Source organism: Aythya marila, assembly GCF_965140915.1.
Source record: "Aythya marila genome assembly, chromosome: Z".
NCBI classification, from domain to species: domain Eukaryota; kingdom Metazoa; phylum Chordata; class Aves; order Anseriformes; family Anatidae; genus Aythya; species Aythya marila.
The window spans coordinates 36,400,455-36,630,810 of record NC_139080.1 but is presented as its reverse complement, the minus strand read 5'-3'; the positions used below and the strand labels follow the sequence as shown (position 1 = coordinate 36,630,810).

Here is a 230,356-nt window from a genome sequence, read left to right as displayed (position 1 = left end):
TATTATAGCAGGGGTTCAGCCACTTCCATGATGACAGTGGTATAACCATCTCTTCAGCTTGATTACATACTGTGGACTCACAGCTAAAAATAACAGTTGGCCAATAGGGTCTGAGACCTGGCTGTGTTCTTCACTTCCATCAAAAAGACATAATGCCAGATACTACTATCAGATAAAATCATAGGAGGTGGCACCTTCATTGTGTCACCATGCTGCCCAGAGCTAGGCTATCGGATGTGAGGTTGTCATTCCAAAGACAACACCTTAGCCTACAACTTGCAAAGTAGCCTGGCTCAGTCTTAGAATAGGACAGGTGTCAGGAGCTCCTTGCTGAAGGATGCAGTGAGGGTGCCATGAGTGTAACAAGCATAAAATTGCCATATGTTGTTACCTTTCACTCAGCAGCTGCAGTTGTATTATCTTTTGGAGAAGGTCAAGGTTAAACTCCTGATCAGAAATTTTCCTTTTCCACATGCTGGGTGCTGTTATCTAGACTTACAAATTTTACATTAGCACTGTGAATCTTACTGGTTTTAGTGCAATCTACTTTCCTAAATATTTTTCCCTCTTACTCCCGCCAGCTGTGGCTGTATTCTGAGTCATTAGCTCAAGAGCTAGGGAAAATTGTTGCATGCTGGAGAAAAGGCATGTCTTTTGCCACTCAAAGCGTTTGTATTCAGAGAGGAATGGAAGACAGTTTTCTGTATAAATGTATTTTAAAACTTCTGAAAAGCTTTGAAACGCTTTGGGATATAAGTCTTCCATAAATGCTTGCAAGCTAAAGCCAAACAAATTCCATCTAGGAATGTAAATGTTTAACCCTGAGGGTGGGAAGCCCCTGGAGCAATTACCCTGGAGACACAGTGGTTCTGCATCACTTGAAGTCTTTAAATCAGTTCTGGAGGCTTTTTCTAAATATATGGGCTAGTTCAATGACAACTTGTGGGATTGCAACAGGGGCAACTAGGCACTTCTCGGCCAGTTACACTATAAAAAGGGGCCAAACTTCATAGTCACTGATAGAAAAACACAGCGTTCAGAAATTCAAGATTCTGAAAAAATATTCACTCACCTGTACTGAGGTCATTACCTAGGGTATGTTCCGTATTTCTTTCAGCCCCTGCTGCCTTGGCAGCTGCCTTGAACCTTCCTGTCTTTAATGTAAGGCTTTGACAGGAAAATATTTTTTCTTCCCTATCTCTCTTTAGTTACTAATTTTCCTGATTTTATTCATCAACTTGAATTCTGTCTGTTCTGAAACAAAGTTTATCTGAAAGAAATAGATAGGCCTGTGACTGCAAAGGAGATTGATCATTGATTACCCCTGAAAGCTCCTTGACTGTTCTTTCAACTCCTTGATGTGAGACTGGCAGTGAATGAAGAGCTAGGCGCTAGGAGAGTCTTGTCTATCACAATTCTTTTTTTTCTTTTTTCTTTCTTTTTCTTTTTTTTTTCTTTTTCCCTGGGTGGAAGCTAATCTTATCAAAATGAACAGAAATGTAATATGTTACTTAGCATCAGTAATATCTGGATTTTGAACCTTAATAACAGAAGTCTTGATTTTGCAAATAGTGCACCAATTCACTGCAGTGTCAAGTAGACAGGACTGATTTAATTCCAAGACTTTCCTGGTATGTGAACACACCTTTTTTTTTTTTCTTCTGACATGTAGCTGAAGTGTGTAAGAAATTTATTAAAACCATCATGTGATAACACTGAGGAATAAAATGAGTTCACTTAAGTGATGAAAGATATGGTTCCATAGAAATTAAAGCTGATTAAAGGTTGGGCTGCTAAAGTTTCACCTCCAGTTGCACATTTCTCCTGCTCTCTCTTATTCTGGCAACATTAACACTGAGTGCATGACCAGGAGATCATCCTGGCTGAAAGCAAGCCAGTGTTTTAATGGGGTTAAGACTTATTTATTTAATTTTCCCGAACCAATTCATCACACAGCTGCACAATTACCAGTGTTGATGCAGGAGGTCAGTGCAGGAAAAAATACCTGGCCCTGGGAGGCCAGGCTTAGCTTGGCTGTACTAGCTGTGGAAGTACACCACCATGCATTTATAATCTCTGAGAAGGGCTTCACCCAGTGCTATACAGATTGCCAGAGGCAGAACATGAATTGTCAGTGTCCCATACATTTCAGAATTATGAAGAAAGTGCCAAAAGATAAATGGTATGCTTCAGCAAGGACTGAGGATATTCATAGCACAGAGAGAAGCAATATTGATCATGGGCATGGTACTCCAGAGACAGGAGGCAGCTGGTCTTAATGTATTTCCACTGTGAAAGGAAAAAAAATGACCTTCCTGAGGCATGGAGAGAACTTCCCTGAGGGAGCCATGCTGTTTCAGCTGGAAAGAGCCATTTGGGCAGAGAACTTCGGAGTGGGCTCACTGCAATGGGAAGCTTCCACAGAGAAATTTTCTGAGGTACCACCAGCAGATTTTGCTTTTGGCTGATCCTGTTACAAATCCCACTTTCTCCCCATTCTCTGCCTCTTTCCCACACAGGAAACAGTAATTTGATGGTTTATGCTGTTCTCCTTGTTTTTGAGGGGAACTGCTGCTTTGGAGCAACCTGACTTTCTCCGTCTGGCTCTGTATCTGTCCCACATATGTTTTAGCCTGCATTCAGCATGGAAGGAAAAGGGTAACTATCAGAGAGGCAGCAGTGTATTTGGCTTTACATTCCTGGCTTTCTCCAGCTCACTAGTGCTGTGTTTGCTGGCTCGGAGAGCTGTCCTCAGCGAGGCTCCGGAGGAGGACCTGAACAGCAGGCCAAACACCACCACGTAGGGTCAAGAGTGTTGCTTTGCCCAGCCTGCAGGCCCATGCTCTGCTTTGCTCTCTGCTGAAGAAGAAAAGTGCCCATGGGATCCTGCCAGTGCACAGCTGTATTTCATTTGCTGGGATTTGTATGTAGTGAGTTAACAGTGAGTTTTTTTTTTTTTTTTTTTTTTTTTTTTGTAATAAAATCACTAGATTATATGCTATTAGTTGAAAAATGACTCCATCGGTGTTTCAGGAGGTGAAGTATTTTAACAAGCATCCACCAACCTCATGGACTATTTATAACCAATAATTTATGCTTAAAAAAACAAACGAAACGAAACAAAATGAAATGAAACCAAACCAGCCCAACCCAACCAACCAACTAACCAAAAAACCCAGCCTATTGGAATGGCGTGTGTGTGTGTGTGTGTGTGTGTGTGAGTGTGTGTGTGTGTGTGTGTAAATCTCCATGTTGCCCAAATCAAATTACTCCTCAGCCCAACCACTAAGCACTTCCTTAAAAGAAAAGAAACCTGCCCTGATCCTCACTTGCAGGATCCTCACTGTTAAAGAGTACTAGCAGGGAGTGGTTTCCCATGCCCATGTCATCCTAAGCATGTGTGCATAACTAAGTGCTTACTGTGCAGTTGTTCACATCCTGCCACTGCTTAAACAAACAGTATTTATATGTAGCCAGAGCACAACCCTCCAGTACCCCATTCCCTTTTAGCCACATAAAACTGCATACTTTTTATATTTTATTTTATTTTATTTTATTTTATTTTATTTTATTTTATTTTATTTTATTTTATTTTATTTTATTTTATTTTATTTTATTATTTTATTTTATTTTATTTTATTTTATTTTATTTTATTTTATTTTACTTTATTTTATTTTATTTTATTTTATTTATGTCTACACAAATCTAAAGCTTCTGGGCTTAGAGGCTTAAGGAACACTCTCATTTTTCCTTTTTTCCCCCTCTCCTAAGAGGCAAACAGATTGTTAGCAGGAAGAATAGGGAACTGCAATGTGAACAAGTGGTAGACTGTGTTTATAGTTCTGGTTTTACTTTGCAAACCAAAGTCATCCTGGTTTGCACAAACCTAGTTGTCACAGTTTCATAGACCTTACCCCTTGCTTGAGCCAGCTGAACTGCCTCCCTGTGCCTTCCTGGCTGCAGAGCACTTGATCTGCCTGCACAGAAGAGTCTCTTGCCTGGGCTCTGTGCAGTCCTGCCCACGACACTGCCCCCTGTACACTCAGGGACTGATCCTGATGCCTGGTCTTTTGGTTGCTTCATGGGAATTTGTGTGCCAGGGGAATTGTGGAAGCACTTTTCTGAAGAACAGGCATTGCATGGTACCAGGGTTGCTTCTGTTATGTGAGCTTTGTGTTGATGCAGTGCCCACACTGACATCCTGTGCAGATGAGCCTGGCCTTTAGGAACATGACATCTGACTTCCTCAAGAGCTTTGTCTCACTGACAATGAGGCAGTCATTTTGAAGGGAGTGTGGACAATGATAGGATGGAACTTCTTGCAAAGAAGTGACATTTAGTAATTAAATCAGATCCTCAGAACTGCTCATTGGTCAGGGCCAGAGAGCTGCAGAGCTCTTTGGAGCTATGTAAACAGGTGAGGAGGCAGTGTGAAGCTCTTGTCACTTGGCAAAGTGAGATGCCAAGGAGAAATGGATGTGTGATGGGTGACAATGCTGCGTTGCTCCTTCCCATCTACTGTGCTTCCTGGGCTGATCAACAGTGTAATTCAAAGCAGCTAGCAGTCAAAATAACTTACATATGGTACAGACTGATACAGACTAAGGGAGGCATTAAAGGCATTTTCCTGTTTCTGTGTGTAAGCAGTGCATGCAGGTCTCCCAGCACATGCTCATCAGTCACAGTGCCAAAGGCAGGCACCAGGGCAAAACTGGAAAGTGTGAAAGGTGAAGAAGCTCTGGTGAGTTTTCTGCAACAGAAATGAAATGAAATGCACTGGCAAGACTCTCATGTGAATGAATTACATCTGATTGTTTTTGTGGTTATATTTGGTGGCATTAGAAACAAATATTTCAACTTTCAAACTTTTATTTATTGCTTTATGCTGTCAGATATTTACCACATCAGTGAGAGGACATATCATTTGCCATCAATATTTCTAGCAACAGTACTTACAAGTTGATTGCCTATGGTATTTTGGATTTTTATTTTTATTTTTAATTGATGAGAAAATGTTTTATGCTGTGTTAGGTGTTAGCCTTATTTCTCCATGCATAAAACCTTTTTAAGAGCACAAGCTGGTACACGAGCCCAGATCAGTGAGGAGCCACTGCTGATGGTCTGTTTAAAGTACATTCCATGAGTTTGTGCTCAATTTTGTCTTTTTTTTTTTTTTTTTTTCATTTGAAAAAAATCTCTTCCAGATGGACCCTGCTGTAGTACTTCTCTAACACTAAGGCACTTGTCTATTCTCACCCTTGCTGCCTCTGGCATCCAAAATGAATTGGATGGCTGTCGTGTTAAGGGGTGTAGCTGATTAACCTTTACGGGCCCGGTCAGATTCAGGGTACTGAACCAGTCGGACATTCACCAAAAAGACATTAACCGTCTGGGGGTCCAGTCAGACATTCACCATCAACGCATTAACGGTCTGGGGGTCCGTTCAGACATTCACCAAAAACGCATTCACCGTCTGGGGGTCTGTTCAGACATTCACCAAAAACGCATTAACCATCTGGGGGTCCGTTCGGACATTCACCAAAAATGCATTAACCGCCTGGGGGTCTGGTTAGATTCAGAACACTGAACTATCACGGATAACCACCCTCACCCTCGTTGCACTTAATGAGAGTTATCACAATGCAATCAAGTATGGTTTATTACAGCAACAGATAATCAGGTTCTTTTGGATTGCCGGCGATAGTGACTGTCTGCAAAAGCAAGCTAGTATGCATAAAATACACAGGTGTTATAGGTGTTATAGGTGTTACAGATGTTACAGGTGTGCAGCCTGGAAATAAACGCGTTAAAAGGATCAAAGACTCTATAGAGGTTTATAAGCAAGTATTCAGATCTCACCCAAAGGCGTCCCAATGGGGGGGAAGAGAGGCTCAGCCCGTCGACTGATCCCAGGAGTCAGGAGGTCCTAAGGATGTTGTCCTCGGGATGGTACCTCCCCTGACGGTGGTATCTTCCCTAACATCCCCTTTCTCTTGGGCCAATTTATATTATTTTCTATCTTTTAGGTGGAGCTTGAGTGGCTCTAGTCAAGCATATCTTAGTTATGATTGGTGTAAAGTTTTCCCGTCTCCGTTTAAAGTCATAGGCTCCGAGAAATTCAGAGCGCATGCTCAGTGAGGGGTGGTTGCATCTTGGAGGCAGGTAGCTTTTGGGATGGAGGTGTGTTTTGGTATTATAATGATATTATAGTGAGCAAAAAGTACACTAGGGTACAGCATTTGTCAAAACATGACAGGTCTTTGGCTTAGGGTGGCAAAAAGTGCAGCTTTGTGCACAAGAACAATCGAGGCCCCACCTGATTACAGAGCCTAGCCGTGGTGTCTCCACTCCACTCTACGCTCCATGCTGTTCCTTAGGGCTAGCACACCAAGTTTCCCCAGCGCGATAGCATCTAAGGTTGGGAGCCTAGGGAACGCTCAGATAATGCAGCTATGCCCTACCCTGAAAGCCTCTTCAATGCTGTACCTTTTCCTTAAAAATGGGAATGTTAGTTTTATTTTCCTAGTTACTTCAGGCATTTACACCACAATGGCTTAGTACAGGCTGTTCCAGATTTCATAACCATACTGGCCAAAGAGAAGGGCTAGACTCTGTGGTTTCATTAAATTTTTAGTCTTAGTCTTCATCAGTGATCACTGAAAGAATGATAATGCTTAGCATCACATTTGCTTCTCAGAGTGACAGAAGCAGAATAAAATTTACTGTTGCATTGATGTCTCCATATGTGGGATTGAGAATGGGAGCAATTCAGTTTTATCTCAGTGAAAAGGCAGGGGAAGGCAGAAACATATAATAAGAGAAGATGCTGTAACTTTGCTTTTTTCCTTATAAATCTGGGTAGATAACATTTAGGTTGTGTATTATCAAACTTCATATCAAAATATATATTCAAAAAGTAAGAACCTTACAGCAAAATGTGATGAAAACAACTTGGTATATGCCTAGGTTTTAGATTGGATTTTTATCAACTGAAAACAGTTGGGTGGAGATGGTGAAAAGCAATGAGGGGGGAAATGATGATAAACCAAGATGCTTTTAGTGTGAGAAATATGTATGATCAATAGAAAAAGGATATCTGATTGTCTCTTCCCCTGCTCTTTTGCCAACGAAAGTATTAGACATTGTCTTTGTTTTAGTATCAACAAATAAAAACTGAGACAGTTAGTGTATAAGACCATTGCTATACTTACATATACTTTTAAACAAAAGCGTGAAGAAAAAGGTTAAATTGATTATTTCCATACTGTATTCCACAGCTGTTATGTAGGGCCATAGTAAGCATTAGTGACTCCATGCTTTCCATCTGTATACACTATGTGTGTATACACATGTGTATATACAGTATGTGTGAAAATCTGACATTCAAAACAGTTTGAAAACTTCGATGTTAAGAATCAGATAACTGAATGAATAAAGTTAATTTTATACAAACTAGCTGAAATAATTAGTGACTCACTGACAGTTATCATTAAGAACTTGGGAGGACTTTAATGGTCTTGAAAATCTGGAAGAGAGTTAGCACTTGGTTCACCTTTGTCTACAAATTGAGGTGTCAGATTACACTGACAAAGAATTAATCAAATTTATTTATGAATCAGTGTTTGGGCACAAAACAAATAATGTGATCATTAGCTTTTTGTTTAATAGGATAACTTGCAAGGAGGGTCAGAAGAAAGCAGTAGATACATCTTGGTAATAATGTTGACAAAGTCACATGCATCATTCTTTAAGCACACCATCCACTAGACTGTATTTCATTAGCCAAATTGGTGCAGTAGGGGTCAGGAAACCTGTTTATAAAAAGCTGCAGCAGCTATTTCAGATGTTGATGTCACAGAGGCCACTATACTTCCTGTACTATTTCCAGGACTTTAAAGCTGGAAAAAAGACCATATTGAAGAGCTCTGCGGGTTATGCCATGCTGGTGACCTAACAGTACTTCCAATGGCAAAAACTAGGATTCAAGTCTTGCTAATGTTGATAGACTGGATAAGAAATGCAGTGCCTAGTACAGAGGAGTGCAAATACCAGGCACCAGATGGATACAAGCAACATGCAGTACAAGAAATGATGTATATCTTGTTAGCAGTTATACTGGACTATGAAGTGACCAAGCCAAATGTGAAACAGGAGTAGTCTTGATCTGAAGTGTGGCTGCAAAACATTCAAGACTGTTTTCCAGCTATTGGAGTGTGTACCCAAGTATAAGAACCCAAAATGAGAGAGGGTGCAGATAAAATAAAGAGATGGGAGGGGAAGAGTAGGGAGTCAGATTTTGGAGAGAAGCTGACAGAATGAGTTCATATAGAACACAAGATGGAAGAGGAAGGATTGGCCAAGTGTGAAAGAAGGGATCTTCTGATAGGTAGAAGTCAGCTAAAAAGAGCAACAAAAAAGTGTAAACTCTACCTACAGAGAAGTTAGCTTAAAAAGAACAAAACAAAACAAAACAAAAAGCAAAGCAAACAAACAAAACCTTAATTTACAGTTTGTATGATTACAGCCATATAGTAGGAAAAAAAAATCCAGCTAATGGCTACTTTGGAAAATTCTCCCTCATGGTTTCTATGGCTTTTAAAGGCATGCATGTAGACATACATGTCTGGAGTAGCTTAGTTGTGCTTACCTTGCCACAGAACAAGGGCCTGGAATGGGTCTCCTGTTGGGAACCTTTCAGCACTGCATTTGTCTGCTTGTTGCACAACTGTTTTTCTTTCTCAGTGAAAATTAGTAGGGAGAAACCTGGAAGCTTGCTTTGAAGGTTTTGAAGGCTTTTTGACTTGACTGGTAACTAGAGCCATATGCATGAAAAAAGAATAATTATTCTCTGGAGAACCTAAGCTGGTCTGCTGTTCATTTTATTATCAACGCCAGCTTTTATATTTGTTTTACTCAAAATGAATGACTGAGTTCCCATTACCTTCAGTGCAGTTGCTTGGAAGTTGCAGGGGTTGTCTTTGGCCTGCATCTGTGTGTGCATGTGCTGTGTGTGCATATGAGGTATTCACCTGCAGTGTAGGGGTCTAAAAAGTGTAGGAGGGAACACCATACTGGGGAAACTGTCAGTAAATGAGAGCAAAATCATCATTCCCTTTTAGAAGAGGCATTATAACATTTGTTCGAAAAGGGGCAACAGCAGAACCAGCTTCACATTCAAAACCTGATTTTGTCTTTGTTAAGAGAAATACTTTATTCATGTTTTCTTCCTTGTCATTCTGCTCATGAGTAGGATTCCTTCTATACACTTGATGCTTTAATGAGTTGCAAGTTCTGTTAATGAAAGTAGTGGGAACATATAAGAAAAGACTGAATAATAGGGGTAGTATGCATTGCTTCAGTCCAGGAGTTGCTGAGAAGAGTTATAAGATGTTTTTGATAGTTTCTGTGTACAAAAAAGGAATATACTTTTATGAGCCTATATACTTGCCATGAACTTAGGACCAGCAATGGCCTTATGCCTCTAGAAGAAAAACAGAGGCTAAAAAGAATAAAGCAAGGCAATTGAAGAGTTCAAACAGATCTCCGAGACAAGGCACAGAATCTTAATGACTGGAGACTTTTAAAAAGAAATTAAGACAGGGTTGATCCTGTCTTGGGGAAAGAGGATGATGGTGGATCATGTATGTTTCATGTAACAGCTGTTTGCTGCTGTGGTAATATAGAATAAGGACAGAGTACTTCAAAAGCTTTGCTACTTTGGCTTTTTTTAAAGATTAATAAACAACACATCAGACAGCAGTAGTTAACTAAGTATCCTGCATTACCTGTACAAAAAATATATATAAATACAAGTTTGCTTGTTTGTTTTCTTTTTAGAGAAGGAAAGTGTTATTTTGGAAAATATTCAGAAATCTTACTGAGATGTTGCCAAGTCACAATTCACAGAACAAACACGTGAAATTAGATTCACACTATGCCGAGATGACACAGTGGCTCCTCCAGATCTGATCCTTTTTGTTTATCCTCAGCATGGTTACATAGCTACCATTCAACACATGATCATCTGAATATGCTTAGCTATCAAACAAATGTAAATACTTCCCTGTGCTGCTTTTTGTTAACTACAGTACTAGAAATATCCACCACATTATTATTATTATTATTGTTATTGTTATTATTGCTATTATTATTAAGGAATTGTCCTTCATTCCATGCATAACTATCATTTCACAAGTTAAAAATGCCACCCCTCCATCATGTCATATTTTATAAAGCACTCAGTGCACAGTGAAGCAGATCCTCAATTAAATGCAAGTGAAAAATACACTATTACCATTGATTTTAGAGGAACAAAATTCTGGGGAGATTTAAAAAAAAAAAAAATAGTTTTATCTCAACAAAATAATGTACAATTATTAATATTGCACTTTTTATACAAGAAATCCTAATAAATATACACAAAAGATATACATTTACATACATAGAAAGACATTCTTCTTTTTTTTTTTTTTTTTTTAAATAAAAAGTTACACGGAAGCTTAGCAACACTATTTCTTGAAGACCCCTTCGTAGTGAGAGCATCCACTGCCAGATGTGTTTTGAAGCAACCAAACTGAAGACAGTTTAATGTCATGTATCTGACACTGACCTCAGAATTAGATTCCCAGTTTTGCTGAAAAGTCCACGTTATGGAATCTGTAACACAGCAGTACTCGAACAGCCTTTCATTAATGTACCACAAGGCCTGAGCCCCACTGGGGTGAAGCACAGCCAAACCTTTGATTTAGAGATGGTCTCAAGTCAAAGCCTCAGTTCCAGATAGATCTCCTTTAAATTTTTATAATGCTCAAACCTCCTACTTTGCAAATCCCTTCTAATTTTAAAGCCCTATTCAGAGCAGAGCAGGAATTGCCCAGGAACTAAAAGGATGAAGTACTTCAATGGATGAATAGTCACTGCAATTGGCTAGGGAGAAAGACTCACAGACAGCCTGCAATGTGTGATGTTTGAGGCTCACTTTTTAGATCATATTTTTAGGGTGTTAAACCCAGGCTTAAAAAATATGCTGTTTAGTAGTACCCATTTTCTTGTGGGAGGCAGCCAGAGAGGAGCAAACTTATCAAAATTTATTGGTGTTAGCCCTCTGGGACGGATGCTGAATCTATTCTGTTTCTACTGAGTAGGAACAAAGCCAAAGATATCAGAAATTTTTTCTACTACTTGACTGAAAGGCTTGGCTGTCAGGAGAGAAAATATTCATGTTAGCAGGAAAGGAAAACCCACTTCCTCAAATTTCTTACCCAAACCTCAGCTCTCAAAGAACCTGAACTCTGGGAACTAGTACTCCTATTTATTCCTATGAAGTGTTAGTAGGATGTAGTATGTGAAGCAGTTCTTGTTACCACAAATGATATTTTCCCTGTGTTATGCACAGGACAGCATTTGCAGGTTTGTGTTACAGTCTGTTAGTAGCAGATCATACTTTCTTTCCTTCTCCTAGATAATAGCTAACATCACCACCTCATCTCTGTGCTGAAGCAACCCTCCCAGTGCTGAGCCTCCCTCACAAATACACTCTGGGAACTTTTTCAGATGTCTTCTAGACTCACTCACATTACACAACATTGTTCAACTTTCTCAGACATGACTCTAGATCCTCAAAGATCAACAGCTATCTCTCACTGAGATCATTTGAAGGCCTGGGAGGAGAAGGAGAGAGGGGTGTAGAAAGGTATATAACCAATCTTGGTTGTAATAATAGGCTTATAAAGCAAAATCATATGCTTATATTCCCAAACTACTCTAAGATAAATGGTTGGTATACTGCACAGATGAATGTTTTGTTTAGTATTTTTTTTTTTAATTATTTTTATTTAATTTTATTTTTTTGCTTTGTTTTGTTTTGTTTTCTGCAAACCCTATGATCTGTCAAGCTGTTTGATTCTTTGATTCATGTTGTGGTGGTTCAATGTGATGCTAGGTTTACATTTTGATCCGCTTCCCCATCTATCTATTGGTGTATCCTCAAGTGTGTACAAACATTTTGGGGCAGCCCCACTCCTCTCAGGCCCTTTGCTGGTGGCATGGGATTCTTTGACTTTTTGTTATCTAACCTCATGATTATTTTGCTGCATTCTGTCTCCCAGATTTATAGGAGGGAAAACTTGTCAGGTCCCTTTACAACATCAATTTGTTAAAAGGTTTTCTTTTTCCTTTTTTTTTTTTTTCCTTTTTTTTTTTTCTTTTAAAGGGAAATAAATAAATAAAATGAAAAAAAAATCCATTCCATTTATATTTTCTGTGAAAGTCCTTGCCTCAGTGAAGCAAAGGCTGTGATCCCCTTGTTCCTCCATTTTCATTGCATTTGTCTTCAAGCTTTTCCACAAGTCCCACAGCAGCGTGATTTGAACTGGGTGAGCTGGCAAAGTTTGAGTTGCTTCACTTTCTCACAGTACCTTGTGGTGTCTCTGCACTCCACTACCAAAGGAGAAAGAAAAAGGAGAAATGGTGATGAGGCAATGAAAGAAGGGCTTTTTTACCTAAGAACATTTCATTGTGTTGCTGAGAGAGGGGACAAAAACAGCTTTGTACTGGGAGGTCTCACAGCGAGCACGACCTTGTCTTGCTGCAGAGGTTGAGTGGGGACTTCGTGCAGCCAAAGGCTCAAAGGAGAACATGGTGGGCAGCCATTTCTTTCAGAGCATAAGGAGAGCATTTGAGAGAGCTTTTGAACCTTCTCCAGCACTCCTGTGTCATCTACTGGCATTCTAGGGAAGCTCTAGGGTTTCCTAACAGCTGTTACATTGAAGATGCAGTTGTAAATTAAATGGAAACTTCTCTAACAGAGTAGCTCAAAGGCACTTTGTCCAATCCCATGCATTTCAAAAGAGTGTGTGGGAGTGCCTCCACGGTTGACCAGGTGTTGTATTGTGCTTTTCAAATATGTGTCAAAGAACACAGCCCAGGGTGGAGATGTTTAGATACTTTAACCTATATTTCAAATTCCCTAGGACTTTGGTCCCTAGTATCATTCAGAAAGCTTTTGAGGCCTGCAGCCTCCTGCTTTTGAGTTGCAGGTTGGAAAACTGTCCAGTATCTCAGCCAGACCTTGTGTGCATTTTTTTATCTGATGGTGTCCCGCTTTCCATATTAAGGCTGCAAAAAGGGATCACCACAGGGCAGTTATACAGCTCATTGCAATAACATCTGTGTTTTTCTTCTTTTCTGTACCACTAATGGACAGTTGGACCACTTTACACGGTTAGCAAGGAGATACAATCCCAGTCAGCCCCACTCAACACCACTGCCAGCAAACTGCAGTGGGCACCTTGTCCCCTGAGTTGGGATGCTGAGGTTTGGACACTGCATTTTGCATCTGTTCAGGTTGGAGGATACCCAGGAAGTCCAGCTGTGATGCCAAGCACCACAGTTCTGGGAGATGGCTCTCTTTAGAGGACAGATAGGCCTCCCCCTGCCTCCTCCACCCCACTCTTCACATCCTCCCCTGTACTGGGTCTGGCTGGAATGTTAACTTTCCCTGCACACCACAAACCACCACATCCCCTCAGCTCAGGAACGTACTGTTCTCACAGGGCGTGATGTTGCAGCGCTGCCAGTTGGCTGGCCGTGGTCTCCAGGAGCAGTAGTGCTCCAGCATGGGCTTGTTGGTGCGGATATGCACGCAGTCGACGCGCCGGGACTGGAAGCCATAGTTTCCGCAGGTAGCCGTACAGACGGTCCACAGGCTGACTCTCCAGTGCACACCACAGATGTCAGTCCAGCAGTTCTGAGTGCTCAAAGGCCTACGAGCAGAAGGGAAAAGGGGCCCTGTCACTCACCATGCTGCACGAGAAGGAAGCGTGTGCCACTCTGGGCAGCATGCAAGCTCTGGGGACTGCAAACCTCACATGTTATGAATATAATTTGTTCAGAGCACTGTTTGGAACAAGTCTTCACTGGGAGCAAACACAGGCAAGCCTCATGCACTGAAAGGCAATCCTGTAACTATGCTCAGGGATCAGACCCTCAGGTGTTGCCAGCTGGTATAGCACAACTGGAGTTAAATGACAATTTGAACAATTTGAGGGTTTGACCTAAATACCACTTCCCATTAAATGCCAAACCAGAGCTTCATTGAAAAGATGTAATGAAAGAAGTTACAGCCAGTAAAACCCATCAGAGGTTTATTACTTGCTGATGTCTGTAATCAGTGGGAAACAAAGCCATTTCTTAGAAATCCTCCTTTACTCTTTAGCCCTCTCTTAGAAGTGAAGATCATAGAAGAACATTTGGTTCTCTTCTTTTCATCATAAAGACAATTAAAATACATGATGGGGTGCCAAAGAGCCTCTAGCAGTAATTTTCAGCCATGTTTAGGCTTGATTTACATGGCTAAATCTTATGGAAAATAAATGTTTTTATGATGTCAATAGTGGAGCTTATCTTTAGGAACACAAAAGCCGTGGAGTCCATTTTATCCAATGAGCACTTGTGTTTAATTGAGAGATAATTGAATATTTCAAATATATATATTTTTTCTAATTTATTTTTTAAATATTTTATTTTTTAAATATTTTAATTTTGTTATTTTAATATTGTTAATATTAATATTAAATATGTTAATATTAAAATTAAAATAATAATTTAATTGAGAGAAGTGAAGCTTTGGCGGTTCTTTCATTACCAGTAGAGCTGAGGTAACAAATGTGCCCTTGGTCTAGGAAGAAATAGCATGGCCTTTCAGTTAGGATTTGGCATGCCTAGAAGGCTCTTCTGTTGTTAGCTAGCGTGTTTTTTTTTTCGTTTTTTTTCCCCTCAAATGAATGAATACTGAAGTCTGGCCTTAAGCTTTCTGAGATTTATGCCACATAATTAAACAGGTTGCACTGTTCCTTTTTGTTACATACAGAAAACACATAAAATGTCAGTTAAATCACTAGTCCATTCAAAATCTATGTGAAAGACAGTGGATTCAGTTGTATGAGATTCCTGTCCTACCTTGGCAAGGTACTGCATTGATCAGATGACACAGAAGTCCCATCTTTGGTCTGGCAAAGTATCTGTCTGTGTTGTACAGCCAGTCGTGGTCCAATGCAAGGCCCATTACACTGTGAACACAGAAAAACACTTAAGGAGGTAAAAGGCAATGTTCCCCTCATATAAGACTGCTGGTGAAATAAAATGCATACTGCTATACAGTGACTATGAAGCTTTCAAGCGGTTCCTGCAGCTCTGCACACTTTAGAGGCTGAGCACGCAGTCATCTTTTGTCCCAACTCACTCTCCTCCAGCAATATTAAAACTATATTTCGGTATCTGCTCTGTAGATTTATTACCCTCTCCTCTTCAATAGTTCAATCTTAAATACATATGTTAGGGCAAATAAAATACTCTCACATCATTAGCAAAGAGCCTATGATCCATACAGGAAATCTGAATACATTCATTTTACTGTGCATTTTGCAGCTTGAACTATCACAATTTATGGGTAAATTGTTAATAACCAAGAACATATTGAAACAAGGACATATTCCACTACAAATAACATTTTAAAAGCATTGCAGAACAAGAAATGAAACCTGCAAACACAGCAGATCTGCAAGTTTGCTCCAAAAATGAAGTTATCCTAACCAGTTCAAGTGTCTCAGCTGCACGCTTGCTGTTTAACTCTTCTAATCCTCTCCTTCGATTAAACTGCAATTAGTTATTGGTATGTAGCATGTGTTTGTGTTCTTTTAAAATTAAATCAAACGTTAGAAAGCAGATTGTTTATTAAGTATCTGGAAATTATATTCTGGAACAGACTGGGGATTTGTTAATGTGAAGAAGGAGGAAGTTTTGGCAGGACAGGGCTACTCTCTCTTCCACACTTCTATCTTTCTCCACTGCCCCTAGAAGCCCCATTTCACACTATCATGCACTCCTCACATAATGTTCACTTTCTGCTGCGATTTCTTCCCTTCCTGGTAATTGGAAGAGAGAAGAAAATGACTCTACTCTTTCCCATGTCCCTTGTTGAGCAAGGTAGGTGGAAATGTCATTCATTGGAATGTGTAGAACACTTCTGCATTACCTGTAGGACAGGCAGTCATCATCAGCAATCTTGAGTGACTGCTTTCAAAACATTACGTGATACATAGCAGAGCTCAAATAGCCCACGAAATGCCACTAATATTAAATGGAAGGTGGAAGGGAAAGAAAAAGAATTAGTTCTGGAGGAACGGGGAGGGTAAGTCATCTGTTTTTCTCTGTTCTTTGGGAAAGCTAGTCACTGCACCTAGGCAATGTGGACCTGATGGCCTATTCAGAGTATCCGATGATACTACTCAGACAGTAATTGAGACACAGAGCCACTGATCCAGTGGTACATTCCTAACTGTAATTAGATAGCAGGTAGTCTCCTGGCTTAGAGACTGAGCTGTATAGGCCCATGTGGGACATCATTTTTTTAAGTAGAAGAAATACTATATCATAATGCATGGAGGTCAGGTGCAACAAATGAATTCAGATCTCTTTGATCATGTTGGCTGAGTATGGTGTCATGGGGAACTGGATAAACCATAATGATCTAAAAGCAAGAATGAGGCAATTGTTTTTTTTGAAAGGATAATCCAGTCCTTACCTGGAATTCCACAGGGACTGAAAATTGGACAGTTTGTTTCCTTCATAAAGAAGGATATTTCCATGCTTACTCATAAATGTAATACAATAACTGGCTTCTCTTTCATGAGAGAAATTTCCAAAATACACAAGCAAGAGTTTAATGAAGATGTCTTCAACTAGTGAACAAAAATAAGTTCTAGTCGCTGAAGATTTTTTTTTCTAACAACATCATAAGAAAACAGATGAGGCATACTGTATTGTGCATGATACTCTAAGCAAACACAGAAAGCATGTGGGTATTAATAACAAACTATTTTGTTACTTTAACCTCTAACACAATGAGATAGCATAATATGAGATAACTCTCTCTCGTTCATTGTGGTATGGTATAACCCTACATGAGAGTCACCACTTCGGAGATCTATGGACTAAAATGTACAAGTTTCTACCCCTCAGTCTGGACTGTCATGGATTCATTGACCTTCACATATGTCTCAGTCATGCTGGAGTGGAGAGAAAAGGGAGGATAGTAATGACTGGTTCTAGGTTATAATTGAATGGGTGTTGGTGAGTATCTTTTCAAGAAATCTCAGCTCACAGGAAAAACAAACAAAACAAATATAAAAAACAAAACAACACAACAACAACAACAAAAACAAACGAACAAAAAGACAAAAACAAAACAAAGCAAGCTCTTCTCTGGATTCCCACGACAAGGGGATTTAACTCCAAATACTTGGAACATTTGGTATTTATGTAAAGAAACTTTTTAACATATGATCATTTTATGAAGCTGTAAGGAGAGAATTTGAAGATCTGAAAAACAGCATGAAGTAATCTGAAGGTGCTTGTATCCTCCTATTCTGCGTTTCATTGTGAAGCTAATCAAGAAGGCTCATAGTTTATGAGGTTCTGAGGCAACATCAGAAACATTTTAAAACTGTATTGTTATACAAAAACCCCAAACCTATCACGACCATCAGTCCTGAATCCTGACAGGCAAAAATGAGACATACTCCATGGGTGTTAAGGGCAATTTTAGACATAGAGAACGCTATTTCCCAGACTTGTAACCTGTCATTATAATGAAGATCTGCAGACATTTCTACTGTGGACAAAGAGGGGTCTGCAGTGGAAGTCCTATTCAAAAGCAGTTCTGGGGACTGCAGGAAGCTACAGAAACCCAAATATGCAGTGCATCAAAACTGGAGTTCAAAGAGCTGAGCAAATTAGTTGCCTTCTCAAAACCATGCAGACCATAGCCTCTCATCTTCTGTCAGCTTTCCTCACCCCACACTATGAGGCTGTTTTCAGACTGCTGGCATGCTTCTTACCTGGCCCCAGGAGGAGGCCACCCACTCGACACAGGGTTGCTTGTTACAGTTCTGAGTGTCCACGGGGCGCTTGGACACCTGGACACAAGTCTCGTTTGACATCGGGACAGAGCTGCCTTTTGCTGTCAGTCGCTGACATGTCACTCTCCGCGTCTGGATGCCTCCACCGCAGCTCCGCGTGCATGGAGACCATGAAGTTACCATCCATCTGTCAGAGAAAGGCAAGGAAGTCAGGGAGCACATACATGCTGTGAGTGCGCTACCTGAGGTATCATCAGTGCCAACCAGAGTTTATGTGTTGGCTCAGAGAAAGGCAGCAATAGCTTGGTTCATTTGGGCCAAGACCCTGGAAAGTGCTGAGTGCCTCAGCCTCCTATATTAGTCACTGAAAACTTCTTATAGGATGAAAGCTGGGAAAATATTATATTTTTTATCTAAGTATCTCTCTGACAGTTCTTTGGGACCAGAATAATTTTTATTTTTGCCCTTACGGTTGTTTTTTAAAAGCCTGGTAAATATTTCTAGCCCAGTCACAGGGCTTGGACATGGCTGCTCTCACACCACTATGCCACAGGAGCCTTAATCACAGGCAACAATAAGAGTCCCAGCAATGGGTCACAGGGCTTGATCACAGGTTACAGTCACAGGCTGCAGCCCATTTTCAGTCCTCAGCAGAGAAAACTGTCCACATAAAGCTGATAGAGTAGCTTTGAGGGCACTTTGAACTCGCTGCTGACAGAGGAACCAAGAATCTGCTAATATGTGTCAGTCCCTGCCTGCTGTTACCTCCCTCACAGCTGGGATAATATAGTAAAGCCTGATGGTTGCTCAGGGATGGAGTTTGTGAATGGACAGCACAGAGACAAAGAACACATTTTTTCTTTCCTCTTGAGCTTGGACTGTGCATTTAATTGCTGAGGGTCTAATCCCATATGCTCTGGGGTTTAATAAAAGACCTGTAACAACAAAAAATAATTGTCCAGGCCCAAAATCTTACCAAGATGGACAGTACATCTTGCCTATTTAAAGCTGATTAGGTGAAACACCCATGCAGTTGGATTTGGGAAGGAGATATTGGTAGGAACAGGAAGAACACAACTGATTAGTAGTTTCCTGAAGAGACTTATGGTTGTCAGCAGTTTGCTTCATTAAGTTTCAGGATACACAGCAGGAGCTGTGTAATATTGGGGGTGGGGGTGGGGGTGGGAAATAGTGCCTATCTCATCCCTCAATGACAGTGTTTCTGGTTACTTTGCAAAATAGGCAATAGGTGTTCTCAAGCCCCATGGAGAGGCATCCATTACTACTCTTCAGTTTCTGCAGGTGATTAATTCCTGTGGTCACAGAAACAAGCATATAAACAGACACATTCCTGACAAAGAAAACAAAGACACTACTTTTTTTTTTTTTTTTCTTTTTTTTTTCTTACAGTTGAACACATCTCCCTCATAAAGCTCTGCCCTGCATTTCAATCAACTTTTATTTCCAAGCATACATCTCAACAGTTTCTCAGGACCTGAGAGAGAAGTGTGGGTGGCGGTACTGTTCAGGAAAGGGATAAAAAGACATAAACCATTCCCATGGAATTTATGGCCATCACTGTAGGCAAACTACTGTTAATGAGTGCATTTCATATTTCATCAAATCTCTTTTGGTTTTCTTCTTATGACTCAGCCTGCAACTCAGAAAATAGTTGCCTGCAAAAATGGGTAAGAATATATTAAGAAAAGATAATTAAACAGGACCTTGCCATATACCCAAGACACAACTGTAGTGGTAAATCTGGCTCGTTATTTCTCATCAGGTTGCTTAGCACCTCTCCTCGCATCAGATTAGACTCTTTTAATATAAGTGCCAGTCCCAAATCACCCTGTTGAATGAGGGAAATTGTACTAAATTTCTCTTGAGATCCTGACTACCTTGTGTTTTCTTACTCAAGAACACCATGTCCACAATGGACATAAGGTAGTGGAGGGAATAAAAAATCCAGAAAAATACAGAAAAACACTTACACACATCTCAGCTAAGGAGCCACTGGATTAGAGAATGGGGGCATTTTTAACACGGACAGAGTATAACACTAATTGGGCTCTCTGGATAGACACTGGGATGTATTCTTTTTTAGACCAATGGGTGGCAAAGGAGGAAAGTGTGTTCTGCAGGGAGAAAGCTGCAGAACAAGGGAAAGACCTTAATGTAGTCAGAAGTCTTTCAAGCTGTCATGATTCCACTGTGTTTATCAGTAATAGAAAGCAAAAGATTACAGGGGCACTTAAACTGAGACAGTCTGTAAAAGGAGGCAGACCTCTGTCTGACCCCCTTCATGCCCACAAAGTCCAATGGGATGTGCTAATTTTACAAAAGACATTTCCGCTCTGTGAAGGGAATTCAGTTTTACATCTGCAGCTGCATTTCTGCCTGTTTTGACATTCAGGAAGCTCAGGAACTCATATAAGAAACAAAGAAACAAAACCTACTAAGTAAAGTAGCTGCTAAGTCTAGCTTCTTTGTCTGTTCTGCTGTTGGAATCAAGTCTTATGACGCTACATGGAATACAAAAAAACATATGACCCTGCAGTTCTTGGGTGATGAAACTCCTGTGTGTACAGCGCTGTGTACAGGATAGGCACCAAATTTACAACCAACACAGCCTAGAATTACCCAAGAAAACTCAGCCCATAGAAGTGTATGGGATGAGATGAGCTATGTGTGAGGATGCTGAGAGAGCTTGTCCATGTCCCTTCAAGGCTGCTTGCTATCATTATTGAAAGGTTATGGATACTAGAGAGGCCCCTGACAATTGGAGAAACAGAAGCATTGCCACCATCTTCAAAAAAGGATGTAGGGATGACGTACATGTATAGGGAACTGGTCAGCCTTACTGGGGTGCCTGGGAAAATCCAGAAGCTAGTCCTTGTGGTTTGTGTTTTTGTGCAAAAGCAGATGACTGTGAACAGTCTGCCCAGACTGATCAAAGGTAAGTCATGTCTGATGTACCTGATTGACTTCTGTGATAAAATGACCATATCTGATGAAAAAGTGAGGGACATGGAAAATATTTACTTGTCTCCATCAATAGTCTAATATCCAAGCTGTGATCTGGATAGGTTGACATGGGTTGAGTGAAAAATGTGTTTGATGATGAGGCTCATAGGGTGGTGATGAATTGTTTTTACTCTGCCTGAAGGCTGTTAACAAACAGGGTGTTACGGGGCTCAGCATTTGTCCCTGTTCATGTTCTTGTTGGCTCACTTCTGTCAAGCTCCCCTTGATGGCAGCTGCAACCTTGGGCATACTGAGAGTTTCCCTCAAGTTTTGTGCCCTGCCTAGATGAAGCCCTGAGCAGCCTGGCCTGAGCTCAGCCAGCCCATGGAAGCCTGTGATTCTACTTGGCCATGATGGGCATTATTAATGAGTCATAAAAGGAAAAGCAGAAAAGGTAGACTTAAGCAGAAAATATAGACTTCTTGGACAAGTTTTCCTGTAATTCAAGATGTTTCTCCATCATCCAAAATGACAAGTACCAACAAATGTCTGGAAAATACTTTTCAGCCTTGATGTACCATATTTCTTGTGCTGTATTTTGATCAGTTGTGAAACAATGCTGAAAACTGATAATCAAAAGCACCGATCTTCTGGGGAGCTTTGGCTTCTGGGGAGCTTTGGCTCTGGGAGCTTTGGTTCAGATTTGAAATTTGCAGCTTAGACCTCTCTGTAACTTTGATTTGCATATTATTATTATTTTTATTATTATTATTATTATTATCAGCCACCATATTGTTAATCACACACAAAACTCAGAGAAAAACTGTACAGTGCTGGCCCTAAGACATGATGTCTTTTCAGAGTGAGTTGATGTGAACTCTAGGACAAGCATCTTTTCTAACTAGTCAGTTACTGGGACAACTTTATTTTGAAGGGTCCAGATTATTACTTCTGGAGCTTACTTTCTTCTGTTCACTTTCCAGTCATTGCTATTGTATGTGGAGAGTATTGAATTTATATTAATAAACCACAAAGATACTAGATCAGTGCTTTTTCTCTAATGAGGATCTGGCCTTGAAATGTCTGAAAATCTGCTAGTTCTTAATCGGAGGTAGGAAGACAAGTACATTGTGTTCTTTTACTTTACAGTTTCAACATACAGTAAATACTGTCTGAAGGCCCCATTTAGGGTGAAATCTTTCCTTTCATGAAGTACAGCATTGTGCTCCCTCTCCCCATGTAACATCAGCCCCCAGTGAAGTTTACGAGTTTGAAGAACTGGTGAGGCTTGAAATGGAAATGAAAATTTCCTACCTCATTGTAAAAATGCTGATTATTCCCACTGTCAGGGAAGAATTCAAAAGTACCATGAAGCTGTGACCTTAGCTGATAAAGAGTAAGCAGTAACTCTTCCATCCATTTCTAACATAACTACTGAAGGAGTAAACACTGTCTGTACCATTTACTGTCAACATTTTCCACAAATCTTGCTACTAATTCCCAACTGTCAAGGCTAAGCACTAAAAAGTTCCCTTTTAGCCATGACTTTTCCCCAGACAGGCAGTGGCAGGGCTACAATGGCATGCACTCCAGCACCAAGAACTTTACAAGTGCACTTTAAAAGCATATATGACATTTTAACATGGTAAGGACAAACCGTGAAGGGCAGTCTCTCCTGTTGCATGCAATGGGCTTTAGGGATGGCTTGGGCTTCTCTTTGCAGTGGGATATGTTGACTTCAGACCCATCCAGTAAGCATCTGAGCTGGGGCAGCTGCACCCCTTTGTGGCCACAGGAAGCAGAACAAGCCATCAGCTTGTCCACTGACCACTGGTATTCTGCCAAAAAAACATGGGAGGGACACATTAACACTTAAAAACTGTCAGCAGGAGACTAACTCTCTTTTGTAACCATTCCGTTCCTCCTCCTCCCCTCCCTCCCCCCCCCCCTTTTTTTTTATGTTCTCAGAAGCATCAGACATGGAAATCGAACGACGCTGTAGCACAGTTCAGTGATGCCAAATGACAGGTACATGGGGCATCAGAAATCCTTGCATTTATGTAAACTTGGATAATTCATTGAGCCTATTAGCTGTCTGTGAATTAGTCAGAAACTTCAGAAGGCCATTGGGAGAATGAGACCAGCAGGTACCATGGCAAGCATGTAAGCTCCTGGTATGCAGGCACTGCAGAAAGCCTCGCAGCTGGTATTTGTGGTAAACATATCTCTAATTTAAAAGATAAGAAAGTAGTATGTGTGTGAAAATAACTACCTTCTCAAAGACTTGTTAAAAAATACAAAAAAAGGAATTTTACAGTGACAAAGCAGTATGGAGCATCATTAAAAGTAATATAAGAATGATTTCATAGAATATTAAGCTCTTCAGATTTTTTTTCCTTAAATGATATTTTTAGTTCCCAGTGATTTCTTCCTATTCAGTCAGATTTTTTTTTTATTTAATTTATTTAATTAATTATTATTATCAATATTATTATTATTTTGCATTGGTTCATGAAAAAGGTGTTATTAATCCTTCTGGCGATACATCCTTTATACACTTTTCAGAAGTGTATAAATTCACTTTTTAAGGTCCCTAGATAGTTCATAAAGCTTGATCAGAGTTCTTGACCTTTGATAAAAATCAAACTAGTGTACTCTGACTAACTCCCAAGAAGCCCCCTGGTTCGTTCATTCCAGTTGATTTTGTCAAGTCATTTCATACTATGAACATTTATTACAATGCAATTCAGTGGATGCAATTACAGAGGTCAGTAAATTTTTCATATTCCTCTTTGCAAATCTACTCTTAAAACATATTTTAAACGAACTTTTAAACTCAAATAACAAAATAGTGATGGGAAAACATGGCACCTGCAAAGAAGACACAATTTGGCCTTGCCTTTCACTTTTGTGAGAGCTTTGAGACTGAGATAGAACTGAAGGCACATGCTCAGTGTATTGCCAAGCATTAAAAAGACCCATCCATTTTCACTTGTCATGTGAAGGACTTTCTGAGTCTTCTAGAAAGCCCTTAGACTCCCTCATTGAAAAGTTTGGATCACCCCAAAGTAGGAGAATGAAAGGAAAGAATGGGCTTATAATCTGTTTTAACATCTTAAAGGTACACTTACAAATTCAGAGCTATGTATTCAAAAACACAATATACATTTTCATTCTTAACCATTTATAATTGCAAAGGGGTATGATTTAGTGAAGGACATTTCTTACCATGTAGATTACAGAGATCATTCATTCTGAAAGTGAATGAAGGAGTTGCAACACATTTTAAGTTTTATTGCAAAAATTAAGAAAAAGTTAAATTATTTTCCACTCCACCACCGACAACTGCAGAAATGAAAGATGCATATCCTTTTCCAACCCATCCACACTGCTCTGTTCAGTGACTTTGTCACCGTCACTTTATTTCTAGGATAAAAATAACAGTGACAGCAGTTTTACAAGCAAAGGGTTTTCAAGCAAGAAGAGACTGTGTAACAATAACTTGAGAAGATTAACAGCAGGTTTTCTAATTTTAAAGGTTTGATCTGTGGAAAACCTGTCTCAAATTTCTAGTTGACACAGCAGCTATAAGTATAGCTTGAATTATCAAGGTGTGCTACATGCTCAGCAGGCCAGAAACATCAGATGTCGTTTTGGAAAAGTGACACTGCGGGTGAAACCTAAGACATTGCAAGTTATTTGCTAGGCCTGAAAATCTGTATCTATGGTGGTAAAACATCAAAACACCTATTTCCTGCTGTGCTTCACAGCCCTGGATTCAGAGACAAGAAATACAGGATAAGAAAAGCAATGCAGGGAAGTCAATGCCAAGAGCTTCATGGGGGAGAAGGACTGAAACCAGAGTTACCTTGAATTGTCAGGGAAGTATTTTGTATGAGTGAGCCAGCCTCATTCTGAGCAAGACAGCTGAATTCACCTTCAGGAGCATCACTAATGTTGAATATCTGAAGAACTCGTCCTGCTGCCAGGAGGTGATGCCTCAGACTGAGAGGCTTGCCGGAGTAAAGCCAGGTGATGTTTGGGGTTGGATGGCCATCCACAGCACAACCTGAAAATAAGGATATGAAATAAACCTGCTGAGTATTGAACTTGTTGTAAAATTATGTGCTCTGAAGAGAGCAAAATTAAAGGAAAAAAACACTTCAATTCATTTTTTTCCTAATTTTCTCATAAGGAAAAATACAAATATTGTAGTAGTGAGTACCTTCTCATCAGCTTAAAAAACAAAAAGAGACAAACAAACAAAAAAAGCAAAACAACATCTCCAAAAAGCCAGTTAATCAGTGATATGAAAATCTCAGATCAGTTTAGAAATATTTATATCAAGCTTTCTAAGGTTCCCATTAATTTAAATCATTCTCATTTCAGTATTCGGGAAAGTGGCAGATGAAGTTACACACCTAGCATAAGCTCAACAAATATTTTTGAGCAAGCAGTACGAACAGAACTTGCCCTCCAACTCCTCTATTTTAGCCACAGGACCACCTTTCTCTCTCTCTCTCTCTCTCTCTCTCTCTCTCTCTTTTTTTTCCTTTTTTTTTTTTTAATTGTAGTGTTTTAAACATTAGAAGTTTTATTTACACAAAAGTTATCACATTTTTTTTCATACAATTTTCATTAAAAATGTTGAGAAAACAAAGACAGAATTCAGCTTTTAGAGGTTGTTTATCTCGGTGATGAGCAATTCTTCAATCCAAACCAACCAAACCAAGCAACTAAAGAAAATTGGCAAATCTGTAGCATCATTTGGGAGTGCATACTGATCATCAGATAAACTAATGAGGTTTCATGGTGAATTCTTTGCCTTTTGAGCTAATGGAATGGGTGTATCTGTAAGTTATTGTTTCCTGTAGTCCTCCTACCAGCTGCACACTTTGCTGGCTTCAGTGATGAACTGTACACAGCAGAAATTTTGTGAGACTTGATAATGGAAAGATAGATGTGTATCAGAGGACAGATAGATAAGTTACCTTGTGTATTTCCTGGGGGAAAAAGAAAGAAATGGACAATTGCCATGATGTAAACCATCTGCATCGACTTCAGGGATGGAGAACCAGAAAAGCCATGCTGAAGGGAATCTGTACATTATTTGGACTGCTTGAAAATTATGCTCGTCCTGCACCTCCAGCATCTCTCTGATACATAAAAGGTCTGGCTAAGTTTCTAGGGGTGCAGTCTACACTGGTTGTTAGCTTGTGGTACAGCAGCTTTATGCTGTTCTGTTCATAATACTTATGTATAATGAATCTCTTTTGTCCTTTTGTCTCTGCAGTGAGGACCCTTTCTACCCTTGTTTTGACCTTAGTCACTACCCTTCAGTAACACTAGGAACTGGGCTGCAGTATTCTTTACTTATTTGCCTTTTGGCACTGATCATACCTCCACGTACACTAACTCTGTAGCAGAAGATGCTGCCTTGCACATGAGAATCAAAGTTTGCTTGCTCATACAAACGAGAAGAATTCATTCAAGGTGGAAAAAGCCAGTGGTGACTGACCCATGCATGGCATGTCACAGATGCTGAGAGACAGATCCAGGGGCTGCAGAGGGGGTCTTCACAGTACCTACGTCTACGTCTCAGGCTGTCTGCCACTCAGAAGGATGAATAGTGGGCCTCTCACCAGTACACTAGCCACACGTGGCTCTGTTCCTCATGCCCTGCCTGCAAGCTCTGTGAGGCAAGGCGTTGGTTAGACAAAACTTCCCTTTTGGGCTGGTTCACTCTTTATGAAATACATATTAGTGAGTGCAAAGATTCCCCAGCAGAAGGCACATAGGGTACACATTAGCCTGTGCAGTTGCAATGGTAATGTTTTACTGTCAGAAATCAGGTTAATACAGCTAAATCTCAAAAAAGAAACAAATAAAGAAAAAAAAAAATGAGATGAAAAAGGGAGAATGAGAGACTGCTCATTGCTCACAGAGATCACTTCACTTCCTGTGTTCCCCTTTTATTTATAAGGGTGAAGAGTCTTTGCTTTTTCTTTCAATTTCCTTGGCAAAGTCTAATGTAGTTTTATCCTTGGCAGCTCTCTTCCTAACATTACATTTCCACTGCATTTGCTTCATTTTACCTTACGCCTTTTGTCCTTTCTAAGTACTGATGTTTTTTCCTTCTCTTGTTCTGAGAAACAACTTACCCAGTTTCCACGAGATATTCATTCTCCACTAAATGAGAGATGTGAAAGGTATCAGCCCAAATGGTTTAAGGTTGTGTGAGTTAAAAGCAATAGAAAACAAAGCAATACTCAGGAAATGGACAAACAGTAAGTGGCCGTATTATTTTTCCCTACAGTATTCTAATTTTTTATAGTTTGCTCAACTTGTAAGATAATTGAAGCGGTTTTCACAAGTCAGCATATAGCCATGACAACTGAAAAAGACATGCTGTGAATTCAGTTTTACTGTTGGCATTTGCAAACGGTTTGAGCAGGATAAATGAAGAAAGCAGAAAGGTCAGTTTGACATTAAATGCAGAGGACCTGAAATTGATTTCAGTGTGCAACTAGTTCTAGTTCATGCCTGTTTTTCTTTTAAAACTTTTATTGCCAAGCAGACCCATATAATCTTCCTGTTACTATTTCACTGGTCTTGGATACTATTTATTCTTTCAAAATGTGTAAATAGAATACTAGCTAAAGGATCAGCCAGCAATTAACAATATGGGGGGGGAGGGGGGGGATGAGGGAGAGGGGAGAACAAATTCTGTTCCCTCAGTATGTTTTACCAGTAAGTAATTATTACATTTTTTTCACATTTAACAATAAAACTTTACTAACACCTAAGAGACTCATATGTAATGGATACTCCTTATTTGTCTATGCAGAACAAGAATCATTCACATTTCACAAGTGACATTTTCTATGTTTCCCACATTTAGGGATGCATAAGCTATGGGATAATGTTTTATTCATATTAAGTGAGAACCACAGTACAATAAAAAAAAATATCTTCCATTAATACCCATTTTAAATCTCCCAGGAAAAATTTAAATGCAACTTAATGCAGATTAACAACACATATTCTCTACTTCCTTCCATTCCTGTGGACACTGATGGCTTTATCCTTCCAAAGCTCAACACTCAACATCTGCCCCTATAATAAAACAAACAGCCTGAGGAGGAAAAACTGGCTTTATTTCCAAACAGCCCAGCTATTGAAGAGTGCTAGTATGTCAAGACACCTAGAGAGATGGGGAGGAGAATTTTTTTTGGGACTAGTTCTGAGCAGTGGAAGTTGTAGCATGAGAGGGACCTTCTTCAGTTCTTACCTAGAGAAAGAAAATACTGCTTTCACCCTTCCTTTCAAAGTCTGCCATGACTCTGAACTCATTCAAAGCCAGAATGAGTCACAGATGTGCAAAATTTGGACAAACAAACAAAAACCTAATACCAATTGCATCTTTTAGCAGGAATTATGTTAATATTTCAAGGTTAATATTATGTTAATATTTCAAGGAATTATGTTAATATTTCTTAACAAGGGTGTATTTGGAAAAGGAAGATCAATGTTTCACAATTCTAATAATTTCTCGAGAGGAAAGAGCAAATGTAAAGTGTAGAAGAAATTGAAGTCCCCATTATATATTTGTGACTTTCATTGTAGGACTTTAGCCACAGAAAGACTCTGGGCTACTGCACAAAGAACAAAATATGTAGCATGCATACTCCCATTGCTCACCCACACACTTGAATGACAGAGACAAAGAAATGTGAATGCTGTTGACTCTAGAATTCCTTTTAGCAGGCTGCTAACTTAAGTCAGCAGAATTGCATGACAAAAATGGCAAATAAGTTATGCACTAACCTAAACACAGTTTGTAAAAGAAGGAAAAAATACAAAGCTGTGTTTCAGAATTATACCTATTCTTTTAAGAATAGATTTTTGTCATGCATTTGCATTTGTCTGACAAATAGTTCTGCAATTTAATTAGAGAAAAAGAGAGAAATTTGTTTCCCTCCTGTATCTAACATAAAGGGCAAAATTTGATGGGAGTATTGGAAAAGGTTCTTCATGGAGTGGGTGGTTGGGCACTGGAACATATTTCACAGGGAAATGGTCATGGCACCGAGTCTGCTGGAGTTCAAGAACTGTTAGGACAATGCTCTCATACATACGGTTTAATTTTTAGGTAGTCCTGTGTGGAGCCAGGAGTTGGACTCAATAATCCTTGTATGTCCCTTCCAACTTGGGATATTGCATGATTGTATGAAATTTTAAGCAAATGCAGGTAAGGTAAGATTACGTCTGAAAGTCTTACAATCCCTAAGCAAAATCTGTTTGCTGAAGTGGCAAAACTAAGAGACAAGCCTTTACACTTCTTCTTAAATAGTAAAGATTTGTTCATATAGTAAGCAGAAAGTGTAAATTTAAACTGACATTGTTAATTCTGGTTGTTATGAAAATTGTTATGAAACATAATTCTCAATGCTTTCATGCAGTGTATAAAATAAAACTCACAAAGGGTAATGCGATCCTGCAAACCCCCAGAAGAAAGGGTCAAGGTTAATGTAAGTATAACCTTTGTTTTTAATAACTTAAAGAAATCCAAATGAACAAGAATTTATGCTAGACAAGGAAAGACATGTATTTAGGAATTCTTGAAACATGCTAATTCAATTAATGACAGTAGAATTAAAAAAAAAAAAAAAAAAAGGTATTAGGTATTTTAAATAACTATTTAAGGCTCCAACGAGCAGTTGAAACTTACTATATTAAATATATGACACGGCTTTTAAACTGTTTTCAAAACACCTAAACTAGTTACCCAATGCCACACATGTTGATGTTATTAGATATCATTTACATAGCATTTTAAATCTACACCATATTCAACAAAACCTGAGATAGGCCCATTCCTTGCCTCAGAGAAGCTGTAAAAATGTTCCCAAATATACGTGTTGAGCCCATTAAAAAAGCAAGGGAACTTTCAGACTTCAGTAAAAGAGCTTGTTTTCTAATAAGAACTCTGAAAATTATAATCCTACACACTAATAATCTTGTATGACTAAGAATTGGGATGAAAATAATTAGGAATGGTAAAAATAAAAATAAATAGAAATTATGAAAACAGTGCCTACAAGAATGGACACAATGCTGAATAACTTAGATAACTTTGGTGGGCTTATTCAGTGCATGGCAAAGACTGAAATGAATATACTTCAAATTAACATTTTGCTCCACTGATGCTACTGCTCCAAGTTAACTGCACAAATATACTTGTGGGTGAAAAACAGCACTCGGTCAGGTGGAGCATGCACTGAGCAGTAGTGCAGCTCTAGAAGTCTGACAAGGAGACAGAGCAAGAGCTAGCACAAAACATGATTAGCAGCCCAAGCTGCGAAGGCCAGTGCTGCTGGAGAAACCTTTCTGTATTTATTAAGCTGATATAAACTTGCTGCATTCTGAGACTTCATCAGCTCAGGAAACTTCCTGTGGTGCAAGGAAAATAACAAACACAGAGCAGAGGAGGTGGGGGCCAGATCGCTGCAGGGCAGCAAGGGCTGCCTGCTCCAGAGGGGACTGTAACTTTTGTCTGATTAACAAGTGCTTTAACAGTTTAGGGGAGGTCTTGAGAACCAACACGGAAGGAGAGAGTGTTTCAGAATTGAGAATGGATAAGCCCTTTAGTCTACAGGTTAGGAATCCCATGGTGTTTGAAACTCTCTTAACACTTACTCTAGAGCAAAGCTTAAGTTGTGCAAAAGGCACAACAATGTTTTATGTGAAGGAGTTGGCAGATTGACAGGTAAGACTGGGATACCTGTGGTGAGTCTCATCACCCTAGCTCTCAACAGAGTATGCCTTAGTGGGTATTTTAGAACAGAATCTAGGCCACTGCTCCTGGAAAAGCCATGAGCTGCAGCTTTTGCCACAAAACCAGAATTATACAGATATTTCCCATGAAGCCAGTGATACTATTTTACGTGGCAGTATTTTGGACCACTGCTGGATCAGTGGTTCTCATATTGGCTCATTCATGGTGCCAAACTGAAGCAGCAGGGTGTCTTGAGGACCTTGTTCTTTTAACTCTGCTTTCAGAGCTCTGCAGCAGCAGGACCAGAGCATGACTGCCTGAAGAACAAACACTATATCAGCATGGTCAAAGTGTTTGACCAGGCAGACATGGTTTACATACCATACACACTGTGAACTATACACAGTAGTCATGTTCAAATGAAAATCTACACTTTTCAACAAAAGGCTAGTAGTGTAGTCTGATGCAGAAGGAAGATACAGCAATGCTATGTGAACCTTACGTAACTTTTAGAATGGAAAAGAATGTGACAGTCTCTGACTAGGGAACTGGAAATAATTATCATGGCACACCTATGATACTCATTTTAATTTTATCCTTACAGAGATGTAACTTATATGGGAATTCTCAAAGTGTGATGAGGCAGCGTTTCCATGGAGACAAAAATGGAAGGGGATGGAAAACAAAATTAACTGGACAGATTATCTCATGGATGCACCTGGTACTTTATCCTCAACACAGTGGAAATATTATTAACGTAATATAAAGTTTCCCCAAAAAACATTCTTTAACATTAGAACTACTTTTCTAACGTGGTGTCCAAGTTATTACAGAGCGAGAGGAGATGGGAAAAATGATGTTGTAGCAAAATAACTTCCTAGATGGTCAAGATTTTATCTGACTCCTACTGCACAATTTCTGCAGTTGCCTCATTCCTTAGGGGAGCACAAACACTGGTTTAATCATAATTACTCATGAGTTATATATTTACTGACTTTTTGCACAGATTGTAAGTTACTTCTACAGTAGAAGAAATACTAAGGTATTTCTACATCCCATTTCCAACTGCAGCACTAATTCACAAGAACTAGGGAAATTTAGAAGAGGCTTATGAGCCTTATGAGAGAGGAAAGGGAAAAGGGAACCAAGGAAAATTTCTGAAGTTTCAAACAGATAGTCTTCCTTGAGTATACCATGAAACATGGCTACAGATCCATACTGGTGGGTTCAGTCATGTTCATCAGGTTCATTTATTACTTTTCATAGTGATTTCAAATAAATAACAGTTTTATGTTTACAAATTCTGTCTCAAAGCAAGACACATAGCAACAAATTGCAGCACTAACTTTTTTCTGTTCTACTTAGAGAGTTTGATTGTGATCATGGCATTAGTTTGAACTTCTTCTTCTCATAAAGTAGACAGCTGCATAGCACTTGACTCACAGCAAAACACCCCAGAAAATATTAAAAAGTTTTAGGTCAATTCTTCTGTTCAGTGCCACACCAAGACTCTCAAATATGCAGAGAGGCAAATACTAGCCAAAGGTTTGTACAGGTCCTCTAGACTGAAAACCCAGTCTAGGGCTCGGCTCTTGGTTCTTGGTTCTTGGTTCTAGGGCTTGAACGTCAGGGCTTGGTTCTAATGCAGTTGCCCTTTTCAGAGAAAGTCATTTATTCACACTAAAAATATGGCCATTGAAGGCAAGGTGGCTACAAAAATGCTTTCACACTCTGCTTTCTGAGGTCTCTTCTGGACATTTAAGTGGCTCTACTGGAAAATAAGGGGAGTATACTATAGCTGGTAAAAGGAAAATGAGAGGGAAATACTGCTGCTGATAACTGGAATCCAAACTTGATATGGAACAACAATATATTTTTTTAATTTTTTATTTATTTTTTATTTATTTATTTTTTTTAGTTGACTGAACTTTTCTGGTCATAAAACTTAGATGATACACTTTATCATCTAACTTTACAGTTATTTTTAGTATCTCCTACCTATATGGATTTATTTCCTCGTAAGGGGGTGTCGAGAGGCAGGAGACCTTTTCTCCATTAACACCAGTGACAGGACCCGTGGGAACGGGATTAAGCTGAGGCAGGGGAAATTTAGGCTTGACGTCAGGAGGGGGTTCTTCACAGAGAGGGTGGTTGCACACTGGAACAGGCTCCCCAGGGAAGTGGTCACTGCACCGAGCCTGTCTGAATTTAAGAAGAGATTGGACTGTGCACTTAGTCACATGGTCTGAACTTTTGGGTAGACCTGTGCGGTGTCAAGAGTTGGACTTGATGATCCTTAAGGGTCCCTTCCAACTCAGGATATTCTATGATTCTATGATTCTATGATTCTATGATTTATTTATTAAGTTATTTATTAGTATATAGATACAGATGTAAGCATAGCCTGGAAAGATGAAAATTCAGAGTCCTAAGCTGGGGATGACATTATGGAAAATATGATAACTACACAGTCACAATACTGGAAGAGCTGACTGGATCAGTATCTTTCCATGTCTTCATCCTCATAATGTCTCTGTAAGGTAGAGAAATGGTGTTTATCCTATTTAGAGTTGCAAAAGCACAGCTCAAATTCCAAGGAGACTAGAGCAGGAAATAAAAAGGGTATGAAAAGCATTTTTCAAATAAATGCCCTGACTTTTTCTAATAGGGTTAGTCACATCTCCAGATTCACTAGAATAGCCATAGTGCTCCAGTACTTGTACCAGTTTCATTTCATCCAAAGCATAAAACCAGAATAAAGGCCAAGAATTTGCATAATGATGGTATCTTCCATTTTGATTTAAAAAATTAGAAAGCTGTTATATATATATATATATTTTGATCAAAATATGAACATCTCATCAATGTATAGTAAGCCTTAAAAGTATGCATTGCAGCTATACATAACAGATAGCCTAACTTCCATTCTTACAAGTCTAATATTTCTGAGTTGCTTTTTTTTTTTTCTTTTTAGAGACATTACTTAAGCCTTGCACTGTGCCAAGTAAGAGTTACATGTACTTTTCATTTCACGTCCTAGCTATTTTACATATTTATGCTTCACTTTCTTTCTAAATTCATGAGCTTGTCTTGCATTCTCTCCCTCCCTCCCTCCCTCCCTCCCTCCCTCCCTCCCTCCCTCCCTCCCTCCCTCCCTCCCTCCTTTCCTTCCTTCCTTCCTCCCTCCCTCCCTCCCTCCCTCCCTTCCTTCCTTCCTTCCTCCCTTCCTCCCTTCCTCCCTTCCTCCCTTCCTCCCTTCCTCCCTTCCTCCCTTCCTCCCTTCCTCCCTTCCTCCCTTCCTCCCTTCCTCCCTTCCTTCCTTCCTTCCTTCCTTCCTTCCTTCCTTCCTTCCTTCCTTCCTTCCTTCCTTCCTTCCTTCCTTCCTTCCTTCCTTCCTTCCTTCCTTCCTTCCTTCCTCCCTCCCTCCCTCCCTCCCTTCCTTCCTCCCTCCCTCCCTCCCTCCCTCCCTCCCTCCCTCCCTCCCTTCCTTCCTTCCTTCCTTCCTTCCTTCCTTCCTTCCTTCCTTCCTTCCTTCCTTCCTTCCTTCCTTCCTTCCTTCCTTCCTTCCTTCCTTCCTTCCTTCCTTCCTTCCTTCCTTCTCCCTTTTTATTTGGTATTAATTTGCCTTTATCTCAACTACAAGTTTTTTTTTTTTTAACTGATTATCTCCCCCATCCCACTGTTGTAGTGGGAGAGTGGGTGAACAACTGTGTGATCCTTAGCTGCTTGCAGGGTTACACCACAACTTCCAGAGGTCTGTGATAAACTCGCCCACTATACTGGAAGGCTGTGGGGAGACTAAGTATGGGAGAAAACACAGAATCTGTAACTGCGATTTATACTGATATGAGTACACTATAATCTAGATGTAGATTTAAAAATAGGTGACTTGAGTCCTATTTTTTTCAGTAATGGTTCTCTTTGTGAATGAAACCAGATTCTTTAGGACAGCTACAGACAATGTATTCAGGCAATGTATGTATACTTTCTATATTTGTTTTGATGATATTACTTGACAAAGCACACAATTTGTAAATCTGTAGCTTACAAATTGATTCCTAGCCCATCCCATGCTGATTTTTTCATTGGGAAAAATCTCTCAGGAGCTTTCCTCGGGTTTTAGTAATGTAGGCCTCAAACTCAGGTCAGTAAAACTTGAGTGAAGTGGAGGGAGTTGTGTCAAGAAGGAATCTGCTTTGTTATTTTGCTATTGAGATTCATAGAGATTTTTACCCCTGAAGTGGAAGGGCAAAGTACAGGGCAACATGGTCAAATAAAATTAGTTTAGAGGTTATACACAGGCAGGGAAGAACACCCTTTTCTATTTGATTGCTATTTTCAAACAGTCAAATATCCCTGCAACATAAATACCTCTCTCTGGAAAAGTGAGAGGAAATGGATGAAACAGGAGCATGACCCAGTCTTAACAATAGTGAATACAATAAAACCTACTCAAAATGATTTATTTGATACTAATAAATACCTTCAGATATTCCCCACAACAAGGGCTATTTCACTGCAGTTTTTGTGCAAGCAGAAATGTAATCCAGAGCTGCATGCTGAAAGCTATTGCAAATGTACACAGATGTTAACACTAGGGTAAAGTAAACACTGCAAAACTAAAAACGTAAATAGATAGCCCCCATTGTGAAAAGAAAGTCCTAAAATTGCTAGTAAATGTTAAAAATAATGGAAAATACAGAGACCAGAACTTTAAACAACCAGACAGCTACAGACCCTTCAATGAAAGTTTCAGATTCTTACCTCTGAAAAGGTAAAAGATTGTTCTGAAACTGCAAAACCTGGTGAGATTTCTCCATATGCAATACCAAGAATGTTGGAGAAGCTGTTTGCCTATCTGAGCCTGATAGTAATTAGAAGCTGAAGATCAGTGTGAAAAAATGAAATTTAAAATAAACATGCCCTGAACTTTAAAAAAGGGTAAGATTCTCTTTGTAGACAAATCACGTTCACAGATATGAGAAGAGTTTGCAGCCTCTAACAGAACTTGGACTGTAGAAAAGAGAAAGCTATATGGAAGGCAGAATAAAATAGTGAAGACAGGGATAACATTTAATTGGAGATTATTTCCTTATATTGCTTTCTGCACACATTGGTTGTGTGATATAACAAAGAAAAGTGAAATGAACAGGATTAAAAGAAACCTTGTAAGAGAAAAAGCAAGGCTAGAGGGATAGGGAAAACAAGAAACTGCCTTGGAGAAGGATTACATACAATATGGATTAGCAGACATATGGGAAGACTAGTACACAAATGCAGAAGAAATAGAAAAACATATCCATAAGCATTTCTTCTCTTAGATCAACTGACTCGCCAGTTTTCCATGTCTTGTGTTGAAAGACATTGCCAGCCTTTTAGGTCACAGATTGCTTATTACAGGGTGTTATGAAGTGTGGCACAATGGAGACCTTTGCCTACAGCATTGGGGTGTAACACTAATAAGAGGACTATTTTTTTCTTTCTTTCTTAATGAATAAAAAAGAGTTTCCAAGTTCTGAAAACAATTTAACAATTATTATGATGGCCAAAAGACTGTTCCAGTGCTCTGTGTGTAGATAATGTAAGCCTGTAATGTAAAGAAACCTCTTTAATCTAAAAAAAAATAAAAAAATCATAAGACACTTGACTTACCTATGAGAGCAGAGCTCCCTGGACTGATGGCCATTTTTGTTCCTGAAGGAGAAGTCAGCACTGAAGGAAGTCTGGTCCCAGTGCTGAAAAGCACTGCTGTGAAGTCTTCTAGGTGAGGAACGGGTCGCGGAGGCTCTAGTAACAGATTGGGAAACTGAAGTGATTAGCAATACTATAGCAGAAAATACCTCAGGGACTTAAAAAAAAACACACCACTACCTGCTACTGCGTTACTGGCCATGCTGCAACATTATAATTTCAAAGGGGCACTCTAAGCAGCTTCAGGAAATTACTAAAGGTGTGCTTTATTTGATATTAGGTAAGACACTAGAGGAAGTATTAAAATAACATCTAGATAAGTATGACTACAAAATAAAAGAAATTATGTCTGAAGGCTACCATGGCATTATAGGTTGACCATTTTTTATGTACTGAAAGTATGTGGTATCAAGAGATAAAGGGCAAATTTATACAGCATAGCAGCCTAATCAAATGTCCATGGCAGTCACTCGAAAACTTTTCACGTCTGCTACAGACTGAATCATGCCATGATTAAATATGGTTATAACCCTGTCAAATCTTGTGGTATACTTAGGCAGAGCTACAAAGGACTAAGAGCTCAAAGAGCTCAAGAGGATCAGTCTACACTGAGAACTGCATGATTTAGTCCTTTATAACAGTAAAACTATTTTAAAAAAAGATTGCATTGCCTATCATTCCCAATTCTTTTTGTTGTGGAAATTATAGAATATTTGATTTAAGTGAATGGTGGCCTCATCACTTTTCGATAAGATCACAGCACAAACCGAGCAATATTTCTGCTGCTCAGCATATTCAACACCAGAAGTACATGGATGCTTGTACTATTTATTTCCACCAAGAAACTAAAAATGTGATTTGCCTAAAAGAAAAAGCTTATATAACCCACAGTAACTTTGAATCTTTAAAAAATAAGCCATTTTTAGAGGTCAGAAAAGCATCTAAAAATCTTGTGGGAGTTCTGATGTACAGCCTGAAACCCAGCTGATATTTATTGCAGATTTTTTTTCAACTCAGTTTCTAGAGCCAGTCGGGATTCATAGGGGAATCATGTGAATGCTGTTAGAATGCTGTGAAACTGTAAGAAATCTCACTTTAAAACTTCCTCTGGAAGCTCTATCATCCATAAGACCTATGCTCACTCCAGTAATGAAAAATGAGAGCTGTAGTGGCTGCTTTAGTGATTTTGTACCAATAGCATGGACTAGGTTTCAAAATTTGACACTTCACTATCAAATGTACTAAAGCATTTACATAGTCTGGTTGGATCATTCATCTTCCAGGCAGGGAGAAATAATAGAGGTGAGTTGCTCAGAAAGGAAAACCCTTTCCCACAGGTAACACTTCCACCCATATTTCACAACTGACATTGTCTTTTTAAATCACCCAGACAGGCTTTCTGCCTGTTATTTGGAAACCCAAGAAAAAGTAAACTTCACCGAACTTGGGAAGTGTTTTTTTGAAAGTGCACTGTGTTTATGCACCTGCTTGATATGAAATGGGTCAGTACCACACAGCCATGTACCAGAAAGACTGCCAAGCAGAAGCAGAGCACTTCACAGGGAAAAAAATGGCATCAATCTCATCTCAAGAGAGCCACTTTAAGAAATTGTTAATAAATGTTTTTCTTAGCCAGTAGGTCTGAAAGAGTGAAATTGGATATGTCAAGACTGGGAGGGGCTGTCCCTGGGTTCAAACATTTTGTCTGTATGTCATTCACTCTCTCCATGTTCTCTGACTAATTCTGAAGGCTAATTGTGCCATCGGCCATATTCCTGTGGCTTCAAATGAAAAATACCCTGAACTTACCAAGAACAAACAGCTGGGAGCTTTCAGTTACCTCCCCACGAAGATTGGCTGCCTTGCAGGAGTATAAACCCTGATCTGCCAGAGAAACATTCGCAATTAGCAGCAACCCATCATGCAGGTGGTGAGCAGAGGATAGCTTCACCTTATTTTTAAACCAAGTAACTTCTGCTTCAGGAACACCTGGAAAAACATTGACAACATATAACACACGTAAGATATAGTAGTTGCTGAACAGTGTCACAGTAGCTGCAGACAAAATGTTTAAGACAGAAAAATTAAAACAAGCTTTTAACATGACTTTCAAGTAACATTTTTTTTTTTTTTTTTTCAGTTCAGAACTGTTAAGTCAACTCCTTCAGACTGTCTACCTTGTATTTCTTAGATACCTCTGAGGCAAAGCAGAATTAAAATGCAACTGAAGTCTTCCTTTTTATACCCTAAGGTTGTACAAGAGAACAGTGAAATCATCACTCTTAAGAGCAAGTCTATATGGGATCAGAATGATGGTTAATCTAGTTTAGTATGCTGTCTCCAGCAGCAGTCATAAGCTGGTGCCTCAGGAAGAGTAAGAAAAAGACAAACATATACAATGCTTCCTGCTAACACTCTCCCAGCATCCTCCCATGTTCAGCTTAGGAACTTCCTAAGCCAGAAGTAGTTTCTGTGCATTTAGGAAGCCTCCATGGATTTCCTTTCTATGAATTCATCCAATCTTATTTTCTGAATGTAGGCAAATAATTGGCATTTACATCTTCAGAAAAGCAGTTTCACTGATCTAGCCAGGAGTGTTCATACAACACGTTGTTACAGATTCATAACCCACTACAGGAGAAATTGCTTCCTTTCATGTGCTTTGATCTAAGGTCCCTCTCTGTTTGGTGCCCTCTTGTAGAAAGAGGCTCTGATCTGTAGCTATCAAGACTGCTGCTCTTGCAGTAAAGAGCATTTCCTTGATATACTGATATTTAGTTCAATTTAAATGCGTGTTGTATCAGGCAATTCAGTGTCACTGACTACTAAACCATTGGTTTATGTGAACAGTACTGGAAGCTTTAATAGATGGGATAGATCTATGGAGTTGTGCCTGGGAGAAACAGTTACTATGTGCTACTGTAAAGAGCAGTACATACCTAATCCTGGTAACTGACGGAGTGTACAATATCCCAGTTGCTGTATCCTCTGTAAGTGGGTACCAGTTAACCACTTTTGCATGAATGTCCAGTTTCCTTGTGTTTAAAGGAATGTTTTTGGGCAACTATTCTTAAGCATGTGTTTCTCACCTAAATCTTTCCCTGACTTATTTCACAGCAACATGTTCCTCTGCCCACTGCCACTACTTCATGAGTTGTATATCCACATTATAAAAGAAAAGCCACTCTATTTGTCTGTTTTGTGATCCTGTCACTAGAAATACCTCTGGCTGTGCTCACTAAGAATGACCACCCATTTGTCTGTATTTATAGTGACTGGTTGATTGTAGTTTCCTCACTAAGCATGTGCAGATGGAAGTGGGAAAGGGTTTTCCCTATTCTTCCACATCAAAGTATTTTGTCCTTTTTTTCCACCTCTTCCAGAATTACCTGTTGACTTTGCCAAGACATCTGGAATGAGTACATCTGAGCTTGGCAGCCAGGAAGGTCTGTAAGGGCAGAGAGTCTTATCCACATTCATAAATTAGAAGAAAATAGTCTGTAAAAGACTGTAAGATTTTTCTCATGTTTGGTAGTTAGTAATACATACTAATCTGAAACCTTCATGGCATACTGAGAGTACCAATTGTTTTTGTCTGTGATGCTGTTTTCCAAATGCTTACCTTTGCTTATGTTTCTATACCTCAACTTTTTTTTTTCTTTTTTCTTAAAGCATGGGTTATTGGCCTGTTTTTGAACTCCCAGCTGGGACATGACCTGTACACAGCTCTCCATCTGGCTGCTACTCTTTGACCTGTGTGGCATGGGTGGGCCGACCACCACTTAAAAGCTCACTTTGATTTTTTCCAGATTATCCAGGCAGAGTCCTCAAGGGAGTTCCAACAACCACAGGATAGCAAACAACCCCAACCCTTAAGTTTTTCAAGCCTGTGTGTTTATTGTGGTTCCTTTGCAAGGAAAGGAAGTATGAGAGGTGAGTTCTGGAGAGATGAGAGAAAATGGAGACTTTTCCAGTTCTGTAGTCCCTGAGAGCGTACACACACATACCAGAACTTTTCCTCTCAGTGTCACACTAGTCAAGGGATGATCAGTTCTTTCTTGCAGTTTAAATTAGTTACAGTGCACAGATTTTCATATTATGGCTATTGTCCTACTTAGGCATGGAAGCAATAGGTACCTCAGAAATAAACAATAATAGGCTTATAAAATTATAAAACTGAGATTTCTTCCATTCCCAGTAAGGTTCTTCTTTCTTTCCTTTGAATAGGAAGACATGGGTAGAGCTTTCAAGTTCTTCTTGACAATAGGTCAGTGGAAACAGTGTGAGAATAGGGGGGATGAGGAATGCTGAGAGAAGTAAAGAATTAGGTGAAGGGGTAATGAAAACTGAGGATCTCGTATAATCTCAGTTCCCAGGAACAGGGACTTAAAATTAATAAATACAGACAGGCAGACAGAAAAATAATTTGCTCATTGCAGAGAGCTGCTCTTAGAAGCTTACTCCAGGAAGGTAGGTTCTTCTTGTATTCACTTCACTAGAAGAACCAACAAGGAGTTGTTGGTTTATTACAGCAAGGTAAGGTTCACTGTATTTGTGTTCAGTCTATGAAAGCATTATACCTGCAAGATGTCCAGCATCCCTACAAAACCATTTCTCTGGCTGCTAGTTTAAAAAGGGACTTCTTCCTCTGCCTTTTATGTGAAGTTTCTACTCTAAAATGAGATGTTTTGAAACCAAACCTTACAGCTTTTCCTACAGCTTGTCTTAGGGAAGATAATAAGTGTTGTATGTGTCAGGGAGCAACAGACTCATTTTCTATTATGCTTTGACCTTTACTGACACATATAGACCTAAAGTATTTCAAGACAAAAATAGGAGGCAGACAGCACAGGCATGAGCAAATGCATTATTGCACAGCATTGCCACAAGGGGTAGCAAGAGCATTTCAATCAGTTTTGTTGGATAATGGTGAATGAGAGAGGACAGAAGGCTGAATGTGTTCGCTTTGCAGAAACAATCACAGAGACTGAAAGTCTGAGAACTGCCAGCTGGAAACAAACCTCACTTTGCTGGGCAGACAAAACTTTAGGCAGTGAATAGTTACTCAATATTTATTTTTCTTCAGCTTTCCCCTCCATCACTGTGCAGGCATCTATCACAACAAAGGTTACCTTTGCTTGTATGTAACAAGCAGAACTGTGCGCACCAATCAAGATGATTTTGCTAAAACAGGAGTTTTTCGGGAAAGGAAGCATAACAATGCAAGAATCTAGCAGTGATTACTTGTTTTCTGTGCCACAATATTCTGACATATATCAGAATCTGGCACAGTTGAGGAACAAATGAGTCACAAAGCAAGGCAAGAACTAGAAAACTGCAACCTCCAGCATACAGATGAAACACAGAAGAAAGAAATGCTTAGGACAGCTGAAAAATCTGATATCAGAAGGAGAAGGATACACAAGGAAAGAGACATAGGGAAGGATGGTTATGTATTTTAAGTCACTCTTTCAAATCTATTCTGATTCAACAGTGGTTAATGGTACATGACACTTTGCAGACAGGGGCCTCTGTTAGAAGTTTTATGCCTTAAAGGATACCATGGAGAAATGCTCTATGAATCAGATTTTTAATATAGATTCCTCCTTTCACATCTAATTGCATTGCCAATAACAACCTGGGCCTTGCTGATCAAATCTTCTAATCCTAATGTATCCTAATGAATATCTCCATACTTTAAGTGTTGAAGTCAACAAAAACCTTCCTAGTGTTACTGATGTGATCCAAATTGCTCCCACATCCCATTTGGAAGTGAAAGTGCCTAGAGCATTCGAATTGCCCACACGAAAAAGTCTGTTTGCTTTCTTAAAATTGGAGAAGATTCTCTAGCTGGAAGCCATAGGCTCTGCAGAGTTGCCAAGTGATTCTGGAAGGGAGTTTCTTTAGGCTCAGTTTTGGAGAAGTCTGGGCTTGACCACAATTTCCTATGTTTTAAAAATATCCTTTCACCTCCATAGACAGAATAGCAAAGTCATGTCAAGTTAAATGAGACTGATTTTTCAAGCTTGAAGAAAAGCACAGCACCTTTTTCCTCAAGAATTAAGTCTGAGATAATTCATATCAGAGGCCAATTAAACTGTAATATACTCAGATGATTCTGCCTTCCCTTGACTTACAAGTAACATCTTTACATTTCAGTCCTGAACACAGACTTTAACAATACTTATGCTTTTCATAAGTTAAATAGCAATATAAAATTATTTCCTAAGGTCTGGAAATTTCATTCTCTCTTCTTTTTAAGGAACCTTCTTCAGGCTTATCAACACCTGTTGGCAGCAAGTGTATATTTCCGTCCCTTGCCCACAAGAGCAGCGTTAGAAAATGTAACTGACCCTTACATTTAGTATTTATCATATAAGTACTTATTCTGCTGTCCTGCTGACTCTGTAGCTCTACAGAGATTGTCAAGTTGAACTACCTGACCACTTCAGGGCTAACCAAAAGTTAAATCGTGTTATTGAGGGCATTACCCAAATGCCTCTTGGCCACTGACAGGTACAGGGCATCAACTATCTCTCTAGGAAGTCTGGTCCACTAGAGACATACCATCACAGTTAAACATTTTTCCTAATGTCCAGTCTGAATCTCCCATGGCGCACCTATGTGCTGCTCTCTTGCATTGTGTCATGGTCTCTGTCCCTGGTTATCAGAGAGAAAAGACTGACAAAAAGTTCTTTGTATATAAACTATCATCATGAATCATACTGATGACTATTGATATACTGATGACTAGGAATTATGTTAATTGTTAAAAAACTAGATACACAACAGGAAGACAGGAAACACAGGTTCTATTCTTAGCTTTGACATGAACACCCTGACTTTGAGGAAGCCAGCTAACCTCTTCCACTTTGTATGTGTGGGAATATATATGGGCTTAATGACCATAATGTTTTTATCTACTTCTTCCTTGAAAAGCATTGAGTATCAGTCTGGTTGCAATAAAAGTGTGAAGAGTGGACAACAGGATTGTTGCACTTATTCCTTCGTGAACCTCTAGATATTGTACTTTTCTTTCATTAATCGCACTGAGAATAATTAATACGTTGATATCCCAGCCTAGTGTTTGCACAGCTATCATGCACGCTTTGCTAGAGAGATGACCAAGTAGTGCAAACTTGATAGGGGTGTGGTTGGCAGCACTTGAACAAGGAAAACTCACAACCATTGTGTTTAAAGTGAGCAGGAAGTTTAAGGAAAGAGGGACATTTCTATGTTTGTAGTGCAGATGCTTATTTGCAATCATCTGAAGTAGCTGCTAGAGATAAGAAGCTAAAGCAAGAGACTTCCTACAAGCCTCCACAGATATTTGTGTAACACTTAAAACGGCTCACTTTGGGTTTTGCAAGCCACTCCCTTCTCCTCCTTTCCCCTCTCTACTATGCATGAAAGTTTAATGAAAGTTTAGGTTGGATATTAGGAAAAACTTCTTTACCGAAAGGGTTGTTAGGCATTGGAATGGGCTGCCCAGGGAAGTGGTTAAGTCACCATCCCTGGAGGTCTTGTAGAGCTTAGTGATGTGGTTTAGTGGAGGACTGGTTAGTGTTAGGTCAGAGGTTGGACTAGGTGATCTTGGAGGTCTCTTCCAACCTAGGCAATTCTGTGATTCTGTGAATAAAAGATCTGTCCTTGTTTCTTTAGAGATTTCCCATCTCTCGCTCTCTCTTTCTCCACCTTTTCATCCCAATACCATTACCACTAACAGGTCAAGACAGCTACAGACAGGTAAGGTCAGTCTTTTTTGGTCACCATTGAAAAGAGGCAAACTGCCATTCTAATAGTGAGGGGCATTCAGTCTCTGGTTGGAAAAAGTTTCAGGGAAAAGCCTGTTTCAGTGGGATTACTCTGAATTCTTGCACTCTAAATTGAAGGAAAAACAAAACAAAACAAATCAGGAAAGGACTATATTATTATGTCCTTCACTTGAAAAAAAAAAAAAAGAAGGAACTTGGCAAGAAAAGAAGTAGCTAACTGAAATGTACTTGGAGAGTCCCATCGCTGAGGAAATGAGTCAGATCATGCTTCTATATTCTCACCTTACACCCCCAACAATTGAGTTGTATCCTCAATACACTGTGTATCTCCAACAAAGATACTTGTCATTCCATCTCAGACCAATTTTCTTAAGTCCCTACACTTGGTGGGATTGATAAAAGGAGGACAATTTCTATGCTAAAAATTAATGAAAGCAAAGAATTTCATCTGAGGATTAGGAAGAACTTGTGGTTTCACGCAGCTGCTGTACCTGGAGACACTGATTTAGCAAACAACTCCACAGAAATTCATAGCCGAAATTGTGGTATGGAAGACCAAGTCATTTCTCACCTGCAACCTGGCAGTTAATGGTAACATTTGCTCTCTGGATTGTTTTCACCGTGCTTCCAATATCAACAGTGACAGCAGACAACTCAGTGTTGATAACAGTAGCTCTTGATGCCTTTATTAGTGGCTTTCCTGTATAAAAGAAGCACAAGAGTTTATCAGACCTTGCACACTTGACTCACACAGGACAGCTGGACTTGTATACTCCATATGAAGGTAGCTATATAGGGCAGGTGGATAAGGGAAAACACAGAAGTATGTGACCATCTGCTCTTTATAATATTATAATGGCACTGCATTCTATGGGAAAAGCTGTCGAGAGAAAAAATGAAAAAAAAGGGTACTTAGTGCAGAGGCAGAACAGCATTAAAGACATGTGGACACATATGAGAACCAGCTGAATCAATAAACAGCAGTACAATTGGAACTGCAGCGTGATGTTTGCCTAATACTGTACCCAAAACACCACCCTTTGCCAAAGGCCAAACACAGCACAAAGAAGCCTGGGTGATGGCTACACACACATTAGCAGTGCCGGATTTTTGGAGCAACATCCAAATTATTTCTATACATCAATCATATTTACTTTAACCTATGGTGGAACCAATGGCACTGGGAAGACTTGACCAAAAAAAAAACCAAAAAGTTTTATCATAATGGTTGGTATAAGAAGACAAGCAAGATCTTCTCCATCAAATTACCAGTTTGCTCTATCTAAAGCCTGTAGTAACAATTTTATGCATTGTATATCTCTAAGAAAGATACCTGCTTCACCTGCAAAAAACATTTCAGATTGTTTTCATTGTGCTTCTGACACTGGTAACTGTGAACAAGTGGGTCAAGGTGTTGCCTTGCTGTTGTGCCTGTCTGTGTGGAGTTAGCTATGGTGACGCCATCAATGACTCTAGAAGACTTATACAGCTTATACTGTAGGTGCACTGTAAAGGCATGCCACAATATGACACAAAACTCAAGAGATACCCAGGCTTATCTCTAAGAGAGGGGAATGAAGTAGCAGAGGTGGCATACTTGTGTTAAGGCAACCCTCTCTCCCATCCAAAATGCTTTGCAGGAAGGATGTTGGCAGAAGGGGAACAGCATGACAACATTGTTTTAAATTGTGCGGGGCTGTGCTATTTTTGTCTCAGTGCTGTATTTTCAAATTCATCTTTATCCAAAAATCTAGAAACACATTTTCCCCCTTTTAAATAGATGATCAGATACAAAATGGGATCAAAAGTTTTCATTTGACTCTAGAAGTTGGAGGTTTAATGCTAATGTCTCCCCCAGGTTTCATTTATCCATTAATTTGGAGGTAAGCAAGGAAGAAAAGCTGGAGGTGAGGAAAAGAATTTGGTTTCAATATCAGACAGAGTCCTGAAAGTTTAATTCAGCCTAAAGTATATATATATTTTTTTTCCATAGAGCCATAGTTCCAGGACTTTTAAAAGATGCTTTTCACTTGGAATTCCTGTCATATCAGTATATATATATATACGTACATATTTTACTTTCTGTGCCTTTAATGATTAAGAATAGTAAAGTAAAATATTACATTTTATTGCTGAAATATTTCCAAAACTTTTGATGTCTAAACCATAAAGGAAGAAAAATTCTCCAGTTATTCTCCAGTTATCCTTCAGCCTTTTTTCTTTTTTTTTTCCTGATTGCGTTCCACAATCTCATCAAAAGATTAAAAGTCTGTTAGCTGCTTAACCAATAAAAGAGTATCAAACTATTGAGAAAAATGGAAATACAGTCCACCGCTATTCTTCCATGCATGTGCTAAACTAATCAGTACATTCTTCAACAAACTAAGGTTTCAGCCCCAGTCCTGATTCATCTAAAGGTGGTCTCAGCTTTCCAATTTTTCTTTGAAAAAGTATTCCCATTATGCCAAAACATTTGTGTTTTGTTCCAAAAACTATTCAGTATCTCATTTTGATGTTTATGGCCTAATTTTATAAGATGTTCAGCTCTTTACCTTGGATGGGAGATGAAAATGTATAGCAGCTCTTAAGCAGAGTTCAGCTCAAGTCTGGGATGCATGAATATTAATTCATCTAAGAAAGTTAAACTACAGCTTTGACAATTATAATACATGTAGAAAAGCTATTTGTCTTCCTCTGCCACAGCAGCAGGAGACAGTGAGAAGGCTGTGTATCATCAGGGAGGCTGAGGAGGAGTTAGCTGGATCTAGCACAGTCTGCAGTGGACCTGCAGCCCATTGCCAAAGAGCCTGAAACTCTCTCACCTGCACTCGCTGAAGGGAGGGGGCCCAATAAAGAAGGAGAGCAGAAGCTGGCAACAACAAGGACCAGCAGGAGCAAAAATCTTCCCCCAAGGCCTGAGGTGCCCTTACAGAACTGCTTCACCCCTCTGCAGACTGAAAAGGGAATTTTCATTGCTGGATGAGTGGAGCTGAGTAAGACAGCCCAGTCTGCTCCCTGCATAACAACCAATGCAACTAGGAAAAGAAGATGAGTGATAGTTGTAGGAGTCTTTTTCCTGAGACGTACAGAGGCGCTGATCCGACTGCCTGCTGGATCTGCTCTTGAGAGAAGTCTGTTGTTTACCAGGGGCTTGCATTATGGGTGTTACCAACAGACTACCAAGTACAGACAAATGACTATTATCCTGTCAAACTGAGGTGCAAGAAGTAAATGCACAGGCAGTTGAAGCAATGACATGTGGCCTGGGAAGAGTACAGAGATACTGTCTGGATGTGCAGGGATGGGATCAGAAAAACCAAGGCAGAGATGGAACTAAGCATTTCAAGGGATACAAAAAATAACAAGAGGGGATTCTATGGGTTCTTGGACCAGAAAAGAAGGCCAAGGAGAGTGTGTGCCTCCTGACAGATGAGCAGAGGGCTCTCTCTGAGGTGCTCAGCAACACGCTTCATTGGGTTAGAAACTGGCTGGTGTCCTGGTTTCAGTTAGAACAGAATTAATTTTTTTCCTAGTAGCTGGTGGAATGCTGTGTTTTGGCTTAGGATGAGAAGAGTGCTGATAACACCCCGATGTTTTAATTGTTGCAGAGCAGTGCTTATACCAAGCCAAGGACACCTCAGACTTTTGCTCTGTCCTGCCAACAGGCAGGCTGGGGGTGCAGTAAGAGCTGGGAGGGGACAGACCCAGGACAGGTGACCCAAACTAGCCAAAGGGGTATTCCATACCATCTGACGTCATGCTAAACAATATATAGGGGTGGCTAGCCGGGGGGAGGGGGCCGGACTGCTCGGGGTTAGGCTGGGCATCAGTCAGCGGGTGGTGAGCAATTGCATTGTGCATCACTTGTTTGTACATATTATTATTATTTTCCTATTATCACCATTGTAACATTATTGTTATTATTGTTATTATTATTTTGTTATTATTATTTTCCTGTCTTATTAAACTGTCTTTATGTCAACTCACGGGCTTCACTTTCCATTTCTCTCCCCCGTCCCAGAGAGGGAGGGGGGAGGGTGAGCGAACGGCTGCGTGGTATTTAGCTGCCAGCTGGGTTAAACCACGACAGCTGGATAGCCGGGCCCAAAGAGTCGTGGTGAATGGAGTCAAATCCAGTTGGAGGCCAGTCACTAGTGGCATCCCCCAGGGCTCGGTGCTGGGGCCAGTCCTCTTTAATATCTTAATTGATGATCTGGATGAGGGCATTGAGTGCACCCTCAGTAAGTTCGCAGATGATACCAAGTTAGGTGCGTGTGTCGATCTGCTTGAGGGTAGGAAGGCTCTGCAGGAGGATCTGGATAGGCTGCACCGATGGGCTGAGGTCAACTGCATGAAGTTCAACAAGGCCAAGTGCCAGGTCCTGCACCTGGGGCGCAGTAACCCCAAGCAGAGCTACAGGCTAGTAGAGGAATGGTGGGAGAGCTGCCACGCAGAGAAGGACCTGGGAGTGATGGTGGATAGTCGGCTGAATATGAGCCAGCAGTGTGCTCAGGTGGCCAAGAAGGCCAACGGCATCCTGGCTTGTATCAGGAACAGTGTGACCAGCAGGGCTAGGGAGGTGATCGTCCCCCTGTACTCAGCTCTGGTGAGGCCGCACCTCGAGTACTGTGTTCAGTTTTGGACCCCTCGCTACAAGAAGGACATCGAGGTGCTTGAGCGGGTGCAGAGAAGGGCGACGAAGCTGGTGAGGGGTCTGGAGAACAAGTCCTACGAGGAGCGGCTGAGGGAGCTGGGCTTGTTCAGTCTGGAGAAAAGGAGGCTCAGGGGAGACCTTATCGCTCTCTATAGGTACCTCAAGGGAGGCTGTAGCGAGGGGGGGGTTGGTCTGTTCTCCCACGTGCCTGGTGACAGGACGAGGGGGAATGGGCTTAAGTTGAGCCAGGGGAGGTTTAGGTTGGATGTTAGGAAGAACTTCTTTACCGAAAGGGTTGTTAGGTGTTGGAACAGGCTGCCCAGGGAAGTGGTGGAGTCACCATCCCTGGAAGTCTTTAAAAGACGTTTAGATGTAGAGCTTAGGGATATGGTTTAGTGGACGACTGTTGGTGTTAGGTCAGAGGTTGGACTCGATGATCTTGAGGTCTCTTCCAACCTAGAAATTCTGTGATTCTTTGATTCTTTGCTTCAGTCTTCACTGGTGGTCAGGCTTCCCACATCTCTTGTTTCCCTGAACCCGTAGGTGAGGGCTGGGGGAGCAAAGTCCCTCCCACTGTAAGTGAAGAGCAGGTTTGAGACCTCCTCATGAAATTGAACAGGTACAAGTCCATGGGACCTGATGACATGCATCCCAGAGTCCTGAGGGAACTGGCTGATGGAGTTGCCAAGCCTCTCTCCATTTTATTTCAAAAGTCATGGCAGTCAGGTGAAATCTCCAGTGACTGGAAAAGGGGAAATATCACTTCATTTTTTAAAAAGGGCAGAAATGAGGACCTGGGGAACTACAGACCAGTGAGCCTCACCTCTGTGCCTGGAAAGGTCATGGAACAGATCCTCATGTAAATAATGTCAAAGCACCCTGGGGCAGATCATTTACAAAAAGCTCAACATGAGCCAGCACCGTGTGTGCCTGCAGCCCAGACAGCCAACTGTATCATGGGCTTCATCAAAAGCAGTGTTGCCAGCAGGTCAAGGGAGGTGATTCTCCCCCTCTGCTCTGCTATTCTGATATCCCACCTGGAGCCCTGCATTCAGCTCTGTCCTCCCCTGCACAAAAAGAACATGGATCTATTACAATGAGTCCAGAGGATGGTCATGAAGATGATCAGAGGGCTGGAGCATCTCTCTTATGAAGACAGGCTGAGGGAATTGGGGTTGTTCAGCTTGGAGAAGAGAAGGCTACAGGGAGACCTTATAACAGCCTGCCAGTACCTAAAGGGGGCCAACAAGAAAGTGGGAGAGGGACTCTTTGTCAGGGAATGGAGTGATAGCACAAGGGGGAAAAGCTTTAAACTAAGAGAGGAGAGTTTTAGATTAGATGTAAGGAGGAAATTCTTTCCTAAGAGGGTAGTGAGGCACTGGCACAGGCTGCCCAGAGAAGCTGTGGATGCCCCCTCCCTGGAAGTGTTCAAGACCAGGCTGGATGGGGCGTTGGGCAACCTGGTCTGGTGGGAGGTGTCCCTGGCCATGACAGGGGGGTTAGAAATAGATGATCTTTAAGGTCCCTTCCAACCCAAGCCATTCTATGATTCTGTGATTCTGTATATACATAATGTCCAGGTTATTTTTCTATAGCTTCACATGAACTTGTCTCCAAAAATTACCTTGTGCAAAGACTACTATTTTTAAAATGACTGGAGCAACATGGACAGGATAGCAGTTTTGACTGACTATTTTTTGTCTTCATCTTCAGTTTCTTATTGGTGCGACACAAGCAGTTTACTGTGGAGTTGCTCCTTGTAAAACACTACAGTGCTTTAGCAGCAGCACCATTGCCCTGCTATTCTGGCTTCAGCTAAGATATCCTGACCTACAGTAGTGCAAAAAGGATCACTACCTGGGTTGTCCACATGTGGTAAGTAGCTCTTCCTTTTCTACCCTGCAAGATTCAGATGTTCTTTTTCTATGGGGCAGACAAGGTCTCCTTCTTGTTGGTGTGTTGTTCACGAGAGCTTCACTTCTGGCCATTGATGCATACTTATATTGTCTTTATGCTTTTCTGGCCCCAGATTCTCTATTTGCTAACAACAACAACAAAAATCAAGCTCATTAACAACTATTTCTCCCTCTAAACATACATGGATACAGGTGATTGTCATGGCCTGCACATTGGAACCACTCAAATGCTTTCACATTCTTCAGTGGGAACAGTGAAATGGAGAGGTCTGAACAATCAATAAGTTTTCTAGCATTCCTGATCATAGAATCATAAAGGTTGGAAGGGACCTTCAAGGTCATCTGGTCCAACCATCTCCCTACTACCAATGTCACCCACTAAACCACATCCTTAGGTGTCAGGTGTGTCTCCTTTTAGCTTTGTAATAAGTAGGATCCCACTTCTCCAAAACCTCTCTGTCTTGTCACAGTCCTTAACTGTAACTCCCTTCTCTTCCTTTGTCTTTACCCAATTGTCTCTCATCCATGTTTGCTGTTGAGTGCCTCTCCTGTTAATCCAGATGTGGTTGTGAGCCTGCTGACTCTGCCTACCAATCTACTTTAAAGAAGCTGGATTCATGCGTCACTTCTGATTTTCCTTGAGTTACATTTGGGTGTGATTTCTTTGTAACTGAAATCTAAACTTACAAAGTATATTTAGTCTGCTGTAGAACTGAACTGTTACTAGAGAAATACAAGTATAGAAGTTAATATATTCTGAACCTCTGTTTGACAGTGATGGAGAGTGCCAGCTATGCAGGTGTCATAGTGGATCAAACACAATACAGAGCCTGGTCATACATGGGACTGTAGTGGGTTTACGTGGCAAGGTTTTGGTAGCAGGGGGCTATAGGGGTGGTTTCTGTGAGAAAGATCTAGAAGCTGCCCCATGTTTGGGAAGGGCCCCATTGTTTTCCAGATCCGAGCCAATAAGCGATGTTGTTTGCGCCTCCGTGAGAGCATATTTAAGACAGGGAAAAAACGCTGCGCCACACAGCAGCCGGGAGAGTCAAGGGAGTGGGAGAACAGCCTTGCACCAAGGTCAGTGTAGAAGGAGGGGGAGAGGTGCTCCAGGCGCCGGAGCAGAAGTCCCCTGCGGCCTGTGGTGAGGACCATGGTGAAGCAGGATGTCCCCCTGCAGCCCATGGAGTACCACGGTGGAGCAGGGTTCCACGCTGCAGCCCGTGGAGGAGACCACGGTGGAGCAGGTGGCCCTGCACCGACGGAGGCTGCCGCCTGTGGAAGACCCCTGCCGGAGCAGATTCTGGGCCGGACCTGTAGCCCGTGGAGAGGAGCCCACGCAGGAGCAGGTGATCTGGCAGGAGCTGCTGCCCGTAGGGGAGCCAGGTTGGAGCAGTTTTCTCCTGAGGGATGGACCCCGTGGTACGGACCCATATCTGGAGCAGTTCTGGAAGAGCTGCTGCCTGTGGGAAGCCCACGCCGGATCAGTTCATCAAGGACTGCATCCCGTGGGTGGGACCCCACAGCACAGGGGACGAGAGTGACCGAGAAGGAGCGGCAGAGAAGAAGTGCTGTAGACTGACCATAACCCCCATTCCCCGTTCCCCTGCGCCGCTCGGGGGGAGGAGGTGGAAAAGGGTAGATGGGGGGGGAAGGTGCTTTTGGTTTTTTTTTTCCTTTGTTTTCTCACTTCTCTCGCTTGTTAGTTGTAGGCAATAAATCTTACTATCTCCTTATGCCGAGTCTGTTTTGCCCGTTACAATAATTATTGCGTGATTTTCTCGTCCTTATCTCAATCCTTGAGCCCTTTTCACATATTTTCTCCCCATTCCTCTTTGAGGAGGGGGAGTGAGAGAGCGGTTGTGGTGGAGCTCGGCTGCCCACTCGAGCGGAACCACGACAGGGACTAGTTCTTCATCTCTGGTATTTTGTAGACTTTTTAAACTTTCAGTCAAGTAAGTTCTTGGATCAGTCTGTCAGATTTGAAAAGACCAGCAATAGTTTTAAAACAAGGCATACAAATTGGAGAGCTTGAACTGCACTGCCCATAAGTGAGAATAATGAGCATATGCAGTTTCTTGAGAGTGCGTTTCAGTTTTAGCAAGTGAGAAAAAGTACTGATCACTTGCCTAAAGACACAAATGTCATGAACCGTCTGTGAAAATTGGGCTACGCCTCAGGGCTTTCCAAAACACATTCCCTGAACTTTCACTGACTTGTACCTCTGTCAAACCACCTTCCTCAACCACCTTCCAGATCCAGCTGTTATCCTGCAGACTATTTCTATCCAGAAACACAAAAGTGGCAGGCACCATTGTGCAATGACAGACAGTGAACCATTACCTGCTAGAGTGACTGCAATGGACACAGAATCAGATCCCAGAGCATTAGATGCATTGCAAGCATAGAAACCCACATCAGCCTCCACAGGCGCTAGAATCTGCAAGGAGTCATCAGGCTGAAGAAGCATCCTGGAGTAAAGCAGAAAGAAGGAGATAGAGGTCTCTTAGTTGGTGTGAGTATGAATATATTTACTAGGATTTTTACAGATTAAGGTGATCTTTAATTTGTTTATTTATTTTTAAAGTTCATTTAAGGTTATATTTGAAAGTCTATTACGAAGTTCAAAGTCTTACATAGTGACTGTAAGTGGTTATTTAAACTATATTTTAATCTAATTCCCATTTCTGCTAATGTTGCTATGTGTATTAGAGAATGATTTCCCCGCATCTAGAACATCTATCTATGGCAAGTAAAACCTATTCCTTTGCTTTGTCAGGTCCTATGTGATGTCGTCAAATGACTAGCCTATCTTCTGCCTCCCAGTTCTGCAAAGCAGAAGCAGCAACAGCAAAGAAAAAGACATTGCATATAAAAGTCATAAAACCTGCTGAAGCTGGGCAGAAAGAAGTGAAGTGTCTCATCGGCTGAGTATCAGAGCTTGAAATAGACTCCAGATTCTTAGATTACTAGGCAGTTTGTGCAAACTTAGTTTTGTTGCTCCCCTAGTAGTCAGTGAAGACAGAAAAGAATACTCAGCTCCTCTTTGGGCTGAGTCAACAATCTCTGCCAATAGGAAGAGCTGACTGTGATCTCAGTGCACTGCCCACAGTTAGATGGGATGAATACAGTCTTAACACTCTGATGTTTCTGTTCATAAACAATTTTTATGGTGGCGTAACTCCATCAGTTCATGTTCATGTATCCTCATTTTCTGCATGGTGTATTTCATTGTTAGTTTTCCTCTCTTAAATTTTTTAGCTGAAACTGATGATAAAACCTAAAGACAAATTATTTTTCTCATCAGAAACTTTCAGCAGCTGTTCTACGTAAAATTCTTAGCTGGGGCTGTCATTGGCCTCCAGGGTGAAAGTAAGGGAGGGGTATGCCTGTCAAACACTTGCTAAAAAAGACTGCTTTCAGATACTGGAATTGATGAGTTCCTTTCCCTCATCCCCTTGACTGAAAACTGTTGTCTCATGGGCTTAAAAGGAGAAGAAGAATTCCTTCAAAACACTGTGGGTGGTAGCTGTCTAAAACAAACCACATTAGGGCCACCCATCAAAATATATTATAGAAAAAGATTGAGCTGAATTTCTTTTTTTGACCCTTTTAAAGTAAGAATAATAATAATTAATAATTATAGGAGAGAGCTGTCTTACGTCAAAGGAATTTTGCAAGTGCCTAGTAAAATGCATATTTACAAAACAAACATTAATCATCTTTAAATTGCATCTTTGCTTGCATAGCAAAAAAGAAAACAAAAAACCCCACAAAACCAAAGCAAACAACAACAACAAAAAAATCAAAACCGCACCCACACTCAAAAAACAAAAGAAAACAAAAATCCTCTACCCACCAACCACAAAAAGAGTGCTTAGAAGAATCTCTTCCGCACTTCTGAGTTTAAGGTTCTTTTAATTTTTACCACTTAGCAGGGCAGATTTCTAGTTAGCTGCTGCTAACAATGGTAGCACCCAGAAAATTTATTTATTTACAAAACTTCTTTCAGCATGAATCAATATCATGCATAAATTTGTTTTAGCACTGACTTACTCAGTCTCTACATGGAATTCATTAGAGCTTCAGAATTTGGCCCAGTTATACCAGCACATAATAGTTAAAACTATGTGTATACTGCTTGCATGTGTGCTAATACAGTATATGGGCTGATCAGTCAGTCCAACATCAAATATGCATGCACATTAAAAAAAATGCTTTTAGAAATGCTTCAGTCACCTTCAGGTTGAGAAAAGAGCTTTCTTAATATTATAACATGTAAAACACAAAAAATCATAATTTGTTTGCTGTTAATCTTTTTTTTTTTTTTTCCTTTTTTAGGAATAGGCCAGGTAACTAATTTTAAAAATAAAAATTCCAACATAGATCCATCATCTCACCTTTTCATTTCACCTTTTAATGTCCTTCTCTAGAAAGCAAAAATCCTCTTCTCAATAATTCTATTATTTGTGTGTCACAATTTGGCATAGCTGCTTTTCTTGAAAGTAGATACTTCATTATCCACTTTTGTATAGAAAGATTTTGGCTGGATTCCCTATTTGCTCATAGATTACTATTTTTGCTAGGTTTTGAGTTGCTTGTCAGCAGTGAAAAAAAATACCATCTGTAGTAATTTCTTCTGTCACCAACATGTCTTCAGAATCTCATTTATGGACTTAAAATAATACAGCTTAATGTTTAATCAGCCTCATCTCAGTTACTTCATACTGCATTGTCTCCAAGACACAAATATATTTTACATGACCTAGATCGGTGACTAATTCAGTGACTAATTCAGATTGGTGACTAAACACCTACCACAGACTCTGTAGCATCCACTGTTTAGATTCTGTTTCATGTCTGCTAAGAAAATACATTGCCTTTTTAGAAATGTTGAATTATCAAGTACTGAAGGGTTTCCACTGATGAAAGTCACAGCATACTTGGAAAAAAAAGATATTTCTTGATGGTCTTATCGAATAAAGCATAAAATCCTCAAAATTTTTCATGTTTAAAATTTCTTCCTAGAGAAGTGAGTTTTTTTTGTTGTTGTTGTTAATTAATTAATTAATTAATATTTTTTTAATGAAGCATTTTTCAGCATTTATAGAACTCTCCAGACTTTGGGATGGATATTGGCAGGCTCTGAAACTGTACTCAGAATCCGTGTTGGTATCAACCCAACATTTTAACTTTAGAATAGAATAGGAAAATTGATGTTAAATATGCATTCAAGTTGAACATATAGACACAAGTCAAAGATCTTTTACTTCAACCACACAGATATTTTCAAATTCTGCAGCTTTTTGTATCATTTAATTTCATTCTACTGATAACTAAAAGCAAACATTTTTGTTAGGCCTGTGTTATATTTTGTTGTAACAGTACACAGACTGAGGCTAAACAAATTCATTTTTTTTGCAAGTAGAGCTACAGAGCAGTAGACATAAATGCTTTTCAGTGGATAACATTGCTCATGGAAATAGGCAGTAGAAAGCCATTCATTTCTATGACACCTTTCTATGATGTCCATGGCACGATGACAACATCCAGACAACACCCACAGCAAAGATATGTGAAAGTGACTTTATACCAATATTTGGTAATAGACAATTCAAATAGCCATCACCCAACCTAAACCCAATAGTTTACACTTTAAAAATACAAAGCACCTACAACCAGTCTTGGCATACTTAATAGGGCATAAGTTGGACTGCAGCATGACTCTTTTGACTCCCCTCATTGAAAGCACTGCTCTACCATACTGGTAGAGGAAGGCACATCTGTATTTTATTCCCAGTAAGACAGAGGTGGGGTGGAAAACTGCTTATTCTTTTACTTTTTTTTTTTGTTTTTTTTTTTTTAACTTTATTTTATTTTAATTTTTAATTTTAATTAATTTATTTATTTTCATTAAAAGGATGGCAAAGTAAAAAACAAAACAAAACAAAACAAAAACACACACACACACAAAAAAAAAAAAAAAAAACAAAAAACAAACAAACAAACAAACAAAAAAAAAACAAACTATGGAGCTGAAAGACAGCTCAAGCATACCACACACAGATGACCGTGCAGTTTACAGCAATACACTGGGAGACTACTTAAACCATGGCTTTCATTTACACAGCTGACTGGCAACCAGCAAAAGCATTTTGAACCAAAGCCAGAACATGGCTGTCAAGAACCCAGACAAACATCTGCAAACCAACTTTTATATGCACCATAATTTCTTAGCTTCTATTAACTCCAAAGTTACAGATTCTGAGCATCTCTGAAGCTCAGAGCACTGCTTGTTTCCTTCCCTACCCATCAACCTGGAGGAAGCATGAATGATGAATACAGAAGGAATTTGATAGAGTGAAAATTGCCTCAGCCATTAAGGAAGAGGTGTCAATGACTAATGCTGCTAATCAGCAAATAAAATGCACTTTCCTGAGTTTTTCTGACAGAAAATTTAAGCTAACACAGTTGCTTGATAATTCAGAAATACAGTATATCATTTAAGGCCAAACTGAGTGGAAAAGAAAAGTTGGAAGCCATTATAAAGTAAAAGGTGTATGTATATAATATAAACTAAAATTTCAGAAATTATAAGACTGTTTTATTCTAAACTAAATGAATCTGCTGCTACACCATGACTGCTTGTGTGAGTCAAATTTGTAATTTTCTCATGAGCACAGGGGCCAGCATTAACCATACAAGGACTTCATGTAACTTCACTTCCCTTTCAAGGATGCTACAGAAATCATAGTCATTTTAAATAGAGAAAAAATTAATCACTTAAAGGCATAGTGCCAACAGGATGTAACCACTGGCAATGAAAATCTACATATGCAGCTTCTGGGGGGCCAAGAAGATATTTTCACAGGAGTATGGCCAAATAATGATATGATAGGCTCTAGTCTTGATTAAGACTGCATAAGATTTCTATAAGAGATACATTTGTGCTTTTAGTCTCCCCTCCCCCTTCAGAAGTCTCTACTTTTTATGTGAATGCCATGATACATAATAGCCATCACACATAGAAAGAGAGAAAAAAAAAAACAAAAAACAAAAACAAACAAACAAACAAAAAACAAAACAAAACAAACAAACAAAAAAACATAAAACTTGGTACAATAGGGAAAGCAATGATTACAGAATGGTTCAGTTGCCAAAGTGACAAAGTAGTTCACCTAATTGTGTAAGTACACAGAAAGAGTAATGTATCTTCACCAAATCAAGACTTCACTGTCAGTCCACAGGCACCACAATAGAAATTAATTTTTACCTTGACTCTGTGTCTTCTCATTTCCAAAGCTCACCTGCTAACTACAGTCAGATGTCTTAACTGAGGTCACTGTCTTGTGCAGAAAGAGTTGCTAGCAAATCCTTGGACTGTTTTGTTGTAGTATGTCAGTTAACATGTCTGCTTCATCCACAACCTATTCTTATATACCACTTCCTCACAGAACAAGACCAAAGCATAAAATCTGAAGTACACACATGAGAAAAAATGAATGTTATAAACACAGTAATGTATGTGACTGGCATTGAAATAGTCTCTTTTTGTGTACTCTTGCACACATATAAATGGAGTGATCTGTATGTAAAGGCTACCCACAGGAAAAAGGTCATTATTATTGTGGTACATTGAAAGAAGTATTTTGTTACTCAAATTCTCAGGCTACATTTAGGGGCAGACAGCTCCACACAGAGAGTTTGTACAAGTGAGGATGTAACAACTCACATTAGATGACTAATGCTTAGACATCAGTATGTTGAGGTGACTGTGATAGCTCCAATTAGCCATAGAATATGGTTCCACAGTAATAATCATTAAAATGACCAGCATTCATTTTCAAATGAAAGTAGCCAGTTCATTTTATGCCCTTCAGCACAGATACAGCTTCATTAAAATACTAGGTTATCTGTAACCATCCTCAAATTCAAATGATGTTTCCCTGCTGTAGCTTTACCATAGGATATCCTGAGTTGGAATTATCAAGGATCATCAAGTCCAACTCATGGCTCCACGCAGAACTATCTAAAAATTAAACCATGTGCCTGAGAGCATTGTTCAAACACTTCTTGAACTCTGACAGGCTCAGTGCTATGACCTGAGGAGCCTGTTCCAGTACCCGACCCCCCTCTGGGTGCAGAACCTTTCCCTAACACCCAGCCTGACCCTCCCCTGTCCCAGCTCCATGCCATTCCCTCAGGTCCTGTTGCTGACCCCAGAGAGCAGAGCTCAGCGCCTGCCCCTCCGCTCCCCTCCTGAGGGAGCTGCAGGCCACCATGAGGCCTCCCCTCAGCCTCTTCTTTTCTGGTCTGAGCAAACCAAGGGACCTCAGCTGCTCCTCATACGTCTTGTCTTATAGACCCTTCACCATCTTCACTGCCCTCCTGTGGACACTCTCTAATAGTTTAATGTCCTTTTTATGTTCTTAACATGGTTTCCAGCATCTATCAGAACATACATAGGGAATGGTGTTTATAATGCCCATTGAATTTTATCCAGGGGCATTTTTACACAGGGATACATGCGTGGAAGACAGAAGCCTCACTACCTCCACATTCTGATACAATAACCATGTTGGAGAGACCCTGATGGAGCACTGTAAGAAATGCAGTTCATTTCTCATGCAGAAGACTCTTCCCCAGGGAACTATACTGCACACTGCTTGACAGAAAACTAAATTTCATATTTGTTCTCGGGTATCTCTGTGATCAGTCACAAAAGTGTGTATTGACATAATTCCTTTCATGAACATCCCTCTAAATTTGGAACCAGTCTAAAATAGTAAAAGAGAGAGTCACAAACTTGTTCTACCCATTGAATGCATTAACTTTGAAATCTGAAGATAACACAGATATACTCAATCTTTTTATATCTAAACCAGTCTTAACAGAAGAAACCTCCACCTTCAAATAGGGAAATAAACTGAAGCTCCCAGCCTCCAGACATGGAGTGGTCTGTTGACTACATTACGTACGTATCTATTTCAGTACTTTACAACCTCTTCTTTTCATTTACTGAAACAAAAGTAAAGCTTCTCTTTGCCATACCAGAGTGACTCGGCATTCAGACCTTGCTGCAGAGTTATAGTGCCCTGTTTGCCACTTCACATGTGATAGCTCTACTTTCTGCTGTGAAACCAGACTACAGCAAAATGTGTTTTGGCATATATGGTTGATTGGCCTTAAAGCATGGAAACTGCAGAGTCAAAATGTTAACTGTTTTCTTAAAGTTAAGTAATTTATTTTACCTATCATTGTATTTCACCTCCTCTCCATTCTTAGCCCAGCTGATGGTGGGCTTTGGGTTTCCCACTGCTTCACAGTGAAGCAGCACACTCAGTGTGCCACTGGCTAGGACCACTGTCTGTCCCAGGTGGGTGACAACCTCTGAAGCAGAAAGCTGTTGTGCTGCTGAAATCTTTCGGAGGATGGCAGGCTTTTGATGAGGTCTGCGCAAGCTGTTTGTCATGTCCATGGAAGTGGGAAGAAGTGCTTCAGCAGATGATGTCCTCAGGGAGCTAGTAAATCCAGAAACTCGTCTGTGGAAAGGGTATTCCACAGAAGTTGAGTCAACTCTTCGCCTTGATGCTTTGAGGACAGATTCCTGATGCTCCAAGTGACTCCTAAAAATGTCATGAGCCAGCTGTACAACAAGCTGCTCAGTGTAGATGTCTTTAAGCTCCTCAGGTTGCTGAGATAAATTCCTTATGATATCATCTAAACGTTTCTGCTCTGTGACCATAGTAAATGGCAGGTTATATTCCCGGCTCTGGTCTTCCTCTGAGGATACGTTTCTCTCCATGGATTCCTGGGCTTCCCAGGACTCCAGACTTTCCCCTGGCCAACCCCTGTGCTGTAGCAGCCTTGAGACAATATCATCATACCAGCTGCTAGGGTCAGAAATGTGCCCTCGCTTTTCAGCCTTGCTTCCATTGAAGAGAATCCCATTGACATGTTTCTCCTGTGTTCGCAAGGCTTCATTTAGGCTGGCCTTTCTCATGGACTCTTCCTCCCTAATGACAGCTGGCTGCCCAGGAATGAGCTTCTTGTTGCTTCCTATTAGTTTAATTACAAAACGTTCACGGGATGGCCCCGCTATGCAGGTGTATGTCCCAGTGTCCGAAGGCTTCAGACGATGGATTTTCATGTAACCATAGGGTGCAATAGTGATGTGAGCTGAGGTGATGAGCCTCTTATCATCCTTCTCCCAAGTGATCATCGACTTCCGGAACCTCCTTGTGGGGCAGCGGAGAATAACGGAGGTTTTGGGTAGCAGATATGCATACCCACCCACAATAAAGTGTAGCTTCTTCTGCTTCCTTGTCTGGATGTAAACTTTCTTTACGGCCACAATATGGGGACTTTGCTTATGAGTTGGCCTGTTGTGCCCTGAAATATCATTAATACTATTAGTATGTGGTACCATTATAAAAAACAAGCAGTTTACTTTGGTGCTGGCAGTGTTTGACCCATTAGATGGTAATGGGAGAAATTGGCCACCAGCTGCTGAACGTTAAGCTGGACCAATCACAGTAAAAGGAATAACAAAGCACACTTTAGGAATGCAAAAGTAGTCCTGTCCAGGGTACATACAGGAACCTAAGTGCCAGGAAGACAAACTGTTTGTGAGGGAGAAAAATCCAATGGAAAGGTAGTTCTTGTTGTTAAAGTATTTAAATAAAGACTATTACTTAATAAATACATAAAAAAGAAAAGTGTTTACCATCCCAAACCTCAAATGCAATGTGATCTTGCAGATCACAGCAGTAAGGAGGAGTGAAAACAATGCTAACTCAAGGAATAACATTGAACATAACAAAACTGTCTGGAATAGGCTTAAAAATACAGGGTATATACTATTAAAGTGGAAAATTCCAGTTTCCAGATCTTTGTGACAGGCATTTTTGTTACAAAACACTAAACCAAACAGCACAGGTATACTATTATTGAATACCATGCCACATTTGGCCCTACCTTTGGTTTTGAATATCACATCTTATTTTCTCCCTGACATACCCAACATTTAACAGGTTTTAGAGTTCATAATCTACTCTAAGCTAAAGCTAGGCTGCCGTTCAATCTTTCACATATCCAGCTGTCTTGCTGCAAGCCAGAGAAGGGCATACAGGGGGGCTATTGCTTTTGTGAAAGGCAGCAGAAAATGCATGAAATATCATCATAAAATACATCCAACTTATGTTGCACGGTTCCTTACAAATCCCAAGTTACAGAGAATTCCAAGTGACAAAATGAAAAAAAAAAAAAAACTTTTAAAGTTGATCTTCCGCAAAATTCTTTACCAACCATTTTCTTTGTAGCTATCCTAGCATAGTGATTGTTTGTAGCTCAGGCTGCTGTCCTATATCTCTAAGTCTCTATGTTCCAGTTGTGAAATTTAGATCTAGATTTGGGTCAGAATTTTGATCCATTTCTTCCAGAAACCAGTAACTCCCTTCTGGCACACTGGATTAGAACCAGTTCCACAGTAAGATTTATAGCTTTTATCCACTGACTTGTCTTATTCCTGAACATAGCATGCTTGCTCAGAGACAGAAAAACAGCAGCAGCAGCTGGAAGAGCCGCCACCACTCTGCAATACTGAGCAACCTTTGTGCAAGAGAAGGTTATGGAGCATATGACAGCATGAATTCCTTAGCAGTGGATATTCAAATCCCCTTCCCCCAGACACTCCTAAGTGTCTTTTTCACTTACTTGCACAGGCAGCTAGTGCACAAGGCCTGATCAAGGATGAGAATGGCAAAGGTGGGCACAGTGAGGAATTGATGATGACAGAACCCCCAGTTTTCAGCATCTTTCTGCAAATAGCGTTTCGACTCTGGGTTCCCTCTCCACAAGTCACTGAACACTAGGAACAGAATGAGAAACATTAGAAACAAAGTTTATTAAAAGCAAAGAAGTGCTCTTTGTCCATCACCCTCACCCTTACATCCAACCCCACTTTGCGTACTCATATCACCATATGGGTCAGTTACAGCTTTCAATATATCACAGGGGAAGAAGTCAGAACAGCACTTGGCCATTCAGCTACAGATGATGCAGGCACAGTAGGGAGATGAAATAACAGGTATTTCTATCCTTTGCGGTTTTGAACTTTACTGTCCCCCCTTTTTTCTATCTAGTGGTTTTAATACTAGAACCTTCTTTTAACAGTATACTGCACTATACTGCATAGCTTGTCTTTGCATGTTGTTTCTATTTATTTGTGCCTGTTGGGTTGACAAATTCCTGGTCATAGCCAAGAGCAGACCATGTTGAGTTGCACCTCACAGATGAAATCTGTGAGCAGGAAGTAAGCAGGTATATTTTACATATACACCTTTTATATATATACATGTACTTGTGTAAACAGAATCACAGTAATTGAGGATATGGGCCATTGCACTGGGACACCAATGGTGGCCTGTGAAAGAGCTGGAAAGCAGGCTGATCATTGTAAGGTTGGTAGCTCAGAGACGCACCTGTTGCACTAGATCCCATGTGTACTGCTATAGTGCAGTACACATGCTGGTTGGAGGTGGAGTGAGGGGGAAAAAACAAACTGAGGGTGAAAAGAGCAAAAAGACAGCCTCCAAGTGAGATGGAGAGGGAAGAGTGAAGTCAGATTTGATTTTAAAAAGTGCCAGAATTCAGAAATATGAGTAATATGATGTCAGTTAAACCATGTAGCAACTTGTGAAGGAAGAGAGATTAGGAACAGAGTTGCCACCTTCACTGCCAGAATGGATGTATCCCTTCCAACCCCTACAATTCTGTGACTCTGCGATTCTGTGACAACAACCATTTATTTGAGTGAAATGTGGATAGATCACCACAAGAAGACTGCAGGTAAGACAGCTCTATGAGGTGACAGGTGTTTCCTTTACAATTAAGGTACTTTCTGCCTGCTGGCATGAAGGAGAACCAAGAGAGCAGAGGTAGAGATTGCAAGAGCGGGAATGGTTTTCTTTTTACTGGCAATAAAATATTAAATTGTATTTTCATTAGTGCTGTCATAAACATAAAGAAATTTTTTCTTAAGCCATGTGAGACTGGAAAGGGAGTCTGGGGAATGCTAGAGACTTCAGCAGAATTTGTTTTGCCATTCTTAAATTGAAGGAAGGAAGTAACTAGCTAACATTGCAAAAGCAGTATCCTAGAGTGAGAGAGGCCTGGCATCTGTAACGATATTTAGGTTGGATCTTAGGAAGAACTTCTTTACCGAAAGGGTTGTTAGGCGTTGGAACAGGCTGCCCAGGGAAGTGGTGGAGTCACCATCCCTGGAAGTCTTTAAAAGACGTTTAGATGTAGAGCTTAGGGATATGGTTTAGTGGGGACTGTTAGTGTTAGGTCAGAGGCTGGACTCAATGATCTTGAGGTCTCTTCCAACCTAGAAATTCTGTGATTCTGTGATTCTGTGATATGCCTACAGCAGACTGGACTAATTCCTCCTTTCTCTTCTCTGCATCATAGGGAAAGGCTGGAGTGGCCCCCAGCAGGAAAAGATTATTGACAACTGAACTGCCTTCACAATGTCAGACTTTGGAAAAAAAAAAAAAAGCATTGAGCCTGGTGGAGTGAATATTACTCCTCGTGGATGCCTTGCATGAACAGAAGCAAAGGCTGTGCATGGACAGAAGCAGGAATTTATTGTTTTGAGCATGGGTTGTGTTTGTGCCAGAAGGAAGGTCTTCATGCTTTGGCTGGATGGAAAACCACATCTGTAGAGGCAACCTCCAGAGACACACATTGAGCTAGTGGTCACATCCCCTACCAGGATGATAAGCACAGATTATAGGACAAAACTGAGCACAGTAAACTTTTTGCAGTCTGAGCACATTTGGCTCCTTCATCCCAAGTGACTGAGAAACTTTGTCACCCAGAACAGCACAATCAATACTTATGCATACAAAGAGCATACCTGTGACCAGTCAGAGAGAAGCCATTCATTGGGACAGTCCTCATTTTTGCAGGCTTGTTGGGTAACTGGCTTCGGAATGGAGCAGAAAGTTTCTGGCAGCTCTAACAAGCTTCCATCTGCCAGACGCTGCTTGCAAAGCGTATCTCGCTTCTGGACACCACCTCCACATGTCTGTGAACACTGTGGGAGATGAGAGTCAGTCAACTTGCATCACATTTGCACCATGGCAAATGACAGCAAAAATTACTTGTGAATTTTGGTAGAAATCAAAGTCTACTTTCAGCCAAGAGGAAAATATAACAAACAAACAAAAACAAACAAACAAACAAAAAAAACAAACAAAAAAACAGGGATGTCAAAGCAGACTTTAAAAAATGTCAGAAATATTTTGGGAAGTAGAAGCAACATTTTTTGATAATAATCCAAAAAACAAACAACAAACAAACAAAAACCAAACAACCAACCAAAACAAAACAACAACAACAAAAACACCAAACTTGCTTCAGCATTTTGTTGAAACATTTTGTTTTCAGAAATTTATACAAAAGACATGGAAACAACAATTTATAATTACTGTATGGAGGTTGAAAAGCTGTCCCTTCCTACACCCTACAACTGGAAAATAAGGTACTTGCACATGATGTGGAGGATTTAGGTTTAAGTGTCTGCCTGAGCTTTAACTGTGCTACTGGCAGTGTCAGATAGTATGGAAAAATCTTCACCTGCAGAAAATGATTCAAGATCTTCATTTACAGGATATTATTATGCATATTAGATATCAGCAGCTATGAATTATTTAAATATTTATCCAAATGTAAATATTTATCCAAATTCAGCTTATTAAAAAAGAGTTTGTATTAGTGAGAAAAATGGTGGATATTTGAGTGCAGTAGATAAGAATTTCTCCAGTTGATTGCTTTGTCTTTTCTTCCTTTTGTAATTTTCATATTTCTCTTTTCTGAGCAGCATGAGGTCTATTCCTAGTGCATTTCAAAACTTAACTGTTCAGTCTTGAATTCCTGTCCTTCAAGACTTCTTACAGTATGACATTCCACTGATTTTTAACTCATGTGAAAGCTGCATAACAGCTGCAATCTGCTTTTGGCCCCAACAACTGGTTTATAAGATTAGTATAATAACCCATTAAATAACCTTCTGTATTTATGGCTGTCATGACAGCAGTGTGCTCACTTTCCAAAAGGTAAGGAGGAAGGTTTATTTGAGTTAAACTAAAACTGGCTGATTAATATCCAGACAACCCACCTCCTCTCTCTCTTTAATGTAAATACTCCCCTCTGTATCTATTTTCTAGCTATGCAGGGCAGGAAATTTTAAACAAGCAGATGAAGTCTCCTGCATCTTTTTTATTTTATTTTATTTTATTTTATTTTATTTTATTTTATTTTATTTTATTTTATTTTATTTTATTTTATTTTATTTTATTTTATTTTATTTTATTTTATTTTATTTTATTTTAACTTATTTTAACTTATTTTATTTTATTTTATTTTAACTTATTTTAACTTATTTTAACTTATTTTAACTTATTTTATTTTAACTTATTTTAACTTATTTTATTTTAACTTATTTTAACTTATTTTATTTTAACTTATTTTATTTTAACTTATTTTAACTTATTTTATTTTAACTTATTTTATTTTTTGTTTTGTGTCTCTGCCCAATTTCTGAGATCTTTTTTGTGGTGGCTGTTAGTTGGCTCTCCATTCTTCTGCTTAGTCCAGACAGTTCAATTCCATTTCTCTCTTCTCCTAGTAAAGGAGAAGGGGGAGGTTGTGCTATGCTGAAATTACTAGGAATTGCTTATAGTTTGCAACAAAGAATTATGTCTGAGAAGTAGTAAACCACATGATGAAATTTTAAAACATATACTATATACTTGAAGACATGAAACGCCATTCTCTCTTAGAGAGAGGTAAGCATAAACTTTAATGAGAGCCTTATTTTTTTAGATATAAGTTTTTCTTGAAAGACAGAATGGAAGTTCAGACTTGAACACTGCAAAGAAAGATGTATTTATGTTCTGTTTGGATCGCTCTCTAATGAGTAAAAATAGTTTTTTGTCCCAATTAGAATGTTATGAAGCTCAAAAGCTTCCAAAAATTTAAGCAAGTAAAACAATACTTTAGTTTTCAGCAAAAGAAAACATTTATCAACCTTTCATTTAAGAACAATTCATTCCTGAGGAGAGAGTAAATCAAGAAAATGTAATTAAAAGTATTATTTCAAAATTGCCTAAGGACTGAGGTCATATACCAGAGCCAAAATGAGTTAGGCACTGTATAAACACAACAAAAGCATGTTCCCATTGTCAGTCATACAAATCCAAGGGAGTCTCTCTGCCCTTCCATCATGACCAGATAAAAGAGTAAGACAAAACAAATCTTTTCTTGCTTCTTGCCCTTCAGTCATTCACACAGTCACTCACTACTCAGTGTCAAACGCTATTGACAAATGCCAAAGAAAGCCAAACACAGGAACAAGATTCCTCCTTGTCCAGAGGAACACTTTCCTAGTGTACTGTATTACTGCAATGGAGCTGTGCCTGCACCTGTCCTTCACTCCTGGAACCATTTCACTGGTCTGGAATCTCTGCTGACTTTTCTCCAGCGGAACCTTCCAGCTCCCACATTATTTCAGGGAAGCGGGTAGATCAATGGCAGCAAAGTCCACTTGGATTTACAGACAATAAGAAGCAATAATTTTGAGAGGAATTATTTTTAGACACATTTAGACACATCTTATTTAGACACATCCCATCTGAATAATGTGCTTGCTGTCTCTGTGTTCAGAAAGGTCTCACAATGCTGTTACAACACAGAATTGCGCTTGTGTCACAGGCAGGAGAGATATACCATGGTTTCACCTCACCCACCCATGCATGCAAAGTGTGACATTCCTGCCTCCCACAGTTGCTGAGCAGAGCCAGTTCCTATATCCCCCAGCACCCCTTTAGAGAGGATCTGGGACTTTGCGAGAGTACTGACTTAAAGAGATGCATCTCCCCACATTGTTACCTAATTATGCCTGGTTCAGCAATAAGCTTAAGGAAACATAGGGCAAGACTGATACTAAAGAAGACAATCCATACACCCAATTCTGCCATTTACTCATTCCTGTTTTTTATTGTTTTGTTTTGTTTTGTTGTTATTATTGTCTTTTTTATTTTTATTTTTTATTATTTTTTTTTTCTTTCTGCTTTTTGCATATATAGGCATAAGTATTTGAGCACCTGCACGGTGAGCCAGAGTGCAAAATTAATCTAGGCTAAACCTAATTGCACTTCAGGCTAGCTTTAACCAGGATCATTGTGTGATTGCACAGCACCTCTGGAGATTCAAGGAAAAGGGTGTTACAAATAAGGGCAAGAAAGAGCTCCCCACAGCAGCTATTGACTCCTCTGGTAGAAGCTTTTGAGGTCCCTTCCAACCCCTTCAACTCTGTGATTCTGTGAAGTGCTGGAAAATGCCATCTTAAACTGCTGGTGGTACCATGGCATTGGCTTCTCCTACAGCAGTCATCACTTTGATCTCTTCTATTCATACAAAAATCTGCAGACAATAATTAACACGAAGGATTGATGGTCCCCACTGAACGCAGAGGGAAAGCCAACTTTCTTTCTGCCTCAGCACATGCTTATGAGCATCCATGCACATGCATACACTGTACAGGATTCAGGCAAAAACACCAGTTTCATTGTTTGGGAGTCAGGGAGGCTGGTCTTTTCTAAAATTTGTGGAAAGAAGTTTCCACTTGTGGAAAGAAGTAAGTATCACTTACTCAGTAATAAAACAAAGAAGGATGAAGATTTATTAATGGATGTCTCCTATTTGAGGTCTACAGAGTAGATATTTATAGTGGCTTGTAAAAATGAAAGCGTATATCCACATTCCTCCAGAAACACACTACTGAAAACAAGATAAACATCCTAATGGATTTAGCTAAGGAATATAACAGTTTAAAAATAAATAGCCTTGAATCTGCAAAGAGTTATTTAAAAAAATTGCTTGGAATGTTACAACACTGATAATTATCCTATGTTTATCTGCCAGGAACACTGGGTCTCTTAAAGGCATTTAATTCAGAGAATTCTCCCTTAACAAGCATAAAGAGCCTTAGAAAAGAAAAATACTGTGCATTGCAGCTTTGTTTGGTTATTTACTTAAAATTATTTTGAGAGAGTGCTTGGAAAAGCATGATGAACACCACTGATGAGTCCAAAGAAATGGCTTCAAATGGTGCCACAGCAGATGTTGCCCTCCACTGCCTGTGAATATTTACTGGCACCTTCGTGCATGGCCCTCTGTCTCTCCACAGGTGGGAACATCTCTCAGGGACTCAAGATGGTGTGGAGACCTCTGTAAGGTCTGTAGGTTTATATTTTCAGATGCCTCCTGCAGGATTTGGGCTGCTGGAGACTCTCTGCAGAAAAAACGTGCAGCCATGCTGGCTACACTCTGACTTGGCAGCCCTGCTGTGTGGCTGGAGCTCTCCTCCAGATGAAGTCTCAGTGACCAACATCCCATCCAGATGGTCTCTTCCCTTGCACATCCCAGGAGTCAACCAGCGGTAATAAGCACAAAGCGCAATGCACTGGCCTGTTGATGCAGGCTTTCACATGGAGGTCATCCACAGGAAACCTGTGTGAGACAGAACTGCCACGCCTGGCTTTGCTACAGGGTGGACTTCTTATATACACAGGTTGGTGGTGCAAAGAAGGAAGACAGACGTCTTTAAAAAATGAGAGGATGGAAGTTCATTTTAGTGGATTAGTCTATTTTTTCTTGCACTACACTGTTCTCAACAGAGGCAGATAACTACGTGTAGAGAAGTGCATTGTTTACGCAATTTTCTCCTGGTAAAAGGGAATCACAAGAACTATTCAGTGGCCACATAACGAGTAGCTGAATATACAGCTGTTCTTCCTGAAAAGTGCAGAGGACCCTAGTTAAGCCACAGCAGTGAAATGCAGCAAAAATCCTTTGTCTCCACCTAGTCCAGAGAAGGCAGCAGTTAACACAAGAGGTGCAACCCGGACAGTCTTATTTAATTCCTGATCAATATGCTTGTTAAAGCCTTAACACTTAATTGAGCACCATCCTTCCTAAGATGTGTTTCACCTTTCAACAAGATTGAGAGCCTCTGTGCAGATATAAAAAATGCCTAAAACACTACTTTAGACAGATAAAAATGTGTATGATTACACTGTTGAGGAGGACATTCAGCATCGTATAATGAATGTCTCTTCTGACTGTTCAAATAAAGTTGCAGAAAATTGCGTTCTGTAAGGACTATGGCCAATTATGGGCTTTTTAACTAGCACAGGCACACCTTTGAACATATGCTAACTTTATTATATTATGTGTTAGTAAAAATCTATTTACAAATACAGAATTAATGAGTGGATACAGCCTAGCAATATTGAAAGGTACAACTAAGCAAATACATGTATGTGAGTATCAGTAGACAAATTAATGTTAAAACATGAAATACAACTTAATTGTTTTAAACAAAGGATTAATGTCACAGGCTAGTTATCTAGTTTTGACAGAATATCAGGCTGGCATAAATTTTGGTTACTGAGAAGGCTGCCCAAATCCAGAGGTCTCCCATGAAGTACAGCTTCACAGACTTAGCAGCTTCATTAAGTAAGTACATTAACATCTTCTTGGCTGTTAAGTCAAAGGCAGATTTTATAAAGGGAGACTGGGAGTTATATGTAAGCACAGTGCCAACTGCTCTTGGTTTTCTGGTAACATGGAATGAATCCTTACATCCAACAGAACTGAAGGTTCAAATAGACATTTTGCTTGCACCTCCACTGTACAGTGAATTTTCCCATTCCTTTCAACAGTGCAACAGTATAATTTCTTCCTTCTGCAGTATCATATCCAACATAAACACCGTTAAGTCTTTTGAATCATGTGTTTGCATTTGCAACCAGATTTAAGCAAATAACCTTATTTCAGGTAGCCTACCAAACACAGAAAGCCTTGTACAGATCCATTGTGGGATTTTCAATATTCGTGTAAAAAGGCATGCATTTCATGAAGTACCTCACACTTATTTGTGACTTTGAAGGATGAGGAGTGTTTCTTGCCCTAAACTAAATTCGTATTTGAGAATAGAAGGAATACTCATCATGCTCCAGAGATCTTCTCCTCCCCGATAGTTGTAGCTCTGTATTCCTAGAAACCTAGAAATTCACTGCTAACTGAAATCCAGTGACTTCAGCTGATGATTACATTCCAGATCTTTCTGTTTGGAACCTATGGTCAGCCATTAAGAGTTTTCATAAATCTTGCATTAGAAATAGCACTGCTCATTATTTGCCTCTGAAAATCCTGATTCAGTTCTCACTAAGGAACAAAAAGCCACATTTTCATTTTTAATAGCTCATTAGAATGATTAATGAATCCTCCTAATAGGCTAACACAAAACAATCCACTGATCATGCACGTAATGACTACTTTAATGATCATAAAATGAGATTAACTCATACATTCTTACCTCTTGCCATTCTGTAGGATACCAGGAGGGTGGGCAGTCAAAGCGATTACAGGCTTGCACGAGGGATGGTTTAGGCTTATGGCACAATTCATCTGCCAAGATCACGGTCTCATTAGTTTCTCTTGATAATAGGTGAGAACAGAAGACATCTCGTGTCTGCAATCCGACCCCACAAGTAAGACTGCAGGTGCTCCATTTCCCAATTTCCCATCTGTGAAGGGGTCAGGAGAGAAAACCTTAAGCACAAAATGAAGTAACCTTAATTCTCCTCTTTTCAGAATGATGGAGTGAAGAAGCAGTAAATGAAAGGGATTTCTCCTTCTCTGACAAAAGTGACCCTTCTTGTAGCTGCATGATGAGGTTCCTCTGCATTTTTGGTTATTGTTAGAAGCTCTTGGGCTTCAGGTCTCTTGGACTCCTGCAATATCACAAGAATAAGTTTTGTGTTCTACATTAAAAGTTTTTGATGGGCAGGAGCCTGGCTGTTGAAGACTGAAAGGACTTCATTAGCTGGTTATTTTCTGTCTTTAAGCAAAAGAAAAAAGCTAGTAACAATATTAATCAGAGGAATATATTACTGAATTCCTGAGTAGGAATTTCTTCCAGAAGATCCAGGGGAGCTGGATCCTGACAGGCTTTTCCTTGTTGTTGAATAGGGAGTGCTATGGCCTTGAAAGATGCAACAGGAGAACAGAAAGACCCTCTTTATCTTCTGGGTAAACAACTGCTACTGACCCAACCTTTCTCTGTGCTAGCTGTATAAATTTTCACAGAATCACAGAATCACAGAATTTCTAGGTTGGAAGAGACCTCAAGATCATCGAGTCCAACCTCTGACCTAACACCAACAGTCCTCCACTAAACCATATCCCTAAGCTCTACATCTAAACGTCTTTTAAAGACATCCAGGGATGCTGACTCCACCACTTCCCTGGGCAGCCTGTTCCAATGCCTAACAACCCTTTTGGTAAAGAAGTTCTTCCTAACATCCAACCTAAAACTCCCCTGGCGCAACTTAAGCCCATTCCCCCTTGTCCTGTCACCAGGCACGTGGGAGAACAGACCAACCCCCACCTCGCTACAGCCTCCTTTGAGGTACCTGTAGAGAGCAATAAGGTCGCCCCTGAGCCTCCTCTTCTCCAGGCTGAACAATCCCAGCTCCCTCAGCCACTCCTCGTAGGACTTGTTCTCCAGACCCCTCACCAGCTTTGTCGCCCTTCTCTGGACCCGCTCAAGCACCTTTTTTTGAATCAAAAGGATTTCTTTTTGGATTTTTTTAATTTTTTTTTTTTTTTTTTAATCAAAAGGATTTCTCATGGCTAGTTTCAGTGTCCATCACAAGAAAACCAGATTTCTGTTGTTTGGCATACTGAGAACACCCTCTAATTCTGTCAGCAATATGTTGAAAATTGCTTAAAATGTCAAGTCTCACTCTTGCACTCTACTAGAAATCAATTCAGAGATATACAGAAACACATATACAAAGAAGTCTTGTATCTAGAGTGAGAATATAAGAGAATAGTCTTCCCATCCACTTCAGACAAAACACTAGACTGATGTGGGCATACTCCTACATCCAAAATGAAAGTACAAAAGCCAGATACTGACACTTTTTCTAATCCTGAAGAATAGCTTTCTTGCCTGCATGATGTTACTGAAACCAATTGTCAGGGGAGTAAATTAAACATTCAGGACAAGGAAAGCTCAGACAACCTGCCCTTGTAGAAAGCAAAGCCAGGCAGAAACTAAAAGGAGTGATTATGATGAAAGACACCCTCTGGCTCCAACAGGACTGAGGCAGACAATGAAGGAAAGTTATGAAACATGTCAGCAACAAGAAGCAGAATTTATGAAGGAGCTATGGGGAAAAACTCGGATGTTTTAGGATCAGCAGTCAATGGAAACGGCTCAGCATGTTTAAAATGCACCATGTTAGTAAACATTTTATGGAAAAAAACACATCACGGACTCTCACAGAATTATTCTAACTTCTCTTTTTATTTTATAAAGTTGTTCTGTGTATTTGTTCCTTCTCTCTCAATAACTTTCATAAACAAATTTAAAAGATTGTAGGTAAGAAATACATTTTCCTCAGTAGATGATAATGCAAAGGCAAAAAGCCACTCTGTTCCCCTTCTGAGCTCCATCTTCTGATTACTTTTTCTGATTTTATAGTAGGACAGGATGTGCCCTGAGCACCACTGTATGCAATATTAATGGCACTCTAGTTTACTTTTAGACAATAGCCTTGGTAGTTGTCCTGGTTTCAGTTAGAACAGAATTTTCTTCCTAGTAGCTGGTGGAATGCTGTGTTTTGGCTTAGGATGAGAAGAGTGCTGATAACACCCCGATGTTTTAATTGTTGCGGAGCAGTGCTTATACCAAGCCAAGGATATCTCAGCCTTTTGCTCTGTCCTGCCAACAGGCAGGCTGGGGGTGCAGTAAGAGCTGGGAGGGGACAGACCCAGGACAGGTGACCTAAACTAGCCAAAGGGGTATTCCATACCATCTGACATCATGCTAAACAATATATAGGGGTGGCTAGCTGGGGGAGGGGGCCGGACTGCTCGGGGTTAGGCTGGGCATCGGTCAGCGGGTGGTGAGCAATTGCATTGTGCATCACTTGTTTGTACATATTATTATTATTTTCCTATTATCACCATTGTATTATTATTATTATTATTATTGTTGTTGTTGTTGTTGTTGTTGTTGTTATTTTCCTGTCTTATTAAACTGTCTTTATCTCAACTCACGGGCTTCACTTTCCATTTCTCTCCCCCATTCCAGAGAGGGAGGGGGAGGGTGAGCGAACGGCTGTGTGGTGTTTAGCTGCCGGCCGGGTTAAACCACGACAGTAGTGAAATCCACCTTCTCTTTCCTAAATGCCACAGCACTATTCTGCCATTAACAACCAGAAAAATGTGTTTAACCCTTTCTAAAAATTAATACACCCTGCATAGTGAGGAAGAAATTGCTATGGCCACTTTCCAGGCTGTAATACACTGAAGACCACTTAAGTCTGATACTGGGAGCTATTTAGCAGTAGAAGAAGAGTGACATCTGGCAGCCAGTTAAACTAATCTGGAGTATGTTCTCCATATGAATGATTTGGGGGGATAGGTCTTCCCAGATTTTCCCATAAAATTGTCAGTCAGAATTAATGTGGATATCAGCTACCCTTCAGTTTTTGGCACAATCTAAACTGAGATATTTGAGTAGGTGCTGAAAAGAAGGCATTTTCTTATTTCAGAATCTATTTTCATACATGGTTAGTTGCCAAAAGTTGCTTTTATTCAAGTGATGGTAATAGCTGTTGCCTCCAGCAACTCATTGTTTGTTATTGGTATAAGAGCACAATGTTTCTTTTGGCAGTTCACATCTCAGTGGCCAGCAGGCCACATAAACTCTTTGGAGATCTTGGCTTCTGCAGAAGAGGGTGACTGTTTCTTCTTCCAGAAAGAAATGTTGAATTTCAATAAAGAGAAAGGATTTTTTTTCCTAATGTTTGAATTTTCTGTTGCAGGTTGCATCTGTTGCCCTACCCATAATATAATTTTATTCACAATTCCTTCCAGCTGCTCTAAACAGGAGAGTTCTCAGAGGTGCTCAGGAAATATGAAGTCAAATTCCCTCTTACCCTTGCGTTTTCATTGACTTTTTGGGCTTTCATAGACACAAAGCAAAGAATGTAGAATAGAGTAGGGATATACAAAGTAGAGTAGGGATATGCAAGTAACCAAAATAACAGATGATATGGATTGGCAGAATTTCACAGTCCTACAAAAATAGAGAGAGATCAGTAATAATCTTATTGAATAGAATCACAGGACTATAGGATTATTTTATAATAGCTATAGGTGATTGCACCACTTTGTAAAATAGGTAGGAGAGTACTACTACAAGTAGTTTATAAACTATCTTTCTTCTGTTGGAGATAGTATTTTTTTCTTTTAATACTGTCTCACTTCAATAATACAATTTTATCCTTACTATAGAGTGTTATGAGATGTGAGCTCAAATAATTTGTCTCTTATTTCATATGGTCTTTATGTACACATTCCTCTGTCTTTTTATTTATTTATTTATTTTTATTTTTGATGATTTGGCCACACTGAACTGACTTTTCCAACCAAAAAAAAAAAAGGAAAAAAAAAAAAAAGGAAAAGAACATCATGATATTCTGCATGTAACTGATAATGTCAGAATTAACATTCAAGTAGGATAATCTTACACTTAAAAAGGTAGTTACAGGATCAAGCTAAGGAAAACTCACACAATTGGGTTTGGCAACTTTGTATGCTGACTGTGGTTGTTGTTATGGTGTAGACTTCAGGAAAAATTTGCATTCTTACTAGTTTATAGCCCAGATGAAGTCATTGGTTTGGTACTTCCTGTATTCCTTACCAAAGCCCATTGAAGAGATTGCATGTTTTTTTTTCTGGAATATTCTTTTGATCCCTCCTTCTTTCTCCATCACTAGTGCCCAAACCTATATGAATATGTAGCAACAGAGAAGCAGTAGCTTTTTAGCCTTTTCCACAGCAGAACTTTGGCATATCTCGTCCCCTAAGCCCCTGGCTTGTCCTAGCTCTAGGTCTATCAGTTCATCACTTGTCTGTTTCCATCTCCTAAATACCTAAATAGCAGTTATTTAAGCACAACCTAGTCTTTAAAAATGTCAATTGCTGTATTTCATGAAAACAAAACAAAACAAAAAAGACAGAATTCAAAAGGTGAAAGGAAGGTGTAATGAGCAGAGGATGGTCTTAAAACTCAGATTATTTCAGGTATCATCATAAATTCAAAACACTAAACTGATCATAGAAACATGGCACTTTCCAGATGAACAGTCTCCTGCTTCTAGCAGACTGGTGCGATGCCTCAGTATTTTTTTATTTTATTTTATTTTATTTTATTTTATTTTATTTTATTTTATTTTATTTTATTTTATTTTATTTTATTTTATTTTATAATTGGTGATTTGGACACACACATTTGTCTGAATGAACTAGTGAACCTGATTTGGCTGCTCAAAGCAGTGGTTTTCCTTTATTTATTAATTTTTATACACAATGTTGTGTGTGATCTAAAACTCAACAGAAGACTGTGAAAAGCCAGTCCAACCTGAGCACTAAATTTCTTGCACCTCCAGCAACTATAAACTAACAAAACTGAATCAATAATAGTCAGATTTTAGGAAAAGATAACACCCATCTAGGAAATATAACAGTTAATTCATATTATGAATTATAATTATAATCTGTAATATATTATGAAACACTGATTTTCATTGATTTTTATTGATTGACATCAATGTAATTTTTATAGGTAAACAAGTAACTGTAATTTTCTGGAACATACTTATTGAGTAAGTCAGGCTTCACTGGGCAGTGCTTATGCATGTGCTGTTTCAGGTAAACATGCACTTTTCACAATTCATCATGCTCAGTATCTTTTAAAATGTGAGCATTTGCAGATCCTTTAAATTAAAGAAAGAGAACAATTGTGAAGCTCCAGTTTGCCAAAAAAGGGGTCAATGATCTGAAAATCTATATTTATATCACAACAAAATTACTCCACCATTAGAGTAAAAATCACAGAATCACAGAATTTCTAGGTTGGAAGAGACCTCAAGATCATCGAGTCCAACCTCTGACCTAACGCTAGCAGTCCCCACTAAACCATATCCCTAAGCTCTACATCTAAACGTCTTTTAAAGACTTCCAGGGATGGTGACTCCACCACTTCCCTGGGCAGCCTGTTCCAATGCCTAACAACCCTTTCAGTGAAGAAGTTCTTCCTAACATCCAACCTAAAACTCCCCTGGCTCAACTTAAGCCCATTCCCCCTCGTCCTGTCACCAGGCACGTGGGAGAACAGACCAACCCCCACCTCACTACAGCCTCCTTTAAGGTACCTATAGAGAGCAATAAGGTCTCCCCTGAGCCTCCTCTTCTCCAGGCTGAACAAGCCCAGCTCCCTCAGCCGCTCCTCATAGGACTTGTTCTCCAGGCCCCTCACCAGCTTCGTCGCCCTTCTCTGGACTCACTCGAGCACCTCGATGTCCTTCTTGTAGCGAGGGGCCCAAAACTGAACACAGTACTCGAGGTGCGGCCTCACCAGAGCTGAGTACAGGGGGACGATCACCTCCCTAGCCCTGCTGGTCACACTGTTTCTGATACAAGCCAGGATGCTGTTGGCCTTCTTGGCCACCTGAGCACACTGCTGGCTCATATTCAGCCGACTATCCACCATCACTCCCAGGTCCTTCTCTGCCTGGCAGCTCTCCAACCACTCATCTCCCAGCCTATAGCTCTGCTTGGGGTTATTGCGCCCCAGGTGCAGGACCCGGCACTTGGCCTTGTTAAACTTCATGCAGTTGACCTCAGCCCATCGGTGCAGCCTATCCAGATCCTCCTGCAGAGCTTTCCTACCCTCAAGCAGATCGACACATGCGCATAGCTTGGTGTCATCTGCAAACTTACTGAGGGTGCACTCAATGCCCTTGTCCAGATAGAGGTGCTCTAATAAATATTAGAGGTGCTTTTAAAAAATAGCTAATCATGCCATTTCCTTATAAAGAGAATTCTTTTGACATACTTAACAGAAATCTTGCCTGCAGATGATAGATTCAAGTTTATCACGTTATACATCAAGGAGTTTCAAGTTTTGTGAGGGCTCACATATTCATCAGCCTGGACACTTGAACCCAACATTAAGCTCTTTAAAGTGAAACCAAAAAAGCCTCTAACACTTAACGTGAGTATGAGCTTCTAAATAGTTCTATCTGGTTATTTTTATTTATAAATGAGCTTTCCCTTTTTCTCGTGACAAGACAAAAAGTAGCAATGCTATATAGTGGCTAAGCAGTTAGGGTGAAGAACCGAGGGACTGTGTGAACAGAACCCTTCTCCTGGCTCCTCACTGGGCTCCAGTGGTGACTGAGACCAGCACTGCTGAGTCTGCGAATAGCCCCTTTGAGTACAATGAGAAAACTCAAGTGCTGGACTTCATGCTCTTCTCCCACATTTCCCAAATTCACATTTGCAAAGTCATAACAATACTTTTCTCTTGGGTTTCATCCGTGCTGTCTGCTTAGGCTGTAGTTCTGCAACAGGGATGATCTCTTCCTCTGTCTTTATCTACTGCCTAGCACAATGGGACTCCCAGCTAGACAGGAGCCTTCGGGCATTAGTACATGTATGTTGCAAATAACAACAGCGACAATAATGTACTCTTGCCTCAGTTTTGAAACTTCCTTCTCTTTTCTAAACAAACTGGACCCCACGTAATAATTCTGCTAGCTGGCTAGACCAGAAAATGACACCAGTTATTAACCAGCTAATCATGTCAGGAGAGGCTGCTAGAGTCAGAGAAGCTGCCCCTGTGGAGCCATTACCTCTCAGAACGAAACACTCTCGCACCCCCTTAGTCAGCCTGGAAAAAGTAAATGATGTATGCAGAACTAAAAATATATATATATAATCTTGAACCAAATCATCCCTATGGAGAGAATGGCTTTGGATCAGTCCCTATATGCATGGCATATATGGTAGAAACAAAGCATTCTAAGCTGTTAGGTGTTATAAGTGAAGGACATTTTCTAGAGATACACAATGTTCATCCTGACAGAATCCCTTTAAGAGCTGCCAAGAAAATTGAACACTGCACAGGAGAAGTAAATACCCTTCTACACAAAGACCTCACAAACTAGCTAAAAAAGTGAAATTGTTGTCATTTTTATGTGGTTAAACCATATGAAAGTGAAACAAAAGAACTTTTTCTTTTTCTTTTCTTTCTTTTTCTTTTTTTTTTTTTTTCCTAAAATAAACATTCATCAGTGTGGAGAGAGGTTCGCCTGGAAGCGTCTTACTTAACATCTGACACCTGCCTACATAGAAACATTACTCAGTGCACAAGGGAGTGGTGGCAGCTGTGTATATGCACATGCAATGGACTAAATCCCATACCACATTAATATTGGCTGCCTTCTGTCCTCAGTCTGTGCATCTTGCATTGGATGCTGCATAGTGAGAAGAAGTCTAATGAGAGCACATATTTCTCCATTTCTTTTCTGTTATTGATCTGGAGCTGTGTTTGTGGCACATCCTCCTATTTTATTAGTGATAAAAGCTTTCATGAGAGTTCTTTAGCAGATTTTTCTTGGGTTGAGTAAGTATCTTCAGTGTCAGGTCTTAAATACCATTCAGAAGGTGATCTTCAACTTTGGGCAGCAGAGAGAATTAGCGTTAATCCTGGATGGGAAGCAGTGTTTCCTGTGAGGCTTCAGGACTAAGATGAGGACTCAAAGGTCAGTTCCTGGTTTTATAATTAAACTAGTTTCAAAGAAAAGGGTATAAAAGATAACAATTTAAATACAACAAATTTTCCATTCAGCTGTTAACTTATTCACTGTAAAATCAGACTCCTTTGAAGTGAAGTGTGAGAGTTAAGAATGGAAGGTAAAACACTGAGTTGTGTATCTAGGAAGTAATCTCCCTACTTCCATGACTCAGTCTGTGTTAGAGATTAGAAATAACATTAGAAAAGTATGCACACATCTCAGAGGAAAGGTGAGATGTAACTAATACTTGAAAAGGTCGATACTTTATTAAGAAATAAAACTTTAAAGGCAAAGTTATTTTTAATTAAGAGTAGCAACAGAAAAATAAGTCATGCTTGTTGTCCAGTGCTAGTCTGACAAAATTCTACAGCCTGATTTTAAGTATTTCTAATGTGACAAGGGAGCAGAACTGCTCTGTGCAACAGGCAGGGTAAGTTTCATGGGGTTGCTGTGCACAAGAAAGAGTAAGGATCATTTCTTCTAAAAACATCTTCCTTGCAAGTGAAGGCAATACATTTAAAAAGAAACCTATGCAGCCAACACATGCAAGCAGATCAAAGGCTCAATGAGAGTGCTCTGGGAGATGACAGAAGTGGCCTGCATTCACTCTCTAGGCTTCTTGGTATCAATGAATATTGCAGCTCATTATAGCTGAAAGTGGCAGAGAGCCAATATTTATATAACAGAGCCAAATGGAGGAAAATACAGGAGGAACCTGAGAGGTCAAAGAAGAACAGAGGGTAAATGGAATATGCAACAACTCTACAAACGGCAATTTTGGTTGCTGACGTATTTCAAGCAATATATAGCTCCTTATAGTAAATAACTCTTGCTGCTCCTTGAACTGAAGGCAGAGTTCATCAACCATTAGATCAGGTCAGAAAAGAGGGTTTGTGTTTTTATGCCAACATTGTGAACAGCCGGAAGTTATCCAGTGGGTCTGTTGAGGGACTACAGCAGATGCAGAATGCATCTGGGGCAACATGAATGGCAACTTCAGGTAAGTGAATTTGTTTGGCAGAGAACTGTTTTGAGAGATTATCAGGCATACTGACTACAGAAATATATCTCACAGAAGAATTTTATGTTGTGTGATAATTGAGACACTGAGATAAATGATAGCAATGGCTGTGTTTGATATAGGTGCACAGACCAGATGAGGCATGATAAAGAAATGAGTTGTTTTGGGCTCAAACTTAGACTTGGGCCAATGTTCAAACTATCAAGTTCTTACAAGGATGTTGTTCAGTGCTTTACGTGTAATACATTGAAACTAGGTCTTCTGTAACCCCTTTCAAAAATTAAGATAGTAAACAGTTGTGAAGCAGGGTATATAGTGTAAAGGTGGAAATGTAGTTAGGAGGTAATACAGGAATGTTTGAGGCATACGACAGAAAATGCACAAATTGCACTTGTTGTTATGGCAGATGGTCCTCATGAATGAGGACTGCAGGGTGGAACACATATTTTGGAAACTACAGTAGAGCAGGATAATATCCCGTGCCGTAAACCTACACAAAAATAATGTAAAAACACAGGAACCACTAATTTGTCAAATATACCGTGCCTACCCGTTTATGAAGTACTCTCACGCACTTCTTCTCTGAAGAAGCAGGGGGAGAGTATAAGTTCAAACCCTGCTACCCAGACCAGAGCTGTGTTATGTCCAAAGCTCCCTGGCTCTGTTCACACTGGTGCACTCCATGCTTGACTCTGTCTTGTAAGCCAACACCTTTTCATAGGCCTAGGTTTATACCATATGGAAAATATTAAAAAACAGCTGTTCTTGAAGAAGAAATCAACAAGGTTGCAGATACCAGAAGACAAAGAAAGAAAAAGCTCAGCATGTGAGAAAGATGGGCAATGAACTGATCACTTGTAATCTGTAATATATCCAAAATAAAGCATTTTAAAAATGAGATTGTTGGAAATACATATAAATGGCTTGGAAAGAATATACAAGAAACCTGACTTGCCAATCTGTAAGATCAACATTCATGAATATGCGGTTTTGTTCCACTGAGTAATAGGACTCTCCTCAAGCCCAAAGATGCCTTTCCTGAAACGATCAATGCAGGAAAGAAGAGAAGGAGATGTCACTGGACTGAATGGACAAAGAAAGCAGATTCATGAATGAGGCAGTGTTCAGACAACAGTGAGTGGGCTTAAGTAATTCTCTAACAAGTCCAAGTTTTGTGAGCAGTACTGCCACAGAAAAAGCAGATAACATGAGCTTCTTGCTGACCTGGCTGGCAGTATTACAGGGATAATATTTTTGTTAGGATGAACTGTTCTTGAACTGTTCCGCCAGTGCAAAAGGTACAAAAAGGCTGTCTTTCAAAATCAAGCATACATCTGTCTCTCTCTCTCTCTCTGTCTCTTTCTTTCTCAGCAGGGGAAGAGGAGTATGTATATACTTATGGTACTGTGGCTGAACTTGGGAAACTCCCAGTGCCTGCTTATGTTTGAGTGTTCTTTTTCTTTGGGGTTCTTTTTGCAACACCCAATTTTTGCAACAGTTAGGCAATGCAAGAATCTTGATCCAAGGGCACATCCAGACCCAATATTGTTTCTTTAACTTCCCCTTTGAGACCCTGATGCTCGTACTGATAATCTATTTAGTAACTTACTCATTTTTCTGCAATAAAAAATGGAGCTCCTCATGCAGAGTGAGAATGTTCTAAACTCATTTGACACTGAAATGAACCAGACATAGTTAAGTTTTTAGATTCATGGGAATCTACCAAGATTTGAGTCTAACCCAAAAATACATGAAAGGAAAGGTTATAATATATTTAAAATGATGGTGTCAGAGAGGTTACTATGTATAAAATCAAATTTCTAATAAAACATTCTGTATCTCCACTCAAATAGCTGTATCAATACAGATCTGTGTGTACAATGCAGGGTCTATAGAATGGCAGTTTGATACACTTCTCCCCTAAATTTCTCTGAATGAGAAACTGTTTCTTAGATCTTGGAGAAAATCTTGGCTTTAGACTGTACAGTCTGATTCCTCATGGGAAGAGGAATAAACTTGTCTAACATATAAGAACAACTTTTTTTTTTTAGATCTGGAGCAGTGACAGTGCGACTTCTATAAGTGGTTGTAGCAGGTTGTAGTGGGGTGGGGGTCTGCACATTCCCTCATGCAACAAGTGATAGAACATGAGGAAATAGCCTCAGGTTGCACCAGGAGAGGTTTAAGTTGGGTATTAGGAAAAAAATATTCTCTGAAAGGCTTGTGCAGTATTGAAACAGGCTGCCCAGTGGAATAGTTGAGTCACCATCCCTGGAGGTCTTCAGAAGATTTGTAGATGTAGAGATTAAGGACATGGTCTAGTGGTAGACTTGGCAGTGCTAGGTTAGTGGTTGGACTTAATGATCTTAGACGTCATTTCCAACCTAAATGACTCTATGATTCTATGATTCTCATTAAATTAAAAACAAAAACGAATCCTCTGTCCAATATAGTTAAAACAAGACAAATCTGTGGATAAGCTGGATAGTAATTAAATACATTGCCATTCACCTCTCTATAAGTGTTTCAAATTGTTCCCAAGGCTGTGAATGACTAAGATCTATATACAGCTGGTGACATTGTGAAGTCAGCTTAGTTACATTTCTAATGAGTAATTGCACACCACAAAATCCTCTGTCAGTGAGCTTTTGAATGCCTAACAACATTAGCAGAGAGACTAGGAAGTGATCAGGAATGGATCACTTAATTAAAGATGGAAATTTTAATGGTCAGAAATAGAACAGCTTACTCTGCTACTGCAGATACAACAGACCTACTTGACAGATTCAGCACACTTTGTTTAATCAGTCTCACTCCTTCTATAGGTAGTTAATTCACTCCAAATCAAACTATAAATGAAAATGCCTCCTCAATTTATTTCAAGTATAAATCTTTACTGATGTGTAAGTATTGTACATAATTGTACAGTACATTTTCAGCAGTTAAGGCCATATTTTTATGCTTCTTTTACACATCTCATCTTCTTGTCATTCAATATTTATTTGTTAAAAAGTATTGGGCATTCCTTTTAAACTGATACAGTAAGTTACTTCAACAGTACTGTAAATGGAAGATATAATGATTGTTTCCTTTTCCCCCTTTTTTAAAAAGAAAGCGATGATGCATAGTAAAACAATCCATTTGTAAGTAGCTAATCTCACAGGATAATGCTACTGTGAATAAATTAATCCTGCCACAAAACATTTGACCTATCATTGAATTTGGCTCAAGAACAAAGGCATACACTTTATCATTATTCTTGAGAAAACTTTCTCTTGAGAATGAAATACTGCCATTGAGGCAGTGAATTAATACTCTCAAGAAAATTAAGAATACATTCAGAACAAGCTAATAATTAGAAATTAATATCTGAAATGCAGAAGTAATATTTGTTCAAAATATAGAAAAATATCAAGTGGTAGCAAATATTAAGTTCTAGTTTATACACACATTAATGAAGAGAAAGATGCAGAGAAGTGGACTGCATTAAGGTGACTAAAACTAACAGTGCCAGTAAAAAAAAAAAAAAAAAAAAAAAAAAGAAATGGAGGAAAAACAGTCCAAAGCAGAACTCAGTCTCTATCATGGCTTTAAGCTCATGGTTATCACAAACCAGATTATGAAAAGCCTGTGATAGGCCATCATCAAATTGTGTTTCAACTTAAGGATGTACCATCTTGGCAAACTCCAAGCTTTGGGTAGAAGAAATTCATCTATATATCTATGTAGGACACTGAATAAGAAGTGTGGTCTATAATTGCTTGAAGTAAGAAAATATCATTACTAAAAATGTATTTACAGTTGCATTCTAATATTTTATGAGCTAAAATGGAGAAAAATGTCTATGAATGAAATCCTATCTAATGAGTTAATTCTTATACTATTAGAAATTTAAATGACTGGATTAAAATAAAATGACTGATACAGAGACTCCAGAGCTAACCACTGATCCTAGCAACCTGAAAGCTGCCTCGTTCTTCATGTTTAAATGTGCTGAAGAGGTGCTGAAAAGGGTCCGCTTGGTGACTCCATTGTAACTGCTGTTGAGAAAGAGATACGAAGGAACATGCAGTTCTCCACCATCGTCAGCACACCCAGCAAGAACAGGGAAGGATGGGCTGTCAGGCACATCTTGGACAATCTCTTAACAACTGAAAAAAGTATCAAGTGAGATACTTGATACTTTAAAAACAGGAGGGAGAGAAAAAGAAATGCTTTTGGGTCACATTAATACCTTTTAAGTCTGGGGAAATATTGCAGTAGTGCAGGATATATATAGTGCAGGTGTACAGGTAATGCAAATATAGCATAACAGAGTGATAGCTCAGGACAGCAGCCTGTTTAGATGGCTTTGTACAGCACTGTCTTTAGCAAAGAAAAACTAAACAAAATGTATGTTTGAGATTCTCCCACAGACTCTTTTTTAAGCTTTTTCTTTACCGTAAGTCTTCAAATATGGGTGAAGCTGTCCAGTCTGGCATCCCATTACTTATAATATCTGATCCTCCAACCTACTTTGCCAATGGTTCAAGTTGTGGACTGCAGATCCTAGGAGACTCTCTGGACTACTTAAAAGACTGTGAAAGACATTCTCAATGCACTTTGGTTCAGAATAGACTGAAACACATTCCACTGGAGAAAAAGGCTGGAGTCTGTTAAAGACTGAAAAAAAATATTGAACAAGTCCGGGACAAAGACAGGGTTCAGAATCACAGAATGCCAGAATTGTTTAGGTAGAAGAGACTTCCAATATCACCTAGTCCAAACTCTGACCTAACACTAGCAAGTCCTCCACTAAAACATATCACTAAGCTTTACCTCTAAATGTCTAAGACCTCCAGGCACGGTGACACAACCACTTCCCTGGGCAGCCCATTCCAATACCTAACAACCCTTTCAGTAAAGAAGTTTTTCCTAATATCCAACCTAAACTTCCCCTGGTGCAACTTTAGCCCAATGCCCCCTCGTTCTATCACTGGATATGTAGGAGAATAGACCAATCCCACCTTGCTACAGCTTCCTTTAAGGCACCTCTAGAGAGTGATAAGGTTGCCCCTGAGTCTTCTCTTCTCCAGGCTAAACAATCCCAGCTCCCTCAGCCACTCCTTGTAAGACTTGTTCTCCAAACCCCTCACCAGCTTCGTCACTCTTCTCTGGACTCGCTCGAGCACCTCAATGTCCTTCCTGTAGTGAGGGGCCCAAAACCGAACACAGTACTCAAGGTGTGGCCTCACCAGAGCTGAGTACAGGGGGACAATTACTTTCCTAGCCCTGCTGGCCACACTATTTCTGATACATGCCAGGATGCTGTTGGCCTTCTTGGCCACCTGAGCACATTGCTGGCACATATTCATCTGACTATCAACCAGTACTCCCAGGTCCTTCTCTTCCAGGCAGCTTTCTAACCACTCTTCTCCCAGATTGTAGCTCTGCTTGGGGTTGTTGAGCCCCAGGTGCAGGACCCAGCACTTGCCTTTGTTGAACTTCATACAGTTGGCCTCAGCCCATCGGTCCAGCCTATCCAGATCCTCCTGCAGAGCCTTCGTAACCTCAAGCATGAGGTTACAGAAGCATGAACAGAAGCATAACCTCAAGCATGAGGTTATGAGATGACACATACACTTAGTTTTGTGTCATCTGAAAACTTACTGAGGGTGCACTCAATCCCCTCATCCAGATCATCAATAAAGATATTGAAAAGAACTGGCCCTAATACTGAGCCCCAGGGGAAACAACTAGTAACTGGCCTCCAACTGGATTTAACTCCATTCACCATGACTCTTTGGGTCCAGCTACCTAGTCAATTTTTAACCCAATGAAGGGTACATCAGTCCAAGCCATGAGCAGCCAGTTTCTTGAGGAGAATGCTGTGGGAAATGGTGTCGAAAGCCTTAGATGCATCTAGACTCCTTACTCCTTCAGTTCAAGGAGTTTATAAAGGACGGGGGTCCACCCTGTACCTTGAGACTCAATAGGAGGATCTTCTCAACCTTTAGACATAAACTGTTCATCAAGTTTGGAACTATGTTTGGATCCAGCTGCGCCTGGGCTGCATTCTGAGGAGTTCAGCGTGCAAGGGTGTCCATTCTGAATCTTGCGACTCAAGGGGAGGATCTCCTGACAGTTCGTCTGACCCTGTCCTCTACACAGTAGATATCCAAGTGTATATCAACACCCTGAATCATGTTGAGTTGCTGTTTTATTTATGATTAAGCTTTGTTAGATCATTATATCAGCAAAATACATTGCTGCTTCTCTCTCACAAGTGAAATGCATATCATTTCCATCCATGACACTCTCATGTACAGAAGTCATCTTTAACGGATTAGAGAATACTCCAGCCCTTCTACAGATATTGAATTCATTTCAGGTTGTAGATGGGAGCACAGACTGCACTACATCTGACCTAACAGCAACCTGATGCTTCCCATCTCCAAATGCACAGAAAAATATGTTGATTTTTTTCTCCTTTATAATTTGACTTAATCTGAGAAATCAAATAGAACAAAGAAGATGGTAAATACTGCATCCCTCAAAGAAACATTCAAATCATAAAGGTAATCTATTACTTAAGCACACAAAAAAGCAGATACAAGGGAAAAAATGAAGAAAAGAAAAAGATACCAAGCAATGAGCTAGAGCACAACCCAAGTTATTTTGATCCATCAGTCAGGTATCAGAACCACTCAGATGTTTACCAGTCTTCTCTTGCTAAATACAAAGACTTGAAGGAGTCAAGGGAGAGTCCTGGGGTGAAATCTTGTGCTATCCTATTCCTAGAACCATCTGCTTTTTCTTCACTGTTTATCGGTTCCATAGCATTCAGCTGTTCTTTGTTGCAAAGGAATAAAAGTTCAGATTTGAAAATATGCAAGAACAAAGCTGTAGAAATTGCCTGGAATTTCCTCCATTTTCAGCCATCTGGCTTTCATTGCTTTGCTTCTCTTCTCACTCCTCCGTACATGTTTACTAAATCCTTTCAACACGCATTGACCAAGCTATTGAGCAGTTATAATTAATAACACAGTTACAGCATTTTCATTCCCCCCTTTGGTAGATCTTTTTGGCTCACCAAGAGCTGCTCATGCGGCTGCTGTTATAAACAAGAGCAATTATATCTGATTAAATTATGTCTGCCTCTGTATTTTGGATAGTGGATACTGAAGAAAAGAGACTCTTTGGACTTGAGTCATTTTGTTGTTGAAAACAGTAAAACCAACATTACATTTTTATTTTTATTTTTTCCTTTTTCTCTTTTTTTTCCCCCTATGGCTATTTTTGGAGTAATTTAGAATGCAAACATAGAAATTAGTGAAACTGAGTAATCTGCCCTTTCATTTTAGAGCTGAGAGAATAAACTTCTAGAATTTTAACATCTATTCTGCATTTTATTCTGGGAAGACTGCTCTGATCAAATACAGCTGTATAATTCTGAAATCGATATAGATTGATTGACACAAATTAAGTGATTTCACTATCAGAGTGGTGAGACACTGGAACTGGTTGCCCAGAGAAGTTGTGGATGCCCCATCCCTGGAATTGTTCAAGGCCAGGTTGGATGGGGCTTTGAGCAACCTGGTCTAGTGAGAGGTGTCCCTGCCCATGGCAGGGGGGTTGGAACTACATGGTTTTAAGGTCCCTTCCAACCCAAACCATTCTAAGTTCCTATGATTCTATGACTAAATTAAAATAGTCATAGTCTTCATTCCTCTCCTTCTGGGAGAAACCATCCTGGTATATTAAAAGAAACTATATCCTTTTTATAGAAAAAGCAAACAAGTCTATACCAATTAATTAATATGAAATTTTACTCTGTATGTATTGTGCCGAAAATCATTTATTAGCTTCCAACTTAGGAACAAGCTCCAAGGTTCTTCACTATTTTTCAGTTCAGTGTCCAATGGGACATTTTGTAATAGTGTTTTCCAGGAGAAAAGGGACTGGGCTCTTTTTCTGCCATTGTTCTTGAAGTAATAAGCAAAAACCTCTCAACAAAGTCTGAAACCACAGGAAACTCAGCTGCTTTAGGGTTTGAATATGGATTAAATCTTCCAGTTTTTGTGTGCAACCCATTGTGGTTTTGAAAAACTTAAAATTAAAAAAATGAGATTTTGCTGACTCTATATAGCTGTGAATATTTGAAGACAGATTTCCGTGGTTTAGTTTTTCTGTCTCTCTTCAATGGACTTGGAATAGGAATGTGCTAAGATGCTAAGCTAGAATTTCAGTGGAAATTATAAAGCTCTCTCAGGTACTATACCAGCACCATCGCATTTCAGTGTTTTCATAAATCTGAAATATTGCCAGTATGTTCTAGTTTTTACCATATTTTGTTCCAGGAGAGACCAGAATAATTAGGAATTTAAAAAGACATTGATACTACAGACTAGTTTCAAAGTGAAGCATTAAGCACATATTGAAGTCTTTTAGTTTACCCACCTTCATTCTTGGTAGGGAGCAAAAAGAACAGCAACAGTGAAGATCTGCTTAGCATCATTTATCCTAAGTGTCCCAAAAGAATGAAATAACACAGTGAGAAAGAAATTACTCTTCATGGATTAATCTTAAGGTATTTGTCCTTAGATGTGAGCCTTCTGACCCTTTAGAAAGTCTGCCAAGATTCTGTTGTTCAATGCTTTTTTTTTTTTTTAAATCTGCATTAAACTAACTAAACAAATTGTTGACCAGGAAAGGCGTACACAACTAAAAGGCATACACAACTAACACTTTGAAAGAGTATGGAGAATGTTGCATGTAAGAAAAAGTGCCTGCAGCAGAAGCAACATTAAGATTGGAATTTCTAATTTTTAACTGTTCTCACTCTTAAGCTAAACAAGGTCTTGAACAGTATTAAATTCTAGATATAGACATTAGATTCTAAGCATGTTTTGAGGTTCTGGTTCAAGAAATGTCACTGGAGTAATTTCTCTAAATATATCAGGAAGGAATTTTTGTTCTCTTGGGCAAGATTTCTCAGTTTTTTTTTCATGGTGTGGACAACATTGCCTTGTATTCTGAGACATTTGTCACCAGCTCAGCTGCCTTTTCAACATACTGCCTCTTCTACCCACCACAACTACATGCTCCAACAGTCACTTACACATCAAGGCCATTTTAGGAAAGTGTTTTTTATATTTTTAGCTTCTGTTAATGTAGTTTAGCAGCTGGAAAATAGAGAGAAGAGCCAAAACTATGAGACCAGCCAGCTTTTACTATAAGCCGTCAGCAAAAGCTCTGGGAAGTATCAGTGATTCACAGATCACATTTTGGGAACTTCTGTAAGTTCATAGCTGCAGTGTATTACATCTCAAGTTTTGATCTTGTCATGCAGAAGCAAAACCTTCCTCAACATTTATAACAACAGAATTTCTCTCTAACCTATCTGATTCCTGGATCAAGATTTCTTGAATTGGAATCCTGAACCATCTTCTTAATAATCATAACACAGAGAAAATCCTAAGCCCTTTTTCCTTATCAATTATTCTATTTCAAAATCCTAAGATTGTTTTAATTAATAATTACAAAACAATAATCTTTATATACCCAGTGCTATCACTTTAATGACTTTAATACACCTTTGCATTTAATATAGTGCCACTAGTATGTGTAGCACCTCATAAGCTTGCAGGAAATGAGGGCTACCCTGTCACAGCCTGCCTGGAGCTGTATGGGAGACACATCAACTTCTCTTCTTACCTCCTTTTCCATTAGTCATACTGCTTGCTGTCTGCAATCTTGAGTTTTAAGCTTCCTTGCTCTTACCAGAGGAACCATTTTGCAGAACACATGCTGTTCTTCCTCCTGTGCCACTTAAATCTCTGTAGACAGGCAATTTCCTCCAGACTGAAGGGGCTGGAGGACAGGATTTGTGTATACCAGGAAGGGAGCTATTTCCCCTTTTCTCAGTTGCAACCGTAGGAGTGGATGAAAGGTTCTTAATCTAAGCCCCTTTTGCTCCTTCCCCTCCCCCACAGCTATTGCTCCATGTCCTGATCCTCATCTATGTTGATCACCTTATAGTTTTGGGGGTGAACTACATACCCGGGGCAGCTTTAAAACAGCTCCATTTTGGCAGCAAGATTACCACGGTGGTATGGATTAACACACAGAGTAATTCAGCAAATATTCACCAAAATCCTCAGACAACTTTTGTAACAGCAATTACATAAATACTGGCCTATGTGAGTGTAATTTTTTTTAACCATCTAATATTTTCCGTGTCAGAAATGATGGATCGTCAATCTCTCACCATGCACTCTCACCTCCAGTGATGTTGTTGCCTGTCAATTAAAAAGAGATTTCCATCCACAAAGTTATTTAAAAAAATTAGTAACATATTTCTGTCCTAGCACCAGCAATATAGACATTTGTACAAAGTTGGGGTTGTAATATTCCCATAAGTAACTCTTGCAATGCTTTGGTGAAATGTGTCAGCCTGTTTGGCTATGCTTGTCAGACTCAAAATCCTTATCTTCCAATCAAACCATTATTTTTGTCTTTATCATTCTTGGATGCTGGCCATGTTTGATTTTTAACATCAACTTTCTCTGTGTAGCAGGAATCTTCTAATACACAGAAATACCTCTGTATAGCCTGCTGTCATATAAAGCATACATACACCTACCAAAACACACTCTAAGGAAAATCTACCACCTGGACAACATTGCATATTTTAAACAGTCCAAAGTTATAAATAAGTCTCTTTCAGATCTGCCGCACTACCACAAGAGAGTAAATGCACCTGTGTACAGCTGGAAATAAAGACAATATGTATACAGTAAATCTTCAAGACTTGACAAGCCTAGGTCTATTTAAATAAACCAGGAGAACCTCATGACAGATATTTTCTGTTGTAGAAGGTACAGATGTGAATCTCCACAGACCAAGAATTGCTATTTTTAGTGTCAGGATAGTGGAAGCAATCTGAGATCAGGGAGGAATAGGTTCTGCAAGCCTTCTGTGAAAGTGGAAGTTTTAGAAGTCTCCCTAAACTTTATATGACTCTGGGTAAAGTTAAGCTAATCCATAAAATATCTGGCTGAAGGACCTTAATATGCAAGCAGTCTGAAATCTGGCCTTTGGTTTCACTACTGCTTTGCACTTCCCAGTAAATAAGACTGTGGCCTGAAGAGGTTGTAAGCCCCTGTAATCTGAGAAATAGCATGTGTGAGGCAGGGCACACTTCCAGACTGAAAGGCTATTGGGTCTGGAGTCATGGCTTATTTAAAATTATTATTTATTTTTTTTTCCCCATACTGCTAGCATTGTTTAATGTTAGCATTGTTTAGCATTGCTCTGGACAACATACCAGGCTACAGTCACTTCACACTTGTGTAACTGTTTTATTTTTCTCATGGAATCCTCAAATCCCCCTACTGAGGTCCAAACAGGATCAAACACCCCTGACCTAGCTATCTTCACCTCCACTAACAGGATCATGCAGCCTCAGGTGCCACTGGGGACTGTATTCTCTGAGGTACTGTATTATGCAATTTTTCTCACTTTCATCACTTTTTCTCACTTCACATTCACTACAAGGAATCGCAGGGGGTGTGAAACAGATCTGATGAGCCTAGACAAACTGACCTTTGGTTCTACAACCTAGGGAGCATCTCAGGCTCTTATCTACATGTTGTGCTTGCAAGCTTCAGTTTTTAAGTAATGTTTCTACATTAAAATTTCCAGACCTAGCATCTAAGCATCCTAGCCAGATGGAGCCTGGTTGCCCCAGATTCATGATTCATTAGTTTGCCATCTTCACTGATGATCACACTCCCCTATGTCCTGAAAACATATACTCCTGGTGATAAGATACAAGACACATACCTTGGGGGGCAGGGGTCCAGGCTACAGGCTTTCAGTAGCTGTGGAGGACGGCGGCTCATTACGCACAATGTTTCATCTGCAATCTCCCTGGTTTGCTTGTTCAGGCAGGTCACCACAGCCTCCTGGACACCTGCACACAAAAATGCATGGTCACTGCCAGCTCCCAGTACCCAGAGGGGCATCCAAAGGCAGAGACAGCCCCACAATTCCTTTTCTCTCCTCTGTTGGGATCAAGCCTTCAACTGTAACTCTTGTAATTTTCCTGTAACAGTCACATATTGCCTACTGTACCTTATGTATCTGGTTTCACAGCTGACAGGTCTAATCAAAACTCTGCATAGGATGCTGGGCTTGTCCTTGCTCTCATTCCCATTATGTGTCTCAACAGCACTGAGAAGACTGTAGGTTCATTCACTACTTACTTTGCCTGGACAGAAAAATGTACAGTGCTCTCCAGTGATGCCTCCATTCATAGTAAGTGCAGTCATGGTGTTTATTTGTCAGCCAGGCAGGTTAGGTGTAAAGATAGCCATGATGCTATATTTTAAGAAACTAAGATTGCTCTCAGTACAAAAGTAATACAAAACAAGGTCAGGTCACAGCTATTTTTCTATATCCTCAGACTAACACCTGCACTGGAGATGCAAAACTGCTGGGTGTGTCTGAGAACTGGTACAGAAGAGGGGTACCTGTGAGGACTAAGAGAGAAGTTGGAAGACTGGGTGATTAGGCTACAGCTTGGAAAATGCTTGTTGATACCAAATTTGTCATGTACTCTTACACATACCAGTTACTCTGTCTCAGTTTTCCTGTAAAACAGGCATATCAAGATTTTTTGGACCACATGGCTAGATAATCAAGCATTGCAGCACTACACATTATAGGAAAGACTACATAGTGAAAGAAGTTTGCTGGATCTACTTCTTCCCTGGGGGTTGTGTGGATAATTATTTGCCTAAATTCCCTAAAAATCACAGTGGTTCAAGCAAAGTAGAAGTATGCTCTTTACATTCATCTGAACTTCCTGAGTTGGGAAAAGGTTAGCTGAACTCACAATTGCATCATCTTTTCAAAATCAACAATTAGTTTTTCCAAAATATTTTACAATCTTTTGAAGATACTGGGGGGAGGGGGGGAGGGAAGGGGGGAAGAGGAGGGGAGGGTGGTGTGTGTGTGGAAGTATGAAGCTCAGACAGCTTCATGAGCAGTGTAACAGAATTGTCAATGCCTTTAGCTATTTCTAACACCAGAACACGTGCCATGAGGCAAAAAATGACATCATTATTACTCTGCAGGACCAATGAACTGCACTTCATCATAGGTTCTGCACTCCTGAAATTATTCATAGATTCATTCCTCTTATTCTCAGTACAGGCTGAAGAGGTCCACAGAGAAGTGGCATGCTGAACAATTACTATGTTTCTATGTGCTTGTGCAAGCTTATTCAGGACATGCCTGTGACCCTATCCCCAAGCATTATCCCTGCTGTACTCAGGTGCTGAAAAGAAGAAAGAAACTTGACAATTTTGGATATTTGGACTTTTTTTCAACATTATAATTACTGAAGACTCTTAAGTCAGCCAACATTGCTATGGGTTTCATTCTTCAGAAGATGGCCATTTTTCAATTTTCAAGCCATTTTTCTGTTCAAATAATCTCCCAAAACACATTTATACATAAAAAATATGCTCTCTGCCCTGTCTTGTTCAGTATCTTTCCAAACCAATTGTTTTTCTGTTGAGTGTGTTGCAAAACAAGGTGTATGGACTTCCCTGGGACAGACTGCTGCTGTCTGCAGAACAGAAGCAGTTCTCTAGCTTGTGGGAAATGGCACTGTGTTGAAGTTATTGGTCTCTACTTCGCATTGATCACTTGAGCAGACTTAATAGCAAGGCCAAACTGATGGGGAAAAGGAACACTAGCTCAGAGGAAGGGAAGTGTTGGAAAGTACTTCTCTTAACTGTGTGGAAAGAAACCACAGAGTTCTGCACATGGATGATTTCATTCTGTTTGATAGGGATAAGGCTAAGCACATCTGTTATGTGTTAGATATTTTTCTTTTCAGATCAGAATTATTTTGTAAACTAGGTCTATTTCCACAGCTTCAATTATTTCTCCTCTCTGAAGTGTGTCACTAATAAGCTGTTGACCAATGATTATCAATTACCACAGTGGTTTTGCATTGCCTGGTTTGGAGCTGACTATCCAACACTGATTGACTGTAAGCTCTTGAATTTGGCCTCTCCTCCTTTTCTCCATCCCAACCCATATAATTTGGCTTTATCAGGGTCATGGAGTCAAGCTCTGAAACTACTGCTCGTCAGCTATACAACTGTCCCCAAATCCCACAGTGTGCTCATTAGGACCACATCAGGAGTTGAACTTCACCCTTGTGGATCCCTTAGAACTCTGATTCTATGATTCTATTACCCATGCTTCCTCCTGTCACCTAAATTATCTCTGACTGTATTTCCAACAATTTTAGTCTATTATACCAGCATTCTACTCTGCTCATTGTCAGTACTATTCAGAAATTCAGAAATTCTTGCAACTTTTTACCTTATAAAGATTCTAACATGACCATTAATCCCATTAATCCTGTCTGATGACCTGGGTATTGAAGAAAAAGGCTCCTCCTGAATTTAGCTAGTCTGTTGTGCCTAGATCAGGTAATGACAGAGATTGCTGGCTATAACAGTATGTGCCAATGACTAAAAAAAAAAAAAAAAAAAAAAAAAAAAAAGAAAAAATCTAGATTGCTCTAGCAGCAAACAAATGTGCTCAAAAACACTTTTTTCAGATTCTCCTTGAATCTCACATGGAATTCATCAGCATATTGATAGCATCTATCCTTTGTTTTTGATAGGTCAATGAGGCGATTGGTTACAAGCTTTAAATCAACATAGGGATCACCGTATCTTTTGAGAATATAAAGAGCTACTATCTGTCAGAAGCTCCACAGTATGGAGATCATTAAAAAAAAGTGTATGAACTTCAAGAAATATGCTTGTCAAGTAAGTGAATTCTAAGCTCTACTATGGACAATATTACCAGAACAAAAGCTGTTCTCTTTAAAATTGCTTTCTCTAAAAAAAAAAAAAAGAAATCAGTTTTGAATGGGAAATTGCAATACAAAAGGGTGTAAGGGTGGGACATGAATCTAAGCAGTTTAAGTTAACTTTCAAAATACCATCAAATGAGATTTTCTATGTTTATATCTACCAGAATAGAATAATTGTTACATGATATTTGATGACAGCTCTGGGAAATGCAGCCACTAACAGCAGACTAAATGACTAACTAATTCCTTCTGGTTGCTACTTCTAGGAGGTGAAAGGTTACTTCTGCATCTATCCAATTTCTTCTCTTGAGATTCCAAAACCAATGAAATTAGTTTGACCTGTCTTGTGCGTATGGCTGCAAAAGTATCTGACTTAGCATCTGCTAATCTGCAAAATTTGGAGCTGACATCAGACAAAAAGAAATCTTGGCTAAAGGTTTTTGCTGACAATTGAAAGACTATAAAGCAAAATGTCTTTGTCATTTCAGTCTATGTTGGAAAAATATGCACATAATCACTGTATTTAGAGAAATGACTTCATTTCAACAGGACATTTCTAGAAGATATTCAGGTTTCAGTATCCACAGCGCAAATGCGACAAATCATTAGTGCTCACTAGTAGACTCAATATGTGGCAGATACTCCTGTAAAGTCAGTGTTCATCATCACTTAGTATACATTAGTGTCAGATTTTTTATGTAGGAATCAGAGCAATAGGGGCAATGATACAACTCTTTGTGAACTGGTCTAAACACTGACTACCAGCAGCAAGATAAAAGTAAGCGTAGAAATCCCTTGCATTATTTTTCATTAATTATTATTGTTGTTTTTAAGTTTGTAACTGATTACTGGTAAATCTGTGCAGATCAAACTATTAAGCATTCATGAACCATTGAGTGGTTTCCAGTTCTACAGTATTCATTCTGTATTTAGGTATATAAGTAGCCTGAAACTTCTCACGTAGAAAGAGGACAGTTAAAAAAATCTAGATTTAATTTTAAAATAATGGAGAGAGATAATTTTTTAGAACTAGCAAGACAAAATGATGGGAAAAATGAATATCAGAGAACTGCACATTAGCATTCCCTAACATGTGGATCCTGTGACCTTGATTAACTCTGAGAAGCTTCAAGTGTCAAGTCTGCTAGCTTCAGGCAATTACACCATTAGTACTTTTTTACCATATGTTTTCTTAGCAGTGAGATCAGAGCTAGTGGCACTTAGTGGTAGGAGTTACAGAACCAGCTGAGCCCTTAGAATATCAATAATCAAACGCATCTGCTATGGGAGGACCATTTGTTTCCACATGTCTATATTTGCACAGCACAAGTCAAGAGATAAAAACTAAAAAGGACACATGATTATTGCCTGTATCACAAGATCACTTCAGTAACTTTTGTGTGAGTGCACTCTGAATGATCTGCAGATACATGAAAACAGTAATACATGATACATTGATCATTCTTGGTGACAGCCAGAGCATGGAACCTCAAAGTCCTGTGTAAAACATGTCATGCACTTGGGAGTTTTACAGTTTTCATCCAAGTCTTTTCAAATAGATATATCAAAGGAACAAGCCCATGGGTGTTCTCACTGAAAAGCATGCACTTAAGCAGAGAAAGCATGTGCAACACAGAAACATTTTGCACTTACCTCCTCCACAGGACTCTGAGCACTCAGTAAAACCCTCGTATTCCCAGTCATAGAGCTCGTCAAATTCCTGTAAGCTGCCATAGAGCAGGTCGGTTTCCTCTGGAGTATATTCAGTTGCCTCTCCACTGCAAGGGCCACTGTAACAGGCTCTCTGAGACACAGGTTTTGGACCTTCACATTCGTCAATGGGCAAGTCAGCAACAGACTGAGAGAAAGACAGGAGCACTTGACATTTCACAAGTCGCACCTGGCTGCCCACTCCACAGGTGACACTACAGGAGGACCAAGCCTCAGGAATAAACCTGTGAGGGAAAGAGTGAGCACAAGGTGAGCAATGTCCATAAACAACCAGGCAAGCAAAAGTAGTATAGGCCTGTCCAAGCCAAAGTCTGTTTAATGAAAAATAAACGCTTCACCTTATCATTATGCTATTAGGAAATACACATAAAAACCTTGATGTAGGAGTTTAGCTGGCAACTAACCAGCAACAGTAGAAAGGCTCTCAAGAACTTTTGGAGTATCTCATCTCCAGAAAGGAAGACAAATGCTGAGAACATCTATGCTTATCCTAAAAGCTGTCAATGTAAGGAATCCTGGAAACTCCTGATATGCATCACAATCCCACTAACTATTTTTTTTTCTAGGATTCAACCTAAAGCACCTTTGCCTTAGGTGATAACACAGCTATATCATTAAAACTTACTAAATAGGCTGTTATATACTAGGTACAGTGTTCCGAGGAAAATAATGTCAACCATTGAACATGTGCTGCAGAAACTGTCTTTAAGACTTAATTCAAAGCCATGAAAAGATAAAAGCCCACTATCTCTTTAGCTTTTTACTATTATTATTATTTTTCCTAGTGCATTTCATTTCCCTTCTCATTATTAAAAAAGTGTTCCATTTCTATTCTGGATTTTTTCTGACTGTTACTCATCTCTCTGATTACATACCCCCGAGTTTTGCCTCTGAAAGTCTATATATACTTTAATCAAAACACTTTGCAGCTATCCTTACAATAAGCAAAACAGACTGAATTCTATACTTTTGGTGCCATTTTCCTCAAGAATTGCATTGCCTTCCAGGGCAGAAGACAATACATCTGTTTGTTCCACGGAATAGGTCTACCTAAAACTACTGGAAATTCATTTCTTACCTTGAGAATCCTATGAGCAGCCTGATAGAGAGAAAAAGGAAATTTAGTTTTGTGATTATCATCCTTTACAGTTTTTCTATGTACTTTTTAATGTACTTTTTATTTATTTATTATTATTATTATTATTATTTTTAAATCTACTTCCTTTCTCTAGTTGACGAAAGGACCTTCCCTTCACTAAAGAAAAATCTGAATCCAAAACCAAGAGGGGAACTTGGTGCCCCCACAGCCTGTATGTACCAGAACCCCTCACTGGAATAACTTGGTCTCTTAAAGCAGATACTGTGCATTTCTCTACCCACTTTTTTGTGGGTGCTTATAACATGTTATAGCCCTTGTATCCATTGCTAGCACTATACATGGGAAATAATACAATGGAAATAAATGGATTGTATATATTATTGGAACATTTGGAACTGTTCTTTATACTGCTCTCAAAACTGCAAGATTTCATTCTGAAGGAAAACCTTTGAGAAACTAACAAAGAAAAATGATTCAATTTCTCTATCCTAAGACATTCTATCTTGCAAATGACAAAGATTGGTTTTGTTTCAAAGACCGTTAGAGTCCAGCGGAGGGCCACAAAGATGTTATGGGGCCTGGAGCCTATGAGAAAAGGCTGAGAGACCTAGGTCTGTTCAGCCTTGAGAAGACTAAGGGATCTTATGAATGTTTACAAATACCTGAAGCATGGGAGACAGAGGAATTTGGCCAACCTCTTTTCAGTGATTTGTGGGAACACGACAAATGACAACGGCCACAAAATGAATCACAGGAAGTTCCACACTAACATGCAAAAGAACTTCATGGTGAGGGTGATGGAGCACTGGAACAGGCTGCCCAGGGAGGTTGTGGAGTCTTCTTATCTGGAGATATTCAAGGCCCATCTGGATGCCTACCTGGGCAGCCTGCTGTAGGGAACCTGCTTTCGCAGGACCCGATGATCTCTCAAGGTCCCTTCCAACCCCTACAATTGGTGATTTTGGTGATTTTTCATTTAGAAGGGATTATAGATTTTAACAGTACAGGTGGGCCACTCATCTTATTTTCTCTCTGCTATTATTATAATACTATTTTGATGCAGAAAATCTGTCACAGAGTAAACAGTCTATGTCAGCCACTGTGATTTAGATACTTTGATTAATTTGAACATAAAACTTGGCATGACAAACTAAGATGTAAAAATCTTAGGTTACACAAAAAGTCATTGTGGATGCCTTCATCAAAAGCCCTATTCCCTGTATTTTTTAACATTCAGAATTGTTGTGTAACTTTGCTTTCTGCAAGGGCTGCTGTATTCCAAACCAGAAGGGATTATATTTTTCCAGACATTAAAATTACTCATTTAGAAAAACAGAGATACTTTACACACTCAGAATATTTACACATGATGTATATCACCCATACAAACACAAGAACAAAAGAGAAAGGAAACAGAAGAATATTAATAAAGCATACTGGATTCTTTTTGAAATGATACTTAACCTACAAATGCCACATATTACATTATTTTGCCCTTGTCAGCAACTCATAATGCAAATACTGGAATACCTTTAGGAAATTGTATTTTATTCAGCTTTCCAGGCCCAATTTCTACATTTTAAGTAATACATTTGAAAGTCAACTTTATTCAAATATACCTGCTAGCTGCTGAAGTACAGAGTGAATTGGTAGAACCAAGAAGTGAAAGCAGGAAAAAAAAAAGGGGGGGGGGGGGGGGAAGAGAGGGAGGGAGGGAACAAAACAAAACAAAACAAAAAACAGAAAAACAAACATATAAAATCTCCAAACAGGAATTGTCATTAGATACTGAACATTTATGTGATGTGAATGTATAGTATAAATATACACTGGTTCTGAATTTTCCATTATCCTTATTTTAATTACAAAGGAAATTACAAAGACTTTGAGATATCTTTGTGTGGTCATTAATGATAAATGTTGCCAAATGGTGAGCACAGAACATAAAAAGTATTTGAATAATAAGCAGTCAATTCCATGGGTTTAAAGTTATTTGTTCTGCATATAACATATCTTCCACTGCACACTATTGTGCTTTACGGTATGCTGACAACTGTGTCTTCTTTGAAAACTAAAGTGGTGGAGGTTTATTGAGAAGTGGATATTTTAAAAAACAGGAAATGATGGAGGTGCTTCAGATGTCATTGTACATTTAATTTAATTAAATCCTACTTTAATACCAGTCTCTGTAATAACAGCCTTAATGAATAAGACAAACATAATGACTAGTTGCTGTAATGTTACAGTAGTAGTGTCAGCCAAAGCCCAACTGGGCTAATTGCTGTACAAATAAAAACAAAAAGATGACTCTTGCCTCAAACAGATTACTTTGAATATTTTATGGCTCATAGCAAACTTCCCAGTGTTATGCATGTTACTATTACATCAAAAATCATCTTTTATTCCTCTGCACAGCAAAAATAACACTTCTTCCATCACAGAAAAATGCAGCATTGAGTGTATTCTGAGAACTCTTTCAAATATTTTAAAGAGAAGTCTTTTGCTCCCACTTTAGAGAGAGCAGTACTTGGTGAAGTGAAAGATGGTAGGAGGGAACATCATGACCTTGTTCTGTTATTATTGACCTAACCATGCCTGCTGCTACGCAACTGCGTGAGTGCTGCCTACGTTGTTGCACGAAGCTGTGCTATGGCTGAAGGGCACCTCTGCCTGCCACCCCTCTGGGCATCTGTGTAGGCAGCAGTTTTCTCAAGCTTGAAAGCAAACAGATTAGAATGAAAGGTGGAAAACTATTACAGGGAAAAAAAAAAAAAAAAAGATTTTAAAATTTATGTCTCCTGTAAACAAATGCCTATGTTTGTTTCCTTGACATGGAGACACTTATGGTGATGGACCAACAACCATTTCCCATTACAGAAACATGCTGGCAAAATAGCAAGTTCTGGGTTTAAACAATGAATTGCATTTTTGGATGTTCTCTTTTGTTTGATAACTATTAATGTTTCACAATGTGAGCAAAATTGATGTTAGCTGAAAGAAATGGATTGTTGCATGATTTACCATGCGCACAAAAGCCTACAATGGGCCACACAGTGCTCTGTGAACAAAGGAAAAGAAATGTAATGCCACTGACATTAATGGACTTCTACAGGATTCACTCAGGTGTGGTACAGTGCAGGTTTAAGTTCATTGCTTTTGTAGGATGAGATTTATAAATACATTTTAATGTAACAGCAAAACTAAAGTATGGGTGTTTGTACATATACCACTTAATACAAATGCATTGGTCAACTTTTGAAACAGTGCAGTCCAGCATTCAGGCTGTACACATACAATTTACCTGCAAGAACAAATGAATTTCAGCTGTTCACAGAATTGCAGGCATGTGTGAATACTGGGTAGGTACCAGTTGCCCAGTTCAGTTTTGAAAGGACCGTTTGCATTTGTCAGTATTATTAAGTATTAACATACAAATAAATCAGGGTGTTAAAAACACTGAAACCCATCTCTTAAATCTCCTAAAACCAGATACTACAGGTGAAATAAAGTTATCATTGGCTTGTTTAAAGGCTTAGTAATCTTCTGTGCCAGAACTAGTAACTGAACTCAGACTTTCAGACTCCTTGTCTTGCACTGAAATGCAAGCCTGTCCTTCTTCAGGAGAGGCCACCTTTCTATGGGATTTAACATGTAGGTAATACCACAGGACACTCACACACAGCATTGAGGCTGTTGTTCCAAGAAGTGTAACAGAGGTCATGACCACCTGTCAATAAAATTTCAGGGCTCCATCTGTAAGAGTAATGGCACCAGAGGCACTTGTATAGGTTCAATTACAATTGGAGTGATTACGATCTATCCCTCTATAGTTTCTCTTCAGTTTAGTTTGAATATGGTCTTTTCTTTCCACTTTGTGTCAAATCACTCTGTATCATTGGTGATCTCCATAAGTTCACCACTGTCTCAATACCCAGGAAAAGGTAGCCGAGTCTGTGATTTACAGATATCAACCAATTATTCTAAGCAGTGTTTATTCTCTACAGGGGTGTCTTGAATGAATAGTAAAAACTCATTAACTAATATTAGGTTGTTGCACTGCTCATCTCTGTCAACGATCATGTGGATAGTTTAATTGTATGTAATTAGATCATAATATGGAGAAGTTTACCTAAACTTGCTTCTTTGTCTTTGTCATATAACACTGATAAGGAGGACAAAAACCAGCATAAAATTTTATAGCATCTGTGTGACAACACTACTATTTTGGGAATGCAATAGTAATAATGTACCTAATTCTTGAAGTGAAGCTTTTGGAGGCGGTTTCAAATTTACATATTAACCTGTGAATTTGGTATAGACATAACTGTGGAAACTATTTAACAATGAAAACCAGAATGGCACAGATTCCATGTCTCTGGAAACGTATATATGTTCTGGAAAGTAAGAAAGAGATATTGGGTAACTCTGCCACACTGGCCTCTCTATCCAAATCCAGTTCCCAGAGGGCTCTGCCCCCCCACTGATGCATGTCAGGAATTTTCTTTTGTTTCATACTGAAGTGGCCCCATCACTATGATGGTGCCATCTGGCATCCAGATATTATTGTTTGTCCTCTTTTTTTCCCCTTCTTTTTACAGCTAGTATGAGGGTTATTTATGGCAATATGTTAGAAGCTGGGTATGGTGTTAACATACAAAAACATTTCTCAAGAGTTAGCGACAGAAATCTTTTAAACAACCCCTCCACCACCCATAAAACCAATCTCATTACACACAGAAAAACCCATGCTTTTTAAGTCATGACCACTGTTCTTTCTGACTCCGCTGTACTGCTGTGCTGGTGTAATCAGCTACAGTGCAAGAGGTCAGACAGAAAGATATTGTGACTTCTCTCTTTGAGATTTCTCTCTTTGTATTTCTAAGGTCTACTGAATGGTTGCTTCAGAGATGGACAGCAATAGGAGAACAATACATACAACGCCATAAGACATTAAGGACTTCTCACCTTGCACCTTTGTCTTAGCTGAGATTACAATACTTGATTACTGGTCGGGAGTATTTCCTATTAGTTCTGTCAAAAATTAAGTTTTAATTGACTCTGTGTAGGGATGCAGCAGGTCAAACAACACAAATGTAACCATCTCCTCTAGCCTCCAAGTGGCTGAACTGGTTGTAATTCTTTGAGCAGCAGAACCAATGAAGACCAATTTAACATGGACTTGGATTTAAGGTTGAATGTCTAGGTGGATTCTCTGATTTCTCTTGTGGACCAAACTCTGTTAGAAAGTGTTCCTTCACCTGGGGAATTAGCAGGCTGACAGTTTTCTACCTAACCATCTATTTCAGTGAAACACATGGGAAGCACTACCGCTGAATTTCCTGGTGAATATTAACCAAATTTGACAGAGGGATAAAGTTCTTTGTGATAAATTTATATCTCTGTCAAATTTTGTTAATAGCAGTAAATTCAGACATAACTGAGGGAAGAGGAAGGCAAATGACAGACAGACATATACAGACAAAATTAAACTGAAGACTTGCTTCCTTTGGAAAATCCTGAAGAAATAAAAAATGGAAGTCGTTATACGCAGACGGAATAAAAATGCGGCATCTGCTGTCCTAGCAGCACAGTTTAGAGAATGATCACAAATTACAGGTGGAAGGACAGTGCAAAAAATGTACGTAGCTTTATGACTCATAGTTTCCTAACAAAAAAGTATTCAATAGAAAGTAATTATAATCACAAGACAGCATGAGACCTCAAAATATACAAGAAATTTTGTGGAAATTTTCTGCTTTTACTTTTAAATTTCCAATCAAAAGCAAACTTTGAGAAGGACAAAACAGTTGCTTATAGATGGGAATTGCTTTCTTTGCCTGAAGAATGATAATGAAGAAGAGATGACTGTGTTAGGGGCAAAGAGTGGTCTGCTGGCTACAGAGAATTACCCTGTCTGTAGAGGAGAAGGGGAGCAGTGACTTTATGGCATAAGAAAGCTCAGGAAGAACATTGGATGCCATGTAGAAGGATGAGTCCTTACTGACATCTACCTATGTTCAGTCATGAAATCATCTGCTATTGCATCAGAACAGAGCAAGCAGGAAAATCATGTAAACGTATCTTGTCTGAAGAGACTTCCAGGACTTCAGCTTCTAGCAGATACACTCATGAACTCAGAACTGCCTTCTTAGCACTTGGCTTATCTAGGCTTTCTCTGGAGGTCTCCTCTTTACAACTTTTCCCACTCCCCTCTATGCTGTCTCTTCCCATCATTCTTTCCCTGACAAAGTGAGGAGTAAGGTCTCAGAGAAAGTCTGTCCTGGCTTCCTCAGCTCAAACCAGGTCCACTCTACTGAATTAGGGCAAGGGGAAGACCTGCTCAGAGAAGGAGAAACACACAATTAGAATTAGTTTTTACAAGCATAAAAACTAAACGAAAGCGTAAAACTAAAGCGTAATTTTACAGATGTGTCTTCTGAAAATATTTACAGCAAAGTAAGACACTACAAAGAAATGAGATGCTTAGGTAGATAAACACTAACAAATAGGTGGTCATGTTCTAATTACTCAGAAAAAGAGCTGGCAACATTACACAGTCTCACACCAGCTGGCATTTGATCCTGTATCTAAAAAATCTCACAATTTCTGACACTTAGATTAGCATGCAACTACACTCCACACTGATGATTTATCAGTCAATATGCGTGGGTGATAGTCCAATATCTGTCAGCATGGTGAGCCATGGGAGCCTTGTGTCTCTCTAGCTATGGAAGTAGAGGCCAAAAGATGTATTATCATGTAATTCACCTTACTTTTCAACATATTGGTGTATTTGCAATTGCTATGTAGTCAAGTGATGCTATAAAACTTGGCACCAAAGTTGATTGCTAACTGTGTCTTGGTGAGCTCTGAAAAAAAATTAATATATATATATATCATATATATATACATATATATATAAATGTCACTATATACCTTTAAAAAATCTAATAAACAGGACTTAACTTGAATATGCCTTTAAATCTAGACATTAAATAAAAACACTATTAATAGTGAAGCACTGAAACCTATTTTCTGGGGAAGTTCACCACTCAAGGTCACTGTCAAGAGATTAGATAGTCTGAAACAATGTCCATATGGCTGTTAAGGTTTACAGACAGGGATTGCATGGATATGCCTTTCAGCACAAGCTTTTTAATTTTTTATTTGGCCTTTCTTGCTCATGCCTTATCACTAGAAATCATTCCAAGCTAAACACAAGACATTGATATCTCCAAGCTTTGGGAAAGTTTGTACAAAAAGTCTGACTTTTCACCCTCTATTTTAGCTATTAGTCAACACGTATAAAAATCTATAGTTGAATTAAATTTAATGTCATATCGATTTCTCATCAGCCTAAAATAAAGACTATTCATGCTTGCTGAGTCGTGCTTTGTAAAGAGAAAGAAATGTACAAAATGTTGCCCCATGGCAGAATGAACTTAGACTAGACAGTGCTCCACTGTATTAGTATCCCACTGGTATCATTGAACTGTTGCATGAGATGGGGTAAAAAGATAACAAGACCTTTGCAGGTCAGGGCCTTTATTGCAACAGTAAAATTGTAAAGTAAGGAGATGTCATAGATACTATTATAACTATTTAAAATTATTGAACTCCTTCTTTCCCCATTAGAGCACCACAAGTAATACACACATAAGTTTTTCTAGAGTATTGTGTTAAAACGCATATGTTTATTCTATACAAATCCCTTCTTGCTATATTTAAAGCTACATACAGTCATATAAAACACTACTGCACTCTTTTTCTACAGTACTGACAACAGTCTTCAAAAAATTTATCTAAAACTTTGCCACTGTATGAAATTGCTGCAAATTTTTCCAGATATGACCAATTATCAGCATGATTCCATTTGGTAAAACTCCTGGCAATACATATTTTTATTTACGCCTTCAGAAATTAATTGCAGTTTGCTAAATGCACTTTTAGTTACGTGGTTTACTACAGTGCAGCAAGCCATAAGCACACATCTAGAAACACAGAATTTTCTAGACTTTGCTTGTGAAATAATCAACTTACAAAGTTTACTCTGGAAACAGTATAATGTCTTATTATATTATATGCTATAGCTGCTACTAATATACATATATACACAAATATGAATATGTGCAGTTGTATAAATGTGTGTATATAAATGCATGTGTGTATACATGTATGCATTCATGTACACGAGAGATGGATTACTATATTTATTATTCATGGGTGCTTTATGTATATCTCTTACTCTGTTTCAACGTTCCAATTGCACACAAATTCAATTCAGAAAAATTGTATTTGTGCCAAAATTGCAATTAAATTGCTTAATGAATAATATTTGTCCAATACACAGCTGCAGTTGCAACTAAAATACCATGTACTCAGCCATGAGGAACTGATACTGATTAAACTATGAACACAAGTTCCGGTTATAGCACTCATTTTTCATAGTTCCAGGATAAAAAATCTGAAACATAATCATAATAGTATTTGTAATTTCTCAGTCTTATTGGTAATGGCTTATTATCTTGTTGGTAATGTCTTATATGATATGCCATTCTTACTGCAGTGTTCTTTTCATTGCTATTTTATTAGGCTAAGGATGATTAATTATTCATAAAGTGCAATAAAACACAACCCTAAAGGAATTTCTGAGAGTTTTTTAGGTCACTTCATTTTTCTAAATTCTCCTGCGCTTCTGCTGTTAATGAAGTGGAGTGTTAGTGGAAACTGCTAGATCCTATTTTCAACAGCACCATGTCGTGAATTTGGCACACCAGTTCAGATTCCTACAATTAGATTTTTTTTTACTGATATGTTAAAAAGACAGCTATTATGTCTATGTGGAAATATTCTATTCCAGTTTTTTTTATTGTAGGCTTCATTTTTTCTTCAGCACTAACTGTTACTATTTTATGCCCTCCATGTGTTCTGGCTTAAAATACACAAAACAGAAGACAAATGAATAGGAAAAAAAAAAAAAAAAAAAAAAAAAAAGAAGAAAAATAGGGACAGAATGAATTAATTCTATATACCCAAGAGAAGAAATGTAGTTTCCACTATTTCAGGCAGCCTAGGGCATGCAAGGGCCCTATGTATACATAGGGCCTCAATGTATACACAAAAGTGACACAACCTTAAGCGCACTAATTTCCACCACATCAGTTCAGTATAAGCTCCAAATCCTCATCTCACAAGCAACTGTTGTGAACAAATTTTTAAGACTTACGATGGTTCTTCAGACACCACTGTTCCTTCTTCCAGCTCTTGAGCCTGTTTGTACCATGGCAACTTTGCTTCCACAGGAAGTTTCTCTACAGAACAAACACAAGCACATCAAAACAGAAACCATGCAGCAATGCTCCTATGTGTGCCTGCCTCTCCTCTCTCTCTAAGCCTTATGTGTGCCTTCATTAACATGGAGGCTGAGCACAAGAGAAAGGGGACAAGGGACAGAATTATGGATTTCTTATTATGGAGCTGGATTATAATATATTTCTTATTATGGATATATTTCTTATTATGGACCTGGATTATAAAGCTCACGAGATTAGTTATATGACCAGATAGTTTATTATTGCAGCTAAAAACTCTGTGGTGTTCTAAGGTGAATTAATTCACATTTCAGAACATGCAACTGGGCTACAAACTAGGCACATTTAAAAGTATTTTTTTGGAATCAGACTTGAAAGTGTAATGACTCTCTACTGAAATCTGTGAAGGCAAAATGTATAAAATCCTTGTGCTCACTCTTGAATTTTAGAACTTCAGAAGACACATTAATCTTGTTTTTGATAGATTACAAAAAGGAAGAAAATCCTGATTTGATGAGTGATACCACAAAACCCAGAGAAACCGTAATAAAATGGTCAAGCTATACTTTTCAACTTTATCAGTTCATCAGCTATGTGGGTTTAAAAAACAAGCTTGATACTTTTTCTGTCATTTCTGATGGAAAACAGTGGAGCTGCTTTTTCTCCCCTCCAGGATATGCACACAACATAAAGAGTTGCTCTGTTCTGGAGAGTGCAGGGCCATTCCATTTTTTGAGCCAAATTCCACTCTCATGCAGTGTCAAAGTGGAGCATTTCAGCTGAAGGCAGTGGAGCTGTTTTAGCTCTACAGGAGTATAAAGAAAGAGCAAATTTGGCACCATAATTTGAAAATGAGCTCTGCATTTTAACAAAAATATTTTGGGCCAGGATCAGGATAAAAACATAAATAAAGCAAAACTCAGACCACTGAAGAGAACAAGGTCTAGGCTTACTTGCCATTCAGAAGCCACATAAGTCTCTCAAGTTTAGATCATGTGTAGATATTTATTTGCCAATAAGAGCAGATTAATGTCATTCAGAATATTTGAGAATTTTCTGTAACTTTGTTGTGAATAAGGATGAACTTTTCATATATGCATGTGAAATTTCCAAACTGTTAGATGTACATGTATCATCAAGGAACAATAATTTACAACATTATTTCACAGCTACTGCAGCTTTTCTTGGAGCGAGATATTAACTGGGGAGGAAAGGGACGGTAATATAGTTACTGTGCCTGTCTCCCAGAAATAGCTTGCCAAGTTCTTACTCTAATATATTTATTAGTGCCATTTGAGGATGAATATTTGCCAGCACAGCTCTTAGTTTAATCCATATTTTACCGCTTTTGTTATCCAAAAAATGTAGGAGATATTTCTATTTATATGCATTGCAGTTTGTTTTATGGATTTTGGAAATCCAGATCTTGCTTCTACACTTTTTTTTTTCCTTGGATCCAAGTGCTTGTAAAAAGAAAAAGCTCTCATGTACAGTTGTATGTTACGTGACTTTTTAAATAAGATTTCATTTTTAGAGGTGTGTATTCGACAGGAGAGACAGGTAAAGTCAATTATAATCCACATTGTAAAATGATTTGGAGGATCAGAAATGTTGATGTTATATAGTGTGCTTAGACGAAAGGAAAGGAAAGGAAAGGAAAGGAAAGGAAAGGAAAGGAAAGGAAAGGAAAGGAAAGGAAAGGAAAGGAAAGGAAAGGAAAGGAAAGGAAAGGAAAGGAAAGGAAATCACTTCTAACATACGCTACTGAAGACATTTTAATTTTGGACAATAAGGTAAAATATCTTGTTATAAGGGTTCCAGTGAAAAACACTTAAATCCTATATTATACATAAAGTTCTATTACATGAATGCACATTTTCTATTAAAATTGAAAATCATTTCTTAGTCCAGGGTTATCCTATCTTTTCCCATTATTGGTGTAAGACAGAGTGCTTGAATAAACTAAAATGAAATAAATAGCATTGCATAAATAAATAACTATTTGCATTTTGATTTTCTTTAGGAAGTGCATTAAAGTAAAAGTGTATTCCACAGGTTTTTTTTTGTCTTGATATTTTAATCAACTAGGAACATTATTTTCCTGCTTTATTTTAATCCAGCTCCAGAAGGAAAAAACACACTAAGATTAAAACATTCAAAAGAAGTGAGGTACTTTACTACAACCACTGCTTTAAATTCATAATGCTAGATTCATGACAAAAAAAAATAACAAGCTTCCATCATATAAATGGAATAATTTGGATTGGAAGAGACGTCTGGAGAATGTCTGGTTCAGCTTTCTTCTGAAAGCATGATATAGCCTTCAGTTACATGGATCTTCAAACATTACCACCTGCATTATAGAGAAAGAACTGAGAGGGAATTGCAGAACTCAGATGAAGAGTAAAATTAAACCCAATCAAAACAGTATTCTTCACATAGAGCCTGCCATCCCATGTGAGAAAATGGAAGAAAGAAAGAACCACCTACAACTGGATACTAATGATATATTTACTACAAAGTGCAGCACAAGAATTCATCTAGGGTAAAGATGCCACTCTGTTGCAAGTCTGCTTCCGGCAAGCAGCCATGTACAGCAGCCATTTGTTCCCAGACAAATCCCATTGGAAGAGTCTTCTTGACGCAGGCAAGAATAGCTTTCCTAGCTGGTCTTTCAGCTTTTCCCAGGTTCCATAGGCAGAAGTCAGTTGTGGGTGGTATACACCACCTGATTTTTGGCATCTTACTGCATTTTGCTTACACTGCATGTTGCAGGCAAACAGGAGTTTGCTTTACCTGGGATCTGAACATTATAAATAGATAAAGACCCATAAATGTGGCTGTTTCACTGAGCCCAAGTCCACTGCATCTCAGAGTCATGATAGTGCAGCCAGCATGAGCCTTTTATTCTTCCTGGAACATGGATTGATGGAGCTCATGTTGTCTAGTAGTGTGCAATGTAAACACACCCATTGCTCCCTGGTGGCCCTGCATCTTGGTTTTGCCACTGGGTGGCTGGTAGATGCAGTAAATTCCAATGTTCCAGCCAGACTGAAACCTTGCAGCTTGACAAGCTTGTCTAATACAAGCCAGTGAGCACAGAAACTAAAATTCCAAATTTCACTCTTTCACCTCAGATCAGTATGAAGTCACAGGTCACTTAATAATAAGGTTTCATAATATGGACCAGGATCGCAATTCATTTTCCAGAAGGGATTGATTTTTTTCTTATGTTGGAGGTTAAGTCCCTAATTAAGTTCAACTACATTGCTGGAGCTCAGAAATTACCATCAATTACTTGAAGGTACAGACACAAAAAAGTTTCATCAATAGAGATGTACATACACACAAACACATAAACACTGATATACCATTGGAAACAAATTCTTGTGACTGGTGCTACTGGCCATTGCCCATTTACCTAGTCTCCAGGACTGATAGGACTTCTATACCATAAGAACATCCAAAGGGCTAGAGAAGTTTGTCCTTATCTCAATAATCTGTTGGGAATTTACCTCAATCTTACTCAGTGAAGCCCAAGTCAAGAAATCATACCAATTGTGAGTCCCCCTTGTACAAAGATGCTTCAAGTATTTTTGCAGCCTTGCTAGTAAAAGGAACTTCATGGTGCAATACACAATGCTTGTTTCTGTCTGATTCAAGCAAACAACTTGTGAACAGGCTCTTCAAAATTATGGCTACATTTATCTAATTTGAATGTTGTTTACATATTTAATTCCTTTAGAATACAGGGCAAATTTAGCTTTGATATGATCAATGTGGTTTAAACTGCTTATACTGTGGCCAAATTTACATTTAGTTTTGCTTGCTGGATCGCAAATTAACAAAACTCTAGAGCTTATGAGAATGATGAGCCAGAATTCACCCTACCTGGCTACCAGGCAAACAGGAATGGCAGGCCTTAAATATACAAATTCAGAATTCATTGCAGGTGGAGACAGTGCTAGTAATGACAAAACAAAATTGCTCAACATGGACAAATGCTGAAAAATTTATGAGAATCATTCTCTCATTACCTTTGGGTTTGTAGCAAGGAGTGGGTACAATGCATTCTTCTTTTATGTGTGGCTTTGTTTTAGAGCTACAGCCTCCTGTATGTATCCCTCTGTGATCAATGCAAAGAACCACGCGGTATCTGAGCCCTTGCCCACAGGTCACAGTGCACTGCAAAAAGGAAATATAAGGAGGAATGAGGCAATGATTGCGGTAGGCCATGAGTGTGACAAATAAAAAGGGAATGTGCAATAGAAGTACATGTACAGCAGAGGTCAAAACATGATGCAGAAACACTCAACCCTGATTATAAATTATTCATAATATTTGGTAGTTACGGTAAGGCATAAAATTGGCATATATATTTACCTTTGTGTTCTTCACATTTATTTGGTTTAGACATTTAACCCCTGGAACCATTCTTTTTTCTTTTTTCTTTTTCTTTTTCTTTTCCTTTTCCTTTTTCTTTTTCTTTTTTTCTTTTTCTTTTTTCTTTTGCTGTGTCACTCTTTCAGCACTGGCTACTTGGCTTGTGGCCATCCATTCCAGGTTGGATTTGCTCAGTAACACCCTGTCAACTTCATCTGAAGCCATTCTGCTTTGCTTGGACAAAGTATTGGAGCTTATGGGTTACCAGGGGTGACACAGCTATTTTGAAACATAGCACCAAACAAAATGGGAAACTATTTAGGCTTTATTCCCTCAGACAATTAAGTCTTTATTTATTTATTTATTTATTTATTATTTATGGTAAAGTATGTCATGTTTTCACCTCCCTCTCCATCCTTTTTATAAGCGCTTTTTAAGTATTGAAAAGCTACAATGAGGTCTCCCTGGAGCCTTCTCTTCTTCAGGCTGAACAGACCCAGCTCTCTTCATAGGAGAGGTGTTCCAGCCCTGTGATCATATTTGTGGCACTCTAAAAGAACACATCCTTCATGTGCTGGGGGCCCCAGACCTGGACGCAGTGCTCCAGGTAGGGCTTCATAAGGGCAGAGTAGAGGGGAACAATCACCTCTTTCTCCCTGCTGCCCACCCCTCTGTTTATGCTGTCCAGGATGCAGTTGGCCTTCTGGGCTGCAAGCATGTGCTGCTGGCTCATGTCGAGCTTTTCGTCCACCAGAACCCCCAGGTCCTTCTCTGCAGGGCTGCTCTCAGTGAGTTCTTCTCACAGCCTGTGCTCAAGCCTGGGATTGGCCCAACACAGGTGCAGCACCTTGCACTTGTACTCGTTGAACCTCATGAGGTTCACATGGGCCCACTTCTCCAGCCTGTCCAGGTCTCTTTGGATGGCTTCCCTTCCTTCTGTAGTATTGACTGCACCACTCAGCTTGGTGTCATCTGCAAACTTACTGAGGGTGCACTCAATCTCACTACATCATTGATAAAGATATTAAACAGCACCAGTCCCACGACAGACCCCTGAGGTACACCACTCATCAATGGCCTCCACCTGGACATAGAGCCATTGACCACCACCGTCTGGGTGCAATCATCCAGCCAATTTTTTATCCGCTGAATGGCCTACCCTTCAAATTCATCTCCCTCCAATTTGGACATCAGGATGTCGTGTTCACAAAAAGCTTACGGCTTTTGTTTTGTGCATTTCATTCATGTTCTCAGTCTATTGTTAGCAGAGGATCACAAATCAGTATTACAAATCTGATTTATTCTTCCATGATTCTCCTTAATCATACTAATCCTATTAGTACACTAAACCTCAGTATTTACTTTGTAAATAGACAAATAACATCATTGAAACAGAGGTCATGGTAATGAGGAAGGACAATAATGGAAGATAGTAATTCAGCATGCTTACTAAACTATTAGCATTATTCTCTGATTTTAAGATGTATTCTTAATACAGTAAATACAAAACCGTCAAAGCAAAACTCATTACCGGTGACCACTCCTGAGCAAGCCACTTTGGGCAGTCAAATATATTGCAAGGTTGGACAACAGGCATCTTCAGAGTATACATGCATTTCCATTCTTCCACAGGGCTAATATGCCCTTGAATGTCTTCCTCCACACATGAGACACTGCGGCTTTGAATGCCCCCTCCACAGGAGGAGGAACAGGCAGTCCAGGGTGTACTTTCCCACCTGTGACAAAACCAAAATGTAACAGAGAAGTGTCAGGAAAAGGAACCCTTGCTGCCCACATCACAGCCCCACAAATGCATGAACTGTTAACTGCAGTTGGTTTTCTTTTATTTCTGGTTACTGTCAGTAAAATTGCACATGCATGGTTTTGTAAATGGTGAAAACAAAAAAGGACTCCAATGGGTGCTGTCTTTAAGTCACAGACTAGTAGTGTGAAACTTCCTCTCTCCACTAAACCCATAACTACTACCATAGAAACTAAATACTTTTAAATTGATTCCTTTTATTTAGTTGATGGGATTATCAAATCTCCCCAATTTGCCAAATTCTGAGAAATCTTTGTTACAGATTACTAGAGAGTCAGTAAGCTCCTGAACATATGATGTTCCTTTTGCTAGAATATAGAGGGAAAAAGAAGTTTTTTTTGGGGGGTGAAACAACTGAGTTGAGGGAAATAAAAAGAGAAAAAAAAAAAAAAGCGAGGAAAAAAAAAGAGTAGTGGAAATTATCAAAGAAAAGGAGAGGAGGCTATACTGACAGGTTACATGGTATAGACCACATAGGCCTTGTTTCTTTGCATCTGAGACAGTGGGAGGAATTCAGAAACCATCTTTTCTCAACAGGTGCCATTTGAAAATGTAATGACAAATTCCCAGAACAATGTGTATGTTCTGAAAAGTCATGCATATTTTTTTTTTCTTTTTTTACGATGCATATATATTAATGTATGTATCATTTTATATGTGTGTATGTCTGTTTGCATAAAATGCAGACTGGTATTTCCTCTCTCATATTCAAACCACTGTCATAGAGAGGACACAGAATCACTGCCATGATAGCCATAAATGTGGTTATTCCTTTTGACAAGAAAATTTGAAATAATATTTGAAAGATTGATTTTGGTCACAATTTTTCATTTTTGACTTTTTTTTTTTTTTTCCTTTCTAATCACAGCAAAGGAATTATTTTTAAGTAACCCTGAAAGGATCACCAAAATTGTTAAACAAAATTAAAAATACTTATCTTTCTCTCTGACTTTTCATCATATCAACCCATCTTATTCTGACCAGCTCCAGTACGTTTAAGCACAATCCACAGTTGGCTAATGGCTAAAAGTGTAGTAAAACCCTGTGTGAAATGGTTTATATTAATAGCTGTTTATGAATGGTAAATCCACTGACTGGTAAGTTACCACAAAGAAGTGGTGAAACCACATTTACACCATGTCTTATCCATCATCATGTGTTCTGCATAAGCTCTGTATGCCACAAATGGATAACTGGACAACATTTTTAATTCAAATGTGTTATCTGTGGCTCTTCTGGACAAATTTCCCAACTAAGGTTTCTAAATATGAAAAATCTAAATGAAGAGGTCTCAAACTGAATTTTGGAAGCAGCAGAAACTCTTGCCACCAGCCTGAGCTAGGCATAGGAGTGGTGTGGCTGGAACTCCATGGGACATGGAATGTTGTTCCACTGGGACAGGCTACTAGATGCCTTGTGCAACCTTGGCAATACAAATCAGCTTAAATCTAGGCCAGCATTGGTCTTTAGGTTTTATATGAGTATAAGGCAGAAAGGTAAAAGTTGTCTCTGCCGTACAGCTCTTCAAGAAGGAGTCACAGCTCCTTCTGAGTTACAAAGGCTGCAGCACTGAGGATTTGTGAAAGGAAGTGGTAATGCATTAAAGTAAGCACTGTATCTACTGAACTGTACCTTTCCTTCAAGATAAAATTTAAGGCAGAGGGAACAATAGGTAAATCTTGCAAAAACACTTTCTCAGATTTCATCTCTACTTCTTCAGTATTGTTTGTCATTCTCCTCTGCCCCTGGTATTAGGTGCTACTATCAGACAAGTTCTTGTGTGTGTGTGTGTGTGTGTTTGGTTGGTTGGTTGGTTGGGGGGATTTTTATTTTTTCTATTTTTATTTTTTCATAAACTCTGCTGGTTGGGAAGAAAGAAATATTTTGTCCTTCTGGCTTAGCCCTCTCTTACGCTAGCCTCATATTCTGTTCAGTGTCTGTTGCCTCTGTCTCTGAGAGAACTGATCTGTGGCTGTGTCTTCCATTAGCTCTCACTGTGGTCTGAATATGATTTCTTCATATCAAACTGAGACTACCATGTTACCAAGGAATATATATATATATATTTTATTTTTTTTCCTGTTGCCTGATACTATGGAACACAATAAATTAACAAAGGAAGAAACAAAGCACAATACCATTGTGTGTCCAGGCAATGTTTCAAACCCAATGGGTTATTCTCCATCATTTTTATCAGCATGAGCCTTATTAACTGCTTTAAAAGTAATTACTAAGGTAATTATTTTAATAAGAATCTCATGTTTTACATTAAAGACATTTTAATTGTGAGATATTAAATAACATAAACCAGGCCTTGACCCTATTCCTGTCCCTGATCTCTGGGTTCTCAGAGGAGCGAATGGATTAATGACCCTGGGAAGGCATTAGCATTGGTTTGCTGGATCAGGACATATCACACATGTTATGTAAAATGAAAATTTCACAATTTGTAAGCATGCAGGAAACAATACTGTCAGATAGAGAGGTCTGATGGTTCATTGCAAAGCCATGGATCACAGTGTTGTTCACAGATGAATAAAGGGAGGGAAAAGGAAAGGTGAGACAGAAGATGGAGGGATGGGTAGGGTGGGGATGGGTGGGGGAAGAGTGAGAAAGAAAGGGACCACACACTTAATAAAGCTACATTACTGCTTCAGCTAGAATACCATTTCAGTTCTGCAGCAACAGAATTTATAACAGGTCAGTGTTTGAACATCTGCAGGTTAATGTGCAGCTGTTCAGAGCAAGAGGAAAGATGCATCTGTTACCTTGATTTGAGAGGAAAGCAGGAATACAGAGAAGACTAAAAAAGCCATAAATGTATTAGATATTTCTAGCATCTGGTTGATTGTTTTACATACCGAGGAAGGGGATGGTAGAGGTCATAGGGCATGATCTGCTTGTATCCATCACTGTTAGGAACAATAATGCCAACCCTCTGAGTAGAAGGTACACATAATAAAATAAACACTAAATGATTACATTATACAACTTTTTTTCTTTTTCTTTTTTCTTTTTTTTTTTTACATAATATTATATCTATCTCTCTCTATATAAAACACAACAAAGATATTTTACCTAAGTTTCACATTTAAAACATTTCCTTTCATCTGTTTCCGAGGCATTCAAAGATCAAAACACCAATTACTACGTTTTTATTTTTATGTTATGAAGATACTATCCTTTGACTAAGAACCAGCCTATTAACATAAATGATCCAAATGAACTGTTCAAATATTACTTAAATTTCTAAAGTGACTATCTGCCATAAAGAAAAAAAAAATCTACATGTAATACTTTCTTAGAGTTTGGATCCAAAGTCACTCATAGGAGAATTGTCCATTTCAGGGAGCTCTAGATCAACCCCTTTTTTACCTATTATATGGTTGTTTCTGCCCTTCAGATAAAATGTCTACTTTTAGCGGGGCTGGGATTAGAAACGGAGAATACCACAGTGTGAGTACGCCAATCTGCGATTCATATCTCTCCACTTTAAAACTGTTGCATTTCATTCATCTTCAGAACCTGTCTCTTTGTTTGAGCTTTACTGGAAGCCAGAAGGAACTGGAGAGAAGAGTAACATGTCAGGGATTGCTATTTTTTCTTTGGCATTGACTTGACTGATTGGCTTGGTTAGCTAAAATGTAATTAGCACAACATCTAAAGCATATAACATCTATTATAACAGGCAATAGTGTAGCTCAAAATTAGTAATTATCTGAACCATTGTCATGCCCATAACGTGTGAGATGGATATCATTTGCAATATTGGCAACTCCAGGGACTCACTGAATCGCTAGCCTGGAATTTCATACCTTGTCTGCACTTTTTATAGATTCTGACAGAGTGACTCTCTTCCCACATCCTCTCCCAATTATTAGGCATGTCTATTAATGTGACACATGATCCCAGAGCACCTCATATATCAGTTTCATCAGATCCAATGTGCAACAGGGGACTTAGATGGTGCAGGTGGACAGAACTATCAGAGAGTGAATGCCAGTTGTAGTAGAATAGAGAGCATGTCCCTACACAACTAAGAACGAGAGGAAACTAGCTGAAAAGAATAAGGGTGGTGTTTGAGAGTCTTTTGTAGAAAAGAGATGATATATACGTTGCTGTGTATTTCTGTAAGGAGGAGAGAGCAAAGGGTGGGGGGAGAGGGAAGGGGGGAAGGGAGAAAGTATTCTCCATCCTCAAAACAGTTCCCTGAAAAGTGGTGTAAGCATTCAAAGGAAACTTGACATGCTAAGTCTTCTTTCAGTCAACAGGGTTTTTATGGGCAATTTGACTGTGATAAGAGAATGGATCCCATTGTGTTTTCACAGTGAAAAGTCAGCATTAGATGAGTGTACTGGAATTTTCCAGCTGTTTTTCCAGGATTTTTTTCAGTGGTGAGTTATGGACAACTCCTTCTCAGGTTATCAACCTTTGCAGTCACAAAAGTCTTCTGTGCTGGTCTGCTAAATATTTGTATCTACAGAGAGCTGCCCATCTCCACAAAAACTAAAAATCTAGGGCAGACAGATCTGGTATTGGGAAACTTTGGAAAAGACAAATGTGTTACTTATGCAATGGCCAGTGAGAAAGTCTTCTCAGACTTTGACTGACTGATAAATGCCTGCAAAAGTTTGAGAAATAGAATTTTTTTTTCTTTCTTTTTGATACTTTTGGGAATCTCTGCTGTTTCCCTGACTGCCCTACCACTGCTGCTGAGTTCTCTGAGCACTCCGAAGCCTCTTGCACTTTCCAGCTCATCAGCTTGCTGAGGAGTGGTTGGAAAAAAGATTAATATACCGTGTTCAGAAATGCAATAATTATACTATAAAAGCATCTACTGCCTAAGAAAGAGATTTCAAAACATTCTTCTCTCATTGCAGTGAGGAATGTTTTCTTTCTAATAAACACAGTCTGTATGCATAATCCAGGTCTACATGCATTAGAATGCATAATATCCAAGGCCATTCCAGTAGAAATAACCATACCACGTCCAAACACTGTTGTGAAGATTAAATAACATTTACAAAGCATTAAATTAATATTGTCATTGGAAAGGCTTGACCCTCAAAGAATTCTGCACATATAAATTGCATTTCTGTAAATGGTATAAAGCGCCAAAGGATTATTGACACTGTCCTTGTGCATGTGAGAGGCTGTCAAAGGCTCTTGTAGTACTACTGCAAAATGGTGATTCCCAGAAAGGTAAGCCCCATGGTCACAATGAAGAAAAAGACCCTCACACTAACACACAAAATTTAAATGTATGACTTTAAACATCAGCTTGAAGATACAACAGAACAGCAAATGGGTATTGTACCATTAATGGAAACTGGATTTTTATTAGCTAGTGTTATTGGTTTTGTTTGTTTGCACACACAAAAAAGGCAGACCTAAGTGAACTATAAAAAAAGAAAACAAAACTCTCACATATGACTTGGGTGAAATGTACTTTTTAAGTGGACAGAGTGGCTTAAATTCCATGAACCTATCAATCCATCATAATCCTACAAAAATACAGAAGAGATCTAGGATACAGGATTTGATCACTGTTCATTACTCAGACAATGTGATGAGTATAATGTGCTAAAAGAGCAGAGCAAATAATAGTTCTCCTACTATACTGAAATTTATGGCTGATGTGGGAGTAGCAGACAAGACTAATTCACACAACACCCAGAAAAAAACCTACTCTGGAAGGAGCAGCAGAATGAAGCAATTTTGAAGACATGTTGTGTCTCTTATGCCTGAAATCTCTCATTTCTCTCTGACCTACAAGTTGTGTCACATACACTGCAGATTTGTTTTCCTCCTGAGTGCTGGCAGCTTCAGTACAACTGCTCTTCCAAGGCATCTATCCAGCTGGAATGGGAACTCCACATGCCAGAGGTGGGTGTGCAGCAGCCAGGTCTGCCATCTCCACAAATATTTGGCTTTCCCCTGGGACAGGTGCCTGCAGAGGCTTTTCTTGAAAGTCATGTTCAGTTTTGTCTTCCTCTGTAGCTCCATCTCCTCCTCAAGCTACCCCCTTAGCACAAATGGCAGGCTCAGTTGCCTTTCTCCTGTAGCTCCCCAATGATTCTCTCTTGGACAGCATGCCAGCCCTTCCTGCCTCCCTTTCCTGCATGCCCACAGCTCTTGGGTCAGGAGCCTGCTGAGCTAAGCAAGGCATGGGCATCTATGCACGGCTGCGCACACTCCATGTTAGCTGGAGCATCTCCTCCTACTTCTTGATGGGGACTCATACATTGAAAGTTTAGGCATTTGCTGAAATGTACTAGACTAGGAATCAATGACTAGGGCAGGGGCTATGCCATCTAAGAAATGGCCTGAAGTGTGCTTAGGATATTAACAATTGGTAGATAATAATAAAAAGTTGAAGCAGGTAAGCTGGTTGTGGACAGCTAATTCATGAAGTGAAAGGGAGGGAACACTTGGAAGACATGAAAAAGTTCATCATATAAGACATGGGTTTAGCATCTAAGCCAGAAATCCACAGAGAATTGTGATTATCACTGGACAGGCTCGTGAAAAGTCTCAAATTTAACAACACTACAAATCCTGGCACTAAAGTGTGTGATGCTGCACCCTCCTTGCACAGTGTTCAGTGAAGATACCACAATGTGATGTTATCACCTTTTGCTACAAGATCACTTTCTGCCCTGAGAAACAGATATTGAGACACTTAACAATATGGTACCTGTTAAGATTTTCCGTGTGTTACTATGTAAAATTACCACTATTTCTATTTAGAGCTAGGGTTGATGACATGTACTAATCTTAGTTACTGGTAACATTCATTCTTGAATGCCTGCTTTTGCAGGTAGTGTACTGTAATTCTCAGCCAGTATGAATTCCATTTTTGTTTTCTTGATCACTGTGCTTAATCCTTTAGGTACAGAACATGTTATGATTAGTTCATGATAATGCACTCAATCAGTGCGGAACTTGAAGAACTACCATATATTTTGTCTTTAATGATTAATAATAATTCTTATGCTTATTATGATTAATAATAATTCTTAATGCTAATGATTAATAATAACTCTTAGCATTTTGTAGGTTGGTGAAAGCCAATGTTCACTACCTCAACATTTTAAATGGACTCAATGGGTACTTAAATAACCTACTTAAATTTATGAAGGATTGCTGAGAAAGCTATACTTCTCTGTCAGCCTCTAGAAACCTCACACTTCAGACAATATGTCTGTTAAGCACAGTATCTCATCTTTATGATAGATGAGTTCTTCGTGGTATATAGACTTGAAATTCTAAAAACCATAGAGATTACTTATCACTACCATAAGTTGCTAAAGACTAATTTCTTTACAGAACTTGAAATAGGTGTTATCAATTGGAAGCAGTGAGAATGCTTCCTTGTGTTTTAATGTGTTTTAATGCTCTGATGGATGTTTCCTGGCCCACCCTCCCTACCTGTTCTGACAAAATTATTTTCTAGTTTAATTTAAATGCCTTTTGCCCTACCCAGTAATTCTAGCTTTTGCCAATTTGTCTTGAGAATAAAATTGCTTCTTTAGGCATTAGGAGTACCTGCAACTCATCTTTACTCTACTCTTGCACTCAGTTGACCCTCATTAAAACTATTAAAACATAGCCAGTGCTGTCAGCTCATTCTTCAGCTACATCTGTATCTAGAGACATATATGCTGCCATTTCTACTTGATATATCACTGGTTCCAATTTAGTCTTCCCAAAGACTTACCGAGTGATTCCTTTCCTGCTGCTTTGAACTTTTTTTTTTTTTTTTTTTTTTTTTTTTTTGTTTCATACTAAAATTCTTCCCCATTTCTTGTACATAATGCATCACTTTGGCTCCAGCAGCTTAGGTAGTACCTCTGTAGTTTTTTGTCTTGTCAAAATATCACCCTTTACATTTACAAATGGAATGACTGATGTTGACTGTGCTCTCTAATTTGCAGGCAGCATACTTTTTGCTATTACCAGTATCTATTGGTATTAGTTTCTAGCATATGCATATTCAGCCATGCTGGTGCAAAAGGCTTTTTTTTTTTTTTTTCCCCCTCCCCTTCTGTTTTAAAACCTTCATGTCCCATCTACCCATGGAACTGCTGGCTCTAGCTCATAAGCCTCTCTGTTTTTAGGAACTTTCTTATGTATGTGATTGGCTGTGAAAATTCCAACCAGATCCAGCAATTGGAGGCAACCAAAGTTCAGACAAAACTGCAAGACAGAAAGTCTTCCTAGCCCCCCTGTAACAAATTAAGAATTTAAGTAAGAATGCAAATCCACAGAAATGACCATTTGCCTGAGGCAAAAATCTGGAAAGGGCATTGTCATGGCCTGTGTCCTACATCCATGCAAAAAGCTGGGATGTTGTCAAAAAGCCCAGTATCTGCAGTAAGTATGGGATATTTTATGTGAAACAGTATTCAAAACAAAATTAAAATCTTTCACATGTCTCATTTGAGGGCAATAACAATAAATGAGTCATCTCAGACCCTTCGCATCATTTCAGATCTATGGCTGCTACTGTGTAAATCAGAGTGCTGCCCATCTTTTAAGAAACATACCAGCACTCCAGTTTCATTCATTTTCCAAAAATAATGTATTGAAAATAGGAACCCTGCACTGATGCAATACTTGTGTCTTAACTGATGTCTACTTTAATACCAATGAGATGTTGATAACAAGCTAAAAATTATACAATTGTCAATTTTCTGCTTCAGCTGCCAATTTGTAATGACGTAAGGAGACTTCTGTTACTGAATAAAAGGATACTTAGTGTTGCCCTTTTAATCATACTTATTTACTCATTGCTACTTCTTTTTCTCTTGAATGAAGTATATAAAAGTTATCATTTACACTTCTGTCCAATGAACTTTATATAATTTACTTCACTAAGTGTATTGGACCTTAGGATCACTGACAACTTATACTATGAATTGATTTCTCATTCCTCTGGATTAATATCCAGATTTTTGTGTGCTTTGACTTATACTGCATTGCCCTTGTTAGATCAGCTAAAAATTAACAATTAAAAAAGTAAAATTTTATTAAAATTTAAGTTTCTTTTTGCTTAGGCCTGCCTCTGGCACCAGCTAAAGGTGGTGTTAAGTAAGAATGTTCTGTGATAGTTAAGTGAGAATGCCAAAAGAAAAACTTTCATGGGAGGAAAACGAGTTTGCAGTTTTGCTACAGGACTACACAAGCTATTCATATTTGAGAATTCTTTTAGATTTTTGGGTGTACAGTTTTGCTTGAGCTAGAGATTTAAAATATATATATACATATATGTATATATATATATATATATTTCCAGAAGCTCTAACATTATTTCTGGTAGTAGGCTTACAGATAGTGTTCTAGGCAAATACTAGGATTTATGGCTGTGCAGATCAGACTAACATTTACTGTAAAGTGATAAAAAGAATCCCACATGTTACAAGCTTGCTAATATGAAGGTTTTGAGACAGCTGCTGCATGAAATTAGAATCTTTGCTAAGTCTTTATACAGTATTGAAAAAAACATCATTAGAATTACGTGACTCAGAGAATCCCACATTAATGTGCTGCAGAGATAGGCAGGACATAAACAATAGATCCCATTGGTAAAAACACAGAACAATGTTGCTGGAAACATGACCTCAGACCTGAAGATGAAATCTAGAGGAGGAGATGATGTTGATCCAGAGAGTATCACAGAATGGTGAGTGGCATAAAAACCTTTCACATCTTTGTGAAAATTTCTTTTTGGAATTTCTTTTTGCTTTTGAATTATAAAAGGAATGGCATGTTCAGTTTACAGCATATGAGATTTGTTCTGTGTAAGTGTTCAGCACATCCAGTTAAGTAAAGTCTAAACAAACTTTTTCTCAAAGCAGAACAATAATCCTTCACCTTTCATTAGAAGATACCAGCTGATACCAGCAGATACCAGCAGCCAAAAACCCTCCCCCAAACTGTCCACCCTGTGAAGTGTTGGATAGTTAAGACTTGCAATTCATTGAACTCCTGAAATGTTGGATTTTGCCACATCGAAGAGGGGGTAGACTAGACAATGTTGTTGAAACCTGCTTCTCCTCTGAGTATGTGAAAAACTGGGTTTGAAAAAAAAAATAAAAATTATTTCCTCAATCATTCATTCATTATAATGCCAGCAATATTGCTAGTTATTGCCATAATGAGCACAATAATGCAAAAAGTTTCTATTGCTGGTTTACATGATAGTCCTGGTATTCATTTGATCTCTTCTTTCACTCTGCCCTTTGCTGAAAATTTTAATGTAACCTCTCCCCTCTCCTACAGTAACCCTTGGTTGCCTTGGTTGCTTTATTTAATGCCACTGTGGTCTTCCACAATTATTTTCTCTGGCATTCACTGACATATCATAAATAAGTCAGCAACCACTAATCAGTGATGCCTCACTGAAAATTGCGTTTGCCAGGAAAAAAAAAAATCACCATTTTATAGTGGAGGAGCAGAGTGGCTGACACATGGCAAATGCACTGCAGAGCTGAGACGCCTCCTCACTCATAGTCCCAACCCCATTGTTCTGCTTCACCTACCCTCTTCCTGACTGTAAGAAAGCATTGAGATTCCAGAAATTACCACAGATTTCCTTTGGTTTTCTGTCTGTGTTGTTGATTCTTGAATTCTTTTTAAAGACATTTTTGAAAACAATCTTTTTCAATTTGGCATTCTGGGAAGATGTTCCCAAAAAGCCAATTTCCTTTTGTTACTTCCTGTACCCTGGGATGGTATAGCTATGCTTCTAAATGACTCTCCTTCCCCTCAGGATCTTTATATCAACAACTTTGCCTTGCTATGTCTTATACAAAACAAAAATTATTTCCTGACATCTGTCCAGAGGCTATTTTTTCTCTCTTTCCCTCCATGCAGCATGCAGTTGTCTGTCCTAGCATTTAAGCATGTCATTTAAAATTATTGGGAAAAGTATGGAAAATACCCTTAGAATAAATTCCAGAGGCAAATTGCATACTTGACACAGAACTATATTAAAAAAAAAATAAAAAAAATCAGCTCAGTCTTTACAGAAAAAAAAAAAAAAAAAACCAACAACTTAAAATTCTTTTCTCATCGATACCATGGAGGATCTAAAAGAAAGGTTCCATATTAATTTGCATCTTTCAGCAATCATGTTTTCTGAGACATTCATATTTATGTCTCCTACCTGATCATACATGGCCATCTACCTTACTGAGATTACTTTCAAAAAATTCAAAGACAGTTTTTATTTTGAGAAAATCACTGAAGAAAACAAAACAAAACAAAACAACTTTATTATGGCAAAGTTTCTTTATTATAGTAAAGTTTCTAATTACAACTATTTATATATTTAAATAGCCTGAGCAATGAAATATGTGTTCTTTGTGGAATGCACTAGAACAAAAGAAGCCAGATATTGAATTTGACAAAACATTGTTAATGAAAAAAATAGCCTGGTTGCACTGTAGGAAAGCAATCCCTATGTTGAAAAATCTTTTCTGAGTACATGCTCAACAGGAAATACTTTCCACAAAGCCTTAGTAAAGCTCATTCTTAATATTATATCCTTAAGGCATTCTAATGAAATGCATGATAAAATATGTAAGTTAAAGAATGCACAATACTGCTGAAATGATATCAGATTCTGAGATTTGATATTTCCACTTCTTAATTCTGGGAGATTTTCACTCCAGATTTTGAACTGTATGTTAACATTTCTGCCTTTGATTGTTTGCAAACAGAGCTGCCTTTAAAAATGCATTTACCAGAGAGAAGTATAAATTTCCATATACTTTGGTTAAATGTATCTTCAATGATGAAGATATGTTATCTTCAGTTGTGAAAAGTCAAAGAAATTTAATGAACTACAGAAGAATTAAAAACCACTTTGAGCTTGGACAGGTTTGTTCTCTGGTAATGCCATTATACCTAGTCTGGCAAAAAACTCTTCTTAGTCGGGTACAGTCCCAGAGGTCCCTTAAAACATCCCTCTTCTTTGGCTAGGACAGCTTTTTTTTTTTTTTTTTTTTTTTTTTTTTTTTTTTTAATTATTCTTTTTCTTTTCTCCCTCTCTCCTGTAGCAACCTCGAGTAATGTGATGGGCCACAGTAACTTTTCAGGTAACAGGTAACACTTGATTGAACTCTCTTGTTCAAACTTGGTGCAAAACTACTCTAGAGGCAAAGGAACACATTAGTAAATGGCTTTAGGGTATCCCTATGTGCATTCTTCTTGGGCTGCCCTCAGCTGTCTTTTAGCAAAGCCACACAAGAGGACCAAGAGGTTTAGATTACACAAATAAATGCTTGTGGTTACAGACTGACTTCTACTGAAGTTCAGGGGAGTCAGTCAGTGCAACAAAGGACTGGTCCTTTTTGTGGTTTTGTTCCTCCTCTTATAACTGGGAAATCTGACTCCATGATCTTAATATTTTTACTATTAATCTTCTGATGAAAATGTTTGACAGGGGAGCAGAGAGAGGTCTTGTGTACAAGCCCAAATTATAGCAAATTCCTGTGTTACTGTTTTACAAGCTGCCATGACTGCAAGTATGCCTTTTATCAAGCAGAAAATGAAAAAATAATCAAAGAAACAACCAAACAAAAAAAAGTTTCTCATTGTAATGACAGACATTTTCCAGCAACATTTAAACTCCATCTTGCTAACACTTAAGAGTCATGTTGATGATGGTCAATTTGTTTCCTGACACTTTATAATGCTTAAAGAAGGAAAAAGCAATCTGTAGGGAAGAAACAACCAATTTCAAACTAGTCATAGCAAAGTGCAAGTGCTAAACAAAGATATTTTTCTAAACAGCACAACCTCAGGATGTACGCTGAAGTCTTGAAGTACGCTGTAGGCTGAATTACACAGTAAACAGTAGCAATAAAATATTTTCCTATTGTATTGTACATCTTTAAAACTGGGCTCTTAATTAGAGCTGACTGACCTTGCAGGACAAGGATCCAAATTACACTCCTGAAGTTTTGGCTTTGGCTTGATATTTTCAGGGTAATAGTGACAGTATTGATCTGCTACTACCCGGTTGCTTCTCAGATCAAAGCATTCAGCAGAAGTCAGTTGATAACCTGCAATATGCAGTGGAAGAAATAATATGTGATGCAGTGCTTTTTCTGTCTCTGTCTGAAATGTATGTAAGTTTTGGTTATGTATAAACCTAACTGAAAATATCAGTGATTTTGGACAAAACAGCTACAGTTTTACAGATCAGATTGAAAACAACTTTATTTACAGAACAACTTCATGCACTCTGAGTCTTTCAAGAGGGAATCACCACCAGCTCTAGAATGCATGACTAAATGTGATCAGCTTGCTTAAAACCTGTATATACACTGACAGTTGACAAAAGTAGAATCTTTAGATTCTAGAGCAGAATCCTTAGCAAACTGTAGGTCCATAGGACAATGTAATCAAGAATTCACGTAGCTGTTGATACTACTTAACACCCACATTGCAGTAACATTTGCTAAACTGCACAAAAATGCCGTAAAAAATGGTCCTGACCCGATGGAATTACAGGTAAATTACATGACTCAGGAAGAAAAAAAAAATATTAAGTACACATGAGGAATAACTTTTCTAAGGTCACTTCTGAAACAAACAAAAAAAACACCACAAACAAAACACAACAGAGAATGTCCAGAGAATTTGCAGTCCTACATGGGACACATCATTAGATATCAGAAGCTCTGCTTCTGTGTGGTGGGGGGTCTACATCTCTTACACTTCAAATACCTAACCTGCAAATGTTTGTCTTGCTTTTCTCTCTGGTCCAGAGAGAATCTTTTTCCTTCTTTCACTTCTTTCTTTGTCTTCTTCATAGAACATCACAAGAGTAAGACACAATCTCTTATTTCCAGAAGGATCCCAATTCTCCAAGAGGAAAGGGAGTGTTACACTTCTTTTGTGCAATAATTTATTCCCCTTGTATCAAATTTAATTAGTATTGTCAGAACAAGAAGTAGAAAAATATAACCAGAAAGTAAAATAGTATATTTGCATAACTTCCTAGGAAAAATCATCATACAAAACTTACACATAGCAATATCATCATGGATTATTACCATCTACTGAAAACTGCAGTTTGTCTTTCACCTTGTTGCTGATCTTATTGCTCTTACTGGAATTTATGTTGGTATGAGTAGTCACTAACACTGATGACTTCTGTAGTTCCAGAACTCTACTGACTTGTCATAGAATATGTTAAAGTAATGCAAAAACTTGCATGCATCCTATTAGATGGTATCTTCTCCAGATACCCTGAAAATGCTAGCACAATCTAGCAGACATTGAACAATTGTCTTTCCCTACTACCATGTGTAGAGAGAAACTGAGGATAATCAGTATTGTCAAACATAAACTCAGAAGCCTAAAGCAAAAAGAAAAACAAAAAGCTGAAATTTCTTGGGAGCTGAGATTCTTGCATTAAGTTTCAGATAAGAGAAAAATTGCTGCTAGTGGGGATGGGTGGAAATGGAGAAAGGACATATCCTGTGATTTCAAAGTGGGCCCAAATCCCACGAGCCATGTTTGACAGCTGTACCATGACATGCAGTCACATGGATATCCATATGTATAAAGTACAGAGCTAGTATGACGCTAAAAAAATGCAAAAGCTACTACCATTGTTACTACATCCCTCCCCTCTTTAGGTATAACTACATTTATTCACAGATTTTTACATATTTTAAGGGTCTAAATCTCATCTCAGAAGCTGGAAGAGATCTTGCATGCAAATAACTGTTTCTGGAAGACAATGGTAAATTGTTACCTCCTCCACAGGATGCTGAACAAGGGAAAAAATCAGTTTCTCTCCATCGGTGAATGATAGGCTGGTAGAAGATAAACTGGACTGAACTGTCAGCAACACCAGCATAGCGGATCTGAAAAAGATGTAACAACAAAGAGTGAACTTGATATTAGTATCAAGTAGAATTATTCTGACATATGCATCTTGCAGCTATGAAGCATCTTGCAGCTACATAAATACCAGAGGAACTTTGCCATAGGAAAGTGAGATGCATAAAGCAGAGCATAAACTGGTAGGAAAATCTTTGCCACAAAATACAAATAAATTGCCATAGGAAAGTGAGATGCATAAAGCAGAGCATAAACTGGTAGGAAAATCTTTGCCACAAAATACAAATAAATTGCCCAGGCATGGTCAATAGAGGCATTTCTGACCCTCTGAGGCAACATTCTGAAATAAAGAAGAGGTAAGTGCTATCAAATATGGGGGGATATGGACTGATTTTTGTTCCATCAGAATATCACCTACCACTATCTACTGGCTCTCCCTGCCACACTGACATGGGTTTTAGATCCTTAATGTTCCCCAAATACCTTCTGAAACCATGTATATTAGATACCGAGGATAAAAATGAGAGGCTGTGGTGTGAGAAATAGGAAAGTATAAAAATTCTAATTCCAGATTTTTTTTTTGTTTCTGAGGTGAGGTCTCTTTTTAATTCTTCTTTGTGGCACTGTCATTATTATAAGACAGTCCTTCTGCTTACTTTATTTTGGCTTCACAAATGGTCCTTTCAGTCACAGGTGTGGACTTTTGGCTGGAGCCAAGAGCTTGCTCAAAAAATTGTCTCCCAAGTCTGCAAGTACTGGCAACTTCTAAACCATCTGAGCTTCTCAATGCCTACAGTACCTTGTGTACCAAATGGATTTCCTTTGTAAACCAGATTGGAGGTGCACAGAATAAAATAAGAAAAGATTTGTGTGTGCGAAAGCAGCTCCTCTTGTACTTTGACGCCAAAATCTCTCCAGTGCAGCCCTTGCTTCTACCTCTATGCTCTTGAACAGATGTATGGGAATGAACAGTAATGCTGCTAAAACCTCTCCCAGTTGATAATTTGTCCTAGGGTTTGATGTGTTGCTTGGACATCTCTTCATCACTGACATGATGAAAATGCAGGACTGAAAACTGACAAATCATTAGCAGAAAATATGGATCCTTCCCCAATTCAGCACTCCTGCTCTCAGCACTTCTCCCTGTTCTTTTTTTTTTTTTTTTTTTTCAGACAACTTTTAATACTGCCTTTTTTCCTGGATTTTCAACCAGTTTCCCTGTTTTGGAAACACAGTTTTTCAGTCTGTCCATCATTTTCACTCTTTCCGAAAGCTGAGAGACATCATCAAAGACTACACTGTGAAACAGAAGCAAAAATATGACAAATTGAACTGTACAGTGTATCCTAGGTTGTTTGTTTTGTTTCCCTCTGCAGATGGACAGAAATATGATTACAAATCTAAGTACATCTTGAAGAGAAGGAAGAAGATGAAAATATTGCACGATATGTAAGGCTGAAAGAAATCTGGCCCACTGAGACTAAGGCTGCCCTTTTCTAATTTGAGTAAACAGTGACATAAACTCCCCAAACTAAAAAAAATACAGCTGTAGCAATACAGTTTCTTCAGAAAATGGGAGGTCTTTTGTATGGATTAATATCGTTTTGAGTCTGTGTGTCAGAGACAGGATATCTAATTCCTTATGTGGGGATGGTGCATTAATCACACACTTCAGAAGGGCCTTTCTGGGCTTGTGAAAACCTTATGTACTCCTGGGGAAAATATTCTGTTGTGCTGGAAGGAGGTCTCTGATCTGAATGTGCAGAAAAAAAGTTCACTGGGGAGAATTTTGCTCTTACTCTTTGTTTTTTAGATCATCAGTGATTCTTATAACTCAGAAGATATACTCAGCAGTAGGGTCTTCAGTGAATCATGAAGAACCAACTAAAAGCTCACACAGAGCCTACTATAAAAGGATGGGGATGAAAAAGGGTTCACATAAAAAAATTAGGAAGACAGAAGAATTCTCCCCCTGCAGTCTATTCCTGTGTGTCTGCAGAATTATCTGTCTGTTTTGACACAGAGAAAAGGCAGATATACATCTTTCCCAGCCCAAAGTGGAAGTCACTCATACAGCCATGATAACAACATACATGTACATGTAGGTGGGAAAGAATTATAACGAACCTAAGCCATTATCTAAAATGATACAAAACAAAAAAATGAAAGAAACAGGCACAGTATCGTATATTATTTTAAGGAGTACTGTAAGCAGCAGAAGAACAATATATGGTGATTCCATACAGCAAAAATATTTTTATTTTATTTTATTTTATTTTGTGTGACAATTTGCTAAAGCTAAGATCTTGACCCAGGACAAAACATCAGCCTGAGCTTTGCAAGACTCAAAGTAAGACTTGATAACTATATGCTTTAAGAAATTTTTGCTGCAGAGAGCCAACTTCTACACATTGAAATACTCAGATCTGTAGTATAGTGAAATTTTTGACCCTTGCAGTATTTGCAACACTATGCTAGCTATGAGAAAGGCCAGTGCTGAAGTCCTCCAGCTAACAGTGAATTTGTGAATTCAGAAACAGCATAATGTTTCTGAATCATTCTGACCTGTCCTGTGACCTTGAAACTTATTTCTTCATTATATTGTGCTAAGCGTTTTCTATAGCCCTTAAATTCAATTGGTTCAAAATAAAGATGCCAAAAAATAAATAAAAAAAAATCCACCCCACAAAAACAACCACCAAACCCAACTCTCCCATGTTTGATTTTGGCTACATGTGCCTGAAGCATTTGTTTATGTTTGCTGAAGAATACAACAGACTGGCCTACAAAACTGCACTAAGTCTGCTTTGGTGGTTGTGAAATTTAAGCAGCAGTTTATAACAAGGAGGGATAACCATGCAATTATCAATGTTAATTGTAGGGTTAAATCATGATAAGCATATTCAGTAGTACATTCACATCTAATGAAACTGTTGTGTTGAGGGAGATATGATATCATTTGATAGGTGATATGATAGATAGATGATTTGATAGATAGAAATGATATCATTTATTTCTTGTGTTTGTTTGAGTCACAAATTGAAAGACAGGGAAAGGGAATTATTATTGCATGCTATCTTTTGTCTTATGAAATTTGATTTAGTATATTATGATCAAACTCCAGACCAACTTGGTTATTAAGAAAGTTCTAATAGATTTTTCCACATTATTATTACAAATACTTTCTGCAAGTGCCAACTCACAAATCAGTAGGTTTAATTTATCAGTGCTAAGTTCACTGTTGAAGTCTTCTAAGTAACATACAAAGAAACTGGCAATGAGGATGTGGAGAACTATCCTTCTGTGGCATATGTAATTTTGTGCTTTCATGTCAGTAAAAGCAAAGTTTTTGTATACTGTTTTATGTACTTAAAGCACTTTAATATTCCAGTTGTTATGTAGCAACATCTTACATTGAAAAAGAATGAGGATGTGCAAGAGATTTGTTGCTGTTCATATTTTGTTTATGAAGCAGAAAAAGGAGCAAGGGAAAATAATTATATAAATTTGTTTCAAATAACATATAACACACAGAGATGCCGAAGGTTTTCAAGTTTACTGTGTAACACAGTAATGCAGTACTGTATCATGATTCTTTTGAGCTTGTCTTTTAATTCCCCTGGAGTGCTAAAGGGACCTTTGCCTTTGAAATCCAGGGAATGTGTACTGTCCATTTCTGGATTCATGTCCCTTGATCATGACAGTCCTGTGTTGAGTCAGATGCTTTTTGGGGGTATTTTTAAATGCAAGACAGCTCCCTCTGCTGCTTCTCAATCCAGCCTCTAAATCATCCAGAGAAATCACAGTGAAATTACATTATCACCAGTTTACTATAGACTATGGAAATCATCTCTGAAACAAACTTGCTCACGATGCTCCAACCTTAGATAAAGCTGTGTTCCTTTATGTGAGTAGGATGACTATTAAAAAGTCTTTAGACTAAATCTCTCATAAAACTGAAGCAGAAAGCTTTCAAGGTTTATGTCTTTTCTCAACCCCTTCCATAAGAAAGAAACAGGCAGAAAAACAGTGCAATTAATTGGCTAGGATGGCTGGCAGCAATGAAGTCTATTGTCTCATCTACTGCTGCTGTCAGATGCAATAATCCATACAGAATCCACTACTACATACAACAGAAGCAGAAGCTTCTTAAACAAGGAAGACCAAGTTATTCCACAGCACCAAGGGCAATTCTAAACATACTAGAACCAGCACTGCTGCATTTCTTCTGTGCATACTACTTATAACACCCCCCTCATCTATGGAAAGACCTCTGCAGCACCAAAGACATGCTCCAAGATTAAGATAATGCAACTTTGAGCATGCTATTTTAATCCATAGTGCATATATTATATTAATTTTTAATATGGCACTTACTATTCTTTGCACTCTTTCCATCAGTAGATGGAACCAGTCCTTCTCTGAAACAGAAACCTGAGTGAAGCAGACTTTTTGTTTGACCTAGTATTAAAGTTCCAATGTCTTTTATGTGGAATTTATATATTAGGTGCAATATGCAGTTTAGGAGAATAATCATGTTCTAAGAGCTATTCAAAGAAATCATTTTTATTGAACAGGAAACAAAGGTGAGTATGAAACAGAATCTATACATTATTTTCAGAAGATTACTATATGGCTTCCCATAAATTTTGCCACATTTGTCATAACAGGAGAAAAAACAGAAATAAAGATACTGCAATATGTCATTTTTATGGCTATTCCAAAACAAACAAACAAACAAAATAAAACACAGACTTCTGAATGAAAACTTAAGTTGATAAAAGCTAGTGAGGCGGAGTACATTATAGAATTGCTTCCTGTTAGGTCGAACCGTCACTCTACAGAAGTGACCTCAGGCAAGTCACATATCTCAAGAGGTAGTATAGCTTTATGATGAAAGGACCATATTCCAATAAGCTCTCCTAGATGCAGCGAAGTGCTTTGATCATTTGCCGCTGATGACACAAAACTTGATTCAGTTACAAATAAATTTTAACTCTTATTATTTCTGTGTGTAGAGTCTTAACTCGAGCTCATCTACTTACAAGAGCACCATCCTAACCACCACCACGGCTTGCAGGACTAGATCCTTTGTCACTTCCTGTGTCCCATGCAGCCTTCTTCTAGCTATGAGGCACAACCTTCTTTGGAAACCTTTGTCAGCATGTCAGAACTAAAGGACACAGATGAACCTCACTGTCTTCAACCTCAGTATCTCTAAAATTCAGCAATAAACCAACTACAAACAAAAAAGTAATTTCTTGTTGCTAGAGAAAATTTGCATTTTTCAGTGTTAGCCCCAAAGGCAACACTGAAGTAATTTCTTATTCCATTCCACAGGGTAAATCACTCCATGCTCTTGGTTCAAAAGAGATTATTTAATCCAGTCCTGGCCCTAGCCTGACAGGACCCATCAGCATCTGCCAGCTGGCTGCCTGCACACGCACAATTTTCTGCATGCCCCTGCAGATCCCAGGAAGTCTAGGCTGAGCCCCAGCCTTATTTTCTTTTACTAACCTGGACTATAATCAAACACATTTCTCTCACCAGCATTTTCTGCCAGTCCTAGATCACAACTGAGATTAGAGTTGTCTGGATACCACAAGTGTTCTATGTAACTCCACATTCAATTTTGACTTCTATCTTAGCTATCGCTTGTTGGACGAGTGGCCAAAATCCTAACCCCAGCAGTAACTCTACTTGAGAGAAGCCAGCCTACATTACCTCTGAGTTCTGATACATCTAAAAATTCATCTGGATCTGTTTGCATAAAAGTTGCTGTTTTCCAGGCAAGTAAATCTTGACACCAAAGACATACTGCTGTGTAAGGGAAGCTTGCTAGCACCACAATGAAGCCTTTCATCTGGCTTTTCAGTAATGTACTTTACCTTGTTTTGGTAGAGAAGGAAATGTATGTTCGAAGGGATAAAGCTATTTTCCCCCTTATCAAGAGAACAGTGTAAATACTAGGATCACAGTCCAACCCTTCTGTCCTTCCCATTATCATTTCAAGGACATTGGTGTACACGCCCATGTCCACAACAGGTATGTTATAACTAGACAGGCTGCCTTAAATCTGTAGCTGGTATATATAATGTAAAGTAAGCAGTACTGTTTACATCATTCTAATTTTCATCATCTGGATATAATCTGTAATACAGTGTTTTAGACATTTTGAGTTGACCAGCATCTGTTTCAATGAAGCATATTGAATATGATCTGCAAACACAGAAGGGATGCGTTCTTCAGGTCAGGCTTCTCTCTGTAAACCAGTTTTGATAACTTCTGCTTGATTTTTGTGCTGCTGTCATATCAAGAGGGCTAGAGGGCAGTCCACAGGGCTCTGCTACCAAAGTTAACCCATTCCAGGCCTGTCCAGTTAAACCCAATCCCATTACCTACTTAGTTTTCCAGTTTACTCTTCAAGCTTATAGTTTCCATCTTCTCTAGGTTAAGGCAAATGTCATCTGCCTCTGGGGCCCAAGGTGAAAAATTTATGTAGTCTGGACATGATACAGGTTTTACAATTTTACAGCTGAAATCCTTCAGGTTCCTTGGACCTACTGGAAAAGGATTTATTTTATTGTAATTCCCAAAAGCTCATTTTTGTACGTGTGCTTTCCTACAGAATGTGTCCGTTGCTTCCAGCAATGTGTTTCATATTACCTGGAAGAATAGAAATGGTCTAATGGGAGGAAACAATCTAACTCTGATTGCCAGTGCAACACAAAGCAGATCTTCAGAATGACACCAGGACTTCTCAACAAGAGTCATCCCTCTTATTTTGGAGCTTGGGGACTTCATTCTTCACTCCTACAGTCTTCTGTGTAATTACACTGTCATAAATTTCACAAATTATGGACCAAAGAGATTGACTTACTTTCTTTTTGTCACAAACTAAGCAAGCTGCAAAGAGTACATAAAGTAATCTCCATATTCTTGTAATGAGTTCAACTTTACTCTGTGCAGAATTCATTGCATATGCTTTTATCTTCATACACTGTCTCTTTTGAGGAGTATCCAGTGAAGCCTTCATCAGATATTTAACTATAAGGAATTTAATGTAAAGTTCAAGAACTAACCTGGACTAGACTTCGTGGTAAATGCATATTGGCAAATTAAGCTCTCAAAAATTGTTTCTCATCTTCCTACTCCATGTTGGTAGTGACCTTGTGTCATTTTATATTGCTGCTTTATGAAGTATATTTGGTTGATGAGCCTCACCTTAACAGTGAAGTCTGCAGTGAGTGGCCCAGATATCCTCAGTATCTCCTTGTCAGGAAACTTCTGGAAGTCGATGCTAGAATTGTCCACAATGAAGACACCTGTGGAACTAAGGTTATTTTCACCCTTCACACCCTGGAGAGTCTTGGTTTCCAAATCTGGCAAATATAAACAAATTAATAAGAAAGTAGGGCATTATAATTTGAAATAACAGAAAGATAGAGTAGGTAAAAAGAAGAAAATAAAATGGTGGTGATGCAGATTTCCCTCCTAAATTAGCTATAATGTAGCTTCTCGTTTCTTTTCCATGTTTTATTAATATTTCCATACATCCCATTGTATTTTTTTTTCTCCTCCTTCTGCTTTTTGGTGTTGCTCAGCCCCCAGATTTCTAGCTACATATCTATTTCCTTACCCATTGGACATTTTTCTACTCTCTTCCAGACATATTAATCTATTCCTAGTTAGGCATATTTGCTGCTGTTTAACTTACTCTCTCTAAGTGACACTCCTACATGGAGCATGGCTCAGATGTTCCTCCAAGAGTGCTGGAATAGTTAGTTGCTCTTCCCACTCTCTGCTCAGAGGTGGGTCACTGATCACATGTTGCATTGACTGACAATTAACTGAAAGCAGGATGGCCACGAATGAAAGATCAGAACAATCCTGCCTCTTTTCCAGAAGTAGTTTGAACCATCCAACAGAATAGGAAGGAACAGGGAGTGTTAACCTCTCCCTCTGGCTCTCTGTGTGTTTACAGCTCCCCCATCCACATACCCAGAGGACTTTAATTCAGATACTGTTTGGTACTGAATCATATTAAGCACATCAAATCATTTATTAAATGGAAACCAACAATTAAGACAGTGGACCTATTTCATCATCTAGTTAGCCTCCCCACCAGCTCCAGATTATGCCTTAAAACAAGTTTACCAGTAAACTGTTTCATTATTAGCTATTCAAAATGCATGTCATCATGAAGGATTGCAAAACTGTAATCCTTCCGCATGTATTTGTGAAGTTATATACAAAATCTCCTACACAGAGAGGCAACTAAGTGAAAATCTGAATTAGATGGGGGAAAAGTATTAATCTGTGATGGAACCATGTTTTGAGAGAGAGTAAAAAGGAGAAATAGTTTTATTAGAATGTATTAAATCATTAATTAGAGGAAAGATAATAGCAGTAATTAGGCTGCTTTTCAGGGTGGGTCATGGGAATTAATTCAAGAAGGATGTTGCTGAGGCAGTACACTAAGAATTCGCTCTGTATTAATGAATTCCTTGGTTTTCAGTTAGACTAGTCTCTTCTTTTGTGATACACTTGGCCTTATATTTATTTCTGGACAGGGCGGCATGCATCAGGGATAAAGATGGTTTTAAGACTTGTGTATATATAATCGGCCTCCTGTTGACTTCTCCCACAACCAAAGTTCACAGGGCAAAATCCTCCCATCCCCAAACTGACTGTAGCTCATACATATATAAAATCCTTTGATGGGTGAACACAAAGATTCATGTAGACATGTGAAACAAGAAAGAGATGTATCTGGACTTATTAATGTTTACACAGAGCAGTTCATCTAAATTTCAAGCAATGACTCAGGCAGACCTCACTGATTCAAATCTTTTGTGTCCTGAAATGTGAAAATGTGATACGGCATGAGTGAAGACAGCTTTAGATTAGTCTCTCCTGCTGAAATCTCATTTCTCTCTAAGCTGTTTTACAGATCAATTTCATTGAAAAAAATAACAAATAATAAAAGTAAGAATTTTTTTCTGCCTTGGTAGAGAATATCTATCTAGAAAATAAGAATGCAAAAATTTACTGGGAAAGTAATAACAACTATACTAGATATAGTTGTTATACTGGTATACTATAACTTCTTCTATAATTTCTTATTAGTTTATAACCTGTAATTTGTTGGTCTTTATTCACAGCTCTAAATCCAAGCAATTATAAAAGGGTTATGGCATACCAATTGCTTTCTCAACACAAGCAGTGTACACTGAACAGAACAGTGTACCACCTCATCTTTCTACTCAATATAAGCACTTTAGGCAAAAGAAGTCTGGGGAGAGTGGGAATGATTTTGTGTTTCATGTCTTTGCTTACACTAATGACTATATTTACACCGAAAAGCACAGAGGACTCTAACTGGTCTATGCTGCAGGAAAGCCATTATTGCCTTTTAGAGAAGGAAAAGGGCAGCCCCACTTATCTGACAATAATTGGTGCTTCTGAAATACTATACACTACTGCCTGGATATTTTATTTTATTTTATTTTATTTTATTTTATTTTATTTTATTTTATTTTATTTTATTTTATTTTATTTTATTTTATTTTATTTTATTTTATTTTATTTTATTTTATTTTATTTTTATTTTATTTTATTATTTTTTATGACAGCAAATCCCTTTTACCAACATTATTGTGTTTGTTGCCAATGAAAAATGAAGCAGCCTTTGAGTAGCTACTGCATTGGAAGGTAAGAGTTTCTATTGCAGAGAGTCTCTGTTCAGAAACAAATGGATTTGCCTACAGCTCTTCCAGCATATTCTCAAATACTGAGACTCTTCTCCTAGAGGGGCTGCTGTGATGCATGTCTCCCTGTCAGGAGAAGCAGGGAAAAATTGTTAAAGCTACCAAGTGACTGGCTAGCAGCAGTCAATGGGTTTAATTCCCTGGAGCAATCTCTCTCTTAAAGAGCATGGTTTGATGTGTGCATGCTGTTTCTGATCTTCTCACTGTGGTTTTCTCTGTTTGTGTGTATCTACAGGAGTGAGTGAGACTATCATAACAGAAACATGTGTTAAAGTCATGAGCAGCTTGATGGCTAAGCTCAGTTGTAGGAAAGCTTATATTTTACTATCCTCAATATTTCTTCACTCAGTGGGATATATTTTATTAATTTTAAACAAAAGCACTAGGCACCAAGAGATCCAGCCAAAGGATAAGCAAACAAAAATGATGGAAAAATTATGGAAGGGAGAGGGATTCTGCAATGCTGGCCAAGCTCTGCTCTGAAATAAGCATGTACCACTGATGCAGCTGGGTCTGGGGAGAGTTTCTGAGGGCAGGACTCATCCCTGTGTTGAAATCAGTGATCTGAGAGAGGGAAACCAGACACCACATTGTAAACAGAGCACTGTTTTAGCAAGGCTTTCTTAAACAAATCTATACTAACTTTTTCTACTTACATAAATGATCAGGTCCTTTCAGCACGAGGCGAACATGCCTGCTTCCATAGGGAATAGCAACCACCGTATCATCCACTGTGGAGAATACAAAAATGTATGGAGTAAACAAACAGAAATTCTCATCAATTGCTAAATAACCAATAAAATAAGTGCTTAAAAGAAAGTCAGAAAAGCAGCTTCAAAAAGAACACTGAAAAATAACACCTATAAATTGTGAGAGAACATTAAAAATCTTCTGAAAAAGAACCCTGCTGTTAAACACAGTTTAAAACTTTCTACTTAGAAGAACACAAACATGCTGATTTGCTTTATTCTCATCTCCTTCACAACCATTTCTGGATTTCAAAAGTAACCAATAGCTGTCTGTTTTGCAATGGTTCCATTCAAACACCCAAGGCTTTTGAATTGGTGTTTATGTTGAAGCAGAGAAGCCTAGGTTTATTTTTATGTTTAACCAAACTACTTGCTTCAGCTGACTCTTTCTCAGTTGAACTCCACAACTTCTCTGTAACTCTTCCCATTTGATATGGTGATCTCCAACTGCCCTTAGGCACACCATCCCATTGACACCTTTTATTATAATGACTAGAATTCCTATAATTCTGCTTCCCTTTCCATTCAACCATCATACAGTCCCTGGAAAAACAGAGGCCCATTAGACTGTCATGTAAATATGTCTTAGAGCAAGATCTAAGGGTTCATCTATGAAACCCTTGGGAACTTTGCAACTGGAGCTAAACTGACAAGTGAACTTGTTGCCCATTGCACACTGCTGTGAAAGTCAGTTAAGTCAGCATTTCTGAAGAGGCAGCAACCTTAGTAATGTCCTGAAGGGAGACAGAAATGGAAGGAGTGACATGACACTACAGACCTATGTTCAAATTCTGTGCTTGGTTAGTGCATTGGATGCCCAGAGTGAACAGACGTGGACTAACTTGCTGGCTTAAACTGTTCATTCACCTTTTCCCTCTCTGCCTTCTTCTCCTAATTCTACTACCTGTGAGAGAAAAAGCATGCATTTCTAACACCTCTGGGGGAGGTGGTATACGTGAGAGGAACAAAGCCACTTTCACTATCTGTTCATTAGAACTGTGCTCACATCTGCCATGTAATCCCCACTAACAAGAACTGTAGCTCCACATTCAAAGCAGTGTGTTACTTTGTCATGTAAGGCTAATTCAACCAATGCAAGTGCAGTATCTTTCATCCAGTATGGACTGGGACAATAACTTTCTGAAAATAAACCAGACCAAAGTAGGAAAACTACTCCAACCGAGACAAATCAGAATTCTCATTTATCAGCAAAGTAGTTACTAATTTTGTCATTTTAAGTCGAAGAGTAAAGAGAATCAACAGGAAAAGGGAAAACCACAGGAAACAGGGATTTTGAAATAAAATGTTTATTCATCCAAGTTTACAATATTTCAAATACATGAAGTAGAACCCTCTTAAATTTTAAACGCAGTCATGTGCCATAGGCACTTCTGAGACTCTTATACTGGAGAGCTCTATGGGGTGAAATACCCATGTACTTCTGTGGCCTCTTAAAATCCCAAAAGTGAAGAGATGCAGACAGTCTGATAAACTGCTCAGTGTCACATGAGTTGGATAGAGGTAATCCCTGTGTTCGTGTCCCTACACCTTCTGAACCTTGTCTTCATTTTCAAAATCTGATTTACATTTATTCAAGCTATCCAGAAGTGTCATTGTCACCCAAGACTTCTGAAACACTGGAGTTAAACTTTGTTCAATACACATTATGCTCATATACATCTCTGAGAACACATTCATTAACAAAGATAGATATCTTTCATTTCTACACAGATTTCAAATTTTCTGTTTGAGAAGAGAAATACTCAGGTCTTACAAAATGTATACAACAGTTCTATTCTAATGTTGATTTTATTGTTACCACCCTGGTACTAATATTCAAGATGACAACAAATAGGACAAGTAACTGGGGGACAATCCATGAATATGACATCATCTTGTTGTATGTATCACATTTATTGGAATGAGTCTGGGAAAACAATGACTCTATTTTTTCAAAAAATGTGTTAATGGTCTTTTTACATGTCTTAGTTAAAAACAGCATCATATCTTTATTATATTTGACTGCTTCTCAGTTATAAGCCCTGTGCTTAACAACTCACTGAACTATCACACTACAATCAAACACTTTAAAAGATTATGTAGGCTTATATATCTTTACATGTCTCTTCTGCCCCATCATGTTGCAAGAGCCATATTTTATCTGATCTTGTTGTTGCTCTCATTTTAAAATCTTATCACACTTTATGTGAATAACAACACTCAATGGGATTTCTGTTTATTTCTTGTTTATTTCTATTGAGCTTCATGTTTTCACGGTGTCTGCCAGTGAGGGATAATTTCCTGAGGTTAACAGCGATAAGAAGGAGACATTTCTGGTGAAGATACATATGAAAGTAAGCATGGGAATATTTAATCACAGCTCCATCAAACAATAAGTAGAGAGGCAAATCATGGAGCAGCCATGCAGAACACTCTGAAGAAGACTTACAAAGTAGGTTAACAAACAGTTGGTTTCATCCAGAGAAGATCCATAGGAAGGCAAAGGAAAGTCCCAGATAACTGAGAAAAGACAGTGTCTTTGAGCTGTGAAAGAGATGCAAGGATCTAAACAAAGTTTGTATGTCAGGTACAAGCATCAGGTTCCTTTGAGAGAACACTCTCTTCTGGTTTTGGATCTTGAATTCGGATTTTGTCCAAATAGTCTAGCTATCAGTTCCCATGGTGAAAAATATATTTATTTTTATTCTCTTGTGACTACTGATATTTAGCTGAAAGCCAGAACTGCATCTATTTTTGACAACCATGGCTACAGCAATCTGATAAATATCTATTCTGCCTCAATATAGCAACTTTTATAATTCACTTTTAAAGTAATCTACTTCACTTTTAGATGTCAATTCCTGTTTTAGAGAAATACTAACTCTGTACAAAGTGATCAGCAGAATTCATCCCCCACTTAAAGGAAGCAACTTTCTAACTACTTGGTAAATACAAAGATATCTGCTTACAGCTCTGTAATTCATCTCCATAGGAAGACACATAAACTCTTTCCAAAAGGAGATATAAAAAAGAGTTTCACTTTATACAAACTTAGAACGAATGAACCACTCAGGCTTAGGACTACAAACAAAGGATATTGCTAGGATGATCTGTCTTTTGTAACATTTGAAAAAAAAAAAAAAAAAACAGAAATAAGAACACTGACACAGGTGCTTCTCATTTCACATAAACATAGGTGAGAATTCAAGGTCCTATTGCCTCTTACCCTCCTATGCTTCTGTTTCTGAGACCACTGGGAGACATATACTATCTCTATAAATACCAAGGAAGCTGTTCCCATAGCAAATGCTAAGTGTTTAAAAGCTCTATGAACTTCTTGTACTATCCTTTTCCTATGCCTTTGCATGATATAAACAACATGGAAAATGGAACTGGATATGAAAACCAAGAGAAAATTAATTCAGGATGATGAGCTCAAGACAGTGTCTGGGGTGGTTTTGAGATATAAACAACTTCAGAGACTATTGGGACGGAGCTGCTATAAAGATCACTGTTCAATTTCCCTAATACAGTCCTTGAAAATGAATGCCATACTCTGTTAGACAAATAAAAATCTAAGGTGATCCCACAGAATACCTTGGCTGATGTCTGGTCATGGCTGCATGTTTTCCTTCTGATTTTTCTTTTGTTACAAAGCAGTCTGCTTTCATAGCATTTTAGTGACTTGTTCGTACGAAGAAAAAAATTGGTATCATTCTTAAGAAACAAGCATCATTTCATAGAAATGACTTGTAATTAAGCTACTGGCAAGCCAAATGTAATTTGGTTATTTCAGGAAATAGATCAGGTCCTGATCCCAGAAAAGTTTATGTGGATGCACTCTCAGTGACAAATAAGCAAGATGCTAGAACACAGACAAAATGCCAAAGTGACAGATATTTAAATAGTCTTGAGTAGAACAAACACAGAAAATAAACACAGATTAGATTTTAAATAGCTCACAGAACTTAAATGCCCCAAATTTTCATAGAATGAACAAAACATTTTTTGAGGACTATCGCACAAAGAATTCATACTAACTCACATGTGATGTGGATCTGAAGCAAGTGTGCCCTTAAATCTGTGAAAAGCCAACTTAAATTAATATTTGTTTTTGCTATTTATTTATTTTTTATTGTATTCAAAATTCATACTGCATTGCATAACATCATATATCTTTACAAAACGGGGAAGAATAATGTCAAATGGCTAACGTGGACTGCGTACATAGTCTGATTATCTACTTCAGTTCTGTACAGTGATTTTTGCAAGTCAATGTGTCTGAGAAATCTATTTCTAACATGTTTTTTTCACATTTGTCTCCCTCTATGACAACGCTCTCTGCCATCTACTCTTCTATGTATATAACAATTTTTAACAGCAAACCACTGGGACTGGGACTAGGGACTGTATTTCACTAGCATCTTAGTATTGCGCATAGCATATTGGTGCCTTTATTCTCAGTAGAAAAGAGAGGAACACCATTTTACCACAAAGCAACTGAAAAATAATGAATTATTGCATAAAAAAGGCGTTTGCCAAAAAAATTTGCAGATACTATCAAGTCTCAAGCAGCCTGGAGCTTTCTAAATTTGTTCATGCACATTGGAGAAACAGCTACAGAGAGGTGAAATTCCATTCCTATATCTATGTGAAATATTTCCTTTGCTCACCAAATTCATTTCTGCCTCAGAAAAGAAACTCTTATGAGGATTATTTATATTCAAGAAAGAATACTTTTTCTTTCTCTTCCTTCCTTCCTTCCTTCCTTCCTTCCTTCCTTCCTTCCTTCCTTCCTTCCTTCCTTCCTTCCTTCCTTCCTTCCTTCCTTCCTTCCTTCCTTCCTTCCTTCCTTCCTTCCTTCCTTCCTTCCTTCCTTCCTTCTCTTTCTCTTTCTCTTTCTCTTTCTCTTTCTCTTTCTCTTTCTCTTTCTCTTTCTCTTTCTCTTTCTCTTTCTCTTTCTCTTTCTCTTTCTCTTTCTCTTTCTCTTTCTCTTTCTCTTTCTCTTTCTCTTTCTCTTTCTCTTTCTCTCTTTCTCTTTCTCTTTCTCTTTCTCTTTCTCTCTCTCTCTCTCTCTCTCTCTCTCTTTCTCTTCTATCTGCCTTCCCGCCTTCCTGCTTTCCCTCCTTCTTATCTCCCTCTCTCCTTCTCTCCCTTTTATCCATCTGTCATTTCTTGTACTAATTACTCTTCTATGTCCTGTCCTCTGTAGCTCAGCACAACAATTTGTAAAAAGCTCCTCTCACCACCCTTTACACAAGCTGAATGCTGTCTGTATAGGAACCCACAACTGTACATGCACTCTTCAGTAGATACTATGCTGTTACTTTAAGCTTTCAGGTCATGTACATTTTCATGGTAATGAAAGAAATACGGAAAAATAGTAAGAGCAGGTCTGAGTAAACTCTAATGCCACTGATTACAGATGGGGGCAGACTTACAGGCTAACGTTTTTTTTAGGTGTATCTACCTAGGTATAAGGGCATGCCAACCTTTCTACCCTTCCTTCAAAGTGACCAGACATGCTTCATCTCTCATACCAAAGCAGTTATAGTTCCCTCTGTGGTAGTGTAACCAGGCTGTTAAGCCTACCTGGGGGTCCAGATAAATTAACCCCATCAATGGAACACACTCATGATACTTCATCACTTCCAGTCAAAGCTGGCTCAGACAGTTTGGGAAGGTCCATGAGTGTTTGTACCCTTTCAAGCAGGCACAATTTGACTGCTAGCATGCAGAAGAAGCTGTGCTTCTGGTATAGATTTTGGTATGGAGCATTGTGTCAGGTTGGCACCACCATCCCCACTCAGGATTCCTTTCTGCTTGGGGGCAGGATAAGACAATGCTTTCACTACAGCATGGACTGGGTCCTATGCAGTCAGCTAATACTACCAGAACAACGTGGGTGAAGCCAGCTCTTCTCTTTCCCTGGCTTTTCCCAAACAGCTAGTGAGGTAAGATAGGGAATACACTAGTGACACTTCTCCACAATCCTTTTTGCTTTAACAAAGCCAGAGCTATAGTCTGAACAAGTGTCACTTAACCCAAGAGGGAAGAAATAATGGGGACATCTAGTATGATGATGATCACTCAACTGCCTGAGAAAGAGTGGAGTGAAATATACCTGGCAAGAAATATACATTTCACTAAGGGGAGAGATGGCACTTTACTAGAAGGGACAGCTTACGTTTATTTGCTGAGAGCTGGGACTTATACTGGCCTCGAACCAGACGGCAGGTGGACCCATCGCCATTGCAGACCCCACAGTTATCTTCCTTGACAGCGCTTCCCAGCTGGCGGTCACAGCCAACAATCTGGCAAGAGAGAAAGATGTGCAGTTCAATGTGAACACCTACTGACTGACTGCTCGATCCATCTCTGCAACTAATTACTGCCAATTTCTCTCTCAGCATCTCTAGAGGGCCATAAAGTACATTAGCAATGAAAGAGGTTGAGCAAATCTGGATGGGAGTTTCAGACATGAGATAGTGAGCAGTTTAGTATTCAATAGCTTTTGCAGTCCACAGAAAGAAAAGAGTATTGTTGGAGATTGTTCTTTTTAGGGCACAGTCAACATGTCGTGGTCAGGATCCTATCAGAAGCTGTACTTCTTAAGAATTTCAAAATGAAAAATACCTGAAGTAGGTAGGGAGACAGATACTCAGAAAACAGACATAGATAAGAGAAAAGAGTAGCACAGAGCAGCACAGATAAATAATAGTAAAATGGCTGAGATCGCAGGGAAATTTTACCTGCTATACATTTGGAAAAAACATGTGGTTTTAATTATGTTTGACAATAACCCTACTCCACACAGTCAAAGCCTGTGTTCAGACTTAAAAATCTGATAAAGGCAGAAGGAACGGTTAAACAAAAGAACTTAGAGTCAGAAGTCTAATTACCTGCTTAGAAACTGGTTTTACACTTATGTGTAAATTGTTTTGTTCAAAATTTTAAAACTTAAATAAGTAAGCTAGGCATCTCAATTCATAAACATAGTTCCCAGGATAATCAAATACAAATTTATAATTTAATAGGTTTAAAATTAAATAAATGGAATATAAATTTATTTAGCACAGTGCTAATATAGGCCTTTTCTTTGAACTTTGAATTCTGGATCCATGTTATGAATTTTATACACAAATACTTGAAATTCAATAAATTAAGCAAGTCCATACAGCATTATAATTATCTTTAAATATATTAGAAAATGAAAGGCCGCCTAGCATTCTGGCATGTAAAGTAAGCAATGAAAAAATAAATGTGTATAAGTTCTGCTTCTAAGGAGTTTGTGCTAACACTAAGCCAGAGAGTATCTATAAATGGGGAGAATTTTAAGTAAAGTGCTAAGTTCAGCTTTAAAATTTCCTCCATCAGTGAGCTTCAGTTAAAATCAGAAAGTTGACTCTTAGAAACTGTTAAGAGCAAGTAGGACACTTTTCCTCCAGGCTCATAAAAGCTGCATATGTAACTTGCCCACTTAAACAATCAGACTACCATGTCTTATTTGTGTGTGCACAATTGCAGAACCCTGCTAGTGCTAGCTGTACTTGTCATGTTGACACTTCCTCTGTTTTCTGCTGTGGAAATGTAGGCCTTGATTAAGGCTTGGTATTTGCTTTCAGCAATTCAGTTCCCATTTCTAACATCATTATTTTACTAGTGAAAGAAAAACATTTTCCTTGGTTATCTGTCATACTGATATAATTAATTTAATTTCAAACATTAGAGGTTTAGATTAAGGGTTGATGAAAACAACTGCTAAATTTCTTTGATTTTACCCACTTCTACTGGGTTAGAACTGGGTCAGTCTACCACGCTTCTGCACTACATTATAATGTCTCCATGGGAACTAACATAGGCTAATGGAGTAATAGTCAAGCAATAATGATACATTTCTTTAAGAAACTGGTCACACCCAGACTGCAAGAGATATTTTATCACATTAAAACCACCATGGCAAATAATGCTTAGACAGCTGCAACAAAATTAAGATTATCTTGACAATGACTACTATACAAAGCTTCCAATTACAGATATACTCTATCAGTCATACCATGTAAGATTTAAACTGTCTGACACAATGCCTACAACTCAGATGACTTTCATTCAAGTGCACCACTACAGATCACTAACCTCCAGGGTGAGAAGTGTCCTGCTGAAGAATGCATACATAATTGGAAAGGCCAGAATTCCCTTCCATACCTGTCCATAACATATTTTATATTAATTCAATGATTCAGTCTAGAATGGTATCCATATCTATACGTTTCCACCTATTTTGAAAAGAACACACAAACTGCATGAATGTGAAAAGGGCTGAACTTGAAACTCAGAGATGAGGAAAACAATTTCAAAAACAGCCTTTACTACTTTAAAGCCTTTTTTAACTTTGTGAATCATCAACTTGCATGTTGCCATGGGCTGCATTCTGATTAAAGTAAATTTATAAATTGAGCAATCTGGGGCTAGGTCACAACTTGTAGAGGAAACCACCAGGAAAATCTCAGGTGTAAAAGGAAGACATACTGAAGTTCATTGTTCTTTTTGAGACAGACATTCATTGCCATTGTATGGCACAAAAATAATTATTTTATTGAAAATGCTGTATTTCAAATGGAAACATTAAATACAATGGAGGCCTCAGGTGAACACCAAAATTTAAATAGCATGCACAGAACATGTACATCTTCCTGTACTTGGTAACGTCTCTCAGATAACCGTATACTTTCAGAATCTTTGACAAAATTAAATAAATTTACTATTTCTCCGCAAATTTCCCAGGTGGCTTTTTGGTTAGCTATACTAGCTATCTGTCCTAATAGATATTCAGAGCTGTTAGAACATGTATTAAATTTTCATTTAAAATCCTTATGAGTGATTACGGAAGATTCCAAGCAACAATATATATAAATATATATATTTAATAAAACAAACCAAAACAAACAAACAAACAAAAGAAAACAAAAACAAACAAACAAAAAAAAAAAAAAAAAAAAAGGAAAACTGTGGAAATGGTCAAAATGGTCAAATATCACCCTGCAGTGAGATGTTGACAAATTAGAGGGCTGAGCAACCACCAACCACATGAAGTTTAACAAGTGCAAGTGCTCAATTCTGCAGCCAGGACAGGGCAAACCTGTTCGTACATACAGACTGGGGGATGAGAAGATGGAGAAACACCCTGCAGATAAGGACCTGGGGGTTTTGGTTGATGGCAAGTTGAATGTGAGCCAGAAGCATACTCTGGCAGTCAAAATTGCCAGCTGTACCCTGGGGTGCATCAGGCGTGGCATTGCTAGCCGGTGGGGGGAAGTGATTGTCCTGCTCTACTCTGCGCTGGTGCTGCCTCACCTTGAGTACTGTGTGCAGTTCTGGGCACCACAAGACAAGAAGGACATAAAACTATTAGAGAGTGTCCAAAGAAGGGCTACAAAGATGGTGAAGGATCCAGAGAGGAAGACATATGAGGAGCAGCTGAGGTCCCTTGGTTTGTTCAGCCCAGAGCAGAGCAGGCTGAGGGGAGGTCTCATTGTGGCCTGCAGCTCCCTCACGAGGGGAGTGGAGGGGCAGGCGTTGAGCTCTGCTCTCTGGGGACAGTGACAGGACCCAAGGGAACGGCATGGAGCTGGGACAGAGGAGGGTCAGGCTGGGGCTTAGGGAAAGGTTCTTCTGTGATTAATTTAACTGATGCCTGAATGAAAAAATATTTCCAAGTTCACTTCACTGTTCACTTTGTTTGTTTGTTTGTTTGTTTGTTTGTTTTGGTTGGTTGGTTTGTTTGTTTGGTTTGTTTTGGTTGGTTGTCTCCCCTTTCTTACTGAGGGAAGTCCTTCTTCAGAGAAATCCTTCTTCAGTCTTTTGCAGATGATTACACTCAGTAAAAAGCCAGATAGGCTTTGCAATGGAGTCCTCAAAGCTTTAGAACCAAAAAGCATTACTCCTAATCTCTTGTGTTACTTTTTATTATCTCTTACATGAAAATAGTCTATAGGTTGGACACTTATAAAAATAAAAGATCAGACAAGTAAATATTAAAGTGCTCCTAAAAAAATACAGAGTTACTGAGAGGAATAATAACTTTTGCCTCAACAAGCAGGAGAAACTTAAGTTTGGCTGTGTTGGAATGAGAATATGTAACGTCCTTAACATTTCTGTCCAAATCTCTGCTCCAACAAGGCAGCAGAGAACTAACTCACAATGAAGGATGAAGGTCCAGGTAAAAATATATCACCACCACTCCCAAGGTCTGCAGAGAGTTAGCAAGGAAGGCAGAGGTGTTTCTTGAACAAAATGAACAACATGAACAAAATGAAGAACTAAAGGTTTTGGAATAGTCATTGCAATGGATTATGCTGAAGATACAACACACTAGCAGAGACCCAGCTTTCAGGAAAAGTAGGTTAACTTAGACTGCAGAGCTAGAAAACCTGTTTTTCTAGATGACCACTGACATACGGACATACTGACCTGACCAGAGTTGGTTAAAGATTCACCATGAAAATAAGCACCATGGAAGATACTGCTTGCCTGGGTCAGTAGGCAAGGAGTGAATAGGGATATTGTGCCTCTGACCCACAGCTCAGAGCAAAGGTTTGGTGGACACAGTTTGAAACAAAACACTGACATTTGTGAATCAAAGGTCTGGGGAATATTTCACTTTGAAAAGCTTTGAAATATCAACTCCTCATCTTAGTTTGTAACTGGAACCAATGTTGAAATTCTGAAGTTTCTGTGGGATGGAAACTTCCTTTTCCAATGCATTCTAGTGTTAATCTTAATATATCCTGGGGGGGTTAGGGAGATGAAGTCTGTTTCAATCCATAAAGTGCTGGGAAGGAAGCCCCTACCAGGAATGAAAATGGATTACTGCAACACATTGTGCCTAGAAATGTTCTGAAGTAAGCAGTTTTCGTATTCATTTCTATTACACATTAAGTTTCCTCCACTTAAAGAAGGGTAATGAAGCACAGACTTTCCACACTGAAATCTTCAGAGTTTCAAATTGCTGAAGTGTGGTACGAGGCTTGAACAGCAGATTGGTACCACACAAAATGTCAGAGGCAGCTCCATTCAGTTCCCTGGCAGACTAATCCAAACCCCATTAAAATAAAGAAAACTCACCTGTAAGTTCAGTACACTTAGGATGAAGTTTTTACATATTCCTAAAGGACTTCCTATGAAGCATATTGCTGTTGTGGTTAAATGCTCATAAAGCAGCAGAGGCAGAACATGCAGAGCTCTGGAAGTCACTGGCTTTTCACAGTATATGGAAGATATCAGCTATGCAATACTAGAGTGAGGAAGGCACAGGTGAGTATCACCTCCCTGCCCAGTTTAGCATCTCATCCTATGACAATATATACTCTAAAGCGGGAAGACTTTTTATTATCTTTATGGGTTTAGCATAAAAAGCTAGCAACAAAAAGCCAGAATAATAACAGCTAATCCCTAGCTGGCAGAGCCTGTATTGTTTTCTGGCTTAAGATATCACAGTTCTGCTTAGAGGTAAAGATTCCATATTACATTTTAGGCTGAAGTCCCACACTTCATGCTGAGTTTGATTCTTCCCCACTCCCAGTTTTACTCCACTGACAGCCAGTGAGTTGGCAAAACAGAATAATAGGGATATTCCTGACTCTGAGATATATAAATAAAGAAATTTTTACAAGACCTTGCAAGAAAAAAAAAAAAAAAAAAAAAAAAAAAAAAAGTTATCAAGTTAACAGAACAACTGCTTATGCATAATTTAAAGGCGTTAGGTTTCAAGTCCAATGACGGGGGTTGGAACAAATTCACTGAGTGCGTGCATGAATGTTATGCGTGTATATGTTCCCTTTCTGGACTTGAACTCTGGCTCAGTTTAGCAGATTTTTCCAGAAATAAAACTGGACCAGCAATGACAGGTTCTGCTTCAGCCCTGCTAGCCTGGAAATGCCCTGAAGTAAGAAGTTTTCATAATCATTTCTATTCAGTATTAAGAAACCCTGGGCAGGAAATAATGTAATAAAGCGAGCTTGCAAATCTAGCCAATTATAAATAAATCTCCCTGTTTTTCAAAGGGCATGTCTGCAGTTCAAACACAAGGAGTTCTGAGATTCTGAGAAAAACAAAGTTGCCCTTCACTTGGAAACTAATGTGGGGCTCAAACTGGGACTTGTGTAGATTGTCACTGCTCAGCTGAAGAAAGTTTTGGATCCAAGCCACTCTTTCAGCTGAGTTCAAAACACTATTTTACAATCAGGGCGAAGAGCTGTTGTACTCTTTAAATTATTGTGGAGAGAACAAGCTTCAGGCTGTATTGCAAGCTGGAACCAGACTGGTGTCTGTGATATAGGGACGTACAGCCCCTGTTGCAGTGGTGTCTGCCTTCCAGTTCACTTTATGTTTCGTGCTGACACTTCCCAGCCTCAGCATTTACCTAGCACAGGCTGCCTCCAGACACGACACCATCCTGTGACAGGCATGCTCTTGTGCAGCACCAAGCACCAGGCTGGATCCTCTTACCCCACAGAATTTAGGTGAAGCCACACCACAAACAGCAACTGTAAGATGATTTTCACAATGGCAAGGCAATTTGTAATTGTGCTGGTAGAAGTGGCATGTGCTAGCTAGGCCTAGTGACATGTGCAGCCAATGGGCCTGTTTGACACTTGAGCCAAGAGCAACTTACAGCTGTTCAGGCAGCATAAACAAGCTTTTGTCACTGATCAGTAGCCAAATTGTTAAAAATAACCACTTTAGTGACTGAGATCCACCATCTAGCACAATAAGGATGTGGCTGGCCAGCTCAGTAATTCAGTGTAACTGATTTGCAGATCCTGTCTGGTATCTGCCCCATCAGCCTAGCATTTCAAGGCAGTCACAATTCTCAGCTATTACTATGTTTAAACCGAGACAATGACCCTCATGGAGCCTTGCCAGCATGTTGGACACAGTACTTAGGGAGTCAATGGTTCAGCCATAGCTCTAGAAGCAAACAGCAAACATCTATTAGCAGAAGAAACTCAAGATAAGTGCCTATTACTCAGGTTTCCCTCAGGGAAAAGAATAAATGTGACCTCATTCTGAAACCGCCCTTGATTTAAAAAGAAGTAATTAAATTCATTTAAAAGCTGCAACTTTTAAATGAGGATTTATAGATACATTAAAGTCTTGGATGTGGGAAAAAGGCAACTCCTATCCTTATAGGCAAATTTCATTAGAACTAATCTTCCTGCATTAAAAGGTTGAATTTTGCAGGTTCAGTCATACATACAACCAATTTACTGTTTGCGCCAACATAAGAAAGACCAGATATATGGAAACTAAGCCACATCTAGTTCATTCTCTGACGATACACAAATCCAGACTCTATCATTCTGTAAAGAGCAATATTTAAACAGAATTAAGTTCAAAGAGTTTATAGACAGATGACAAGAGAAAACCTGCTGCAGAAGAGGCTTTTGTAATCATTCATCTTCCCTTATCCATCTTATTCATGCTTTCCTTTAGTTTTCCTATATGTGGGTTCATATGCCGATCTTCTGCAAAAGTAAGAATGAGTTTCTGCTATATTCCTGCATACCTGTGCTCTTAATTCATGGAGGAGAATGAAAAAAAAAAAAAAAAAAAAAAAAAAGGCTTTTTCAAGGCAGTGCTCTATAGCAGGTTACTACTGAAATACTAGATTTTCTCTAAAAGATTCCCACATATCATCTGGTTGGATAGCTTATTTAGCATTTCCAAGGGAAAGATTTGCCATGTTTTGTGAAAGGGGGTAAGAATACTACAGCAGAAAGTGATTGCACAGGCCATTATAAATCAAAACTCACCAAGGCAATTCTCTGTAAGTATCTTCAGAACAATGTGCTTGAGAAACCAAAAGCAAATTCTATGAAGCCTGCCCTCTGGGCCCACTCTCTTCTCCCAGACTGTGAAGCACTAAACTGTAAAAGCATTTAATTGGCTCTTGTGACACTTTACATTTGACTGTGGTCCTTTGTCAGCTCTGGCATGGCTTTGTGGCGTGCTTGATACTGACACTCAGACCTCTCTTCTGTTGGGTGTACAAGCTTCCTACTCTCAAACAGACTTCTTTTGTTGGCAGGAGTCTGTTCTCCGTCGGTCTGGATAAAGGGGGATCCAGCTGCAGTGCCTTGCTACAGACAGAGTGCCAGCATTTCTGGTGCTTCAGGCAGTCATGCCATCTGTGTTATCAAAGGACAAAATTCACCCAGAGTTCAAATAATTAAGAGGGACTGCAGGCTCCCAAGCCACTGCTGAAACTTCTAGTTTATATGGTATTCTAGCCTGCTCCTCAGTGGGTAAGAAGAGTACATGCAGGCTCTATGAGAAGACAGGATGACAAAGGACCTAAGGGGTCTGCAGTACCACCTTGTCCTGGATCTTCATGAAAACTGTAAGACCCATGGTCTTTAGTGAGACCCATACAACAGTGTTGGTGGGAACATTCAAAACCACCCAGTCAGCATGGATATACTGCTGTCTTCACACAGCACTAAACCTCCTGGGCTACTCTACGCACCTCAGGTCTTAGGTAGGCTAAGGAAATACATACACATAGACAACTTCTTAGTATCTGTAACAAGCCTCCAAATTGATCTTTTTTTTTAATTATTATTATTTTATTTTTTGTAAGCTCCTGAATTACAATGTGCTTTGCCTTGGCAAACGGATGTGCTCTGTATGCTGCTGGTCAAGTACACCATGCACAGTAGACAGTTTGTCTTCTTGGGAGTAACAGCAGGTATTGTTTCTGCTGAAAGACTAGAACAAAAAGCCTCTGCAATGGTGCCAATCTCTGTTGGATAATAAAGTGGAAAACTGATAGCTCAGGGCTGGGGAGTGAAGTTCTAATAATGCAAATGCAGATTCCTTCACACAATAAACATATCCCCATTTCCTTGCCACTCTCTGCCACAAAAATGTTGTTACCTGGCATAATAATAACAATTTAAGAATTTGACAATTACATTTCTGAGTCATTAGGTTCTCCATCCCACTCATTTATGTGTGTTGGAACAATGTCACATCAAAGCTACTTCTTTCATCTCAGAACAATGATAGTTATCAGCAACAAAACAAAATTCAGGTTTGCTATCCACATAACTTGAGATAGATGAAGATGAGAGTATTAAACAAAAGACTCAAGCAGCAGTTCAAGCTGTTCAGCCTGACACAGCTCAAAAGTACCTGACTGTCAGAAATCAAGGATTCAGTACTTTTTGAAATGCTTGGTTCCCCAGAAAACATCTAGGTTTCAATGTAGTCCCCCAAACGATGGATTACTTTTGAGTACTTATGTTCAGGAGTTTTGTGCAGACATAAGAAACTGCAAAGTAGTTTTAAGCATCAGGCCAAAAAGCTGGGCTAAGCTAAAAGACAACTTAGAATTGATCCTGTTGTAATACCTTCTGCATGTCTGGGGAAAAATAGCCACCTTTTTGCCTAAATAAAACAGTTATCTTTACACCTTTTGTACTTTTCTTCTGGAGTTTTTGTAGCTTAGAAAAGAAAAAAAAAAAAAAAAAAAAAAAAAAAGCAACAAAAAGGAGCCAGAAATAACTGAATGACAGAAGACTGAAATCCCAGCAACATTTAATTACCTACACATTTTCCCCCCAATGCTTTCTTTTGCTTTAACCTGACTTCTGTCACAGTCTTGGCAGAAGAAAAATATTAGTGAAAGGTGTCATGGGGGACTGAATGTCTCTAAAAATGAATACATGCTAATACAAACACAAATGGTGCCTGTTTGCAGAGAATTAATGGCACAAAGGCCAGCATTTCTCTATTCTGCCATCAAATGGGCAAATGATGGGTATTTTCAGTACTCTTCTATGAATGTAAAACAGCAAAACAGGTAAGAACATCTTTTTGGAAATTTATCCCTCTGAGAGTTTTCAGAGTCAGATAATATGCCAAATTAAAGTGCAGGAAAATGGGATATTTTCAAAGGAAGAACCTGATCCCCTGTGTTAATGGTAGCAAGCATGGATGAGAATAGTCATTAAAATTAGAGCAATTAGAATTGTAGGGTAGAAGAAACACAGGCTATTTTCTTCCAGGGCTTCAGTCGGGACAGGATAGAATCCTGGCCTTCTCCTTCCTCAAATCTAAAGTTGACTTGAAATGCTTGAGGAGAGCATGCAAAACAATTGGGTCACAAGCTAAGGACTAACTAAGAACAGTCTGGGGCTCATGGGCCAATTTCTGCAGCTGTGCCCCAAGTGCGTCCCAAAGGAAGACATCTATGAACTTTCAAAAGCCTGCTGAAGTGCCTATCTAATCCACGTTCTTTAAAATCCATATTTTAGTAGTAAGCAGGTTTATTGTGTCAATGAATACAACATCCATGTACCAAATATGCTACCGCGTTAAGTGATACCCTCATCCTGATTAGCTGTGTATTGAGAGGTTGAGCCAGAAACAGGAAATAGTCCATAAAACAATACTCTGTATTTGGAAAGGGAGAAAGAGAAACTGTACATCCCTAAATCATGAGTTACTCTGAAGGTTGACAGGCAATATAGCACAGTTATTACTTAAAGCAGAGCACGTCACTGTTCTGACATTAAGCACCTGCAGCCACTGTCTCTGATGTACAAATTTAGAACCATAAGCATACGCATACATGTATATACATAACAATACAAGCTTGTATATATAAAGAACATAACAATGTGGTAAATATACAGTGGGAAAAACCATTTAACAAAACATCACTGCAGAAAAACCTGCAAAAGAGGATGAGGGAAAAGATAGGTGTGTAACTTTCATACTCTTGCATATACAGTAGTAGAACTACTGTTTTGCATTTTTGTAGGTCTGATTTTGGCCCATTTAGGGACCTAGTTGACAGGTCCTTTAGGAAGTAGTTCTAAAGGGCAGAAGGATCCAGGAAGACTAGACATTTTTCAAGAATGAAACCTTAAAGGCACATGAGCAGGCTGTCCCTAAGTTCTGAAAGATATGCTAGCAGGGAAGAAAAGCTTCTGGAACTTGAGAAAAGGAAAAAACAAAAAAACAAAAAACAAACAAAGAAACAAACAAAAAACAAACAACAAAAGGAGTCTATGAAGAAGAAGCAGGCAATTCAGGAGGACTATAAAGATGTTGTGAGGTTATACAGGAAGGAAATGAGAAGGGCCAAAGCCCAGCTAGAGCTTAACTTGTCCACTACAATAAAAGGCAATAAAAATATAACTACATAAAAGAAAAGGAGAACTAAAGAGAATCTCCATCCTTTATTGGATACAGGGGGGCAACAGAATGGCAAGGGATGAGAAAAAGGCTGAGTTACTTAATGCCTTCTTTGCCTCAGTTTTTATTAGCAAGACTAATTCTTCTCAGGGTACTCAGTCCATGGAGCAGGAAGACAGAGGCAAGGGGCACAATACAGCCACTATGATCCAGGGGAAAATGATTAGCAATCTACTGGACCACTTGGACACCCACAAATATATGCAGCTAGATAGGATCCTCTCAAGGCTGCTGAAGAAGCTGGCAGAAGTGTCTGACAAACCATTTAAAAAAATTTAGCAGAGTCCTGGCTGACTGGAGAGGTCCCAGTTGACTGGAGGTTGGTGAATGCAACACCCATCTACAAGGAGAGGAAATACTATAGGCCCATCAGTATGACCTTGGTGCCAGGGAAGGTCACGAAGCAGATCATCTTGAGTGCCATCACACAGCACATACAGGACAACCAGGTGATCAGACACAGTCAGCGGGGGCTTATAAAAGTTGGATCCTGCCTGACTAACCTGATATCCTTCCATGACAAGATCACCTGCTTAATGGAGAAGAGAAAGTCTGTGTAAACAAAGACGTTGTTTACCTGGACTTCAGAAAAGCAATTGATACTGTTTCTCACAGCCCTTTCCAGGAGAAAGTGCTCTTGTTCTGGACAAATGTACAGTTCACTGGGCAAAAACATGTCTAAATGGCTAGGCCCAAAAGGTTGTTGTGAATGGAGTTAAATCTGGTTGGTGGGCAGTCACAACCTGTGATCTCCAGGTCTCAGTATTGTAGCCAGATTTGTTTAACATTTTAATCAATGACCTGGATGAGGGGATTGAATGCACCTTCAGTAAGTTGCAGATGACACCAAGATGGGCAGGAGAGTTGATCTGCTTGAGAGTACGAAGACTGCACAAGGATTTGGACAGGCTGGACGGATGGGTTGAATCCTTCCACATGACATTCAGGAAGGCTAAATGCTGGGTCCTGTGCTGGGCTCACAACAGCCCCATGAAGCCATATAGCCTTGATGAAGAGTGGCTGGAAAGCTGCCCAGCAGAAAAAGACCTGGAGGTGCTGGTCAACAGCTGGCTGAACATGAGCCAGCAGTGTGTCCAGGTGGCCAAGAAGGCCAACAGCATTGTAGCCTTTGTCATAAACAGTGCAGCCAGCAGGACTAAGAAAGTAATAGTCTCTCTATACCCAGTACTGGTGACTATTGTGTTCAGTTTTGGGCCCTTCACTACATGAAGGACATTGAATTGCTTGGGCATGCACAAAGAAGATCAACAAAGCTGGTGAAGGAACTAAAAACACATGTGTTATAAGGAGCAGCTAAGGGAACTGGGGCTGTTTAGTCTAGAGAAAAAGAAGGCTGAGCGGAGACTTCATCATTCTCTACAGCTACCTGAAAGGCACTTGCAGTGAGGAGGGTGTCAGTCTCCTTTCTCAGTTGACAAGTGATAAGAGATGAGGCAACAGCCTCAAGTTGTGTCAGAGGAAGCTTAGATCTGATATCAGAGAGAATTTCTTGATGGAAAGGTTGGTAAGGCATTGGAATGGTCTCCCCAGTGAAGTGGAGGTATTTAAGAGATGCATGAATGTGGTACTTAGAGACATTGTTTAGTAGTGGACTTGTAGTGTTAGGCAGATTGTAGGACTTGATGATCTTTAAGTTCTTTTCCAACCAATTTTTTTTTTAATTAATTTTTTTTTTCTGTATTTATATGTTATTCATGCATCTATTATACGTATCCAGGCCCTACTGGACAAAACAGCATATGAACATCCAGAAGATAATTTCTCACTTAATCAGAAATATTTTCCACTATCAATTTATTTGATCTATCACTCACTAGCAAAATCTTTTATCATAGATTTGCAATGATGAGTAATGTCAAAATATTAAGAATTAGCACTTAAGACTAATATTAGAGTGTTTTTTTTTTTTTTTGAGAAGTAGATGAAAAAACTATACAAAATGGACTTCTGGCAAAATATTCATAATCCAGTGCACTCACTGCCTCAGCTTGAGATGAACTATAGCTCTGGAAGTACAAATTTGTTTTGTTGGCTGCAATTCCATTGCAATACTTACTTCAAAAACAAGCAATACTTTTTGTTATTTCAAGCCGTGGCGTTTTATTAAATAATCTTTCGTAGTGTATTTATTTATTTTTAAGTCAGTGGTTTTCAGCCAGTGTCCATAGCATCCTGGTGTCCATAGACTGACCACTTTTACTACAGGTACTTATCAGAGTTTGTGAAAGGTAAATAAGGGGGCAGTAATCCTGCTATCTGATGACTTCACTATTCATCTTAGCAGGAAAAAGTCTTGTAAATCAATCAATCAGTCAGAGAAGATTATAAACTACCACTAGTACTATATGCTGATTGATCTGTAAATACAACAAATGAATACTACCATAAATATCAGACATTAAGATAAGATTTTATGAGATACAGTTCTCTTTAACTAACAACCCCCAAAATGAAAAGAATGTAATGGAGTGTATCAGGTTTACACAGCAAAGGCCCGTTAGCAGGGGGACTGCAGCAGAATCCAGCAGCTGCCCCGTGTCAGATCAGAGCCAGCTCCAGACAGCTCCAAAGGGACTTGCCATTGGCCAGAGCCCACGCAGGAGCAGGGGGTATGGGGGGAGCTGCCGCCCACCCGTGGGGGACCCGTGCTGGAGCAGGTTGCTCCTGGGGGATGGATGGACCCCGTGGTACGGAGCCGTGTGGGAGCAGTGCCTGAGGAGCTGCTGCCTGTGGGCAGCCCCCGCAGGCTCAGTTCGGGAAGGATGTAGAGCTTAGGGATATGGTTTAGTGGAGGGCTGTTAGCGTTAGGTTGGAGGTTGGACTCGATGACCTTGAGGTCTCTTCCAACCTAGGAAATTCTGTGATTCTGTGATTCTGTGAAGGATGGCATCCATGGGAGGGACCCCACAGAGAGCAGGGGCAGAGAGAGGCTGTGAAGGAGTGGCGGAGACAAAGCAACAGAGAATGACGGCAGCCCCCATTCCCCGTTCCCCTGCACCGCTCGGGGGTAGCAGGTAGAAGGGCGTATACAGGGAAAAGGTTTTTAGTTTGCATTTAGTTTTTCAGTGCTCTATTCTGTTAGTAATAGACAATAAATTGCATTAATCTTTCTGAGCTGAGTCTGTTTTGCCCACGATGATAACTGGTGAGCTATCTTCCTGTCCTTATCTCAACCCTTGAGCCTTTTCTGTAGTATTTTCTCCCATTTTTTCTTTGAGGACGGGGAGTGAGAGCGCGGTTATGGGGGAGTTCAACTGCTGAGATGGGTAAAACCACGAGATGGAGAAAGATGGATAGTTCTGAAAGAAGAAACAAGTGTGCTTTTTCCAGCCCCATTCTTTTCAAAGTAGCAAGCTTCCCTGAAGGCCTCCTCAGGAATGACCAGCTTTTGTATTTTTGTGTCTAATCCTGCTATTAGAGCTATAATATGTTTCATTCTGCCATTCCAGTATAAACAGAAAATAATTTAACAGGCTTTAATAACAACAACAACAACTGTAGTGGCAGCAATAATAACAAACATACAATTAGTATCAGAGTTGATTTTTCAATAGCAGAATAATCTATGACTAATGTTAAATTATTCCTGGTTTAAACTGAAATAAAAGAATGCAAAAGTTTGCCCCTTTATTTTGATTCTTTAGAGAATTTTAAAGGAGTCAGTAGGTCTTATACACCTGCATGTGTAAGAAAGCAGTCAGCTTTTAACAAAACACAGGCATACATCAAATCAATTTTTATGGATTTTTTTAATAAGCACCATACTCCTAAATGTTGCTATTAATTGCAGCATAATTCTTTAAAAAAAAAAAAAAAAGTTTTTGCAAGCAAATTTATGCTATCGTTCAGAGCCAGTGGTTACAAGTTTTGCATTTGGTGGGAGAGCTTACTTAATCATGTCCCTGTAGGAGTTAGATAAAAGGGAATGTTCTAGTAATGGACATTTTCAAAGTTTAACATTTTAATATTAGAATGCTGTAAATTTGTGAGGGCTATCATGATTTTTCATGGTGAAGGAATGCTGTTGTCTTGTTCTGTGGCTAAAATGTTAAAAGCAAGACCTCAGATGGCACACTTCACTGAGGCTCATATTACAGGGAGAAAAAAAAAAAAAAAAAAAAAAAAAAAAAGAGAGAGAGAGGGGGAGAGAGAGAGAGAGAGAGAGAGAATTAAGTGAAAAGAGTAAGTGCCTGTGAGAAAGGAGGGGACACAGAGATCCTGTGTGAACTGGGAAACTGCTGTATTATCACTTTTCCAGTCCCTGTGAATCTGGGCTCCTTGGGCTGGGAAGGAGGAATGCAGAAGCACCATGCCACATGTGTAAATATAAGAGACTTCCCAGACTGCAAGCACCTGATCAGTGAATGTGGCTTCAGGGAAGTACTCATCTACATCAGGTGCAGTTTTGGCTACAATACTGATGGGAGCTGTTCTTTGGAAACACTGTATAGCACCTAGCTGCCTGGCAAAACATTTAATAAATAACATAATCATCCTGATCTGGTGGCACACAGCCACACACAGATTCTGCCATTAATACTGGAGACAGCAGAAGCCTTGGATAACCCTTGATCACCTGAGAAAGCAAAGACTGATACTCTTGCTCTTCCTTGCCAGAGTTAACAAAAGGAATATTTGTGGAATTCAGACAATCAGAAGACAAAAATTAAATTGAAAGTGAACCAACTATGAAGACTATGATAACAGGAAGAACAAGTGAAAATGGTCAGGAAAATAGAGAAAGACAGAAACAAAAATGGAATACTTCCCCTTCAGCAGAATCAGAGACAGAAAACCAAGGAGTCTGGTTTGTGGAAGGGAAATGTTAGAAGAAACTGGATAACAGGAAAGAGATTTTGTTTTCCTTAGTAAAAGTCCCAGAATTTTTACGGTTACTGGTGATTGGGTTACAGGCCTTTCAGAGCATATATAACCATGCTCCTCACAATCCAGTGCTGCATCCTGATCAGGGTTTTTCTAGAGCCCGAAGTATGAAAGTGTGAGGGAATAGAGAGAGCTGCACTAACACTCAGGTGGCTGCTTGAGTGAATAATCAAGGGAAAACACACAGCAAGAAATATGGCAGGCAGTCACAGGGACATGGCAGGGAAGGGCACAACCCACAACCCAGCAAAGCTGTCAGATCAGAGAGTATAAAAAATGTGATGGTAGAGAACAGAACAGATGAACTGTCAGTCAAAGAAAAGGGAAAGAAGTCCATGCATTTAACAAATTACAGTATGATTTTAGAGAGCACCACATAAGGCTGGCTCTTCATCAGAATGCAGTATAATAAAATCAATGAAATATGACAGAAAATTTGATAGAAAATCAAAGAGAAAAAAAAGCAGGGGAGAAAACTTCCTAAGGTACATAATGTGGCTGAAAATACATAGAAAGCCAACAATGTATAAAATCTACTCAGATTTGAAGGAAACTGGACATTGAAACATGAACCCAAACTTTGCCTTATCTAATATTGAAGTGTGCGTGGTGCTAACAGAGATAGCACAAATGTATCCATTAGCCTGTAGTCTATAAGCAGCTCAAGCAAATAAAGTTTGATGTAGATAGGTTCAAAATAACAGTAATATATATATAAATGCAATACATAAATAAAAGGTAATAGAAATGCAACTCAGTGAAATGAAGAAGACAAATTAGGATGTCAATAAATTGGCTGAATTTAGACGTGAATTCTAGACATGAATTTAAGGGTTAAAAAGTCTCACTTTTAACAAATGGAGAAACTGAGGCCCAAAGAGGTGTAGCAGCTTGCTCAGTTATGTTACAAACAACTGGTAGATTTTCCAGTTTTGTACTTCATCACCACTATGTGGTTTGTGACTTATAGGGAGCAATAATCCTCAAAGACAACATAATTTTCTAGACCTGGAAAGCTTTTGCAAAGCAAAATAAAAAGCTAAACTTATTTTTTTAGGATACTTTCAAACTTGATCTACTACTGCAGCTAACTACAAAACAGTTCAAAACCTGAGATAACATTCCTCCAAAAAACCCAAGGATACTGTATAAGTGAGAAAATAACTTTTGCTCATTGATTTTGTATACCTCTTCCAAACAAGATAACAGTAAAGAGAACAAGACTATGAAAACAGATGACTAAAAAGAACCCTAAATGATACAGGTATGGAGAAGAAGAGAACATGTAAGAGAGAACTGAGGTAAGAAGTCATCAACAAAGGTGGCAGAGTACGGCTTCTCTCCTTACTTGGCACAAGCCGCTGATGCACATGTCCAGGGATTCAGTGTAGCACCGGGTCCCATCCAGAACCTTCGGTGCCAGTTCTACAACCAAAGCTGCCCCTCTGGCCTGGCACTTCAGCGAGCACGGGTTGTCAGGATCATTAGAGACAGGAAGCCACTCATAAAACTGCCCCTGGTACTTGACATCATTGTGTGCCGAGCACTGCTGAGCACGAAAATCACCTGCTTCTGGAGGGCAGTCCTGCAGAAAAGGAGGAGGAAAAGGTCAGTGAGTCTACTTGTGATGAGTGACCACAGTGTTGTGTAGGTGGCCAAACTTCACAGTGACAAGATGTACCCAAATTTTCTGTTTAGAATATTTCAGACTGAAATAGAAGAGACAGCTATAGCTACATATTTCAACATATACATTCAACATATACATTCAAAGTATAATTATGCCTTCTTTTCTTCTTTCCCCAGAATTACTGAAAAAACATCAAGACCACGTGTAAGTATGCAGGAGACACAAGAAACACACTTTATGTATCTTAACCACAGAACCTGTCAGTCCTCAAATGCTCTTACAAATTTTTTTCCACTTGTGCACAAATGTGCATATTTGTGTGAGCACAGCCATCCTGCCAACCAACTTTTCCTGTTTGAAGAAAAAGAAAACAAACAAACAAACAAAACTGGGTTCAGTTATGTGTTTAAATTTTCTTCACTGTTGTTTTCCCCTGTGGCTTAAATTGGTTAGTATGGAAATAGAAATAAGAAAAAATGTAATACATATTTATATTTTTCAATCTATTAGAGGCAAAGATTTTATAACTCACATAATTAGAAACTTATGATTTTACTGTGCTTTGCTAATCCTTTAGGAGGCTTGTGAGACATCTAATCTGACTCTGCACCCAGTACCCTGATATAAAAAAACAAAGATCACTCATAGTACTTCAAGTCTTTTGTTAATTTATCTTCTTGAGATTAGAAAGTTACTTTTTTTCTATCTCACAGATACTTTCTTGCTGTCATTTAACACTGAAAACCATGAGTTAACCTCTCAAGAGAACAAGAAAAACTTCAAAATCATGAGACTTCAGGCAAAATAAACATGAGCTCTTTTTATCTCCCTTCCCGTTTTTGATCCTTAAAGCCTGATATTTTCAAGTTTTCCTGTGCAAGCAACCACAAAGATTCATCTTTTTTTTGTTTTGTTTTGTTTTTGTTTTTGTTTTTGTTTTAGAAGTAATTTGAATTTCTTATAAAATTACAGGAATACAGGAGCTAACGTTTAGGAGAAACATCCACCATCATGAGAATTATGACAAAACAGCAAGTACTGGAAATACAGCTGCCTCAGATTATTAAGGCCCTACAGTCCTCCATCTTGCAGTCATAAGGAAATCTGCTCCACACTGGCATCTGGTCAAATACCAGACGAAATGAATACCTGCAATACTTTTGGTTGAGGATCATAACATTTATTTAGGGAGAAGTACTAATGTTGATTATATACTTGAAGGAGGGGGTTTTTACATATATACAACCAGATAATGTCCTTATAGGTTTTCCGTTTTATCTGTATGTCCTCAAAATAACTACCTCCTCCTGTAGAAATTCTGGTGTTATTGATGACAAACTAATTCACATATCATCCCAGCTAGGAAAATTTTGCTGCTATTCAGGCAAAATAACTCCTCTGAAGTTTAAATGGCCACCTCTGTTTCTCAGACCTTTTTCTACATCTTCATTCACTAGCTCTTTCCTGCTCCTTTAGACAGGATTTAGAGGTTTGCATTGTTTTGTATTAAGAAAACCTCTCTTAACAATCAAGCTTTCAAATCTGCTCTTGAAGAAAACTGGCAGAATCTTGGCTATAAATTCATCATTTGTATACTCTTGGCACAAACCCAGGATAATGAATCTGGCCCGTCATTCACTGTGTAGTGGCAATGTGGTTACGCCCATTATGCTTGAATGTTGAATGATGTTAGATCACACCACTCCAAACATTTCTTACAGTGAACTATGCACACATACAAGCCATGGCCATAAGCCACAGATTTTCAGTTAATTTGCTTTGTACCATGAGAGCAAATTTTCAGTTAGTTTGCTCTCTATTTGAGTGTGATGCAGCCTAAATATGACGGGTCAAGCTCCAGGCACAGTTCTGGTGTTTAAGTACAAGGAGGTAGTGCTCTTGCTACAAAAGGTTAAATGAATTAAGAAGAAGAAAAGGATTTGGGCCAAATCTTGCCGTAGAAAAATATGTATCAAATACTGATAATGTAGAGCTCATCCACTCTCTTTGGAAGCCAATACTGAAAGTCCAAGTTCATAACTGGAATCTTACTATGGGAGGACTTAAACAACATACAACTTGTCTCTTCATAACTTGTGGATGATATATATCTTTTTGAAGATAAAAGGTTGATTTTATTTGTTTGATTTTAAAATCTCCAGAAAACAAAACAAAGCAAAACAAAACAAACAAACAAAAAACAACAATCAGGCATTCAGGCCTTTTTTGTGATCTAGGCAAACTGTTAATACAGGAAAAACTTGGACAATAGCAGAGAGTGAAGAGAGCAGATTATGTGGGAATTTCATTATTCCTCCATAGTAATCTAAAAGAGCATAGTAGAGAAAAAGGGTCTTTCTGTTCTGCTTTTAAACAGACGATGAACAAGACAGTTACCACTTGACCCAAGATCTACTTTAGCTCTATTTTCACCAAAGAAGGGACAAGTAAAGAGGAACACTGTGGCCTTATTTTCTGCCAAAAAATCTTCTGATGCATGCCCTTCCCTGAATTTTTCTGTCCATAAGCAAATACAGTCAGGTCTCTCTGCCTGGCTTATGCTTGTTGCAGAGAGCCAAGCCAACTCTCTTGTTTGTTTCAAGTTTGGCTCTACCTTTGAAACTTCCTGGCTTGCAATAACTTTATTTTTTACAAAGACAGCAAGGCCCTTTAGAACACACAACATACAGAGCTCATAATCCTGCTTTGTAAAGGATTCAATACTATATTTGTTGTGTCAGATTTTATTTTTAAATCAAAGAAATAAAAAATGTACGCTCAATGTAACAAACTTTCGGGACACTGCAGGTGATCAGGACCAATGTTAAATACTCCCACTCTTTGATATAATGATCAAAATAAAACAATGGATTTAAATAACAGAGCTTGCATTTAAAAAAGTTTGCATGTGAAACCTGAAGCCATTCAAGGAATTCATTCAAGCAGTCACAAAGGCAGACATCCATACTTATCCTGGCACACAGATATGAAAAAAGGCCACAGCCTGACCCACCACTTTTCTCCTACCGAAATCCTAAATGTTGAATCCTAGGTCTGCCTAAAGACCTTGAAGATCCCTTTCTCTCAAAGGGAACTTTCCTTCCAGTTAGGAAAGCACACGTACTTGCACCTACACCCATAACACCTGCATAGCCTCTGCAATGTTCTTTATAACAAAATGGTCAAGTTAAGAAAAGTTGCAACCCAAAAGTATTACCATCATTAGACACAGGTCACTTAGACTGAAAAAGCAGAAAATGTACTGAGATTGGTACTTTTTATTAATTTGTTGTCTGTGTTTTCATTGGCTTTTAAAACTCACTATTTATTGTTTGTATTACATGTCAGTGATGATCAAGGGGAGCCTTGTTCAGTCATATAATGGTAGACAGACAGAAGCTCACAGCTTACAAATGAGTATTCTAGTTGCTGAAATAACAGATAAGGCAAAGCCAACGTTTTATTTCATATTGGTTCAAACTGTAAGTTGCTATTTTCTTCTAAACACTTCTCGCATCTTTAGATAATAGCTTTTGCCTGTTTGAGTGCCCAATTTGTTCAGTGTTGGCTCCTGGTGAGGAGAAACTATAGAGTCTGATTTGACAAAGTCTTTTCCATAAAGTCTTCTCCATTTTTAAAATTCAGACATCTTTCAGCATGTGTCTGGGGGTTGGTGGAAGGGGATCCTTTACAGCTGCCAGCTAGCACTGCTTCATTAGCTTGAGTGAAGTTGTATTTTCCTCTGCCAAGAGTCTGATCCTGGAAGCTATCTAACAGTATGTAGTTTTTCTACCTGTACAACAGAGACAAACAAAGGTGTGCCTACCTGTTGAACCATCCAGAAGTTACAGGCCAAGTTAGACTGGCAATGAGCCTGACGTATCCCGATCTTTGTATGGGTTATGTTTTTCTGCAAGGTATTTCACTGAATATATCTTCATGGCCTATGCTTGGCTTGGAACATGTGCCAGCACTGTTGTCTGGCCACAAAAGCACTAACAGTTATGCTTCAGGCTACTCTAATTTGGTGCTATATTCAAATCTTACAGTTTTTGCTTTCATTTTGAATATATCTGTGGGCACCTGTGGACATGAGGAACTGCTGCAATTGCACTCCTTGTAGAATCAGCAAGATCTTATAAACTTGAGTCTTGTATAAGCCCGTTTTCTTCAAGCATCCTATCCATTATCACAGAATCACAAAATTGTCTAGGTTGGAAGAGACTTCAAGATCATCGAGTCCAACCTCTGACCTAACACTAACAAGTCCTCCACTAAACCATATCTCTAAGTTAAACATCTAAATGTCTTTTAAAGACCTCCATGGATGGTGATTCCACCACTTCCCTGAGCAGCCCATTCCAATGCCTAACAACACTCTCGGTAAAGAAATTCTTCCTAATATCCAACCTAAAACACCCCTGGTGCAACTTTAGCCCTTTCCCCCTCATTCTGTCACCAGGCACATGGGAGAATAGACCAACCCCCACCTCACTACAGCCTCCTTTAAGGTATCTATAGAGAGTGATAAGGTCACCCCTGAGCCTCCTTTTCTTCAGGCTGAACAAACCCAGCTCCCTCAGCTGCTCCTCGTAGGACTTGTTCTCCAGACCCCTCACCAGCTTCATTGCCCTTCTCTGGACTCGCTCATGCACCTTGATGTCCTTCTTGTAGTGACGGGTCCATAACTGAACACAGTACTCGAGGTGCGACCTCGCACCTCGAGTGAAGAGGAAACAATTTTCCAACTCTGAGTTGTAATTGGCTGTCTGATGACCTTTAGTGTGTGAAGGCTCATGGGATATTTGTGAAACACTTAGCCTGTGCTTATGCCTATAATCTTTCTTCATCCTATCAAGGCAAGATTTCTTCTACCACAAGCAAAATACATTATCATCTTGAAGATGATCAGAAATCTGTTTGAAGTATGAAACCTATTTTAAAACAAACACAAGAGTTTCATCTTCACCTCTTAGACACTTAATCCTGGACATATTACTGTGGCTTTCCTCACATGCATGTGGTTCCTCACATACAAAAAAAAATTTTTCCAAGTTGACCTCCTATTTGACCCTATTGTAATTCATAAAGTCCATGGAATTTTGCCATGTTTGAATGCCATTCAATAAAATTTCTATTAATCAACAAACCAGTGGAAAAGATAAGATGAAACCCAGATGTCCCTTGATGGTGATAGGTATGATTAGATTTCATGGGACAAAAGTGGGTCAGGCTTTTAAAAGTTTACTTAGTGAGTGAAATGTGGAAGATCATATCTAAGCTGTGATAGGTGGAAGCAGTTAAGGAACCTTCAAACAGTTTACAGTATGTGTGCTTGTATATTTGCAGAGGCCAAGAATGATTTACTATACCTGGAGCTTTTCCTCTGTGCAAAAAATGACTAATAACTGTGCACATTCTGTGCAGCATCTGACAGAACAGCTTATTGAACCAGTTCCATGAAATATGCACTGTGTTTCAGCGGCACCAATTTCTTTACTGAGTAAGAAATCCTGAAGTCTTCCAGTAGGGGTTTGCACAAGACTGAATGAGAACTTCAGATGCAAGTGCAAAGATTTAAGAGATCTATGGATTTAACAGCAACTCCACTCAACTTTGAAGACTTGTTGAGTGCCCTGCTTGGATTAAGTTTCTTATAACCAAGTTTTTCATTAATCTGCTCCTGTGAACTTTAAATAATTTAGGCACATCCCTAACTGCTTAGATCAAGTGTGGCTCACACTACAGCTTTCTCTGACAATCCCAAGACAAGGCAACATCTGACAGGACAACGTGTGAGAAATAATATGAACAAAGTAAATGAGGGAATATCAGCAGATACTTCTACTCTGTATTAAATAAACATGTACTGGAGATGAAACAGTCAGCGTAGAATCTATCCAAACCTCCAAGAGTATTTGTCATTAGAAATTATTATAAAATCAATTCTTAATAATGTATGTATATAATTTCAAATATGTTTCAATTTTTATCTAATAATTCAATATGCATTTTTCATATAATTCTATTTTTTTGTTTGTTCACACCTTTTAAACACTAAATGAAAGTGTTTAAAATTTATTATCATCAGAAATAGCAAATTTAAATGTGTGAATTATCTACAGGTAACAAAATCTTGAAATGCCACTGTGATGGAAGTGATCCTGGCTTACAAAGACTCTTGATGTTCTTGATAGCAGTGATTTTTGTTGTTGTTGTTATTGTTGTTTTTCTGTTTTTTAGAAGTCATGGACTCATGGGTCTATTTGCTAAGAAGATATACTGAGAAGTCAAAGCTGACATCACTAACTTCTTTTTTTTTGCAATACAGAGAAATACTTGCTAGACAACACACAATAACAGAGAGGTTTAAAAGAGCACCCACTCAAAAATAGGATAGCGGCCATTAAAATCCAACATTTTGAAGAACAGATTGGAGTCACAATAAATGACATGAGTTTGAAAGAATTTTTACTGAAAAAGCAAACTGTCATTAGGCAAATCTGGTGTTAATAAGGAGATATTTGTAGTTCTTCTAGTTGCTTCCCTCTTCCCGCCCGCCCACCTTCCCCCCCCCACCCCCCCCGGAATAAGAAAGAAAAGTTTTTTACACTGAAGATTACTTCATATAGTATATATACCCATTAGAGGGTAGAAAAATTAAATTCTGCTAACCATTTGTGTATATCTGAAAAAAATCTGCCTTGTAATAGTGCTTTTCATACTCACAAGTCAATGCTTCTAGAAGCAACTATGCACTTATTTGGAAGTTTAGGCGTAATGGTTTCCAACAGGTTAGGCTTTGGTATGTGGCAAGAATGTAGTTTCTTCTGCAAAAAGTGATAGGGACAATATAGGTACTGGTGTGTACAAAAAGCAGCATGAGATAATAAGAAACAGGCATGGAAGTAGCTTGCCTGAATGCAAGCCAGAAAATGGGGGATGCCACCAGAGTTGGTATTTTATACGAGTGAAGTATGTAAGTGAAAAAAAAAAAAAAAAAAAAAAAAAGAGTTGAAGGTGTTGTGAAGGTGTTGTTTGCAAGTTTTGATGATCTGATTAATGGGATCTACCATCCACAGATTCTATCTTAGACTTAATGGAACCTCTTAACAGAAGCACTTTCTGTGTAGAAAGAGCTAGTACTCTTGTGCAACTTGCAGCATTGTCTATTTTCATGTCAAACAGCAAAATCTCAAAAGCAGCTTTATTTGTAGTTTTTATCATCCTGTTGGCAGGTATAAGTAAATAAGAAAAGCAGATTCCTACAGGAATCAAGTGTCAGTCTCATGCACCTCAAGTGTCTCCTGATTTTATATAGGCAGCAGTGAAATAAGAGGAAAAATATCAGGGAAATTGAAGAAAAAAAAAAAAAAAAAAAAAACACACAGAAAAATGGGCTGATAATTGCAGAGAAAGGGGAGGAAGATGTTATACAGTTCAGCAAACCTTCTTCAGAAAGATTTTTCATGTAAAAGGAGCTAAAAAACAAAACAAAACAAAACAAAATAGTGCAGTGGCAGTAGGAGTGAGAAAGGGCAAATGAGGTAGCATGATAGCCTGGTACAGAAGTTGGAGAGAACTTGGCAACTGAGAACATGCCTAGAAGAAGGAACAGGGAGCATGCTAGCTTGAAGAAAAACCTAGTCAAAAAATCCTACTCACAGTTTGGAAATATTTTTGTTTATTTTGCATAAGATTTAATACAGCAATCCAGACGGATACAAAAGCGTGCTTTCATTGCATTTGGAGTAATTTTCTGAAGAAAAACAAATGACTACTTCCCTCCCCCCATGATTACATTCTAAAATGGCTGGAAACATACTTGGAGTCAATATGAATAGCAAGAAGAAAAAAGACTGATGCAATTCAACCCTAAATCATCTTCAGATTCCCTCATTCTTTCTTTGACTATTTACACATGTGGCGTCATATCCATAACCCTTCTACTTTCTGATCACCACCAGGCAATGCAAGTGGTGAACATATTGGATTGGATTAATTCTTGTAAGGACTGCTCAGAAGCTTTATAAACAGCAGTATCAGTCTCTCTTACAGTCAGTGTTATTCAAAAAGGTTCAGCATCCCCAGGCCAATGAAGAAATAGATGTGCCACTCTCTCCCTTTGCCTTTCTTTTCTCTATCTCATTCTATTCTTTTAATACTATTTAATTTCATGATGAATTAAAACCAGCTGTAGCAAAATCTTGCTAATGATAGTACCTACAAAAATGTGTTCATTGCCAGTTTCCAAGACATATTCTTCCCATTCTCCAGTTTCATCTCTGAAATATTTTGCCTTTAGTATATGTGACTACCCATCCTTTCCTGTGAGAGGACAGTCATATAAACAAAAGCATATCAATTCACAGAAAGATGTTTTGCAGAAAATAAAAAGACCAATTCTCTTATGAACAACAACTACAGTGCTCAAGCTATACACCAGCTAATGGCAATGAAAGTTTGTATTTCAGTACTCTCTGATTTCCACAGAAATCAAAAAGGAATTTTTCCACAATGCATGATAGCGAGCTTCATTTGGAGGGCTAGGAGTTTACTCTCATTTTCCTTGAACACAACAGGCTGTCAGCCAAGACACTGAGTCTGGCAGTTCCCTCCTCCTGATTTTCAGTGTCTTTGTGGATGAAATCTTAAAAGGAAAATTCTGAGTAAACAAAAATATGCACACTACAGTGTGCATTTTTCAGAGCAGAATTCTGTGATGAGCCATGGGGTTAATTAAATATTTCCACAACCTAATTGTGTGTGTGTGTATCCTGTGATTTTGGAGACAAAAATGCCATTAAAAAGAAAGTTTATGATTGTTTGTATTACACTGAAAGAGTACACCATTCAGTAATGGTTTCGGTTTCTACTGGTGCTGCACAAGGTATTTCAAAGTGGCACCCAGCCCCAGAAACACCCCTGCTGTGGCAGGATCCTACCCCGTATTCTGTTGATAATCATGATGGCAGTGCGATTACAATGACAGATAATAGGAATAGTGGTGCACACTATCTTAGATTAATAAAGATGGTGAATGGAATGCCATAACATCTGAATCAAAGACTTAGTGTACTTTAAAAATAAATAGAAAATGTTTTCCACTGAGATCAGATATCTGCAAAGCAAATATAGCCAAATACCTTCCTTTTTACACAAAGCCATATTTGAAAGGCCTGGTCAAAGTCTGATGTAGTCAGTAGCTTTAGGATTGTTTGATTTATTGCTAGTTTTGCAAGTTTACTAATAAGAAACAAATGAAAGCTTATTTGAACTTTGTGTTAAGGAAAAGAGATCATGGCAGCACAATGCATTCTTTACCCCCTCCAATAAAAGGGGTTAAAATTTCACATGTAATCCTGGGTCTTCATCACTCAATGGCAAAACTCTCACTGACTTTAACATAGTAAAGCGCTTTCAGGGCTCCAGTTTGGGTTACTTGGTGTTAAAAATTGAGTGAGTTCTGAAGCTGGATGCCTCAGTGCTATGTTGAGAAGTCTGGAGCCTGTATCGTCAAATACAAGGTATGTTAAGGAATTGCCTGACAAAACTGTGCAAGGATTTATTTTGGAGGAAAACCGTCCAGATCCACAGTTGCAAAACAGAACCTAAAGCTAAAAATAACATTAAAACCTAAGCTAAAAATAATATTAAAAAAAAAAAAAAAAAAAAAAGTTCTTTGTCTTGCAAAGTTAAGCTCAGTGGTTACAGAACAAGGGTGGCAACAGAGGAAAAATGCCAGGGTCTTATCAGGATGATCCAGGAACAACTAATGGCAGCAGAGTGGTATGCTGGTACCTTTCACCGCATGAGACTGCTCGGCAGGAGGGGAAGCAGACTGTCACAATACACAGCAATGCATAAACCGAAACAAAGCTGATGGGTCTAATTTTAGCCCAATTAGCCTTCAACATTATCTCGCTACTCCTTCCCCCCCTCCTCCTCCCCCCCCCCCATCCTCCTCCCTTTCTTTATCATGTTACAGAGGGCTATAGCATGCAACCATGCAGCTTGAGTGACACAAATTAACCTTCCCATTCCTTCCAAGGTCACAGTGTAGCCTAAGTGCCTCACAGCTGGAAATCAGACTGTTAATCAGTCAGCAGACCTATTTATTGACTGTTCCAGTTGTTGTTAGTGAAGCAGATGTCTAGATTGATGGGTGATTTCAGTGACCCAAAGCATACAACCAGAACTGATTTCGGAGGCAGAAGTGTGAGAAATTCACTGCATGGGAGACTGTAACTCAGTCTGAGGCAAGCGATTTTTTTCATTGTGGTCTACTGAAGAGAATATCAGCCAAATATGAGGGAACATATATATGTATATTTTTTTAAACTTAAACTTTTTAACTTTTTTTCAGACAAAGCACCTATTGAAAGGCTTCTGAATATATCCCTATCAGGCATGAGAAAGCTTGGCCCAGAGCATGTTTGATTTCATTTTCCATTTTCTGGTAAAACTGACATTGCTCCATGTAATTTGAGAGCTTTCACAATTCTTGGCACCCAATAAGACTTTCCATATGAAAGTCTTTATTTCCATTTTCATCAGTGAAAACACACTTTCACTTTGGTGAGTACAGAAGTTGAAGTTTCTTATTTTATTCCAGTGAAATCTACATTCACTGTAGGAAAACAAACAAACAAACAAAAAACAAACAGCAAAAGCATTTGGAAAGTCTGCAGCACTAGTGCAGGCTATCTAAAACTGCTTTTTCTAAGACATACAACAAAATTACAGTGCTGGGAGAGGGGAGAGCACAAGTGAATAGCAACACATATCTCTTACTAACTTGTCTTCAATCCTTAACATTTAATCCTCCAGCCTGACAGATGGACCAATGTGAACCAGAGCTACCAAACTAACATGAGCAGTCTTTGAATCTGCTGTGAGGTTATAAAGAGCAGCTCTGAAATTTCATTGACAGATTACGTAGAAAGGTTGTGACTGAAATGCCATCCAGTTTTAATGTCATGCAATGCCATCATCGCTCCATTCTCTCAAGAAATCAGTAATGATTTGCCAGAGGTCCTGTGATATGAAGGCAGTTGAAACAGCTATAGTGTTCCCATTATCACACAAGCAAATTATTTTATCTCATATAGGCATGACTGTCATATGTGATGATTTGTGTTATATCAAAGCTATACTTCACTTACCACATTGCTGCACGTCCTGTATCGGATGTTTCGCCCTTCACAGGTCCTGCGTCCAAAAATTAAAAACAAACCCAAAAATATTAATGGCTGAATACAACAAGCAAGAACACAATGTTTACTGCACCAGCATTTTTCCAATGAGAATCTCAAACCACCAAGCCCCCCACCAACTCCTCCCCAAGGTAAAGGCCTCTATGTACCTAAGTGGATGTTGAGGAATGAATTTTACAACTTTTCAGGTTCCTACTTAAAAAATGATTTTCTAGAAGGTGATATCAGTTTATAAACGAGGCTGGAAGCCAGTGGACAGAGCGTAGCTGGCAGGCAGCATCCAAAGCACATTCATAACATCATCTCTGTGCCTGCCTCAGCCGGGCCCTGGGCTGGGACACAGCTGGGGCAGCCAGACTCGGCCTGCTGGGGAGCAGCCTGTGCACTGGCAGGTGGAAACCCTCCAGCAGCGGCCTGCAGCAGCTGGCTGGTAGCCCTGTGTCCGTAGGGCTTCTTCCAGCTCGGTTCAGAGGGGGGAGGTGAGCGTAAAATTCCACCCCCAATCCTCCATGCCCTCCTGTGGAGTGGCAACCAAAGAGCAGCTGGGCCTGGCAGAGGTTGAGGAGTGCCAGTGCCTCCACGTGTGCTCTCCATGTCTCTCCTCCCCTCCCTATATATACAGACCCATACCAGCTTGGATGGTAACAGGGCTCCTGAAGGAAAGGTCAGCATCCAGGTATATTTTCAGCCCTCAGCAGTATGTGCTCTGAATATTTGACCTTTGGTTTTGTATTTTTCATTCGTTCAGACAGAATACTCCAAGGAGGCTTTAAAGATTATCCTTCAACAGAATAGAATTCCTAACATTTTTAATTTCTTAATTTCACAACTTTTTTTTTTTTTTTTTTTTTTTGGTCAGGATTTAACAAGCACACATTCCTTGAGGACTCAATGCCTGCCAAGACTGAAGTTTTAAATCCAAACCATTTTGAGCTATCCAAGAGAAAGGACAGCATCTGCATGCATTTGTGTGGGTTCTTTTTTTCCTTCTTCTTTTTAAGACTGAAAAACTTTTTCCATACTGAGTTAACTCTAGAATAAACTCAATAGTTTTCCTTTAAGTTATTGAAACCATTCTTCCTCCTAAACACATGAAAAGCAGGTGAGACTTAATTGTGAAATTCCTCCAGTAGTTATTTACACCTTCCTGAGCACAAAATCAGGACAAAAAACAGTTTTGTGAACATACCAAAATGGTGTGATTGCAAGAGAAGATACAAGAACATAAACAAGAAAACAAGAAAATTAAGTCAATCTCTTTTTCAGAAGAAAAATGTAAGAAGTGTAAGAAGAAAGATAATATAATCTCCACTGTAACATTAAACATATGAATTGAAAGCATAATAGGGATACCACAACTTTAATGTTTTTGCAATGTTATATAATTAATTCACATATAATTTTAGCATTGCATGCATGCATAGAAGTCAAAAGTGTGCACAGGGCATCCAGCACTAGGTATAACAGTTTTAGCAATACAATAGTAGACATCATATTCAATAATAGGCTATGAACTAGTAAAGCATACCAGGATTTTTTTTTTTAAAAAAAGGGCAACTCCCGTCAGTATGCCTTTCAGTCCTGAGCAACATAGATAGCTTGATGATATGCTGTTGCGTAGGCTAGACCTCTATTTACACTAGACATTTACTAGTCTTGATTTACACCTACAGAGAGCAAAGGAGAAAGTATATTATATAGCATGCAGGCAGTCTTAGTGCAGTCCTTGCTTACCACACTGAATAGCTTATCCAGCAGACTTGATACATGCCCCATCTCTCTCTTATAAATGCCATAAAACCCACCAAATATATCTTTGCTGTACGTAGATCTGCTGCTATTGAAATTTCAATTACCATAATTTATTAGCCTCAGAAATATTGAACTACCATAGAAATTTAAGCTTCCTTTCTGTCAGCTGCCTCACAATTTCTTTTTTTCACACTTTCTTCATCTCGTCTGTTTCAAAATTAAAAATATAATAATAATAATAAAACACAAACCAAACACATTTATTCTTTGCACTATGGAAAAGAATAGGTACATTTATTTAAACATATGCCACATAACAACTCAGATTTTTCTTCCAATTTCCCTCCTTTGGCTATTGACCAGGGTTGTTCAGAACAAAAGTTCAATTCTGGATGCAGCTAGTGCTGGATTGATGATTTATGAACACTAGCAACCACTCTTGCAAAACTCCCTTTGTCTCCTTGCCAGGATCAAACTTTTGATTTTTGTTGTTTAAACTCATTACTTTCCCAGTTATCACCTATCAACCAAAAGATTCTTTCATACTAAGCTGATACAATTTCATAGTAGGTTTGTAGAGTACTTTGTGTTTCAGATGTACTTGGCTTCAAAACAGTATTCCAGACTCTCTTAAACTGAAGTCCTCCTTTTTGGATTCAAAATTATATGATTTGTTGAAAATAGATGACTAAAAAAAATAAATAATAATTTAAATTCTGCTTCTGAACCTATGCTTAAAATGGGGAAGCTGAAACCTTCTTGAGAATTTAATTCTTCTGGAGACAAATACACAGCTCCTTGCACAACACTAGGCCAGGGCAGGTATTTTCCTCTAGGCAGGGTTTGAATTAATGGTATGGATCCTATGTCTTAGTGTGCAGCATTTCACCTCCAAGGAAGGACCTCAGCAGATTACTGAGACCACTTTATAAGACACAGTTATCACACATCCTCTGACCTTTGTGGGTTAAATAGAAGAACTATCATCAGCAAGAGCCACCCAGAAAAGCCAGAAGTCACCACAGATGGCAAATGAGTCCTAGAGGGCACATAGAGTGTGAGCAATAAGGGGTACTTCTGCAGTCTTCTCTGTCATCAGGCATACACTGTGGGAGATTATGCTGAGGAAAAAGGTGGATGGGGGTTTAGCTTGACAGACAATTATTATCATGTGAATACGCAAGAAAAGCAAGCTATTGGGAATCATGTTTCATTCTTCAAACCTAGTCACTTGTTTACAGTAAAGTTTATGAAAGAGGTTAACAACTTTTAATATGTTAAAATATTCACTCAGTTTAATGTAAACAACCCCAAACCGTGGTATTTATTTCTCCAGGCTCCAGTTTGTAGAGGGACTTAGTTCAAGTCCCCCCCCTCAAAGGTTTAAAGTAGATGTGTGTTTGTGCTCAGCTAGAGCTAGAAGATTTTCAATAATCCATGCCAGTAAGAACAGCAACCCCATGCCAAAGTTGCCTTTATCTGTAATTACCAAAAGTGATGAAAGAGATTTGCAGAGGCGGACCTCATCAACTCCTGCCACTCTCAGTGGTCATCAAAGTTTGAAGTGCTTTTCTTAAGAAACAAGCCTTCACATAAGCAAGCAACTAGGAGCCAGAGGTAGGTTATTTTTGTGGATCTGAATTTTGATGCAACTGTTCACCACAGGGGTTTGAAAGTTGATGTAATGCTGGACAATCTTCACTCTCCTTTATTTTCACACCCCTTGATCACCACTCTTCTGGGTTACGTTTTGGTTCTGGCACTGCACCTGTGAGAAAAGCATGCTGTGTGCCTTTCTCCTCCCATGGGATATTAAGAGGGGCTGAGTCAGCCCTCCACTTACCCTAGTGACAAGCATGCACAAGATAACACTTCACACACAGTAACACCATCTTGCATCCCTCTTTCCTCACTCTGTTACTCCTAACTCTTTTCCAAATGTTGTGCAGTATTATGACCCCCACCCATTCTCATTACAATTTATGTATTTGTCTTTTTCTGAGGAACAGAATCTCTTTTTTCATTCTCTCAGTTTATTCCTTTTCTCATAATGAAAACTTGATGAAATGCCTTATGTACCAAATTGTTAGGAAAAAGAAAGATACATCAGGACCATGCTGAATGTATGAGTTCACTTTTTCATTTTATCTGGTAAGATCTGCCTGAATGCATGTTCAAATCATTCAGTTAAGAACAAAATTATAAACAATATAAATTTTTTTTCCTTATTCTTTTGGTAACATGTCCCTCATCTGACAATGGGTTGTGCAGATGTGCTGGTGTGTTTTGACATGATGCTTGACTTTTTAACTGTAAAATCATGAAATGTCTTGGGTTGGAAGGAGCCTTAAAGATAATTTACTTCCAACCTCCTTGCCCTGGGCAGGGATGCCACCCACTAGATCAGGTTGACATCCAAATCATCGAGCCTGGCCTTGAACACCTCCAGGGATGGGTCCTCCATAGCTTCTCAGGGGAACTTGTTCCAGTGCATCACCACGCTCAGAGTGAAGAATTCCCTCATAACATCTAATCTAAATCTCACCTTTCAGTTTATAAGAGATTCTGCCTTGACCTATCACTGTCTGTCTGAGCAAAAAATAGTTCTCCATCCTTTTTATAAGACCTCTTTAAGTACTGAAGAGCTGCAATAAAGTCACCCTGGAGCCTTTTCTTCTCCAGGTTGAATATCCCCAGCTCTCTCAGCCTTTCTTTAGAGAAGTGTTTCAGCCCTCTGATCATCTTAGTTGCCCTTCTCTGGACCTACTCTAACAGATCAACATCCTTCTTGTGTTTGGGGCCCCAGAAATCTTTAATTCTTTCTATTTCAGTGACTAAGACACTCTTGCACCATCTTCAAATAGTGAAATACCAGAATTGTTACAGGAATAGTTAACCTTGGGACAAGAAAAGTGGGCCTGGATAGACAACCCAGCTTTCCCTGTCAAAATTTTTCACAGATCTTATCTTCTGCAGGAGATAAAGAAAAAAAAAAAAAAAATCAACAAAATGCTTGGAGGCAAAGTGCCAATTTAAGCCACTACGGGCAGGAAGCTGGCTAGTCAAATCAAAACATGAGCTTTAATCTGTGGCTGCTAAAGGCCTACTTTCTGCATAAATGTTTTCCACAATATTTTAATTAGGGAACTGTGTATTTTGAGGTAAATAATGTATCATAATTAGCATTAAACAAACAGTGACTCTCATGCATGTGAGAGGTGGGTATGGGACTAACAAAACACCAGCATACCAGGCTTTACACTCAGACTTTTCTGTAAATCTATAGTAAATTTACTGGAATCAACAGAATAGAATATGGCTATACACATGTGCAATACAACTATACCGTATATCAAAGTGATGTTTTTAGCAAAATCATAGAATGGTTTGGGTTGGAAGGGACCATAAAGATGATCTCATTTCAACACCCCTGCCATTGCCAGGGACACTTCCCACCAGACCAGGTTGCTCAAGGCCCCATCCAGCCTGGCCTTGAACACTTCCAGGGAGGGATGGGGCATCTGCAGCTTCTCTGGACAACTTGTTCCAGTGCCTCGCCACCCTCATCATAAATAATTCCTTTCTAATAGCTAATCTAAATCTCCCCATTTCTAGTTTAAAGCCATTACCCCTTGTCCTATGACTCCACTCCCTGACAAAGTGTCCCTCCCCAGCTTTCTTTTAGGCTCTCCTTAGGTACTGGAGGGACTCTATAAGGTCTCCCTGGAACCTTCTCTTCTCCAGGCTGAACAACCCCAACTGCCTCAACCTGTCTTCATAGGAGAGAGAGGTTCTCCAGCCCTTTGATCGTCTTCATAACTCTCCTCTGGACTCATTGTAATACGTTCATGTCCTCCTTGTGCTGGGGGCCACAGAGCTGAATGTAGAACTCCAGGTAGGGTCTCACCAGAGTAGATGGGGAGAATCACCTCCCTTGACCTTCTGGCCATGCTTCTTTTAATGCAGCTGAGAATATGGCTGATTTTCTGGACTGTATACATGCACATTGCTGGCTCATTTTGAGTTTTTTGTCAACCAACACCCCCAGCTCATTCTCCTCAGGCTGCTCTCAATCCATTGTCCACAGAGCCTGTATTTGTGCTTGGGATTGCTCCAAATCAAGGTGCAGGACCTTACACTTGACCTTGTTGAACTTCTTGAGGTTCACACAGGCCCACCTCTCAAGCCTGTCCATGTCCCTCTGGATGGCATCTCTTCCGTTCAGCATGTTGACTGTACCACACATCTTGGTGTCATAGGCAAAATTTCTGAGGGTGCACCCAATCCCCCTGTCCATGTCACCGACAAAGATGTTAAGAGCGCCAGACTCAATACTTACCCCTGTGGAACACCACTCATCACTGATCTCCACCAGGACACCGAGATGTTGACCACAACTCTTTGAGTGTGACCATCCAGCCCATTTCTTACTCACTAAGTGGTCCATGCAACAACTCCATTTCTCTCCAAATTAGAGACAAAAAATATCACAGGATATTTTTTTGACAGTGCAAAGCACTGTCAAATGCTTTGCACAAGTCCACATAGATGTCAGTTGTTTTTCTCTTATCCACCAATGCTGTAACCCTGTCAGTGCCTGACAAATCTGGTGTCCTATCTTTCCTTAGTGAAGCCATGTTGGCTGTCACCAATCACTTCTTTATTTTCCATGCGCCTTAGCAGAGCTTCCAGGAGCATCTGTCTCCATGATCTTGCTGGTCACAGAGGTGAGACTGACTGGCATGTAGTTCCCAGGGTCTTTCTTTTTTCCTTTTTTAAAAATAGCGTTTATGTTCCCCCTCTTCTAGTCAGTAGGAGCTTCACTGGACTGCCCCATCTTCTCCTATATGATGGACAGTGGCTTAGCAACTACATTTGCTATTTCTCTCAGGATCCTTGGATGCATCTTCCAAAATACGAAAATATGGTCCAAAATATGGACCCTTCCAGAGAGGGTCCATATTTTCCATAGTCTTCCTTTTATCACTGATGTACCTATAGAAACCTTTCTTTTTGCCCTTGATGTTTCTGGACAAATTTAATTCTAACAGGACTTTGACTTTCCTATTCTGATCCCTGGCTGCTCAGACAATGTCTCTGCATCCCTCTCAGGCTACCTGTCCTTGCTCCCACTCTATGTAGGTCTCCTTCTTCTGTTTGAGTTTGTGCAGGAGCTCCTTATTCATCCATACAAACCTCCTGGTGTTTTTGCATGACTTCCTCTTTGTCAGAATGCATTGCTTCTGAGGTTGGAGATAGCAATCCTTTTTATTAACCAGCTTTCTTGGGCTCTTTTTCCCTCCAGGGCTTTGTCCCATGGTACTCTACCAAGTAGTGCCTAAAGAGTGCAATCAACTCCCTCAAAGTCCAGGGTAGTGAGCTTGCTGTGCTGCCCTCATGATCTTCACTGCCCTCACGATCCTAAACTGCATCATTTAATGGTCACTGTGGCCAAGGCTGCCCTTTAGTTTTGCATTCCCCACCAGCCCCTCCTTGTTGGTGAGAATGAGATCCAGTACAGCACTTCTCCTTTTTGTCTCTTCTAGCACTTGGAGAAGGAATTTGTCATCAGTGTATCCCAGGAACCTCCTGGATTACCTGTGCCCAGCTGTGCTGTCCCTGAACAGATATCAGGGTGGCTGAAGTCTCTTATGAGGACCAGGGCCTGTAAACATGAGGCTGCTTCTCTGTCTGTGGAGGGCCTCATTTAACTGGTCTTCTTGATCAGGTGGCCTGTAGCAGACCCCCAATATAATATCACCTGTCCCTACCCTCCCTTTAATCCTGACCCATAATCTCTGTCAGCTGTCTCTTGGAGAAAAAAAAAACAAAAACAAAAACAAAACAGAAAAACAGTGGCTTTACTTGATACTTACCTAAACCAAAACCTGATTGATTGTTTAGGAATTTGAAGAACATGTGAACCCTTGTATCTCAAATACCAGATTCCTTTCATGGTGTTAGTAGAAAAGAACTGCTTGCTTCTGGCTATGCAGTGCTTGTTCAAATGAAGTGGTGAAATGTTGCCTGCAGAAAGCCATTAGACTTCTAAAATCTTGCTTACGGTGTAGGCTACAGTGCAAGAAATAGCCAAATATCAGTAACTGAGCTAGCTAGTTTTGGGTTACTTTGTCTATCTCTTGCAGTCTAGCTGAAATAGCAGTGAGCCAGAGAAACTTAATTTATCTATTGGTCTTGTAGATATACATGTAAGTCTTTCATTTCAAAGGCAAGACTAGTCTCAAGTCACAATTTCATTTTAAGTTCCAGAAGATATGAGAACGTTATACAAAAAACAAGCAGCTGCAGTTCCAACAGTGCTTCCACTCACACAAAGTTCTTATTCCAGATAGCTTCTGCTACTCCTGGAGTTTAAGGTTGGCATCATATTTACTCCAAAGTTAGGCAGACCTTGCACTTTGCAATACAAATTGCTAAATAGAAAAAAGTCTATTTCAATTTTTACTGTCAGATTAGTCTTTGCATTATTCAGAGCCACTAAATGTTACTTTCTGAGTAACAGCTGGCAATAGCACTCCTTAAACTCTCAGCAAAACAGAAACTGTCCAATCCAATTAAAATAAATTAAAAAAATCAATTTTGAAGAAAACAAAAGGAAAGACAGAGGATAATTTGTCAGAGAACTTCAGACTGTTGTTATTGTTGATTTTTATACAGTCATTCTCTGTTACTGCAGTTTTTTTTCCTTAAGAGTTTTTAAAATAACTTTAGATTTGCACATATGACAAATCACATATATACAGGAAGTTCTTACAGTTGCAAGTATTTTCCAGTTACTCACTAGCTGAGAAAGGCTGAAAAAAAAAAAAAAAAAAAAAGCAAGAATTAAATAATTGCCTTTCAGCAGAACACTGGTAAGGGGTCTCTCCACAGGCCAAGTGGAAAGAAAATACAACATTATATCTCACCTGGCTTGTTCTATCACAAAGATAGCATCTAGAACCTGTCACAGGACCCCAAGTACTTAAATCCCAAATGCGAACATGCCTGAGCTCAGATCTAGATCCAAGCTCTGCAGCTGGTCTTTACAAAACAAATGTGCTGAATATGAATCCATGGTCCCCATGCTTTGAGGAAGTCTGAACCACATGTGTTAGTCCAGCTCCAGTTAAATTCTCATGCTCTCTCATGTACAGCTTGTGGCTTTACAGTTTCACAACTTACTTTTTTTTTTTTATAGGTAGCAAGGCTTATAAAAACTCAACATCATGCGAAGACCTGGCTGATTTAATTATTTCTCATTTAAATCTCAGAACAGATTTATTGAAAGAATTATGAATATACAGGAACTTCTCCAGTGAACCTGAGTTTATGAACTGTATATCATACAAGTAAAGGGTTCACAGACATTTTTGCAAGGTAGGCTACATCTCAGTAGAGAGACAGATTTTATAGAGATCATATCCATCACTCTCAGCTGTAGGTACAATGCTGGCTGTTGTTCATTACAGCACAGATCACTTCCTCACATAAAACACCAGCATGTAGCATCCTTATAGCAAGTCTAGTAATTGCATGGGAAAAGGACCTGTATGAAAACATTTGATACTCTTTTTTTAAATTCTTTTATTCTTTTTTTTTTTTTTTGTAGCACAGCAGCTGGAAATTAGGACAGCCAACACAATGTAACTGTCTCTCCAGAGAGCACCAGTAATCACTCCACAGTCCACAGCACTGATCTAAATTCTATGATACTTGCAGCTTTCGATAGTATTAACTCAAATTTAAGATTACAGCTCAGTGTTTCTACTGACAGGTACTGCTGGAACTGTAATCTCTCTTGAAAATTGGAAATGCTTCATTAAATCAAAGCAGGAAGGAGTCTCATAAATACAAATTTGACTAATACTAAAGTATATAAAAAAATATCTTTTAAAATGCTGGTATATGGCACAATTTTAACCAGCAGTGTCCACAAACTAAATATAATCTAAATTTCTTACAAAAATTTTAGATCACCTAATATAGCAGGGAGAACACCCATGATAGAGTAAAGCAGGACAATCCTAGACAAGAGTACAGACTGGGAGAATCATAGAATCATAGAATCATAGAATATCCGGAGTTGGAAGGGACCCTTAAGGATCATCAAGTCCAACTCTTGACACCGCACAGGTCTACCCAAAAGTTCAGACCATGTGCCTAAGTTCACAGTCCAATCTCTTCTTAAATTCAGACAGGCTCGGTGCAGTGACCACTTCCCTGGGGAGCCTGTTCCAGTGTGCAACCACCCTCTCTGTGAAGAACCCCCTCCTGACGTCCAGCCTAAATTTCCCCTGCCTCAGCTTAACCCCGTTCCCACGGGTCCTGTCACTATTGTTAATGGAGAAAAGGTCTCCTGCCTCTTGACAACCCCTTACGAGGAAGTTGTAGACTGTGATGAGGTCTCCCCTCAGCCTCCTCTTCTCCAGGAAGAACAGGCCCAGTGACCTCAGCCATTCCTCATACGTCTTCCCCTCCAGGCCTTTCGCCATCTTCGTAGCCCTTCTCTGGACACTCTCCAACAGTTTCATGTCCTTTTTATACTGTGGTGCCCAGAACTGCACACAGTACTCGAGGTGAGGCCGCACCAGCGCAGAGTAGAGCGGGACAATCACCTCCCTTGACCTACTAGCGATGCCGTGCTTGATGCACCCCAGGACACGATTGGCCCTCCTGGCTGCCAGGGCACATTGCTGGCTCATATTCAACTTGCTGTCTACCATGACCCCCAGATCCCTCTCTTCTAGGCTGCTCTCCAGCGTCTCATCGCCCAGTCTGTACATGCAGCCAGGGTTTCCCCGTCCCAGGTGCAGGACCCGGCACTTGCTCTTATTGAACTTCATGCGGTTGGTGATCGCCCAGCTCTCCAACCTGTCCAGATCCCTCTGTAAGGCCTTTACGCCCTCATTTGAGTCCACAACTCCTCCAAGTTTGGTGTCATCAGCAAACTTGCTCAAAATACCCTCTATTCCTACATCCAGATCATTTATAAAAATATTGAAAAGTACCGGCCCTAAAATGGAGCCTTGAGGGACCCCACTGGTGACCGCCCGCCAGCCTGACGCAGCCCCATTTACCATAACCCTTTGGGCCCTGCCCGTTAGCCAATTGCTCACCCATCGTATGATGTTTTTATTTAGCTGTATGGTGGACATTTTGTCCAGTAGGATCCTATGGGAAACCGTGTCAAAAGCCTTGCTGAAGTCCAAAAAAATCACATCAGCTGGTTTCCCTTGGTCCACCATACGGGTGATCTTATCATAAAAGGAAATCAGGTTAGTTAGGCAGGACCTACCCTTCACAAACCCATGCTGGCTGGGACCAATGACTGCTTTGTCCCCCAGGTGCGCCTCAATAAGTCCGAGAACCAACTTCTCCATGATTTTACCAGGCACTGACGTGAGACTGACAGGCCTGTAATTGCGAGGGTCTTCTTTCTGACCCTTCTTGAAAATTGGCACAACATTTGCCAGCTTCCAGTCTACCGGGACCTCTCCAAATTCCCAGGATCATTGAAAAATAATTGAAAGAGGTTCCGCGATGACATCCGCCAGCTCTTTCAGCACCCGGGGATGAATCCCATCCGGACCCATGGACTTGTAGGGATCCAGGTGGAGTAGCAAATCCCGCACACATTCAGGGTCAGTTGGGAGTTTGTCATCCCCACCGTCCCAGTCCTCCAGCTCAGGGCACCCTGGGTCCCGAAGCCCATCATCGGCATTGAAGACAGAGGCAAAGGCGTTAAGCGTCTCTGCTTTGCCTACGTCATCGTCTGTGAGGAGACCTTCCCTATCAAGGAGCGGCCCTATGTATTCTTTAGTTCTCCTTTTTCCATTTACATATCTAAAAAAACCCTTTTTATTTTCTCTCACAGACACAGCCAGCTTCAACTCTAGCTGTGCTTTGGCCACTCGAACTTTCTCCCTACAAACACGAACAGCATCCCTGTATTCTTTCCATGACGCCTGGCCCTCCTTCCAGTAGCGAAACACTCTCTGTTTCCGCCTTATCTCCATTAGGACATTCCTGGTCAGCCACGCCGGCCTCCTGCCCCGCCTGCCTGACTTGCGATATTTTGGAATTGCCTTATCTTGTGCTTCTAGGAGGCATCGCTTAAAGAGTGACGAGCACTGGTGAGAACTCACTGAGAACAGCTCTGCAAAGAGGGACTTGGGGGTTTTGGTGGATGAAAAGCCCAACATGAGCCAGCAGTGTGCACTTACAACACAGAAGGCCAACTGTGTCCTGGGCTGCACCAACAGAGGGGTGGACAGCAGGTCGAGGGAGGGTATTATGCCCCTCTGCTCTGCACTTGTGAAACTCCTGTAGTGCTGCACCCAGGTCTGGGTCTCACAAACCAAGAAAGATAGGGGGGTCCAGAGGAGGGCTATGAAAACAATTAGAGGGCTGGATCACCTCTCTTACAAAGAAAGGCTGAAAGAGCTGGGGATAGGGTGATGCAAAATACATTCCAAAATAGATGCTCTGGGGAGAAAAATCAAGCACAGCACTGCTTCGTGTTTGAAGGAATGAACTGTCCAGCTGGGTTTGTTCAGCCCAGAGTGGAGCAGGCTGAGGGGATGCCTCATGGCAGCCTGCAGCTCCCTCACAAGGGGAACAGAGGGGCAGGCGCTGAGCTCTGCTCTCTGGGGACAGCGACAGGACCCGAGGGAACGGCATGGAGCTGGGACAGGGGAGGGTCAGGCTGGGGGTTAGGGAAAGGTTCTGCACCCAGAGGGTGGTCGGGCACTGGGACAGGCTCCCCAGGGCAGTGGACTCAGCACCAAGACTATTGGAGTTCAAGAAGTGTTTGGACAACACTCTCAGACACATGGTCTGATTTTTGGGTGGTCCTGGGTGGAGACTGGTGTTTGACTCGATGATCCTTGTGAGTCCCTTCCAACTGAGTATGCTCCAGCCTGAAGAAGAGAAAGCTCTAGGAAGACCTCATTGTAGCCTTTCAATACTTAGAAGAACTTACCAAAAAAAACAAAGACAGAACAACTTTTTGACTTGGGCAGATAATGATAGGACAAGGGGATATGTTGTTAAACTGAAAGAGGGGAGATTTAGTTTGGATTTTTTGAAGATATTCTTCACTCAGAGGGTGGTGAAGCATGCCCCATCCCTGGAGGTGTTCAAGGCCAGGTTGTGCCACCTGATCTAGTGGGTGGCATCCCTGCCCATGTCAGGGGTGTGTGTAATTAGATGATCTTTAAAGTCCCTTCCAACCCAAACCATCCTATGATTCTATGAAATTCACATGAATTTCAGATATCTAAAGAACATTAACCTTTTTTCTTAATCCCGTGTTTGCTTGAGTCACAGTTATTGAATACCTTTACTGACACACAGAATCCAAAGCATTCTGTGATTCTCTGACACACTGGTATTTTCACTGCAGCTCTGCTGAACCATAGACACCATAAAAATCTGAGGAGAAAAGCAACAACCATATTCCAGCATCTCTCCACATGCTCTGCCAATACATTTCCAGTGCCCTGTAGCCAAATACCTAATAGCTAAGAAAATTATGTTCTCTGTAGAAGCACAACAGTTGTTAGTTTGTCCCTCGAGAAATTGAAGTGTTTCTCCTCTTTACAGGTTTTGGCCAGCAGTGCTTCAGGACACTTCATGATGGAGAGTAAACAGATGAGGAGTATTTTTTTCCTGAGCTTTGTATCAATAAAAGGATGCTGAAACTGAAGGGCAAAACATTCTGAAATGACAAACAATACTTCTTTTACCCAAAATACAATTAGTCTGGGAGCTTCACTTCTACAAGTGCATTGAGGCAAACAACTGTAAATTCAAAAGGAGTTTGTCAAAGTGAGTTACATAGAGAGTTATTTCCAACAAAGAGCATTAAAAATATCATGCTTTGAGTTTTAGCCCAGTCTTCACCTACTTGTTACTAGAATGTCCTCTTCCTGCATCTGCTTCTGCCACTTGAGTCAGCCAGTGCTCCTCACTTTGATGCAGGATACCAGGATATGTAGTTGACTTGGGCTTATAGCTTGTCTCCTAATGCTACTGGCACATTTATTTATAACATTACCATACTAAATGTCCTTAGCATAATCAGGACCAGTTGCTGTAGTTACGTGATTTTTTTAAACAGCCTCTACCCTCAAATGTTTACTATCTAAAATGGTAGAAAATAGAATTTCTTCCTAACACTTTCCATTCTTTCGTCACAGCTGCACAAGCATAACACAAAACATGTTCCCAAAACAAACAACACAAGCACTAGGATAACTTTGGCAAACAAAAGCTGGAAATAAAACTGTTTTTCTTGAGTTAGCTGAGTACACTAATGGTGTTTAGGAATGGACAATTAGTCTTTGCATTTCTTCAAAGACAATACACTAGGCTTTTAATTTTCATTTGATGCTCTGAAAGCCATCTCATATAGAACTAAAAGGCATAAGGCATTACAAAAATCCATCCCAGGAGAACTACTTAGAACTACTAATTTGTTCCAAAACATCTAAATATGTGGTCATTTTTTCATTTGCTAGAAGCATGTAGTGTCTTCCTTTATTCTGCTGTGTAATTATACACAGTAAACACATGAGATAAATTGTATCAATCAAGAAATTGTTTTAAAGAGGTTGAATTTTTTCTAGCCTTGCCAGATTTGAAATACTCATGTACACAGGCCTATTTTCAAACCTTCAAAGTTTGGATGACTTTCTTTCTCCTGCTCCCTCTCTGCCTTTTCCTTAGCAACATGAACTGCCTGTATAGCACACACACACAAAAAATAATTAGTTAAAATCACTATTTCATTTGCAACTTCATGCAGGAAAAAGGAAAAACTACCTGAATGGACCAAAATTTGCATTTGTTTTCTTAAAGCAGGAAATATTGCTTATACACTGAATGGACAGTAGTTAGGTATTGTATGAAAAGCAAGAACTCTTATTTGTGAGCTTATTGACTGAGGTAGTTTCAGAGACCTGAACAATACAAGAATCAGATGGAGGAGTTGTTTGTATGCCCACATGCTGCAGAACACTTATGCTACTACTACCATGGGCCTCCAATACTCTTCTTCTGTAAAGAAGGCAGAGGTGTAGCAAGCCTTTGTATTAAAGATGCCCCAGATCTTCTGCAATGTCTGGCTTCATGCCCGCATTAAAGGAGCATGCACAAGATCTTAGCTTCCTAAGACTGAAAAGGATACAGTGACTGCAAACAAGCTCCCACCTTTGCAATTCCCAAATTCAAGGTCTTTAAAGAACACCTATTTGCCATGGAGCATATAAGAGATGCGAATTTGGCCCCAAGTTTAAAAACCAAAGTATTCTTCTCCCCTACTCCCTCCCTGCCTCCCCTCCCCCACCGTGGGAATGATATAGAAAAGTAGTGTTTTTCCACTAGTTGCAGTAGATGATTTTGCCTATCTTTTCCCCTTTTAGTAGACAGTTGCATACTATCAGCCCAATAATTCTTTGAACCAGGAAACCAAATTGTCCACAGATAGAGTTAAAATACACAATATTCTATTCTGACCTTATGATTATATGCTTTGTGCTGTTTCTTGTCCTCACTAAAAAGCATTATGTTTTAAAACATCAGATGTAAGAACTAATTTTGAATGTATTGTCACTATTTTATTAAAATCAGTTTTATAAGCACATGAAAGAAAATTACAAGAGAAATGCATGCAGGATAGAAAATTGTATTATATTTTTTATACTACAATATATGAGGTATCAGAGATGGCAGAAAGCCACAAGTTTGAGTCTGGAGTTTTCCTTTGTATTATTTATCAGATACCTGCTAATATTTATCGCTACTTACTGCAGGTGTTTTATCCTAAAGTAAGAAACAATATTTGCTGGAAATTTTTTGTCTTGCATATATTTTTGAGTGCAATTGTCAAGTGACTTGTCCATGTTCTATTGGAAGCAGGTAACTGTGGAGGAAGAAGTTCCTGGATGCCTGTCTCTGGTTGATTTCAACTTTGCACTAATCAATTCTACCCCTGCCTATTAGGAAGGCTTCCATACCAACAACTCTTCCTATCTGGAATTTAACTCCTAAGATACCCTGAGAAGAATTATCATTTCTTTTTTATAGTCTCAGTGTAGCTGAGATTGTGGGCCTCTAAACCTAGTGAATTAGTTTTAGTCTGGTACAAATATGTGAAAAGGCTTATTGCTCAAAAGGTGAAAGTCTAGGGAGGTTTCACTTTTCAGTAGCTGGCAGCCTTCATCATGGTAAACAAGCTGTGCAGGCAACTTCTGTATCTCCATAGGTTCCCACTTTATATGTTTGTTGCCTTATCAAACACATTGGCCACTTGCCTGAGTCATAAAACACGATCCATAATTTTCTAACACCAACGTAGAAATTTCATCATTGCTTGAGACCTATACTAGTTACTTATGATCTGACACATACCAGAACTTCAAATTCTCCCATCAGCACAGCAAAAAGCATTTACCCACTTACTTGCTGCTCAGGCAGCGTCTCAGTGAATATGAAGCCCCTCCTCCACAAGTACGTGAACATTCACTCCATGAACCCCAGGCATCCCACAGCGAGTCTCGGTCTTCCTCTGAGCGAGCTGTTCTGGAGCTCTGAGGAGAGGGAAAGAGAGGAAAAAAAATCAGGAAAAATCAATTCAAAGACAAAAAATACTGTTGCTAGCTTCACCTTTCTTTTTGCAGGACATCATTTTGGTCATTGAAGACACAAAATAAATCTTTCCTCTGGCATTCCCACTGGTTGGCATCTGGCTCTTGTTGTGAGGGTTTCTCTAGGAAGTTGATTCCATTTTTTGAAAATCATTGTCTCAGTTTGAGACTGGTATTGATTATTATAGAAGGCAAGGTATTTTTCCTGGTTAAGAGGAGGAGGGAGGAGTATTGTATACATTACAAATTGTACTTCAAAGTTCTGTTGCTATGTTAGAAACTATGAAATGGCATATTAAAAATTGCCTTCCAAGGCAATGTTCGGGAGAAAAATAATCACAGTGTAGTCAATCTACATGATACCAACACATTTAACATAAGATTTTCATACATTCACTATGGTTATTTTTCTCTGCCTAAAGATCTCCTATATGCTCTCTGGATTCCCAAATTGTGTTATCTCCATTTGCTGCATTGAAAAGAGAGAATGAATGCCAGGTGCAGGCTCAGGCAGTGCTATCACTAATGCAAGCAGCATGGCTAAAACAACTCTGTGGAGAGGCAGCACTGATGGAATCCGAAATGTTCAGATCTTCTGGGACTGACTTATGAATGTACAGCACCACCTGTCTCAGATAATTCAGTCATTCACATACCAACATTTCACTTTCATTCATGCAAATGTACCTTATGAACAGATCTGTAGGGAGACAAATAATTTAATAATTTAGATAGATATTGTCCTTCATGGACAACAGTTTTGCTAAAGGAAATGAATAACACACAGAAATATAGAGAGGTGCATGGAAAATACCTATGCCTGATGGTGACCAGGCAGTGTACTCAATCAAAACATGGCTGTGGGCAATCACATACTGAATACTGCATTCCTACTTGTATTTGGAATAAATGAGTAGACAAGAAAAGAATACAAGGGAAGCTTTGGTTGCACATCTTCACCATAGAAAAAACACCAAATATCATTGCTAGCCCTCGTTAGAGGCATCAACATCATCTGTCAACACTGAGGTATTATTTGAGATAACGCAGCTCAACACTGAAATCATTTCATCTTCACTGAACTTGTGTAGAAGTTTTGTAATGAAATCTGAAACCGTCTGAAAAACACGAATATTGTATACTGTTATTTGCAGGCATAAAACAACAACAACAAAAGAAGAATTGGTGACAGCTTAGAGCTGTGAGCAGTTTGTCACACAGCTGAGATCCAAAACTGAACACTGTGTCTGTAGAGCAAAGGACTTATATCTGACACTATGATATGAAATGTGTGTTAATTCAGATTTATCAAGATGAGAGGTTAACCATTCTTTTATTTTTAGGAGCCAAGAATACATTATACAGTCTAACCATTAATACTGAGAGAATTTTCCAACGTGGAAATCATTCAATCCTACAAAATTTTGCAAGGGCATTGCAGTACACGCACGAGTGTCACCCACAATGCTGAATAAACAGCCAGGCATTAGACTAACTGACGTGGAAGCCCATGGCTCTAATTAGTTGTCTCTATACTCAGCTCAGTAATGAGGCCAAAGTCTCACACTGAACTCTTTTCTTCAGTAAACAGAAAGCCAGTAATCTCAGTGTTGTACACATTTGCAACTTCTGACAGTCATTAGTTCCATACATCTGAAGTATAAAAACACTGCCAGCACTGTTCATATAGTCCCCTAGGAGTCCTCTACCCCGAAGCGATTCATTAGTTCACAGATCAGTACTTAGTTTACTCAGGTTGACAGAGTAATTACATTGTTATATTCATTCCAAAAGCCTGATACTACTCTTAGATACACTGGCACAATAAACTAGGAGTAACTAAATGAAAGCTGATCATGTGTAAGTGAGCTCAGACTGTGTGCCAAATTGGCAAAGTTCTATGGATAAATAGTTTAAAAGAAAGAAAATTAAGATTTGTAGGACACCTGCCTAGCTACTTTCTCTTCATTCCCTCTCTTCCCATGGTTTCTTTCATCAAGGCACAGACCAAACCTGATCTTGAAATATAAGTCACCTGTTTGGGCAGAATGGGGAAAGAATTTTCCTCCCCACAAAACACCAAATATAGCTATTTCTTTTGATGGGATGAGTTCAGCAAGTGGCAAGGGTCAGGTGCGAGATGCCAGCACAGCAGCACACCAGACTGTCCACCCAACTGAAGCTCCCCGGCATTTCACAATAGATGCCTGTGGCACTCCACATGTTACTGCTCATTTGCCCTTCAAAAGGCATGGATGCTCCTTTTTAAAACCAGATTATGCACGTTAAAGGGCAGATACCCAAATGTCACATACATATAGTCCTTTTGGACTTCTCACACAAAGAAGGCCGACCCTTTTGAATCCTTTAGGATCTGGTTGAAAGCATGCTGAGGTTGAGACTACCAAAAAAACTACAGGGATTCAGGAGCAGAACTTTAAAGATACATTGAACATTAAAAGATAAATTGAAAAGGGGACACAGCACAATTCTTAAAGGTTTTTTTTTTTTTTTTTTTTTTTTAATTATTTAGTAACTTCCTTCTCATTCACAGGATTTGATTAAACAGGCAAAAGGCAAGCTTTCCTCCAGCAGTTCTGTTGAAGTACCTCCACTCTGATCCTGCTGCCCCATTTTTGCACTTTTGTCAAGCAGACCTTGACAGCTGTGCTGAATAACTCGATTCTGTGTTGTGACCAGCCTCCATTCTCAGTTTGCTTAATGGCACGCAGTTTGTAATAGCATTTTAAACACATGCAGCACTTCCTTCAGCAGAACAGCTTTTGGAAGATGGTTTAGATGGGTAATTGAACCAGTTTTACATTGCTGTAACATTTAGTATGAGGTAATTTTGCTTTGGATCTACTGACAGGAAAAAAAGCCTGAATTAATTTGTTCTGTGACAGATAATACTTGATTTGTCTTCATGAGTGTACAACCATGATTTGACATTCAGTTTATCTTACCTTTATTAAAATGCAACATGATTTAATTTCAACGCAATAACCACACAGGTAAATATAAAATTTAAGGTAAGATAAGTGATCAAATTCAGAATATGGCTAATCCCCACAGCTGCAGAAGATCACATATGCAACAGTTTTACAGATGTTATCCATCATCTAGATACAATCTCATTAACATTTACATGTGAGACAAGAAGAACAGCATGCCAATTTACTGAGTTTATTTCATCTGTTTCCTAAAGCATATTTTTAAATGACAATTTCTGTTTGCACGTTTACTCTGCTAAGAATAAAATGCATATCTACACTTTTAGTTTAGAATAAACTGAATATCTTCAAACTGAAAACTTGCCCTGAAGACTCAGCACTAGTTGAAAGCCCAGTCAACGACATAATTAGAAAACGTTGCAAGGTAAAGTTGCATGAACCAAGTACTCTTACCTCATCACAAATTATAAGCATCAGCACAGCTAGACATTCTAAGGGTCCAAATTTTTCTGAAATAAATTGTACTCCCACCCAGAGGAGAGTCATGTGCCTGTTATTTGCATTCCAAGATTTGTTATAAGACCTATATATTCCCAGAAAGCACGTGATCTCAAGCTGGAATAGGCTCCAAGTTTTCTTTTAACAAGTGGAATAAACATAATTCATGTCAACTCAATCCATGTTTAATGTTAAAGAAAGTAGAAGTGGTTTTCCCTCCTATGAACTACACAGTTAAGACTGAGCCTGAAATTCTAGCAATGCCTGAAAAGCCATTTTAAATCTGAAGAAGATTATGGATCTACTGCAGACTTAAAAAATATATACCATTACCAGCTAAGGACATGCTGTTTAGCACAGACTTTTCAGAAGCAGATTATACAACTAATTAATAGTTTCTACCCACTTTCAACAAAGTTAACTACATTGAAGAGCTTACATTAAAAATATTCATGATGATAGTTAAGAACATCTCACTTCTCTACAATACAAGGACTGCTACAGTACTCCTAAAAGCCCTAGAGTTCTTACTTACCATAAAGGGCAAGCAGGGGGGAAAAAAGAGGCAAAGAAGAAGAAAAGCAGAGGAAGGTACATACCTCGAAAGCTGCTAGGTAACCACCAGCCAAAGCTTGCTTTAACTAACACTTCTCTCTTAGAAGTCTTTTTTCCCTGCCAGAAGTACCACAGGTTGGTACTTCTCTAAACGTCATCACGCACCAAAAGATGAGAATACAAATGCTCATCAAGGTCTGCTATACCCTACTGCTGATATATAAACAGCTTCCTTCCTTCTTCTGTTCATCCTAAGTAGATCTCAGCCTCAGCTTTCCAAGACATACCCACCACTTTATTCTGACACCTACATCATCAATGGTAGAAATGTTCCCCACTGAAGGCAATTTGCTTATAAATGACCTATGTAAAACAAAGAAGTCTGTTAGCACTAATTGAAATCAGCTTGCTGTTTATACCTCATTACCCTAATACACACTTAACCTGAGGGTGATCCTTCAGCTACCACCCAAAACAGCAGCTGCAGGGGAAAGGGGGCCTGTGGATGCTCAAGGAGTTCTCTAACGAGAAAGAACATTCTATGCTTTTGGACAAGACAGCATGAAAAATCATGTGTACAAAATGAAAGAATGAAAAAAATGAACTCACTGTTAGTGGATTAAGCATGCTGTTGAAAATGCTTACAAAAAGAAAACAAAACCAAACAAAAACAAACAAACAAACAAGGGAGTGGGGGGGCTACACTATGAGCTGAACAAAGGGCTTCTTAGAATATAAACAGAGATAGTCTGATATAATCAAGTAAGCCTAAAAGAATTGTATCCAATTTTATAGTAGGAAAAATAAACAATAAAATCCAGTATCAGTGGTTAACAGCAATTTCTGAATTTATTAAAGAATTGTCAAGCATACATATTGTATTCAGACAGCTGAATAACGGACCTTTTCTACCCTCTCCACTAACATACAGTACACAGAAATCATTTAAACCATCTGGAATAGTATGTGAAAAACACAACAAGTGTCACACATCCTTAAATCACAACAGCTGCCTGGCCATCCAGGAGCTGCATCCCTGATGAGAAAACCATGTTTCTTCTAAGAGCATGTGTGTACACATGTGTGTGGGTGCACAGAGGGAGAAATATGAAAAGTAGCAAGACCTCTATTCATATCCTGAGACCTATAAATGCAGCTCAGCCTTAAGAAAATAAATCTCTAAGTTGCATACTGGAATTTAATTTAAAATTCTGATTGGAAATGGAGTATCCCTACAGAATCCAACTATTTGTCAGTGTCACACAGAGAGGAGTGCATATAAATGCAGATCATGTTCTTTCATTGCTCCTCAGTTACGAAGGATTCCAATCTGCCTCCTCCTTCAGCACGATGCTGCTAAAGTCATATTTTTCAAGCAACCAGTATGCTTCCTAGATTAAATAGCAACATAGATAGTGAAAACTGCAATTAACCTGTTGTTGGACTAAGGCAGTGATACAGAATTTAAGCCACAGTTATTTCCCAGATGATATGCACTACTGGGTTTGGTTAAGAATTTTAGATCATCTGGTTCTTATCATACCCCCACTGTTTAGGGGTATGATGAACTGTCAGTGACAATATGCAAGGCTCCTCTGAGGCCATTGGCTAACTTGTCTTTTGCTACTGTGAAAATGATATTAGGGACAAAAAAAAAACAAAAAACAACAACACAAACAAACAAACAAACAAAAAACTATTTTCTCTATTATGTGGGCTTTCTGCCCTTCCTTCTCAAATATATTCAAACAAATCCTTGTATGAATTCTTGCCAAGCCATACATTCTCCCTCTTTTGAGTAATCCTTAATCATCCTTTGATGTTAAATTGTCATTGAGGTAAAATTGATACACTGAGGTACTTCACAGTGTACTGAAATGCTGTTTGTATTGAACCACTTATCTAGTGCTCTCAGCACTTACCTAGGTGTGTAACAGTAGAAGACAAGTCCCTCATCCCTTTTTAGGAAACATATTTCAAAACTTCAACCAATGTAAATATATGGTTTGTAAGATTTAATTTGTACGGTGATGCATATCTTTGTTGCATTCCATCCAAAGTAATGGATGAATTAGGGTTCAAATAGGAAACTGCTTGGAAATTTCTGTCTTTTAAAGGAAGGCAAGACAGAAAAAAATCATGGCCAGATGAATTATTACGGGTATTTATTGTCAAACAAAATGTTTACATGCAAGACTGTTCTGACTAGCTATGGAAACTTTCCTGTGCTATTCTCTTGGAAAAGTCATGAGTAAAATATCTAGACATGTCCAGTTTGCAGTGCACAAAAAATATTTTTAATGTATCTAGGCATGAAGCTGCACATCACTTTAAACAGTACTGTATGTCTGAAGCACATCAGCTCTTCAAGTACTATGCTGAAAAAAGGTCTTATTAAAATAAGCCTTATCTTGTGAGGAGAATAGTTCCATGGAAGCACCAGGACTCACCACCTTAATAGTCACCCACCAGCTCCCACTATATATCTGCCCATTTCATGCACCTCATCCAAGCACAGCTCCACAGGATAGCCTTAGCAGCATATCCAATGATGGAATAGGAATGAATGGTGACCTGTTTTAATTTACGAAGGGGGCTGCTTCAGGGTCAGGGTGCTCATCTGGTGTGATAGATTGTGTTCCTTTTGTCCTCACCGTATCCCATGTAAAGATGACTTCACCCACCAGAACTGCCAGCCAGCCACCCTGAGGAAGGACCACACAAGCCAGAGAAATCTGCCTACCCACTAGGCATCCTTACCAAAGGAGATCATTTTGCTCTCACAGATGCCAAAAGATGAAAAGAACAAATGCCCTTCTGCCCAGGCTGCCAGAGCTGTTTGCTGCACCTGAGATGCTAAATGACCATGGCTGCAATTGTTCCTGTGATTAACTGCACACTGTTCCCTATGGCCGAATTAAAAGGATGCAAAGGATGCACTCCTACTAAAACATTGTATTCTCTGATAAGCAACCTGGAAAGAAAAGTAGCTGCAATAAACATGAGAGCTTTTGAGGTGTAAGTGTCTACACTGTCTCCTCTGCTCCTGGAGCACAGCAGCTCTCTCTGGTCTGGTGTGGAGCTGTGAGCAGAGTACCAGCCCACTTGCCCCTGGCTTCCAGTCTTGGAAATAAACTGAGGAATTTTTGCCTCCTTTGCAGTTGCAAGACCAGGCAAAAGGCCTGTGAGAGGATCATGAGAATATTTCCTATGGAAAGCCCCTGGCACAGGAAACACTAGATCTGAGTGACTCCATGCCCCAAGGAAGGCACTAGCACAGATGCACACGTGTGTGAGGGTATATCCTGTACTTTGGGTAATTACTTTATGCTTAGAACTTGCTACTACAGAAAAATGGGCCGGGAATTTTTTTATTTTTATTTATTTATTTATTTATTTTTCCTACTCAACAAAAAAATCCTAATCTTTTTTTTTCTTTTCTTTTTTTTTTTTTTTTTTTTTTAATTAGTCCTTTCTTCAGGATCTAAATCATCTATCACTTAGAAGAAATTGGATAAGACACCTTGATGAGAAGGTGAGAACAGGAAATCTCTCTAAGATCCTCTTTAGGTTTTTCAACATTTATTCTGCTCCTGCAAGCAGAGTCAAAGTGAAGAGCAATAGGTGGACATTTTTTCTTTATTCTGAGGGAAGACATCCAATAGGCAAATTGCTAGCTCAGTTCCCGGTGACATAAGAAAAAATTTGCTGTGGTAGTCCATTTTGTTCCTTTTTGTCTTCTCTTAAAAATCAGAGCTGTGCAGGAACTGTGGGAACAGAAAAAGGGAAAATTATGGCACTTTTTTCCTTTTGCACATGAAGGCAGAGGTTAATGTAGGGGGAAATAACTATATATTACCTGATATGGTTATTTTGTAAGTAATAAGGAGACAGTGTCACAGTGAACTCTGATCTCCTGAAAACAGAATGCCTGTAATCTCAGTATTGTACACATTTACACCCTACAACAGTCATTAGCTGTAGGCATCAAGTGTTCTCTGAAGGACAAAAGTATTGCCAGTGTCCCTTGGGATTCCTCCTGCCCTCAAAAAAGCCATATAGCTGTGCATATAGTATTTTAAAATGAATCCTCATGACCCATCATAGAGAGTACACAGCTTCTTGTCTGCAACAAAAAAGGGAAGAAAAGATAAACAGTTATGTCAGTACATTAAGAGCTAAACATCTATTCCCAAGGCTGGACTGTAAGTTGTATCCCAGGAGAAATGTGCCAAATGTGAGCTCATTTCTTCTAAAAGGGCAGCAGCCAGCCAGGAGGGTTGCTGGCAGAGGATGGAGCTGACACCATATCACTTCAACACACTGCACGCTGCACTCCCTATAACATTTTATAACAGTGCCTTGTAAAACTCAGATCAGTCCTATCTCTCACTGCAGTTACCCGTATGAAAATATACACCAGGGGAGCAATGAGAATACAAGAGCTCTCTTTCTTGCTTTCACAGACCCAAATTACAACACCCTGTTGTATTTAAATCCTGCTGTGCTGGTGTAAACACCAGGCATGGGTGATCCAATACAGTGCAGGTCCAAGCTGGCTCAACCTCAGGCTTGTCGCCTAATTGACTCAGAGCATTTTTTGAGGCTAGGACTTTTTCAGATGCAGGGTGGGTGAAATCACTTTCCAGAATTCGGAACCCACCCAACAGAATGGGTTCAAAAGTACATCTTGCACTTGAGGACTTTGGGTTTGCTTTCCACGTAGGAAGGACTGGGTGTGGGGAAGGAACTGAGAGGGGTACACAGAAAGGAAAAGAAAGAGAAGAAAAACTATTGTCTGTGACAATGCCTGCTACATGTTTTCTAAGTGGAGAGACATGAAAGCTGTGTGCTGGCTTGGCTGTGTCTGTTGGTCTCAAAAAATAAATTGGTCCACATGTGGCAGACAGCCCCATTTCCATGGGTGAACCATTGTCTCCCTCAAAAAGTCAGGGTAACACATTGAATAAGTGAGTATTAGCCATTTTCCTTCGGCTTAGTAAACTGACCTTAGGCTTCAGATATTTACAAAGATTAAACATCTGCACAGGCCATAACAGCTAACCGTTACTCCTTTTATATGCATCAACCCCCACATGGACTGGATTGAGAAACTATGGTTCTGAAAGTCCAAGCTAGAAGACCATGTCATGTTAACCTAGAAGGAAACAGGCCTGTTAGCTCCAGGGTGGTTCAGCCTCACTTGCAGCTGGTGGGAGCAGTAAGGCAAGTTGCCATGGGTTATGAGAAGAGATGGCACTCTCTGGTCAGGAGGCATTTCAGGGAAGGGAGGAGAACTCTCCAAGGGCTTGTGTAATTTCAGATAAACACCCATAATTATGAGGTTTATTCAAAATAAATGAAGACTCCTATCCTTCTGATGGTCTGCCATCTCGTTCAGTTACCTCATGGAGCTGTGTATGTGTTTATTTTCACAACAAGAGGCTATATAAAGGGTTGAAACATTGAGGAGCCTCAGTGGAGGCAGAAAAACTGAAAGGTAAATGTTTATGTAAAAGAAGAGAGAGCAAAAGAGAGGGAGAAAGAAGAGAGAGGAAGAGGAAGAGGAAGAGGAAGAGGAAGGAAACCAGAAATTATGTGGAAAGCTCAGGATCTCATGTCATAACAACAAAAAAAGGGAATATGTAAAGAAAGCTCACAGGATCTTTAGGAATTAATTGCAAATCTTAGGTATAGTCTAACATATTTATTCTCCCTTAATCACTAGCAATTGATTTCAAATTAATGGAGATGTTTCTTTAACAGAAAATGCACTTAGTTTTTAAGAGTTTGTGGTACCAACATGCATGAGTTTTCTCAGAGTACCAGATTTTTTTCTTCATTATTTTAAATTGTTACAAAGATGTAAAGAGTTCCAGGTTATAAACTGTTGCCGCTGTCATACTGCCCTCTCATATCACACATAATGAAAAAAATGTATTCTTTCCTCTCACCAAATAAAAAGAAAGACACATCCACATTTTGGAGCCAGCATGCTGCACAGAAGAGGCTGTGGCATTCCACCCCCACCTCCCGCCAGTCTTCATCTCTGGTAAGATGTGGTAAACCTTTTGCCCTGTTGCTCACCAGCACTGACGTGTGATTGAACTCATTACAGACCAAGACTGCTCAAGCTTGGAGCATCAGAGAAGAGTCTTACAACTCAAGCAGGGGATGTTTAAGTTTTTAGATTCAAAAATTTCTGTTGAATTACATGTTCAACCCCCCCTTCAGAACGTTCATCTTTAAAACGTGGCCCTGGATACATCTTTAAGGAACACACTGTTGATACCACAGTAACTTGAAAATCCCCCACTCTTTTTTAAACAGGAACTATGAAAATGTCATATCTAAAACACATCCACAATCATAATCCATCCAAATACCAAAATGAAAAAGAAAAGACAGCCCTGGGCTTGTTAAGGGCAGTTATATTAGCCCTCTACAACAGATGCTTTTAACAGTCCAGACTGAAAGAAATACAGGGATTTAAGTAAGTCAATAAGTAAGTAAGTAAGTAAGTAAATAAATAAATAAATAAATAAACCACCAATTTGATACCAGCACCAGAACAGTAGGAGACCTTATTGTTTCCTTTATTCCTTTTCATTTCTGTTTCTGTTGATATAGCACAGGAACTGAACAATACACTAACAAACTTCAAACAGGGACTGAGATTATATCCAACAAAGTTAGAAGAGGAAATATGACACCCCTACAGAACATTCATACGGAAAAAAAAAAAAAAAAAAAAAAAAGAGTTATATTTATTTTATGGGACAGTTTAAATTTATTATAAATTACATATAATTTCCTGTCTCATTTCTTGAGCACTCTTGGAATTTATTTCAGGATATCTTACATTATCATACACACCCTTCCCTCAGCCCTGACCCTCTCCCTGCTGGACTTGCTCTAAAGGAAGTCCCTGAAAGGCAGCGATCTCAGGGCAACCCCTAGAGTGTTGAAGCTTTGGAAGAAAATCCATAAAGGCAGTGAAGATGAAACTGGAAACTATGTGAAAATTAGTGCACTGAAGAATCAGGAGCATACCACTTTTTTCTTTACACAAATAGAAGAAGGAACACTCCTGTGAGATATATCTGAATAATTCACAGGTGGCAAAACTATTAAGATTTCAGCATACGTTTGCCTTGGAAGCAGAATAAAACTCACAAGCTGCCCTTGCTGCTTTCCCTTTCCCTCCCCCAGTAACCTGCCTCTGTTGCTTCCCAATTTCAACACTATATTATTTGAGAAAATGGGCTGTGGCAGCAAAGAAAAAAAAAAAAGCTCACATGTGAAATGAAATTCTAATCAAGACACTTAAAGAGAAAAAAAAAAAAGGAAATAAACTGAGAGTTAGTAATCTTGGATATGGTGTCATCTCACTGTCAGTGAAGTAGAGTCAAGGTTCTGGTCTACAGTAGTCTTCAACATGAACATTCAGATTCAGGCCATAACAAACTCACAACCCTCAGCAAAGTTGTTCTGTTGAAAATAAGACAAAACAGTCACTCAGGTTTCACCCAAGGATATTCACGACCAGTGTTTTTTGGATACATTTTAATTGTCCCGAAGCATGACATTTGAATACCACATGAAAAAGTTCACAACAAAAACAGCTATGAAATGAAGGACTGTAATACAAAGTCTGGGCAGGTGAAATTCAATGCGCCATTATTGCAGTTAACAGAGGCAAATTAATTTACATAGCTGAAAAATTTGATCTGAAATTTCATCTGATACTGTGCTTTTGAACCTTATATTAGAAGTTATTCTAAGAATAACATTTGCCACTTCCAAAAAATGGCCAAAAAAATGGCCAAACACTTAAATGCTGATGACTCCATGCAACTGTGGAAGAACCCTCTACAGAGACAGATAAAATACTGCATACAATCATCTTGAAAGACAAATAGAACATGTGAGAATGTCATCTTAAAAAATGTGATACCGACTTTTAAAAATTTCAAGTATCTATAATCCCCAATAGACAATCCTTTCTTCACTTCCCTTTTGAATATCAGCCTTTTTTTTTTTTTTTAAGTGATAAAAAATACAAGTCCAAATATGTACAATGAATCTTAGCATACATGATAGCAAATCTCAGGCCTGTGATGAAACCTAAGCATTTCTTGAGATATAAAGATATCTGAAGGACATTTACCATGACTGGGCTATGCTCAACACCCTACAGGTCCAGGAAGCTACAAAAGATTTTACAACACTCCATGAAATGTGTACCTCTTACTTACCTTCTCCAGTTTTCTTGAACATACACTTAAGGATTAGGAGATCAGAAGGCTGGAGCACCTCTCCTGTGAAGACAGACTGAGGGAGCTGGGGTTGTTCAACCTGGAGAAGAGAGGGCTTTAGGGAGACCTTATAGCGGTCTTCCAGTGCCTAAAGGGGGCCTAAAAGAAAGCTGGGGAGGAACTCATTCTCAGAGAGTGATAGGACAAGAGGTGATAGATTTAAACTAGAAGAAAGTAGATTGTATTTTAGGAAGGAATTCTTTATGATGAGGTTGGTGAGGCACTGGAACAGCTTGTCTAGAGAGAAGCTGTGATTGCCCCATTCCTGAAAGTGTTCAAGGCCAGGTTGGATGGGGCTTTGAGCAACATGGTCTAGTGGAAGGTGTCCCTGGCCATGGCAGGGGGGTTGAAATGAGATGATCTTTAAGGTCCCTTCCAACCTAAACCATTCTATGATTCTGTGATTCTATGATCCTGTTCTCTAAGATGTCCAACATCCAAAACTGGTCTGCCATCCCACTGCCTACCTGCTGATATGAAACAGTGGCAATGCCAAGGGCAAATGTCAACCCTTCCTGTAAAACAGCATGGAATATGTTACATTCCATTCCAACATACAGTATTTTGATAAAATTAAATGTTTCACAACAACTTTTGATTAGTTACTATCCACCACATGAAAAGACTGCTTTCATAGCTGTTCCTGGCTTGGGCTAGAATGGGTTTCTTTCTCTTTTCTTGTTCCCTGTCCTGACACCACAGCATCTATTGGATAATACATTTTCTCAATTTATTTTTTTCCCCTGCAGTTTCCCAGTTTTTATACATGTAATTGCTGCCTGTACAGACTTTTCTTACAAGCATCAGAAAATAACTATGAACATCAGCAACAGAGATAACAGGACTGCCTACAGGTTTAAGAAGACAACTCCATAACAGAAACTATGAGGATATATTTGGATGACTAACAACACAATTATAAAGGATACAGTTTTGGTTTGCTTCACTGAAAATTCAGTTATGCAGAGATTGATAGCCCTCTCCTAAATAACTATTAATCTGGGCATATAGGCTACTCAGGCTTCACATTAACTACTGATACTTGAGAATTTTTAGCATATGAATTTATTCAGGTGCCAGATCTATGACTACAGGTGACTGTACTCTAACCTTCAGAACTTCTACGGTGTTCTATTCCATAGTTTCATTATTATTCCTTGCCAGACCTATGAATCTAGCAAAAGTCATTAAAACAAATTGCACCTATCTTTAGTGACACTGATGTAGAAGCCCAACAGCTCAGCAGCCTTCATTAAGTAGTATTCACTTAAAACCAAAGGAAAAATAAAATACCATCACATGATCTTAGTATGGCTTCTGCAAGCAGTCTAACACGAAGTCCGAGAAGCTTTGTCACTTGGTAAAGAAAGAGTAAATAAATGATATACTTAAAAACAAACAAACAAAAAAACAACAACAACAACAAAAAAAAAACTCTGAAGGAGGAGGTAACTTAAATAAGTCCAAACACAAAATTCTGGAGTAATGTGTGAAGAACGTTTTGAATATACACTCTTAGTAGCATTAGATGTTCATGTAAGCTATTGTGGCCTTTATAGATATCAGTCATGATATCTATAGTCTATGGTCTATGGTGGCACTGGTGGCAAACCACAATGGTGAGAAATTTTCCACCCTTTTGCACAAATAAATTATAAGTTTGTATAGTTAAGCTATGAAAGTCAGTGCATCCTTACCCAACTGAGGTGATCAAATGCCAGTCTGCTCGTAGACATGTCTATGCACAAAGATGTGCACACTTTGGACGCTGTACTGGAAAATCCTTCTCTGTACAGCTATAAATGTAGAAACAGATGAACAGACATACAGCAGTAGGTATACCTATCTACACGTGAAAGGAAAAACTGTCAAGCATTGTACTTTCAGATGTAAACAAGAAGCATCATATTCATTCCACTGCTAATTGTGGTTGTGGTCATCCAAGACAGACCCAGTAAGATAATAGGAGAATATGATGCCAAAGAGCCTGGAAGGAATGGACTATTGTATTTGACTATTTTCCATGTACAAATCAGCACAGCAAAAGAAAGAAATCCTGCAGAAAAAACACATGTACTTTATTACAGTTCATAGTGTTAGTTCTGTAAATAACACAACAGCAACCCAGAGAGCTAAAAAAAGCTGCTGAAAAGATGCAAACAACAAATGCAAATGTGATTAAATGCCCTTCTGACATGAAGTGATTTGACTTCAAGTTTAGATGAACACGCATGTCAATGGTTGGTTATGGTTTTGGCCACATTCCCTTTGAGTTAGACAACTGTGATTTGCTTGTGTTAGACTTTTATTTTTAAACCAATAGAAAGGAAAATCTTTGGAACAGATTGCCTGTTCTCTTTTGTTTCTCTTAAAAGTGGTGTACTAATATTTTCTTAGCATGCAAAAGTTCACAGAGCAATGATCAAAATTCTCCAAATACCTGCTTAGTCTGGGAAGAGAGAAACAGAGAGAGAAACAGTCTTTTCAAGTTGTTTTCAGTCTGATCTAAGTTTTTCAAGACAGGCAAGTAGAGTTATAGCTCAGATTTTTAAAAGTATCTGTGAAAGTACCTAACTGCCATTTATACCAGGAAAACTGGACGTCTGGGCATGGAGCAAATTCTAGGGCAGTTATCAAATAAAGTACAAACCCCACAGATCTTAATCAAGCAGCCTTCTATTACTCAACTGAAAATTATTTCTTTTCAAGAAGATTAAGAACCGTGATGGAGTACTACACTCACCACTACACTTGTCCAGGTGGTCTGCCTTGAAGCAGACTGTATCTGCTGGCTAATGAGGGGATGCCGCAGATGGTGCCTCTGGACTTGTCCTTCCCTTTAGTATTTTGTGTGTATGGGCTGGAACTGTGCCTGGGCTATGCAAGCTCATTACAAGGGCAAAGAAGCAAATCAAAGAGCAAAGGCACTACTCTTCTGTACAGTGTCTTACTGAAAATACAAGGGCATTTGATGAATGATTGCAAGATTAATCCTGTGAGCAGCTGCTACCAAGCCCTAGTGCTTAAAACTGCAAACACTTCTACTGATGTTACTGGAGTGCTTCATGACTGGAGGCTGCTCATTCTGCCCAGTGTAGGCAAGACAAAGATTTTAGAAACACACAAGATTAGAGAAACATGTAAATCCAGACATAGATTTCCATAGCTCTGAACTCATACACCTACTTCATTAGAGGCTGGTATCTATATGGCTAATAGCCATGTCATAAACCTATTTATGTATGTATTTATTTATTTATTTATTCAAAAACATCAGTGAGCCATACCCTGTAGGAATTCATGCTGCAATAAACTACAGTAGTAACATTTAGACCAGGGTATCTTAAAATTTATCTCTATCTCTATCCAATCTGGAAGTCAAATTCTTGCATATTTACCTAATCTCCTGCTGAAAGCTAGGAAGAGATTTTTTTTCTGACTGTGGACAGAGTAAAAGAATGGTCTGATTCAAAAAAGAAAGTTAGGCTTTCACATCACAATTCTTAAGGCCACAAAGAGATTTGGTAGGAGGTGTGGGGGGGAAATCTCTCGAGGCAGGATAAATCATGCAAATAAAAACCAGTATAGTATGGAATAGAATGAATAATAGCTGGCAGCTATTTATACACTATTTATTTTCATGAAATGGGGACTGAGAACTTAATTCACAAGCAGGAGAGTGAAGTATAAATGTTATGAGTATGAGCTTAATATGGGGCCAAATCCTACAGTCCTTACATAGTCTTGTTGAGTCATATCTCCTGTTGATCTTCTCTAAATTAGCAGTGCAGGATTGGCTCATAGTATATTACAGTCATCAGGTTATAAACTTCTCATTTTCATCTGTGAAAGAGAACCAATGCCTGACTTTATGCCACTTCTTGTGATTTCAGTGTTTTAAATAGAAAAATAGATCTTTCAACAAACTGGAAATTTAAATCTCAGCCTTGGTAGCTTTCTTATTTCTAGTAATGAAATGCCATTTAATGATTCAATATCTAAAAGATTAAAAAAAAAATCATACCATTGTTTTTATTAAGCATTTGGAATATGGTTATCCCACTAGTTTAGGTCCAGACATAATTAAAAAATTGGTTAAAAGTGTGTTAAGATTAGTTTGCAATAATTAGCACAGAGTGTTTCATACAAATAAATAGGAAGATGCAAGCAACTAAAAAGTTTTTTTGTTGTTGTTGTTTTTTTTTTTTTTTCCTTTAAGATTCTTTTCTATTTGGATATGTTCAGTTAAATCTTCAGGAAAAAATAAAATAAAATAAAATAAAATAAAATAAAATAAAATAAAATAAAATAAAATAAAATAAAATAAAATAAAATAAAATAAAATAAAGGTATGCCAAGACCCCTACAGTATCAAAAGTGTGTGTATACTAACATTCTCACTGCAGATTTCCTGATAGCAAACACACCTATAAAATTAAGTATGAGTCACAATGGAACACTTAATCTCAATCAAACAGCAGAACTACAGCATTCATCTGTAGAGCATCCTATCAGGATAATCAGGGGAATTATGAAAGAAAATCATACTATAATGATCAACATTATAGCCTTGAAGTATACCAGATATCACATAATATATCTTCCAAAAGTTGGTATAAACTTGTCTCTCTAACAAGTTACAGCAATAATAAGAGCTCATTTAAACTGGCTGCAGGAAAAAGTTCGGTACATGCTGTACCTGGTTTTTCTGCATTTCTGCATGTGCACAGTAAAAAATACTTTTCCTTGTCTGTTTTTTTTTTTTTTTTTTTTTTTTTAAGGAAGGAAGAAAATTCCAGGAACATTACAGTGTGCTATATTTTGATTTAAAGGGGGAAGAACAGCACTTCGCCAAATCCCAAGCATTTAAATCACCGTTCACAGGTCATTGCTCTCCAAGTTTATAAAAGTGATGCCAACATCAACTTCTTAGCTCTACCTGCAGCAACCCACAATATAAAGCCTCAAAGTCTGCAGTGCGTTAGCAAAGATAAAGTATACGTGATTTGTTCAAAACAAACTCCATCGGTGATCTTAAGGAATAAAAACATACCCACCCATATATGTACACACAGACACATCATCAGCTACAAGTGAGGCACATTTACATGAAAGAAACAGCATTTACCAGGAGGAGGGAAGCCAGAAGCAGGGTGCCAGCAGTGGTCCAGCTGCAGCCCTCCATGGTTGGGTCTGTCCGGGACCTGGGGTCGGACACCGAGCAAACTGTGAAGCGTTCCGCTGCCTGCTGTCACATCCAGTGCTGGTGCGAACTTCAGCCCTGCTTCTCCGCCTCCATCAGCTCTGCTCACATTTCCTGACCCAGGGGTGGGTGAGTGGGTTGGGGTGGGCTGCGGGGAAGTCCTCCCTGAGCCAGCGAGCAGCCAATCCCCCTCCTGCTAAACAGACGAGCAGCACAACAAAGCCAAGGGGTCTGGGGAAAGTGTAACAGGCAAAGGCAGAGGGAAAGAAAACGGAGGGAGAAAGGAGGAGGAGAAGGAGGAGGAGAGAGGCAGAATGGCACAGCTGAAGGGAGTGCTCTGCCCTCAGCTAGCCGTCCTCCAGGAGCTCTGCTCCACCACTTGCCACGAGCTGTTCGGGCGTATTGCTAGGTCACTAGCATTCCTCCTGAGCATGCATTATTCCAGTCAAGAGAGAAATTTAATCTGTTTCAATGTGTAACATACGCCATATAAGGCACCAATCAGAAAATTCCGAAATCTGCCAGGGAGAACGTATGTTTTATTGCAATTGTGTATTTGCTACAGGTAAATTGCTCTCTGGAACTCTTTTTTCCTCCTTGTTCAGCAGTAAGGGAGTCTAACTGATCCCAAACTGTGAAGCAGGTATGTTTCTACTAGGACTGAGCGACAGTCTTTCTGTCATTACTTTTTTCCTTTTGGAATTAATTTAAAAACCAGTCTATTCTACATTAGAAGTAAAGTGAGCTTATGGGAGGGAGGATTCTGGACAGAAAGACAGGATCCACACACCTCAGGAAAGCTGGAAACTCTGCCTTTGAAGTATTAACTTGACAGATGGGAGTTTCAAATCCTTGCTCTTACCCTGTTCAAGATTCATCCAGTTTGCATACCCATGCCCCTTCACTGCCTGAAGTCTCTAGCTTTTTTCCTTTTTTTTTTTTTTTTTTTTTTTTTTCCTCTTTCTCTCTCTCTCTTTTTTTTTTTTCTTTCTCTCTCTCTCTTTTTTATTTTTATTTTTATTTATTTTTTTTCATTTTCTTTTCTTTGTTGACTCTTATTTTCTAAAGCAGAAATTGTGAACTGGATCCAAGAAACTCTCAATGCAGTAGGCATTCTCCCACATGGGGCTGTTTTGGACTTCTCTTGCAGTTGCAAGATTATGGTGCTGCAGGGCAAGCTAGGTTCAGATGGGCATGCAGAAATCCTCCTCTCCAGTAAGCTCTGACCGTGAAGGAGAAAAATAATGTACATGTGTTGGGGAAGGAGAGTAATATGCTAGCAATGAACAGAGCATAGGGAAACTTTGCCAAGGGCATCAGGTCTGGGGTCATAGAGGAAAAGGGAGCAAGTGTAGACCACAGACCATTTAAAAGAACTGCGCATCAGTAGAAATGAATAACAGCCTGGAGGAAAAGCTTGATGAGCAGATGGGGAAAGATACAAAGTCTGCAAGAAGGAAGGAACTGAGAGGAAAAAGGGTTTACAGATGTTGAGAAGTCAGGAGGAAAGAAGAGGGTCTGGCTCAGTATTGCAGGAACAGGAACATAAATACCAGAGATATCTGAAGGCCAAAACAGAAAAGAGAGAAACTAGACAGAACTGGGTTTGGGAAATTAGGGTGAAGAGAGAAATTTGGAACAAGAAACAAAAATAATTAGGAACACTGGGAGGAACAGATTTCAGCTTGCTCTGGCCAGCAGCAGCCTGGTTGGGGACCTTTGAACTTGGCAGGCTAGGAAACACAATGTGGAAGACTGAAAAGCCAGCTAGGTGGACTGAGTGCAACAGGGGTGAGAAGAGGCTTAAAATGTATCCCAATAGTCCTCTACCATCAGTGAGTCCTTTATATGGCCAGATCCTTTCCCATAGCAAATTCAGAGACCACATTCTGTGGAAGACTGAAGGATAGACCACATTGCACCATGCTCAGCTCAGCAGCAGAGAAACCACTGTTTGTTGACACCATGTCAGAACTTAAGACGTCTCAGATTGCCTTTGAAAAACCCAGGAAACTAAACAACAAGAAACATACACCCCCAAACGCTTTGCTTCACTGGCAGTGTCAACCAAAACCTAAGACTTGTACAAACTGATTTTTTCCATACAACTCCCGAGCCAACACTGGCTGTTTTCTCCCTTACTATGTTCCCTTGGCCCAAGAAGACTAACATATTATGAGAAGTAATTACAGCTAATTCCTGGAATTCCTGTACACTCAGTTCTCAAGGCCAAATTTTTATGGTGAACAACAAGGTTTGTGATATTTTGAATAGGTGAAATGATGACTGCTTTATTTGTAAGGACCAAACTGCTCCAGTTATGATTAGATGTGTTGCAGTGGTAAGACGATGGTAACTGAGAAGGACATATTCATAACCATATATAGTTTTTCTCTTTGCCTAGCATTAAACTCGATACATTGCACAAACAGTGCCTAAGACCTTTTCAGAATTCTGGAATTAAGGCATTTAGTATTCAACTTTGGAAAAGGCAGGGTTTTGAAAAGAAAGTTTTGGAGATTCTTACCAGTACAGAACTCTCAACAGTCAGCTAAGTCATCTAAACTAGAATAACCGGAGCCTACTTGTACCTGATGTAGAGCCTTGCCATTGTTTTGCTCACAGACCTCCAATTGCAGCTGATGAGTATTTTGTATGCAGAATAATGGTACGCAAAGGACATTAATGTTGCCAAATGATGTGGCCTTCAATGTTCAGACATGTAAAAATTATGATTTGCTATATATATTTTTGTTTTAAATTATGTTTAATCAGTATCAGAGCAGTAAGATGTTCATAACAGCACTTTAAGTTGTAGGAAATTCACCTGACCTGATATTCTGTCAGATTCCTGAATGCCTCTTCAATTTTGTTTTATTTTTCACAAGAAACTTAAGCAAACCTCATGATTTTCTCATGAAACCATGTGAATATCATACTTCCAACAGTTTGGCTTTGTATTTTCTGCACATATTTGAACCTAGAAATCAAAGCTAAATTCAGGGAATGGAAACTCATATGAATCAAGTCCAAAAGAAAAGTCTACTCAAATTCTTGCATACAGTTTTAATGAGGAGTCATGCCCAATATCTGCCAATTTCTACAGAGCCATGTTGCATCTACCTAAAGACTCATTTGAATCATTCCTAACTGAAAAAAAAAAAAAAAAAAAAAAAAAAAAGAACTAAAAAAGTAGTCTAGATTACTGAAGAAGACTTTTAAGACATGAAGTACCTGGAAGTATTCTGGAGTTGCACTTCTCCATAGCCTGCTGTTCAGGTTTAGGGTTTTCTTTTACTTCATATACATATTTTGTATGGTGTTCATTTATTTGTCTTGCTAAAAGGTCAGTTTAGATATGGAGCACTAGTTTGGGGGTGAGGATATTTATTTCTGCATTGCACAGATACTCAATGACAAAGCCTATAGTAAGAAGGAAAATATGTCCCATACAAGGTAACGTTGACTGAAACATGCAAAGCATCGTGCCCTTATCATCTCTACATTGTATTGTACACTCAAAATGAATTCAGAGCACTGAAGACATCTACCTGCAGCAGAAAAAAAAAATAGCTGAAACCTCAAGGGATGTGTTAGCCTATCTGAATTGTGCCTTCTGTGTCCAGCTTTTTTTTCACCAGTAAGACAGAAATTGTTGTCAGCAAAATCTTAATGCTACAGATAAAAGTCTTGGCTCCCTTAAGATCAATTTCAAAAACATATTTTGAAAAATGCTCGAGATCAGTGAGTTCTAGTGTTCTTTCAGTATGACTTGGTGAACGTCACCCCCAAACCCTGATATTACAAAAACAAATTCTTCATTACTTTAGGAGGGAGTGAATGTGCAATACAGGGCTACTCCATACCCTGAAAATTACCCCTTCTAGTTTCTGATGTGGCCAATAGCTCCACTTCTCCTCCACCTCTGCCAGGAGTTTAAATGAAATTGGTTTTCATCTGTTTGTGAGAAAAGCAGAACTGGTTATAAGTACTATACACCTATGGCAGATTATATGAAATGAAAGCAGAAGCAAAGGAGGGTGTCTGAAGCAGTATTTTAAGCTCTACAGATTTAACAATACTTAATTTGAAAAACACACATGCAAGCAGGAGAAAACTGTTAACATCAGTATACTTTATAGCAGGAAAGAGTGAACTCAGCTTTGGAGCTGATCTCCCAGGGGAATATATGTTACCGTTTTCACTCAGAAGCCACCTGTCTCTTCCTGGAGGTTGGACATTTTCATTTATTCATTTATTTATTTATTTTGCTATCAGGTCTGTAGCAACCAGGATTTTTTATTTCTTTTCACTTTTTTTTTTTTTTTTTTTGGTTAACAGTTATTATTAGATTTTCTCTTATAAGCCTGGTTTGATTTCTGAGAACCTGGGAGCTTTCAAGTGTGCAACTTGAGAAGTGGGAGTGAGCCAGTGCTTTAGTTGAAGATCTGCATTTATGTGTGTGTGCCATTACTAGACATGAAAGAAAGTTATAAGGCCTGAGATATTCTGGACTGCCAATGTGAAGCTCATCCATATGCACACAGTTTGTGATTACTAAAGCATTTTTATCAAATATTAAGCTGCTGATGCATACTAAATCTTTGTCCAGACCTCTAATCTGAGATACAATTGAAACTCATAATATAGCTCTGACAAGTATGAACATCCTCACTCATAGCCTAGCAAGCCAGTAGACATATAAGTTAGCTTTCATACTCATCCAGACTCTGCCCTCTGTGAGAAACTGGCTGCCAAGAGCACTAGGGTCCAATGAGGTCACCTGGGGAATAATGGGCTGTGATCTTTCTGTCTGAGACATCCCCCTGACCACTACATCTGGTGTGAGAAGATGTCTCAAGAACCAAATGATACATATCACCACTCAATCTGATTTAACTGGACAGAAGACAGACTGGTGAAATACTTTCGCCTGAAACACATTTTGAATTTTTTGCTGGGCAATCACTTCCTCTGTAGGACTATTGGGACAGATGGAATAAATTCATGCATGAGCACTTTTCTTTCTAGAAATTTAACTGCACTCATTGAAGCAATATACTATAACGATCCTTCTCCCTCATGGTATTATACTGTCACCATTTACCTTACGAATTAGTAAAGATGTTAACTTGTGCTTCAGTAACAACCTTTAACCTTTGACAGATTAATCATATTTTATCACCAAAAAACAATCAAAGTATCAAATTTTATAGATTTTTTTTCATGCTTTTTGTAACAATTTAGCACTACATGTATATTCACTTTTAGTGTTTTTTTGTTTTGTCCCCCCCCCACAGGAAGGGTGTGGTAGTTTAGTGGATGAGCCAAACATCTTGAACTGACATGCTTAAATTTGAGTTAAAACAAAAAATAGGGGAATTCTACAACAGTAGATGCAAAATTGCTTCCCTTTTCTGTTCTACTGGAGAATTCCAGGTAAGGCAGACAAGCACAGACCCACCATTTCTCCAGTGTTTCTCTCTCAGGCTTATTTTTTTTTCCCAGGATGCCATATATATAAACTCCTAATATCTCTCCTTGGCTTTTGGACATGTTCTTTATGGTTAGACTAAATAGATTCCTGTTATTAGAGTGATCCCTTTGCTCATCTCTGAGTGGGCTCACTCACACTCTCCTTCTGGAAAGTGAGACTGTTTTCTACATTTTCCTCTTCACACAAGACCGATTCCCCTACTCCTGTGTTGCTGTATGCTCTTTTTCAAGCCTACTTTCAGAACCATGTGCAATTTATTTAATTCCAGTCTTTTCATGCCTCTTACCTCCCAGCTAGCACTCTATCTCAGCTTTTTCTGACAGTTTCTAGCAGTAACACACCATACTCTCTAACCAATCCATAAAATAGAGGAAATATGGATTTTAGATTTCACAAGCAGGATACCATAGGTGCAGTGAGATTAACCAACATGACCGTGATTTTTCAGGAAGTCAATGACAGAGCACAGAGTACAATAACTCTGAAGGTGCAAATGAGTCGCCTTTGCTGCATGGACTGGTATGTTGATCATTTTTATGAGAAATCACATTAAAGTAAATTCTATTTAAATATGTATGGCAATAAACCATAGACTATGAGCAGCATGTCAGCAAATTGTCACTGAATGTATAACACTTTCCTGAATTTAACAGAGCACATCCACATCTTGCCACAAATGTCAAGCAAGCAAGAGAACTGTGCTATGCTGATAACTCTTAGAAATCCATGACCAGTTTCATAGTCATTCCTGGGTTTTTACCTCAGAGGCCCAGATTCAGAGGTCATGTCCATATGTAAGAGTTTCACATTTCATAAAAAGTTTCATAAAAGGTGTCTAGGCTTACTGGTGGAAAAACAAAACAAAACAAAACAAAAACAAACAAACAAACCAAAACAAAACAAAAAACACCATAAAGCATGATCTTTAAAGACTCACATACCAGAGAGCAGATATAAACAAATAGATCTGCATGCAATTTTCTTATTATTTTAGCTATCAAGCTGACCATTCTAGGGATATTTCACAACAATGCTTGGGGTTGGTGATGTTGCTTTTGAATATTATATGAATGGAGCCTATATTTTTGCAAACCATCTCAGCTGAAATTTAGTTGGAGGTTTACGAGTCACCAAACCAAACCAAACCAAACAGCTCACACACTTTTTGACCCCTTTGAAACTCTAATTTTTTACAAGTGTTTTGCCTTATACTATTTTTATATTGCAGTAGAGCATAGGTAATCCTTTATATATTTTTTGCTTTTTAAACGTGAATTCAATTCGATTTGATTGCACTTTCCTTTTCTTATTGCTAAAATTCACATTCTATAGGCAGACAGACCATCATGACCAAACCTAAAATCAATGAGGTGAAACTGCCAAAGTATCATCAAGGAAATAATACTCAGTTTTTACAAATCTTGCAAAGAAATGAGGACAAAAAGAAGACTAGGCAGTACATTTTGCATTAAGATTTGGAAAACCCCTGAGGTGGAGGGAGGTTGGGGTTTGGCCAATTTGTGATACTCAGCTCTGTGTCTGGATTCAGCTTTCCAAAGTTTCCAAAAGGCAAGGGGTGTGGAGGAAGGAGAGGAGTTGGATTCCGAGTTTTTGGGTTTTGGCCCATCTCTTGCACTAGCAATTAATGAGAATGCCTGGACAGCACAAAGCATTCTTTGAAATGTTGAGCCAGCAAGATATTCAAGCAGTGGAGTCATATTAAAGAAACCCTTTTTTCTTAGAGAGTTTTGGATATCAAAACACGAGTGAAGATGCCACGTGGACAGAACACCCATTCAGTCACACAGAGAATATTTGCCCACACATTGGCCATGTTAAGAAAGATGACATCAAATAGCAAAGATGATAGTACAAAAGCACCCAGTGATCTGTTTAAAAGCTGGACTCAATGCTGTTTTTGTGACAATCACAGGGATGGAAAAGAATTGGGGGGTTAATGTTGAGAAAAAAAAAAAATCTTTCATTTAGAGCACAAAACACCTTTTAAAATACAGAAAGATAAGAATATGTCATAAAACATGAGGTTAAGTAGTAGGATTTTGAAACACCACAGAGCTCAAATGGCTACAACATGCACAGAAGTGGAAAAAGGTATTCAGTGAAATATTTGAAACATATGGTTTTTGTTTATGTTTCTTAAAAATATTTGAGAAAAGTGAACAACTCCTACCTGTACACAATCGTGACCATGAATGCACTATTATATTGTAACAAAAATGTATTTATAAGCAACCAGTAAAATACTGGAAGAAATTATAATGTATTAACTAGGAGGCTATCATGTTCCATATTAAATTTCTCAGCATGGCAGCTCACTATGCAAAAACCAGCAATTTCTACTTGATGGATTAAACAGTTTCAATATGGTAGAAATACGGAAAGCAGTGAAATAAGATGGATAGTATTTGCCTTTAGAGCAAAGCAGAAATTTTTCTCACTGCCAGAGAAACAGGTGAAAAATGAAATAATTTTTGTTTTCTGTGTTTACATCTGTTGAGATCTACTGACCTCCTGGTTTGAACTCATGAGGGCTGGCAAGTGATAATTCAAATCCATACTCAGATTGAATCTTCACAGAAAACTTTCTTTTTAACAATACTTAAGAAACCATCATGGCTGGTAAATATATGAGTAGCTTGCACTGAGTGAGGCATACTCGAGATTATAGAATCCTCTCATTCATAGAGGAGATCAGGAATAATGAAAGTGAACTCAGTGGGATATTTTGCAAACTACAGCAGGTAAAAATTGAAGGAAAAATCTTTTTTTATATGAATTTTAGTCTGCATTATACTTTTCTTTTTCATGAAATCTAATGTGTGTTCATATCATCTGAACTTCAAAAATAAAAACCTTTCATATGACAATCAAAGATAATAAGCACCCAATCATGGCACTATTCAACACAAACTACAATTACAAATACTCACTGAAAAAAATGTCTGTTGAAAAAATCTAGCTTGACCAAGAGCATTAAACCTTCTCCTTGAATAAGAATCACGTGATTCTCCAATCAAATCAATTACTGGAGTAGACACAAATTTCTGAGCATTGGAAAAAAGGAATATTTGCTAGTAAAACTCACTGGCTTTTATCTTTAAAATCTGAGTCAGCCAAACAAGAACTTAACATTTAGCCTTAAACTCCATGCACAATCTCTTTTGATCAAGCTGGTCAACATACATTATCAAAACGTATTAAAGGACACGTGAAAAGACAGCAGATAATGTGGGACAGAAAATCATGAAGGACTTGGTTGGCTGAAATTACTCAGAGTCAGAAAGCAAATTATACAGTTAGATACAGATCTACATTTATGATCTCCAGTAACTTTGTCAGAAAATAAGAGAATAGTAGTTCTTTAATTGAATTTCTGGACTAGTTTCATTGTAGAACTGCCATTTTTACACACACTTAATGGTACAAAGCCTGCCATGCCACATTTTTCATGGGAAAAGCATGTAAGATTGAGTCCTGCATCCTACAATGATTCAGATATTTAACCTCCGAGGACATTCTACAGATAATTCTACAGATAACTCTACAGATTCATTCTACAGAGTTTCTCATGAGAAACTACCATTGTCAGCATTGTTGCACCATGCATGTCTTATTCCTAAGGCACACAGTAATTATGAGAAATGTAAGAGAATGAAAGGATTTTCCTTTACCTGTGAAAGAGAAAATTACAGTCCCATCATATTTGTATGACACAGATTATCTGACAGCTTTTTACTGGCCCTTTTTAGTCACCTTTCTACTGGCCCTTTTTAGTCACTTCTTATGACAGAGTGGCCGTTATTTTTGCAACATCTATGATCTTGGATGAACTCATAATTATAACAGAAACATTGTCATATATTTTTAAAATAACCTCTTGAAACCACCATTCTAATTTTCCTGTCACTTTGTCTATTATTTTAATCTGGTGCCATTTTCTTTATTTAAGCAGTTTATCCACTGAAACATTCGTATATCATGCATATTTGTTTCCAAAAGCTACCTCCATGATGTACTACATAATCTGTTCTACATTTAACTTATAAGCACTTTTATGGAGATATCTTAATGCAGTTTTTGGCTTTATCTTCCTTCTTTTATTTGAAACTTGATTCATAAAATTTGCTTTTATGCATCTTTGACATTAACAATTGTTCTGACCACTTAGGTTTGCAATTTTATTTGACTAGAGAACAACACTGGAGTTGATAAGAAATGTTCTTGCAATGGAGTATGTCTTTATTCAGAGAAAGAGTATTACAGGACTACAGGCTAAAAGTCATTCTTCTGGAAAAGCTTTGATGTAAGAACTGTATCTAAATCATGAAAGACCATGAAGTGGATTACCTACACAGTCCTAATTGCTTACTATAATTTTACAGTATTGTTTATACGTAAAGTTTTACATTTCTCTGGTATGTGTTACTTCTGCCTTCTCCCCTTCCCTCTTCTGACTTTGACCACACATATATGGACTTGTTGCTGTGTCAATGTGAAGAGTAAAAGATAAATTAGTGCAGACATGTCTGTATTGTGGGCCTGCAATTTATCTTCTCTGTGAATTGTTAGGAGAGGTTGGTTTCTTTCATTGGTAATTCTTTAACATTTATGAGTGAAGACCTTCATTACACAAAGAAAGAGTAAGTGATATGTGACTGGATAATAAAAGACTGTCAACACATCGATAACTTCCTGCCATGCCATCAGCAGCTGAAAAGCTAATGTGGGTGAGTTGTGGAGATAAAATAACAGCTTTCATACTAACCCAGCAATACAGTTAAATAGGCCCAATAGACTATACTATGATATATATTTCTTTATCTGTATGAAATATCAAAAAAATTCAACTTCCTGAAGTCTATACATAGACTTCTGGTGGACATCCAGAAGGGTGTATGCCAACTAAGGATCTGTATTTGATGGGGAGAGGAGAACCACTTAGAAATGCTGTGCACCAGCAATAGGTAATGTTTGAGTATTCTGTTTTTTAAAAGTCACTTAGCAACAGAGCTTATTAAACCAGAAGTTTTAGGTATCTCTAATACAGCTCCTACAGTGTCATCCATAACAATTACACTCTGTATTTCTAAGATATTTCTATCCAGTAGTGCTTGGATTCCATTACCTGATGTAAGCATTTAAAAGCAGTCTTGTCTTAGAGTCTTTAAAATAAAGATTGAGAGGCAAGATGTATACCATTAATCCCACTGCCGCACTAATATTCACAGTCAGAGGCAGTACTCCCAAAGATACATCGACCTCAATGAATAAGATGGCACGTAAAAATGAGGAATGCCTAGTAAACATAATGCATATTTTAGAATCTCTATGCAAAGTGTTTGACAGACTATGAACTTAGGCAGTCTTTTCAGTGTTAGCCACGTTAAACTGAGGTTTTGCAATTTTGGGGGTATGCCTGTTCTTTAGTATATTTACCACCATGTGATCTTTTATTTTCTGTATTCAGATGTGGGAATCTGAGATACAGACAAGTTAGGTATGTGGACAAGTTAGTTGGCTTAAAATCACATGAAGATCCTCTGGAAGATTTGTGGTTCTGGTCAGTGATCACCAAACCACTCTGCACCTACTTGTTTGACTGGTAAATAAAGAAAAAAATTAAGCATATGCTCAGATGTCGCATATCCTCAGATGTCACATACTTTCTGTTTGAAGTAATGCTGCTTGAGGTTATTTTAATTAAACAGAACCCTTAATTATCTATTATGTCATACAAACGAAGTAAAATCCACCATTCCACCCTTTACAGTGATAGGGATAAAATAAAACAAATATATTTCATCAGGATACAAATTTTGTCATTGAAGGGTACCCAGAGCTCCCTTTAGAAATCTGGTGCACCCATCCAAGGACAGCATTCAATAAAACACTAGTTAAGTTACTGGTCATAATTTTCTCAGCCTTGGCTTTATTTCCCTCTCCTGAACCATGAATATAGCAGTAGTTCCACTACTTAAAATGAGGAAGATGCAGAGCTGGGTTAAGGCTCCCCTCTGCATTTTAATGTTTTTTAAAAAGTAGAAAAGGAAAAAGAAGTACTTTTTACTGCATAATAAAAAATAGAGACTTATTCTGCCGTAACAAATAGCCCAGTGATTCCAAAGAGAATGTACTGGGTGTTGGTCAGGGGTATCAAATTCTGCAGCTGAGATTCAGCACTTGAGGAAAAAGACATCCTTTTCCACCTATATTTTTCTTCCGCTCATTGTATGTTTTCTTTTATTCTTCTGGGAGACACTGAGTCTGAATATTTTAGTACAGCATCACCATGCAACATGGAGACTTGGAGACTGTACTGTCACTGTTTTGCAAAACACTGTACTGGACCTGCACAGACAGAGAGCTTGCCATTTCCCCAGTTTATGTACTACTGCACCACACATGAAAATACCTTACACTTTGTTCAAGGTTATTGCTAGAAGGGAAAGCAATTAAAGTGAGGCTTCATTAGGGAGAAATAAACATGAGTTTAATTAAACAGCATGTATTTAGATTCCAAATAATATTTTTCACAGATAAAGTTTTAATATTCTTCCCCCCTGTCCCTCCCTCCCCCCATCTCTCTCTCTCTCTCTCTTTTTCTTCTTGTTTCCATTGCAGTGAGCACTTTCACAACAGTGATTTTCACTGAATATGAGGCTCAGGAACATGGATAATTGATTGCATTTCAGAGAATCATTTCCTGACCTTTAGCAGGAACAAGACATAGGACTTCATGTCAGGGATAATCCAACTGAAAACAGCAGTTTAAGTTCTGATGACTGACCTGTTCTTCATCTCACTAGTCTCATAAAGACAGCACAGGAGGTAGAGCACTATAGAGAGGATTCAATTGCCTCTACTTGGCAGCCATAAAACAATGCATCTTGGAATAAATAGTGCCAGATTTTTCACTGTTAGACACACAGTTACTGGCTTCTACATCACAAGATTTTTGAAGTGCCTTGTGTGACTGAAGACTTTTCATGATTTTTTTGCAAGCACATAAATACATGCTCCCTCAATGTGTGCTTGTGTCATCACTTCTGATTTATCCCGTTTCCTTCCTATTTATCATGACTGGAGCAACTAATACAATTTCAGGGAACATAATTAGTCACATTCCCTGAAAATGTTCTGAGCCAAAGATATCAGGCACTTATATAATTAATTACAGGTGTTGGTGCCTCACGAGAGGGCTTGCAAAGGTACATTCATTGACACTGAAGTGCTTCTGTGAAAAGTGGATTTTTTATTTTTTTCTAAGAAGTGGTGGCCTGTTTTTGTATAGTTCCTTCTTTGCATTGACCTGACATGGCTGCCTAATAGTCTGAATATGAGATAGTGAACACTTCTGGCAATCCACCGAACAGCATAGAATCAGGTTTTTATGCTTGTTATACTGATAAGTATTTCCAGTTATAACCTTCTATGGAAAGAATGTCTCATCCTCAAAATACAGCCCCAGAGATTAACAACAAAGTACCCACTTTCATAAGCAGGATAAATAAGGCATTTGCATGAAAACAGATTTACAGCCACAACAACCAGAAATATGCAAACCAAATCATCAGTATTTTTAGTGCCATTAAGTCAGCACATTATGTTTTGTGGGAAGAAGTGTTAAATACAGTCATGATATTTAATGGCATGCCTGTAAGAAATAACATTCCTTATTGACAGTGAGGGGTCTGGAGCATGGGGCAGAGTTGTAGCAAAGAGCCTTCACGGTGACTGTTTTCATACTTTTTACAATATTTGTTCCATTTCTTATCTAAGAAATGCCATTTGAGCCAGATACTAATGAATATTCTTTCATATGGACTGCACACGCTTTTAGGTATAATTTGTGCCTTATAAGGAGCAGCTTATCTGTGCAAATTTTCAGTGATGAAGGCACTGTGCTTTGGCAGGGCAAGGTGTCCAGCCAGACTGCGGCTAAAATGGGGAAGGGAGCACAGCCTGATAAAGGTCTTGTCTTACCCGCATTCCCCAAAAGGGGACACCCGAAGCCCACCTACATGCAGGTGTACACATGATGTGCTACCAAGAGTCCCTCCAGGCCGACGGCTGGCTCAGAGCAAGATGAGTAGCCGACCGCCGCGGAGTCGCCCGCGGTGCGGCAGCCCCCTCTAGGGTATGTCGAGACGATCAGTCAGAGAACAGCAGCAAGACGGGAAGCAACTTGCAAAGGAGGGCAGGGAGACAAAATAAAGGACTAGCAAAGTCCCTCAAGGTCTCTTCGGGACAGAAAAAGGCTCACTCCAGCGGAGGGGTGTACCCTTAAGCATGCTGACAGTCAAGCTCCACTTCCACCACCAAACATACCACTGGGACCCTGGGACAAGGTGGTTACACTCTGAAGATGAGGTCTCCAGATTGGGGAGCAGAAGTGTAACAAGCAATAGATGACAGTATGCCTGCCATTGAGAATGTGAAATAGTTATATTAATTTAATTTTACTTTACTGGGTTAGTCCCAACTGTTTGAAATGAGTAGCAAGCGCTTATGCTATAGTCTTTCTGTATAAGATTAGTTCCTTTTCTTTTCCAGGTGAAAATAGCAGAAGTGTCCAAGATAAAAAGTGGACAGCATAACTGCTATAATGTGCTCCTTAATGAGCTCTTTTCTCCCATCGTTGTACTCTCTCAAAGAATTCAGTAATTCAAAGGAGATGGTGAAGTGCCCTGGAAATGACATCTGTCCCCTGATGTGAGGAGAGACTAGCAAAAATAACAGCTGGGAGCACATCATTTTGAAAAAGAGTTTCAGTGGCAATTTTTATGAGATTAGCCTGTGTTTCACATGGCTGCTGCTTTCTAAGCAGCACTGAGCAACAGAAATATCACATGGTCCTCTGGTAGTTATTAACATGCTTCTTATTGCACTGTTACTTCAGTGGCTGTGTTTCTAATTAAAAGATTGCTTCTGTGAATAACAATGTGAAATATTACTATGCGCTACCTTACTAACCTTTCAATATAGGCTATTCACTTTGTTCACAAAAATTGTCAGTACCTAGGAAAAAAATAACTGTTAGATTCTCAGTATGGCCCTACTGATTACATTTCTTCAATTGGATGATACTTGAAATATTTTTATTTTCAAACACTGAATAAGCAAGATGCTCACACAGTTTTATATGGAAAAGTAAAATATGCAAGATGCTCACATAAGTGAAAGAACTTATTTAGGCCCTTTGAATGTATTCAAAGCCTGCTCGGGAACAATATAAAAACTCTCATTCTTCTGCAACATAATGATACTTAATGCTGTAATATTCAATGGGCCAGATTAGGCCTTCAGATGAATTTACAGCTTCGAGGGAAGTCGATAGCCATACAAGTCCTGCAAACAGATTTTGTCCCTGTCAACAAAAGTGGCTTTTCTGCTTATACATCCTCCTTTGCTGAAGAACTAAAAACACTTGTAGAAATGCTTGTAGAAGATCGGAAAAAGCCTTTCTCGTGGGCATTCTGTCAACTCTTGATAACTTACATAGTGCAATTCCCTGAGAGCTGAGCACTGCATATCAAAAGCCCTGTGAAGCAGAATATTTTTTGGTCTCTGTCTGCAATGTCCAGCACACAGGACTGCAGGTTTACAGCTTGTAAGCATTAGCTGTGAACAATAATTATACTGTTAATTTAGAAGTTCACATAAAAAGTCTTTTACTTTCTGTTACACTTTAATCTTCTTTGCTTAGAAGAACAAATCTAAAAAAGCAACCCAAAAATAAATGTATGCAGAGAAAATTCAATATATCTATATCAAATCAATTTAAAAAGTCACAACTAGTTCTGTGATAATGCCAATGCCCAAGTTTATTGTCATAAGATAATGGTTTCTTGTGGCTTGACTAGTATTGTAGGACAGGATGTTTGTGTGCACAGCAGAAGACACAGATATTGTCATGGTGATCAATTAAAATAACTCTGTTTTTCTTCTAACATACGACAGATGTAGACAAAGCCATTATTATCACATGTTGTTAATGCTGATACTGTAGAAGAATCATTTTTGCTAATGGCCTTTGGGATGATGTAGACCATACATGGATGACAGGCAAGAAGACAGCAGAAATGAGTTTGGGGCAAGGTGAAAGCTCAGCCTGTAGGTGCATGGGGGTGGCACCAGCAAGAGGCAAGAACAAAAAAACACATCTCTTGTAAAACCATAGCTTTGGGTGGTCCCTGTATTTCCACCAGCATGATAATACTCTTCTTTGTCCCACAGACACAGGTCCCAGATGCCCTATCTAGATCTGTAAAATCCCTCAGCTGATGCCATCTAGATTCTGTATTTGTGTTGAGTACAATGCTTGTTTTGATGCCTAAGCAATAACCACTTTTTAGTATTTATCTGAAAATTTTAGTATTTAGCTGAAATTTATGTGAGACCAAATCAAGCTGTAACTGTAAGCACCAAATAACAACGTACGTTGAATCTAGGATTTTAAAATATCTACATATATATTTCACTTGCAATACCATTTTTATAATTTGAACAAATCATAACAATGTGTGGTATTAAGTGATCTATCAGGTATAACATAGGTATGAAAATAAATACATCAATAATTTAATTTGATAATATTTGTTCAGAACACTCAAGTGCACTAAAAATAACAAAGTACATATTTTTTTCTTTACTGAAGATGCCCATTTTTTAACCATGAAAGTTTCTATCTCCAGGCTTCATTCCATCTTCCTTAGTTATTTCTGTTATTGTGCTTAGGACTTATATATTTTTTTCTACTCATGGAACAGATCAGAAAGTCTCTAATGCCCCTTCCCCTTTGCCCCTCTGCCTTTCCCTTTTCTCTCTCTCTCTCTCTTTTTTTTTTTTTTTCCTTTTTTTTTTTTTTGGGGGGGGGGGGGTAGGAGGAAAAGCATGTTTTAAAAGCATGTTTTAATTTTCTAATGAAAAGCCAGAAACAATAGATAAAATGTTAGTAAATAGAAAAATAACATTGTATACGTCTCTTTCTGAAAGAAGAAATACTTTCTCTACCTTTAAGTTATTTTATTTTAAATTAATGCCTTTTAAACCTACTGGCAAGCAATTGAAGATGGACCTTTGCTGTGTAGATAGGTGACAGACAATTATTTAAAATGTAGCTAGTTGGTAAAAATCAGAAACTACTGAAAGAATTGGTAAATTTAAAATTTATTCATATGAGGTATTAGTTCTGCAGAATCAAAATGGTTCTACTTTCATTGAAATATCCTGGAATCAATAGTCTAAGATTTTCCAAAATGACATTATACCTTTTAGGGGGAGAAAAAAATCCGAAATCCATTTTGTGTGGTGTTGCCAAAGATACTCAGTTACAACCAAAAGAAACCAAGATAAAGTTCAAATTGCCATTTATTGTTTTTATTTGCAGTATTTTATTTTATTTATTATTTAATTATTTATTTTGCTAGTTTGCAGCAGAACACATGTTCATGCTTTATAGGTTTTATTGTTTTCATAGATCACTTTGCCACATCTTACAAACCACGACTTAAGTAAAATATTTTTATTTTGCATTGCAAAATATTCCCATAGTACCCATGCTGGAGTTTTGTGTTTTACGGCTTTTTTTTTTTTTTTTTCCTTTTCCTTAAGCACAGGAGAGTTTGCTTCAGCATCCCCATCACAATTCCGTCTCCTGTCATCTTCTCTTTGGCAGAATCATTTTAATGCAATATTGCAGGCTGACTCTTTTCTACAGCTGAAACAGAAACAAGACCCTCAGCAATGTCAGACATAGAAGACAGGCCTGGTCTTTAGTTTTTGAATACTTTGGCCAAAAAAAAAATAAAAATAAATAAAATGACTAAAACAGTTCAGCTACCAAAATGCTAAGGTATATAAAAGTAGGAGATTCTCATGTTTCTCTGAAAAGCCATGTTCAACAAAATGGCTGTCTCACACTGCTTGTTGGTGTTTTTTTTTGAATAACATGTTACAAAAGACTGTACTTACCAAACAAAATATAGTGTATTTGTGGCTGTCATGGTATCAGTATATTTAGAAACTGAATCTATTATCACAAAGAATTGTGTCAGTCACTGCATATTTCTTTGGCTGGTAGGAATAAGAATATGTTTGTTTGTTTGTTAGTTTGTTTTCCATTCAAAGAACAGAATAAAGGTAGGGATACAATATAGAAAAAGAGCATGAGATTGTATCATCTGTCTGGGTCACTGGACGATTGGAGACCTGTCACAGGTTCAGACTAGACAGATTCACCCACCTGGCATTCCCCCAAAGAACACAAACAATAAAGCAAAACAAACAAACAAAAAAACAACAATCAAAAAAGAGAAACCAAACCTAGACCTGTGTGCCTCAGAATGAGAGGTCAAAGACATTGATAACTGTAAATGTAGACCTTTTGTTGGCAATCAAATAATGATAAGTACAATTTTCTGAAAATAGGCCTTGTTTTGTCTGGATATTTTAACAATTTGATACCACTTAAACTGGCTCTTTCTGACTTCCTTGTAGGCAGATACGCCAAGTGGAAGTGATGCAGCAACAAGGCCCAGTGAGCAACACAGACTGTCCTCTGGCTGGAGAAGACTAGAAAGATGGCTGAACTCCAAGACTTCTCCATAGGAGACAAAATAGCTTGCAATGAAGAAGAGCTTTGGACTCTCATATTCAAAGAAAATAAGTCTGATAGACATGAAAAGCCAGAGTCTGAACAGCAGGAAATAAGGGGAATTATAGCACAAACTGCTATAGCCTAAGACTGCAGGCTAAAGGCAAAGGTTATATTGTTTTTTTGTAAGCTGCAACCAGAGATCAACCTCTCCTGCAATCTAGGTTTTAATGATCATGCTGCTACAGACAAACTTAGATGAAATCTTAGAGAAAACATTTCTTGTTAATTAATGACTCAAAAAATACTACAAAAATGTGGGAGATGGTTGACAGGAGACCCCTCAGTTTTACATGACTATATAGCTAAATACAACTGTTTAGCCTGCTGATGGTGCCTAGATCAAAGCAGTGATCTTCAGAAAAGAAATATGGAGTGTAAACTTTTTGCAAATGCTATTCTGCTTTTCTGCATATTTTGTTAAACTCACAAGACACTCAAAGAAAGAGCCTTATTCTCCTCTTGGCTGATAGTGACACAAATTTATTGGGTTCTACAAAATACAGGGAGCCTGTGCTCCTTGATGGCCAGCAGGAACTGAGATCTGAGAGTACACACTTAGAGAATGAGATCCTGTTCACAGTATGCAACTGGTTTTAATAGAAATGAGATACTTACTGCTGACATGATCTGCAGTTCCTGGGTGTATTATCCATTTTTTTAAGTTTATGAAATATCAGTGGGGGATCCATATCTACATATGTTATAAGATAATCTACATGTTTTATCTTCTCTTAGCCACTATAAGGAAAGCACAAAAGTTAAATAAACCTACTATGATAGCTATATGTTAACCTTACCAATGTGACTCGTAACAGGTAGTGATAATGGGATGTTCTTCTACTTCTATTTGATTAATATGAACTTGTTATTCTAGATACTGTACTTCCTGTTCACTGCTTCCAACAGCTGAAAATATTTAAAGTTATTATTCAGGTGTTAACCAAGGCAGAATGACTCTCCAAAATAATTGCCACATTACTCCAGACTTTTATTTTGTATTCCCAAAGAGTCCAAGGAAGGAAAGGGAAAAAGGAACAAGGACGAAAAGTTTTAAAACTCAGACTGAAGAGACAGATAAGCCATATTTTTCAGGCTTATGAATGAAAGCAATTTGTTTCAATCCAAGTATTTTCCAGCTGTTTCAAAGATATCTGTTGGTGATGTATTGCAGCCATCAATGGAGTTAAAATTTCTTAGTGTTACTCAGTACTATGTTCTTTCTCTGATGATCCAGTCAGAATTAGCTTATGCAGAGCTTCTTTAAATGATTGGTAACTTTCCCATCTCATGACCACTCACATTCTATAGTTTCAGATTTATTTGAAATGACAGTTTATGCATTAAATTGGTATGATCTGCACCTTAAGGAATATTCATAATTTAATGCCTACTCACTTCTGAAGGAAAATTCTGGTTGACAGGATACTTATGAGAAAATTTTGTGGGAATCTTCTGAAAAGGTTTGAAATGTCAGTCACACAGGCATAATATCAGTACGTATATCTTTAAAATTAAAGCAAGCAAAGGACAGGTATATTGACCATCTAAATAATTTGGCATTAAACATTGAGACAAAAAAATGTGGAAATATCATCCAGACAAATAAATAAATAAATAAATAATTCCCATGACTTTGACAATATGCAAGCCACAAACAGCATTAATTTAGTACTGTTGCACACCAGAATTATGAAATCATAGACTAGTATTTTAGTTAGAATACTAATTTTAGGGTGAACACCCTCTCCCAATGCTTACAGGTCTTCCTCTATTCCTCTGTTGTGACAATTCTAAGGAAGTGTCCAAGGCTAGACTGTCTCTGTCTCTGTCTCTCTCTCTTTTTTTTTTTTTTTTTTTTTTTTTTTTTTTTTCTGATTTGACACAATTCCACAATTCAATCTTATGGGAAAAAGAAAAAGAAAAAAAAAAGTTATTTAATATATTTAATAAATGTATCCATTTATCATTAGGTGGAATCTTTAATCTAACCACTTTTTTATTACCTTATTTTCCTTACAAATTTTACTGTGTTTCAATTTATGGAGTTGCCCTTTTACATTTTTTTTTTCCAAGTACAGAAGAATCAAGGGAGTTGAGGAGGGAGGGGTGTTGCGGGGGTGGAAAGTGTAAGGACAAAAGAGAGGCATGACTGGAGTCACTGACCCCTTGAAACCCCTTGCCCCCTGACTGACCCAACTTGGCTCTCCTCCTTCTCTTGCATCTTCCAGAACACACTCAGCTTCCACAAGATAATCAAATTTTGCTGACCTAAGAAGGCGAATAAAATCATTCTGTCTTTATACATGAGGGATGGAAGGAGAGAAGGTTTTGATTGCACTGCTGAGAAGTCTGGAGCTGGCTCTGGAAATAGTCATACAATTTATAAAACACTAATACAATGCACACATTCCTGCATATTTGAAAGAGAGGGAAAAACATGTGAAAAGCAAGGGATTTGACTCTCCAGACCCTCCATATGTGGAATTTCCATCCACATCATTTGCAGTTCAGTATGTGAAAAGGCTTGCAGAAGCAAATCCAAAAGAATATGTAAAACCAGTAAAGATAGATACGTATTTTTTCATGTGAAACCTGAAGCATTTAGCTTACTTTACAGAACAGAGAGAGCTACCCTGAAGGCTTCTCTAAGTGTGATTCGACTTTAATCAAATTAGTGGTTGAATAACTATGAAAGCAGAAATGTCATTTAATTAAATACAGTACCCCCCATCTAATACCCATTTTTTCCTACCCCACCACAAAAACAAAACAAAACAAAACAAAACAAACAAACAAACAAAATTCCCAAGGAAAATGTAAAATGCTTTTCTGAAGATGGTAGAGATTTACAGTATACCACAATGTAGTCACTTATTAAGCAAGGAAAACAAAGTCTTTGCAAAAAGTAATACAATATGTGATGGAAGCTGCAAAAGACATTAAGTCAAATTTAGAAAGTCTAAACTTGTGAATTCCAAGCACAGTTGTGTAATAGTGCCCAGAATAGTTCCAGCACACTAACAGAATGGACACAGAATTTATTTATTAATATGCATGTGGAAAATTTATTTCAGTAAATTTCTATTCAATTTTACAAGATCAGAAATTGATGTGTGAGATATACCACTGAAGAAAATTATTAAAGGCCACTAAAATCATACAGTGCCATGATTTTTGTCACAGCTTCAAGGATCAGGAAATGCATATTACAAAGGCAATGGAGAGTAGCTGAACTATAAAGTCTTTGAAAGAGTATAACTATGTTTTCAGTTATATTTGGAGGATTAATGGCAGGAACAGGGAGATTTCATATATTACATGCAACTACAAAGTCCGAGAAAACAGACCAAAGCATAATTCAGCATAATATAATATAAAATAACATCATATTATAAAGGACCCTATGAGGCTGGAGCAAGGAGAAATGTATATAGTATATAGGAATATATCAGTAAGAAAACACAGGAATATATCTTCAAAAAGGAAACATATCTTCATCAGAAATGTTGTGCTGAAACACACAGTAATAGTGGCCAGTTGAAACTTTGGTTCTGCCAGTTTATCTCAAGGGAGGGTCAGTACCTTGGACTCTCAAAATTCTGATAGGGAGGAGAATTCCTGCCACCCAGACCACTGAAGACTGTACATTTATAAAAACCTGACACTACAAGGCAACCCTACCTGGCACACTGCCTCACACAGGGACCTCTCACCTGCCCCAGAGCAGCTTGCAAAGGGAAAGCAAGGCATCCGAGCTCAAATTTTTTGAATCTTCTAATTAAAACATTTATAATTCAAGACAAAATACATATTATATTTTCTATAATGAAATACAGCAGCTTTATCAAGATGTTCCAAAATGTAAAGTTTTAGAAAAAGTTATAATTTCCTGAAGTCTTTCTAACTACCTCATCAGTGCAATTCTGAGCAGCAGTACACTCAGACATGGTGCTAAAGGAAAAGACTCTTACCTAATAGTTTTGGCAAATTTTTCTCCTTGGGCACCACAGAATTTTGTGGGTGCCATTGTGACATAATCTCTAATATGTAAGTTACATGCAAGACATGCCATAACATCTGTGAAATTCATTTCCTACTTTCAATA

General features: G+C 38.9%; 1 protein-coding gene across 1 annotated transcript; it reads right to left on the bottom strand.

The window, feature by feature from the left end:
- Positions 1-9,758: 9,758 nt before the first annotated feature.
- ADAMTSL1 (ADAMTS like 1) lies at positions 9,759-208,184 on the bottom strand. The gene is made up of 29 exons (XM_082783255.1): positions 208,001-208,184; positions 190,363-190,490; positions 174,094-174,139; positions 162,647-162,883; positions 145,316-145,442; positions 139,036-139,110; positions 135,834-135,991; positions 128,521-128,632; positions 126,679-126,817; positions 116,606-116,656; positions 113,454-113,658; positions 111,577-111,724; positions 107,455-107,539; positions 97,052-97,353; positions 92,338-92,467; positions 71,147-71,357; positions 64,619-64,798; positions 62,413-62,566; positions 59,949-61,089; positions 53,041-53,168; positions 44,699-44,827; positions 38,162-38,341; positions 36,314-36,448; positions 24,752-24,952; positions 22,541-22,721; positions 17,899-18,106; positions 14,960-15,069; positions 13,544-13,764; positions 9,759-12,439 (listed from the first exon to the last, which is right to left on the bottom strand). The coding sequence occupies exons 1-29, from the start codon at positions 208,055-208,057 to the stop codon at positions 12,333-12,335; spliced, it is 5,286 nt and encodes a 1,761-aa protein (XP_082639381.1). The 5' UTR covers positions 208,058-208,184; the 3' UTR covers positions 9,759-12,332.
- Positions 208,185-230,356: the final 22,172 nt, after the last annotated feature.

Bases quoted from the DNA above. Each gene is read 5' to 3' on its own strand.
- ADAMTSL1 (XM_082783255.1), bottom strand. From the start codon at position 208,057: ATGGAGGGCTGCAGCTGGACCACTGCTGGCACCCTGCTTCTGGCTTCC. The intron at 174,140-190,362 runs GTAAGTGGGTAA...TTTTGGACGCAG, and splicing joins AGACGCTGCCTGAGCAGCAA to GACCTGTGAAGGGCGAAACA. The intron at 13,765-14,959 runs GTAGGACAGGAA...TTCTGCTCGTAG, and splicing joins CAATGCAGTACCTTGCCAAG to GCCTTTGAGCACTCAGAACT.